Below are 288,358 nucleotides of genomic sequence, written 5' to 3'. Positions count from 1 at the left end.
TTGATTTTCTCCTTTCTGGCTTTTTCACTCCTTATCTCTTGGCTATGTCTCTCCCTTTCTCTTGCCTTCCCTGTTTTTTGATGAGTCTCTCTGCTCTGGCTTTCCCACAACCCACCCCACCCCTCCTTCTTGCTGCTCTCACTCTGCAGACTGCTCATCAGTACTCCTTTGCTGAGGAGCAGAGTGATGGACTGGGATGCAGGTTCCTGGTTTGAATGAGATGTTCATGTTTATGGAAATAATTGTGTGGATGGCTTTGCTTTGACTACAAAGCTGTAAGTGGTGCTGGTAGTTTAGCATTTTCAATTTCCACTAAGTGAGCAAATGGGAGGTAAATAATGGCATTTACATAATGAATATAAATCCATTGTAATTTGATGATATTCAACAAGTACCTGAGGAAAAAAAGCGTGATTATTTGATAGAGGTCAGACTGTCAATGTAAAAATGTATTCATTTGAAATTAAAACCCAAGGACACTAATAATAAAAATGTAAGAAAAAAATAAGATATTGTGGAGTAGGGATGGAACTCTCAGTTTGTAAAAGTCAGACAAATCTTTCTTACTTGCCTAGGGATGGAAATTACATCCAGAAAAGATGGTTTAAAAATAAAAAATCAAATCAGTAGGAACTAAATTAAAACTATATTAGATTAGAGTGGCATACTGACCTTCTAAAAGCTGTAGTTATCCTATTCACAGTACTACTGAATGGACTGTTGTATCACCGGATGACTTTTGGTTATCTCCATGAAGGAAGCTGATGACTTTGATCCAGGCTGTAAAGCAAAGTCAAAACATACAAGAAATTAACATGAATGACAAGAAAACATAGACACTGTGGTGGTTTTAGCAAGAGCTAAAAGGAACTCTTTCTTCTTGGCAATTGTATCACAAGAGAAAAATGGCATTTTAGGATTGTTAATACATCCAGAGGGCTAACAGGGTAAGACTGCCACATCAGCAGCAGAGAACAATAAAATAATGCAATGCTAGCTGAAAATGCAAAACAGAAAAGATCTTTATAGAGGGCAAACCTTCATTAATATGAAAAAAGATTATATGTCCCAAGGGGATCATTTCATGTTGCAGTGGGGATACTGCAACATGCATATACCAAACCAGGAGTCCCGTGGAAAGGAAATATATATGGACAGACAGATTCTTGATAGCTGTTTCAGAGATGTTTATTTCCCCAGCCGCATGGCCGGAGCTCTGCTCAGGAACTGTTCCAGTCACGAGACCAAGGGTCCTTCTGCCCGCGCAGGGAACACAAACCAACCAATGGGAACGAGGCTGAGCAGGGGCAGGGAAACCCCGTGTCTGTGCCCTCAGGGCCCCTCTCCCAGGGCTACACGGCAGGGGAGGAGACCCCAACAATTTCATACTTTGTGGCTGTCAAAGGAAAGAAAGTACTCAGGAACTCTAATTTCATCCATCCCTTCCCTTAGCAATCAGTGAGCTTTCAAATCACCCTTCCCCTCTCTTGAGTTGTTTAATCCAGATCATAACTAAAGAATTTTATTGCTGCCTTAATCTCTCAGGCTTCAGTATGAGATGTGCATGGACTTGTTTCTGTAGCCCCTTGTTCCAACAGACTCCAGAGACCCAACGAAGGCACCTAAATGAGTAGTCATTGCTTTCCATCACAGCCTAGTAGAAATACCAACAGTAACAAAGGTGACTCAGCTCTTAAACAGGCTAAATTTATTTTGTGAGGAACTACAGGGGATATGTATTCCTAATTAGTGTTCCTAATTGATTGAAATTAGGACAAATTGATTGAAATTAAGAGGACCTGAAATAAACATAATCCTGTGCTGTTGTGTTAAATCAGCAACGGCTCTCAGGGATTTTGCATCCCAGCCTACTGGGAGATGTAGGCTCACACACCACAAAAACCAGAGGGGCGTGTTGTCTTAGGATCCAATTCAAAGCACGTTGAAGTAAACGAGCTTTGATTGATTTCAGCGGGCTGTAGCCTCTGCTTGCCTATGGGCTGTCTGCAGAGGTGAGCCATCCCCTTTCACTTGCAGGGAGTGAGGTGTGATGGCCTGTCTGACTGGCAGGCATTGTCTGCTACCGCTGACATCCCCTGTCATGGGTAAAATGTGCTTCTTTATGAATTTTGTGCTTGCATGTTCTGTTTGCTTTTGTGTTGTACTTACACTCCTGCCCTAATCCTCAATAACATCTATGTGCCGTGGGAGCTGTTTGCATATTCTACTGACCTTTCTCAAAGGCAGGAAGTGGCTGCACCGCTGCATCCATACTGACAGCTTCCGTCTGGCTTTTACATCTGCTGTCATCTTGCAAACTACTTTTCATTACTCTTCAAAAAAAGAAACCCTAATGACGTGCCTTATTCAAAACCAAATTATCCTGGTTTGGTTCCCAACTGGTTTACTGAGCTTGTATAAAACCTTGTGCTTGTGGAATGCATAGTAGAAGAAAAGGGAGATAGAAAAGCAAATGCTTCACTAGTTTATTCCTCCCCAGTCTTTTAATTTAAGAATGATAGCACTCTTTAAATGCCAGATCTGATCAACCACCGAACTGCAGAGGTGAAAAGAGATCATAATTAATCTGCAAAATTAAAAAACTTTTTTGCTAAGGAAATCTTGGTAACATAAATTATTGTTGCTTGTTCTATGCTCAGGTTTCTAGTTAGGCTGAGGTTCTATCTTTCTACAGGTAAAATTTATATTGGCATGTTACAGCAAAAAAACTCTCAGCCACTTCAGCAAAGACAAGTAAGATAAGAGCAGATTGTTTGCCCTCTTCAGCATGAGCAGGCTTTCCTCTTGTACTTAACAACATTGTCATGCACAGTGATTCTTCAAGCTCGAAGAAAGTTCTTTTTATGTATTTTTGTGCAGAGTGGGTTTTTTTGTAGAAGTCTCTAGGTTTTTAAGAAAGTAAACTGTAACAAGCAGAACTTTACAAGCTCTGTAATTTGAAGTAACAAGCATTTAGCAGTAGCAGTGATCCACATAGGTTTGACGCACAAAAGAAAATAACTGGAACTCAAGAAATATGGATAGTACCAAGTACCGTGCAGTGTTAAATAGAAATATTTGAGCTAGCAAAGGCACCAGGAAACTGAATCATAATCCTGTTAGTATGGTACTTTTCCTAACCTAATACCTCCTGGTGACAAGTGCAAATGAAACAGCCCAGAGAGATGTGTAGACTTGCAAAGTTATATTAATTCAGGTATGAAATATATACATGGTCATGTGTTGGGGTCCCTCCCCTGCCGTGTAGCCCTAGGAGAGGGGCCCTGAGGGCACAGACACGGGGCTTCCCTGTCCCTGCTCAGCCTCGTTCCCATTGGTTGGTTTGTGTTCCCTGCACGGGCAGAAGGACCCTTGGTCCCGTGACTGGAACAGTTCCTCGGCAGAGCTCCGGCCATGCGGCTGGAGAAATAAACATCTCTGAAACAGCTAGCAAGAATCTGTCTGTCCATATATATTTCCTTTCCACGGGACTCCTGGTTTGATATATGCGTGTTGCAGTATCCCCACTGCAACAAATGGTGGAGATTTGAGAGCAGAACGATCCCCGATCCCTAAGCGACTGATTTGTGTGAGTAAACCCTGGAAACTTTGGATTCCTCTTCTTGGTTTTGCTTTGCTATTCCATATCTAAACTATGGAGGAACCGTGGGAAGACTCTTGGCTCTCAGAGCCGCATATGGACATTTATCTTAAACTTAAAATGATTCTTGAACAACGATTTGTAAATTTTAGCTTGATTCAAGCTCAAAAAGAACTGAAACACTTCCTGGCATGGTTGTTTAAGAACTTTTTCTATGTTTCTTGGGATTTAATTCTTACCAAGGGCTTTTGGAAAACCGTTTGGACACAGTTAATACTGGAGTCAAAATATATGCCGATGGAAGAATATTTTCGTGAATATTATTTAGTTACCGAGACTGTTGAGCAATGTCAGCTGTGTCCTGGTGAAGGGAAGCCTGGCGCAGGGACCGTGCGGCCCAGGCCACGTGCACCGAGCGCTCTGCGAGCAGCAGTGAGGCAGTTCCCGCGTGCGGGCGGAGCCACGCGAGCCGCAGTGTCGGTGGCGGAGCAAGGAGCGGCGGGAGCGGCGGGACCCGGCGGTGCCCGAATGGCCCCGTGCAGCGCGTGGTGGAGCGAGCCCCGGGAACGCCCGGCCGAGAGGGGCGGCACGCGGGCGGCGGCTGGCGGCGGTGGCGATGGAACGGAGCCGTGCCCAGCCGAGACGCGCGCTGGAGCAGGACACGGGGGAGTCGTCGCTCAGGGGCCCGGCCGAGACGTGGGTGCAGCGCCCGGCAGCGGCAGCGAAGCTGCGACCAGAGGAGGCGACGCACGGAGAACTGAGCGGCACGGCCCGGCCCGGCCCGCACAGCCCCGAACGCGACCCCGGGAAGAGCGCGCAGGCACGAGCAGCCCCGACAATTCCAACACGGGAGCGACCGAAAGAGACAGCAAAGACGCAGCGAGACAGAAAACAGCAGCCACTCGGAAAAAGGAAAAGATCATAGCAACTAAGACCTTAGGGATAGTAAAATGGTATAATGTTAAGCAAAATTATGGTTTTATAACAAGGTGTGACAACCAGCAAGACATATTCGTGCATAGAACTGCTATTAAAAAGAATAACCCTGAAAAATGCATCCCAAGCTTGGGAGATGGAGAGGTGGTGGAATTTAATATTGTACTAGGGAGAAAAGGGTTACAAGCATCGCAGGTCACTGGGCCTGATGGTGTTCCTGTAAAAGGCAGTATATATGCAAAAAATCGTAGTCATGTTAGACAGTATCTCCATTGTAAGCCCCCCCTACAGTTTCCCTTTCCTAATCCCACCTTTCCCTTTTACCCTATATCCTATTACCCCCAGTGTACTCCCAATCCGTTTTTTCATCCATGGTTTCCCTCACAAAACCATGCTTTTGCCAATTGTTTCCCCAAAAATCCCTTTCCAATGCCGAGTGGGGGATGAAAAGGGGGAGGGAAGAAGTTAAACCCTCTCCTGCCTCAGTTTCCCCACAAAGCATGCTCAGAGAGTTCTGTCTCCCTTCTGTCAGCCCTAAGATGTTCCACAGAATCTGTTTGGACATTTAAAGACTCAGGAGGGTGGCTTGTTTTGTTTTGAAACTGTTCTTGTTACGTTTATCCAGTTGTTTTCATTCTCCTTTTATTAAAATAAAACGGGTGAGGTGTTGGGGTCCCTCCCCTGCCGTGTAGCCCTAGGAGAGGGGCCCTGAGGGCACAGACACGGGGCTTCCCTGTCCCTGCTCAGCCTCGTTCCCATTGGTTGGTTTGTGTTCCCTGCGCGGGCAGAAGGACCCTTGGTCCCGTGACTGGAACAGTTCCTCGGCAGAGCCCCGGCCATGCGGCTGGAGAAATAAACATCTCTGAAACAGCTATCAAGAATCTGTCTGTCCATATATATTTCCTTTCCACGGGACTCCTGGTTTGATATATGCGTGTTGCAGTATCCCCACTGCAACAGTCATGGATTGTGTAGTTTTCATTGAACCTTTTATCAACTCTGGTAGGAGTTTTCTGCTTGCATACAGGCTGTTCCGTTGACTGCCTTCTAACTTAATTCTACCTGGTCATTTGTAAGTGTCCCCACCTGCAGTCTTTCCCTCCTCTGCCACTCAGTCTCATCATAGCCCCATGTAGTCTGTCCCATTTATCCATTTTTTAATAAAAGTGAAAACTTCCTTGTCTGAAAAATTCTTTTCTCCCCATTTAAATAACCAGGACCACCTCCTGAGCCCATAGCCATGCAGTAACTCTTTGAGCGCTTCCCTTTTAGCAATACTGAATCTTGAGTGCCCAGACTTTTTGCCAGATTTTGTTTTAATCTAGCTCCTCACCCATGGCTCTACTACACCCAGATCCCGTTTCCCTGCTCCTCAACCTTGCTTCAGTGTCAGGTCATGTCCACCCACCCCATTACATTTTGTCCCTTGGGACACTGATTCCCAACTTGACTCTTCTGATCCAAGTGCCTAATAAGTTTGTAGTTCCTTTTTTTTTCTCGCACAGCAGATTTTAATTTCTGTCTTCTATATTACCTCTTTCAATTTCACCTTCAGCCTCTTGCCTTGACAAACACACTATGTCTATCTTCACTTTCAGTCCCACTTTTCCCACAGCCTGCAATACAAGCTTCCACCATCTACAACCTTGCATCTCATCCCATGCCCTAGGCCCTGTTCCCATGTGCCGTTCCATGGACACCCCTACATTCCCATGCTCTTTTAACCTCTTGCCTCATGAACAAATTCAAATCTTTTTCCAGATTTCTTGGGCTCAGCAAGAAAGTTGCTACCAAGCACACAGGAGAGAAAAGACCTGTAAGATCCGAAACCTGGACTTCACACAATAAGAATAGCTCACAACTATGATTTTAAGCATAGTTTTTTTCAAACACACACTAGACCTGCTACAGCTAGGATTTTGGGAGGCTTTATCTTGAAAAGCTGTATGAAGAGGACATCTGTGGAACATAAGCTAGCTGTAGCATTTCAAAGGCCAAAACTGAGCAGCTTTTTCCATAGAGAGAAAAGGCACTTGCCCTCCAAAACACACAAATGCACACGTGCATGATGGGTCTTCTAAAAGAAAAAACCCAGGCTGAATCTTTTAACATGAGCAAAAGAAATGTATTTTTTACCATTCTATTAATGTTACCAATTCATTTACAAGTTGATTGAAAAATAAATAAATCTATTGGGCAGAAACAGGCTTTCAGCATGGAAAATTTGAGTTAAAACAGCTCTATGAAGGAAGACTTGTAAGCATTTGAAAAAGGTCTTCTCATAGGAAGCATAAAGCATACTGATTGCTAACTGACAATAAAAACCCCAAATCTACTATTTTTCTGAAATTTTAAAATTATCATCTCTCTCTAAATGCATACAACAATCTGATAACAAGAAGGAAGGAGAGGCACACTTAAGTTCTAGGCTTTCAGAAATGACTGAGGGGCACAGGTTGAAGCACAAGGTAAGATTTTAAGAGTATTGATGAAATAGATAAAACACATACAGAGTCTAATCTGGAAATCTGGAGATGTTCAAATGACTTTCAAAACAAAAATGAAAAATAGAAAATACAGTTCCAAAGCCTGCACATTGATTTAAGCATTTTAGGTGCCAGTAGGAATAATAACGATGAAAACCATCTGCTGATCTCTGCAATGAATTCTCTATTTGTGCTTGAAAGACTTGTGCAGAGATGGGAAGCTGTGTATGAGTCTGTAGACAAAACAAGTTGTATATGGCAGTTGTTTGGAGGGTTCCACTCACAGGAATCCAGTTGCTATGTAGTTTAGACCTTTCAAGGGACTGGAGACCAGCTTCTTGTGGAACTACTGTCATCAAGTTAATAACACATTTCTTGTGGTTTAATTTGTAAACCATTAGTTAAAAATAAGATTATGAAAAGTATGAGGGTTCAAAAAAGGATATTGCTATAATAATTTAATATATACTGACCTAAATATAAATTGATGAATAAACAGAAAATTGATAGAGGATATACCAGATTATTTTTTTGTCCTGTGGAAAATTCCATAAATCCCTGACATCAGCTGATAGGTATTTTATTGTATGCACTGCCTCAGTCCAAACCAGGCTGCTGTGAACTCACAGCAGTTGTGATTTCTAAATATTTTCCACAAAGGCGTAGCATACAGAATATTTAGGACTGGTCTATTTGCATTTACATGCAAACAGATTTGGCTATAGAAGGGGTAGAAGGGTGCTGTGCAAACCAAAGGGAAATAAAAACTGAAGAAGATTTTATCAGGGTGGTAGAGGTAAGCTTTACACCACTCCTACATAGTTATTCATGTGTTGAATAGTTAACAGCTGTTCACCACCAGTAACCACACAGTGGTATTGTGCATCAATAAATATAATTTAGTCACACAAGACTACAGGTTTGATGCAGAACTGACAGTGGAGGCACTCGGGACTTCTCTGAGCTTGAGCCAGTTTTAGCAATAATAAAGGGACTACTGCCTGATATTTAGCTTCTGGGAAGGCAGCTTTCTGTGTGGTAAAGATCCAACAGACCTAGGTAGCCATCTTGTGACACAAAACAGCCCTTTATGTTCACAAGAGCTGCAGAAGGATTTGGGGTGATGTTCAATGAGTAAAAGCAGGTCTTGTTAAGAAAACATGTAAAAATAGCCAGAGAAGGACCCCAGAGAAGGTTGTGGTGGTGGGGTGGATGGTGAGGTGCCACGACCTTCTGGAAGCATCTTCAGCATGAAGCCGCTCAGCATTGCAGACACACAGCACACACCCCCCCCCCCCCCCCCCACACACACCAGATAGCTGAAAGAAATGGGTCTACGACAAAGATGCAGGAAGGGTCTTTGTGTAGGGTTCCACAGGAGAGGTTTATTGCAGCCACACACTTGAAGAACATGGGAGGGTCCAGGTTTATATATGGGAGCTGAGTGAACATCAGAGACCAATGGTCTGAGGGCGTGAGGGTGGTACACAGGCGGCACTAGGATATGGGAGCCAATGGGGAAACCCTGAGGGAGTGGCGAGGCAGCGAGGGCCAACGGGGGAACAGGGGAGAGAGAACTTTCTAGGGCATGGGCATATTAGGTATAAAGGGGCAGGGAGGCCAACGGGCCAACTGGGGAAACAGAACTGGGGTACGTTAATGTAGCAAAGCAAAGCATCCTGGGGGGAAGCCTCTTTGTCTCCCTAACTTGGGGAGGACCTTTAGTACTAGGGACTGTCCCACAAATGGACACTCTTAGTCCCTAGTACTGCAGGCCCACTGACTTCCACAGGAATGTAACCCCACCACCATTGTTGTTCTCCACCTGAAGAGTGCAGGATGTCCAGGACTCATCATAGAATCATGGAATGACTTAGATTGGAAGGAATCCTAAAGATCATCTAGTTCCACCCCTCCACTAAGAGCAGGCATACCACTCACTAGGTCATGGACTTTTCCCCCTCCATGCACACCCCTCTGCCTGAGGACAACTGGAGCTATTTGCTGTAAGGTCCATAGGGACACTGGGAGAGTGAGCATAGCTCCAGGAAAAAGGGTATGTGTTACTAAGTTGTCTTTTAAAAGTAATTTTAAGAGTATTATTGATGAGGTTTTTCCATATTACCTTGGACAATAAGGGTTAATATTACTAGAACTGACTATCAGCTGTATTTTGGTTAGATTGTTATAATTTTGATTATTCTAACAATTTTTTGCATATATATATATGTGTGTGTGTTTATATATTGTTGGGGTTTTAGTTTAGTCCTAGTTTTTTTTCCTTGTAAAGGAATTTTTTCCCATATGCATGTTGCTAGGGGACAAATGGCTGTACTTAAGAGAAGACAAAAGACCTGGCTACTCTTTTGTTTCACCTGGGTGTGGGGTCAGTTCACTCTCGGCGTTCTCGGGGAGAGGAGCCTGGTTCTTTTCGGCCGTTTTTCTTTCTGTGGAGAAAGATCCCAGGACCCCCGGCCCACCTTCCCTGTCCTGCTGGAGGCCGGGCTGTGGCTGCCCTGCCCCGCCGCTGATTGGAGCCTTCGCTGCGTTGTAGCCGTGCTCGCCCTGCCGGCCTGGACCTCCGGGGCGTTCCCCGCTCGGATACATCGCGTCTGCCACCCGGGATCTGTGCTCATCCCTGCCGCTTCAGCTTCCCGCTCCAGCCTGCCATTCCAGCCTGCCGCTCCAGCCTGCTGTTTCCCGAGGCTCCAGCCGGACACCGGGGCCAGCCGCCTGGGGTTTGTGAAGCCTTTGTCCCATCCCTTCCCGGGATCCCAGGGCACCGGTGCCGCGTGCTCCCCGAGCTCGCTCCGGAGCGCCCCCTGCAGCCGCGGGGGAACCATCGCACCTGCCCTGCTCACCGGGAGCCGCCAGCGCCCCTGCCGGCTGCGAGCGGAACTGCACCCGAGGGGAAAGGGCCCGACAGCTGAGAAGGCTGGCACTGGGTTTGTGATTGATTGCTGTTACTGCCAGAGTTATTGCTGTTTGTTTGACTGGTTATATATATAATAGTAAAGAACTGTTATTCCTATTTTCCCACATCTTTGCCTAAAAGCCCTTGATTTCAAAATTATAATAACTCGGAGGGAAAGGGGTTATATCTGCCATTCCAAGGGAGGCTTCTGCCTTCCTTAGCAGACACCTGTCTTTCAAACCAAGACATACATAAATTGTTCCCTTTTGTTCCTAGCAAGATTTCAAATGTAACAGTAGCAGGGATGTTTTCCCACCTCCTTCAAAGAGGAAATAATAGTGATAGGTAGATGCATACAGACCTTTTAGTGACAAGCATAGTATTTTTTATATTATAACTGAAATCAAGAACACGTTTGGCTTCCTATAGGGACAGATCAGTGCTTTTGGACTGCAATGAAGCAATTCCAAAAGATTCTCTTAATTCATAACTGTTAGCTGTAAGATGTGAGCTGAAGTTATTGTAGAGTCTGAGATCAAATCACAGGTAAGATTTGGTCCAACTGGTTGTTTCTAAAATGCTGCACCTCTTTATATGATTATGTTTCTGTGGCTCCATATGTCTTTGCAATTGTGTCTGCAGTGCCAGATTCTGTATCCAGCCTGAGATGTAGCTGGAAACAGCAGAAACCACTCTCTTCCCATCACAGGAGAGAGAGAAGGCAACTTAGGTCCACCCTTAAGGAAGAAAAGAATCTGCTTTGTACACTAAATGTTGTATTTTTAGCCGCTGGGTAAGGTCATGGACTTCTTTTGTACAAGGTGGAAGATGACAACTCTGTAATAGTCAAATTCCTTCCACTTGCTAAAACCAAAAGGGACTGGAGACCACTTTTCAGTAACTGAGGGGTTAGAATACTTACTTCAAGTGCTCTGATGTCACTCTACATGCTGACCAACAGAATATATGAGAATAGAAGCCATGAATGGAAAATCCGCACAAGCAGAAACCCTGTGAACATGCCTCCTTGCTCATTTATACTTCCCGCTTTCCCCAGGTGTTGTAACAAGAGGCATCCTGCAGTGATGATGGTAGACCTTTTGTCTGGACCTTGCAAGTCAGATTTGGCTCGGAACCAGCTTTCAAAAGCCCGGCACTACAAACTGTAACAACAGGTTCAGTACTTGGGTTGTTCACTGATGCATTTACCTCTCTATATTGCAACTCCCTGCTTGGTGACTCAGAGCAAATCCTCTAGGTAGCTAAATTGGTTATGTTGGTGGCTTTTCAGCTGTACAGTTTTTCTCACCGGTAAGTAATGTTGAAGATTATCCAGAGAGGAAGCCAACAGAGATACTTTTCTGCTACTGCCAGCTGCAAAATAGGGCTTCAGAAATGTCTCCTTCACAGAACCAATGGTACCCCTCAGAGATTAAAGAGCCAATCTGTCCCATATTGTTGCTGTCCTAGATCAGTCCTTTAACAGGTCTCTGATGGCAGAAGAGCTTTCATAGTGCAGAAGTGGCAAGAAGAGCACTCATCAACTAGCAGAATTTTGGGATTCTTTTGGGCAGAGAAGGGGGCAAGTCATGATGCCTACTAAATAAAATAAGCTAAAGCCTGTCACTTGTCCCAGCCCTGCCTGAACAGATCTGTGTGTATTTCAGCATTCTTCCTCTACAAATTCCTTTCAAGTGTGCTCAATATTCAGTAAAGAGACTATGCACATCTGCTGTTCCAAGAAGCAAGTTTAATTGCTGATGGGATTTTTTCCCACTAGCATTTCAACCCATCTGCATGTTGCGATTACTGAAGCCTAATTTTGTTTTTGTCTACTTCAACCTTTTCAAGTGATATTCATTAATCCCATCTATGGCATCTCTAACATGTGGGAAATCTGCCTAGAGTAATTACAAAGTATTTCCTCTGCACTTAGTTCTCATATAAGAGCATGTGAAGATAATGAAGGCTGATTGTAGTGTCATCACTCCATTGAGGAAATGAATGATGCTGTTCAAATAACAGCTGGCTTGTTACATAAAAGAAATGACAGATCAGAATAATAAAGACAAACTCCCCTTTAACAGATCCTTCTAATTTGAAAGTCTCAAATAATTGTCTGGAATCCTAGAAATACAGAGCATAGTGCAAAAAAGGCCCTTAGATTTGCTCTCTATATGTGTAAGTGCACATATATATATATATTTGTGCACTTATACATACATGCCTAAAAACATATAGTATTTTTATTATTTTTGCATATTATATATAGCAGTGAGACAGCAAGGAAGACCACCAAGAATAATATTTTTTCATCTGGAATATCCATGATTGAAAATAAAATACAATTTAGAGAAATTACCTTTTTTATAGTTAACTGACCTGAAGTGGCGTCTAGGAATGTGAACGATACGTATTATAATTGAATTTAAGGTGCAATGAGATTTTCACCATACAATAATAATTTACACAGCAGTGCCTTTATAAAAATCTTGTGAGGTGTTAATCTCCAGCAGGTATATATATATATGAAAAACAACAGAGGTTTTTCTGTTTTATATATATTTAAATACAATTTATATATGAACATCACATATATAGGCATTATATACATATATATATATAAATAGAAAAACTCAGTTGATAAATGGTCTGTTTTGAAGTGCCCACTGCTTCACAGATCAAATTTGCAGTGCTCAGCTCATACTCTGTGAAGTCAAAGGCTAATTTCACAGTCTTTCTGCCTGAGGGTGTTCCTAGATAGTCTTTCAGTCTAAGCCCGAGAGCTTGACTCCTTTGAGAAGGAAGAGATAACATCATATGGCACTATCAGAATACAACACTTGATTTCTAGCTGGAATTTGAAGTAAAGGCTAATAACAAGCAAAATGTGATGTCTTTCAGGTCTAAGAATTTCCTTGAATGATCCAAGAAAAATGTCAAGGTGTGACCTCAAGTGACACAGAAGACAAAACTAAAACTAATAACATTAGGATAAAATGAGGCACAGTGAAGAAGCCTTTGAGAATAGACTTTCTCAGAAACACCAACTACATTCCTAAACTAGATACAGAAGACTTTGGAAAAATTCTTCACATAGTCCCATTTTTATGTTTTCAAACTGACATAAACTGGGCTCTTGGGACCCACGAATAAGATGGACCCAAAGAATTACAGAATAATCCCAGTCCAGACTCTTGCTTCAAGTAGCATTTGCTGGGATAAATTCCGAGGATGAAGTTTATCCCAACATGTTCCACTGCTTGACTGTCCTAATAAAACACCCTACATTTTGTGTTTATGCATTCATGTTTGCCGGTGGGGCAGCATAAGCTGAAATCAATGCTTAGAGCTTTAACAAAGAAACCCAAGTAGAACATAAAATCCTGTTAGAGAAGGCAATAAAGTTGTTTAAATTGAGTGTATACAATGTCTTCATGAAAGGCTAGCTTCAGGAAATGTTGGAACAGAAATATAACTTGATTCAATTATATTTTTATTGTTATTCACAAATGAAGAAGTAGGTATCTATATTGCCATAGCAACAAAATATCATGTGTTTTTTCTCTATAAATTTGAAAATGTAGTGCTTTCACATAAAATTAAAACCAGAGCCCAGGAGCACAAAAAATATTAAAGTAGTGTGTTTATAATAGGAAACTGATAATTTTCTGACCAATTGGTTTTGTCTCCAAATTAAAAGATTGTTGAAAGGTTTATTTAACACTGAAGACAATTTTTGAGAAGTAACCTTTCACTCCATAACTAAAAATTATCTCAGAGTCCAATTTTTCTCCAAGAATCACATGTGTAGCTTTGTAGAAATAATAGTTGCTTTTTAGCTCAGGGCATAGCTCCTTTTCAAAGGAATGGTTGTGTAGAGAGAGGTGTAATCTATGCTGCACATGCGAGCTGATTCTGCCTCCTGAAAATGTGGCTTCTAAAGATGTTGTTAATCACAGAATTAGTGAATAAATTTAGTGAAAGGTTTTTGCTGAAAGTCATTTTATCCAGCAAAGAAGTATATGTATGCATTTAGCACTGGATTCAGCAATCTTGAGTTGTGGACCCCTGTACATGCTGAAAGCCCTCTGACCTGAATGCCTCTTATTACCAAACTAAGCCCAATTGCAAATTTAAGGCAGTAGAGGTTGAAGCCAAAATCAGAGTGAAAGTAGTCTGCCATCTTTTAGCTAGCGGACAGCATTTGCATTCAGCATTTCAGTATCCCCTTTGAATTCATACACCACATGAAACTGAGTTCTTAATGGTTACTCAAAACGTCTTTTCATTAGCAGCAGACTTCTTGCAGCTCTCATGAAAGTATCTAAGCAAGGAGACTCTAATAAAAACCTCTTCTACTGCTTATTCTTTTCAAGGCTAAATCTTAAACTTTGCTGCTTTTATTAAAAATCACATCAAACTTTAAGAATTTGGGGGCTTTCAGGAAGAGATAAAAGTAGGTAATTTTAATTCAAAATTTTTCACCTGATCTGCTCCCACTGATGTCACTGGAAGTTTACCAGACTGAAGTGTGGCATAATGAGTACAAAAGCACTGCATCATCTCTGGTTTTTAGTGAATATTCCCAGATGACATGGGGTCTCATCTGATGCACATTTTTCATTGTCAATAACCAGGACAGACCACTTGTTCTTTTCTCTACTGATTTGACAAGGGTAGCAATTTTAGATTATATCTTGAATGTCATATCAAAAATTCATAATTGAGTTGTAAAAGTGAATAATTATATCAAGATAAGAGAATTAAGGAGATAGATGTGACACATTTCATTTATCAATAATTTATTTCTTCCTGAAGTCTTTTTTTTAGTCTTTAGCAATAAAAAAAAAAATACTGCTATTCCAGCTCTAGCAATTAAAAGTTCTTTGAAATTTTATGCATTTGTCCTCATGGCATTTTTTCACTTGTCCACATTTTATGTATATGGTAATTGATGCCAAGTGGCCTTATCTTCAATGTCACTGACAATTTTGACTGATGAAATCACCCACTGCTGTTGTGTCAGCAGCATGGTATTTTCAACTGACCAAGGAGATAAGTCTACCAAAACATTCCCTGTTTCAACTAGCAAACCATCTGGGCATGCCTAACTACCAGGGAAAAAGAAATTCATGCTATGTGCACTGCTAAATTGGTAATTGCTGCCATTTCTGCTCTGGACTCAACAAGATGGGGTAGGGAGAGACAAGAAAAGCTCTTCTTTGAATTGCTTTCATTTTGGACTGCAGTTGTATCTGAGGGTTACTCTTTGATATAAATCTAATTGGACATAGACTTTTGAAACTTGCAATAATATTTTCGAACAATCTTAAAGGAATTGAACACTCACAGCTAAATTGAATCAGAAATAAAGTGTTCCATTCTTTTTGTTCAAAGAAATGTATTAACTAAACCCCAAAGCATATAAATATGTCTGGTTTAGGTACCAAAACAAGGAAACCTTCAATCCGAAATCCAATCCCCAGTTTTCACCTTAGACAAAAGATAAAGTGATTTTTTTACTTTGAGTATCCCTAGACACTTCTAGTCGTGCCCTTGATTATTTCCTTCTCTGTTTTGCACAGTCTGAGCACATTTTTGCCTAATTCACATCTACATTCTTAGTACACAGCATAGTCACAATCTTGCCACAGCAAGCACAAACCAGGACTGTCCCTGTCCACACTAAATATGGAGGCAATATGGCCAAGGTCCAGCTTGAGCAATCTGGCCTTTGGTATCCTGGGCATTTTCAACAACACGATTTTTACAAGGGGATGGGCAAACTCAGGGTACCCTGCAACCTGTCACAGCACTCTGCCTGCAGTAAGAGCAAAAAATCACTTTAAATTAGTGCAAATGGGAGTTCCAGCTCCTAGGTTAGTTCATACAAAATATTAGTTCACTCTTGTACTTTTCTTCATGGAAGGAAGCCATATGCGCACTCCTGGAGTGCACTTCTCTATGACTCAGTCTGGGCACCTACCCTGAGTACTCCAGATACACAGAGGGCAAGATTATGCCCTTGAGATGTCAGTGAGATGCCCCTTTGCTTACTTTCTTGTATTAGCTGGTTCAAGTGGCACCTCCTCAGATCCTGCTCCACATTGCACATCCATTCACCCGATGTAGGAAGCCTAGTCACAAATCTGGGGGAGGAATCTAGCCCCTGAAACACCGCAGCAGTATTTGTTTTGGCAGCTAGAGATTAACTAAGTTTTCTACATAACAACTGAATCCTATAGCACTCATCTGAGGTCTACTCAGGCCCCCATTGTCTCGAAACTTTAATTATTTTACCAGCAGCTGTAAGGTTGTTTTTTTATCTAAATGTTAAAGCATCTGATCCATTAAGGGGCTAAAGAGAGCAGAGCCTATCCAGGAATTTTGATCTCCTGAGAAAACAAGATTTGAATGTGGTAACACCAAAAAGGCAAATGAGATCTAAGTATGAACTTCAGGAATTAATAAAGCAATGCAAACCATCTCTGAAATCCAGATACATCTAGACTGAAATTCAGTCAGCCTGCCTTACAAACACAGCAAGCCAATGAACTATTTCGCACAAAACAGCCTCCCAAAATAAGAGTTGAAGTTTCTTAGAGAGTTAATGAAGCCAGGGACATAACTTCAAAGGACTAGAGGAAGTTACTGTAACCCTAAATGTTATCCCCTAAGCTAGACAGCCGGGCCAGCAGTAGGTCTGCAACTCTTCCTATGCATTTATTTCTTTTCACGTGATAAATGAACATATGCAAGCTGTGCAGCAACTCATTTCCCTCTTGAGCCTGGGCTGGGAAGCACAAGTACTAGATGAATGTTGAAAATCATGAAGTTGTCTCTGAATTTAGCATATTCATGTGGGAAGATACATGGTGGCATAGTGGAGGATGGCAAAAGGAATAACTCAATATGTTGATGCAGTCCTAAAGAACAGAGTGGAATAGAATAGAGTAATCTTAAATTGGAAGGGATCTACAGTGATCATCTAGTCCAACTGCCTGACCAATTCAGGGCTGACCAAGAGTTAAAGCATGTTGTTAAAGGCATTGTCCAAATGCTTCTTAAACACTGAAAGGTTTCAGGTATCCAACATTTCTCTAGACAGCCTGTTCTGGTGTTTGACCATTGTCTCTATAAAGAAATAGCTCCTAACATCAAGTCTGAACCTCCCCCGACACAGCTGTGAACGGTTCCCATGGTTAATGTCATGGCTTACTTCCTTTGCAGTTTCCAAGGCAGAATATGTTCTGCTAAACTTCATCTAAGGGTTTTTTGCATGAAATTTTTGAGCTTCCTACATGTCTGCATACCTACCCTTTATACACATGCAGACAGAAACACCTACAGGGTACCAAGTATACACTTGGTATATACTTAGGTCTTTGAGTGGATTATGCAATTCTAACATGCGTAGGCTGTATGAACACAAAGGGTTTTAAGAGGATACTAACTTAAATAGAAAAGAGTTAGGCAGAGTAAGCTCTAGAGAGTTAGCAGACTATTAGTAGCAGGTCTTCTCTTTTTACTAAATTTAAAATTTTAAAAAAACCAGTTCGAATGGAATTTTGAAATAAGATGTCCTTCCAAACAAATAATAACAAGCCTTTTGGACAGTGCTTGACAATGATTCTCTTTTTTCTCCACTTCCTTTTTTTAGCATTTTAAATTTGCCAGTGAAAGTAGCACTTTGAGGAATTTCTCACAAAAAGCAGCAGAAATTAAAAAATGAGAATGTAATTAAGGGGTGCCTAAATATCAAGTAGAAAGAGGGAAAGAGCCACAATTATTATATTTTCCTTCACCCATTGATTATGTCATCAAAGATAATTTGTGTTTACTTTCTTTTCTTCTGTGAAACATTAGAGAATGGAGCTTCTTGCTTGTGTCTGATATATTTCACATATGAGCCATTAGTCTGGTGCTTCTATTGTACTTCAGAATGATTTGGAACAAGCTGATTCCTTTTCCGGGTATGTAAGAATTTCCCCAGAGAGGTGTGATTGGATTGTTGAGGGTCAGTCATTGCTCACTTTATCTGGGTATTTGGAAGTTTGAATGACTAAAAAGACTGACAGACTTAAACTATGTTTGGGGTATAGCCAGTTAAGCAGGGACTTAACCCCCCCACCCCCAGATTTTAAGCTTTTCATCTCTCTATTTAACAGTCAAATGTGCTTTGTATAAAACAGAGTAACCAGATCTGTGCTGGAGAAACTCAGTGTATGACAAATCTCGTTGATCTTACACCCTAAGTTCAAATTCAATTTTAAAAAATAAATTTTTTCAAGCTGCTGCCTGAAAACACAGTCTAAACATTTTTCTTAAAAGGTTACGTTAGACACCCACTCAGAAAGTGCTGCAGATTCTTAGCAATGAACATTCCAGAGAAGGCGTGGTTTCTAAATAGTAGAAGATTTGTTAATGATGAGACAGCGAGATATTTTAGATGACTTGTGCAACCAAGCAACTTCATGTAAGCTGTGCTGGAGAAGTATTGGATATGGTTTTCATTGGGGGCTTCTTTTCTCTTCTTCTCTTCTCTTCTCTTCTCTTCTCTTCTCTTCTCTTCTCTTCTCTTCTCTTCTCTTCTCTTCTCTTCTCTTCTCTTCTCTTCTCTTCTCTTCTCTTCTCTTCTCTTCTCTCTTCTCTTCTCTTCTCCCCTCCCCTCCCCTCCCCTCCCCTCCCCTCCCCTCCCCTCCCCTCCCCTCCCCTCCCCTCCCCTCCCCTCCCCTCCCCTCCCCTCTCCTCCCATCTCCTCTTTTTTGTAGCTACTCTTTCACTAAAAAAAAATCTGATTTGATTTTAAAGTAATGGAGTACACTTTCTTGAAACTCTATATAAAATTGTTAAAGAATATATGGTTCTGTATCTCTGTATCTACATGTCAGTCAACCTAAAACGTCATTGTACTCAAATCGCATCAAAATCTACTGCAAGTTTCAGTAGAAACTGGAAAAAAATGACACTTTGACTGATTTTTATGATTTAATCCATGCTTATAGCATACCCACAGTTTATTCCATACTAGTAGCAAAACAAAAGATGATTTCTTGATTAGATGGTTTTCTTGATGCAAAGATGCAGATAGAAAGTCAGCCTGTTGAAACAACCAAAAATCAGGCAAACCAAGCCAGCTGAAAATAGAAGTTTAACATTGCAACAGTATCTGATAACATAATGACACTGACACCAATCTGTAAATTCTGCATATTTCTAGGCTTTTACTAGGTTAATTTTCACTCCAATACAATTAATAACATGAAGTTATGTTTCCTATTTGTGCTTCGGTTTAAGCCAAGTATCTCCTCTTCTTGGAAAGCTCCAAAACCAAAAAATAAATTCTTCACATTCTTCTTTCTCTTCATTATCTCAGAAAATTTCATAAGGCTTCATATTAAAGGTACTGCCTTAAGGCTATCATATTGCTTATCCGTCCCCAAAAAAATCTCATGTCCTCAGCTAAAAATCTTATTAAACATAATGAGGCAGAAATCAATCCCTTTATGAAGTACAGAGATATTTTTTAGAAAAAACCACCATACATCACAGTGCTGTGCCAAATAATATTTTCAACTGTTACTTTGCAATTTCATTTTGTTTACAGTCACAGAAGAATTTCTGTCAGAAGAATACCCTGAAGACCATCTAGTTCAAAAGTGAATTGAACTCCAGATGTGGTCCGACAAATGTCAAGCAAAGGGATACAGTCACGCTCTTAGACCTCCTATTTATGCTCTCTCCAGCATGGCCCAGATGGCCAGCCTTCATTGCCACATAGACATGGTGCTGACTCCTGTTCATTTTGCTGTCTACAAGAACCTCAAGCCATTCTCAGCAAAGCTGTGACCTAACCAGTCAGTTCCGAGTCTGCACTGCTCAACGTGGTTGTTGGGCTCCAGCTCCAGAACTTTGTATCCATCTTTAATGAACTTCTAGAGTTCCTCCATCTGGTCAAGGACCCTGAAAATGGTGGATGTTCTCAGCAGACATTCCCTCTAACTGTGTGTCATCTGTTAATTTGTTGAGGGTATGTTCCCTAATGTAGTCTAGATTGGTCATGAAGAGCACTGGGCCCCATATCAAACCTAGCAAATACCTTATTCCATTGGCTACCTGTTAAACTTCTAACCATTGGCTCCTCAAGCCCAATGGTTTAGTTCATCCAGCACCTGTGTTGCAAAATTATTTGTAGACCCCTTGACTTGTTTCTAGCACTTATTCCTTCTCCCAATAATAGATAACTCTGAAGGAATAGGATTGCAAAACTTCATTCACCTCTGTTCTTTCTATTTCAAACGTATCTGAAGTTGCCTTTAGCCATTCTTATGCAACAAAACCTAACTTGGAGCATCATATTCATCAGTTCACTCATTGAATTCTTCATCTTGTATGTTTATGCGTAATGTCAGTTTTTTGAGGTATGGTTCCACTCAATCAAAAATTACATTTGATGCAGTAATTCCTGGAAATGAATGTCTACATTACATGGTGTTAATGAGAAATCAAATGAGATGAGTAGAATCATACCTTGCAGCACTAGAAATCAATTACTTGGAGGACACAGGCAAATGATTTAGTTAAAGTAAGAATCCTTTTGGCTTTCTGTCATTATTCACACTCAAACTCAAGTGAAATAAAAAAAATTCCTCCTCTTCTTTAATATCAGCACTGTCTTATTCTTGATGAAATCTAAAGAAAAGTTATCATTTGGTTATGAAAAAAATTAAGTTTGTCTCTTATATTTCTGGTACAAACAGAGGCAGTCAGAAACCTGAGAAAAACTTTTAAGTGTTCTCACACAATCCTCTGCATTGTTGAGTCTTTGTCTTAATCCAGCTATAGTCCATAGAAGTTGTGGGTGCGCCATTCTTGGAAGTGTTTGAGGCCAGTTTGGATGGAGCTTTGAGCAAGGTGGTCTAGTGGAAGGTGTCCCTGCCCATGGCAGGGGGGCTGGAACTGGATGATCTTCAAGGTCCCTTCCAACCCAAACCATCCTATAATTCTATGATAAAGAGAACAAAATGTAAAGGGATGTAGTTCTCCTACCAGCATTGCTCAAAAGGACACATTCCCAGTTAAGCTAAGTATCAAAAACACAGTGGTCCTATAGGATCACAGAACCATTAAGGATGTAAAAGACCTTTAAGATCATCTAGTCCAACCATCAACCCAGCACCACATCCATGTTCACCATTAAACCATGTCTTCAGGTGCCCTATCCACAGGCTTTTTTTAACACTTCCAGGAATGGTGATTCAACCACTTCCCCATGTAGTCTGTTCCAGTGCTTTACAACCCCTTCCATGAAAAGCAATTTCCTAATATCTATGATAGCCCCCCACCCCGGCACAACTTGAGGCCATTTCCTCTCATCCTGACACTTGTTACCTGGGAGAAGAGATTGACAACCATCTTGCTACAACCTCCTTTCAGGTTACTTGTAGAGAGCAACACAACAGGAAACCAGCTTACCTGTACTCGCACCTACACATTATTGTTGCAACAATATTGCTGGCATTTGATTCATGCTGTTAACTTATTTCTCACACACAAATTATCAGATGCACCTTTGATCAAAATATAGAGGCCACACCCATTTCCACTTCTTGCTTGTGTGCTTTCATGATAGTTCCTTTTGTCTCCTTTCAGACAAGTTTAGTGCACAGTAGATTATTACTTTGCTAAATTTATAGACTTTGGTCTTAGCATTGTGAAACTGAAATTTCATGTCAGCTGCAGCATCCCTTGTCTACCAACATAATCACAAATGTGCTGCTTTAATGTTCTGTTGATACTGGAAAAATGAGAACAGTGACCTTTGTGTTAATTAGCCCACAGAAGCTACTAAGATGGAAAGTCTGGACCTGTACAGGGCAGTAGTTTACATATTTTACCCATATCTTATGTTAATTATGGGCTAAAATAAAATGTTGCCTTATAATTATTTTAACCTTATAGTTCCTTTACTTAGGAAATAAATAGCTTTAGAATTCCTTTATTTTAGTTGGGGTCGGCATAAATTACCTTTCAATTTTTTTTTTTTTTTAAATTCAAGTGAACTAGAGCAGTAGAAACTGATCAGTGGATTGTGTAAATGGTGCTGAGTGATTCAGTATGCTATTTTCTTCTTTCTCAAGGTACTCTCGTGACACATTCCCTTTGTATTTTTTTTTTATGATATAAAGAGTTAAGCCATTATCTATGTCATTTCAATAAAAAACCTCCTCATAAACTTGCAAATTGGATCTTTTCAACGTGCAAATTGTGCCTTTTCAAATACCTCAGCAGAGTATCTACCTGAACTATAACAATAAAATTGCAATACACTTCTAAATAAATACAATTGTCATATTCTCCACTCTCAGGCCCTACCATTACAATGAAAATGCCCAGCTCTAAATGCTGTTCTTGGACAAGTCACCTGTTCCTTAAACCTTTATAAATTACCATTTTGCTCTGAGAATATATTATATTGAAGTTATTACTTGAAAGGTTATTTGGCAGTGAAGCTAACAGAGAGGTTGTCAGGTGAGACTGATGCTGTCAGCCTGAAAGCACAGTCATACAGCCAGTAAATACTGCACAGATACCGAGCTGAAACTGCACGAGCTTCCACTGAAACAGGACCTGTCAATCTGTCATGTCATCTTCTCTGATTAAAAGATTTTGTGAGCAGGTATCTGCAAGTGCAGCAAAGGTTTTCTAGAAGGTAATGATGCAAAAATAAAACCGTGACTGATGTGTCCATCACAGAACGGTCAAGGGAAACAAACTTAGTTTCGGAGCTTGTTTATCTGCACGTTTCCATTTATCAGATGGCCTTTTGGTGGAAGTTGCCTACAAGGCCTCTTTTGACTCACTATTTTCTCAGAAAATACTTAGAATATATGCCATCAATACAGACACTTCAAGTCCTCCATCTGTCACCTTTGTTTAAGAAAGTATTTCAGGCTGGAAAAAATGGAGAACACCTTCACTTTATTAAAATGTGGGAAAACCACCATATTTTCTTCTCTCTTTCTTGCTTTTCAGAAATTTGTCTGCCATCAGCATTACGTTTAGTCTCCTCTCCAAAAGAAGTGTTCTACTCATAGCCTTGGAGAAGACCCTTCAGGGAAAATAACTCCTAGAAACTTTGGCTCTAAATCACAGAGCCCTGTGGGTGACTTGGAATAAATAGAGGGAAGATCAAAGGAGGATTAGAGGCTGGCTGTGAAGAACATGAGCAGGAATGACAAAAGGAAAGGCTCTAGTGTTAGCTTAGTTATGTTCCCACCATGAAAATAATGAAGTAAAAACCCCCATCACCCTATTAATATTTGTTGGATTCATTGCCTAATAGAAGAATTCCCTGTATACCTGTGTTACTAGTTATCCTATATAGATGGAGACAGATAGAGACACCTGCAGATCATTTCATGCTCATAAATGAATACATGATATGTCCTAAACTCAAAGAAAAGGCAAGAGACATTTTGAATGTTCGGTTTAATACTGTAACATCTTAAGATTTAGAAAAATACACACATAAAACAAAATGTAAAAACATACCTTCTCTTTCCTTGACTTTTCCTCTTTCTTCCTTGTTCAGCTGTGTTTGTTCAAGCTTCCTGTAAGAAAGCACAGAGAAAAGAAGAAGATGGGGAGAAAAAGGGTGAGGAGTTGTAAACAGGGCAGAACTTGGAACTAAGAAGTTCCCCCAAGCTGCCTAATGCAGATGAATTTCTCACAATGCCTAAGGAAGGGATAAACAGTACTTGGCCAAGCACTCCTCTGGGGAATTTGTCGGGGTTTGACACTGACTAGAAGCCGGGCACCCAGGAAAAATTATCCACTTATTTTCCTCTGCTATAGCTGAGCAGAGGAGGGTAAATTAAAATGAAAACTTCATGAGTTGAGATAAGGATTAGGGAAAAAACCACTCTAAGACAAAACAGGTTCAAAACTTAAACAGTATAAAGAAGATTTATTATTAACAGAATTAAAAGTAAAAAGGGTAATGAGAACTAGAATAAATCTTTAGAACACCTTTCTTCTTCCCAGTCCCTCCCTCTTTCCCACTGATTGCACAAGGAGACAAAACATGGGGTTTTGGTGAGTCTTTCACCTCCTAGAAACCTTTCTTCAGTATGCTTAGGGAAAGAGTTTCTTTCTTCTTCTGTGCATTGGGATCCTATTTGCAGATAGGTCTCTGCAAACTTTTCTAGTATGATTTTAACTTTCATGAACAGCAGCCCGCCCGACCTGCTGTAACCCGAGTCCCTCCCATGGACGGTGCAGTCTTCCCAAAACTGCACATTGTGGGTCATTTTAGTTCATGGGGTTTAGTCTTTTAAGGAGAAGCTGTTCTAGTTTGGAAGCAAAGGCTCTCTTTCTCTATCTCTGGAAGCAAGGGTCTTCTCTCTCTGTTTGAGTTCCTCACTAGATTACAGCTTTTCAGCATCCACGTGCTCCAGAGTGAGCACTTTTCCTCATGGGCTGCACATGAATCTCTGCATCCGTGCCATGCACCTCGTGAATGACAGGGAAACAATTTGTATTATAGTCCTCACCACGGCTTGTAGAAAATATTTCAGCTCCGATGCCTGGAGCACCTCCTCCCTCTCCTTCTTTTAACTGACCTCGGTGCTGCCATGCTGGTTCTTCTCACATGTCCTCAGTTTTCCTTTCTCTCTGACTTGGAAGAAAATTGTTGTCCATAGGTATTATTTTTCTCAAGTTGAAAAGTTCTTAAAGAGCTTCACTGTGCTAAAGAAGTTGATTTCATCTGTTCTCTGTGTTGGGGAATTGTTCACCATGATTTCACTGCTGGCCACATGGTCCCCGCCGGCACCATACAGGCGACCCCAGCCACGTGGTCCCCACTGGCCCCAACCTCAGGAGGGCCCTGGCGGCTGCACCGGGATGGGCCCCAGCAGCCGCCTCACCACCCCTGGGGAAAAGAAAAAAGAATGCCTGCATTTTTTCCCTTCTTAAATATGTCATCACAGAGGTGTTACCAGCTTTTCTATTTGGACTAGTAACCTGCCCGTTGTCAGAGCCTTCAGCGGTTGGCTCTGTGCCAGACATAGCAGACGCTTCGAGCAGCTTCTCCTGCCCACTAACAACTAGACTGTTTTTAAACTAACCCAGGATTATATTGTACTTCCTACATCAACTTTCATTTGAGGATCCAAAATTTGTTACCAAGGCAAACTTTCTATCTCTTCTTAACAAGGTAGAAAACTGGAACATAATGAAGTTAAGAAATACCTAATAATTGAACCACTTATCTATGTTTCCAAGGTCAAAGATAGTAGAGTAGCTGGATAGCTATGTCTGGAAAATAATGATTAAATTATGAGTTCATAGAAATTAACCATCATTTTCTCTTTGTCTTCTGCAACCAAGCAAACACTCAGGACTTCAGCTCAAATCTTTGTCTGACCCGCTGCTGCTTTGCATCGTGACGGAACTTCACTCCTCTGATGGGGGCTGGGAAATGTCCTCCAAAATATTTTCTTTCATGATAATGTCAAAGAACAGAGGAAATTAGGAGTTCAGAAACAAACAAAAAAAAGTTCTCAGATCTCTGTTTGAAGTATATTGATTTATGTCAAGGAATTCAGCTGAAGCTCATCCAAGCCTTAAGCCATTTCACTCTATATAGGCCTTACAACTCATTAAATGCAATTGCTGGGAACAGTAAACTCTGCCTGGTGTCAGTAAGAATATTTTGTTGGATAAGGACTGTCAAATGCAGTTAAGCTTGATCCTGTAATGATAAGATTGCAAAATCAGCCAAATTGAGTAATACCAGAGATCCATTCTGCTCAAGCTCGTGTCTTGAAAAGTGGCTTGTAACTGATACTTGGGAAAATGGGCATGCATAGGGTAAAGGTTCCCCTGGTACCTCTGTGACTGTTCACTAAATTCCTGCTTAGATTTTGGCTAAGCCAGCTCATGCTAAAGCCTGATGTATGCATAGAGCAGTGCCATTAGGTCAAAGAGGATTAGACCACACCTAATCAGGACAGGTGACCAGGAAGAGCTAAAAGGCCATGATCACCTGCAAACTGCTGTCTCTGGCAGTCATTATCTTTTGCCTGGCAATTTCCTCAGAATCCACTAATTTATGGAAATGGTATAGACCAAATCTCCAAACTGGAGAGTATAGAACATCAGTTTACTCAAAAAGTTTTTAGAGCCCAAGAGCAGCTGAAATGATGAGGCTTCTGTGATTCTGGGTGTGATCCAGGGAATGCCTGCACTATGACAGAGGAGGAAGGATCATCATCAGGTAGCTAATTAGTTACATTAAATCACAGAGTAAATTGTCCTGTTAATCTGAGAGATTTGAATGGACTACAAAATTTAAGTCACGGAGTATAATGTCCTGTAACTTTGAGAGATCTGAATGGACCTTGTCATGACTCCCATTCAACTTTAAGAGTGTACTTCCTACACCAGAGATTGCATCCAGACAACCATTTTAACAGATGCTGGAGGATGTGAACCCGTTTTGGCCTCCACGATATCATGTGACAATGAATCATGCAGTTTAATTATTTATAATATGAAAATAATCTCTCTAGAGAGAAAGCAATAGTTTCAGTGAATTCTAAGGCAAGCTTGCTTAATCATTCTGTGAATTGTGTTGCAATGTCTGGGACATGGCAAATACCCCAGACAGTGATACCATGAACAAAGGATGCACATTAGAAACTATCTAGTTCCACTTTCTCGCTATCTCGCTGAAGTAGGATGGGGAACCACTTCTTGTGTATTCCAATAGGACTTGCACCACAAGAAGGAACATGGGTACACATTTCAGAAAGCAGTCTGAGCCTAAAACTGCAGTTACATCAGTAAAACTGACAGTGACTTCAAGGATAATGCTCAGCCAATTGTTCCAGTAGGCAGCTCTAGAAAATTATCTGGGCATCTCTTCAGTTTTAGTAGCAGAAACATCGACCAGGTAGAGTAACAGCAAATGCTACCAATTTTCTTTATGACGGGTTTGAAAAGATTATTTTGGCTTGAATTACAGGTATTTCCTGGTAGATGGTCCAGAGAATGAAGAGTAACAGAAAACTTTGACTTATTCCTATGTTCCATCCATGTAAGAGATTTCAAAAGGAACAAAATGTGTTTCAGTCTCTATACTGCCCTTCATACGATAGAAGGTGCAGTGTTAGGAGACAATATTATTAGGAAGCTATCAAATTCAGAAAAAATGTTCAGAAGAGGGTAGGTCAGAAAGTAAATGTTTTCACCTCATCTTTCAATTCTTACTAAAATTAGATAACTACATGACTCACATACAGAATCTGAACAATTTTTCCCTCTGACATGATTGTCAGATACACAAAAACTCTATGTAGTCTTGCTGTGGAACAAAAATCATACAAACACAAATCTGCAACTTTGGAAAGGGCAAGTAAGCAAATTTGTGATTATAAATCAAATTAATAAATAATAATAAATCACACCAGGAACTTAGAAAGTATTGTCCTGATCTTTCCACACTATTGGGAATTCACGTCTGCTACTTTGTCAGGGAATAAGAATTCAAGTTATTCAGTCAGGTTTGTTGGTATGAAAAGCTTTGCAGGATGACAGTGTACATATTATTCACTTGTGTTTGTCACTAGGCTTTTAAAATCTCAGGTTTCATGTGGTATTGCAGGAGGTGGCTGACCTAATCTAATTGCTTCCTACTGACAGGTGGGCGGTCCCATAAAGCAGAAGTTGAGTGGATCAGCTCTTGGTCCTGTCTTTCCCCTGTCAGACTGACAGTCAAGCATGGATAATCCCTTTTATCAGCGTGGGTATGTTACATTGAATTGCTGAGATAACTGGGCAGAATTTGTGGCAAAGCTTTCCAGTTGCAGCCCAAATGACTTGGGCATCGGCAAAAGCGAAAGGGAAAACAATAGGGGCAAGGCAGGCAGCAGATATCACTGACAAATAAACTCTCCTGGCATTGTAATTTAAATTTTTGTACTTTAGGCCTAAGTTTTGTTTGTGTTATTCGTGGCTTTCCTTGCACAGGCAGGTCTGACTGTCTGCTCTGAAGTCTCCAATTCTGTGTATATTTGCGGCTGTTCAGAGTTTGTTTAATTATTTGTATCTCCTTTGTTGTTTTTAAGGAGACAGGAAGCCACAGCAATGTCAAAAGGATTTACTGAAATACACAGAAAGAGTAAACAATCTATTCAAGCCAATAAAATATCACCATATGACCCAAAACTAGCAAGCAGAGATTTACATTTCACTTGATATTTCATTTAAATTTATATTTAATTCTGTAACAACAAAATATTCAACTCTTATCAACTGGAATCCCAAATATCCAGCAGAGACAAAATAATCCAGGGAGATAAAGAGCTTTCCTCACATTCCTGCCTAATTTTAAAACACAAACACAACAAACTTCCAAATGTCTGCAGCAGAGTTGTACAACTTGCTGAAACTGAAACAACTACTAGATTCCAGAAGCCCCAGCAATGTCTCATGTACATGAACCAATCTTAGTAACTGGGTGTCCTGAAACACTATGTATCTCTGACTCAGAGGGCAAGGTTCCTTTGCTAATCCACAAAACACCTCTGCAAATTCCGGAGTCGGCTATTAGCCAGCCTCTACTCTTAAAAAATATCTGAGCACATCTCATTTTTTCCTTTTGTCCAGAAAAGGTGAAGTGCTTTTGGAGTCTCAGCAGGATGTATAAAATGGAAAGGATTATTCAAAGCTTCTTCATGTCCTCTTGCTCAGGGTCATTCAACAGTTTTGCAAATTCTGCATCTTATTCATATTAGCAATTCCTAACATGAAATATTAGGTTGCAGTCTCACAGTGTTTCCCAAAAAATATTTGTTGCCCTTTCTTTTACATAAACAATAAAAGTTTATATCACTTTATCAGTCTAACTGCCCCAGCCTTCTTAAGAAAAGGAAAGAAGTTGCCAGTGCATTCTATGACAATCCTTGGAGAGTCCTAGCTCTGTGTGGCACTGTGAAACCTGGGAAGTCTGTATCTGTACGTGTTCCTCACTGAATATACCTAATACAATGTTAAGCCAAGTGCAAGAGCAAGTACAGGAAAGAATACTGGTGTACAGCAAGTAAACACAGATAAAACCCACAAATCTCAGTGCATGAGAGGGAGTAGTTTGCATCCTTGATTTTCTATGTTCCTAAGCAAAGATATTTATCAAAGTAACCATAATAAGCAGCTACAACATATATTTATTGTCTCAATACCACTAACAGCGTGTTTTCAGAATGTCTTTTTTGAAAGAAAGCAGAAGTTAGTTTAATACCTCTGACCTTTTTTTTTATGTTTTTATGTGATTTTGGTTGCCAAAAAGAAAAGTAATTGATAGTATTCTTCCTGGGCTACATATAACTGTAAGTTGCTGGGTTTGCTTGTTTTACATTATCTGAAATTATAAATCTGGGGAAAGTTTAGTGAGATCCACTAGCAGGCAACAACAGTATCTGTTCAAACCCAAAAGCAGAGCAGTTGGCAATTACAAAGAAGATGTCATTAAGATGTCTCACTTTCTCCCTTTTTTTAATGTATTTTATTTTCTCTTGTCTTCACCCAGTCAAAGCCATTGTGGTTTAAAAAGGCACAATAGTCCTGTTTAGATTAGAGAAAACCTAATCCATCCTGCCTGATTGTCTAGGAAAATGGTACTTGCAACAGCAATTACAAGGACAATTTGAGCTTTCTCTCTAAGGGAAGCAAGGCAGCTCTTGTCTAAATAAAGCAATGTGTTCCTTTAAAAAAATGCAAAAAACCTGTTTATGCTGTAAAAATTTTTAGAAAGCTGCTCTGATCACTTTAATGTGTCTTGCAGCAGGCAGTGAGGAGGCATTTGTAGGGCCTAAAATAAGTTTTTCCAGACATGCTTGCTGAACAAATGAGTCCCTGTGAGTGACTGGGAGAAGCAGCAGATCCCTGTACAGCTGTATCCAGGATGTGGTCTGCTGCAAGGAGCCATGCTGGGTGAGATGTTAAAAATCCCACTTCTCCATCTGAAGAAGTCTATCCTGTATTCAGATGGCCTTTACTTGTCTCAATATCTAATGAAACTTTGGGACAAATGACACTGGTTTATACTAGTTAAGAGCTCACCTTCTGTGATTGTTACATTCAGGCAGGGAATAAGACATGGTAAGTCTTGCAAGATTTCAAGCTGGGCTTGCAGCTATCACTCAAGTTGAACTCCAGAACTTAGTGGGTTTTTCATTCAGCGTTGCAAAGCCATCTGCCCAAAATCCTGCTTTTACACTATTCTTGCATACACCCAGGCACATTTTCTTTCATTTGTTGTGAATGACAGGTATGTACCTCTGGATTATGCACACTTGACAATTCTCTGCATCATCATATATGAGACAATGGCTGTCCTTGCTGGTAGCCTGACTGCAATAGTAATGCCAAAAAAGAAAGAAACTGATGGCAGACATCCTTCTTCCAAGAGGCAGGAGGTTTGTGCTGGGAAGTAAAAGTCACATGTCATTGAAAAATCACATAATCACAGAATAAGATGAATTGGAAGGGACCCTCAAGGATCATTGAGCACAGCTACTGGCCCTGCACAGCACTATCTCCATGAGTGACACCATGTGCCTGATAGCATTGTCCAAATACTTCTTGAAGTCTCTCAGGCTGGTGCTGTGACCACTTCCCTGAGGAGCCTCATCCAGTGACCAACCATCCTCTGGGGGAAGAACATTTTTCTCATATCCAACCTAAACCTCCCCTGACACAACTTCAGGCCATTCCCTGGCCAACAGCAAAATATGAGTAGTTCCATCCTGATAAAAACAGGTTTTTATAGAATCTACTGGGGAAAGAAAGGGGAACTACAAAAGATTTTGATTAAAGGAACATAAAACAGCAGGGGGCAACAGAAAAGCACAATCTGTCAGAGGAGCAGCATTGCTATTAGCACCAGATCTGAGCTTCTTAGACAAATGATGCTGGCCTCACTTCAAGGCATCAGGCTCTTGAGAGAATGTGGTGTTCAGGAACGTTGTTTTCAATATTTTAATCATGGTATACTGTTCTGAAAAATGAAAAACTGCTTTGTGATCCTGAACAAAAGGAGGACAAATTTGTTTGGACCAGCTGGTTCTAAAAATTACTTTACAAGCACTTTGACTTCCTCCTTTATAAAAATTCCTGAATCTACTTGAAAGTTTTAGCAGCTAGGATTTTTTTATCTAAACATCAACCTTAAAGAGTTATTTATATCATAAAGTATATATTTATCTTCAGAAAAAAAGGATAAAAAATAAATCAGAGTTATTATAGCATAAAGGGAGCATCACTGTCTTCCTTGTAGAGCCTGAAGCCTACTGGAGGCTGTTTCAGGGAGATCAGAGCACTTGGCCTTAAAAGTAGTATTCAGAGGGGAAATCAGATGAGTCAATCAGCTGCCTATGGAAAAGGATGCACCAGCATGGATAGTGCCATCACCATTTTTCAAGAGGACGAAGACGAAGAAGACAAAGAAGACGAAGGAGACAAAGAAGGAGAAGAAAGAAGAAGAAGACGAAGAAGGAGAAGAAAGAAGAAGAAGACAAAGAAGAAGAAGAAGAAGAAGAAGAAGAAGAAAAAGAAAAAGAAAAAGAAGAAAAAGAAGAAGAGGAAGAAGAAAAAGAAGAAGAAAAAGAAAAAGAAAAAGAAGAAGAAAAAGAAATGTATCAGTTTCTCACAACAGCCTGGCAAACCACCTGTTGGGGATATCCATTTAAACAGCTATTTTTTTTGTCACTGGCTACCGTGGTGTCCCTAACGTAGGGTGCCAAAACTGGTAGTTCCTGACTTTTAGTGCATTTTAGTCAAGTAAAAATATTTTTTTATCTCAAAATGAGTATACCATCTCACACTAACATAACTTCTGCTTCCATCCTTTTATAGCTGTAAACCAGGGTAAGATTTATTTAAAGACATAACTATAGTATTTGATTGCAATTATCTCTAAGGCTTTTACAGAAGGGACCATAAAGTCTGTCTTCAAGGATAGCAAGCTAGCTCAGTTCAAAGGTATTAGTTTGGGATACAAGAGACATGGCTTAATTTATACCTTCTACTTCCTGGGTGACATGGAGAAAATCTTTCAAAAATGCTTATACTGAACTGGTAATTAAAGGCATTGTGTCTTCCAGAGAAACATGATGATGTTTCTCTGGAAAATGAAAGTAAAGTTTGTGATATCTTAGACACTATCATAAACACTTTGCATAAATTTAATGCTACACAACAGGGGCATTTGGAACTGCTCCCTGTTCACTGAGCCAAGTGAGAATTTGACTTCAGTTTTGCAACTGAAATTATATGGTGTTGGCAAAGGCAGAGCAGAGCACAGGCCTCTTCAGGCACCAGAAAACCAGCACTCCATCCTAATATTTTTGCTTAAAAAATCCAAAAACTGAAAACAAAAAATTGTTTTTCAAACAGCTTGTCTATAACTAGTTGAAGAACTAAAGACCATGAATATGGTTGGTTGTGCTGCCTTATATAACATTATATAAGATTGAAACTACCTTACATTAATACAGGGAAAGTATTTTTAGGCAGCATGATTCACTACATAACTATGACAACACACTTCAAACAACTGAAAATAAACCAATATTCCTATAAACTATTTCAAAAAAAGAGCAGAATTCAGGCTTTCTATAGTACACATTGCAACTCAGCAGGGCTCAGGCTAGCTCACAGAACTTGGAACAACTCTCCCTGCCTTAAGACTCTCCATGGGTGTCTGTATTTACTCTCTGTTCTTGCCTGCAGGTCTCAAAACCAATGCCAAACTTCTTTAGCCTATTTGTGACCTGTACCTAAAAACCACACAGAAATAAAATTTACAGCATTCATGGTTCATTTAAAGTATAATTGCTTCTGCTCATTAGGAAGGAGCATGTTTTTGTCTATTTGCATGAAAACAAAATAAGATAATATCAGCTAGAGATGCTACCTCTAGCGGACAATGCAAAGGAATAAACCAAGATCTTTGTCTCCATAAATATGTAAAACCATAAAAGATTAAGACAGTCTGATTTTTATCAGTGCAAGAGAGCACTTATTCTGCCAGAATTTCACTTCTCCCCTCTCTGTCTAAGGAAATGACTCCTTTTGTTTGTTACACTGTATGCCTGGCACAGCAGCATGTGCTCCCCAGCCTCGTGTTCTTCACAACAGTTTGCATGTTCATCAGAAAAGTGAGAGAAATACGAGAACAGCCACAGGGGCAGGAAGTGGCATTTAGTCCTGCAAAGTCACCATGCACCCCAGAAGAACTGTGAAGCCAAATAAGCAGCTCTGGGCTGGGCTTCTTGACAAAGCCATAACCCTAGGGACAAGCATAGCCAATTCCATCTCTTTGAAAAGAGAATACCTTGGTTCTGTTTCCTTGTGACATTGCTCAAAGAAAAAAATTCCTTGAGATCAGGTCATTTGCCAGTGTGCTGCCATACCGTAAAACTCCCATATTTTGGTTCTGTGTTGTCACACTTCGTCGCTTTTTCTTGGATAAATGATAAAAATTTAATTTAGATTGTGCTATATAAATAAAAATAGATTATTTGGGGAAAGTTTTTATAGAAACCAAATAAGCAAGAGTTATAGTCAGCCAAGAATTCATTTGTCCAAATTTAATATTCTAGTTAACTTAAAATTACATACCTGAAGCCAAGCTTATACTTTTATATTCGCTTTGAAGTAATGAGGGATAGCTGCATTTGAAAAGCAATTCAGCCTATCACGAAATAAGAGTTTAATCTGAATATTCCTCTGTGGGTGTGGATATCTCTCAAAAGGCAGCATAGCTTAAGATGACTAACTTGGAATTGTATGTCTAATTTTTAGTCTTACATTTTGGCAGATGGATCCCACCATGAGTATGCTAATCTAATGTATCTATGAAAGGCACTATTAAGACAACAACTTGGATAAAAAAGAATTTTAAAAAGCTAATGATACTGCAGTTCCCATTACAGCATGTTTTTTCTCCTGCAATTATTATACCCATAATAAATTATTCTTAGTGATATCTCCTGAAATGAAGTGCACATGCACCTGGGACCACCAGCTGAGCTGTACAGCACATAAGCTTTTATGTGAAATGGCAGAAGCATCAGATGCAACATCTTTACAGTACCCTTTTGGCATGCTATTATGTCCTAAAGAGCCTGTGATACAACATGAACAAGATTGTGTGGCAGCATTGATGACAATGGCTTTTATCTTCCCTGCACTCAAGCATCTTGGTTTTAGACATTCATAAATAAATCTCAAAGAATAAACTATAGAAATAAAAAAGAAAGCGTGTAATATATTAAATTGTCTGTAAAACATTACTGAACATTATCTCAAAACCTAGAAGAGGGAGTTGTAATCCAAATCCTATAGCTCTCAAGTTCTATGTGTTTCTACTGCATCTAAACCTGAACAAATGTATTCCTAATTATAGTTCTAAATCTAAATACAAACATTTCATAGTCAAGTAAAAATTAAAAGCTTGTTGTATATCCTAGTATTTATCTTAACTGTCTCACTGCCATTATTTCGAAAGGAACTGTGAGAGAGGAGTAGAATGTAATTTTGCACTATTTAATAAGACCACAAAGACCAAATATTATGGCAGCCTTTGGTAGAGAGACATGGACTTGATTTCTATTGTACAGACCAATGTTAGTGGCCTCAGATACAAACACAAGGAACCAGCATTGTTTGTTTCAAAAGAAAGGAGATGATCACACTTGTATTCCTGAAGATCAGAGTCATGTACCTGGAATGTTAAAATACCTGAGACACACTATTTATACCATGTGCAAGGGATGTCCCAGCATTGGTCCTGACACCAGACAGTGCTGACACCACTGTCAACGAAGATCTGGAGGCAGCAGCATTCAACAGATACGAGATCCTTGTCTTGGGAGAAAACTGAAAGATGTGCTTAAATCTTCCAGTCTTCATGGAATAGCTCCTAGCTCCTTGACAAGTCTGAAAAATTTAAACTTTGTGACTGTTAAAAGCTAACTATTAAACCTAAATATTCTGAAACTGGGAGATCTGCAGGCATCTTACACCTAAGGGTACCAAAACCATTAGAGTCTCTCCTCCTCCACAGTCTCCCATCACGTGGCCCTAAGAACAATTAGAGAAAAAGTAGGGCAAGCTGACCTAAGATTGAAGAATTGATAAATATCTGCTTTCAGGCAACTAAACTGAGCATTTGGGCCCAAGTCAATTTCAGACTAGGAAACTTAACATGTCTCCGCATAGGTGTGTATAGATGTCTAAAATCCTATTACAGGCAATAGAGCCCAGAAAGCATTTCAGCTCAGGGTAAAGCAGACATCTAGAGGATGAGTCAGCTGCCTACACGTGGGTTTGCAGTGGCATTTGATATGTCTTTAGGCATGCTTGGTGTCATATGGACCTCTGGGAGACTATTGCCCTTCTAGAGCAGCACCAGATGAGATTGCTGAGGACACGGGAAGTGGCATTAATGTCCTATCTTGTGAATGAATTGTATCCCTCATGATGGTCAGCTGAATTGCCCCTCACATCTCCACCGACTATGAATTCTCCTCCACAGACACCACTGGGCACAGACTAGTGCAATAATTTATCAGCCTAGGTTGAGCTGTCTTAATCTCAAAATGAATCCCATCTGTCAGAACCATTCAAGGAGAAACCGATGCCACAGTTACATGATGCCAGTTTTCTTCTTCAATGTAGACACACAGGAAAAAACATTAGGCATCATGATAATGAATGAGTGCAATGTGATAGCTTGTAGGGCAAATGGTATCAAACAGGAGGAGGAAGGTGCTGTTGCTTCCCCACATACCATCTGTGATAGCTTTTGGAGCTCCGTTGTCAACATTTTTCAAGAAGATAGTGACAGGTGGGGATGGATTTCATAGAGAGCTGTAAGATCTGGTCACAAGCTAGAAAAAAATGATAAAAGGCATGGGAGGTATTCTCATCCATGGTTGTCAATGTTCACACCTGTTTACATGGAAAGAAATTTCTGCCAGCAAAATTCTGTAGATTATCAGGAAATAATTCAGAGAGATGCCATTAGTAAAGACTGATAATTTCTAACGCTTGTTTTCCCTTAATAAAGAGCAGCTAGTGTATAGAGGCAGGGAATTTCAAGCCTAGGCTTGCCTGGCTTTTTCACAGAGATGCCTTAGTTTGATTCATTCTGCTGCTGAACAAGCAGTTTTCTGCAGGAGGTCAGAGCAGAAGAGCAAATCGCCCCCCTGTAGCTGTGATACTTCTGACACTATTTAGTGGTGCTAACACATCAAAGTGTAACCCCAGAAATGTCCCCAGGCTCTGCACGAAACCTCAGAGACCTTGGGGAATGCACTGAGAGAGGAGAGAAGAGGCAAAGCCTGCCTTTTAGAAGAGAGTACACCGTGTCAATTAGCACAGAGATTCGCTGAGGTGCATCTTGGTGGCAGTGCTGTCCTTTCATCTTTCACAAAATACCCAATCTCCCCCAAAGCCATATAGCAAGTACAACTAGTAGCACATCCCAATGTTTGTCACAAGAAATTGTTAATAAGGCTGAAGGTTTCCTAAAGGGAACCTGAGGAAACATTCCATTACTGAAAAATTTCCATTCCATGGCTAAAAAATTAAAACAAACGTGTATCATTTAAGTAAGTTCTGTCAGTGTCAAAGCAAGATACTCTAGAATGAAACCCAACAGTAAGCTGTCTCTGATTAAACAGTATAATTTAGAGAAGGATGATTGCTCACCAGCTGAAGAATTATTTCCTTTTTGTGCAGTGAAAGAAAGGTAACAAGGAACTGCTGAGATCTCGTCCATTTCCCACAAGACTGATGGCAAATTTGCTGCAAAATTTATGGGCATCTATGAGGGAATCAGAGGGGATTTGGGAGGAAAAACATTGTACATATAAAGTAATGTAATAATTATTAGTTTCAACTCAATATAATTACAAATGAGCTTCCACCAGCTACTAATTATCTTCTTGGTTACAGAGGCCATATTTTATTTAAATGAAATGGAATGAAATGTTGCTGAAAGCTATATAAGTAGTACTAACAAGAGAACACATAGGAGGAGATGTATTTCCCTTTTAGACCCTTGGATTAAGGGTTTTTAAAGGTACTGAAAGAAAAAGACACAGAGCATCCTCCTGAGCATCTGAGAGACCCCCAGCTCAGACAGGAATTTCACTTTCCTTGAATGTGTAACAAAGAGTACCATGTGAAGTTCATTTGTGATAGAGCTAGTTGCTCTTGAATTCTTTCTGAAAAGAAAGAAAGCCAGCCAAAATAAACTTTCTGGATGGGGACTTTGGGTCATATCCCTCTCACCTATCTTCAGGCATTCATGGTAACCTTCAGCATTTTCCTCAGTCATGGAGGTAAGCACATCTTTGTTGGGTCTCTAGATGCCTAAGTTACCTGGAAAGGAAGAATTCACCCAACTTCACTTTAAGGAACTTACAAAGCATTCCATGAACTTCTGAAGTCAGATCTTTTCCCCCCGCAGGAATATATAAACCCATCTCTGTCAAAGCAATGTTATGTTACATTTAACTCTGAAAATGACTTAATATCCATAATCCTGGTTATTGGAATAACGTCAAAGGATGAAACAGAGCAAGACAAGGTGACCTGCAATCCTTGCCTAAAAACTGCACCCTAAATAGACAAGGCAGAAGGGTGTGATGACACCCATCATCTGACCTGATCCACAACTCTCACTTCTGAGTTGGAAGACAAGGCTCATGGAAATAGAGGAGAAGGTAAGAGATGTGGTGGAAAGGAAGTCAGGGAAGGAAGAAAGAAGTAATTCTAAAGTGTATGCAAGGAAGGAAGTGGCACCATTTTTCCAATACATTGCAAAGTATATTGGGTTAATGTTGGACTTAGTGCATCAGACATCAATCCACAGTGAAATTAAAGCACTGAAAGACAAAGACAGCTATACCAGAATGATAAAAGACAATCAAAGTCTTTTAAGAATAACATGTCTTTTGACATTTAAATGTCAAAATTATTTTATGACAACAACAATAGCTGTCAAGTGCAAATGCACTGAGCTTTTCATTTATCTTTCAAGTAGCAATTTAATTAGTAGTTTTAGTATTTTTACCTCCATAGACGAGGGGCCTGTATTTTGTTTATAGGGTTTGTAATTTATATTCAGTGTCATTCTTAACAGGAAACATTCATTTAATACATTTGTTAATTATTTATTCCTAGCAAGCTGAATTTTCTTAGGATCAGGGCTACGGTGACTAAGCATTCATGGTCTTGCTGTGAGATATTCACTGCTCCAAGTAGATTTTCAGCTGAAGTCACAAAGCCCTGCCATGAAGTTCACTAGCAGGCTGCACTCTGGAGTCCAGAGTGGCAATAGCAGTCTGACAGGCATGAAAACCTTGTTGCGTGTCTCACAGTGCAGGCACCACAGTTAGAGAACTCAGACACTAACATACTATACAAACCTTTACATACACACAGTCTTCTTATTACAGCATAATGAATGTACTTTATCTGTATTTGCAGCTGGTTCAGCTTATTTGTAATTATCTGGCTCATTTCTTGTACATCACACTGAATACATAAAGGTAATATCCACAGAAGTAGCAGAGTGATAAAAACACCAACATAATTCCTGTGACTACAAAAAAAGTGGAAGGCAATATTACCGTGCTGATGAAGATTCCAAGTTGAAGAGCACATACTTTTTGAAAGGTTTCTTTCTTTCTTTTTTCTGAAAGAGGAATAGACATTTGGCTTTAACCCTCTACTATTACAGCCTGTTTTATTATACACATTAAAGAATTTTTCAGTATTTAGATATATGAACGTTAAGCACCAGAAACCCAGCACTCTATATTTTATATGAAATAGGTATTTTTTTAGTATCTCTGATGAAATTCAGTAAAACTAAAAGCAGAATTATTTTTGCAGTTTTTCTGATAGCAACCCATGCCTCTTTTGTATGGACTAAATTTCCATATGTGATTAAAATGATAGGTGTCTAGTGGCTTATAAAATCCAATCCTATTTACTTAGCTGTATTTTAATTAAATGTGCTTTGCAGTCAAACTCTCTGTGGCACTTGTATGGAGAATGCTATAAAACTCAAATGAGTGACTGAATGTAATACTGGGTAGGGATTGCAGAAATGCATTTTAAGGTTTTTAAAGCATACTCATAAAACTTCTGTTGGACAGGCTAAAAACTCAAATTTCCTGAGGAGAAGAAAGTTTTTTCATTATTAGCCAGACTGACATATGATTAGTCATTACAGTCTACCGAGAAAATTAAAAACTCTTTTATGCCACTATTTCCTCTCTGAGTTTCAGGAATTTCTGCCTTACAGCTGTTTTCATCAACCATAGCAGAGCAGGTGATAAATGAGCCTCCTATCTCTGCCCACAGATTTGAGGTTCTGGTGGTCCTGTCACAGGAACAAAGGCCTTGGAGTACCGGGTGTTTGAAATCTGCCTATTTTCAAGCCATGTGTACATCTTACATCTGGAAACACAGACACCCTTAAATTACTAGATGACAATGGGTAGGAGATATATAATTATCTGGAAGTATATTCAGTACTTTGTTCTTTTATTGTTCTTATGCCCATGACTGGAACATGCAGAGCCTCAATTTCGATCCCATTCAGATAATGCCTCTACCAACACAAAAACAAAAGATGGTCTCTGCCCATAGCAGTATATGATCTCAACAAGGGATTATAGAGACATACAGGGTGATGCTTAGGTTATGCCAGAAGGAATGATGGGCAGTAAAGTAGTCTCTAAAAATATACATCCACTTTAGAGTGAAGTAGGCAATGGTCTCCAAAATGACCCTTCCTCTCTAGCAACTATAAAAAGAATCAGGGAGTTTGAGAACCTGATATCCACCTTACAGATGAAAAGGGGATAAATCCCAAGGAGTTGGAATAGCTATTGTCAATTTTCTCTGAGAAGGACAAAGATAAGGCTTAAGGAAGGCTGTTTGCCAGAAAAGAGAGCAAAGGAGTGGGTTTGGGCATATTTAGATAAAGCTGATTCAGTAAGATTGACACTCCACCATGATACCTGGTATCATAGTGGCACTTCCCAGTAATGCAATGGTGCAATCAATGACTTTGCAATGTATTATTTTTAATACATAATTCAATTTTGTCATTATCTTCTACACAAATAAGACAATGCTTTGCATATAGAAACTTTATTAAGTTGCAGGAGTAAAATGTACAGCTACTGCTGCAAGTACTTCTTCACTTTGTGAGTCAACTTTCATGACTCACTGCAAACCCTGTATTATACTGCAGCTGTGAGCAGTGAACATAAAGCTCATGCTCTTTTTGGTGGCCTCTTTCCTCTCTAAACTACAATTTTCTCTGTGATCCTGTATATGTTTGCAGTATGTCAACTACACAGTGGACTGAGCCCATTCTTTAACCAGGTGACTTGCCCCCTGAATACTTTTTGCAAGTGCAGTCAAAGACTTGCATTATGGTCTGATAATAGTTTGTGCTCATACAATGTAAAATGATTAGGCATGGTGGGACTTATCAAGATACAGCAAAATCCACCGTCATGCTAAATTTGCCTCTTTCTAAGATGCTTGGGTGATTTTAGCCTCAGCTGCAGCTGTGACAGTAGCTCACAGGACAAACAGAAAGTGTGTGGATTAGGCAGCAGCTCATTTATGCCTATTTTTCACCTCTACAGTATAGTTAAGTACATGGCCTTTTGCTGCTAGTCTGGATATCCGCTTTTATCACAGATCTTCACATGCAGGATAGAGATTGTACCAGCTTCTTTGTCACCTTCCTTGTCTATCCTGGATTACAGAAAGAGAAACAAATTTCTGCACAAATACTTCAGTGAGTGTTGAGAAAAAAACTCCAGGGGGCTTTTGTGTGTTTTTAGAAGTTTCAGCTCCTCCTGTTGGTTTTAATATTAAAGCCTTTTGTTGAAGGAAACTGTATTCTATGTTGTGAACCTAAGTGTAAGCCTTTCACTCTTATACTCGTGATGAGCATAGTAGCCTAACAATTGAAATTACCCATTTACTGCTCTTTAAATTTCCACAATATATCCAAATAGTGCATGGGACAGTGCAAAGTCATGAGGGAAATGGTACAGCTCTTGCAAAGCCGTACTTTTAAAAAAAGCAGACTACGTGCTACTAACAGCAGGAGAGGTGAGTATTTCTTAGCACACATTTTTAACATGTTTAAGCCATTGTGTAGGCACCGCTTGAGTTGCTTACACGTTCTTTGTCTGTGTACAAATCTTCATATTTTAAAATGGAAAGTATTCTTACTTTTTGCATCATGCTGTCTTGTAAAGAAAGCAGTGAACTTTGATGATATTAAATTTTGTGGCTTAAGGGCATAAACGGAAGATGAATGTCCAGAGTAAAGGGAGAGACAGGGAGAGCTCTGCCTGCTTCCCATTGATGAACAAGGGGATGCTGGCCAAAACTAGGCAGCCTTTGAAAGATAAGCTTCTGCTCTACTAACAGCATTCTTCTCTCAATAAATAGGCCAATATATAATTTTCAAGGATAGTGAAGAATACAGATTTAATTTTTCTTTATCTTATTCTGCACATCCTAGTTAATTTTGCACTTGGATGGGTTTCAAGGGATTGTGAATGGGTGAATCTTCTGCAGTTGTCTTTTGCAATGTTGCATTACCAGTGTTCTTTCCAGGAAAAACATAGCACCCCACTGAGTCACAAGAAATGCTGAAAGCAAGAACAACAATATTCTGTTTTAGAAAAGTACTCTCATAACAGATTGAAAATGGCACAATACTGATGAGCTGTGTGAGGCCCTTGCTTATATGCTCAGCTGACAGAAATTTTGGCTGTTATGCTGAGTAGAGCTGGACAAAGCAAGGTTTACAGGAAATCAGAGTCTGTTCTGTGATGACATTCTTTAATTGCTGTCATGAATTTAAGTTCATTTTCAGACATGCAATAGCAAACAGTTAAGCATTCCTGACTCCTGATGTTTGCAGATGCTATAGCAATAAAATCCTGCAGTATGCTGCAATGTCAACATAACACAATTGTTTCCAGGTCCTTGGTTCCTTTCATCGTTGAACTTTGAAGAAGAGCTAGCTACAGCATGTGACATATAACACCCCTCTCGCTTACGGTTGGTATGTCATTTCTGACTATTACATACAAAAAAGCTTGGTGGCGGTCTCTGGCACATATAAAAATGACAGTGGGATATAAAGTTCAATATTGTAGTGTGGGTTTTTTTCCTGTTTTTTTATCAGTTCTCTGTAACTTAATACAATTGTAGGATACTTAATGAGTGGGGGACGTTTGAGGCAAACAGTTTAATCTGTTCTGTTCTTTCTGGTGTGTCATTTAGAGACAGGAATCAGAATTGCTCTGCCTGGTGTCTGGACACTCTTTCTGTGATTTGATGCCTTCACTGCTGAGTTCTCACTAGTGCTGATGGTTGTCACCATTGCTGGAGAGGAGCAGTTCTGCAACCTCCTGGAGAAAGAGCTGGACAATAGTGAGGGACATAGGGTCTTTTTAGCCAATTCAGTCATCCCTGGGGGCAAGAGAGGAACAGGAAGGTGTCAAAAAGGGCAGTTTGGATAAAATAATGGGAAGGTCAGGAGCAATAGACTGTGGGTTTTTTAGGCAGGTGATCTAGAACAGAAAAAATTCAAATAACTTACCTGCCTCCTCTGCAAGGAATATGTGCAGAGAAGTTCCTCCCTTCCGTTTCTTTCCACTTCAGAAAAAATCTCAGCCACCATTTACCTCCATTTGTCTATGCTCAGCTGCCAGGCCAGAGACTCCAGCTGGGCACTGTATATCCTGCAGCATTAGTGAGACTGAGCAACTCCAGACGTGCTGCCTCTCCCCTTCTTGGTATAGCAAGTGATACTGTCTATCCATCAGCCACACTCCCCAAGTGGGACTAACTCACTCTGCCTCCATTGCACACCCACTTACAATCAATCTGCTGGGTATCATATGGCCTTATTGTAGCACTGAGTATGTTTCATATATCCAAACAGTTTATTTCATCTTCTGTTCCTATTTAAAAAATATATATCTCCTTAATTCAATGTAGGCAAAATCACTCAATTTCTCTCACTTCTTCAGCTTCAATTTTGTTGCTGGTATTTATCTTGTCAAGTTCCAATAGCAAAACACATTTACTAGCTGTAGTTGCAAGAATTATAAATGGGTTTCTTGCTTTGCTAAGTTTCATCAAATCAGGAGACTTGGTAGTACCCTCATAACAGGAATTTGCAGGGACACAACAGTGAAATAACTCCTGAGTCAGTTTGTTCATATCAGGGCAGAAGTTTTTCAGTGTGAGAAAATCCCAGGGGAAATTAGGAGGAATACTGAGCAGATAGACAGTGAAAAAATAGTCATATAACTTACTGATTCCAAGGCACTCTGCTGAAATACTAGCTACTTCTTTTTGCACCAGAGGGAATTGTGCTGAGAAATACCTTTATTAAGTCCATCGCTTCACCCACTGATTTGATAAAAACAGAACGAAAAATTACTTTTGATACCTGATTCTTCATGCTGTTTTGCAGATGCTTAATTACAGGTGATTGCAGGAGCCCTAGTGACTCAACCTTACACGTGTGTTGAGGACTTTCAGTATTAAGACCACAGATGCATAATGGTACATATTTAATTATGCCGCTAGACATGGAGGTCAGTCTATCCATTAGATTATCACAATCAAACTGTTCTAATCAATATCACGTTATTTAATCAATAAGAATAAAAGGCGGTTTTTTTAAACATGAGAGCCCATATGCTAGGAAAAGCTTGCATGGTTGTTTCTTATAGAGGAAACTTAAGATATCCAAAATCCATACAAGATAGAACAAGGACACAAGAATCAAAGCAGGACTTTGCTGGCTTTTTCAAAGTAAAAATCAATTGTCAGATACAACTGTGAGGATCACAAGATCACAAAATATATTGGCATTAGATGTCAGACAGCTATAAAAGCTTTTTTGAATTCAGGGACATTCCAGGGCTTCTTACAGCAGTCTTTTAAGAGTTGATTTTTTTTCCTTTTCTCAGCACCAAAATAAGTCTAATAAACCAAAAGAGCTGTAATGTTATCCCTGCTAGTACTGCAGCATAATGATCTGAAATTGAATAGATTAGCTTAAATTGAAACATTTTTTGGCATCATAACAGAGCCATTATGGGATATTTGGTTACCATAGAAACACAGGTAATAGAGGAGGCACTGTCACTAAATCATGAAACTTGAAATAGATTAATACAGACATGGGAAACAAAGCCTCATGTATTACATTAAAGGACTGATATCACTGACACACCACTGTGTCTGGCATGTAAACTCTCACTTTACAAATCTAAAAAACAGGCCATGCCTAGGTGTGATTCAAATGGAAAAATTAATCTTTGCTCAATGTTTGGAAACAAAAATAAGTTCTAAGAAATTGCTGCTATATATTTGTTGCTCACCCATGTTAAACAAATATTCTTAAACAAGAAAATAGTACTTTCTAAAAGGTAACATTTACAAAGAGGGCAGCACCACAACACCCACTGCAACACTTAGGCAGAATCTATAATAGCTAGAAATGGCTGTTTTTCTAGCACATCTGTTTTCTGAGTTTTAAGGTTAAATAACATTCTGTTGTTAGTGTTTTTTCCCCAAGGTAAATAAGAAGTTCTTTGCTTTTATCAAACAGCTTTGTCAACAACTATGAAAACAAGTTTCTACCACATTGAAAAAGCTCGGCCTCTACAGCCACTATCCAAACGGTGAAGCCCCATATGAAGGTCTGTGCACTGAGGCAGGGGTGAGTGTACTTGTGTTTTCTTTTTCTCTTACACAAAATTTAGCATCAGCACCCACATGAGAAAATTTAAAACTCTGAATCTTCAACAAAATTGCAAACTCACAAAACTGACCCTTTTGACTCTAATAATGTCTGCCATTCTCAGCCTACCCTTCTCATTCCTCATTCTTCCTTCTCTTCCTTGTTTTCCCTCCCGGTATCCCTTGCTCCCTGACTTGCCTGCTTTGATAAAGAGGTGAGCAAGTGCAAACAAAAAACCTTCTTGTAAATAGCTCTGCTCTAATAATTTCAACCATATTTGCTTGGAATTAAGTTCTTCATTACTACATATGTTTCCAATTAGGGAACACAGTGTCCTACCAACTAAAGTTTATTACAGCAAAGTGAAATACAACTATCATAACTCAAGAAAGAGAATGAAGAATAAGGAAGGATGCAATTTAATAACTTTGGTATTTACCCAAGCCTTAGCAATCTGACACCTAAAACGAAATGCCTGTATGAAGGTCAGGGTTATACACGTTGGAGGACAGGTGAGATCCAAAGATAGAGTTGTGAGACACAGACCATTTATTACATACATGACTGGTCTCTGAAGGGGATTGGCAGCTTTACCATGCCACTCAATAAGAGGGTCTGGATTTGAGCTGTTGCATTTGCAGGACTAGAGAATTTAGGAAATATTTGTTTCTGTATTGCAGTCACGCTTCAGCCACCTTCCACTATCAGAAGTTAACAGCAATAAGTTAGTATTCCTTGTTTCTAATTCTGTTATTTCATTGTTATAAGAACAATTAAGGGAAAATTAGTCTACAGTAAAGCTATTAATTATACTCTCAACTTCCACCCTGCTCCTGAAACATGAAAACTGGTGTCATGTCTCCACCTTGCAGGCAAAAAGGAACCAAAAACTCCAACCCGTCACCACCCAAAAAACCCCCAACACACACCACCCCTCCCAGCCCCAAACCCACAAACCCCTCTCAAAAGCAGCCTAATTCCTTTTTCCCAATGAGAATCTTGCAGAACAGGAGATATCGTCAAGCAGTTGAAATAAGAAAGGTTGCGAGTGGCACTCTTCACCCAGGAAACAGTGAGATAAAAGTCAGTTTCTGGTTTGTATTTTTGTTTCTCGTATTTACCCTTTCTCCAAAAAGTGAGCAGAGAAAATGTTTGGATGCTTCTAGAAGACTTTTAGAAATCCTTCAGCAGAGCATCCCCACCAGAGAACAAGTTCCTCAGAGCAGCTGGCAGGTCTCTTCGGTAGCTGTGTTTTGGTCAGTACCCAGGTGATATGGCATCTGTAAACTCTCACTGCTCAGAGAGCATATGCAGTGCTTCCCACAGCACCTGCCAGCCTTGCAGGAATAGGCTCCTAGACTTTACCAGGCATCATGGCAGGTATTTTTCCCTCAGACATTTCAGAAGACAAAAAGCTCTTAATATTGCAGTACTGTTCAGACTGGCTAATTGCAAACTTATTTAACATCTAAACAAAGCCCTGTTTTAAATGCATTAGAAGCACAAAGAGGTACTGCTTAGTTGTCTTACAAAGGGGTCCCCATTAAGTTCTCTTAGCAGAATACTTTTATGGATGAAGTCTTGCACACCTTACCATCCCTCCTTTTGTTTACACTATATGAATCTGAATAGTCTACATGGTTACAGAGACCAGAAAGGTTGAATTTATTGATCTTCTCTTTTCTATCTAATGCTGATCCACTGTCAAAAGAAGGGGAGAAGATAAGATGTATTGAGTGTAGCTGGACTGGTGTTAGTTTTCTTTATAGCACCCCATTTTGGATTTGTGACTAAAACAGAGTCAATAAGGCCCCAGTGTTCTGGCTGTTGCTGAGCAGTGCCTGTACAGCATCAGGGTTTTAGTTTTCCCACTCTGTCCCAGCAAGGAGGCTGAGGAGAGCACAAGAAGCTGGGAGTCGACCCAGCTGGGACAGCTGACCACTGAGTGTGGATATTCCATGCTTTTTAATGTTATGCTCAGACACTGTCTTGGGGTGACTTTATGATGTGTATCCCCTATCACTGCCCTGTGCCCAGAAATTAATTTTGTGCCTTTCTGTGCCTTTAAACTGAGCCTGAGAGGGGGGAGAAAAAACTGAGCAAAACTTTTTCAAAGGAGTTTGCAGCTTGTTCAAGGTCACACAGAGACTTTTTTTTCAGCTGCAGCAGGAGAGCGAGAGGGAAGGGAAGCACCTGGCTTGCTTTTCTTTCCAGCCAGGTTTCAGCAGGTTTTTTTCCCAGCTCCTTTTCCCCTGAGAGTTGAACTTTTGTTTTCTTGGGACTTTGTTTTTTTCCTTTTCTCTCTGCTGGACTGTTTCAACATCAGAATACAGAGGACTTTCCACTGAGGCCTTGGCCCTGGAGGTGGGCCCACCCCGTCCCAGCTCCAAGGAGGGGGAGAAAGAGATCTACGGAAGGACTCTGAAATTTTCCCAGGTTTCTCTCAGCAGAGCGAGAGGTTTTATTATTTAGCATCACTTTCCTTTTCCCGTGTGTTTGTTCAATAAATAGTTTTTATCTCTTTCACTTTCCTTTGAGGAAAATTTATTTTTTCCCGAACCTGGTGGGGGAGGGGTGGTTGTAGCCTGCCTTCTATCAGAGGATATATTTCTAGATTCGGCCAAACCGGAACAGACATAAAAGCTCAGGAGAAGGAAGAGGATGCAGGGACAATTGTGGTTATGGTAGTTGTCTTTCCAAGTAAGCGTTACGTGTGCTGAGGCCATACTTTCAGGGTAGTGGCTCAACATGTCCCTGCCAGTGGGAAGTACTAAATGAGTGCCCTATTCTGCTGTGCTTGAACAGCTTTGCTTCACCTATTAAATGCCTTTATCTTGATCTGGGAGTCTTCTTGCTTTTGCTCTTGTGATTCTCTCTCCCATCCTGCTGGGGCATGACTGAGTGCCTGGCTGGGGGCCAGGACTAAGCCGCCACAAAAATACAGAAGAGGGAGACAAAAAGGAGGCTCCAAGATGATATTTTTTTGTATTTCCTGATAAAATGAGGCCAATCCCAAGGCTGGAAAGGGATGTGAGAGTTCACATTAAAAACAGACTCTGTTCTGTGAGTAGTATCAAAGGTGACTTCCACCACATTTTTCTGTCTGGATAGCAACTGAGATGAGACTAGACTTCTCCTATGAAATAGGATTTAGAAACTTTGTGATTTTCCATTTTAGAAGTCCTAGAAATATTTCTGTACTTTGTAAAGGATATCCTGAATTATTGATGAAATATCCTTTTGGCAATGTTCTTGATGGCTTTTTTAATACAGTAAAAAACCTCTCTGTGGTCAAATTTTTCTTCAGTAAATTAAAGAAAGAAGTAGGCTCATAGTTCACCTAATAAATATACATAAAACTTCTCTTCATGTCTATAAAATCGAATTGTGTTGAAAGATCATATTTTAAAACATTCAGTTTTTCTCTCTATTGATCCAAAGAAAATCCTTTACAAATCGACTGTCATGCTATTGTGATATCCTTAGGTGATAATTTATAAGTAATTCTGGTCAGATGAGTATTAGAAGAACAACTACTGTATCAGCTGCTTGTGTAAAAATTTTTGCACAAAAGACATTTGTAATCTGCAGAATCCGATAACTACACCAAAGCAAGGATTGCAATACAAGGATTCACTGCAAAGTTCTGCAGGGCACAGAGTGGTGCATGTCTCTGTGGGCAGAGGCAGTCCCATACAGGCATTTCATAGAATCAAAGAGTGAATTGAGTCAGAAGGGACCTTAAAGAACATCTAGTTCCAAATTCCCCACCATGGGCAGGTATGCCACCCACCAGATCATATTGCTCAGGGCCCCATCCAACCAGGCTTTGAACAGCTTCAGGTATATGGAATCCACAACTTCTTTGGACAGCCTGTTCCAGTGGCTCACCACCTTCACAGTAAAGAACAACTTCCTAACATCTAATCTAAACCTGACATCTAATTTCTCTGAGGCCCTGGCTCCCTTGTTGGTGCTTGGGTCCTGTGGACAGCAAAGGAAACCAGAACAGGGGAGAAGAAAGGACCAGGCGCTTGAAACAGAAGCAGCTTGAAACCTTAAAAAACCAAATCCGTGATCCAGGTTCATATTTTCTAGATTGAGCAACTGTGTTTACATTGCAGGCCACTGCTTCATGTGTATGGATGAACTTGAGCCATGGACACACATGCAGCTTTAAACTCTCCCTGCACACAGTTCAAAGTGCTTTCAAAGCATCTTTCAAAGTGCTCTGTGACCAGTAAATTTGTCAGACCCTCTGCCATTTGAGATGTAAGTGTAGCTTACACTAATGTAGGGTACCCTAATGTACCTACCTAATATACCCTTAGCTAGCCTAATGTAGCTGCATTTAGGCTAAAAGGGCAGGATGGAGATCCTGAAATTGTAGGAGTACACACCCATTTTTAGCCTTTCAGAGCACAGTGTGCTAGCACAGCAGCAGGGGAGGGGAGATGCTACTTCTGTCATTTCACATTTATTTATTTTAAAGCAGACTGATAATAGCTCAATGGAAAGCAAAAAAATGTCATGAGGACCTTCTTGACTTCACCAAAGATTGTAATCAGCAGCATCCAACAGCTTAAAACTCCAATTCCTGCCATCCCCAGATCAGCTGCCTCTGCCCAGTTTCTTTGAGGAGCTGACTACATTGCAGCAGTAAATTTCACCAGCTGGATGGGGAAAAAATGGAGAATTCCTTCCACACAGAAATTACAATTGAGCACAATTGTTCCACAGAGGCAAGGCAGGAGGGAGCAATACAAACACTCATTTTCATATTTCTGTGCACCTAAATATATCATAGCTTTCGTACAAAAACCTCTCATGAGGAGTTTCTGTTTATTACAGCAGCAAACAGCACAGTAAAAAATACTGGCTGTAGACTGCCATCTGCTGGGTTTTGTGACGAAAGGTCACTTGCCAGAGGATTTTGGCAGATTTTGCCTTACCGCTGTAAACAGCGTGACAAATCCTCACCCATGGGAAGCTGGGAGCATCCGATTCCCACCAGTGGCAGCTGATGAAGTTTCTGGAAGCCGGTGGGTTTTCTGAACCAGACTTACTGCTCCCCAGAAGACTTTAAAAGGACACTGCTTTGCATAGATATTGTTTCTGTATTGACACTAATTAAAAATTAATATACTTCGATGCTCTCAGTCAGGTTATGAATCTTTCAGCCACACACATACAGAAACACACACACACACACACACGTGCAATCTCTTTTGAAGCCATGCTAGTATGCAAATTCTAGTTTTTGTGTAACCTCATGTCATGTGTACAACCTGCACATTGCTTTTTTGCAGTGGGATTGTAGTTTTACTTTCATCAGTTGACATGCCCTAAAGGTTCTACATCTGTTTTCCTGAGCTCTTAACATCATTTAATGTCTTATTACAGCTCAGAACATAGACATTTTACTGGGTTCAACAGCAGCATGTAAATTAAATGAAACTGCGCTGATGAGGAGATATTGGTTCTTTTATTTAGCTGGCATTTATGCAAACGTGCAAGACAAGTACTCATAAAATGTTCTAGAAATAAAAGCCAGGCTTGTGTGAATCAGTAGTATTTTTGCCTGACTTCAATGAGTTCAAGATTTCAAGCAATATATCTTGGCGTTGGTGCACAAATTTCTCAGCCTACAATGAGCTCCACATGTTCTCCACACTGAGTTCAGACTAAAGATAGTGCCATTGGTTTTGCAATGGAAAGTAAGGGACATGGAACTCTCTCCATATCGATAATATTCTCAGAAAAATTCTCTAGTATCACTCCAGTTGTAATGTGTACCTCCATCTTGTGGCTGTTATTTTTCAGAAACAGTCTTATTAATACTTCAAATTTTCATCTGAATTGTTCGCCGGCTTTTTTAAGTCTCACGAGTCCTTGTTGCAAGCAATGTTAAATTTTATTTGTTCCAAAAAAACAAGTTAGAGGACTAACTGACTATCAAATGAGCCAGTACCACAGTTGAATTTTGCAATAATTGAGCCTCACAATCATGATGCTGTAATCAAGAGGATATTGTCAAGATTAACAGACCTTATACTAGCTTACTCTTGTGTTCTCTACAGCCCTTTGCAGAATGGATATAATTATTTAGAATGTGAAATGGTCTTTTCTTGCTTGCTGGCTTGAGTGTTCTAATGGATCTCAGTGGAAAGTAGAGAAATCGGTGGTATTATTATGTATATGCATTTGTAAGTACATGTTTGCATTTGCATGCACATATTTTGCAATTTCTCAGAAAAAGAGAATAGGGCTTCAAGTGAACTTTTTGGAAACTAAGAGCATTGTGAAATTTCCTGTGGCTTTCAGTGTACACCCAATAAGAGTCTTCAAAGACTTGTGCAATCTCTGTTGGAGCCAAATTCGTAATTCTAGTGTCTCTTCTTAAATACACCAAATCGATTAAAATTTAACATGATGCTTCTCAATTGCTTGAGCTGACAGGAGCCTCCTGAAGTTGGGGCAAAAGGTAAATGCAGAGTCCAGCATGTGGGATGGGATAACCCCATGTGGCAGGGCAGACTAGAGAGTTGCTTTGAAGGAAAGGACCCTGTGATTCAGGAGGAAGGTTTGAACTTGACCCACCAATGCACCTTTGCACCACACCAAGGTGTCCTGATTATATTAGAAGATGTTAATCCAGCAGGTTAAGGGAAGGGATTATGTTCAGCACTTGTGAGAATACATCTGAAACACCATGTGCAGTTTTGGGCTCCACAGTAGAAGACACTGACATACAGGTACAAGTGCAACAAAGGCCACCAGGCAGCTTTGTGGCTGGATAACGTAGAAGGAGATCATGTCAGCTCTGAGCCTGCTCAGCCTGCAGAAGGGAATGATATTGGTGGGGGTATCTTGCTGCTGTGAGCAATACCAGATAAGAAGGTGTAGATGAAATGGATTCGGATTTTTCTAGTAGGTGCATTTTTACCTATGAAGAGGCAACAAGCAGAAATTGGAACACAAAAAAAATGTGAATAGCTATAAAAAAAAGATTTTCACTATGATAGGTCAAACACTGGAAGAGGTTGTGTCAGGAGACTGTGGGATCTCCATCTGGAGAAATACTTAAAAGATAGCTGGATGTGGCTCTGAGCAAATCCTGACGCTGGCTTTGAGCAGGGGAGTTGGATGAAACACATCCAGAAGGTGCCTTCTGGCCTGTCAGATTCTCTTCTTTACCTTCTGAAGACTTTTCTTGTTCACATGGCAGTAACAACATGATACAGGAATTCTCCACTGGCTCTCAGGCACTTCAGAAGCTGAGGAAGAAACAGCCCATGACACTGTAACAGAATATTTGCTCAAAGCTGTCCAGGGCATCAGTTCTGTGTGCACGCAATGAGACTGTTCCTACCAAAGCTCCATTGCAAAAGGTTTGTTTCTCCTATGTGTTTTGGGGAAAACAGCTACCATTCTGTTACTTAAATGCTGGGTTTTGACATCATCTGTAAATGGGTTTGCCAGCCCAACAGCACAACAACAATGAGCTGTCACATTAGCAGATAGAAGGAACAGCTAATTATTTTCCAGGTAGTGGAAAGCAATTAAGAAACTCCCATGTCACTCCAGTTGGTATATTCTGTTGCTAATCAGATGCAAATCTCACCTTAAATAAATAAGAAGACAGGTTATTTCCAAGCACAGCATCCCCATTAACACCCCTGGAGGCGTGTTTTATAAAAAACAGTAGGTCTCACTGAGTCTGGTCTGTGCTGCAATTAGGCTGGCGTAAAGTGCCATCTCCTTTTCCTGGCCCATAAACATGTTGGGAAGGGAATTTTTGACAGCCTACTGAGTTATTTCTTTCCAATCTGAAGGACAGGAGAATTTGAGGGGCATTGTGAGGACTTTTATCCCTAAAAAACAAGGTTGCAAATTATAGTTTTCAGTGTTGCTGTCAGGATAAACAAAAAGCTATCCTCAGATACAGTACTGCATGCAAAAAAAACTCACTAATGTAAGATTAATTTTATTATAAAGTAATTCCTATATTCAAATATCTAGGTTTTTATTATTTTTTTTTCACTACAGCTAATGGAAATACTAAGTAAAATACCTCACTTGTGTTGTCATAATAAATCAAGTCCTAGTGCTATTTTGAACGTCCTAGGCATCTTCAGACTGTTAAACTGAGCATGTCACCTGACAGTCAATGGATTTATCTATTAAGTCCTGGGGTATTCAACATCATTTGTATTTGCTGTGGAAGCTCCATTGGTGCCATTCTTCATTAGATAAAGTAGATTTTAGGATGAGCTTTGTTGGCAAAAAATAATGAATTATAGGTGTTGGATGAGATTTTTTTTTTTCATTTCACCTCGTAGAATGCAAAATTAAGGGTTATAATTTAAAATCAGTTGCCAGTTGAGAAGAACATATGAAACTGAGTATCAATGTCTGAAACTGTTACATGTACTGATAGCACCATGAATAAGGTATGAGCAATGATGATTGCTAATCATATTTGGAGTCTCTTGAATGTAGATCTGACTTCATTGGGTCTGAAATTGCAGGAAAGCAGTAAAGTTTATGGAGTATGAAATACACCAGTTTCTTGTTACACATACAGCTTCAAAGGGTATTACAAGTGCTTTCTGACAGCCTTTATCTACAAAAAATATCGACTCCTCTGTGGAGCAGTACAGAACCTGGGACTTACATTTGGAGTATTTCTTACTGAAGCAGTGGTACAGTAAAGACAGATACTTATTTCAGGCAGATGTTCTGTCATTATTGCTTAGCATCTAAGTCTTGCCTTGATTGTTGGCTATCTTCTCAAGTAATTATTTCTAACAAATATTTGGGTTCTATATATACACAGAGAGGAAATAGGTCACACCAGAGCCATTATTTTTAATTTATTGTAAACCTTTCAAATTTTAGTAGCATTCAGTCCTGTAAAAATGTCTCTGGTGTTTAAGATACTACTGATCTCTCAGCTTTTTAAGTCATCAATTCTTTGTGCTGGAAGGGAAAAAAAAAAGATAAAAGAAAGCATCTAGGCAGGACATAAGAAAACTGGTGATTTTTCCAAGCTCTCCAATTAATTCCTATGTGAGAAAGGTATCTGGAAGCAAACACTATTCTGATCTCCTGAGGGAGAGGGTCTTTTCCATGAATCATGAATGGCAGGAGTGAACGAAAAGCAGCACATTCCTTTGATGCTCCGCCATGCACAGCCACTGGTCTGGGTATTTATAAAAGTAACCCTCTCTGCACATGTTGGATTGCAGGTCCCCAGGTTTTGGATTTGGAGCCCTGTTGAGCATTGTTGTGTTCAGATGCTGCTCTCATATCCACATCATGTGGTAACTTGCCTGCTATAAAGGATGGGATGATGTTTGTTTGCCATGTTTTGATGGCTGCCTGCTTATCCAGCTGTCTTACTTCTCTGATGTCCTTTTGTCACAGGTGTAGATCTTTTTTTCATCCCAATGTTTATTTCTCTAGAGCTGTACCGCTCCTCCACACCCTGCAGTCCCTTAGCCTGGGAGAAAACAAGCTGTCAGCACCGCTGCAGGAAGCCTGTTACCAGGGCATGGGCATGTCTGCTTCTCTTCATCATAAGGGGGCCAAGCCATTTTATGTATGCTCACTGTGTTGAGAACAAGGTGACACAGTCACTTCAAACAGCAAAAGGAGAAAGAAGAGTTCAGGGGATGCATGACAGGACATGGTGCATAAAGGCCACGGATGTTGGATGCATATGGTAAAAAAGAGGAATGACCTGATTCTAGGACACAAAGAAAAACCTATTTAACAAAGAAAAGAAAAGAAAAGAAAAGAAAAGAAAAGAAAAGAAAAGAAAAGAAAAGAAAAGAAAAGAAAAGAAAAGAAAAGAAAAGAAAAGAAAAGAAAAGAAAAGAAAAGAAAAGAAAAGAAAAGAAAAAAGAAGAGAAAAAAGAGGAAAAGAAAAAAGAGGAAAGGAGAGGAAAGGAGAGGAGAGGAGAGGAGAGGAGAGGAGAGGAAAGGAAAGGAAAGGAAAGGAAAGGAAAAGGGAAAGGAAAGGAAAGGAAAGGAAAGGAAAGGAAAGGAAAGGAAAGGAAAGGAAAGGAAAGGAAAGGAAAGGAAAGGAAAGGAAAGGAAAGGAAAGGAAAGGAAAGGAAAGGAAAGGAAAGGAAAGGAAAGGAAAGGAAAGGAAAGGAAAGGAAAGGAAAGGAAAGGAAAGGAAAGGAAAGGAAAGGAAAGGAAAGGAAAGGAAAGGAAAGGAAAGGAAAGGAAAGGAAAGGAAAGGAAAGGAAAGGAAAGGAAAGGAAAGGAAAGGAAAGGAAAGGAAAGGAAAGGAAAGGAAAGGAAAGGAAAGGAAAGGAAAGGAAAGGAAAGGAAAGGAAAGGAAAGGAAAGGCAAAATAAAACAACTGGAGTTCAGCAGTACTACCATAATATTTTGTCAGAAACAAAGTGGCAAATAAGGGAACTGGCAGTTTCTCAAGGGTACCTAATACCAAGATTTCTGAGTGCTAAGTCTTTCTACGAGAAGCACAAACACTTAGGCACTTCAAAGGTAACGTATCACAGAGGAACAAGACATGAATATTAATGTCGGGCAAACAGAGACATGATTTCAGAAAGGAAAGTCAGAGAGATCGTTTAAAGGCAGTGAGATTAAGAAGGAAAAATAAACAACAGCCAACCCACCAAGCAGTGCTTTTAGGTAAATTGGCTTGCACATCTGACTTTCTCCCTCTGTCCCTGTAGTAAATACTTGGTCAAGTAAATTCTGCCACTTTGCTGACTGCTCCTTACTGTTCCTCGGGCTCTTTAAACATTCACACTTCTCACAGTTCATGCAAAACATATCAGCTGTCCAGCTATCCATATATCCACACAGGTACAGCTTGCCCCTCTTTATCTTACTCCCCTCTGAACCTTTGCTCTGATGTGACATGGTTCAAGTCACTCACTTTTCTTTTCACTCTCATGCATGATACTAACAGCTTCCTTCTCCTGTTCCTCCACACCTCTTCCATCAGGGATGACCAATCTGTGCTGATCTCTCAGTGGGTCAATCTCTGCAACTAGGATACTCTACACACTCATCTATGCTCTTGAGAGCAGCACCAAGTAAACACAGTATGGAAGACACTGGATATTTTGGGTTCATTTTTTAAATTGTAATATTCTTTCTATTTTTGTTTTTCCCCAAGATAGAAAGCATTTTTGCCTTCAGAGGGGCAGCAAACTTCTTTGTTCACATGGCAACTATCACTTTGATACTAGCATTTGCAAGCAAATTGCAGTGCATGGTTTGGCCCAGAAAGCTGATGGAGTGAATAAAGGAAACTGAAGATGTGGATTTCCCCACAGCATTTAAAGTGATAAAAGTGATGGACTTAATTCTCACCAAGGGAGAAGAAGGTCAGACTGCTCTACAGAAAGCTATTAAGGTCATCAGGAGAGGCTCTGAGATCAATAGATATTTAGAGGGTAGCCATAGCATGAGATAAATGTTTGTTGGAAGAGGAAAAAGTTTTAAGAAAGAATGTAGGTTCTAGTGAAAAGCCAACAGTTGCTTAAACAAGAACGGGGAAAAAACCCCAACCCCAAAAAAGCAAAAGCGCAAGAAATGCACTTGTGGCCCCTTGAAAATATTTGCCCAAAACAGTGGGAGTTTTAGCTGTGCACACACTTTTTGCTGTGTGCACACTTTTTCTGTTTTTCTATTATGCATACAGCTGAAAACCGTTTCTTTGACCTATTTACAGAACTGCAATTGGAAAAATAGGATTTTCTTTTTACATACTCTGTAACAATATCATTAGTCCAGCAAATAATGACATAAAGGCTGTACAAAAATGCAAGTTGGACAGACTATTTAACCTTTTCATTGCTTACAACATATGCTTGTCTCCATATGTACTAGTTCATTAAAACTGGCTCTTTCTTCTAAGCAATATAATTGTACCTGTATGGAAACAACAGGTTGACCTTTCAGCCCTGGTATAATCATGGCCTTACTTGTTCCATTAAGGTAGAAAAACTCTCTCAGGGACGGTGTCTGAAAATGCATCAGTGGGAGATTTTTGTCTTTTATAGCCATCAGGAAACATACTGGGATGCTCTATTTGCTCGATGAAAAAGATGATGCTTCCATGAGAAAAAAATCTATGAAAGCTATCCCAATAAAACAAGAAAGTGAGGCAGCATCTGGAATGAGCACAAAGCAAGAGCACCCGCCTGAGTGTGAACGGGAACCTACATAAAACTGATGAAGAAAAGAAATTCTAAACCTTTGAAAAAGCTCCAGTCAGCTTGAAATAAACTGGACTGCTATTCTAGTAATAATACTCCTAAATAAATTGTTATGGTTCAAACAAGCAAAGCAATCAGACTTTCTTTTCTCTGCTGAAACCATATATACTTATTCCCTTTTATCAGCCTATCACAATGCTCTCCTCTGAGCCACAATAATTCATCCTTCAGGATTGAATTCTCCCAAGAAAATTTCAATTCATAAACAGATCCTTTGGTGGCACCACACATTGCCTGAGAGTTTTTCATTCAAGATGAATATTAAAGGCAGTTATATATAGAAACCACACTAACAGTTGGCAAAGGTCTGCAAGACCTTTTCTCCTCAGTAACAAAGCCTTACAAATAAAATTTTAACTTGTTGATCTGTTCTTCCCTGTAGGAAAAACTTTATAGTTAAATCTAGAAAAGAAATTTGGCTTACAACTCTGTTACAATAAGCGTTGTTTTTACAAAAAACTACAAAGATCAATGCAAGATGCATGCTGTCTTGTGATGTGCTGCCAATATTTTAACAAAGAGCTCTAACAATAAAAAAGGTCCTTCCTTTGCTCATGCTGATCTTGACACAGCAAGCAAGTTGTAAAAAACTTTCATTTTGATCCCAAAAATTCTCTATTAGACTCACAGAAAATATGGAAATACAAAAAGGGGAACAGTCATTTAGAATTATTTTTTGTTGGTGATTTTTATTTTATATTCTGAAAAATAAGGTGGTGGAAAGTCAAAGAAATACACCTGTGGACAAGAACCGGAATGATAATCCAAGGCACAGATAGGATAAACTAGGGGTAGGTATTTGTCTCAATCTTCTGATGCCAGCTGCACAGAGAATGCAGGTTTAGCTGAAATTCAGACCAGGAAGCTTCAAGCAGTCATTCTTCATGTCTTAAAGATTTTTGGTTCACCAGTACTGTCCAGGAGAGTGGACTCTCACAGTAGGGATTTCCCAAGAGGATAAATAGCTATCATTTGACATGAACTTAATTCAAAAATAAAAGAAGCCAGGACCTAGGCAGAATTTAGGCTCCCTAAGTTCAAAATTGCAGCTTTCAAGTCTCTGTTTATTTGCTGCCTGGTCTTGGAAACATCACTGTTTTCCAAGTGAGAGTATCTCAGAAATTGACTAATGTCCAGAATCACTCAGGATCTTGAAATTAGTTGTTCCCCTACCAGTATCTAGTAATCATTTCCAGTCAGTAAGTGTACACTGATAACAGCTGTCATAAATCCACAGGTATGTTACACAGGGGCAACAATTTTCTTCTGAAATACTGCTGTTGCTACATTTTTTCTTCAGACTCTATGCCAAATTTCTAGAGAGCTCACTAGTTAAGTCACATACCAAAGTAAAGGGAGATTGAGGTTTATTTCCTATGTATTCTTGAGATTGCCTTAATTGGAATCAGAAGCTCTCCTAGCTGACGGAGTACACAGAGGGAAAGACCTTTCAAGAACATGTAGTATTTGTTCCTATTCTTTAATGTTACTATTTACTCTCATTCTTTAATCAGCCTGATCGAAACCAATACTTTGAGCTTTGTGCACAAATTATTTCAAGATTCATTGCTTCAGAAACAGAGCACAAAGACCATGAGAACTACCCTGTAATTCTTGCCCATGGGTTTTTTAATCAGTGATTTTAATGTTGCCTGAAACAAGAACAAGGTTTGTATGTTTGAAGACACCTCAGGTGAAAATGCACTGGCTTCAGAATTATCTATTGCTTTGTTTTACTCATTTGCTGCTTTCAGAGACACCTAAAGGATGGTCTCCACTTGGATACCCTGTGATCTGAGAGCACTCCTAGTGGTTCCCATTGAGAATTTGTCTGAAAACTCAGGCTTACTACAGTTCAGTCTGATTTATTTCATAGGCAAAACATTCACTCCTCAGTAATATTGTGTATGTGTCTTGAAAAAGTGATTAAGTAGCAGCCTAGAGATGAGCTACAGGACTTTCTCCAGAATAGAAGAAAGGCCATTACTCTTTCGTCTTGGAATTGGTAGGAGAATTCAGCAGATCACTAGCATTGAACACCACTAAATTGCAGTCATATGAAGGATTATAACCACCAAAACCAAAATCAAAATGCTTCAAGACTACAATACATGTAATTTCTCTGTGCTCTCCAAACATTTCAAAACTCATCAAGTATAAGCCTTTTAGACTCCTTTGTCATCACTGATGAGCAATTCTGAACCTTTTGCTCACAGATGAGCTATTGTTTGGTATATCATGAGATTCCTGAGGAGTTTTATTTAAATAATTGAAGAAACACACATATTTGAGAAATGCTGGGTTGACGCTGTAAACAGCATAATTCACACTTAGCTTCTGTTTCAAGATTCATGCCAGGACCCATCTTTCTAAAAAAAATTATGTAAGATTTAAGGTTGGATTTCACTATGATACTTTTTGCCAATCTTCTTCCAAGCTTGAGACTTGTTGGTTGTCAGCATCTCCACTATTCCAAATACCTGGTGATTCACACACAGCTTTGGACAAGAATTTTCAGTGTAGTAGAAAAAACAATAAAAGACAGGGAAAACTTCATACTCATTAAAAAAGAAAAAAAAAAAAAAGAGAAAAGAAAGCAAAGCAAAGTTTATGGCATGTTGGATGGTGTCAGAACAAAATTCATACCTCCCCATAAGAAAGACCCGGGGCACATTAGGAGTAATGATCAGTGTGGCCTTCAAACAGCTCAGTGTGATCATGTAAGGAGTTAAGGATGTAGAAAACAGCTGAAGTATTGGAGTGTTATTTCAGTATATCTTCAGCTGGAAGACCTGCATACAGTACCTCCTACTACTCTTTTGTTCAAAGCAAAACTTTTCTCGGGGCCTTGTCCTTAAAATTTTGACTGTTCTATTTACTCAGCTCTATTTACTCTTTTAGATACAAGCTCAGCAAGCTGGCAGACCTAGTTAGCCAGGAAGATCCATTAGCTTAAAGAAATTCCAACAATGAGTTAATATTTATTTTGTGAGTTTGGGGTAGATTTCTTTGTGTGCTTTCCTAAGAATGGAGTGAAAAAAAATCCAGGGAATTTGTAATGGGTTAGCTGTGGAAACCAAGAACACTCTTTAAATTGCTTTGCAGTGACAGTCTCCATTTCATTTCAGCCTTTGCTGATTTTTTTTTACAGCACAGCAAGAGGATTATAGCTTACTGACAAAGACAGAAAGAGAAAGAAAGGAAAACAGAAAGGTGTCACTTGTATCCCTGGGGCTCTGATAATCATAGAAAGACTTCCCATTTAACTGGTTCTGCTTTGGATTATTGGATCAAATCCACCTTTTATATGTTGAATTATTACAGTAGAATTTTAAGCTTTCATGTGGGAGACTCTTTACTGCTCTGCTTGTGTAATTTCAGTGCTGTTTCGGGGGAATAAAATGGGTTAAAACTCAGCAGGCCCTGGGCATGGCTCACTTTCCTGGGAGCAGGATGCTGGCATTGTGATAGGCACAGAGACACCCAACTCCATGAAATTTAAGCAATTACCCAGGATCCACAAGACGTTCACCACAGGAGGGTATTGCTGATCCAGCTGACATGGAGCACTGGGACCTGTAGGCATTGAGACCAGAGGTCCTCTGTGATCCCCTCTCACTGGGGGATTCTGGATGCACAGCTCAGGGGACCTGAGGCAGCAGGTCACAGCATCTCACAGCCCCAGCTGATGTCACAGCTCCTGCATATTACAGGAGCAGCATTTTCCACATAGCTTCTGCATGCACTTTGAATAAAATCCTCTTTCCCTAGATGTAGTGCACACATCTTGGGAAAACAGGGCAAAACCTAAGGACACAGCACACCTCTGTTCTCCCACTTCTAGGATTATTCTTGCATCTATCTATAAACAGGCAAATTGTAAGTACAGATAAGAGAGTAATTTGACTGCCTTAGCTCAGGGAATAGATTGCAAACAGAAGCCAGCTGTCCTGACCTCCTGACTCTGCTTTAAAGATGGTTATCAACCATAGTTATCAACTGCTCAGACAGACTTGAAAATACAAGTCATATATGTGACATATTACTGTAGAAACAGAAAGTATTGAATAAGAGCAAAGACAATTTACTCCACTATAATACTAAAAAGGGTCGAAATAGGTAATCAATCATAAATGGAATTTCCTGTCTGCAAAATAAAGGACTTGATTCAAGAATAGCCAAATGGCAGGATTTGCAGTAGTCTGGACAGGCACTGTAAATATTGATAAAGATGGAAAGATGTACATTTGTGCAGAGAACAGGTGATGCACAGGTGCAAAGGGCTGCATTCCCTGGCAAGAAGTTTTACAGGTTTACTACTCGTGGCACAAAGAGCCGGCTCCTTACAGTTGCTTTAAGTCTGGCTATCACTGGCTTCATTTCATGCTTTGGTCTCACAGTAGAAGAGGCAGCAAACAGTCTTTTACTTTCTCTGCCTCTCATGGGTTGCAGATCTCTCCCAAGCTGTACTGGCATGCTCTATCCTTTAATTATTCTCACTTCTCACACCCTTTTCCAATTGCAACCTCTCCCTCAGAAGACGTGGTGATCAGAACTCCACTTAGAATATCAGCTGTGAAAAAAACACAGGTTTGTACAGCAGCAAGATGATGGGGTTTTAAAAATTGATTGATTACTTCTTCTTAATGATTCCTAGTGTTTGATCTTGTTTTTGACTGCTACTCAGATTATATTTTCATTTATCTATCATAACTCCAGAGGTTTTTTCTGCAGCAGTAATGACCACCTCAGAGGCCGCAATTTTACACAATTATAAGATCAGGTTTTCCCCATGTACATTTCTTTACATTTGTCTATGCAGAATTTAATTTGCCATTTTTTGTCCAGTCATCCAGACATGTCCAACTTTTTGCTGTCAAAAATAGAAGTACCACACTGCATCTAACTACTTGATTTGCTTTTCATTCTCTATCAATTACTTTGTCACGTAAACTTTTGTAGAATTCATACACCTCCAGCAGCTCTTTCTGTTTTGCTGAAGAAACAGCTTTTCATCAAAAATATTGCATCCAGCTTTCCTTGGCAATATATTAGAGTCTTCATTTGCTTTTTAGTTCATTGACTTTATGACTTTTCAATGTTTTGCATATAAATTAAACTGAAAAGGACATAGACACAGCTGGTTTAATTCAATGTGGTTTCAAGTAAAGTTTCTGACTTTCTTCCCTTATTTTCAGTTATTTTGAATAATTATTTGTGCAGTTGAGTGGATTGTGTATAGAACTACTGGTGGAATGTGTGTAATAGCAATGCTAGAGATGATCAAAATCTTAAATTTTTTTATTATTTTAGCTTTCCCTTCATCAACTCTGCTTTCATTTTGACCACAGTATCTTTGGCATACCTGTGTTTACTTGACAAGATCCACAATTGACAGACGATTTGCTGGAATATGTGACTAAATCCATGAATCCAGAGCAGGATCCTTTTTGAAATATTAAATGGGAACTTCTTTGAAGAACTGGAATTGTAAATATAAACCCAGAACACTGCACAATGCATGGGGCATTGTTTACCTTATGGTCCGTATTGGAGTAGCTGCTGGATAAGATGTATAATTATCACACCATGTGGTGCTAGAATTCTGTTCAACAAAATCAACTGTTCTTGTTCCTATCTAATGATTCAGAACAAGAGAGCTCCAGTGAGCAGTATTACATGAGCACTGAATCAACAGCTTATTTTGAGCACACAAGAACATCTGCCAAACAGTGACATGGTGGAAAAATGTTGTTTTACTAAACATTTTAAGGGAAATTAAGGTAAGTAATGATCCAGTTGTTAATATATCCTATTTGTCAGTGGTTTTGTTAACTTGCAGAAAATATAATTACTTTGGGAGTTCTTGCTGTCTACTTATTATACATCTCACATTTTATTCACACCTATAAAAAAAAAGATGGTAAATGCTTTGAAATGCTGACTTCCATGCTAACTTCAGCTTTTTGCAGTTTACCCAGGTGAAAGTTTCCAAGACATCCGGTGAGCCTGTTAGATGGAAGTGGGGAAAATTATCAATTACTGGAATAAAGAGGCTGCTTGGAACCAAGTATTTAGGCAAGCTGTTCTAAAGACTAGGTATATAGTGAGGGTCAGTGAGTTTCAGAGAGAATGGAAACAGGGAAAGTGAATACTGTAAAAAAGAAAATGAAGGTCAAAACTAGAGAGAAGGATCCAAAGCATTCACTCACAGAAATTTTAACAGAAATATTTACTGGTCTGAATGAAGAAGTGATGGAAATATCTGAAAGTACCAAAGAACTCAATATAGAACAAAGGCCGAAATAAAAGCATGTGTTAATAACCAAGGACACGGCTGACAGCAACCGACTGGTTAAAACTCAGGAATAGCTCTCGTTACCCTCATCAAGATCTTCAGGTCTATAATCTGATAAAACCACTGAACATATTTTTCAGCAGAAGATCTGCATGCTAACAACAAGCGGGTGACAATAAGGTGACACCACAATCTGTGTGCTAGTCCTCTTCCTCTTATCCCAACAGGAAGATTGAGTAATGCTGTGAGGAGACCCAAAATGAAGAAATACTGATGAAACTTTGCTGTGTTTTAGGCAGGCTTAAGGAAAAAGTTCTGAGGCAAAATAATCACACTAAGGCTTTTAAAAAGAGGTAAAAACACTTTATCAATGCGAGAAAAGAAAAATGTGATGTGATGAGGACTCAACTGCTGGTGTACCTTTTCCCTGTCACACACAAGTGACCTTGGACAGACCACTTAGACACGTGTCCTTGTGCTTTGTGGTGCTGAGTCACAGAATCACAGAATTCTTTGTGTAGGAAGGGACCTTCAAATGGGTCTGAGGGTGAGTGAAATCTATGTGGGAATGACCATGAATGTCTGTCTTTATTTGGAAAAAAAACAATCTCCTTGCTCTTTTACAAGATCTCACAATGAGTTAATTTCCTGTTTATCTCAGATAACCAGGCCTGTGTATTTTGATCACAATTACAGGCTTAAGAAATACAAAAATTCCCTTTTTAAACAAAATAAATTTATCTATCTAATGACAGCACATACACAGTAAATTTCTTTAATGTTTATATATTTCTACTTTTTTTTAGATTTTCCATGGAAGTAACAAGTACTGAATTGTAAATTTGTATAAAAATTGCCAAAGACTTCAGCATCAATAGTACACATTTACTGATAAATATTTCATAATTATTTTTAATACAATATTTTAATGTTCAGTTTGAGCTCTACCCACTACTTCTCAAAAATGGATAATTTCTTACAGACTGTTTTCATTTCTTCACACCTGAATTATACACTAGCAAAGATTCTTTAAGGAACATGATTGAAATCTTCCTTCTAAAACCAAGAATATGTTATTGGGAGGTGGGGTGTACAAATGGTGGAGAGAAGAAGCTTAATATTAAGTAAGAAGGACAATAATAAGGCTTAACTTTGATATTTATGTTTCAGAGTTTGGGGCCGGGGTAGAGATATAGTAGACTCTCACTAAAATTAAACTCAAAAGACCTTGCCTAAAAAAATTGTAGCTGTATTTTCGCTGTATGAATGAGAATACACTCCACTACTAGTTAGCATGCTATGCAAAAAAAGCCAAATCAATATAAAAGTGCATTGAAAATGGTGAGGTAAAAATGCTGTTTATGTTACGCACATGTACAAATGGTCCTTATTCACAACAGTGCCTGGATTTTACAGACTGTATGAAACTGCAATGCTCATTCATTTTGTTAACAGGAACTGTGGACCAATTAAAAGCCACATGAACTCCTAGACAATTCTGTATTCTGGATTGCACAGAATTACTTCCAAATTCAGCATCTAAGAGGGAGACAGGTCAACACACCAGGGAAAGCAGATTGGCCACTAATAAAATTGGTGTCTGCAGACTTGGAAGAAGTATGTGGATGACTGCTGCACCTGGGCTAAGAGCATGTGATCCAAAGTGAGAAAGCAAAAAAAGTATTTATAGATAGATGTAGACACAGAGACAGGTATGTAGATATGTAGACATAGAGAAAACAGTTTGTCCAGATACTCGGACAACTAACTGGAAGAGAATAATCCAGGTAAAAATCAAACCTTAAAGAAAGACAAATTAGGGCACTTTATCTCTCCTGAGGGCTGAGACCTGCTTCTCCCTGTTGACTTTGCAGTTGCAAACAGTAACCTTGAAAACTCTTAGTGAAACCTGGAGTAGTTGACTGGTGAAGCCCCTGTATCACATCTCCCATCTCTTTTCTGAGATCTGTGACTGCTCTGAATGTACAGAAAAATCAGTTCTGAAACTGATTCTGAAACTATCTGTAGTCACCTGACTTCAGGTGGGACCCTGAAGGATCCAGACCCTTCTTACAGAAATTTGCTGAAATTGCATCAGATTTGGTTTCTTTGATAAAATAGATTACTTCAACACTGTCTCAGCTGTCTCTACCCATTTCAACTCTTCCTCAAGTCCTCATGTCACATTCAATTTACTTATTTTTGTGCTAGAAAAATGCCACTATATGTGGGATATATCACAGACATCGGAAATTTTAGATACTTTGAACTGGGGAAAAAAACCACCATGTAAAAGAGTAAATAAAACACAGAGCTTGGAAAAAGCACACAAAAATAGAAAATACATCATAGAGCCACAGGGCATCCTATGGGATATAGAATATGCTAAAGGCCAAGTGGTACAGAGCTGAACCATAGCCAGGTCTGAATTATCTCTTCAAGAAAAAGAGAACAGACACAATAACGACAGGGAAAAAAAAAAAAAAAAGACCCAGTTGGTTGAGGTAACTAGGCAGGTAAAGCAGTTCTCACTGTTCCTGAAGTTTTTATTGTGCTTTCATCCCTATCCCTCTCTCACTCCTCTGCTGCACAGCCTAGCGTGCTACTTTTGAGAATGTCAAAATAGGAACAGCACTTCCCTTCTCACATGGGCTGGGCAGAGACAGAAGTGGTTGCTATGTACCATCTTTTCCATGAAATCTCCCCATATTCTGCCTGTTTCGCCTTTTACAAGAACGTGTGCATTTCTAACAGTTTTTGTACATAAATCCTGACGTCTCCCAGATCATTAAGAACAGAGGCCACATGTTCTTCTTGCATATTCCCCATTTCAGAAGCAGGTGGAAGATGAGGTGTCTCCCATGCTGAGCACCATTCTGCTGTGTGCTGGGGGAAGAAGCTGATTGTTCAGGGATTATGGTGATACAATTGAAAGCAGAAGAGATTGTCTCTTTGTTAACTGGCATTCTGGAGGAGAAGACTCTTGGCCTCCAACATGTCCTGAACAGCGGCTCTGTCATAGCACAAGTGGTGGGAGCCAAATTCACAGCACAGAGCTGGACTAGGAGAGGACCAGGAGACTGTGCTGCCCCTATTGAGTAACAGCTTCACTATCCCAGGACAGCTTAAATCCCTCCTGAACTTGTACTTCTGAGAGAAACTAGGCTGTTGAGTGCTCAGGTTGGAGTGAGACAGCGCTATGTGATGACATGCACCATTGTGCCCTCTGCAGCACGCCAGAACAGCAGAACTGCCATTATCAGACAAATAGAGCATATGTCTTCTAATAACCACCCATCTGTTTATCTTTTTTATGCACTTACCCACTCTGATGGAACCTAGGGTTGGTGTCTGCTCAGAAATAACAGTCCTCAGCAGGGAGCACCTGAAGGCAAGTACAGGCAACACAAGGACACAAAATAACAATGACGAATAGGATAGGGTGATATTTTGTCTCCACCTGCCAAAGGTCTAGAGAGCAGCTTTTAGAATTTCTCTGCATGTACAATTGTTATACTTCTCCTACCATTTCCAAGATCATCTCTGACGCTTTCATCTTTTCTTTTATAGTTTTCTTTACATATTTTCTTTATGCATACACACATAGAATTATGCAAGTCAATGATGAAGCTCTGTTTCTTGGTGCAACTCCAGCTGTGTCTTTTCTTGTTCTGATACTTCGAGGACTCACAAGAGTTTTCACTAATGTTAGCTTGACATTTCTCAAAAAATATTCACCTTCTTTTCCTGAACACTCCCTCTTGCCAGCCTGCATGTCAACACTCTTACAGCAAATATTAAACAGCTGTTTCTTCCATCTGTAGTATCATACATGGCACCTTTAGAGCTTCTGTATATTTCATTGATCCCGAAGAACACAATAAACTTCTGTGGCATTGGCAATAAATGAGTTTGTAAAGATGTGTCAGCTAATACTGTGGCAGTTCATAATAAAGCACTTTTCTCTCTGCAGTACACATGTACATCAAACTTCCATAAAGCATCCATGAACTTATGTGCAGAAAAATCCCAACTTAAAATTTCTAGGATCCCTAACCCTTCTTTGAAAATCATCTTCAAGAAATCCATGCCACAGTGTCTATATCTTGGTCAGGCATCTGGAACTGCAGTGAAAAAGCTTCCTTGTTTCTCTCACACCTGCTCATTTTGGTTTCATAAATAGATGATCTCATGGAAACAAGCAGGGTTCAAAATAGTGAAAGATGGGAAGTGTCTTCACGTTGTTCATATCTCATCAAAAAAGCAAATTGCATTGCTTACACTTCTTCTCTTTATTTAGGTCTTCACCCATGAATAAGTTCCATACTGCTGCATCTACTAAAAGGAGTCCTTGAATGTTATTTTGGGGAAAAAAAATCTTCTTTTATAATTTTCCAATTATTTTTTTGTGCACACACTGCAAAGAAAGCTAGAGTGGGCAAAACTCACTTGGTAATCTCACTCTTACTTTAGAATTTATTTCAATATCTTTTTAATTCCTCAGCATGAGCCTTTTTTTTGGCATAGCATTCAAGCCTGTGCATCTAAATTTGATTGATGCATATTTGTATTCTTCCATAGATCTTACAGCTGTCAACATTTTTTTCCAGCTAATGAAGCACATCCTCATTGTTACCCACCAATGAAAGAAAATTCACTGCAGCTACATGGTTAATGAGAACACATTAACAATATTTGAATGTGCAATGCAACTTCATTTATTATTTAAAAACAGAGCTATGTTATAATAGTTAAAGCATACAATTAACTATTGGAATTCCTGTTGTTTGTGTACTTCTATTGTTGTTCCTATAGCAAACTGATTCTGTCCCAAAGAAAAAAGCTGTTCTGCAAAAGTATTTTTATGAATCACAGGTCATATCTGGCCTGGAATAAATGCTGAGTTTTACCAGACGTATGGAAATTAATTTCTTCAATCTATTAAAAGAGTTTTAATAAAGGATTCCTAGGAGGTTGTGTGGCTAAGTTCCAGCACAACAGTAGAGATGTATATTACAGCATTTGTATTCTCTCTGAAATTACTCTACACTCATATCTGGGGGGAAAAATGGGTAGGAGAATGACCATCATGCAATTGCTCTTGTTTCCTTACTGGTAAAAATGTTTTGAGGTAAGTTAAAAAAATGCCTTGCTTGAGATGAAAGGTTTGGGTACAGGTTTGTTTTTGTGAGATTCATGGATGAAGATTCCTGCATGAAATAGCTAGCATTCTGTCCCCAAATACTTAGTTTACACTGTACCTTACACTGTTGGATAAATTAAACAAAATTTGAAAGTGTCCATACATGCTGACACAGATTTTTTCACTTTCAAATGTCTGAAGGAAGAACAAATAATCGTTTATAAATCAACTCTCTCTGTAGTTTATGGAGAAAAGCAAGGTTTCTTCCCAATGCCCTCTGATATCTTTATTAGGATGACATAGAATGTCTTCTGGGAATATATAACACAGATTTTACAAATTGACCTCTTAAAAAATCCGTTTCACTCCACAGAAACTAAAAGGAGCTGGCAGGATGTATAGCTCACAGTCGGGTGTCCAGTTTTGAGATTTCTGCAGCCAGGGGGATGAAGCCCTACCTGAAAAGGAAGTGTTTATCAAAGGATTCAATACCAGCACCACCTGGCTAGGGCTACAGAACAAGAGGAGTCCTTTGAGTTCTGTGAAGTTCTGTGGACTTTTAACCCAAAAAACTGCATTAATTGGGAATTTGTGGAGAAGACACAATTCTATCCCAAAACCACCTTAGATGTTGGCAATACAGCCCAGAGATGTCTTATGAGTTAAAATGCAGAAGGAAAAGAATACCACTACCTTAATTATATATGATGAGTATGTGAAATATATGCCAGAATCCTCTGTGTCTTCAAGTATGTCTATTTCACACAGCTCTCTCAATAAATAGAGCAGGATTTAACCCCTATGTGCTCTGGATAATACATATGGTGATAATCTTTCAAATGAATACAAACAGGAACAAGAGCAGGTGAAATCTTTGCATCTGTATTGGAGCCTTAACTGTATGGTTTCTGGCATCCTAGCAAAAATTATTTTTTACTACATACTTGTACACGATAATGTTGGAGGAAAGCTCAAAAGAAGAATACACTTATCTTGTTCATGACACAAAGCTTCTGAACTTGGGGATTTTTTTTCACTGACACAGTGCAGAATTATAAAAGAGTTGAAGAAAGTTATTTTAAAGGCACATATATACACATGCATTTATTCCTTAGCTACCCTTAAGTTGCTGAGGGTCACTCAAACCCAAAATGCTGCTGCTAAATGGTTTAGGGCAGGGGCCTTCCAAAAGTTAATCCAGCTCTGGGACGTGTGCCTAGTTCTGTTGTCTCACATTGTGAGGTGTCTCCGCATCAACAGGGGCCCTTTTGCTCTTCACTGGCTACTAATCCTGCCCATTGGGCAACTCAAGAGCAGGCAAGGAGGGCAGCAGAAGGCTGTTGGGCCTGCCCAGAAACTGTTCCCTGGATGATTTCTCACCCTTGACTGAAGTGAAGTGAGCTGGGGCTACATCTGTTTGTTAATTTAGCTGTAGTTTATCATTGCCCCTGGCTGGTAAATCACATAGTTCTCAGTGTCACAGAACTAAACCTAGGACACCTTCCCACTCCAGGTTTTTTAGCAGCTTGTCTCTAAACGTGTGTGAGTATGTTTTCACACTTTTTTGGATAACACCTGGCACAGTCAGTCATATTCTAATCTTAATATTTACTTGGAATGAAAAAATATTGAGCATCATCTGAGGGGCAGAAAGATCCTCCCAGACGACTGAATCCCTATTGTTCTCTCCCTCTTATTCTGCATAATTCTTTTCTAGGCATTGTACCTTAAGTTTTTCTTGAAGCCAGATAAAAACTTTTTGCAGTGAATGATGTAATTTTGACAGATACCTTGTTATGAAGAAATAGTACTATGATTTCAGATCCTATTAAATTGAGTATATATGTCTGGCATATGTAAGAATAGCCATTTTGGAGCTATAACCACAGAAATCTTTCATTTGCTTCAATCAAGACACAGTCAGTCATGGGACTACCACAACACTGGTATTAACATGGTCCTGGTGCTAAGGCTATTAACATGGCCTCAGTTGCTAGGTTTGAGAAACATAGATAAATTCTTCTGGAAATAGCTACTTCTGCATGAATCTCCTCTCTATAGTTTTTCCGGCTGGAATACTGATAAGGTTGCGTTGGGTCTGGCTGAGATGGAGCTCATTTTCCCACAGCAGCCCCTCACAGTGCTGAGCTTTGCATTGGTAGCTGGAACGGTGCTGATAACACCCCAGTGCTTTGGCTGCTGCTGAGCAGCTCTGACACAGCATCAGTGCTCTCTCTCAACCCCCTCAGCAGCAGGATGGGGGTGGGCAAGATCTTGAGAGGGAAACAGCCAGGACAGGTGACCCAAACTGACCAAAGGGGTATTCCACACCATATTACATCAGCTCAGATATAAAAGCTAAGAGAAAGGAAAAGGAAAGGCCAGCATTTGATACTGATTACATTTGTCTTTCGGAGCAACTGCAATGCGTGCTGAAGCCCGGCTTCCCGGGAAGGAGCTGGACATTGCTTGCTGAAGGGAAGTAGGGAATAAAATCTTTGGGGTTTTCCCTTTGTTTGTGAGTGCACGACCTTCACTTCTGTGTTAGTAAACTGCCTTTATCTTGACCCAGGAGGTTTTTTTCATCTTATTTTCTCCCCACCCTGTTCTTCTGAGGGAGTGGTAGCGTGGTTTAGTGGGCACCTGGAGTCCAGCCAAGGTCAACCACCACCAAAGACCATCAGCTAAATTTCGTTTTGACCAAAACATAGCAATGGGGTGAGTTTGCAAACCTTGAATATACAAATAGATTCAAGCATATTTTTAGTAGCAGTCAGATAATCACACACAGTGAATTAAAAAAAAAAATTCTGTTTGCTTAGAGTTTTTAATTACTATTTATGGTCTGTTCTGTATTGTGTGATCCTGTCTTATGATATTGAAATATGACTGTAAGGCTCTCCCTGAGCTAATAATTTTTGAGTGCAGTGTATGTGGATTGTATATTTATAAGAGAAGTCTATGATAAAGAGGCTCTGATTGAGTTGTATTACTCAGGACTTGCATTTATTGAAACAGTCTCCTATTGTTCATTAAAGAAATTCATGGAGCTCTTTCATCCCTTCAGCAAAGACAACAAAAAAAGTCTGAGCATTATCTAGAGATATCTCTGGTGGATTTGGTTTTGCTTCATCATGGTAAATTAGAGTTGTGGTTTGAACTGATTATTAAAACCAGGGGCTCAGGGTCTGAGTCCATTGTTCACACAGGATGTCCATCCAGGTCAGAGACAAACACCTGCTTTAAATTACTGAAGGGAAACTTGAGTTACTGCACTGTAACTGAGAGGATAATCCAATCAATTAACCAGAAGGTTATAAAGGAATTCTTTCATCTTGGGCTAAAATTTACATAGATTTGCATTAATTATACTTTTACAAAGGTATTTCCATAAATTAAGAGTTCAGTATTTGGTCAGTGATCCCACTGGGTTACTCCAGAAATAAGTAACACTGTAATATTTACAACTCATATCACCATTAGGCTGCAACCACAAATTAAGAAACTCTCATTCCAATGAGTTGAAAACATTTCCTCTGGTTTAGTCTCTTAACATACAAAGAGTGGCTAAGTCAAACTCTGCCTCAACCCACTTTTTAGTAGGATCCAGTTAAATTTTTCAACTCTTCTTGACTGTAAAACAAATAGTTTGGGGGTAACATCCATACAGCTAGAGACAGCCTTAACACATAGAAACATTAAAATGCTGTTAGGGAAGTATAAAGCCCTCAAAAGCTAAGAGCACATACATTGTGCTCTTCTCAATAGGCCAGATCCACTTCTATTACTTGGACCATGTAGCCTCCTGAAGGCATTTCTGTGATTCTTATTAAACTGAGGACACAGTTGGGATCTGGATGTCTCTTACCATTGCTATATGATGTGCCAGCTCTGATTATAATCCAGCCATGATCTTTTTTTATCCTCTCAGTATCAAAAAAAGTATCAGGTCCTCACTTTCCAAAGTTAATGTTCTCATAACGCTTGGCTGAGCACACCTAAGAAGATCATAAAGGCAATGGTCAGAAATTTCAGAAGCTAACTGGTGACTGAAGCTCAGTTTTAGGTGAACCTGGATTTCACACTACCTTCCCATGTGTGTGCAGAGGAGGTTCATTTGGTGGTGCAGCTCCCAGAGGTGAACTGAGAAATGCAGCTTTCCCCATTCAAAGTGCATTCACTGCTCTTAAATTCATCCGTGAGCCCTCACAGCTCTTGAAAGTAACATGAGGTCAGTGACTGCAGGAAAGGAGGGGGCAATTTTTAGTTAATGCTGCTGCTCTCTTCTGTAGCAGTCTTCTAAAATGGCTGAGTGATAGCTAGTTTGCACTCTGCATTTGACTGGCCTGTTTTCCACTCCCCTTCATATTATATGTCTTCTTTCAAGTTTACAGAGGTGCCTATTGGAAACACATAGAGAAACCCAGCAACTAAAGATATCTAGCAAAAAAGACATTACAATGCCTGCTAACAAAAGGTTACTATTTATGGTGTCTTGAATCTCCAGGGAAAAGAATGCATGGAGAAGCTGAAAGAAGGCAGGTGGGAGGGAGAAATATTCTTGCTGAACAATAAAAATTATTGCTCCTCACTTTTGTGTTTGCACTTCATTTTGAAAAGTAGTATCCTACTATGTTGATTCTGAGCTCAAACAGAACAGAGCAAATTCCAGAATGGTATTAGGTTTTAGTCAGAAGAATGGTTCAGGGAGTTTAATAACCACAGGAAAGAGGACACAGGGAAGAGTTGAGATTATTTGCTGCACAAACAAAAATAGGTCTAGCCTTCCACTACATCTCTACTTCTTCAAGATAAAAAAACCACCAAAAAACCCCAAACTTGTACCTCCTGAGTACTTTTACATGTAGCTTGTTCTAAACAACTAAATATTGCTGTTTGCAAGATGTGTGAGACTTAAAAATCACAGGTTGGGATCTCTGTCAGCAGAATCACTCTTGAAATCCAGCAACCTCTGCCAAGTCTCATCAGGTAAGGATCTGACCCTGTGTCTTCTCTCGGCTCACAACATTTGCAGGCAATATAGTTGTAGCGGCTTGATCCTGGCCAGCTGCCAGACACACACCCAACTGCTCTCACACTCCCCCTCCTCAACAGGATGGAGAAGAAAATGAGACAGAAAAGCCCATGTGTTGAGAAAAAGACAGGGAGATCACTTATCAAATACCATCATGACCAAAACAGACTTGAGGAAGATTAATTTCATTCATTGCCAATTAATACAGAGTTGGATGGTGAGAAACAGAGACAAAATTAAACCAGCACCTTCCCCTTGCTCTCCTCTTTTTCCTGGGCTAAACTTTATTTGTTCATTCCAATATCTCTACCTCTTCCACCTCTCCAAAGAGTGCAGGAGGAAGGAGGATGAGATTTGTGGTCAGCCCATAACATCTCCTCTCTGCTGCTCCTTCTTCCTCACACTTCTCCCCTACTCCAGCATGAAGTCCCTTCCATGTGATCCAGTCCTTTAAACACTGCACAGGCATGGGTCCACGAGCTGCAGTCCTTCAGGATCAGCCTGCTCCAGTGTGGGCTCTCCACAGGCTGCGTACAGGTGGGTGTTGAGAAAACTGCCTAAATTGTTGCCTTTCCTTGGTCTTAAAATTAAGAACCAAACATGGTTTAAGGGAAAAGGAATTTTTAACTTGGTATTTATTTAAGGATCCTTAAGGTGCATCACTTTGTCCAGGTGGAATGTGCCGAAATGCACCCCGTAATGCACACTGATGATAGATCGCGTATACAATTTATAGGCCTTGCAAATTAGCAGATCTATCAAAGCTTCCCCAATGAGAGGCTTGAATGAACCCTCCACCCCGAGGAATCCCCCCTGGATGGGCCTATCTTAGTTTACAGGATGTTCTGGGGAAGACCTTGGTTTCTCAGGATAGCATAGGGCTTTCTGGCCTCCAGGAGGCTTCCAGGATGTTTGGTCTCCTGCCTTAACAGAATATTGGGTCTAAGCTAAGTTACCAGACTTAAGGAATTACAAGTATGCATGCTAAAAGTACTGGGGATACATAAAAGCTATATAAAAGGGTATATAAAAGATATATATATAGATATATAGATATAAAAAAAGGCAAAAAGTCGTCATGGCATCAAAATGAGGGTGTCAATAAGTTGCCTATCATCTCCGCCTTCTGTCAGTAACTTCCAGAAAGCGTTAATTCAGTTCCTAACTGGAGTGTGCTCTCAGGCCTAGGCAGAAAGGAAGGAAGGAGCAGTGCTGAAGGATAGGATTCTCCCTCAAATCTTTGCTTTGCATCCTTTTTTAGCAATCCTTACACTTGTGTCAGTGGAACATTTTGCCTTCAGAAGTGTATTACCAAAAGTATACATAGAAAGTAAATATATAATCTTACATTTGGATTTATGAAGCACTCAGACTGCTCAACAGAAACAGGAAGAAGAAAGCTTTATGAATGCTACTCACTACACCACTGAAGATAATCAGAAATCAGGTCTGGGTTGCCCCCAATGCCTCTGCCTCTGAACTACACCTAATCCTGCATCCTCAAATGATTCTGACTATAATTCCATTTTACTGTGAATAAACATTTAACCCTTTGAACTCTCATTTTTATTGCAAAGACTTTACTTTCCTTTCTTCTCACTTTCCTTGTTTGTTTGTCACAGAGGAGCCTATTTGTCCTATTTGTTCTCTCCCTCCCCATCAAGTATTAAAATGCTAATTTTTTTCCTATTGGAAAAAATACTGAAATCCTACAGCAGATCCCCTTTCACTCTCACCTTGTCTAAATTGATTTCTGCTCCAAAATTGCTTTATTCTACACCATCTTGTGTCCTAGATTCTAAGGGGTGTTGGCAGTTGCCTTCAGTTATATCTTTTAATCTTACCCTGTCACTCATTTAAACTGCTATTTCTGACTTATCTCGCTCACCTGTCATTCACTTCAATCCCCTGACTTCAATTCACTTCCTTTTTTTTTCCTTAGTGAAGCAACTTAGGCACTCATCATGTCAGCTTTCGATTTAACAGAAAACCCAAAAAGAAACCGATACACAAAGGACTAAACTCTGCTCTGCTATGTTTGTACATACTAAATTACTTAAATGGAGAAAAGTTATTTTAAATGCAAGAAGAACTGAGATCCCAGTCTCAAGTGTGCCTATTGGAGCACTTTGAAAATGGTAAAGGCAGACAAGATCAAGAGGCTGAGTGGAGAAGAATACGTAACTGGGTACTTGTACTCTTTTTTTTGCTCTCAAGAGACAGTGATGTTTTGCAATGCAAACACTGAAAGGAAATGAAATAAAGCTTTTTTCAGCAATAGTTTTGAAATTGCATGAAACTTCATAATCTTTCCTTACTTTAACACTGGGTTTAGAAGAAGACAGCTTTCAAATGGATTAATGTAGACATAAAATCGAATGCAGAAAACTTTTGAAGCTTCCCAAATCTCTCCTCAACACTTTCCTGCTCACAGTTTAATGTAGACTAGTACATCATACATCATGGAAAGTGCTGTGAAAATCTAACTCCTCAACAAACTCACAGGCCTTAGCAGCTAATTCATTAAATCTACTGGTTTAAATGCCATACTAATGAACCATAAGCAAATTTTAAAATGCAAGGGCTATATACTAAGCAAAATAACTCAAAAGCAGTACATAATTTATCAATCTAGGCTTTGCAGTACAAAGTCAGGAAATTATTCTTCTGATAGCCTTATTTTAATTTAGAGAAGTGTAATTCTGAGTGTTGCTGTTCATCCTTCAAAAAAACATGACATGGACCCAGCTTAGTGAAAATAAATAATTTCATAAAATATCATTCAATCTTTGCTCACTTGTCACCTCAAGGCCATAGTGCTGATATTTGCAAGTACTTATGATGGCAGCTGAGACATACAGACATTTAACAAATGGTCCTTCCCTACTCTGGCAGCAGCTTTTGTAAGAGCTTTGGAGATCTGCAGAACAAAAAGGTGCACAATGATGATTTTGCTTTCCAAGTCTCTCTTGCCTTTGGATTGCATGCAGAAATTGCTTCGTGCAGAGCAAAAGGAAAACACCTTCAATATGTATATAATAAGCAAAGCAACAGACAAGCCAACATGACAGGATACTACATTTTTGACACTAGGCTGCCTGACAGCCTGTGAAGACACTTTCTTGCACACCTTCAGCTCCCAGCTCTGATCTCCCACATTATTTTGTGTTTTTACTTGATGCAGAATGGTCAATGGCTTGAATTACAACCCAGAAATTACAATGCATCCATTACAAGAGCAGTTTAAAGCATTCTGTATTTAATTCTCAGTGACAGCCAAGGACACATGAGAAACCCAAACCCTCCAAAGCATTTACAAAACAAAACCATACGAAACCTAACACCAGCATGAGTTATTTTACATACTGAAGAGGTTCTTAAATGGTTCTTAGGGTTACTGCAACTATGGTCAATTTATTATGTTGAAAGCACAGCAATCCAATGGAGATTCAGAATGCTGAATATGGATTACATTCATCTTGCAGTTGATACTCAAAAAAAGTGTCAGTATACAGTTCACACCCTAAAATCCACTGCAATAAGGAGCCAATATATACTCTGCACGATCTTGTGGCTCAGGATATTTATTTCATATGTTTATGTGCCACTCATTTCCTCCACATCTGTATCCAGCAGTAATGAATCCCTGGCAGTTACTTGGTACTAGTGCTTGGCAGATATGAATGCTGCAGGCCCATCTAGGACAGTAGGATCAGAGTCCAGCTCTATGCAGAAAAATTCAGAGCATAGGCAGTTGCTTGTTAGGGTTTTACGTCATTTCTACCCATGCAGAAAACATGGCTGTAACATGAGTATTGCACTGAGCAGTGGTTTGAAATTTTCTTCAAATGTTGATTGCAAAAAGATTCCAAAGAAGTGACAGTCACAGTCTAGATTTACACCCACTGCTTTTCTTAATTTCCTTTTTCAGACCTATTGGAAACCACACATGGAGGTACCCCCTCACCCTAAGACACAGATTAAACACCACCACTGCAAATAAAGCAAAAAGACTGTGGAAAATAAACACTGTTTCTAAGGCTGGACAAAAAAACATGCAGAGACAGACTGACTTAAAATCAGCCTGAAAAAGCAGGAAGGCAAAAAGACTCTGCTGTACTGAGAGTCTTCTTGAAAACAGCTTTGCAGCAGAAACAGAGAGATATCCCATTATTCCTCACCAGCTGTCAGAAAGTTCACCCATAGACAGCCAGTGCCTAAACAAGGAGAAGTCATTAAAAATCAAATTTGTACAAAATGGGACAAGGTGGGTTATGGCAAGGATTTAAAGGAAACTTTTTGACTCAGATCTACTCTCTCAGAATTTAGACTTTGGAAAAAGGGAAGAGTATGGTTGGCACTGCCTTAAGACATCTACAGAAATAGATGGGTTTTAAGCAAATGGCACATTCCCCAGCACTGTGGCAGCTTAAGACAGGGGGCCTGCAAAAAAAACTTGCATTAAACAAAAAGATAACTAACCTTAATATCTAAAATGTGCCAAATGAAGGTAAGGAAAACAAGCTGTCCACAGCCTGGAGAGTGAAGAGCTGTTTCGTATCTTCAGCCTTGCTGAGGTAAGATGCTGATTTCAGTCTTACTGAAATCAGTGAAAAGATTTGCAGTCACTTTGAGGGAGCTGTGTATTAAGCTTTCCTTTATTATAGCATAAAATCTAACATGTTTAGCAATGATTAGTACCTTACTCATTAATTAAAAAATTCTCTAGGATATATCCATGTAAAGACAAACAAATGAAAAGTTAATTTCTAATATCCTTCTACATGGCAACTCCTGGTTTTGCCAGAGAAGGTTTTTCAGGTTTCTTTTGCTAATAAGCCAATACAGAATTTAAATATAAACCATACATACCATATTGAATTGCTTGCTCCAAACATGAAGATTTAAGAGGGTAGGCTATTCCCAAATAACATCAAAAGATTATTAGTGAGTCTGAATAATTTGATTAATAATGACAAAATAATAGTAAAGGACAATTAAACATCGGAAATGTCTTCAGTCCCACCCCCAAAAAGATTAGCTATTACCTGGTTCAAAACATGTGCAAAGTAATGTGCACAGATTCCTCTGGTCTGCAATCTCAGTAAATTTGTTGTCTTTCAAACTTTAACACCTAAAATCACTACAGGAGAAATCTCTAGAAGGAGATGGGAAAGGAGACAAAGGAGATATTCAGGATGTTACAGCCAAAGCAGCAACTGAAATCATTGTGTTTAACGCTGGTGATGAGTACTTTGAAGTGGAAAATTAAAAGCAGAAACAAGTGCTCCAACCCACCACCGTAAGCAGTGCCCTCTGCACGCTCCCAAATAGACCAAATCCTTTTGTGCTTTTCATCCACTTACAAGTGCCCTAAAACTAAAGTGATAACTTGCAGTGATGACCCTCATTCAGCTGCTGGGCTTGCTATGGCTTGGATTGCTTGAAGCCTTCGGTGCTGTGTACCAAAGGGGGAAATGAAACATCAACAGAAAATTTGCTTCTTACCTCCTTCAAGTATCAAAAGAAATCTCTCCAAGAAGAAAAGGCATTTTTCCCCTAATCATTCTAAGTTGGAGTCTGGATAGTTTATGAAGAGAACTCCATGTTGTAGATTACCTCAAAAATGATAGTACTCATTTTCCCTTCAGTCTAATATTTCTGCAGAAGTAGTTCCATGTATGCATAATTATGTATATTTATATTATTTTAAAAGCTTTTTAAACACAATTTATTGTATTTGTACTTCTTTTTTTCAGAAGTGAGAAGGAGCAGTAGCAGCCTGCCTTTGTGAATCGTGAGTAGAGTTATACCAAAACTGTCCACCATCCCTCAGAAATGTCTCCTGACATTACATCATCTAACTTTAAAGGCCTAGCTGGAGAGTCCTGACTCCTCAAACAGTGAAGGAAGAAAAGCATCTGGAAAGCATCTAAAGAGGGAGGCAAATGTATATGCAATCCCAGTAGTTCAAATTACTCTCTAGAGTTAACTCTTGCCATGGCTCTGCAGGGAATTTCAGCTTTTAACCTAAATTGAGTAACTAAAATGTTCTTACTGTAAATGTCGAGAATACCTTCACAAGATCCCAAACATCAATTCCCAGCTTTCCTTCCTGCTTATGGAGAAGATCAGATAAGCCAGTTAAATTGCCCCCTTTTCTCAAAAAAAAATTCGTTTATCTTCCTGAATAGCCACCTGTGAGTTAATATGTATAATTATTCAGTATGTCATAATCAGAAACTGATAAGACATATAATCCTTTTTGTAAAAGTAACTTAATAGACAAACATTTGGGATCAATGGTGTGTAGTGGTTTGGGGTATTTTTTTAAAAATTGATTCATATAGTAAAGGCCAGAAAACATGATTGCATTTATTTAGTCTACTTTCATGAGCAATAGGAGAGTATAGAACAGAACAGAATCTAGAAGAACAGCCACTATTTAGCAAATCATACAGAAAAATTCCTAATATCTGACAAAACCAGGGGATTGGAAGCAAATCTGGAGACAAAACCCATTTCTATTTTGGTTTGTATGGAAGGTTGTATGTGTAGTACTTAAATAGTAAATTAGCCAAACAAGTATTTAGGGATTTTTTTTAAACCTGGTTCATTTATATGTTGGAACTTTTAGTATCTACTCTAGACATACATTCATGAAGTTCATGAAACGTTTATTAACAAAACTGAGGAGATGCAGAGCTTTTGCTCCATGCTGTAAAATTAAAATTCCATATTAAATATCATTTTACTATCAAATGGACCATAAAACACCCATGAATTATTTTTACATAGACAATATAAAAAATACAGACTTCTGCCCAGACAATCTCTATTAAAAAGAGAAACATGCTTATGTCCAACAACTGACTTAAAATTGCAGGACTGGGCCAACTCTGAATTATTTTTAGCACATCAGGGGCAGAAAGCATGTGACCACATTCAGAGATTAACAGCTAGACACGATGCCTGAGTTCAGTAAAACACAGATCGCCCTGACTTAACAGCCAAAGTTGTCAACCCTTGAAAAGGTCTAAGAAAATCTTTCCCAGCACAGATAAAATACCATACAGCAGACTTCAGGGACCAGTGTGGTTGGGCTAAGCAGAAAGGAGCAGAGCAACACTTAATAATCCATATTAGTATGCTTTTTAAATAGAGCTGTTTCTGCTTGCCGCCCCTTCAGACAGACCTGCTGTTCACAGAGGCTTCAGACCTCACCTCCAGCAAATTCTGAAGATGCATGGACAACCTCATCTGTTGGTCATGTCATCGTCACTCGTCACATCGTGTTATGTCCCGCCATATTCACTCGTTTCAGTGCACGCAGCGCCGTTTCTCACCCAGCCCTGCGGACTGGAGCCCTCCAGCCTTTTTCCTGCAGAGGGAGCAGTTGCCCCGAGATTATCCTGGGCTCCCTCTGCATCTCTGTCTCTCCCACGGAGACGGAGAGAGGAGGGGCTTCATACAACAGTTGCTAAAGGAAAAAAATTTCACCACGTCCCTTCTTGCTTTTGCTTTCTAACTGATCACACCGGTGCGATAGGGATGGAAGCCCCAGGTTCCTCACATGTCAGGACCACTGGTCTCCATTCCTACAAGTTGTTTCTAGCCATTTTTTTGAAAGGGTAGAGGTCCGTGTTTTCAAAAGCAACTAGTGATATTAGGATCCTTGACCTTTGTCTAGCGTACTTGAAAGGGTTATTCTCTGAAAGCAATGCATTCCAACACTTGGATTGTAAAGCAAATTATTTAAGTATCTCACCCACCAAGCAGCAACGTAAAACAAAGGAAAAGCATGGAGGCACCCAGACTAGTCCTTTTCCAAAAGTCAGTCTGACAATGTTAATAATGAACATCAACTTCCCTGTTGATGTTCATACAGACATGTGCCTGCTATTCTTTCCCTCTACCCCATGTAAGAGAGAAAAGTGTCAGAGATAAAAGGAAAAGGGTGAAAATACTGAACAAATCAATCACTACATGTGTCCCTTAAATGTCTCACCTGCTAAACCTTTTGAAGATTTCCACTGGCATTTGCTGATTGTATTTGGTTCCAGAAGCTGGGAGACTCCCTGTACTTTGATTTCTTTGTAAGGCTGCTCTCTGCCTTGCCAGTGGCCTTGTTAAAAGCAGTTCATGCCAGAAGTGTCGTATAAAGAATTAGAAAGCACAAAGCCTCCTAGGAAGTACATGATACATAAAGGCCATGGCACTAGGGTCCTGTCATGTTTTATTTTAAAATAAGTGGTAAGATGCCCATTGACTTTGCTGGTGACAGGATTTCATAGCATGTACACAAAGACTATGTTAAGTGCTGCCCAGGTCTCAGTTTCATTCCTCATGAGTAAGAAAGACAGAAGAAATTTCTTAAGTCCCAAAACCAGCATTGATACTTTAGTACTATCTCAAGTCCCCAGAAGAAGGCCTTGTATATTCTTGTGGAAGTTTTTAATGCTTGTCATTAAAAGCTCGCTTGCCTTGTTCTCACTCTGACAGTTTGCTATAACTTTTAAATCTTAGCTGAAATGGCTTAAGGCAGCTCTGTTATGTAGAGCATCTCCAGTATAACAAAGCAGGAAACAAATTCTATGGTTGTAAGAAAAACGAGAGGGAAATGAGTGAGCTAATGCCAGAGAAAAGGTATACCCAGCAACAGCAAAGGCTTATGGCACAGAGAAATGGTAATTAACCAGATTTGAATCAATTGAAACCATGAAAATAGTGTTTCAGTGCAAACTATTTTATGTGCAGAACAGATCCATCTAACATCTCTTAAATTTGGCTCCTACCGGCAGAGCCTCTGAGTGCTCACATGGGAAGATCCAGTGGATCTTCATATTACTTCATTTCTACAAACATCTGAGTGCTACATAGGTATTGTTTAAAGTGTTGGCTTTGCAATATAAAGCTCCAGACAGTTTGATACCTGCTAATTAGAGAACTTCTTTTGTAGTCATAAAAAAGCTAAGCAGTTACAACACATGACTATGGAGTAAATTCATTAAGCCCGTGGCTTAGGGTGCTGGGATTTGAATGTAGGAGTCAGCTCCAGATTCAGACATTCCAATGTAAATACCTGCATACACCAAACACCTGTTTGAAGAAGAGAGGGTCTCAAATTCTGAATTGCCTCTTTTCAGTCCAAAGTGAACTAAACCTCTCTGTGTGCAAGATCCTTTCCCAAATGTGTTTGCATTGATTGCTAGTGTTTATGACAGTCACCTACTTGTTACTTTAGTAAGGAAGATAAAAAGAAATAGTTACAGGCAGGGCATTAAGAAAATCCCCATATATATTTTCCTTTTTGGTTTTTTTCTACTTTTGGACCCTGTTGATACAGAGTATGTTTTGTGTCCACTTTGTAACCACACATTATATACACAGGTTGATGTCACCTCAAAATTCGGAACACCTATCTAAATAAGTATTCACATCCATGATTAAACACAGTTGCTATCCTCTCCGCCTGACATCAGCTGTGTTGTGACACTAGCCAGCTATAGTCACTGATACTTTCCAGACTCACCTTCACAGATTATTTGAAAGGATTTTGCTTTTCACATTATCTCGCCTGGCTTCAAGAATGTTTAAGGTGAAGAAGGCAGAAACAATGCTTGCAGCTTTAAACAAGAACTGGGGTGAAAGGCAGGGGAAAACAATTGAAGAAAACCCCAAACAAATGGGCAGCAAAGCATAAACCATGTGACAAGGCTTTACAACACACTGCAAAGCTATTTCCATGTCTGTTCAAAAATGACTGCTTCCATAAGCAGCAGAAGGGTCCCACTGCTGGCTGCCCATGGGTTTGTGGTTTCTGCCCCCAAAAGTTCTCCAGTGTCACGCCTCTACCTCCCCACAAGCCCTGCAACATCTCCATAAAGGGCCCAAGATGGTTGAGAGCCACACAGTTAATGCATGTAAGTCAAGGCATGTGGCAGCTCAGCCTGGATCCATCTCAATTTATCAAAAGCTTTCAGTTCAGACACTGATTTGGGCCCTTTCCATCCACTTGGCATTTTCATAGAACCGCCAGGAATGTGACTGTTTTGAGATTTCCACATCTCTGCCAGGTTAAGTGGATGTTAGCCAACAAAAGCCTGACAGACAAAAACAATGCAATCACAGAAACCTGTTACTCACAGGAAAGCATTAAAAAACAGATTTCAAAGGTATTTCCCAAGTCAGCTTGTCAGGAGGAGAACAGCTCCTATTTCACTGATCCTGGAGGACATGTGTATTAAAAGTAGAACACTTCCCCCAGTAAAAATATTTAGTTTGTACACATTCTGAAGCAAAAATTATGTTTGATGGTGTACTGATGTCACAGAGAAAGAGTAAGAGCCATGTTAAAATAAATGGCCTCAACATAAATCCTTTTTGCTGGATTTTGTCTGCTAGGCATTGCCCAGAAAAGGTACATCCTCATAGTTCACCCAGGATTTTCTGGATTTTTCCATGGGAAAAGGCAAGGACCATGGTTCTACCATGCCATGGATTCATGAAGAAAAATACATACAAATCTGAAAGCAAACAGTAAAAGACACAAAAAAGGAGAAATCAAGAAAAATAATTACTTTTCTCTTGCAGGCTGGCAAGTAAAATTTAAAGTGGAGTCAAAGTCACTTAGGAGAAGTTAGTGTCAACATCCACTATCACTATACTGCCGTGCTATGTACCAGCAAAAGAGAGAAAAGGCAGTTTCCCTGGATACAACAGGACTCACACAGCAATAAACAGCAGCCTGGCTCATCAGACCACAATTCTCAACTATGGGAATGTTAGTTTTCTCAGCAGTTGTTCCTTTCTAAGGGAGAATAGTGCAATGACCGCTAAGAAAATCGCAAGACCCAGCAACTACCATGAATATTCAGTGGCTCTGTGATCACAGCACTTGTGTTGGATAAAGAAAATTCAGGGGTTGGTAGCACTCTGTGGGTTCCCTCCTACCACACCTCTGAGATAAACTCTTCCAGCATTTGTCCCTCTGCATTTTTTACCATCAATGTAGACCCAAAATGCTGCTGTCTGAAGTTTCACTGAAAGCCCTTTGTAAATTTGCTTTAAAAAATTAGCACTTCTCTGTTGGGTTTGTTTTTTTGTTTGTTTGTTTGTTTGTTTTTGTGGGGTTTTTGGTTGGTTTTTTTTTTCCAGACTAAAAAAAAACATGTGTCATTTCTCTACTTACAGATTCAGCCCTCTTTCTTCACCCAGAGGAATTCTCTCTAGGTTTTTCTCAAGACTACATCCCTGGACCTGGGTCTGATTTTAAGCTGTCTCTCCTGTTTTCACACACACATGGACACCTTTCCTCAGTAATGACAAAAAGGACCTTTACATGTCACCGTCCTTGACACCTAGGCAGAAGTGGTGGCAGCAAGGAGACACTGACCAAACAGCATGGAAATGGAGGAAGATGCAGGATAAAGTAGATGCTTTTCACCATGTGAGTTAGAGATCCCCAAACAAATGCCAGGAGCAGCCCAATTTTTTAGACAGAATTGCACACATTTTCGGCACAAGCAGCAATTATGACCCTTATAAAACTCTTCTGATTTGTTTTTTTCTTTCCCTTTCTTTTTGCCTTAGGCAGGAAAAGAGGGAAATTCTTTTCACAGTTTTTGAACACCATAAATTAAAGTTTCACCATCTCTTTAATTGCACTCCTTTTATGAACATGTCATGCAGTGATTTGTTTGTGTCAGGTTTGAGGTAAAGCTAAAACAAGACTTTTCCAAAACAAAATAAGCAACAAATAATTTTTTGCAATTACAAACGTTTTCCCTTATCTTTCCCCCAGACAATATGTTTTCTATTGTTGCTATCCTGCGATGTATTTTGGCACCTAAATTTTTTTTTGTTGGGATGATCATTATTGTTTTATTTGCAAGATCTACAAAGAACTGTATGGCAATGAGCTTTAAATCGTTAAATAGAGAAGAAAAAAACCCGAATTATTAAATTCTGGGAACACTCTGCACAACAAACCACAAAACCATATCAAGAGAGTGATCAGCCAAGATGTGGTGAGCTTTACTTACTAATAAGATAGTGGCTTTGTGAACAGAGAATTTACTTCAAGAGTAAGCAGTCAACTGTTTGGGAGCATATCAGACATGAGAGGATTTGCTTCTTCAAGTTATTGCTGTAACCCACCTTTATATGAAGTGAACCAGGCAGCACCAAGTGGATATGACAGAGGTTAGCTGAACTCAACAACTGTGAACTTGCAGAGCTTTTCTTTGTCACGGTTAACCATCATTTTCAAGGGGATGTTGGCAGTGCTATTGTACCCAGGAAGCCTGGATTTGCACAGCAAAGATGCATGTGGGCCTGCACTGCAGATGGAGAAACACTGTGAAAATGCAGTTGTGTTTAGTGGACAGATTAGTCAAAAAAAGGCAGACAGCAGTGAACAAACTAGCAGCTTTTCTTTTCTTCTTCTTCTTTGGTAATGAAGAAATTACAGTTTTCTCCATTCTGGTCCCTCTGAGAGGTTTCCTCCTCCACCCATGAGAACTCTATGACTCAAATTTTCTAAGTCTCCATTCAGCACAACACACCTGAATCTGGGAACAACAGCTGCAACCCACTGGTATCTGATTGCTGGAGTGTCTTCAGCAACAGAATTTCCAAAGAGCTGTCAGATTTCTGCCAGCAGAGAGGTTGACCTGGAGATTTAGGCTAGACACACTTTATAGTATTCTTTCTTTATTCACTAAATATTTCACTGGAGTCATGCAGTTTTCCTCCAGAAAGACTGTCATGTGGGTACAACCTCTAGTACTCCATGGAGAACAATATTGAACAATTTAAGCACTGAGTATTTCGAGAAAGGCACTTCAGACATCTCACAGAATCACAGAATAGGTATGATTGGAAAGGACCAGTGAAGGTCCAACCAGCCTAGCCCAACCTTCCTGCTCAAGGAGGGACCAATAGACCACCTTACTCAGGATTGTGTCCAGATTGCTTCTGAATATTTCCAGAGAAAGAGACTCCACAACCTCTCTGGGCCATCTGCTCCATTGCTCAGTCACCCTCACAGCAAAGAAGTTTTTGACATGGGTGAACTATTCCCATTCACAGGAGGAGTCCATAGCTAAGCATGATTGTTATCTTTTCCTAAGTACAGCTGCAGGATAAAAGAAAGCCTGGTAATCTCTGAGGGCACAAATCCACTTTTTATCTGCACAGTGGTTACACATTGTAAAGAAATCATCTGTTCTTTCCACAGGTGCAACGCCTCCACAAGACTTAGTGAGATGCTCCATGATAAACTTGGGTGGCACAGATGTTTACTTTGCCTGAAAGTCAAGCAGCAAGATTAAAAAAAAGTGCATCCTCTTGCCCAGTAGTGTTGTTTTTACTACAGCTGTCAGGATGAAGAGGGACAAGTGGGTCAGCTGCTTCAAAAGAAATACAAGGAATCACAGTGAACATCACATGCATCATCAAATAATAGGCAAGTTAAAAATTAAAATGCAGGGATTCATACATAAAATTGGAAAATTTGACAAGAAGCTCATATGCTACTAATAAGATAGCAGAAAACACAGAAGAATTTGGGGTGATTTCCTGTTTCACCTCAAACTGTTAAAGAAAAAGGTGCTCTTGGAAAATCATCAGTGTGTCCTTCCAAAATCTCTCTGTGTTGAAATTAATGAAAGACCAGGTCCTTTCTGACAATACACATCCATCAGCTTTTATAGTAGATCCTCTAATTGTGTATAAAGAAAACAAAAAGTAGGCTCATTTTAAGCAGAAGCTGCTGCCCTTTCATGTGGGACAGCAGGAAACAGGAAACTTTTTTTGTTTTTAATACTGAACTCCCAGTTTCTCTCTTTGTGATGTGCATGCAACAATTCTGCAAGCATAAATTTTTTAGGAAACAGCATTTAAATTGTTTCCATGACAAAATACTTGAAGAATGAATCTCTTGAAGAAAAAAGTCTTCATTATTTTAACTGCCCAATTTAATAAGCAAATTATAAAATACAAGAACAGATATTTTATTTTTCATATATGTTCATTGTCAATTATCTCTAATAGAGCAAATAATTAAACCTGAATTATTGGGGTAATTCCCTAGAGTTGAGAAATAGTCACTGCCCTCCACTTTTAAATATTTCAGGAAGCAAGCTGATGATTTGACCCAGGCACTTCATTAATACGGCACAGGAAAAACATTAAAGTATATTTATGCACATATATACACTTTACTGGCTTATTGCTCAATGAAATTTGCCACTTGACCATATTTGGGAAAGAAAACAATAAATCTGATGTACACAGAGTCAGAAGTGACCATTAGAAAGCAGGAAGAGAGAATACAGGCTTCATAAATACTATGTGTTAGTAAAACTCTAAATACTGCATCTTACCATCACATCTGAAAAACTAATTCATATTGGCTTTCTGTGCTATGAACTGAAAGACTGGAAGAATGGTAATAAGACGCTACTCATGGATGTCACAGAATTTCCTTTTCAGACTATTTTGGTGTAAGGTACTTAATGACCAGGAAAAAAAAGCAGATTAAATCTGAGTGCAATTATATACATTTTGGAGGGGTATTCTGGTGGCCTCAAGTAATGAAGGGCAATTATGACTGACTGGTCATAGAAAACTCAAGTCAACTGCATTACAGAGAGGGCAGCAAACGTCCACAGGGAGGAGAAGCTGTGACAAAAATGATTGCAAGGAGTAGGTCTCAACTAGATAGAAAAAGTGAAACAAAGTAAAAAAGAGCTACTGCATAGGTATCTAATACCCAAATTCAGCCAGGACCTGAATTTATATAACATGGCATAGAAATAAATCAGAAAAGATCAAGTGAATTGCTGCAGTCCTTAACCCAGCTAGGGACAGGAATTTGCCTTGTAAAGTTCCTTTTTTCTTCAAGTGGATCTCACACATGGGCAAAACCCCAGGCATTCTGCCTAGGAAGGGCTCTGTCCCAGTTCCAAGAGAGGCAATCCAGTCAATCCTGTGAGTGATCAAAGCAGATAAACCTCAGACCTGCAAAATACACCAATGCCGTTAGAAGGACCAGCAGACCCTACCCATGCCAGTAGCTGTAGCCAAAATACTGCCTCAGAAACCATCAAGAAAAGGAAGAAGTTAATTCTGGTCCTACTAAACAGCTACTCCCCACTTCCTCACCCCTCAGAAAAAAGCAATCCTATTGAGACATGCACAGAGTATTTTGAATTATTAACAAAAAATTATGCAACAGTTGGACAGCCTCACAGCATCTACGTGTATTGTAGCAACCACATAAGATCTACAACTTGCATTTTGAATATAATTTAGAAGACTTAGTTTGCTCCCCCTCCCTTTATTATTATTCTAAGTGTATGCAAAGAAAATACAATTGATGATTACGTGAATTCAATCTGGAAGGAAAACAAAACTCCAATTAGACTGGTAGCAAATAAAAGAGAAACTGGTATGTTTGCTTAACTGAATATTATACTGAGCCATTCATTAACTCCACTAACATTTCTCAGCATAAAATGGTGATTAAGCATTGCAATTCTAAAGAAAAACCTTTAAGCTCATTCACTAAATATATTTAAATGGCATTTATGGAAAAGAACAGGACATTTCATTGAATGGTCTTAATGAATTTAACCTGAATAGGGGAGACTCATGCTGGCTGACAAGATTTTTGAGAGTGAAAAAGAGGTGGAGAAGAGGTGATGTTATGTCAAAAAAAATTACATCAGTTTGTGTTAATGGATGCAGTCTTAGAAAACTATTTTAACTATTTCCATAAGTGGCCAGTACACTCTTTGAGCCACTATGGGCTGGGATTTCTTAACCACGAGTTCTGAGTTTTGGATCAGACCAGAGCACACGGGGACAAGACTATTCTAAGTTTGGAAGCAGTCATGCAAGAAAAAAGCCAAGTATCAAAGCCAGTTCTTAACAAAACTAGAAAGGCTAAATCAATTGAAATTCTAAAACATAACAACGGCTGAAGCTAACTAAGAAGAGAATGAGGATTTCACCTTTTTAGTACTGCCTCTCTGTGTTTATTCTCCCCTTCCTCCTTTACATTAAAAAATATTAAAAATTAATTAAAAGGCATTTCTAACTCTTTAATCATTCTATGTGTCTGCAAAGCCTGAGGCATTGCCTCAAATGCCACAAGCAATGCAAAGCCAAACAGAGAGCTTAAATGTGAAACTTTGGAGAAAATCTACACTTATTGAATCCAGGCCAGCCACAGTGGTGGGGATCTCAGAAGCAGCCACAAGCTGCCCTTAGGGTTCTGCTTAGGGTTCAGAGAGCTGCAGAGCCTGCAGCTCCTGGGACACTGCGGCTGGAACAGGCATGCCAAGGCCATTCCAGCAGGGCCACAACATTGCTGCTCCTACATCTTTCAAATTTTTCACCACCCATGGCTATGGTCATCTCAGGCCCAGTGACAAGGTTCCATTCGGCTTCCAGTTAGGCTGGAGAGGGCAAGACAGCCTAGAGCTCCAGGCACATTGCAGCTGGAAAATGCATGCCAAGAGCATCATGGCAGGGCCACAATATTTCTGCAACAGCAGCTTTCACATTAGGGCCATGCATGGGGATGGGCGCCTCAGCTGCAGGGCCAAGCTTGTTCAAAGCTTAGTGAGAAAAACCTGAAAATTGGAAAACCCAAAATATTCTAAAATGAAGTGAAACCAGTGAAAAGATTCATCTCAATTCAATGCACTTCCTTTCCCTTCCAATCCATTTCATTGGGTTCACTTCATTACAGAATTTCTTGGGTTTTCCAATTTCACTCAATGTCATTATGTTTCCTTTCCTGTCTTTTCCTTTCTAGACATGCCTTGATTTCTCAAGTTATATGAAAAAGAAACTATTTACATGGAAAGCCCCTGACAATAAACTACACCAGATGGCTCTCTCTGCTATTTTTTCCTTATTTGTTTGAAGGAACCTCTTCTCCCTTGAAGAGAGTGCCTTTCCCGTGCCCAAAGCAATGAGGCGAGGTGGTATCAAATAGCATCCAGGTCATAGCCATGCCCTCTCCTAGCTATTGCAAAATGTTAACCCTGTTCTGGCAAGAACCAGGACAATTTATCTGTCAGAAAGCACAAAATATTTTGCATTGTATCATGATCTCTTAAGTTATTTTCCTTAAAAACCAAAGGCACAGTTCAAGGTATGATAAGGAAAACATTTTTTAATGACTGCAACCAGTGACGTTGAAAGCTGCTTTTCTCCATTCTGGGTCTATCCCCTTCCTGCTGTGATCTGTGCTCATTCAAATTCCTACAGTCAGCATATACTGTCATACCACAGTCTCACATAAACCAACACACTAATCACAGTACCACCTAAAAAGAGGAAGCAACCCCTCATACAGTTTCCCATATTTCTGCTCTTCTTGGGGATGGGATACAAGGTGTGAATAGCTCTCCTGCTAAGTAGTTCATAGAATCATGGAATGGTTTGCATTAGAAGGGACATAAAGGATTCTCTAGCTCCAACCGCCCTGCCATGGGCAGGGATGCCACTCACTGGATCAGGCTGCTCAGGCTACTCATCCAATCTGGCCTTGAACACTTCCAAGGATGGGGCATTCACAGCTTCTCTGGGCAACCTGTTCCAGTGCACCACTGCTCTCACAATAAAGAAAGTTTCCTATCTAAATCTATCTGCTCTCAGTTTAAACAGGTGTATGTTTGTACTTCCTTTGAATCACTCTAAACGCTCCCTGGAATTTTCTGACAGCAGAGGGGGATTTTGCTGAAAACAAACAACTTCCATTGCATGGTGGAAGACAGATACACAGCCAGTGGAAATCAGGAAATTCCAAAAATTCTTTGCATTTAAAGCTAGTGATTTACAAAACCTAGAACTTGACTTAATTATAAGGTCAATGGGGAAGAGTTTCCATCAGCACACTGAACACAAGAAAAGGGACCTGACCCCTGTCTGAATCTGTAAAGTGTTGCTGAAGCGGGGCTGAAGGAAAGAAATAAGTATCAAGTCGCTTGTGGGCTAGCTGCAAAAGAGACATCACTTCTTCTGCCAGCAACATGACTGGCAGTAAATAATCACTGAGCCAGCCTGGCAGTGCAGTAGGAAAGTGAGGAGACTGCCACATTTCACTCTCCAGCATGGCTGCAACAAGCCCAAGGCTTGCTGCTTGGCAAGTGAAACATTGCCATTAATTGCTGACATTACAGGGAGAGGCTGATAGAGGCAGAACATCAGTTTTCTTATTTAGTCAGTGTAGCGGGTTGAGTTTGAAACCGGGCAGAAACACCAAATAAATGTAGTGGTTTTGATTCAAAATATTCATTATTTACTTATTTTCCTTCTGTGAGATAAGAATTAGGAGAAAAGCAAAGCAGGCCACAAACTTTAAACAGTTGCAGTACAATGAAAGAGCTTTATTACTAACAGAATTAAAAGTAAAGAGAAAACAACAAAACAAAATTAAATTCCCCCCCCCCCTTCTTTCCAGCACTTCTCTCCTTTTATCCAGCTCACACAAGGGATAACAGAACATGGGATGTTAGTCAGTGTTGCAGTTCTTGAAAAAGTCTCTCTCTTATGCTTAAGGAAAAAAAGGGTTTTCCTTCAGTTGCACGTGGTTCCCAAACTGCCACCAATAGCAGACCCGCCCGGAAACAAACAGTCTGCTGTGTGTAGAACATCTCTCCCATGAAGAATTTCACAGTTCTTTCACACTACAGAACATGGGCCATCACATGGGGTTATTCATCTTTTTAAGGATAAGTTATTTTGGCCTGCACACAGAGGCTTTCCTTCACCACAAGTCTCTAACAGCCTCTTACTACTTCTATATAGCCTGGCATAGGCACTCTTCACAAACTTCATAGGCACACTGTTGGGGTCCCTCCTCTGCCGTGTAGCCCTGGGAGAGGGGCCCTGAGGGCACAGACACGGGGTTTCCCTGCCCCTGCTCAGCCTCGTTCCCATTGGTTGGTTTGTGTTCCCTGCGCGGGCAGAAGGACCCTTGGTCCCGTGACTGGAACAGTTCCTGGGCAGAGCTCCGGCCATGCGGCTGGAGAAATAAACATCTCTCTGAAACAGCTATCAAGAATCTGTCTGTCCGTATATATATTTCCTTTCCACGGGACTCCTGGTTTGATATATGCGTGTTGCAGGATCCCCACTGCAACAAATGGTGGAGATTTGAGAGCAGAACGATCCCCGATCCCTAAGCGACTGATTTGTGTGAGTAAACCCTGGAAACTTTGGATTCCTCTTCTTGGTTTTGCTTTGCTATTCCATATCTAAACTATGGAGGAACCGTGGGAAGACTCTTGGCTCTCAGAGCCGCATATGGACATTTATCTTAAACTTAAAATGATTCTTGAACAACGATTTGTAAATTTTAGCTTGATTCAAGCTCAAAAAGAACTGAAACACTTCCTGGCATGGTTGTTTAAGAACTTTTTCTATGTTTCTTGGGATTTAATTCTTACCAAGGGCTTTTGGAAAACCGTTTGGACACAGTTAATATTGGAGTCAAAATATATGCCGATGGAAGAATATTTTCGTGAATATTATTTAGTTACCGAGACTGTTGAGCAATGTCAGCTGTGTCCTGGTGAAGGGAAGCGTGGCGCAGGGACCGTGCGGCCCAGGCCACGTGCACCGAGCGCTCTGAGAGCAGCAGCGAGGCAGTTCCTGCGCGCGGGCGGAGCCACGCGAGCCGCAGTGTCGGTGGCAGAGCGAGGCGCGGCGGGACCCGGCAGTGCCCGCCCGGTCCTGTGCAGCGCGTGGTGGAGCGAGCCCCGTGAACGCCCGACCGAGAGGGGCGGCACGCGGGCGGCGGCTGGCGGCGGTGGCGGTGGAACGGAGCCGCGCCCAGCCGAGACGCGCGCTGGAGCAGGGCGCGGGGGGGTCGTCGCTCGGGGGCCCGGCCGAGACGTGGGTGCAGCGCCCGGCAGCGGCAGCGAAGCTGCGACCAGAGGAGGCGACGCACGGAGAACTGAGCGGCACGGCCCGGCCCGGCCCGCGCAGCCCCGAACGCGACCCCGGGAAGAGCGCGCAGGCACCAGCAGCCCCGACAATTCCAACACGGGAGCGACCGAAAGAGAGAGCAAAGACGCAGCGAGACAGAAAACAGCAGCCACTCGGAAAAAGGAAAAGATCATAGCAACTAAGACCTTAGGGATAGTAAAATGGTATAATGTTAAGCAAAATTATGGTTTTATAACAAGGTGTGACAACCAGCAAGACATATTCGTGCATAGAACTGCTATTAAAAAGAATAACCCTGAAAAATGCATCCCAAGCTTGGGAGATGGAGAGGTGGTGGAATTTAATATTGTACTAGGGAGAAAAGGGTTACAAGCATCGCAGGTCACTGGGCCTGATGGTGTTCCTGTAAAAGGCAGTATATATGCAAAAAATCGTAGTCATGTTAGACAGTATCTCCATTGTAAGCCCCCCCTACAGTGTCCCTTTCCTAATCCCACCTTTCCCTTTTACCCTATGTCCTATTACCCCCAGTGTATTCCCAATCCGTTTTTTCATCCATGGTTTCCCTCACAAAACCATGCTTTTGCCAATTGTTTCCCCAAAAATCCCTTTCCAATGCCAAGTGGGGGATGAAAAGGGGGAGGGAAGAAGTTAAACCCTCTCCTGCCTCAGTTTCCCCACAAAGCATGCTCAGAGAGTCCTGTCTCCCTTCTGTCAGCCCTAAGATGTTCCACAGAATCTGTTTGGACATTTAAAGACTCAGGAGGGTGGTTTGTTTTGTTTTGAATCTGTTCTTGTTATGTTTATCCAGTTGTTTTCATTCTCCTTTTATTAAAATAAAACGGGTGAGGTGTTGGGGTCCCTCCTCTGCCGTGTAGCCCTGGGAGAGGGGCCCTGAGGGCACAGACACGGGGTTTCCTGCCCCTGCTCAGCCTCGTTCCCATTGGTTGGTTTGTGTTCCCTGCGCGGGCAGAAGGACCCTTGGTCCCGTGACTGGAACAGTTCCTGGGCAGAGCTCCGGCCATGCGGCTGGAGAAATAAACATCTCTCTGAAACAGCTAGCAAGAATCTGTCTGTCCGTATATATTTCCTTTCCACGGGACTCCTGGTTTGATATATGCGTGTTGCAGGATCCCCACTGCAACAGCACACGTTGATTCTCCACCCCCCCCGCCATGTTCTTCAAATGGATTAAAGAGACAAACAGTTTGTGGTATTACAGTTTCTTACCACGGCATGCAAGAAGGTTTCTTTTAAGCTGCACGCCAGAATCGCGGCACCGCCCTCTTTTCTCCTGTCGCCATGCTCAGCTCCGTCCCACGTGACTCACTTCTCTTTCTCTCTGACTCTGAAGCCGCCATGTTGAAGAGTGTTCTTGTTCGGGCTTTACGGTGGGGAAAGCCTCGCTCCCTCTGTGCTGCTGGCTGCGTGGTGTCCTCTTCAGTTCAGCACGGAGTGTGCTGGCTGCAGACAGGAGGCTCTGCCGGCTCCCGCTGGCTCCGCCGGCTCCGCATGGAGAGGAGAGGGACCCGCCTGTCCCCAGAAGCCGCGCTGGATGGGTTTAGCTGTGAGCAGTCCATGGCTGGTTTTAGCTGCCTGCGGCTCTGGGACAGTCCCCCTCAGTGACCCAGGGTCCGTGCCGCGGCGTTGGGAAAGGGGGAAAGGGGCAGTGGCCCCGGCCCGGCCCAGCGGGGCCGGGAGGCTCGGAGCCCCCCCACCTTCCAGCAGGCGAGCTCCGACCAAAAAGGGGAGTCCCGCCTTTCCGTGCGGTTTAAATATGTAAATTGTGAGAAGCGTAATTGGTCTTAAAGACTGTCCATCAACTCAGGGTCAACCCAACACATTCCACCCCTCGCTTCTTAAAATTTACATATCCAAAAGTTACTTAAAATAGCAAAACCAGAGCTAAAAGAAAACAAATTACATAAACCTCCACCCCTAGAATTTTTACCACTACTACAAAGCAAATTTCTTCTATTATTCTACTTAATTTTATAACTTTCTACTTGCTTTGCTTATTATTTTCTCCTAATTAGTCTTCATCTCACAGCGCTCATTAATTGCCCACATTCTCCACCATAAATGTAGCGGGTTGAGTTTGAAACCGGGCGGAAACACCAATTAAATGTAGTGGTTTTGATTCAAAATATTCATTATTTACTTATTTTCCTTCTGTGAGATAAGAATTAGGAGAAAAGCAAAGCAGGCCACAAACTTTAAACAGTTGCAGTACAATGAAAGAGCTTTATTACTAACAGAATTAAAAGTAAAGAGAAAACAACAAAACAAAATTAAATTCCCCCCCCCCCCTTCTTTCCAGCACTTCTCTCCTTTTATCCAGCTCACACAAGGGATAACAGAACATGGGATGTTAGTCAGTGTTGCAGTTCTTGAAAAAGTCTCTCTCTTATGCTTAAGGAAAAAAAGGGTTTTCCTTCAGTTGCACGTGGTTCCCAAACTGCCACCAATAGCAGACCCGCCCGGAAACAAACAGTCTGCTATGTGTAGAACATCTCTCCCATGAAGAATTTCACAGTTCTTTCACACTACAGAACATGGGCCATCACATGGGGTTATTCATCTTTTTAAGGATAAGTTATTTTGGCCTGCACACAGAGGCTTTCCTTCGCCACAAGTCTCTAACAGCCTCTTACTACTTCTATATAGCCTGGCATAGGCACTCTTCACAAACTTCATAGGCACACGTTGATTCTCCACCCCCCCCGCCATGTTCTTCAAATGGATTAAAGAGACAAACAGTTTGTGGTATTACAGTTTCTTACCACGGCATGCAAGAAGGTTTCTTTTAAGCTGCACGCCAGAATCGCGGCACCGCCCTCTTTTCTCCTGTCGCCATGCTCAGCTCCATCCCACGTGACTCACTTCTCTTTCTCTCTGACTCTGACGCCACCATGTTGAAGGGTGTTCTTGTTCGGGCTTTACGGTGGGGAAAGCCTCGCTCCCTCTGTGCTGCTGGCTGCGTGGTGTCCTCTTCAGTTCAGCACGGAGTGTGCTGGCTGCAGACAGGAGGCTCTGCCGGCTCCCGCTGGCTCCGCCGGCTCCGCATGGAGAGGAGAGGGACCCGCCTGTCCCCAGAAGCCGCGCTGGATGGGTTTAGCTGTGAGCAGTCCATGGCTGGTTTTAGCTGCCTGCGGCTCTGGGACAGTCCCCCTCAGTGACCCAGGGTCCGTGCCGCAGCAATGGGAAAGGGGGAAAGGGGCAGTGGCCCCGGCCCGGCCCAGCGGGGCCGGGAGGCTCGGAGCCCCCCCACCTTCCAGCAGGCGAGCTCCGACCAAAAAGGGGAGTCCCGCCTTTCCGTGCGGTTTAAATATGTCAATTGTGAGAAGCGTAATTGGTCTTAAAGACTGTCCATCAACTCAGGGTCAACCCAACACAGTCAGGAATACAAAAATCTGACTTCATTGCTGGAACGTGAGCGTGGAGAAGATAAAACCAATAGCCACGGTATAGGGTGTGTCCAACCCTCTTGGCCAGAACCACCAGTGAAGAAAATGCACAGGAGAGTGCTGTTCTGGTCAGAAGGTAACTAGGTAAACACATCAAATTCTGTCCAATGCAACCCACAGGGCAAATCCCGTACTGGCAGAATGAAGAAAGTTCATACTCCAGTGCCAGATGAACTGGGACAGCAGAACTTGTCCAGCATTTATTTGCTCTGGCTGCTATTTACCCCATCTTGTTTTGAAAAGCTGGCAGATGAAGGCCACTTTCTACCCATTCTAAGTGTTGAAACATGTCTCAGAGGTTCAGGACTTAGCACATGGGCAGAGAAAAGAAAAAAACACTAGTCCTTTTAATCTGACCCAATGCAGCAGAGAGGGATTTGTTTGGAAAGAAGTTTGACCCCCTAAACCTTTTAGGACTGAGGGAGATGATGTATTGCAGTGCAACCTCTCCATCCCCATCTGTGTAGAAGTGAGTATCTTCCGCACAGACAAATTGAGTGCTGAAGATGAATCAGATCTTGGTTGAACTTAGATCTAAAAGAAAACAGAAACATGTAACATCCTTTTAAGCATTCTCCTCACAGGTTGGTTGGTTGAACACTGAAGCTCATGGGTGCTACAAATACGTGTGGAAAATTCAAACTTAAGTCCTCATGTGGAAAATAATTAATCAGTAGAGCTGCACAGATCCATTTTACAAACATCCAACTAGAAAAATTAAGAAATACTACTCATAGACTCTTTTTAAAGGTAGGGTGGGATCACAAACTCATCACTCAGGAGTCCAGGACCAGCTGACTGCTTGAGATTCATTTTATAATTTAAGAAAAAATTCACCTCAGCACATCTCGTGGTGAAGCAATCACCTATCACAGAATATATTCAGTGTTGGAAGGCACCCACAAGGATCTTCAAGTCCAACTCTTAAGTGAATGGCCTGTACAGGGACTGAACCCACAACCTTGCCATTGTTAGCACTGGACTCTAACTAACTGAGCTAATCTCAGGGTCAACCAAAGACTGTTCACATTCTCTTAACTGAAGAAACACAGGTTAGGGGGTTTTTTAATTATTTCTTTTGGTCTTGTTTTTTCTTGCTTTAAGGAGAAAAAAGTCACCGGGTTTATAAAATCTGCCATTTGACAGTTTGAAATCAGAGGCTCCAAGAACATAACAAAGGAAATTTCAAGTCCAAAAAAATACAAGAATCACAGCACATTGTTTTCATCACTCTCTTGAAGCTCCAGCTTCTCTCTCAAGCTTCCAAAAACCCCCTGGTGATACCTGTACAAGACCTCTTCAGCACCCATACAAAATTTTATAGACCAGAATGCCAAAGTAGTTGTAATTTCACCTGCACCATGTGCATATGCCCAGCTGAGGCAAACCAGTGTAATTCTGTTAATCTTTCTAACACTCCAGCGACATAGCCTTTACTGTATCTAGCTCAGCCAAGGTTATCGCTTCACAGCCGCATTAATGGGCCGTGCTTATCTCGGTCATATTCCTGCTCTATCTGGACAGCAGTGAAGTAAATCTCCAGCAGTGCAGGCTCTCCTCTCACACAAGCCACTGGAGTTCATTGAACAGCAGAACACACCCGTGGGCTGCACAGGGAAATCTTTTTCCCATGCTAGAGAACAGCAGTGCTGTTGTGAAGAGCCTGTCCCATCATGGGAGGTAAGGGCAGGCAGGCGACTCCCAGGCTCGCATTCATTGAGTGCTCTGCATAAAACCAATGAGGCTCTGTGGGAATCAGAGTTGCATTTGATCTTCATGCAAGAGAACAGGATTATAAACACACCTATTTTGCTGCCTCAGCATCAATCCTGATCAGAAGATAAATGTACTTGCTGAATAGTGTAACCATTGTTGTTATCGTGGAAAAAAACCCCAGTGAAGCAGACTGATGAGAGGAAAAAAAATTAATACTTTGATTATGAAAACCAGTGAGTGTAAATATCTGCTTCTTGGGGGACTGACCAAGGAGCATTTTTGCCCTTGTCTCTTGTGATATCCCACCCTTATGGGGAAAGGAGCAGCCAAGATTCCTAGATGCTTGTGGTCTAAAGGAATGACAAAAGTTTTATTAGTAAATTACACACTTGGAAATTGGTATGTTAGTCCCTGCCCTACTATATAAGCACACGGCAGTGGGTTTTGGATAAAGGGGTAAGGTAAGAAAGAGAGAGGAAAGAAAGAAGGAGAGGAGGAAGAGAGATAACCAGTCTTGGTTTCAGTGTCAGTCCAGCTGATGGGATGTCCAGGGTCCTGGGGATGCTGCCTGGGCTTGGTAGGGGTACCTTTTGATAGATTTCCCTGCCCTGAATATAGATTTCTCACTTTCTATGTATGTTACTTATTATGCACAGCCCATTCCTCTAGACCCTTCTGGAAATGGGCCAAAGGGCATCAGGGTTCTTAGGTGACCTTGATCCCTCTCTACAATACATGCTCACTTCTCATTCCTGCACTTGCACTGTACTGTGTTGTGTTTATTTTCAGGAACTAGAACAAGGGTGTTTATCCTGGAAAGTGTTGCCTTACCTCTGCATGGCCCCCTTCTCCAGCCACATTTTGTTCTCTCACAGCAGGTTATTACTAACAATCCTTGGTTGGCTCCACAGCCATCAACTATTGCTGTTTGAGACATACACATTAGCCCTGTATCTTCTGGGATTCTACATCTCTTGGTACTTTTATGGACATATTTCAGAGATCATAGCCTTGATAAACTGAAGGGAATAATCCAAATGCTCTCTAGTGCTAAGTGAAGGGATGCTTTGGTTTTACAAGCTTAAAGTCAGCACCTTCAGTTGGCATTTTATATGCTATCCAGATTTATGAACAACTCATGATCTGGCAAAGACACGAGGATTAAAAGATTATACAGTTTTTCTGAATAGGCATCTTTCTTGGCTTCAAGTCAAAGATGTTGCAGAGAAATAGGATTTAAGAGAACATTCGGTGTACATGATACCAGTAACATGCTATGTGATAACACAGCATAGCTTCAAAGTGCAATTGTGAGCAACCAAAAAGTGCATTAGAGTAATAATGCCAAATGGATAGTGCAGCCTGTATATCCCATCCTGCTTTCCATCTACCCGTATTTTCAGTACCAAACTGGTGTTTATCAGCCCACCTTTTGTTTTCCATTTAGCACAACATCACTAGAAGCAGATGAACTGGAAAAGGTAAGGTGATGGTGAAGCCAGGTTGAATGGTGTAACACAGAAGGTCTGAACAACCTAAATATGTTTGTACATTGACAGGGGCAGCCTCCAGTTCAGAATTATCTCTCCTTTATTGCTGAGTTGACACAGTACTGAGGGAGAGGGAACACAAAATACTGCGTTTAGCAGGTGCTAGACATGACATGAACTATTACAGAGAACAGAACACACCAAAGAATACTGAGTCCATCAGTAAAAAGCCAAAAACATCCAATTATTTCAATAGCAAAGAGCAAAGAAGTGATTTGTCACTTTTTTGTTTACTTGCTGAGATCCAAAAGTACTTGTATGCATTGAAATTTTTGATAGAAATACACGCACACTTGTAATATGCATTTGGCACAGACTGTTGTGAGGAGCAGAGCTCGTGACTGCCATTCTGCAGTGTGCGGTGCTCGAGGGCTGTGGTTTATTCACAGACAGGAGCTGTGCCTGGCTGAAGGCTGCTTGTTTACCAACTTCCTCCGTTGCAGTGGGGCTTTTCCTAAACTGTCTTGGGATTTTCCTCTGATTTATGCAGACAGGAGTGTGCTGGTACAACCCCTGGCTTTAATAGCGAGGTGCAGCACATATATATCTCATAAATGTGACAGTTACCTTGGCAGGAACTAATTTTACTTAAATTATCACATGAAAGCAAAACTAGTATTTCTCTGCAGGAATCTTGTTTACATGGGCATCAAAAGAAAGCAGTTGTTATCTTTGCAGAGCTAGAGTTTGATGAAAGGCCACAAGCTGGGCCCGTCACATCAATATCTGCCATAAGTAGAAGGAACTAATAGTATATTTTGCAGCTGACACTTCATGCTGAGAAATAAAAATGGAATGTCATCTTGTCCCCTTGTCTGTCAAGACACATCAGCATGGAAATCTCTTACAGGTGCTTCTGCAGACAAGAAAATTTAGCAGAACCACACAGACATTTGGGCATGGCCATTCTCACAAAGGCAAATCAAAACCTTAGTAATTATGCCAGAAAATTTATGCAGCGAAGTTCCCTTATGGTCATGAGCTCTTATTTGAATATTTGCCTTATGCAAGTAAATCCTTATACAGACTCAGATTTTTTTAATGCTCTTCAGGATTATTTCTCCTGTGTTCTAACTCTTGTCCCGGGAGAGTTTCGTTTTGCAGTTCACTGAGAGAAGGTCTTTCAATCCACAGTGTCCACCCATGGACGTAATCTTGCATTTTGCGTTTAATGTGAGCAATAAGGCTTTAAGAACAGGCATAAGAAACAAACAAAAAACCCAACAGCAACAAAAAAAAGGACTATCAGAATCATATGTACAATCTAAGAAAGAATAAAGAGAATTAATCTACCTCTAAGAGTCTAAATCAACTTAAATCAACAAAAATACAATCATAAGCTAGAAAGCTCACTAAAATTAGTAAATAAAATTAACATTTTTAAGAGCACTAATTAACCACTGGAACAATTTATGTTGACATGTGGTAGATTTTTCATCATTTGCATTCTTCAGATCTACACAGAGCTTCTCTCCAGCAAAGAACACTGCTGTTCACACAGTTGTGTGTTCAATATGGGAATTGTTGGATGAGAGATTCTGACCTTTGCAGCGATATAAGCAGACCAAATATTGCAGTAGCCTGGTTTGACCCTGAAATCTGTGAATTTCCAGCACAGAAGGGCCATATGCAATTGAAGCAGCAATAAATGGCACATCTGGCTGACTGCCTGAGGACAAGAGCAAGTTCCAGTTCAGGGAAGCAGAAACACTCACCCTGGCACAGGTACTTGCAGAAGGCCATTTAGGATGGCACACTGTGCCAGCCACAAGCCTGCTCTCACGAGGTTGTGTTCATGAACCATTCGATGGCCTGAGCTTTGCCTTTCTTCTATTGTGAACAATAAAGAGAAACTGTATGTACATACATCCTTGAACAGACTTTTTAAAAAAGTGTTTTGGTTCTTCATACAATGTCAACTATTAAGGAGAACCCAGTAACTCCCATTGCACAATGACACAGGTCTTTGGAGTGTTTGTTGCCTACAGCAGGTACTTACTTGGCAAGTTTGTTTCAAGGAGGTTGAACCTATTAAAAAAAAGTCCAGCTTTAATAAACTGATACCCTACTGCTCACCCTAGAACATCCCTTTTGAGAGGAAGTGCTTTACATCATCCTCATATGTTGTTTTATGTTGGTGCCACTAGCTACCAAGAAGCATGGAGCTAGATTGAAAATACTGAAGTGCTTCAAGCATGAAGCTGCTCTTTTATTTAATTATGCCCGCTGCTAATAAGCCTTCCATTACAGCCATGGCACAGGTTTTGTGAATCCATTACAAATTATTGATTGGAATTTAAAACACTGATGCGAGCATACCAGTTTTTGCACTGAGCTCAAATTGTCAGATTTCAAACACTTTCACCCTCCATAAGTGACAAGGTTGGACCATGTAACAACAACTATTACCTAAGGGAGGTGTTGAACTTATCACTTGAACTCTCCTTGGGATTCACCTGAAAAATACTTTACTGAAAATAATGAGACTGGCTCTGACCATTTCTGCTGTCAGTGTGAACTCCAAACTCAGACATAAGGCTCTAAAAACAGGCTTTTCTGCATCAATCCTGCCACTAAGCAGCATTGCCTGTGGTGTGGCAGCTTGTCTGAACAGGTGAACTCATAGGTAATTCAGCTTGAAATGTCTGACAAATCTCCTGTTAGAAAAACTCTAAAAGAAACTCACATAAAAACTTAGAGCATATGCAGTACCTTGAATTGTACTCCAAGATGCTTGATTTGTTCTTATGTATTAGATAAAACCCACAGTGAAAACATTTTATATTTTTGAAGTCCCATTCTATTTAAACATTGGCCTGTGGCAGAGCCGTTATCCACAGACCACTCCGTTCCACAGCCGTATTCAAATGTACACTGCTGTTAGTTAGCAGACAGCCTGAAAGCCTAAAGAGAGGGCAGATTTAGCTAAATCAAGAGTGGGAGATTTACCTAAATCAAGAGTTTCTCAGACATTTCTGGATTTTTTTTTAAAGCATTAGATAAACAGGCGTGCAAAAATGCAGGTGTCTACATGTGAGCCACGGTCTGCGCGTCTGTTGATGTCAGTGAAGCTTACACAGCCAAGCATCTCACCTAACAGTGGATATGTTCTCACCAGCCCGTGAAATCACACCTTTGCACCACTGGCCATAAGGAGCTGATGTTCATTCAGTTGTGTACTCATAAATCTCTGCTGCCCTCTCAACAGTACTACAGCATCCTGCAAAACCTGCCCTGGCATGAGTATCTCCGAGATTTGCACCATATCCAGAGCAGCCCTGGGTGGATGTCCGAGACAACACCCCAAGCAGCACCATGCACCTGAGAGTACAGAACAGAGCACACAGCCCTAAATGCACTCAGAGCTTAGTGGCAGTGCAGAGATCCAGCTCTCCTGTATACCCATGCATTTGAGGGCTGTAACCTTGAACAGCATTTTGCATCTGATGAACTGAGGGAGAGCAATTGGTTCTTTTTCCTTGAACAGAACCTTAAGAAAGAATCCAACAAAATACAGTGGAAAACCTCCACTAGAAATCATCTAGTTCATTTTTCTCCACGGCAATTGTTCTCTTTAGCTTTAAGCAGCAGCTAATTAATGAAATGGGAAATAAACAAAAACAAACCAAGAAGATGGCTCAGATTCAGCTGCACATCGATCACACCTCTGTGATGCCAGGTGGGGAGAAAAGGCCAAGATTAAGAAAAAGTTCAGTTACATCACAACTTTAGCATCATTTAGCAAATCCAACCCCTTTTATATGAGATTACAACCACGGAAAGGGTTTTTAAATTTGCAAGGTGCACTTCCACACTGCCATCTTGTGTCAATTACCAGGTCTGCTGAACTTGAGAGCCCAACATGCTCCAAATACTTCACCAAGGATTGAAACAGACAAAACATTCATAAGGTGAGTTCCTCTGCCTGTTCCCTCCCAAGGGAAGGAGGGGATGAAGGAATTTTTGTTACTCACATTTGCCAATGTGAATTAGCAGATGCATATCTGAAGGAGCCTTGTTTAAATCAGGACTTTAACAAGGGTGGAAACTCAGCTTCAATTCTTCAAGAGTTTCAGCTTTAGCTCTTTGAGGCCCACTAAATTCTAAATCTCACTCATTTGTGCACAAGCAAGCTAATTAAATAACCTAGTCTTTTTGCAGACATTTTGTGGGAAAATGAAATTGGAGCCCTCATGGAAGTACTTGACACCATTTAGGAGAAGCCGGCCTGGCTCAGAGCACACCACTCCAGGCAACAGGACATGAGTCTGGCAGCATTACAGACCACAGGTTGCTGAATTTTCTCTCCTTCCATTTTTCACCACCAGCTAATTTCCATGCCCAAATGATTCTCTTGGACAGGGAAATATGACAGGCTCAAGACACAAAAGACAGCATTGCCATCCCTAACTTTTCTCACAGTTTTGCTGCGTAACAGTGCTGGGAGAGGGGGAGTCATGGATAGGCTAAGATAAATTCATTGGTTAGAGATTGAGAAACTTTGACTTGTGACTAAAAAAAAAAAGTCTCTTGCAGTGTATTTCAGGGCTGGTAGTGGAGACCATAGGTATCTGGAATTTGGGGGGACAGTTGCTCATTCATTCATTATTGTAGATGCTGTCTACAATAAAAGTCTGAAAACTGCCATGTAGAGGGGCATCCACACCATCTCCATCAGGTATGTGCATTAACAGAGAGCCAGATCTGCACAGCACCTAAATTGGAATCCTATTCTGAATAGCTCTCAGGGAAATAAGCTTCTTCCACAAGCAGCAGAGAGGACTCCAGAGAGCTGTGTGAGCAGGCAGTGTGACTATCCCTCCATAGGTTTGTACTTGAGGACTAGGGTCTTCATATCCCAGTGCTCTCATCTGTGGTCTACCATGTCATTACTTACCACAACAGTAAAAACCAAATTAAATATCTTTACCAGTCTTTAATTGAATACCAGAAGCCAAGACCAAGTTTGGTTGATGAGGCATTTTAGATTTTTATGATAATCTTTAAAGCAAAAATTAAAACTAATGTTTGGCACTTTGTAATTCAGCAAGCAGCATTCAGTTACAAGTAGGAGAAATTACAGGAGTACCGGTGAAGTTCTCCCACTATGCCAAAACAGCACGATCTTCCCTTGTTGCCCTCAGCTACCACAGCCACAATCTCTCTTCCCAATCTGTGAGCTCTCCTACCCACACACCCCCCCAAAATCCCCTGAGAGCAAGGAGCACTCCAAGCTGCTTTGGCAGCCTCACTGCAGCTCTTCATGGTGCCATATACAAGCTCACCACTCAAGAGCCCTCCAACACCTCCCAGCTTCCTCTTCCTTGGTTTTATCCACAAAATGCTCCCCCAAATTCCTCTGATCTACAGCCTGTGTTTTTTCACTGCTTCCAAGGATATGGACACAGAACGGTACGTAACTGGGCATGAAAGGATTTGGGGAAGCCACTGACCAAAACAATTTGGAAGCCACCACTGAGACATAGTGCACATTCCAGCTGTGTTTTCAAGAGGAGCAGAACCTAACCCAAAAATATTTTCAGCACTTCATTTCTAGCAACAGCAGAGAAATTTTGAGGAATGTCCACCTCTTTCAATTGTTTTTCAGGGATGAGCATCTAGTCTCACCACTGGTACTGAATGCTCAAGGGAAAGAGCATGAGGAACAGGATGAAAAAGCTGTACACAGACTTAGACATTGACTACAAAGGAAAAGAGAAAAGGAAGAACTATAGTTCTTGCATATATTTAGGTGAACAACTTAATCTTGTCAGAACAAATATTTTTCCCAAGATGAAATTAAAACAATTTTATATTGGCACACATTACCTTAGACATGTTTAGCTGAACAGAAAGGACAAAAACTTCTAGTAACTGCAACATCATATTTTTTATTTACAAATATATGGTAATTCAACAACCATTCTCCACTCAGTTTGCAGAGGAAAGAGTGATAGTTACATTTCCAAATGGGAAAAGAAAATTCTCTCCCTTAAATGGATTCCACAGAATATTATGCCAACACCACTGAGCAAACAGATTATTCTTTGTATTTAGGTTTCAAAAAAGCACATAATTTTAGAAACCAGCATATGGAAAGCAAAAATTTGTGTGCATTTAAATGCAGCTTCATATTAACCTAGAGAATTCACTTTCAGTATATGTCAAAAATAAAGACAGCAATTGCAAATATATATTTATATTAGCTATTTCTCTAATGCTCATTTCAGGAGCTTAGAACAAAATACCCTCTTCATATACCATTGGAAAGTCAACTAGTTGATTATAAGCCTCAAAAATATTTTGAAGTTATTACTGAAAATATACTTATTCTCTCTTGTGCTCTCAGTACTTGAAGCTGAAAATGTGAAAGCATTTTTCCCAGCTATTTCCTTACCGCAATTACTTTCTTATAAATAAAAATAGTTATAAGAAGAATACAAGGTATTGCTATGAAGACTAGACAAGCAAAAGTTACTCTTAGAAAAAAACACACATACACAAAATATATATATTTATAGATCTACATCAGCAGCAATCACCTCTTCTTGTATCTGCAACAGTGGCTTCATATCTTCTTTTGCTTCACATGGAGGTTGGTTGTCCAGCTGTTAAGGAGACACAAAAGAAACTTTAAGTTGCTGAAGAATCTTTGTGACAACAATTAATATTTTTCGGTTTTAAATAGTTAGAAAATGGTATGTCCAATACTTATTGAAAATGGGAACATATACTAAGGTATACACTCTGAATCGAGCAATCCAAATTTAATGAACAATACAAATTTGAGTTGAATCCAATTATAGCACTGCAAGTATTTCAGGCCAAGTAATATTCCACAGAACATGCACCTTACCAAATTCTTAAGAATTATTTTTAGTATTAGCACAGAGACAGAGTGACAGTTTTTCTAAATTTACCCTTCAGTAATGAAATTAAAATTTGCTAAATAACTGTAACACTATAAAGAACTTTTTTTTTTATCTTCTCTCTGCATATCTTTGTAGGTATCTGCCAATACAGTGGTGTTCCACTAGAGCGCTCCAAGTGTAAACCACAAAATTAACACCAAAATGTGCAAAAATATCACACCATAAAATTGCACAGTGAACATTAATAACCCCTACGGTTTATCAAACCTTTTAGCCAACATGTTCACATTCCAAACTAACAAATAATTAGCCAGGTTGATGTCAAATGCCAACTGTAAAAAACAGTAATCCACATCACAGGCCAGTGCTGTGCTGCCAATACATTTTCACTGCAGTAATTGCATAGCTGGTTTTCGTATTATTCGAATAGCTGATTCCAATTACTAATCACTAATTTGAATACTTTGTTCTGTACCTACAAGTTTTTAAAACTCCTGATTTTACTTGTATCTCATACAATTATGTTTTGAGGTGCCCACTGGCCCAAGTAGATGCAGTCTGAAGGGAAGGGATTAGAAACGTTTCCTCACAGATCAGCTCTGCTTCTGAAAGGCACTGCTGTGACTTTATGGGCTGTAATGTCAAAGAGAGACTAAATAGCAATTCATCCATAATAAAGTTACTTATCCAACTCATCCAGCAATATATCCCCCCAAAAGAAAAGACAGAGAGAAAAACAACATGAAAACTCCAGAGTGAATCTCATACATTTGGGTGCTTCAAATAGGAACACAGTCACTTCAGTGTAGTCTTGTCATCAACAAGGAGATACATTCTCCGAACATTAACTTAGACATGGTGGGATCCAGTGCCCTGGATCACCTCCAGATGGAAGGGAGCGATTCTCCTCCTCCTTCCACCGATCACAGCGGCATCCTTGCACTTAACATTAGCCTCTGTGAATGCGCTGTTACCCTCAGGAGGTGTTGCGCTTTCTGGATTTAGCTCAGGTACCATGTAATCATTTCTGTGACTTGTCTTCATGGAAGTCAAAAAGAGCCTGCAAACAGCAACAGCATCAGATGCAGAGCTTCTCTTTTCCTGAGCTAGGTTTCACAGCCAGCAGCTGCCCAGTTGCTGCTCAAACACCTTAGCATAAATATCCTGTTCCCTTCACTGCCTTCTGATCCACCATGAGAGAAATGTGCCGGGCTCATAAAGAAACACGGACATTTTTCCCAGGAAGTAATTCAGAAATTATTTCCCTTCCCTGATTTTTATCATCCTAGAGAATTCCATACTTGCTACATAAAAAGAAAGCCATATAAAACTCCTGACACTTATCAAATTAGGAGGTTGTCTACCATCATCTATGACAGCAGGAAAAAAGACCTAAATACCACTATACAAAGCCTTAACATCATGCTCCAGTAAATCAGAATTCTGCAAACCATAAGAAGGAAAAAAATTATACTGCACCTTTTAATTAAGATCTGTAAGTAAATCAATTCCTCCTGAACTTGTACCTAAATGAATAACCAATTATAGACCTATAAATCCAATAGTAATAGCATTGCAAAAAGAAACCAGCATTTGTGCCATCTGCACGAGATAAACTAATTGCTTTCCAGGTATGCATTAGGACTGAATTAAATACATATTTCAGCTTACTTTTTAAGAAAATGCAGACACTTTTTCAAAAAGGCTTCTCTGTTATCAAGACAAGCCTGTTTAGCACCTGACAGCTCCTTGACACCACTTTCTCAGATCTATGAAGGAAGGAAGATGACTATACCATATTGTCTGCTTGAAACTGCATAATAACAAGTTGGTAAAATCAACTATTGGTGAGTTAGAAGTTAGGAATGACTACTCTACAAAAGACAGAAACTGGCAATCAAACCTTGCTGAACCTATTCACTAACTTAAAGCTAAACATGAAAGCTATCAAGTGGCTCAGCTGTGCAAACACTTGAGTTTGTACAGCACAGAGAAGAGCTACAGTCATGCATGCTGCAGTTGGATTGCCTTACTTTTAAATCTGATATAGCAGTCGTTGCAGAAGAGTTTGTTGTTTCGGATCCTGACTTCAGCTCCAGAGCGGGATCCACCGAGGTCACATCCACAGGCAACACACTGTATCACACATGAATAATTAGCAACTCCTTCCAAAATACTGAGAAACAAAAATGCTGCTCAAAAGCAGCTCAGATTAAGCTCAACAAAGCTTGAACCATAACCCCACAATCACTAGAAGCAAATGTACAATGATTAGTAGATCAAAATGCAACCAACCCTGAGGAAATATTTTAAGGCAACGACTGGACAATGAATAGCAGAGATACACCAAGTAAGCAAACATAAAGCAGACGGTTTTTAGACATTAGTTCATTAAATCTAATTTGAACTTTGGTTTCTCTGAAAACTAAAACTGGTTTGGCACAAAAAAAATTTGTTCTCTACATAGACACAGGAATTTTGGCACAGAACACCTGGGTGTGCTACTTGCAGATTTCCATGAGGCACTACATGCTGTTGGTGTCCTCAGTCCCTTGGCACTCGAAGCAGCAAATATCCAGGCACTCCCAATTTCCTGGGTTTGCATCACCGAAACAAGTTCTGATTTGGAGAGATGGGGCTGATTTAATTTTTCTTGCGTAAACACATAAAGAGCATGACCGCTGCCATGCTAACATTAAACTATTTAGCTATGGTGGCTAAACATGTACTTGCTGTGAATATGAACCACATCTGGAAGGAATGTAATCCAAAACATAATACTCCCCTGACTGAACTTACCAAGGGCAGATAGTTTCCCTGCTTAACCAAGTAATGAATCTTTTGGATGGCACCCAGTTCAACAGCTCATTAATTTTCAGAAATTTGAAAAACAGAAACTTGGCATTTTCTTATGTAGGTTACGAGCTACAGGTAGATTGTCTCACACAGAATACATGTCCTGCAGAAAAGAGAATGGTGACTGATCACTATGGATTTGTCCTGTCCTGTCCCTCCTGCTCAGTTAGGCAGGACCAGGAAGAGCTTGGAGTCAATCTCTAGTAAAACTCCAGGTGATGCACTTGAGCTGGGCACAGAAGACAAGTGTTCGGAACTAGGCACAGAAATCTCTTTCTTGAAGTCAGGGAAGAAGTAGGGTCCAACAGCACCTCCAAGTTATAGTCTAATTCCTCATCTAGTCTGAGGGCAGGGGCACAGGACTGCTTTGCTGTCTTTTGCAGGCAGAAATTTGTTCTTTCAGCTCTGCAAATGTCCCAAGCTGATGGAAATCATGTAAGTAGGTCTAGGTCTCAGTGCTGGGCATGAGCTAGTACACTTAGTTTCTGACTAGGGCTGAGTAGCACTAAACACACCTTTTGGTTTTGTTCTAGGTATTATCCTGCCACGTTGAGCTCTTCCAGCGTGCCTTTACTTGGAAAGCACCAATGAACACTGTCTGCTAAGGTTAGCTTAGAAAGGATGGGTCATCTCAAATGATTCAATTGCCACGGTGCAGGCTGAGATTTTGTTTTTTTTTAGAGGAGCTGCTTTCTCTGGGAGAAGTGGTTCAGCGTTTTCTGGTATTTTGCCACATATTTGAAGAAGGAAATCTTTAATCTCACAGTCAATGTGCTCGTCTTACCTATCAAAGTCCTACTTGTTAGCTCTGACATTTAAGAAACACTTCTAGAGTTGAGTGCTGAATGCCTGCAAATGGGATTGCCTCATGGAAATATGCATGCACCACGCTGTCAAGAGTAGAAGGCAAAGCAGTTGATTAGTAAGAATCCCTGTGAGCATAACACTGAGTAGCCATGCGTGCTCCTGATTAGTTCCTGTTCCTTCACGATGTGACTCCCAGCTCTCACCTTAAAGCAATGTAAATGATAACAAAGACCAAGAGACTCAATGATCATGGCTGCTCCTTTGCCCAGAATGTTATTACAGTATGAACAGATTTTCTTCCCACTGACTGACCTAAATATAGAATGAAAAACCTTAAAAACAGCTTGAAAATGTTTAAAAGATAAAGAAGGGTTATCAAACACTTTTTGAGATTAAAAGTAAAAAACACATGGGTAAAAACTGGACTATTAGGCTGCTTAGGCAAAATAAACTGAAAATTAATGTTATTTAGAGTAGATCTGAAAGCTAGGGAAAGCTGAAGTGTTATAATTTAGATCAAATTTACATAGGAACAAGTTAAGAAATTCGGTCACATTCTTGGCATATATTTCATTGTATAAAATACTTTCTATAAATAAAAAGTGTACTGTTAAGTTTGGAGAGTAAGAACACAGATTTTGTGCTCCTGCCTTCTTAGTTGTGGGGAACTATCCAGAAGGCTAAGTTTTAGCAAGCACCCCTTCCAAGTCCCACCATCTGCACCTTGTTAGATAAAAGAAGGCTAGTCCTGAACATAAAATATTATGTTAACTCTTTGAATGTAAGCCATACGGAGGTCAGTTTCCATAGATCTACCAAGGTGTTAGCAAATGGAAGTGAGAACAAGATAAGCAAATATGGTCAAGAAGGTAATTTTCTTACATCATAAAGAATGAAAAAACTAGCTAAAAAAAAAAAGGGTCAATTTATCACTTAGTGCCTGAGAGTGTAAGAGCTAGTGAAGTAGTGTTCATTGTTGTTATATATAACACATGTAATTTTGTGTGGGATGATTCTCTGGAGTACTACCCCCAAGTTATTTTTAAAATGTTTCAAGTACATAAAACAGCAGAGTTATCTACCCTACCACAGCTGAATTCCATTTTTGTTTCAAAATATGTTGCAATTCTTGCTTTCTCCTCCTAGATTAAAATCAACATCCTACTCTGTAATTCTCCAGGGTCATGGGTTATGAGCATTCCTGAGTGCTCCTCAAGATGATATTGACCACATGCCAGGAAGTGGGGAGGAGAGACCAAGATGAGGGTCATAAAGCGTGGGTTTCAGGAATCTTTTGTTAAAACAAACCAAGGAAAATAAATGTCAGAAATGCCATCTGGAACAGGCTTTTGCTCATCATTTTGGTAACCAACACACAGCTCAGAGACTGCAGATTGATTATTCAAGTTCCTTTGTTTTTTTAACCAATGTCAAGCAGTGATGACAAACCTGGGGAATTTTCTGAGTGACTGGAGTAGGAAGGTAATACCAGCCTGTACTTCCACTGTCCCCTCCAGCCAGAAAACTCCAGGTACTTGCCAATGTTACGGGCAAGAACACTGCTGTAAGCCCAGCATATACACAAAATCTGCTCTTTAGTGCTGGCCCAACATTTGTACCTTCCCGGAAAATGGGCACCCACTCACCTGCTGCGTGTCTGGGACCCTGACTGGGAAGTAGAGAGGGGAGACTGAGCCCGGGGAGCTGTCTGGGATATGGAGGGGGCTCTCGCAGAGGTGGCCACAGGAGGTGCTTTGCTGGAGGAAGGAGTGCACATGTAGGCCCGGTTTGAAGTGGACACCGGGCGACTAAAATCTTGACTAGAAGACAGAGATGAAGAGGATGCAGACTGGTTCAGCCATGAGTGGTGCCTCCACGAGCTCATTCTTGGAGAATCAAGATTGTCCAAAGACTCCCCTCTGTAATAAAGATACAAGCACCTCAAATGTAAATGGCAGTACGGATGGAGCAACAGAGCTATATGCTGAATTGTTTAAGAGAAAGCCATTATCCTCACATTTTTAATATTTTCTAGGATGAATATGTTTGTTTGATGACTCTGAGCAATATTCTTCATGTACTGATTTAAAATGTACGAGTAGCAAATTATGCTTTGTGTCTAGCTATAGTTCTCACGGGAAAAAGCAGCCAAGGGAAAAGAGGTGGCACTTAACAACTACTTTATAAAAGCAAAACACTTCACTGCAGCCTTATCAAGGTGAACTGTATCAAAATCCACAGTACAGCAACAGACCTCAGATACCAGGTTTGTTTATGTTTTCTCCAAGGGATACCAGATCAAAAACAACAATCCACCCAGGCTGGATAGCATCACCCAGGTACAAGGTGTTGGCCCAATAACTAAACACTCTCCTGACTGATAACTCAGCTGTTTCCTGAGTGACAAATCCAACATTCATACACTAAATAAAGCAAAACTAAACTATCCAAACTTTCTGACATATTTCTGTGTTGAAAAAGGTATACTCCTTAGCCATAATAATTCATTTCCAAAACAGGTTGCCATGCTGAAAGTCTTAAACACATCTGTCAATTACAAGGCACACTATTGATTTCCATTGCTGCTATGCCAATCAAGAAATAAGCAGCTGAGTTATTTACAGGTCACATCCACATTCCTTATTTGCAAAAAACCTATTTAATCCCAGCTGTAATACAGCTACTTTCTTCTATCTATGCTACTATGCAGTTTACCTTACAGCATTTCACAGCCTCAATTTGTTTCTATGCTCTGTAATACAAGCTGAAGTCCAGAATAACCAAACAAAAATATTTGATGAGAGACAGAGTTAATTTTTAATGTGATTCCTACCTCCTCATACTACTGCTGTACAGACTAACGGGCTCCTTATGTATACTGGAACTGCGCTGCCTAATCCAGCTGCTGTCCGTGTGCAGGGATGTTTTCTTTCTCATTTCCTGAAGGATTTGCTGTCTCTCCAACTCTGCTGCAGACAGGTTTTGCTCCTTCTGAGACTTCTTCTGCGACTCACCCATGTTCCAGGACCTCTCTGAATACTTGCTCTGGGTACCTGTGCAGACAACATGTGCAAACATCAGCTAGACACCTCAAGGCACAAAAGCAGTTATCGTCCTGTCAGCACTCTGGCTTAATTCCAAGAGCTATTGTTCATCACACCATTCACAAGTTATTCCAGTTCCCTTTTACAGCTGGGTAAAACTTGTCAATGCATCACGACTAAAATTTTTTTGTTTGTATTTCCATTAATGTAGCCTTTTATAGAATGATTAAATACATTTTCCTTCACTTTTGAAGTGTATATGCATAGACATTTGTGTGCACACACTCCTCTTTTTAAAAGGGCATGACCTCTTTTAGTGCCATAATTTGGACTCTTCCTCCAATACAAACTGAACCATGTGTAAAATACGTAGTTAAATAATGGGATACCATCTTTCTGTTTAAGAGTTCATACTCTCTTCTTCTGTAAGTTGTCTCTGTTTACAAGAATTTCTTTCTTTCTTCAAGGCACTAAACACACTGCTTTATATTCTTTATATAGATACAAAGGGGAGAGGGGAATCTTTCAGATAATTTCTCTGTTATTTGGATTATGTGTTAACTATTGAGTCACAAGGAAATTTATGGAATAGATGGTCTTCAAAAATTTGGAAGGGGAAACAAATAAGCAATCTTTCTCCAATAGGTGTTGACATATCGGAAGGCAACAATCTTTTATTTCCTAGATCCAATACCTATTATTTAGGGTAAAAATAATTAGGAAAATTACTCAGCAATAAGTCATTCAATTGAAATTTCAATCCTTCCAAATGCTGCTCTGTCTATAGATTTGCTCTTGGATTTACTGCTATAGATTATCATTATAAAATACTGTGGAAGTTAACTTTCTCATTAGCTTCAATGACAGTGCTTTAATGTATGAAAGCAATATTTTTAATCTGCAGTATAGCCCCTAATACATCTATGTTTCTTTGATTGCTTGTGATTACTTTTTTTAACCATGTTTTAGACACACAAGTAGCTTGCAGGCATTTTTGACTGTAACGTATTTATAAAACTGGTTTCTTTGCTTTGCACACATTCCTCTAATATAACGAAAGTCATACAACTGAATTGGAGTCCAGGACAGAAGCCATTGTGACATATTGAGAGCTCATGCTCATAACTTCTTGTTCTGTTATTATTGTACTAACTGAAAATATGAAGACAAAAAGTTGTACTAAATACATTCAGCATCTTGGTATGTGCAGCCTTTTTTTTTGTTGACAGAGTCAAAGTATCAAAACAACATATACCTTCAATGACATGACTGCATGATTGATTTACATGAAATCTCATGTAAATACCAGTCATTAAAATTTAGGCATCTAAGAGCCATTTGTAACCACTGCTACTGATGTCTTCAAGAGGGCAGTTAATCATATTTGTCCTCAGCTTTTATGTTGACTGCATGATTTTCCTCTTACTGTTGAAAGTTCATCAAATTGGGGCACAGTATGAAATACAATGCAGCTATCAAAAAGCACTCTGAAAATTAATTTTCTTAGGGTGACTATATGTACACATCTTTTTTTTTTTCTCCTACTCTCCCCCCTCCCTCCCTATCCAAAAAAGTTAAATATAATGGAAATTATACAGTACTTACCATTTCTGATTGTGTTGAATTCATTCAGTTCTGTAGTTGATTTTGACTTATTCCTAAGGATATAAAACCATTCATTTCTCTACTTTAATTACAAGACCTCATTACAGACAAAGCTCTTATTGCAGATGATAGAACAGTCATCTTGTTTCTAAAGAAAAACAGTCCCTGTTTTTTCACCATTCCTCCTATCAACAACTTATGCTGTACTTAAAACAAGAGGCAAAAAATACCTAAAGACCAAGAGGATACTAAGGGAAAAAAAGGTCAATATGTCAATATTTAGATGTCAGTAGATAAACACCAATAAAAAGTTAAAATTTTGTACTGAAAATTGTCAGTGCTTCAGGTAGAAGGAACTGATCACTGTACTTGCTTCAACAAAAGCATGTAAAAAACTAAGTCCTTTCCTGTGTAAGTTTTGTGAAGACTATAGTCAGACAAAGAAGTGAGAACTTTCAGAGCAGATTTACAATTTATTTGGCTTCATGAGAAACTTAAATCATACTTCAGCAATGTTACTAGACTGTAAGCAAATCACCTCCTCAAACACTGCATGCAGATTGTTTTTGGAAAAAAATATTGTTGACTGATTATACCTAGCAGCATAATTTTTTAACAAGTTTTAGCCAGGAAATGTCATTCAACAAATGTCATATACAGGAAGACAAATGGCAAAAGATTGGTTTTCTGACAGTACAGAGGAGGAGCTTCACCAATACCTCTGTGCTGTATTATTTGTCTCAAGTAGTCCACCCAATTTTTTAGCTTAAAATAACTCACAAAGGAACAGAAATCCTTTGGTCATAACTCAAAGCTGCTACATTAATGTGTTTACATGTACAGCATTGGCTGCATAGCCACATTTTGAGGGATTCTCATCCTTTATCTGCAGACAAATAAAGCATAAACTACATCATGTCTTGCTTCCTTAAGTTCTTACTGTCTGTCCTATGGTGCAGACCCATTTTATTATTTATTGAAGAAGATGCAACAGCTTCATAGCTGCCTGTAGTGAAGAAAAAAAGCAGTGTCCTCCTCACACATACATGCAATATGTAACTATTTAGTGCATGCTCCTTCTGAAGTTAGATTTAGATCTTCCATTAGCAACAGATCCATTAATTGTACCTTGTAATTTTTGGAGTTCCTCTTTATGTAAGAAAGGTATACTCACTCCAACTATGAGAAGTGATCAAATACACCGTGGAAGTCATCTTTCAGAACTACTGTGAGATGTGATCCAAAAGAGAGGCTTGATTTGTAAAGTAAGAGATTGTAGCTTAAAAATAACTTGTGTAAATTACAAGGGCAACTATCTCTCTGATAAATATGCTGCTGCTGCCTCTTACTTCCCTTCTTGTTTACTCTCTCAAGTTGCACAACCCTAATTGGGATGACTGCACCTTAGTTTGTAGAGCACGCTATGACACAACCACCGTAGTATCTGAACTTGTTTTCCAGCCAGGTAAGTCTAGTACCACCCACATCACAGTCTTACTTCTCCCAGTAGAATCCCATCGACTAACTGTTGCTTACAACACAGCGTATAATTTGACAAACATTTGGCTGCTTTTTTTTCAGTATGAAAACAAGCCATAAAAACTGCAAAACACAGCAGCAATCCAAAGTATACATATTTAGCTGCCATGACTAAAGTTTATTAGAATTTTAAATGTTTTCTAACACAGAAATGGTGATGCTACAGTCGGTGTTGACATTCAATATCATATGTACCTGTCAGCAAATGACTGGCCAGGTTGCTCCTCAATGGTTTTAGAAACTTCATAACGCTCATAACGCCTATTGGAAAAAGAAGATACAATTATGTTCATATACAGAAAAAGACACACATAGACATAAATAGTTCTTAAGGGAAATATTCAAAAGAGATCCTTAAGGAAAAAGCCAGTTTGAATTAAACACCCCAAACAGTTAAAGTTCTAAGGGGGCTTAATTTAACAGTCAGAAATACAACTGATAAAAGAAGGCAGAAAAAGAAAAGTTGTCAGAAAAACTGGCTGAAATGACATTTTTGTGATGTGACAAGGAATCCAAACATAAGCATGCCAGAATGATTATTGCTGAAGATGTTTCAACTATGTATTGATTGAATTTCTTATTACCTGTCAATGAGAGGATGGCCAGCTCGATCCTCTATTGTTTTTGATACTTCATAGCGCTCATAATGTCTAGAGGCAAAATAAAGATAAAATACATCTTAAAAAAATTTTCTAGAAATTGAGCAAACAGTAAGTATACCCAGAGAAAACTGAGAAATTTCAGATGTGTTAAAAGAATCCTAAAGGCTAAGGTGCTGCAAAAATTACAAGCAACAGTATACAACAGTGATTATCTCATCCATTTCAAAGCCAGGAGGAAAGTTTTGTCCAAGCACAGCAGTTCTCTAAAAATTACATTTTTATTCTATAATATTGTGCAGGTGCAGTTTACAAACTCACAAAGTTCCACAGACAACACTCTTCAGCTGCCTGTCCCCTCCCTCAAAGCACTTTGCAGCAAGTATTATGCCTTTGCAGGCATTAATATAACATTTCAGATTTCAAGTCCTATCTTTGGATATCATCTTAGAGCAAATATTTAACACCAGATATTTTAAAGCCCAGTTTCACTGAACTTGTTCCTTTACTATTAAGCAAAACCACCCATGTTTAGCAAAACACATCCTTTGGCAGCAACCTCAGAAGCAATGAAATCCCCATGGACTAAAGAATTTAGATATGCAGATGTTACAGCAGCTTAATAAGTTACCGCACAAAGTCCTATAATCTTGCAACGGGGACAAGCTAAAACTCTAAAGTTACCCTGTTTCTGCTGCCAAGAAGAACCTGTTCAGCCATTGTAGCATTGTGTCTCTGCTTTGCTCAGCAGGCATATCAGCAGCAGTCATTTAGATTAAGTTAAAGTAACTCTGGGTCTTACAACCTCCTCTGCAAATATATGCAGTTTTCTTAATCATATTATCTTCTCCCAAGACTTAGCTTGTGTTATCTTCAGTCATCTCTTATTATATACATAAGAAAAGGAGAAAAACCTCAAGAGAAACCGCAATTCATACACAAGGCAGTAAGGTAAATGCAGACAAAATAAGGGAAAGTTACTGGTTTAATCTCCTGTAAAGGAGATTCAGACAGATTAAACTCCTGTAACTGTAGTCTGAAAACTTCTGGGCAAGAACACAAACTTGTGAACTAATAGGAGGGGATTTGTTTGTTTTTTAAATTAAGCTCTGAAGAAGATAAAGGAGATTAAAAAATAATCTGCAGTGGATATTTCTAACAGGCTATGATATGTAAGCCAGTAACTGTTCACTCATATACCATGATATCCCTCACTGACAAATTAACCCAGTAGTTAAACTGCAATTAAGATTTATTCTTACACTGTTGAATTAAAATGAGAGAGAAATCTGGAAAAATCAGTCACACATTTGTTGGAAAAGTGTTAACTTGGTATTTCTTCTGGAAGCCCGGTATGTTGTTGAGTCACTGGCTCTCAATTTACAGGCTTGTGCAGAATTCTTACAAAATCTTCTCCTTAAGTGTTTCAGATCATCTTCCATTTGGATTTACATCCCATTAAAAAAAAAATTAAGTAGGGTAATATAGCACTTGATTCATGGGGAAGGACTTTGTGTTATGCCTGATCCTTCTATCTTTTGAAAGAAAGACTATCATATGGTATTGTGCATCTACTGATTGCAGTATGAATCTTACATGAACATTCTTCTATACTAAGGACAGACACACTCCCATTAGAAATGGATTTGAATTTGCAGAAGGAAGAGAAAGTACATCCTATCACAAGTGCACACCTTTGGTACTGAGGCACCTCCACTGACACCTCCCTCTGCCTTTCTGCCTGCTGCCTCTGCTCCTCCATCTCTGCCTGTAGCCTCTGCTCCTCAGCATATTGCTGCTCCCTCTCTTTACGTCGTCTCTCAAGCTCCAGCTCTTGTTCCCGTTCTTGCTCAAAATGCCGGGTTGCTTCTTCCTGGATCCTCCCTTCCTCCTGAAGCCTTCTCCTTCCTTCTTCCTCATGCAGTAAGCTTGCTGCCAGCTCATTTCCTCCATCTCCTTCTCGCTCCTCTGGAGTATTTGCTTCAGGGCTTGCTCTCCAGCTGGACACAGGTGGAGCCTGAGAAGTGACGGATGTTGTATTTAGGGTTAGAACAGTCTGCTCCTGTAGCAAAGAAAAAAAAAAATCATGTTTTTAGGGAAGGGACCTCTTTTTTAACTAGATTGCTCACTCAGAAAAGTTTATTTATTCTATAAGGTAAGAAGGTATACAAATCATCCCCAGAACTTCCAGTGCAAGACACAAGGCACAGTTTGGTTTCACACTGTCCTAACTCAAGAGCTTCATTCCACACACCAGCGTTAGCAAGCGCCACAGGCAGCGCGGCCACAACTATGTGAAACATTCTGCTTTCTAAAGTATCTCTTACATGTCAAGCCATCCCTTCCCCACTTAAATACCCAGGGAAAACAAACCCTTCCATGATACCCAGCATTTCTCCCTACTATTTTGACTAAGAAACCTGAGACCTACTTAAGAGTGTATGCCCTAAGATATACACTGCAATCTATATCAGACCAATGAATTTCACATGAATCCTCATGTGCAGGAATCTCCCACTCTCTTCCATTCTCCTACCATTTCAAAGTCAAGCCTCAGATCTACCTACTCCATGACTCTTCTCTCAAAGATGAGAAAAGGCCTTTAAGTGGTCAAAAGATGTTTTAGTTGCAGGGAAAAAATAATGTTTATAGGGCCATCAAAACATCTAATTACAGAAAAAATACGAAATGGTTTACATTCTTGTACAACAAAGTCCTCTAACAACTCAAAAAACTTTCTTATTAACGTCCTAAGCCTTAAATTATGGTCTACTTATTAATGACTCTGTAAACACAACTGATCTAGCTTGGATGCTTCAAGCAGCACTCAGCAGTAAAGAAGAGATACCTCAGACAGTTCCCATACTCAGGAAAAAACTCGTTCATCTTCCCACAAACAACAGCCACAAAAGTCAGCATCTACAGAAGCTACACATATTCAGTGTTTTAAAATATATGATTGGAAATCTGAAGCTGATAAATGCAAATTTATCAGATGAACTGTCTGCCAGTAACCAGCCAGACACTTATGAACATGCTTCACAATAAAGTATTGAAGCAGAATTCCAACAAGTAGCATCAGGTGGTAAATAAACAGCAAAAGTGATCATTTATGATCACAGTAATTAATACATGCTGTGACTTTTTGCCAGCTTATTTTTGTTGTTAGTTCTCTAACTAGCCCATAAGGAAGAGCAAAAAATTCAACATATCTCAAAACATACCACCTACTCTTTCCATTCCATTTTTGCAATTTCTTTCTACCGAGTCATAAACAACAATTTATTTTCCAAAATGAGAAGATAAACGACATAAAAAGCCTAATTATTTGCCCGCTTGCATGCATCTAGTATAAAGGAAAAAAAGCCCTCATGAAACTAGTTGGGGAAGCTTTACTCACAGCCTACCTCATCAAAATACTTGGAGCTCTCTTTTTCTGCTTCTTGCTTAGCTCGTAGCCATTCTTCCCTCAGTTTCTCTTGCTCTCGTTGGTATTTCTCCTGTTAGGTTAGATTGAAGTTAAACATGCAAACAAGAAACATGATTTTTTTTTTTATTTTCATTAAAATGTACAAGTGGAATTTAATGTGTTTTTTAACAGACCAAACAGACCAGAAAAAAACCATCCCTGAGCTCCACTAGAATATTAGGTCTGCCACAAATGAAATCCTGGCTCAAATACAATCCAAAGGAGTTCTGTAACTGAATTTTGAGAATCCAGGCTTATTACACACTAAGTCTCACAACAACCAGCCTCATATCTGTAATAGTCCCTGTCTTCCAGTGTAGTTAGCATTTGAACAAAAACCTCAGCTATCTAAGGTATTTCTGGAAAAACAGAGTGGCTGTATTTAACTTGGAATTAGGCACATTAATAAGGTAAATATAAAGAGATTACTAAGTGAAATAGTGAGCAAGAACTCTAATTCTTTTGAAATGTTACCTAAACAAAAACCAATTTCTGGACCTTGAAATTTGTCTTATGACTAGATTTGGTATGAATTCAATACACTGTCTTAAAGCACTGCTCAAAACACACAGTAAATGTTTTGGTGGTTTTGTCAGTCATCACTTTTATCTTGGGAAAAGCAAAATATTTAAGGATGTCAAAAGTATTCCTTCTAAGATGCTGGAAATAAGCAAAGAAAGACTTTTTGTTATTTGAGAGTTCATTACTAGGATCATGGGGAAGAGAAAGATCATTATTACTCTGGTCAAATTTATCACTTCAGGACTAAAAAAGGAGAAACAAAGAAAAGTCATGACAGATGGCTGAGTCTGCTCTCAAGAAAGGGGACCCAAGGTTTGCACTCTTTAAAGCCATCTCCTCAGGTATCAAATGGAACATCCAACCCATAACAGAGACCACAGATAAGTTTAGGAAGGTACAGCTGCTGCCTTGCGGAGTTTACAAGCAACAAGGAACAACGAAACATGAAACATTCAAAAAGCAACAGAGCTTCTGTGCTTGCACTTTGACATCAGAGTTTTCTGTTGAATACTGCAAAAGAGGGCATGTACAGAGTAAATGATATTCGTTGATGTCTCTCCTAGCCATCAGACAACAAACTTGAATTGAGTTTGCAGAGATGTGTCTTGCTGAATGTGGTTGAATGTGCTTACACTTCATTAAGCGGAGCTCTTTGCAGAGACGTATGTTTGGGGTTTTTGTGCTACCCTAACACTGCAAACAATGCCCCTTCCCTCTGCAACACTCCCCTCCAGCTCTAGCAACTGGTTATCAAGGTGGTTTTGCATTAGCAGGTTCAGCTTTCTGACTCACAGAGGTCCTGGGAACCAGCCTGATTCCAACTGATTAGCTGATTGCTAAATAACAGGATTCTAGCAGGCTCCTACGCATGGTATTTTGCTGCCTCCTCTTCGTACACGAATACAAGGCTGTATTGTTAATTGAAGGTAAAACTCAGGCTAGAGGCAATTTCCTTAAGGGGAAAAAAATACAATTCATATTCAAAATGAAGACCCCTTAGATCTTCCCTTATCCTTTAAATTGTGTTGTCATTAAGAAGATACCAGCCCTGTGAAGATTGAGCACTTCTGGCTCTAGTGAATACACACTGTGGGTTTGATGTTCACTAAAACATTGTCCTCTTTTTTTTCTGAGTAATTCCTACGGTGTGCAACTGTGCAGGCCAGAAAATGCACCTGAGAGTCTCCCCCGGCCATCAGAAAGAATTGCAGAAGTCCCATGCTACTTTTCCCTCCTTGTTGCTACACACAAGGGATTGACAGCCCATGATTATGGAGATTAATTATACCTGCAATAAACGGTCCTGCTCTTTCTGCCATTTTTCCTGTCGTTTTCGCTCTTCCTCTTGATCCCAAACCCGACGACTAGGAGCGCTGATGGATGGGACTGGGAGCTAATATAGCATAGAAATGAAACAATATTATCCTCATTCCATGAAATCAACACTCCACATTTTAAAACTTTTTTTTTAAAGTGAGAAACAGAAACCATTACCAACACTAGAGCTTTATAGTGACAAGGACATAAATTAGCCTTTTCTTAAACAGACAGAAAGCAACCATTCCTTGACAAAGCAAATCTTAGCCAGTACTCACAGATCTGATCAACATTTTAAAGCAGTAGAAAAAGCAATAGAAAGTAGAGGTCTTCTTGAAAAGACTAGGATTATACAACTAACTGTAGTTCACAAATAGTACTTACATCAGGCATTGCAGGCTCTGGGCCTCCTGGGAGATTTGGAAGGCAAAAAAGAGAAATCATTAGACCCATACACAACTACTGCAAGACTTGTGTAACTGTGGCAAGTCAGAGCTTCAGACTAATTTTTGCTTCCTTAGTAAGACATGCTTGCGTTTGCCCTACTGAACTTTCTCAAGGGCAGAATTTATTAGGTGCTTTCAACTAATGTGCAGAATTGTTTAAAAGCTTTGCATGCTTACAAGTGCCATCAGCAATTCCTTGAATTAGCAGCACATCTCCCACTGTAGCAATACAAAGGTTCTTTACTATATATCTCCTATTATTATTGTGAAATCCAACTGTTTAGCATGACCAACACCCAGAATGCTGCACAAGGGTAGAGAAGCTGCTCATTTACTGGCATGAATTAAGAGCAACTGACATCCACTTCTCTATCTCAAAACCATATATTTCTGCTTTCCAACTTTCCTTCTTTCCTACTTCCACAAGCACACTTGAATTCAGTGAACTTGTCACCATTCACCACAAACCTTTTGTTATTTGAGGCTATCACACTTGGCCTTAATCTTACTCATCCTGTGCCAAGATGATTATTGGAGAGAGATGTGTATTATGCTAATATATTAAAAGCTGAGAAAGTGGGGAGAAACACAAATTTAAGTATAATTATTTCTTAAACACCATCACTATTTTTGTTTGTTGACAGTGTACTTGTTACCTAGCTGTCCAAATTTAAGTTTAAAAAAAAGCATGAAAGAAAAAGCTTGCAACAATTTTCTGAAGTATAATCACATGAAGTTGAAAAAAGATCAAATTTAGGATACAAAAGACTCTAATGAGTCACAGGTTAGCATCCATTCTGTATATGCACAATTTTGTCTTCACTGTCAGATCTGAAGAGCCACACCGAAAATCAGGTAATCAGCTTGATCTATTGCAATTGTGCCAGGAAATATTAAAGGGAAGCATAGACAACACCTGTTTTTCTCCCTTCTTCTCTCACCCCTGTAAGCTTATGCTGAACTCCACAGGAATCTTTAATGTAATTGCAAAGCTAAAGTGTAAAAAGTTTAAAACTAACAAGCTGTACTTTGTTCTCCCCATCAAGCACAAGTGAAATACCTCAAATATTGTTACAAAAATAATTAAAATAAAAACCAAATTTCTGCCAGCCATAAAATAAAAATCAAACAACAACAACAAAACCCCAACATCAACAAAGCAACCAACAACAGAATACCACCATATTGCTGATACAATATTGCAGATACAGCAGAAGTATTTAAAAGCAAACAGAACCACAAACACAGATATATGCTGTGGCACTTCACATATCGCTTCTGGCAAAAACCAGAAATCATCACCACTAAAAGCAAAATCCTGGCCCCACTCAAATCATTGGCAAAACTCAACTGAACTTCCAGTGGGCCAGAATTTCACTCTTTTAGGCTACAGCAAAACAGCAAGGCATACATAGCCCAAAGACAGCATAAGACATACAACATTAGCAGAAGTATGTGAGCTGTGACATGCAAAATGCTGAAAAGCAACCTACAAAACCAAAATTGAGTGCTTCATTTATTGCCTTTTTTTAAAAGAGCTAGCATATTAAATTCAAAATTTATATTGGTCTTCTTGGGATCTTGTGACATCACCACATAGTGGAAAACCAGCATATACCATTTTACATCAATTTACACAAAAGCACAGAGCTGCAACTCAAATCCAGAGTTAAATACTTCATCAACAGCTCTGAGATCTTCTCTAAAGCTCTGCTGGAATATTCGCAATTATTCTTGTTTTGTAGGTAGTAGCAAACCTGAACAGAGAGTGCCATCCTTCTTACTTCTACCCAGTGGAAAAAAAAGTATGAACAACACAGAAGAGATTTAAACAGCTATAGATAAAAGAGAACACACAAAGACCCATTACCACAAAGGTAGACCCATGAATTGTAAGAACAACCTGATGACCCTGGGAAAAGAAGGGAAATTAATTATGTTGCTTCATTGTAACTGCAGAAACAACACTGAAGAGGAGGAGCACCCAGCACCAGACTTGTTAGGGAGAGTGTGCAGCGGGAACAATTTCATGGAAGTACATGAAATGTTAGCTCTTTGATTTACCTTGTTCAAAAAATTGTGACCGTCTTTTTAAGTTTTTCAAAGAAATAGGTTCAGATGCTATTTGAAAAATACAAAAAATATAAAGAAGTCAATGAGGTGCCTTTTTTTCTAATGACTATAACCACTGGATAAGAAACTTCTGTTAGACCTCCCATATACTGCAACATCACTTCAGAAAAACAAAAAGCCCCTGAAACAAAAAGGAAAACCTTAGGAGGTTACATCACATACTAATTTTATTTCATTTTATCAGTAACAACATCCAACTATAAAAACAGCCCAAGTGCCAAACTTGGACTCAGATTCTCTCTGTCTAATTTAAGCATCCTTGTCTGGGATGCCAAATCAGAATGAGGAGCCTAATCACCATTCAAGGTCACAAGAAAACATCTCCAGAGGGCAAGTGATATCTTGGGGGAATTCTGCTATGAATTGCCATATATATTCAAGTTAAAATTAAATAGAAAGTTCCTACTTAAGGAACTTTCCATTAGGAAGTATACATACCTGGTTTCTCTCACTGCTGTCAAGTAAGGCTATAACTGCTCATAGCATCATATGCAATAATTCTTCATACCAGAATCAATATTGTTCTCCAGGAATAAAAGTAAAGTAGTAATATTGAAATCAGCCACTACTCCAAAAACCTCACAACTGAGTGAGGCAGCCAAAAATAGCAAAAAGTTGAGTACTTCACACTCTTCCTGGGCAGCAAAATAAATCAATACTCATACTGACTCAGTCTCCACACAGTGCAGTAGCAACTACCATAAATCATGTGCTTCCTTCTCTTTCACCCCTACCACACAGTAAATTTACAGCCACTAATGCAGAGACAGGGGGGTCCATTGCAAGTTTGTTGTCAGTTCTCAAACTGCCTAGCACATTGTGGAAGCAAACTACACCCAGTTTGGATGCAACAAGATCTCCGTGATATCTGTCCGGCTTTCAGTTCATTAAGGTCTCACTTCATCCACTGTAAAACGCTTGCAGTCATTACAGGTTTATTGTCTGTGCTTGTCACAAACCACACAATTAGCAGATGAAAAGCAACAGTGGTTTACCTCTTTGTTCATTAGAGCCCAGATCTCCTTGCATTCCGTTTATCAGTTTTGTTTCTGTATCCTGAAATAAATAAATAAATAAATGTCTTAGGCTCATTAGATTTGTGGAAGCTTATCCAACTACACATCTTTCCTGACAGGAAATCTATATCATGAAACACTTCATAATGTTTTTATAGAAAGATACAAAACAATCTAAAATTTCCTTAGTGTATCTTATAATAAAGCAACTGCAGGCATTTGAGGGAATCATTAACCAGATGTGAACTGCTGTAGAAATAAAAACCATTAGTTTCCAAGAAAATGCCAGAAGCCAAGATCTTCCTATTTCAGCTCCTCAGCAGGCAGGTTTTTATTTACAAGTAATTTGAAAGCCCATATTCTCCTGTTCCTTGGGGCTGCAACTTCCATTTAGGCTAATAATGCAGGTCAAAGTCTTCTCTGGAGAGTAAACACTCTATATGTTTTAGTCAAAAAATAGTCTGCATATGTTTTAATATTTATCATTCACCAGTGTTCACTCATGAATAGACAGTAGCAAGGCTTTAAAACATCTTATTTACCTTAATACATACATAGCTACATCTCCATATTTCAGATGCAGGGTCCTATACTTGTATTGCTTAAGGAACATAAGATTTACAAGTTCTTTTCTCCATCCTCCCACTATCAAGACATTACATTTTTTCTTCCTCCCCCCAAATCCCATGAACCTTCAAAAACATACTCACAGAACTTTGAAGGCTGCTGGAGAAATCTCTTTTTGTGGATACGGTGGAAACATTTGAAACTTTTTCTCCTGAAGTTGCATCAATCCATTTATTTTCAGATGTACCTATAATGTTGGTACCCATACTGGTGAGATTGAGGATTTTATGCCTTACATGTGGCAGGGAAGGCAGGTCTTTGCCCCAGTCTTTTTGGTATGTGGAGGATCAAGAAATTAATATAGATAGTAATGTCAAAGAACAGAACAAGAGCTAGTGAAAACACATTAAAATAACACAAAACCACACATAACAGAAGAGGGAGACACACAAATCAGGTGGAATTTGTGAAGACAGGAAAAAGGGCATTTATAGCAGACCGCCTTCCCCAAAAATGCAAGTGTTAGTCATAAGCCAGGTAAAAGTTTGCCAGATGCTTTGCTGATATGCACTACAGCAGCTGAACACTAAAGAGCAGTTAGCGTCCATTGGAAACTATTTCATTAGCGTTAGTAAGGATTGAGAAAATTCTGCCAACTTTACCCACTCGAGGCACAATGAGACTCATACACTATATCCAGGGAAGGGTCATTTTCACGTCCATGCTCATCAGGAAGCACAAAGACAGGGAAGAAAAGGAAGTCTAAACTAAACTAGCAAACTGATGAGGCAAAGACAAACAATGCTCTTCTCACACACTCCATCATTTCTCCCTGTCCTACCCTTACTATTGAAAATTTTATTCAATTAGTTCTTTGCCACTAATCTTACTCTTCAGTTGTATTAGGTCCTATAAAGTGATTTGTTTCTTGTCTCTTCATCACCACACTGTTTTTTCCCCAGTTTGCTAGTAACTTATTCTACCTACCTTCCCACTAAAACAATGTTTTGTATTTATACTGTGAAGGAAGTCACTGGTCACAGTTCCAACTCTGCAAAAATTATCCTACAACTTTGAAAGGGTTTCCTGATTAAACCCATGGCAAGTCTAGAGATGCTACAAGGCTGTCAGCCAGGATGGAAACCCTCACTACCCAGAATGGGTAGTACCATCCGGGAGAGATTACAGTACCACAGTATTTGGGTCAATGGCCAGAATCATAACACACAGGCACTACATCACCCACAAGCTCATCTTCACTTGAAATGCTCCCTGAAGAAAGGAACACAAGATCCTCCTTTCCTGAAGAAAGAGCTGGAGATTGAGAGAGGGGGTCTTTAAAAATTACTATCCTCTACAGACCAGATCCTTTTCATTCTTGTGGTATGGCAGGAAAGAAAATGTTAGATTCCCTTTTGTGATGGTTGCACACTTTTTTACCTGACCATCCTCTCAGAAACAGGCCAGAGCACAAGAGTGAGGTCAGTAGTTCAGTGTTTTGCAGATTTTCTTGTCAAGACATTTCTAATGCACAAGCAGTTAAAAAGCCAAGTTGTGTTAAAATGCAACAGACATGCTGGCAAACTACTTAGCTTAGATATGTATTACTTCCGTAAGGGTAATAAGGACTCTCAGCTGTCAGGTACAGCAGAGACAAAGCTTATTTGCCTTACAGAGCATACAGTATCTGCCTGACAAAACAACTCACCATTCTTTCCATATCGTCTGACATCCATGACTAGGTTTCCAGTTTCTAGTGCTCTGCTGATGGCCTCTTCCCACTGACTGTAGTCCATATGAGAAACCTTTGTGCCGTTGACAGCAATGATCTCATCATCTACATGCAGTTGACAAAGTGCTGCAGGGCTGCCTGCAGAAAACAGAAGAAAACTGTAATTATGTCTCCGTTAATATTTTTCTTTTTATCACAGTTGTCATTGGAAGAGGGTGGATTAGGGAATCATTCAAAGAAATGCTTAATGGTGGATATTTAGAAACTCCCAGAGATATTCACTACACTGTAACATAAGCTCAGTAACCTCCGTATCAAAGTAGCTTTTCAATTTAGAACTTACGGGAACAATAAAGAAAGCAGTCTTCCGAACTTGTAAGTCTTCAGATTCTGGCTAGCTCATTTAATAAACAACCTCTGGGTTCAGTCTTCCCTTCACTAACTCACCTTTATAATCTGTGAGACAGAGATAGAGGCAGCACCAAAACATCTGTATCCAACAATTAGCTGAAATTCAGCCAATGTTTGGGTAATCCTCTTATTTGTTTAAAAAAAAAAAAAAAAAACAACAGCCTGCACTTTGTTCATTCCAGTAGAAGATGGCTTTCTCATATTCTCATTTACATTTTCTGAGTTCTGCTGACAAGAGCATGCTGCTTTACTGCTTTGCTAGAATAGTTTGTTAGCTCTGAATTGATTGGTAATTGGACTCAAGATATTGCTGGGTACTGTCCCTTTAGACTTCTCTGGATTATACTTATTTTATCTATTAAGAGCAAATTTTATGGCAGGTTGGACTTTGAATCTACTGATATTTTGCAAGACAGGCTGCACTTTATACTTTTTTTCATCGCTACACATTGGCAGGCAGTCTCACTAGACTAGTGACAGAGAACATAGAGGACCAGTTCATAAACTTTTTCTCTTTTTAATTCAGAAAATGGATGAGCTGAGAAACTCAGACTATCCAAGCAAGATTTTAAGGATTACATATGAATGGTTCTTCCATTAAGAATTATTCCCTTAGCAGAATAGAAAATAGAAAAGCCAAGTAAAAATATAGTTAAGGATTGCACAATAAACCCTCACGTTAATAAAACAAGTTTGAATTACACAGTGGAAGTATTTTCCAAAGTAAGTAGTGAAATCCACACATCTTTCTTAAAATGTACCAAGAACAATGCTCTATTACATTATTAGAAACAAATGTGGACAAGTATGACAGAAAAATTTAGACACCATATGCTTCATCCCGAGTTTTTTCTGACTCATTACTAAAATGCTGCTGTAAGTCTGGCTCATCCACTAAGGATTCAGATGGCTTCACACATGAAAAAGTTAAGAAATTAAGAAATGTTCTTCTTCCTAGTACGGCACCAAATAACGATTCATCACAGTTCACTAAAAAGCTACACTAGCTACTCTGCTAGAAGAACATCGCTCCATATTATATTTTTCTGCATTAGTCTTAAAATATGGACTAAAAACTTCATTTGCTGTTACAAGTAAAATTTTCAAAACACGCCGATTGCTTTTAAGCAGTATTGTAGAAGAAAAGGTAAGGTTTTCACTGGAGGAAGAAACATGGACAATAGTTAAACTGGAAAAAACAAGCATCTCTAGGAGCCTGATATAATTTGACCACATCTGGACTAAGCCTTATGCTCATGGGACAAGGAATGCTCATAATTTCTGTCTTGAGTTGTGACAGAGTAAGCCCCCAGTAACCAAAAAAAGGTCATGTTCATGTTACTCAAATAATTTGCCAGGGAGAAGACCCAGCTCAGAGGTGTGAACAGTATACCTCAGCTCAGTTTTAGGAAAGGAAGGGAGTTTAAGATTGCACCGTTTTTCCTATACTATTACTAGAAAGGCATATTCAGACCATACCCCAACCATACAGATTGAATGAATAGCAGCAGTCTCTAGATTGCACATGTAGACCTAAAATAGCCAGAGCAACTTATACTGCTCCATTTTTGGTGTGTAACTTTGCCAGCAGCTCTTTCTCCAGTCTCTGGACAAAAAGACTTCTCAAGAGTGCAAACCAGGCTGCCTATAGTGGGCTTCTGCTCCGATTCACCTCCAGAGAAGCCCACAGAGACTGGTCAGAAATTCAGGTGCCAAAAGTTGTATGCTACGAGTTGTTTTTCTCTATCCAGCTCCTACAAGGCTATAGGAATTAACAATAATTTCTTTATATTCCTATAGCGGATTTAGTTTTCATTATATAAAATATGTAATGTTTTTATGTTTTTCATAGGTTTCCCTGAATGTAAAAAGGTAAAAGACTTTTCTTTCTTACTAGTCCCCAGTAAAAACAAACCTAACCAAATTCCACATGTACTTAGTTATCTCTAACCTATCCCCATCTGCTGTTATTCCAAAAGATAAACACTATCTCAGTGATAGAAAAAAAATTAAAACTTGAAGGATGTGGGTCAAATTTACTTTGTCCTTCATGACTGCAAGTGTTTGATCAGAGACATGCACTCCTATATCAACACAATCTCAAGAAAATTATTGCAAAGGGAAAGTGAAAGGGAAAGGACTGAAACAATAAAGATTATATGGCACTGGGGAAGTCAGCAGAACAATATCTAGATCAATGACTTTAAGGCTTTCTGTTTGCCTAATTTTTAGTGTAAAGGTTGAAAACTCCTGTAAAAAATGAGCACTATCTTTTTTTATATGTGGTAAATGGGTCTCAATGAAATGTGAGTTACATGCTTAACTCTTACTTAGCTTTTTGAGAACACTCATAAGAAGTTAATTCTGTCTACCAAGTAGTTTTCTTAGCAGTTTAAGGAATAGCATATGTAGAATACAGAGACATTTATAAGTAGTAAAAAAGATAAATGCTGGGTATCATCTCAAGCAAATCATACAGCTAATTAAGAAGACAAGACAATCAGAGAAAGTATTCCTGGAAGCTTTTTCTGGGCTCAAGAAAGAGAAAAAGGTGACTAGAACCTTGGTTTGGACTTGCCAAGCCTAAATCACGCTTCACCAACCTGGTTATCTTCAACGATGAATTGACTAGATCTCTGTGGATGAGGGAAGAGAGGTGCATACAATCCACCTTGTCTTTAATAAGACCGTTGACATGATATTCCACAGTATCCTGGTATCAAAATTGGGATGGTATTGTCCGCAGGGCAGAACGACCAGATGCGTAAAAAACTGGCTGGGCTATCAGGCTCTGTGGGAAGTGATTAATGGCTCTTTCTCAGCCTGCAGGCTGCTTACAAGTGGATCTCATCAGGGATCTATCCTGGGACCTACCCTCTCTAATTTGTTCACCAATAAGCAGGAGAAGGAGACAAAACACACCCTCATCAAGCTTTCAAACCTTGTCAAAAGGCAGAGGGTGGCCAATACACTGGTAGGCAAGGCTGCTGTTGAGAGCACGAATCTGACATTCAACAAAGCCAAACACAGAGTCCTGCTCCTGAAAAGGACTAAGCCCAGTGATGGTACAGGCTGGTTACTGATGGGCTGGAGAGCAAGGCTGGGGCAACCCTGGTAGTGGTAGGGCTGTATGAACAATAACATGACCAACAGATCAAGACAAGTGACCCATTCCACTCACTCAACACTTCTTATGCCACATGGACAATCCTGTGTCGAGTTTTGGTGTTTCTCTGTAAGAGAAATGTCAATAATCTGGGGCAAGTTAAAGGGTAAGGTAATGAGATGGTCAGGACTGGAGCAACTGACCTCTGAGGAAAGGCTGAGGAGCATGGGCTTGTTCAGCCTGGAGAAGAGAGGCTGCAGGAGAACTTAACAGGAGCCCCCTCCAGTACACATCAGGAGGTCACTGAGAAGGGCAAGCCTGCTCTTTACTGAAATTTATCGCAGGAAAACACAGAACAGTGTTTATAAACTGGGACAAAGATCGGTCTGACTGGATACGTCGGGAAAATTTTCTCTGAGAGGATAATGCCCAGAGAGGCTGTGCAGTTTCCATCCCCAGAGGGTCTCAAACCCACATGGGTAAAAGTCCTAGGCCACTCGGCCTGAATTCCATCTTGACATTTTTTTGAGTGGTGTTTTGCTCTAGGTGATCTTCCAAGATTTCTTCCAACCTGAATTATCCTATGACTTACCCTTAAAAATAGCAAATACAACATTCCCAAGTGCCTAGATGAAAGCATATACTACTCTTTCAATGGGTCATTCACCTCTTTCATCCTTAATTTCTTTAAAAGGAGCTACAGCTATCGAATAAGGATACAAAATGAGCCACTTGTTGGAAGAAAAAAGTGTTGAACATAGGCTAGAAACGAGAACACCGAGATACAGCTCGTTCTCAGTTCAATCTATCCTTTGTGCTCTTCCCTGTGAGAATGGAAATAAAGCCTAACCAAGACAATAGCCACAAGGTCTTCACCTTCTCCTTGGGGACAGAGCCCCCAAGGACTTCTGTGGACTTTTGTGAATGACCAGCAGGAACATTCACGACGCTCAGATTTCTCCTTTCCTGCTGGCAATGCAAATGCACAGATCCCTGCCTCCAAGGAGGGAAATTAAACCAGAAGCCTAGCAGCAGGGAAAGCAAAGCGAAAGTTATTCTTCAGGCAAAGTGAATATTAACAGTTACAGAATCACAGAATGGATCAGGTTGGAAGGAACCACAGTGGTTCATCTGGTCCATCCTCCCTGCTCAAGTAGGGTTATCCTAAAGCAAATCTAATTACGAAGAGTACCCAGATATAGTGAAGAAAGGCCTCTTCACTTCTTGAATTTGAAAAAGAAAAAACAAATTCAAGACTGCTCATTAAGTGTTGTTAAATGGTATTTTTTCCTCTCTGGAAAGCATAATACAGGGCTAACTAAATTAAAAGTTTCCAGTTATTTCTCCTTTCTCAGGATGATCTTGTGTTAGGAGGAAAGAAGGGTGCAATTAAATATTCCTCAAGTATTATTGGCAATGGGAAAGACCATTGTTTAGAAAACAAGCATTATATGTGATTTGCTTGGGTTTTTGTTGCCTTTATTCTTTTTTTAGAAAATTGAGCTCGTTCTCTGCAGAAGACTATTAAAGGTTAGAAATAAACTTTATATATGTGTCATCTCAAGACAAAAATGTTTGCTTTCCCTCAGTATTAAAACAACTGAAAAAAACTGCACTGAAAATCAAATTAGAAGTTGCAACTACTTAAAAATATTAGCTGTCTCCAAAATTCAACATGACTAAGAAAGGAGAAATTGGAAAAAGAGTATTAACTCCTAAGTTCCCTCTGCATATGTTTACAAACCATGTGAAGTGAAATCTTTTAAACTTAGATGAAAGAAACAATCTGTATGTGTATGTGCCCATAAATACTGTTCTGCAAGGGGCTTGGTGAACAAATAAGGTTTACACCTTCCTCAATTAGGCAAATGCATTTTCATATTTCTAAAGTCAACCTGTTTCAATAGATGAGGATTCACTGAAATACATTAGCAAACTAAATACCGATTTTTCAGTTCTATACATGATGTTTTAAAATGTTTGCACCATTCTTAGCAGCAAATGCCTGAATTTAGAAGCCTCTGCAAACTGAACATAAGAAGAAAAATTTTTTTATATATACATATTTACCTTCCTCAACTGTCTGTACAGTGGCTCCTGAAGAACTCCAATTTGTTGTAAACCCAAAGCTGCGACTGTGGCCAGGTCTCTGGTTTATACTGATTCTCATTTCACTGTACTGTTCCTGAAAAATAAAACATGACACTACAGTATCTGGTATCACAAGAATCTAAATGAGGGAAAGTTTATCCTCTAAATAAGTGAGGCTGCTCACAATGTGCACTTTAATCATCTATTATTAGCATCACAGACAAAGGAAACAGTATTGAAGTCAGTTAACTAACTCATTTGCTTTTTATTCAAACAGGTGTGCTTTCAGTTTACGTTTATATTTTCCTTACATGTATATTTCACTCTGCATTTCTATTATTTTAAATGTTCTCTAACACAATGCTAAAAAATTTAAGAACTTGGAGGAAATTAAACCCCTAAATGATTCTTCATGTATTGTCTTGGGAATTTGTGACATGTACTGCCTCCTGAGAGAGCATCAGAGATGTGAAAAAGCTAGATAACAGTAATCAATCTTTTTTTTTTCTTGTACATCTTACCATGAGCATCATCAGTTTCCTTTAGGCTCAACTCTGCAACTAGGTTTAATCGGGTTAAATCTTTTTGATTTTGTGTGAAATACTGCCAGCTTCCTATGGATTTTGTAATGGAGGCCTTAGGTAATAAAACTAATCCCAAAATTAGCTAAATGCAGATCTTTGGCTTTAATGGACTTTCAAGATGCTTTTGGAATCTGAATCAAAATCTAACATCACCATTTTAAACAACAAGAATATCTGAATGGGAAAACATGTTGTAACACTTGCTTTCAATCCCACACTACATTATGAGCATGTGTTGCATACATTAACATTCTAATGTGAATTCATTAAAAACAATTAAAATACCCAAATGCATGCTATGCACTTCTTTAGCATGACATTGACACCAATATAAAAGGAAAGAAAAATGACAGATTCTTCTGTCAAACAGTGATAAATATATTCCAGCAAAATGTGCATGGAAGGGACCCTGCACGTTTTTACACATGCATTAAATGTACACCTACGTTTCAGTTCCCTAGTGAACCAGCCTTCCTGAAGAGTGGGATTCATTTTCCCTAACTTAAAATATTTAAAAGTCTAGAAATCTATGCCAATTCCTCCAAGCTTCTATGTTGGTAAGACGCAACAGGCAGCTACAGTGAGCACTGCACAAGCAGATGCAGCCAGCCGGAGTCTCAGGGAGGTGCAGCCAGAGGTGCCCTCAGCAGCACCTGAGCACTGGACACAGAAGAAAACAACATTGCATGACATCGTCCCAAGGGATCGCCTCATGTTACAGGAATGTTCCTGGGAAAACACTCCCCTTTACAGCCCAGGGTAGAAGTTAAGTCTTTTCTTCACAACACAGCTACTGGCTTGCAAACACTCCCACACAACCCCAGTCCTTAGGTGAGTATATTAAAAGTGAATCTACTAAACAGGTTAGCACACTGGGCTAGAGAACATACAAACCTTTATAGTTTGAGTGTGTTCCTGGAAATTGCTACCGGTCTTAATTTTTTTTTTTCCACCATCACAACATGACTCTTCAAACGTATCTCTCGTCAGAGGAGTAATGTGACTTTGTACACTCAACTTTATCATTTTTATAGGTCTAAAACAGTGCTCCCCAGGCCTGGCATTATGGCCCTGATGACTAGTGAACTACATCAATCTCTCTGGCAACGATTTACAAACACATCAAATGCAACTTGCATTCTTTAACTTATAGCTTGTTAAGCTATAACACAATCAAGATATTTTTTTAACTTTAAAAAAAAACTTAAAATAGCCCCTCCATATTACTCACTTCTAGGAGGAATTTATAATATCATAACTAACAACAGGGGAAAAAAGATATATGGACCTAGTACATGCTATTCGCATTTGCCTTGCTTAAAGAAATGCTAAGAATTCATATCTAATCTATCAGCTTTCACTGATAAAACCAGAAATTCCTCTATTTTTGCTACAACACAGAAAAAAAGATCATGATCTCTTTCCTTACACAACAATCACAATTTCAAAAAATTAGGATAAATTAATTAAAATGGCCAAGAGGTATCAGAGGTATTGAATTGCAATGTATTTCTTTTCCACAAGTGATTAGGAAGAAGAATGTTTGGAAGCGAATGAATTTCTAAAAAGGCGGCATGGGAAGTGATTTCATAAATCAGCATCCAAGGTCTTACGACCTTCACCCAAGCAACTGGCACAATTAAGTTTTACAGCAGGATCAGGAATGCAAATCTTTCAAGGGTTATGAACTGCATCATCAGATAGTACAGAAAGGTATCAAAAATTAAAGCTATTGTTGGTGAAACATGCAATCAATTGGAGGAAACGGCACTTAAGACATATATTTCAAAAAGAACACTGAAAGACCCAACCCTTTATCCAATAAGCACATGCACAAAGAGATGGCGATTTCCTTCAAAACTATTGAGAATATTAATTAGATTCAAGCAAATAGCTAAAAAAAAAAAAATAGGGCTCAAGCTGCAACAGATGGAAAAAAGGATAGTGTGATACTGATGTTTATGGCCAGCCTTTGAAAAGGTGATCTTTATTTTCCACCAACCACCAGCTTAGAAGTGCAAATGAATGCTACAGCAGCTCAGATAATTCATCTAACTGTCACACCTGATTGTATGCACAATTGTATGTGCTAATTTGGAGAATAACAAAAAACTTTGAAATTTTGCAAGCATTAAATGATATGTAGAATAACTATTTTGAATTAGGCTGATAAATAAAATTAAACACAAGACAAAATGGGTAGGGAAAAATTCATCAAAAGAGTAAATTTTTTCCCCCCAAATATTCTCTTTCCCCAAAATTAAATCAAAGGAAATAGCAGGTCTCTGAGCTGTCCTCTTACTACCAGAAAAATATTTGCATTAGATGCAATTTTAGTTAATTTCACCTTTATTCTGCTGTGGCATTCAGTTACACCAAGTAATCACATTATTTCCACACTTACCATGGATTTGGAATCCTTAGGCTCTGTTGGACTCGCAATTTCTGCAGAAGATGCAAGTGAAAGAGAATCAGGAGGAATGTCATAGTCTGGCTTAGGAATACTGCTTCCAGCCTCTTGGTCTTGGGACTTTAAAGGTAATGGCAAACTAGGAGGAGGTGTTGACTGAACACCATTTTCCTCCTCTTCCTCCTCACCTCTGCTTCTGAATGCACCAGTGGAGAGAGGGTGTGCAGTGTCTGGTTGTGAAAAGGAAATGCTGGTGAACAAAGTTTGAGTTCTTTTAGCTTTTTCTACTTCTCCATTGTATTTCTGAGCATCATCCATCTAGGACAAAAATGACAGTTTGGTAAATATGTGCTTTAAAAAAAAGAAATCCTTAAATTGTTCAGTGATCTTTATATTTAACAAAACCACCTTCCCCTTTAGCAAATTCTGGTTCCTGTACCCATTGCTACCTACTTAGAGAAACATATTTTTTTCTCTTGAAATGCTTGCAGAACAAATAGTCCAGACTTCTTAAGATAAACTTGTTAAAGTCATCTGCTCAGAATTATTTGCATCCTTACTATTTTTTAAACTGAAACTAATAAGGATTTAGGCGAAAACTATGAAAATTATCACAGTAATGTGGCAGGGGGGAATCAATTTCATTGTTTTGGTGCTTTATAGGGTAGACAAATTTTAGGCTAGCATAAAATTTCAATTTCAACAAAGTCAGCAGAGCAGAGGAGACTTATCACCTGAAAAATTTATCTTTAACACTTCATTATGTTAACCTGGCTCCAAGGACAATTACCAATTACCTCCAAGGACAATTTTTTTTTTTATAAGGCACACTAAGGAGACTTACTACAAGTAATAAAAGGAATATTGGAATATTTTACCAAATATAGTTACCAGCTTTAATTCCAGGAGTGAGTTTAAGCACAGAAACACACGTAAACATCTAAGCCACGACAGAACTGCCTGCTCTATTAACACAGCCTTCATCACACAGGAGACACTTTTTAAAAAAACCAAAACATTAAAATTACTGTTCCCCCAGCTATTGAAGACCCCACATTTACAAATTTCAGGAATGAAGCGGAGCTTTACCGTGAACGACCGTGGAAGTGACGAGATTCCTCTGGAGTGGACACCAAAAGGTCTTGGTGTAACCACAGATGTTAACCTGGAGGTATCAGTTTTCTGGTAAGTTCTTGGGAGAGAAGCTGAAACCTGAGCTGACCCAGTTTGAGCATTCACTGAGTAGCGAGTGGACAAAAGAGCCGGGCTCTGCTCCCGCTCCTCCGCCAGGCTCTCCGGCGGCGCAGGAGCTTCTCGAGCAGCCGAGCTCTCCGACAGGTTCTCCTTCGGTGGCTGGGTGGCGCATACACTTTTGCTGTCCTTAGTGCTGTAGGAAGTATCTTCTTCCAAACGGTAATCTTTGGCTGCTGACCAATCTTTTGCCACTGTGGAAGGTGCTTTTTCTTCACTGAACACATCATCATTCAGGGAATATGCCCAGTTGTGTTCCTGTTTCTGCTGCTCATAGGAGTCTTGATCTCTCTCTTCCCTATGGAAATAGAGCCTGTTAAAATACCCAAGTGACCCAACAAACAGGCAGGCCTAAAGTTTTTCAACTAGTGAACCATTAGGGCAGAGCATAAGCCAAATAATACATCTCCAGTAAATGAAAATGAATATAATTGTTTAAATATATTAGCATTTTCATACATTTTTAAATCTATCTTCTTTAACCTCCTACCCAGTTCAGCACTCTCATAACACTCAGGCATACTACTATCACATTATCAGGCTGCCATCATGACATAAATCTTTGCCAAGAAAATGATACAGCTATTCAAGTTACATATCCTCAGAAATTCAGACTTTAGTTAGGAAAGAATAGGAATAAGGTAGTCCCATAACACTGTCTGAACTGTATAACTCTGCTCGATACTTCTGCTCTATGAAAATGCTATGCTGAATTTTAGATAAATAAATAAGATGGTGCACTGAAGTTCAGCTAATTTTTTTTTTCCTATTCATTTCTTTGTCATAAAGTAACAACCACTACAGGGATAATCTTTAACCCATCATTTTTAAGATTCTTATTGATCCTGAACATTCAATACAATTAGCATCCATATATTCAAGCAACTAATTTTTGTCCTCACAAATAAGTAAAAAAGCAAAGAAATCCAAAAGATTAGATTTATTTCTTTTACGAATACATGTCGTGCATATTACCTTCAGCTCAGTCATATGTGCCTTTTTAAATAGATAGACAGATAAGACCGTCACCACTAAAAATGGTACTGTGCAGTTCACACTTTTTACTCTTCAGAAAGTAAATACCAAGAGGAAAAATTAGGGATGAAGGGGAAAACAAGTAAAAGTTTACAACTCTGTGAAATACATTAAAATTCTGGTTTTTAGTTCTCCATAGTGGCTGAAAGAATAGCAAATTCAGTGGTAGAAGGAAGAGAAATAGTTAACTTTATCCATGAATAAAAAAGGACAACTATCCATTTCAATGCTATTGTTTTAACTAATTTAAAGAGAATGCAAATATTGACTTCTCAGTACTTTTATTTATGGATAGCAGAGTAAAATACCATTTATAGAGAAACCTGTTTAACATTCTGTGCAAACAGTGCATTAGAAAACCATATTTAGTCCTTCAACTGCCTAGATTTCTACATTTTATTTTGCAACTAAAATTGTCAAGATCTCTGCAGAATCAATTTCAACTTACTGGTAAAAGCTGCTCAAGAATTCAAAGGAATAAGAATGCTCAGATTTATGTTCCTCAACATAATACTCCCATTAGGACCATTACCTCTCCTGCTGCATTTCTTTCAGTGACTTGGTACTCCTTCCAGATACCTCAGAAGCTCTCCTTTCAATTTCTTCTCTCTCTTCCTTTTTCTTTTGCAATTCTGAAGTGTAGCTCTTTCTACGACTCTTCCATTTTGCTAGATCCTATTAGAATAACATGAATGTATACCATCAGATTTTCTCAAGCCCTCATCAACTTACAGAGGCATCCCATTACATCCTATTTATTGCCCTGATTTTATTTGCATGTCTTCATCACAGCCACAATTTCATGTACCTTTCCTCTAAATAATAAAGGGGTTGTCATGTTCCAGTTAGGGTTGCAGGCTCACTGCCTCCTTGAGTTAACAATTGTAATTATTGGACTATATGTCATTTTGCCCTCTTTAACCCCTCCTTAACATTTTCTATTTTATTCTAGAATACTTCACACATAATTGAAAACTAATGCAAATGCCATCTGTATTTCTTTGTTGAGGGCTTTAGAGTTTGGGGTATCATTGCTTTTCCAAATCACTATTATATTAGACTGATACACTAGCTTGAGAATAAATATGCCTGAAATTCTAAATTGAAAACAGATATTTCTGTATTTTCTTCATTTCTGTAAAACTGCAATGTGAACTGGCAATATTGTCCATGAAATACCAGAGCTAAGGGGAGTACTGAATATTAGAACTGAGATGGTTGGTATGCATTAAACAAGCAACTATGAACTTCTTATTTGGTGCTTTGTTCTTAATTTCAGCTTCTTATTGATACTCATTGTCAAGCAGAGATTTTAATAAATTGAAAGGTCTTCAGATACACTTATGATGCTGTGCAAAGCTACCATACAGGTTACAAGCTGGATTTAAGACAGAATTATTAGAGGATAGGAGCCTCAAGAATTTGCACGAGGAAGTATTATTTCTTCCCCTTTCTCCCAGAGGATCAAATACTCAAGACATTCCAAACATTTCTCAAAAAAAAGTATTCAAAAATTTCAGATAACACAAGAAACTATGCCCTAACTTTTCTTTATGTCCACAGAAATCAAGCCTGAAGGCTTTATTACAATACATACAAGTCTTATCCTGAAGCATTAATCAGAAACTTAGGACGATATTTAAAATAATTTCAGTTCTGCATTAAACAGGCATCCCCAAAAACTCTAGTAGCTGCATGAGATGAATTGTTCTAGAAGACAGCCCCATGAATTTCTGCACACATGCCAAAACTTGTTTACTAGGGACACTGAAGGCCGGTGACACTTCAAGCAGGACACTCAAGGAAAGGTGAAAAGGAGTCCTTACTTCTTGCCACTTTAGATCTTGTTCTTGTAACTGTTCTTTTATCTTTTGAAGCTCTTCATAACGGATTTTGCGCATTGTCTGCAGCTCCTCTGCACTGACATCATTCAAAGATTTACTCCTAGAAAGGGAAAAGAGTACTCAGCTTTATAACATCTTAGTGCTCATTTTACATGAGTGAGACCTTCAGAGAGAGAGATTTATATTAGTACAACTGAATGCTCATGAGTGTTATTTTGAATGGAGTAGGAAACACATGGGCAGCTCAATGAGCAAGACTGGGACATGCTCTAGTGCTAACACTCAAGTCATTAGCTGGATATTTGAGCAAATAAAATCAGATTAAGGGAATAAGCAGCTCTGTACATCTCCTTGCTGATCATTCACATTGAACTCCTCATAAAACTCTGCTACTTCTGCTTAAACTTGTTATTCTCTTTACTGACTTTATTTCTTTCTTTGACCCAAAAGGCATCCCCTATCCCCAAATTCAAATTCCCATCCTCTGACTTCTCTCCTGTAACAGCCCCAGTATCACCTTCTGTTCTCTCCTTCCTTAGGCTAATCATAAAATCAAATCAGTTATTGATGCACATTTCCAGAAGATTAAGAGTCACTCACTGCTAAATGCTCGGTTCATGGATGTCACAGGCCCCACTAGCTATGCTGGTCCTCCCCAAGCCTCCAAGATGCTTTTCATCCAAGCTGGGATGGCTAACACAGCCATCTTCCTCCTAACTTCTTCAACACGGCTACAGTTTCCCCCAGAAACTCCTACTCGCTGGTTCCCTTTAACCTAAATTCCTCAGAGTTCACCTTTCATGCTCCCTGCCACCACATGCTATTTTTTCCTTTATTCTTTCACATCACAGTGATAAACATAATGGGATATTTAGTTTAGATATAGGACAAGACTCCTGATGAGATTTGACCACAAGCCTCTGAGACAGTAAGCAAAATACAAGTGTTTCCTCAGAAGGTTCAATGGTGTAATATAAAAAGGAAAGCTAGGTTTCTGGGTCTTGGGGGTTTTTTTTTGTTTCTTAGTATTCAAAAATACCTTTGGTTTTGTTTATCCAAAGTATGAGTGATAGAGGGATGTAAGTTTTAACAGGACTTGAAAATGTGGCACTTCTCTGATATGACAGAAAAATCAGATTAAAACCAGAACAGATTCAGCACAGAGCCTTGCTCTAATCTGTTGCATTTCAAGAGATCTCTGAACTAACAAACCAGACTTTCACTTCCTCCCAAGAGGCCAAACTCACTTTCATTGGTAACATAGAGACTTTGGCCTCTGGCCTCTAGAAATAAAGGCTTGGGCATTAACTCGTTGTATCTGTTTACTTGTCTATTTTCTGAATGAGAGGAGTGCCAAATTCAGCAAAAATTGCCTGGTTGCTATTGCAGAAACTCTTTTCTTGTACAGTTCTTTTCCTCATTTTTTATGCTTAAGTTATATCATATGTAGAACTGTTTTGGGGTAACCAAACGCTACGTAAGGGTTGTATCAAATTTGTTCCAGATGAGTTCAAGAAGACTTACATAACTACACTTTCCACTTCTTTCTCTTGAGTATTATATCTGCCTGCAACAAAACAGGAAAATCTAGACCTAAATAAAATATAACCTAAGTAAAGGTATATTCATACCATGGAACTGGATCTTAGTTTTAATTTCAGTCTAAACTGAAAAACCTAACTAGTGACTTGAATCTTCTGAGTCTCCCTCTCCTAACATCTAACTTCTGAAACATTTTGCACTTCTTCTGGAAGCGTTTAGTCATTTACCAAGTTTGCCTCAGGGTAAAAATAGAGAAGTAAACAAATAAATTTAAAATTTAAAAAATCATTAGAACAAGATGCATTCCCAAATACTTAACACGCCATCACACAATAAGTGGAAAAGTTATTTCTCTTTGAGTCACAGTTCATCATAAACAACATCTAAGTTCCCATGACACAAACCAATAAGTTTGCCACTGAGCATTCAATAACCTGGAGGATATAAAATAACCCCAAACCATTCACCAATCTCATGACAAATACCACTGCTGTTTATGATTTTCAGATTATAGCTGTACAGCCTTCAAAATAAAATATTTGTTAATATTCCTTTACACTTTTGAATGTTTTAAAGACTAATTTAAATATAGAACAACAAATTCTTCACTTCAGCAGGAATAAAACATTAGAGCTGATTTTCAAAGTGCCTGATAACCATAACTTGAATACACGAGACAGCAGAGAGAACTTTTGCCATACGCATAGCTTTTACATTCATTACATAAATTGCAAAGAACAGAACAACAAAGCGTCATGCACAAGTTTTCAGCACGAGTTTTTAGCTACTGTGCATGCATAAAGATGAAAAGAGGCCAAAAAAAAAAAGCATTATGATCTTCCAAGATTTTATAAAACTTACCCTTGCTCATCAGAAAGCTTTTGAAACAGTCTGAGAAATCAGAAACCAAAAAAGAAAAGATTCAGTGTCTTGATATTGATAACAACATTAACACCATTAGCAGACTAGCACTCTCACTAAGTGATGGGGAAACTGAAAGCTTGGGAACCAGCCAGCATGGAATAGCATATCAGGAGTTGAACACTAGTCAAAAAACACACCAGGACTTGAATGATGTGCAAAGTTGGGCAGACCTGACAGAACAAGGCTGCCTGCAACTTTCCAACACTTCTCATTTAGCAATACTGCACAAATAGAGCCCTGTATTAATTCTGCGCCACTTATTCCAGTGCTGTTGAACAGCATGATGCTCAAAAGAGACTCATTTCAAGAAATTAAAATTAATTCCAACTTGAGTCCCAACAAGAAATGTGGCTTACAGAGGTTGTTTTCTTGTTATTTCAACTATTTCAGATACTAAATGGGAGTCATACTTGATGTGTACAAGAATAAAAGACCCTACATAGTTTAGCACATTAATCCTTGAACACAACTAATCCAAGGAAATTCAAGAGGATTTTTAGTATTCTCGAGTATGAGTATTTTATAATATAGCTATTCAATTCTATTTAATGAATTTTTAAAACATGCAATATTTTCAAGCACATCAGAAATATTTCTCAGTGAAGCTCGAACTTTGTTAACAGTATTAAGCTTAAAAATTAAATGCAGCAACATCAAAATATCAACTGGAACACAGAAGTGTCTTAGTCACAAAGTAATGATGCACAGCTGGGAGAACTGCAACTTGCAATGCCGTATTTTCAGAGCTAAGGAAACATTCGAAACCCCACTCTCCCCCAGTAAATACAAAATTCAAAGGAGAGACGGGAAGTACTTAACAAACAGTATTCAGTCAAACAAGAGAACTTTTGAGGATACCTGGAAAGAATTAGCAGAAAGTATGAATCGAGACAGTAGGAAAGTAGGGAGATAGCATTGGCAGAATGAAATATGCCATGGTGGAATTTAATATTACATAGACACACAACTTGCATGCACCATGACCTTTGGGCAGCCAAAACACTTTTTTTTTCACTTCATCTAATCATCTCAGAACTGTGGCAGGACAGTTTACAAGCATTTTTAAACTTAGGTGCAAGCAAAAAAACCAGAATGCCCATTTCCAGAATTTGTCTCTAAAGCATTCATGTGTTTCAGAAATGCTTTTACTTATTATCTTGTAGAATAAAAGAAACTATTTCTAGCCTCCATAGTCTTTTGAATAATCACTATTTTTGTTCAACCATGGAAAGAACCTTATGCAGAACTTTGAGCCTGAAGGAATGAGAACATCTTTTCTCCAAAGTGGCAGCCTAAAACTAGAAAACTTTATAATTTTTTTGTTGAAAATAGGGTATTGCAGTCATGAGCTTCTATTCAAAGCAAATAAAAAGCTTTTTTGAGGACAACATGAACAAATAGCAGATTGGCACTCTATGAATGGTTCAGCACAGGATGATGCTTTTCTGAATGGAAAGGGTTCAAGGACACTCAATCTGTGCAGGACACAACCTGACCTCTCCACCATCTGCCGTTTCTTGTGTCTAACTTTGCTGGCCTCCCTGATTGCTTCCCACTTCTTCCAGTCTTCTTCACTGCATGGACCTGGGATAAAATTTACTGGCTGGACGTTGCTTCCCACTTTCCAAGATTCAATCTTGCGGGTCAGCATATCGTCCTTCTTATGCTGTAAAGATGGTGACAGCACTCTGCCATTGCTCTTCCTTTCCTCTGGTACTGCGTTTTTTTCAAGTAAACATAGAAATTTGGACCGGATCTCTTCTGGAAGACTCCATGGATCAGGAAACAGTGCTGGGTGATACTTGTCAGGAGCACCTGATAAAGGCACCTCTTTTTTCTGAGAGAGGACTTTACGAAAAATCATGTCATCCTTTTCCAAGTCTGGAATCACAGTTTGGCCCTCTCTGGGTTGCAGAATTATCTCACCCTCTAGAGGAGGCTCCTGCTCAGAGAATTTCTTTAAATACCGGGGGTCTTGAAGAACAACTTGATTCACATGGAAAGCCCCAGTTTTCCGAACGAACAAATCATCGTTTTCCAAATCTGGATATAAATAACCATTTTCCTCATCTCCTTGCTTGCATCCTGGTATAAAGGAAACATTCTTTCTACATTTTATGAGCCTAGGGCCAGAAGTAGGATCAATTCTGGTCTCCATTTCGGAAGACACGTAGTCAGTGTATTTTTGCAGGGCCTGAAGTAACGAAAACTGACTGAAGCATATAAAACAAAAGGAGGGAAGTAAAAATATCATTAACTAGCAAGAGACAAGCAGATCACAACATATTGCAATATACATTTGGTTTAGACTTGCAGTATCTCAAGCAGAATGACGACACCACTTGGCATTCACCACCACTGACCGTAGCGCAGCACACGCCAACCAACGCAAAGGTATCCCAGCATCCTAACCTGCTCAGAAACATCACACTTACATGCTCACACACAAAGCCAGTAACCCTATGCAGCATCTTACACTTTCACATTTATATATTGCAAAAGGTCAGCAACTTATGGCTACATTAAAAGAGAAAAAAAACCCCAAACCCAACAAACCAGCAAAATAGTAATAAACAAAAAAGCATGACATCACGGGACGCGGTTTAATTTCATTTAAATGTTGCATATCCAGCCATTTCTTTTTGATGCAGCAAGAGAACAGCTCATGCAGCAGTATCAACCTGGGCTGATCAGAAGACTCCAAGATTTTTCCTTCTGCAATCTGTGACAATGAGCTTCCCACATATTCAGCAATTGGCTTATAATTCTGATCCCTTCTGCAGCTACTGTTCCAGTCAAAACCTGGTCTTGGTTGATTAGCAGCAATGGTACAGCTTTGTTTGTAAGCAAATTCCTCATCCTCAGAATCTGATCTCTTTCTACTGTGCAGCAGCACAAAGAATGAGCAGAGAAGAAAGAAAAAAAAACCATGAAGTGCACTCACTGAGTAAAATGCACAGTGGCAACAGAGCAACAGTATAACAAAAATAATATTTCAATTATTAAAAAAAAAAAAAAAAAAAAAGAAAGAATAAAATGTATCCTGCTGCTACACTGGCAATGAAAATGAAAAAAATTCAAAGTCATAGAGTTACACTTTATTTAGGCTTTGCACACAGGAGAGAAACAGGCATGCATGAAAACGCACCTGAACCCTTGAATCTCTTTATACCAGGGTTTGAAAGAGGATTTCTTGATTTTTTTCCATAGCAATTCTTCTTCTGGAGTCCAAAACTTAGGAAGAAATTTGTCAAAAGCAACAACTGTATTTGGCGCTGAAGAACATAGCTTGCGAAAATAGAGATCATCTTTTTCAATGTTTGGGATGCCTACTTCTTCCTCGTCCTCATCAAAATACCCAGATAATTGTGAAGGATTGTTAACTCTTGGTTTGTTTTCCTCTTTAGTATCCAACTGCCTCTGCCTCCTCTGGTTACTGTTCAAAATATCCAATCAGTTAAGATATTTTAGGAGCAACTTGACATAAGGAACGCAAAAACACATGCTTTTTGGCTCAGGAGCTCAGCCTTGTGAATGAAGCATATTAGTTCTCAATTTCATCACTGCAGCACCAGAAATAATAAGATATATTAAATTTTAAAAAATTTAAAAAGAAGTTAAATGGTTATATCAGCATCCTATCTCCTCCAACAAAAATACAAAGTTTGACAGAAAAAGCATATCAAATTATCAGCTGTGTTAAAATGCTGATTAGAAGACTAACTTTATGGAGTTATTTAAGGGCTGCAATTTAGGTAATGCAATAGTTACTGGATCTTGGATTAGTATCTCTGACCTCAGTGGTTCAAGCATTGCAGCTAGTGGACCAGCTGGATAACTTTCTCGCGAGCAAGATTTAGGAGAGTCATTGTGCAACATGAAATGATGTCCAGGTGCAGCAGAGCTTACAGGGCTCTTTTTGACTAGAAATCTACGATTTGCTAAGTCATCCAAAACAACGTCGGGCAGCCTTCTTTCATCTTCTGAATCAGAGCCACTGTCATACTCAGAGATGATCTGGAGGAAAGCTGGATTTGTAAGCCCACACTCTGCTCTGCTATTTTGGCAGGAAGCTACAGGATTCGTTTCACATCCACTGAGGTTGACCGAAACAGGAATAGAATGAAGACAGTGAAGTCACGAAGGTAATGGTGAAACTCAAGAACTGCCCACTAATCTCATCTGTATGCATCAAGAAGCCGGACAACTGAAATTCATCACCATATTTTGAAAGGCTTTAACAAGAAACTAAAACCATAGGTCTATCTTTCATGAACTTGCATTTAAGATCATTAAATACATCTGGAGTCTGGCCAGCTTCAAAACATTACTCAAACACCAAAAAGCAATGTAAAAAACCAAAACAAAACCACACAACCACGCCAAAACGTCCCCCTCAATAAAACATGGGAAATCAAATACTTGAATTTGTATTGCAGCAAGAGCAGCTTTTCTTTAACTATTAAAGAAGTAATTTATTTTAAAAACTCTAAATCAAAGCCCACTTTACTAAGACCTCACACCAGTACCTTGAAAATGTTCCATCTGACTCAGTGAAGACGGGACTTGCCCAGCTCCTCCTGTTGTCCTCATTCTTCTCTGTCCTCTTCTTCCTTAAAGGTGCTGGCACATATCCTGTCTGCTTGTTTTTGTTGGGTAAGAAGCGATTGAAGTCAGTGGTAGGTTTTGGTTCAATCACAGAAATCCTACGGTAAGACCTGTCATCTTTATGGGAGTCGTGCATTTTGGAAGGCAGTTCTGAGTCTGTGTCACTGTCACAACCTTAGAAGAAAGTGGAAAAAAGGGAAGACACTAATTATTCTCTAGACATGAGCTTCTAGTTAAAACTTGAATCAAAGTCTTCTAAAATCAATTTAACTCTGTATTTGAGATCTTTCAGCTGCAAATTTGCTGACCTACTGACAGGACAGTAGGAGAGATATTTTTAGAAGCCTGTGGCAAAGCTGTGATAAGATCCATTAAACTCAGTTTGGTTTGCATGGTCCTTCTGCATTTGTTCCATTCTTTCATTATCACTGCTCCCTGCAGGAAACAAAGCGCTGGCCTCCAGACTGAAGACAGAAAACAGCACAGGAATTTTTTAATTAAGTAGTATTTGCCAGATAAATTTATTAACAAAGACAAGTTAACAGCAAATAATAAATCAATGTTCTCATCTCACCAGATTAATATCCAGTAGAAGTGCAGGGTACATTACATATGTAACATGCCTAAATGCTGCCTTGCTCAGATCAGCAATGCTCCATGGAGCCTCTGCCCAATGGTTTTATGTTATTCACATGAAATAAAAATCCAAAACCTCACAATTTTTGTGACTTTAGACTACAAATTGGCATTAAACTTTAAAAGCAGCAGAGAAACACAGGCTAGAGTGCTGCTTTAGGGATCCAACATCACTGTCTTCTTTTTACCTTTATTATCATGACGAGCTACTAAAAGTAACAAATACTATTCAGTATTTAACCTAAGTGGGAAAAACCTTATTGAATATTCACAAATGAAGACATAGATATTTGACACAGTCACCCTAAGAACAAGGCAAGAGACTTTTGTAACTGGTGAATTTTAGGTGATCCCATCCAGATCTGATTTCTAGCAATTTCCCTTACAGAATTCTGGGAATATACCCTGCACGGACACACACCCTAAAGTGGCAGTGAGAGCAAGAGTTTCAGCGACCCTTCCTAGGAAGATTTGTTGTCAGCAGTGCTTTGTTTCTACGAACTGTTAGAGGTCAATATTTGCTTAAGCAAAATGCAACTGCAGCAGTTGCAAATCTAGAGTTGACTTTCAAGCTGGTTTAAGTACTGGATATCCGAGTACTAAGTCCACACATTGTCTTCTCCCACACCCATAAGACACAAGTCAACAAAAGATTTTAGAGAGGAAAACATACCTTCACTGCCACCTTTCAAGGTTATATCTGATGAAAAGCTTGTGCAGGATCTTGAACCAAGAGAGTCCAAGCTATCGAAGGAATCGTCTCTTTTATGAGTAGCTGAAGACGAAAAGGGCTCTCCCCGGTCAACGTACCAAATATCACCGTACCCACTATCTCTGCCACTTCTGCTCGGCTGGCTGGACTCTTCAAGTGCCTACAAGAGTAAGTTTTGAAAGGTCTTTTTCAATAATTTAAGGTGCAAATGCCACTCGTGAGCATTTTGAGCTCACAAACAAACTTCAACGAAGACTACTGCAAACCCCTAAAAACAATATATACAACAGCTTGAACAGGAGCTTCAATAAAAGGTCTTAAATTTCTTTTATCTCAGCCAAAGAGGATTGTGATAGGGCTCTTCAAAATCTACCACATCAAGTAGAGCATATGGATTCTTAAATTCATATGGGTAGCAGAAGAACCAATGAAGAATAAAAATCATTCCTTTCACATGGAACTTGATAGCAAGCAAAGCAAATAAACTAAGATGAAAACGAAATCCTCAAAAGACTGTTTAGAATTGCTGCTGTATAACAAACTATAAACTTCAGGCTATTCATTTAGTTTCCTTTTTTGGATTCCTTACCTTTGTCAATGCTTGCCCTAATAACTTCTCAAATGCTTTAAGATTGAGGTATGGACCATTATAATTAGGGTCACTTTGAGCTTTTCTCCCAAGCCAGTATAATGTAATCAAAACCTAAAAACAAACAGAAAAAAACCCCTGAATACAAACTTAAATACTTTCCTCTCATGCCATGTGCCAGTATAAAAGAATCTCAGCATGCTGTTAGAGAGGTTTCCACAACGAACTGCAAAATATTGCTTACAGTATTAGCTATGATTGCCACCAAAACCAATTAAAGAGTGTCACAATGCATCTCATATCTCAAGTAAGCAGATACAAGTACTGTTTCAATTATTACAATGATTTCAGAAAGTAAGCTGCACATAGAGATCACTGTAAAATGGCATTAATTTGCATCAGATAAATCAGCAGCTGAAGAATAAGGTAAATATGATAGTACCATAAACAGAAGCACTTAAAAATAATTGATCACAAATAGTGCACAACTGTCTTACATTTTTCAGTCTTCTGTTGGTTTCCTCTGGTCTGAAGCAGGGCAGAGAGTGAGAAAAAGAAAAGAAAACAATGTTTTAAAATTGCTGACTTAAAATTCAATTATTATTCAGGATGTAAAAAGTTTCAAGACCAATTAACAATCAATATAAAATATGCAACTTTGACTGCTCCAAAAGAAATAAGAAGCATTTCACTTTAAATACAGTCATAACTCTGTACTATTTCAATTTTTACACGTAAAGTAATAAACTGGCCAATGTACTACAGTTTCTGTTTTGAGGGGTACACAGGAAGGCTCTAGGCTTCCTTAATTGGCTCTCATTTAGTTACCAACAAAATAGAAGTAGAAAACAAGCTGTTGACTTTGGGAAATACAGCCTCTATTAGCCAGGCAGATAACAGAATCATAGAATGGTTTGGGTTGGAAGGGACCTTAAAGATCATCTACTTCCAACCCCTCTGCCAAGGACAGGGACACCTCCCAGTAGACCACGTTGCTCAGAGCCCCATCCAACCTGGCCTTGGAACACTTACAGGGATGGGGCATCTACCACTTCTCTACATAATCCATGCCAGTGCCTCCCCACCCTCAGAGCAGAGAATTTCTTCCCAATATCCAATCTAAACTGACCCTCTCAGTTTAGTCATTCCCCCTTGGTCCTATCACTACATGTCCCTGGAAAAAGTCCCTCTCAAGCTTTTAGCTTGAGGCTGTTTTAGCTGCTGGAAGGCTGCTACAAGGTCTCTCTTGGGCCTTCTCTTTTCTAGCCTGAACAATCTCAGATTTTTAATTCCATATGAAAGGAGATTCAATTGTAACTATTTTCCTGATTGTATTGTTTTCTGAAGTATTTGCCTCAGACAACAGAGAATACTTTAGCCACGAGTAAGCTTTTCAGACCAAAAAATGAGAAACTGAAACTGGGATATCTGGAGAGAGATGATGCAAGGCTGAAAGGATGGGCTCTTTTCTATAAATACGTGTTTTTCAAAAAACACTAAATACACATGCAATCACTAACCTTAGGGAACCAGTCTGTAGCACACCTGGGAAGTGCACCAATAGACAGTCATAGTGTTCCCACTCTCATTTTAAGAACAAGAAGTAGAAACTTCTCAAATGGGAGGCTCCGAAAGCCCCCTAGTCCCCAGACCTAGTCCTCAGGTGTAAATATTCAGGGCTAGACTGCAGACAGTTGTTGAACAACATTGCGGCCTGCAGTGCCAGCAGTTATGGAAGAGCAAATGGCTTAAATACACCAAAACAACTTTTCACCTGCCCCACACTTTGGTTTGGATCTGGTTTGGCTGCAAACTTCACACACAGCACAGTGAAGAGATTCAAACAGAAAAGCAGAGACTTCACATACAGCAGCAGAAAAACCTATTCAGAGCTCGATAACATGTCAGACCAATAATGTATCAAGGTACCTATTCTGTTTCTGCCTGTCTAGGAACACACTAGTTAAAGGTTACAGGAAAAAAAAGTAGAATAAACTATTTAGGAAACAGTTACGAGTTAGTGTAATGAGGACAGGGCCCGGTCAGCCTAAGCATCACTCTTCACGGAAATGGAATAGTCAATGAGACGTGACAACCGTCAGGGACATGGACCATCCCTCCTGCTCTTTCTTCCTATTTTGAGAGCACCCACTCCCACTCCGCGGCTGTAATTGCCTTGTCCATCCCCACACCATAAAGAAATCAGGCTATCAGGAACACAAAGTCCTGAAAGGGGTCTGACCTGCACAGTCCTTGCCTGCAGCTCCCTTAGTATCTCATGCCAGAGATGCTTCTGGCTTTGTAGCCAGTGATCTCTTTCCTACTGATAAGGAGGAACCCTTCTCCTTTAATGTGAAATATTTACACTTTTTTGCTTGTTTTTTAATCCGTTCCAAAACGGATTGCTATTCATTATTCACTACAGACTATTTTTGAAGAAAAAAAATTCCCTTTTTTTTCAGTAGGCTAATTTTTTTGCCAGTGTCCATGTTCCAGAGCACACCATAGCTGTGGCCTAAGGTGCCACAGGATGATTTACCAAGCAGAGAATGGAAAACCATTCTTATATCAACATTACACTTCTCATACCCAGTGGAGAGCATTTTAAAGGTTTGCATTCTTTACCCTCAATGCCTTTTGTTAGCAGAATTTCTGCTTTTGTTTGCAATTATAAAAGCAGAAGCCCTTGCTAAGGATGCCTTAAAGTTTGCTCCCCAACTTCAGCAGCCTAATAAGGAGTGAGAAACTCTGCCCTTAGCTGTCAGGAGCATGTATCCAAAAGGTTGCCAGCCTTCGCATAGACACAAGCTATATGACTGAACACAATGATGTCCACTTCTGCTTTCCTTGAGTTCTCTGGGATAATTTCAGTCAACTGTTTTGCAACAGGAGGAATATTCAGTTGTCTTTATTTTCAATATATTTTCTTTACTGGAATAACCATAAATACACTAGGTCTGTGTAATTGGCCTAAAACCAACACAAAACTTAGGACATCCAGGTAAATGAGTCTGTTTGAGACCAAAAATGCAGGCAGGGAGATATTTCACAGACTCGAATGACAAACCCTGCTTCATTCCTGTTTACTCTGCTAACAACAGAGGCAAAAAGACAAGTTGTTTACTCTTCATTCATGAAGTTTCTTCACTTACATTACTACTCTCCTTCTCTGAACTGCATCTCTTGGTTTGTAAACCTTTTCAACAACTTGTCGTAATAGACATAGTCTCAGCCGAAGAGGAGAAGAAAACCAAGAGAAGCCCTGCTGATCTAGAACACTGTTCCTCATTTATATGCACGTAGTAATTATTTCATGGTACTTAACCAAGGAAAAGGATGATTCTGAATTATGAATGTACTGCCCTAGAATCTGTGTTAAATGACAGGTATATATATTTTTTTTTTGTCAAAAAGAAATTCTGATTAAAGAAGCAATGTTGTTACCTTACTAAAAGGTCTTAAAAGTCATTTTTGACCTACAAATTTCACAGCTACATCTTTTCTGAGGCATGCAACTTGCAGAAGATGTAGTTTGGATCCACTTGGTAACATTCTCCAAGTGAAATAAGAGCCTTTAGAGCCTTTTCTATGTACAACCTGTCCAAGCTTATCTGTGTTTAGTTGCACATGCCATTGCCCAATTCCCTTCCAGGACACTCCATTTAAAATATCTATTGGTCAGAAGTGTGATACAAACTGAAGAGCTTTTAGGAGGAATTGCTTTTTCCTGTGAGCATCAAAACAGAAAATAAACAAGGCTTTTAACTCAATTGTAGTAAACAAAAACACAAAATGGAATAATTCTGCTATGCAGAAGTTCCTCATGAAGTGCTATAAAAATGTAATTACTGTGCAATCTATGCAAATATTTCATCTGGGGTCTTGTGTATAACTCTGAACAACTATGGTTCATAGGAGGGGATAAGATAGAAGCACCAACCTCAAGCATAGCAAATTCTTTGCTGCTGGAAGAGGAGGCATGACCCTACAACTTTTCTGACAAACTGTTATCTAACAGTTCCTGCTCTCTGTTCCACTCCCCTTTGCAATCCTGGCTCTAAATACACAGGGCTCACACACTCAGTTTCTCACACTGTATTTGAATAAACCATTTAGAAGATGGAGTACATGAACTTCAGCAATGTAGCTTTTAAGCTTTTTAAACACTCCTGGACACTTATAACCTTATTTTGAACATAAGTCTGCAGCACTGAAGTGCACACACAACTGCTTGTAGAGACATTTCTCATACAACAACTATTTTAGGAAATGAAGGGGTAGCTCACTGGCTAAAGTATCTTCATCAGTGCAAATTAATGCCGACCCTACATTTGGTTACTGTGAAAGAAGTCTCCTTTTTCCTGTTTTCATCTGAAGTTTTCACAGAGCCTAGTTGATGCCAACCATATTCTTAATGAAAATAGTCGGTGTAACCCAATTTCTGGTTTGAATAGGTGAATACCTTTATGCTGAAAGTTTTAGGTGGGCTGCTGCTTTGCTCAGGCAGGCACAGCCAATGCTGCATCTTAAAACTAATCTGCTGAAAGAATTCAGTTCCTCTCCACATGACAATGCAACACTACTTACTAAATCACTTTGTGTATTTTTAAACATTAACTTCTCTGTCTTCCCAGAGGTTTTTTTTATATCTCCTTTGTTAACAGTAAAACTTTGCTAAAGAAGTCTGAACTAAGCAAAGAAAGTCTCTAATTAGAGCAGTTAAGATCTTGGAGGAAGAATTTTATTATAAATACTTCATTGCTCCTGCCACAGTCTCAGCATTTAAGCCTTCATTCTGAAGCTTAAAAGAAAAATAAAACACCAATCTACCTATGCTGACCTCAATACCAAATTCCAGCTAACAAAGAGGTCTCAAAACTGTAAAGGTAGAATCCTAATTCACAAAGTGTGAACCTGAATTGCTGGCAGTGGCATTAATAAAAGTTTACATACAACTTCAAGATTAGCCACCCTGGAAAAGATCTCCCAAACACCTCATGAAAGTCTAAAGGCCACGAGATAACAACACGTGGGGGATATTATAATAGTAATTGTGAAGCACAACCACATAAATCCGAGTTGAACACTGATGAAAAAAGACGTGAAATAACCACCTGTGGAGAAATAATACCTTCTGTGTAAATCATCTCATCTACGTCAATCCTTGAAGAAATAGAAAAAAGATGAATGGGACAGGAATAGCTCTCACTTGCTAGTGCGTGATATGCTTAGAGACAAACTACCTCTGCTGCATTTGAGCACAACACACATTGACAAACATCACTTATTCCCAGCCAGCAGAGACCAACAGATGTTTCTCTAACAAAGACCACTCTACAAGAATAAAGCAAAGTGACACAGCAGATCAGCACGCTGAGCCACAGCTCAAGGAATTTATTCTCAGCTCCACTGTTTGCTCAAGGTTAAACAGCAAAATTAGTCACCAAGGCCCTGGCCTGACAACACAAAGGCTTTGGCAGCAGTTCTAGCTTAAGGATTTCCGGGTCCTCCTCTCCCATTCAGCCACTCCTCTTTGCTGCCCCCACAGTTATGCCAACACAACCCTGAATCACACTGTGGTTCTATGCTGCCGGAGGGCTACACCTGTTTCTGTGGATTTTTCCTACTATACATTTTCAACCCCCAAATTAGCTTGCTGGTCTGTTTTAGACCATGCTCATACAAGCAATTGCACCAGCACTGTGGCAGAGATATGTTGCTGCAAGGGCACAGGCAGCGGGCTTGGTGGAGGAGGACTCTGCTCCAGACACCAGAACCGTGAGAGCCCCTGTGTGATGACCCCAAGACAGAGGTGCTCTCTGCTTCCTATTTTTAAGGAGTGAGGAAAGCTTGTTGGGATTATTTTAATGAATTTTGGGGCATTTTAAAAGAAAAAAAAAAGTAGACAATCACACACCTTAGAGGAGCTAGCAGGCCACAGTACTTTTAAGAATTCATGAACTAGACTTTAACCAATTATAAAATATATCCACTGACACTTACAGACACCTCTCCAGTGCCTCCATACAAAAGAGCAGTGCATTTTAAGAAGCTACATTTATTTTTGACTTGTTTCAAAACTTTTAAACAATAAACTCAATAGTTTGGGTTTTATTTTTCTGACACATTATATGGTTTTGTTTCCCCACATCCCAATATGTATTAAATTCCAGCAACAAGCAACTCACAATGCCAAATCTACTTTAACATTTCACTTTATTATTTTCCAGGAAGAACAATGTGGAGCTCAAGACCACATCCAAGATACCAGAAGTCTGAACAAAATTCTGGAAGACTATTTTACAACATCCCATTCAGAGAAGGGTCTGTTTCTCATATAGAAACATATTTAAATATAGTTATCAATCAAAGATTAAAAAAAGAAAAAACAAACAAAACCAACAAACAAAGAAGCAAGTTTGAACAGAGATTCCTCCTACCTAAAATGAGGGTTAGCTGCCAAGAATACATGTGGTCCTCTCCAAAAAGATAAGACCAATCTGAACCCATTTACAGGGAGAAAGAAGGAACAGAGACACTCCCACTGATAGAAAGGAATGTGCCAGTGACAAATGCTCCCTGCCCAGTGCCAAACCCATCCCTTGGTGATGAATACTTCAGAAACCCCAACAGCTGCCAACCCTGTTTTCTGTCCCTTCCTCTGAACTACAGATCTCACAAACACAGGACTTGAAGAGATTGCTGTTTAAAAAGAAGTATTGGTGTCCTCCCTTGGCGCTTCCATCCATCAAGGCAGCAGTCACACCTCCAAGATGCCCTTTGAAGGATTTGGAAGAGCCATACCCTGGCCTGGGAGCTGGAGCAGATCAGCAGACTGCAGAAAAGCCCACTCCCCAGCTCCTTGCCGAGCTCCTGGCTCTCCAGCCCTACACTGGCCAGCTTCACTTACGATTCTGAGGAAGATGTTGGAGGATTTGAAGGGCTCCTGCACCCCCGCCGGGTATTGCTGCGCAGGAGAAGAGTGCTGCCTGTCCAACTAGCAGCAGGCTTGTGCTAAATTTCAACCTCTTTGGCCACCTACTCAGCTGCTATTAATATTGCTGTTATCGTATTTCACTGAATTCCCACATGCTGCTGAGAATAGAAAGGCTCCAATGGAAGATGTGGTTGCTGCATGGGTACAGAAACATGAGGACATTCCTCCAGCACTTGGATTCTTAGCAAATCGATATTCAACCCTGAGAGCCACAGTTGAGAATGCTGGAAATAAACCAGCCAGGCTATGGCTGCAGAGTTAGAGAACAGCTTTTGGAAACACACCTTTCTATTTGACTATAAAAAGCACATACGTTTTCCATAGCAACACATCCACTGAACTCAATGCCACTCACATCATAACAGCACAGAGAGTCAGGTATAAAATGACAGCAGAAGGCATTTCTCCGTGCCCCTACAGAACCCCTGGCTGACAGCAAGGAGCTCCATGGGCCCTGATGAATGAGCAGCCTGTCTCCACCCCGCACCCCTGCCTACTAATGCTGAGGGGTGGAGGAGAGATGCTCAAGAAGGGAAAGGCAGAGAGGGAACAGAGCCAGCCAACACCCTCCCTGGGAACACATGACCATCCATGGCTTCAGAGCCTGTCTTCTCCCACTGCCTCTTGAACACAGTGCTTCCTTGCTGATCTCACCCATTATGCCTCCATGCCATTCTGAAATCTCTTTATCAAAACAAAAACAGGCCCTTCTAGAAAAGTGCATCAACCCTGGCAAGTCACCAGACTGTAACATTATCCATTTCCTCACACTCTTTTCCGACCCCTCCCTGGGTGGTCTATCTCTGCCAGCTTCCTCATGTTCCAGTCTAATCTAGAGGTTCTCCCAAAGAGAAAACTAGCATCCTGTAGGGAAGAAGGCACGCCTGTCAAATAAAAATTAAAAATAAACCCCCCAGAAGAACAAGCAGAAGAGCCTTGATGATAACCTGAGCACTCCTTGGCTCTTGTCTGAGGGGTGAGGAGGGCAAGTGGTATGGAACACTCCCTGCAAGTTGTTGCTGCAACAAAAATGAGGCTGATAGGATCCTGCATCTTCCTGTTCAAATATTAATCTCTATTAAAAAAAATTAAAGTTGGCCTGGATGATCTCTGAGGCCTTTTCCAAAATAAATGGTTCTAAAATTTATAATAATTAATGTAGATTTGTTGATTTGTCCCTTTTTGTGTCTTTTTCTTCCTCCATTCCTAACCCCCTCTAAAAACTCAGCAGCTTCACTAATTACAGGCAATTAAACTGTGTATCTCGTTTTCCAGGACAAAACTAGAATGCTTCCCCAACGTGTACTGGGTACTTTCATTTCCAGATCTAGACTGACACCTACAGAAAAATAAACAGCAGGCATTTTATTTCTGAAATCTACTCACATGTGTCACATGCCATACACTTCGGCCAAGAAGCATAAGAACACCCACTGACTTTTATGAGAAAAGATGGACTCTCTGCACAAAGTACTAGAAGTTGTGCAGCTGACTCTCAGCTCACACAGTGTGTTAAAGAGTTCTCAAACCACTTTGTTCATGCTCAAGAGGACTTTTTAATTTCAGAGGTGAAATTAATTCCTTCTCAAGAAAAATAAGCACTTTTATACACACAGTATTTTAGAAAAATTGATAGATAGCTATAATATCAGTACTTACATATGCGATAGGTTTTTATATCTTCCCAAGTTTTGCTACTTAAAATTTGGAAGTATATGATTTTGTTGAATCTCTCCTTTTATCTCACTGCTGCCTTTTTTCTTTTCTAAAAACCTGTACATATTTCAGTTGACTTTTGCACAATGATTACATTAAATGTTACCCCCTTCTACCTTTTTCCTTCCTGGTACCTCAAGAATCAACACACTTGAGCTCATCCTGTTGATCATCAGGATCACTATCTACATTAACTTCTCTTGCATTAGTTTTAAAGATCCTTGACTTTCATTCTCCCACACAAATATAGACCATATTGTATAAATTTTGTAGATTAATTTGAAGAGAAGTCAAGATGGGGAACATACAGTTTTTCTAACAATCTTTCCAAAACAAATAGTTGGTAAATCTGGGGAGTCGCTGAAAAATAAGTATCAAATTAGACAATTAAGTGAAATCAAGTAAGTTTTTAGAAATATATTCAAAATCACAAAAAACTGCAGTTGGTAGCTTGCTCAAAAATAGTTCAAGAGCATTATTAAAAAAAAAAAAAAAAGTATAAAGTCTATTATTTGCTTCAGCTAAGCTGCAGCAACCATGGCAACTCACAGCATTTTTTTTCAAGACATGACCAAAACTCATTTTCTCTACTGCTCAATGCCTCTTTGCCATTATTAAGTATTTCCAAAACCATTGTCTTCTTTACTCCCAACTCTCACACCTAACTGGAATATTCCAACATCCCCTCTTTCCACACACACATACCAGAGGTAATTTTTTAGAATAGCCCTCAATACTGACCCCATTAATTCCCACCAAGCCTTGATGAGACACGTCTGCACAAACTCCAGGTATGGATAAAAAAGTTACTGCAAGGTAAGTTAGGGTAAAAAGTTTTCCATCTACCAACTACTTCTAACAACTGCCTATGTGCACACTCTTACACTCAACCCCCAGGATTAACACAGTTGCTCAATTTGGATAAAGCATTCAGAGGTGGTCCCTTGGGAAGAGCCAGGATTTGGCAGGTTATACAACATTGCTTACTCAGAGAGAAATATTTTTTATAGCCTCTCTATACAGGGAGGACAAAAACCACCCCAACGACCTCCTTCGTTCAGTCTCCTCCCTTAGTCCATGCCCAGGGAAAGATCCAGTAGATGTAATCCTTTGTTGTCCTCGTGTCAAGCAAACAGGCAGTGATGCATAAGTGCTTCGTGTAAAAGCAAAACTGTTTAGCACAACTTACAACACCAAAAGCAAGGTTTACTCAGTTCTCAGGGTATGCAAAAAAAACCCCCCAGAACCCAAGTCTCTGCTACATAATATTTATCAGATACTTGGCAATGAACTTGTCCTCTGATGAAGAAAAAAAGATGACTGACAGTAACTTGTACTGGGTATTGCTATGTTCACACTTATCCTAACATCCAGTTTCACCAGTCCAAATAGACATCTGCTCAGCTGCTGTTGTTATAACACATACTCAGAGAACAATTCAGCACAGAGGTGACTCAGAGTTACCAGCAGAAGCTACAGATGCCCTATTCTTGGCCCATAAAAGTAATCCAGGATTCAGTCCACTCCAGCCATCCTCTCCTCAGGACAGCCAAGACCCATAAATGCCAGGTATATGCATGAGGGATAGTTATATCTTCTGGAGAAGAGGCAGACCCCCTGAATTTTGGGGATACATGGAATTTACAGCACCTGGGAATCACTTCACAGATTTCCAATGGCTCATTTTTTCCTCTAGAGCAATTCCAATGTAGTGCTGGCCAAACTGTTGCACAGGAGGACAGAGAATAGGGGCAGTCTATAGGCCAGATCCTCTTTTCATTCAAAACTTCTGTTTTAGTGTTAAAGAACAAATACTTTTTGTTTCGCAGTTTAAAGGCAGATTACTAAAAGCACAGATTTTGGAGCTAGGACTTTGAAAAAAAAAATTAGATTTAGAGATTTAGATTCTGATAAAGATAGACAGAGCGAAGACAAAGAAATGGAGGCAGAAGGTAAGAACAGCTTAGTCCATGATAAAGATTTTGGAAACAAGTTAAAGTAACACTGCATTTGTCCTTAAGTAGAAGTAAATCACTACTGCATGACTGAATCATTTTGTTTAGTCTCTACACTTCGGACTAAAAGCTTTAAAGAACTACTGGGTTTTCTCAGTAATATTCTGGCAAAATATTTCACGAGCAAATAAGAAGCACTGAGAAAGATTATAATGCTTCCTTTTTGGAATTTTGCCGTATTTTCTCTGTGTTTCTTTGTGTTACCCTAGCAACACAGAGCACAACATCATCACTCATCGCACAGAGCACAGGAGTATGAAACACAGACTGAGCCTGACTTCTCCCTGTTAAAGTCGGTTCTCTATTAACTTAAGGGGATCAAATATGTCCAAAAGGAATGAGATATGCAGATACAACTGAACTTTATTATTTCCTATGTTTCTTAATCTGCCTGCACTTGTAAAAACATATTTAGAGCCAGGAAATAGCTCCTCAAATAATGCAAAGTCGAATATTAATCTGTGCAAGGTTAACAGAAAAGAATACTGAAAGAAGATGTATTCCCTTGAACCAGCTCTCCCAGAAGACATGGTGAGAAGCAGCAGCACAATTTAAACCAAAAACAGGATACAAAAATCAAGTAGAATTCACCAAGTGTAGTACAATTAAGGAAAAATGTGCCCTTTTGTTTTAGGGAACAGACAAGATCTAAGACAAGTATATATAATTTTCCATATTTCCTGCAATTCTCACCTCCCATCCTCAGCTCCTGCAACATCCACAAGTAAGGGAGTTCCTTAAGGATTCAGCTATTCTGATTCAGGTTTCTTATGGCTTCAGGTTTATTTCTATAACATTCGAAATATCTAAATTCAATTTGTTGCTATCAATAATACTGGATAAATATTACCTTTTTCAATTAGCTTTTTTGGGGTGAAAAACAATTTTTCCACCCCAAAAGAAAACAGTGATTTAAGGCTACTTGGAGCAGCTAAGTCAGAGGGTATTTTTAAACGTTTGCTCAAAACATTAAGGTTTTTGGGCCAGGTTTTCTGGCCAAGTTTTTAATGTTGGAAAAATGAATGCTTCTTTACTGTAAAGTGAGAGAATGGGTAAAAGTCCAAATACTTGCCGTGCCAGAATGTTAGAAAACTTGTGTGGGAGGCAAAAAAAAGAGGGGTGGGGGGAGGAGAAAAGTTTAGCTAGTCTGACCATATACCTCTGAAGTTGGAGAGTTTAATTCATTCTGAGCATCCCAACTGAAACCAAATGTGCTATTAGTCACTCAGGAGTTTCTGTTGTAAAGTTAGAGGAGTCTGAGAATAAAAACTTGAAGAAAATTAATGATATGGGAAAACAATCCTAGCCAGGGAACTACAGATGATCTCACACCTCTCTTTCACCAGTACTCATGAAGTATGTAATTTGTACCACAAAACTGATGACTGAGGGAAAAAAAAGCTTAATACACCAATTAAGACATCACCAAAACTCTCCAACAAGCTATTACAACTAAGTCTGCTGGTAGGGAATGAGTGGAACAAAATGATCCGATTCTGCTCCAAGTGAGGCCATGGCAATATTCCCAACATCTTTAATGAGTGCATGAGTAAATGCTAAATTAGGAACCTTCCTTCTCACGAGAAAGAAGATACTACATGCATCAAGTCTTGGGAATTACAGTTAGCCATCTGCAGAATTTCACCAGCTGTACAGCCAGATGAAGCACTGGAGAAGGGCTCCTTAAGAACACACATGGTGGTTTGTAAGCTATCCTTCCCTGAAGTCAGTCAAACCACAGAGCCAAAATAACACAAACCCTCAGGCTCTTGACGGGATTATTCTACAAATTCTTTGTCCAACAATCCTCACGACTTCTACAAGAAAAATAGGCACTCTTTTTCACCAAGAAAAGATTAACAAAAACCTTGAGACTCTCATCTAGGAATCCACAGCTTTTGAAAACTAAGTGTGTCTCAAAACCCCTATGAACGAGAATCATTATTGCATTTAATCATTGCAAATTTATCAAACTAATGGTTAAACTGAAAAGTATGTCAATGGCACCAGTTTACTACAACTGCAGCTTGCCATGGGACAGTATGCATGCTGCATTAGCAACTGCTACATCCAGACCTGCTACCTTGGAATTGTCTATGGAAGTATTCCTTTTGATCTCAAGTTTTTGGCCCTTTTTTATTCAGAAATCCCAACAGCAACAGTGCTGTCACTATATTCATAGTTTTACAATTCAGTGAAAAGCCAAGACTTTACCATCATCCTGCAATTAAGACTGATAATCTAGACAAGATGAAAAATTAAAAGGCAGTTCAATAAAATTAATGGGATGTTTCTCCTCTTGATTAGACTTAATTCTACCTGAAACAAACTACAATTGCAGAAAAATAACACAAAAAGTCATCTCAGTGGTCTCATCACCAACGTGCATCTTGCAACAGTGAGACAGAATAATTACCAAGATCTCCCCTCCTTTTCGCCTCCAGGCTAACAGACCTACAAGAAGAAATTAACTCATTGTGGTGGAGGAATACCCAATAGTATCCTCCAATGAGGACAGGATACAGCAGTCTCTGCTGATGGCTTAGGAATAGGTTGCCAAATTGCAGCGAAACCCAGCTATTCCTTGACAGGAAGGTAACCACTAGAAAGTACAGGAGAAAGGAGCAGGACGAGCATACCTTCACCCTTTGACCCACAGATAGTACACATGGATGATAAGCTTGAGCATTATCATCAAGTTTGGTTGTCAGACTGCAAACTGTTGACCACATCATCCACACAATACTGAAAGCATCTTGAGATAGGCTACCACTTGCTTACTGCATGAAGTTAGACAGGTGGAAAAGGCCATGAAAACATAGCTGGAGTGCTCTTAATATATTATCCTCTCTCCATTTCAATGTAGATGCAGTTAGTGGTCCACTTAACCTGCTACAGTAATATATTTTAAAATAAATTTAATAGAAATCCCTTTTGCAGATTTTTTTTTAGCAAGTGAAGCTACAAAGACATACAACAATCTTCGTCATCAAGGAAATGCATTTATGGCAGAGTAGGACAGTGCACAGGTTTCCTAAGATACTCAAAAAATAGCTTATACTGCAGTGAAAGTTATGCAAGCATCATCTTTAGTGATGGAAATAAGTACTATCAAAAGCAGTTCACGATATAACAAACCAGCCATCTGTTGGACACTAAATTATTGAGAGACGCTGATTCAGAACTGCTCCAATAGTCAGATATTTACTGCTCAAAGAGAAAGAAGATAAATATGAAGCCTTCTGCCCCACTGCATTGAAAGCTCTTCCCTTAGAAAACAGCATATTGAATACATGTGAAATATGCACCCCAAGTTTTTTTCAGCTAGGAAAAAATCTGTGGAAGCTTCTGCTAGGAAAAAAAAATTCAAAACTGTTGCATGAACTCCAGACAGAATGTCAAACATGTAATTACTTGAAATATTATTAAAAGTAACATAGTTATTACTTAAGGCCCTGAAGGAAAAACCCTGACACAGGATAGGTACGCAGGTAAATATATTTGAACTTTTTTTTGCATAATAAAGTTACCAACAAAAACCATGTAATCTTTCAAAAGCAAAGCCACCAGGAAAAGAATAATAAAATAAAAACACAGAGATGTCATTCTTTGCAAAGATGAAAAAATGAACTCTCATCTCATATGCACTCCCAAATTCCTTCTCCTTTTAAGCAGTGACATTGAAATTGATGAATGCTGATAGCATAGAAATCAACAGATTGGATGTGAAGTAAACAGGCCATTTAAAATACATAAATGCACATTTAGATTAAGTCTGTGCTGATTTTCAATTTGTAAAATCTCATATGCACTCATTTTGAGTGTCATACCAATTCCCCTCAAAAATAAGTTCACTAACACAATCATGATTACAGAGCAACTTACAGAAATAAAAATTGTTTTTAAATTCTACTTCCTTCATAAAGGCTTTTATTTTTGCTAATTTTAGCTTGCATAGAGTATCCTGTGTTTCATGAGTAAAAGCAAGGCTTGCCAAAGTTCTTTCACAAGTTGAAGACTGGCCAGGGAGAACCACTAGTGGTAATATAGCTTTAGTCAAAACAAAAAGCAATTCTCTATGAAAAATTAGACATATAATTATCCAGTGAACACAATATCACACTATTTACTCTCTTAGGTAATTATTAATTTTATTGCAGGCACAAAGATCAGAATTGACTGCAACCTGTTTATTTAATGAGACAACTTTTGCTGCCCTCTCTCTTCTAAAACTGTTAAGTTGACCATCTATACCCAGTTTGTCTCTTCTCTTTGTTCCTGTATCTTGCTGTGTTGGCCATCACTTTAATAAGAGTCACACACTTTCAAATTCAGGCCATAAGCTAATCTCTCCTGTATCCTCTACCACTAGGGAAAGTACAAAATAATGTTTTCTAAGAATTACTAATTATTTTTTTGTACATAAGGATTGGGACATTACACACTTTAATAAGCAAATGCATGGAAGCCTATACAGCTACCTTTTGTAATACCACTAAAGACTAACCTTTCATAACTGTCATCTGCTTTCTACTTCAAAGTGTGCACTCTTTGAAGCTGACCCGGTGTTGCTGTTTGTTTTGCGAGTTGCCTGGCAGAGACATCTGAGCAATAGAGAATGAAAACAGTGGGAAAGCATCTTTACCAGGTATCCCAAATTAGCTGAAGAGTTATCAGAGGGCTATTCCAAATAGCAGCGGTGGCACACAGACTACCTATAACCTAGAAGGAACTAGAAACCAAACAGATGCTACCTCCTCTTCATTTACAGTAAAAGCAGATTATGGAGTTTTTTACTGGTAAAGTAAAAAAAAAAAAATTAAAAATCTCAATACACTAGTTTTGAAACTGAAAGGAATATTCATAATTTAAAATTGCATCAACAAAGAAGTCACATTACCAAGAGTTGAAGCAACCTGAACTAATTAGCTGGAGTACTCTCTCATGGGTGAAGGTAGGAAAAAACCTCCAAAGTTTAGTAGTTTTCTTCCACCGTGTTCACTTCTGCTTACTTTAGCTTTTAAGCAGGACAATCTCTCCTGTGACTACAGATGCACAAATAACAGTAACATGTTCCATTAAATGTTGAATGCCAAAACCTACATGCAATAAAGCTTGACCAAACAGTTTCTAGGAGCTTGAACATATTTGCTTTCCTGACAAAAATTCTGCAAACAAAAGCTCCTTCTATAAGTAATGTACACGTGCCTTCGGTACATGTCCATCAAAAAGATTCCTGCCCTGGGAGATGAAAGCAAGCTTCTTCTCTCTCACTCTTTCCCCCTCTGACTGATTAGACAGTAATAAGTAATTTTTAAATTACGGTAACCACACAAACACATTCTTGGGCAACAGGTGACAAGAAGAAATTTCCAGTTCACTGTTTCTCCATCTCTCCTGAATCCTATTTAAGATATAATCATAGAATTGTTTAGGTTGAAAAAGACCTTTAAGATCATTGAGTCTGACCATTAACTCAGCACTGCTAAGCTCACCACTAAACCATGTGCCCAAGTGCCGCATCTACAAGTCTCGTAAGTATCTCCAGGGATGGTGACTCTACCACTGCCCTGGACAGCCTGTTCCAATGCTTCGCAAGTGTTTAACTAAAAAAAATTTTCCTAATACCCAACTCTAAACTGCACAATTGACTGGCCATTTAGCACAATTTGAGGCCATTTCTTCTTAGCCTTAGTCACTTGTTACTTTGGAGAAGAGGCTGACCCCCACCTGGCTACAACTTTCTTTCAGGTAGTTGTGGAGAACCATAAGGTCCTTCCTGAGCCTCCTCTTCACCAGGCTAAACAATCCCAGCTCCCTCAGCTGCTCCTCATCAGACTTGTGCTCCAGACCCTTCACCAGGCTTTGCTGCCCTTGTCTGGGCACACTCCAGCACCTCAATGTCTGTCTCGTAGTGAGGAGCCCAAAACTGAGCACAGGATTTAAAATGGCCTCACCAGTGCTTAGTACAGGGGGACAATCACTGCCTGGCCCTGCTGGCCACACTCTTGCTGGTACAGGCCAGGATGCCATTGGCCTTCTTGGCCACCTGAGCACATGCTGGCTCATGTTCAGCTGGCTGTCAACCAGCACCCCCAGGTCCTTTTCCGCTGGGCGGCTTTCCAGCCACTCTTCCCTAGCATTGAATGTTGAGACCCAAGAGCAGGACCTGGCACTTCACCTTGTTGAACCTCATCCAGCTGGCCTCAGCCCATCCATCCAGCCTGTCCAGATGCCTCTGTAGAGCCTTTCTGCCCTCCACAGATCAATGCTCCCACCCAGCTTGGTGTCATCTGCAGACTGAGGGTGCAACTTCCCTTTTTCCCACTTGTCTGACCTTTCACTGCAATGCCCCATTGTCTAAATACTTTCTGAGAAAACCAAGTATGAGTCCTTCATTGCAGCTTTTCTCCTGATAAAACTCATGCTGTCCATTAAAGGAAGGAAGTTTAACAAGCAACTTCAGCAGACACCTGACAAAGCACAAGCACGGAGCACCTGCCTTAGTCCTCTTGGGCTGGCAGCCTTGTGCATACTGAGAGCAGCTGCTGGGCACCCATTGCTCACATGGTACCCAAGCAAGCAAAACTCAGGCATGCAGATTCGTGCTGTTCAGTGCCACCATTCCCTGGATTTGTAGATTTAAATCTTATCCTAGCAATGAAAACAAATACTGAACAAAAAATAGAAGTAATTTACAAATGCAGTCACGTCATTTAGGTCATGATCCCAATGCCAGACTGACTACATACCTGGATAATTAGGGATTTCTGTATAAGTTATTTATCAAACTAGCTTGTTGAATACATTCACAAATTATTCAAGCAGTATTAGAGAAAATGGAATTAAACTAAGGATTTTGTTTACAGCTCAAAGAGGAAAATGTTTCAGAAAGACAAAATGTTGTTTATAAAAAGAAAATTATCATCTTGCAAGAGATTCTGTTCCTCTTGAAGGAATAAAAATATCACAATGAAATGGCAAATACTACTAAACCACCAGCACTGGCTGACTTTTGTATGATTTCTCAACAGCAGCCAACATTCAATACCAGAGGTGAGCTCAGATTTCAAAGAATAAAATGTTCTGCACAGAGAGAGAGAGGGTTTTGCAGGACAAGCACAGCAGAGGAGTATCATTACCAAAGCATCTTATTCTGTGCTTATTCAACCTGTGTGGGTGTGCCTTCAACATAACCATCTGATGTGTGATTTTACAGTTACACTTCCCATACCAAAATCAGTAACAAAACCTCTTAAATTAACTGATCTTTTGAGAGCAAAAGTAGCTTTTAAGTAACGATGCTGAATATAGCATAGGCAAATATATGTACCATCTTTTTTCAAGAGACTTTCAGCCATTTCTTATTCACTATTCTTCTGAAGCTTTTCATGAAATTTCCAATGGCTTAATGAAAAACTATCATATGTTAAATTGCTAATAATTAATGATAACAATTTTTCCCTGTGATTGCACAACCTGGTTACGTATAGAAATAGTCAGATACTGGTCTGGATTAAGATACCTATGATGATTTTATTAATCTTTTCAGAGAGCTGTACATACAGTGTTCCATATTTGCTAAAGCTTAAAAATGGCAGATTGCTTGATTGATTTATCAAATCAAATTACTTGCTTCCATAAGATTTGTGTTTGATTTTTTCCTTAATTTTGCTTCTTGGAGTTTTTCATAGAGGTACAGAAGTTAAAAGCAGCTTTTACTGCATGCAACCTTTTCAAAACCACACACAGGAACATCCACATGGGGCCAGATCAAAAACCAAGTGGCTGCCTAAGGAAGAGTAAAAATAGAGCAGGAAAGATGCTTCTCCTTTGTGGACTCTCCAAGCTAGATGTGGTTTCTACATACTAAGCAACCCTTAAAAGATTTCCCTTCTTTAAACTTCTCCACTATCCCTTGAACGCAGGTAAACTTTTATCATCCACAGCACTGGTTGGCAAGGAAGCCTACTGCCCCTTGCTTTGGTTCATTGACTATTCATGTAACATGGCATGCAGTGACCAGTTGAATCACTTGTCCATGTCATCTGCTAGGGGGGTTTTGTTTGTTTCTTTGTTTTAAGCTTGCTTATTTGTCCCGCTCTCCCCTTTGTCCATCATCTCTCTTTCAGGCTCAGGACTCTCAGTGGGCCTAACTAAACCTGAAGGGGAAGCTATTACTACTTTTAGTCAGAGAGATGCCATGAGGATGAAGATATTCCAGTTTCATAGATCTGCTTTTGGGGGAGTTTGCAGAAGTGAGAAAGTGACAAAAGGGAAAATGATCCAAGTCCAAAGCTTCATATGGTATTACAACACCAGCAAATGCCAGATTAACCAAAGCAGCACAGCACAGTGCTATTGTTTTCCCTATTCCTAGTACTTTTTTCTGGGGTCAGGTTGGGTCCTTTTCTTTTTTTGCTTGGTTGGTCGTACTTTTCTTTGTTTGGGTTTTTTTGACTAGCACTGAAAACTGAACAGATGCCTTCACAAAATTTCTGACCCCATTATCTCAGGCCTGAGCAGTAGTAGCTATTCCAGAACTCATCATTTCATACACAAAATTGAAATTGTTCTGATTTTCCTGTTCTCAGTTAAGTAACCCGAATTTCCTTCTATTTTATACATAAAAAACCCCACAGTTTCTGAAAAAAAATAACCCAAAAACTACTACTAAAAGCTGTTTACAAGAGTAGTTAACACTGGTATATTTGGACAGATTAGGATTAGTTTGTGGAATTGTACAGTAATTCTCTAACTGCACAGTTCCATGCTCAAAATACATCACAGCTTCAAGTCAAACCACACATAAATAAACTGTGCCTTCTGTTAACTCAGGCATTTTTAGCTAGTGCTTTACCCAGTACATCACTCACCCCCGAAAATTATCACAGTTGAGGGCATCTTACAACATCAGGTCACAGAGTTAAAAAGAATACATTACTGCATCATAAATCTGACAAGCGTATTTCAGTGGTTATTCACAGGGAACAAGTGGCTGTCTGTAATTTAATAGCCTTTGCAAGAGCAGAAGTATTTTGAACTTGGACTCCCTTTCCCCGCCCCAGTTAAATATTTTATCATATAACGCACTGGAATCCACGTCAGTTGATGCATATCTGTACATACTGGGTTCAAAGGTGTGTGCGTGTTTACATTTGCAGGACATTTTTTCTAGAAGGGAAAGGAAAGAGAAAATATCATCAGCATTAGTCAACCTTCTTACTCTAGTCCTAGAAACCAGCTGCAGCAGCTTTCAAAATTTTGTTTTCTGAGTCAGGTTCTGATACTACTCTCCCTCCCCAGGCAGATGGAATTGTAGGGAGGGGACACATACGCTGGAAGGCGGGGCTGTCAGGAGGACTGGCTCTGCTGGAACCCCATATGACATTCAATAAGCACAAAGTTCAAGTCCTGCCCCCTGGATGGACCTAATTCCTGTAGCTGCAGAGTGGGGTGGGGAAGTGGACCTGGCAGTCCTGCCGGGCCAAACCTCAGCCAGAAGCCAATTCTGGCAACACTGGCCTACAGCACCCAGGGCTGTATGAAATAGTGCATGGCCGTGCAAAATGGAGCGTGGCCAGAAGGCTGACAGACCTCATTGCTCCCCCCTTCCTCAGCACTTTTTCTGCCACCTCTGTAATGCTGCTGTCTCCAGTTTGGTGTCTCACGGTACAGGAAAGACATTAATAAACTGGAGCAAACTGAGTGGAGATCACCAGGATGGTCAGGGCTGGAGATCCTGAGCTTGATCACTCAGCTTGTTCAGTCTGGAGAACAGTTCTCCAAATGGGTTTTCTTTTGTTGTTGTGGGGGTTTTTCCTTTTGTTTCTTAAAACAACAGATCTCTGTCATTTAAAAGAAACATGCCTTTGTGTGGTTAAGATTGGCTGCTACATAGGTCTCTTTATTTCCAACCCTCCACCCCTTCTTATCATCTAACCATGTGGTGAGACATTATTTTATTTAACTGGTTTCAGTGACGACATGAAAACAACCCTGCAATCCTCTGGAAATGCAGTTTATAAGAATATTTGTTATTTCATTGCCAATTGCAGTCTGTAGCATTCACAGCAAAAAAAAAAAGGTATTAATGTCACTTTAAAGGATCCAATTAAGCAGTAATAATAATTAGAACTGAAATCTCTGAAAGCTCAGGAATAAAAATGGCCAAAACTAGGGTTTTGTATGAAGTAGGATCAAAAACTGTCAATACACTGTTCAGCTTTACTTTCTCTATTTACAGAGTATGGTTAACTGGCAAACTCCTGTATCCATGGAAAACTTCAAGAACTCAGCTTCCCCCACTATTTAAATATAGAAGCTCTTCCTGTTGAGTTGTCTGCAGAAAAACTAACTGAACTTTAGCAATTTAGCAGTAAAATACAATTTAGAATAGTGAACTGGCATACATGTTTCTGTGTAATTGATATTAACTAACACGCGCTTATTCTAAGTCATTCAACTTCCAACATCAGACACAAACATTTTTTTGTATGGAGGAAAAAAGAACCACCACCAAAAAATGCAGGCTTTCTCTTTACCTTCTTTTGTAAGGTACTCAGTGCTACTCATCAAAAATGTTGTCCTCACTCTCATACATTTTTTTATAAACTGCATTTAATCCTGGGAAGTTAGGGGATTAAAATGAATACAGGTATTTAAGAATTGGATGGATTCCCATGGGAATCCTAAAATGTTAGAGACACTTCTCTTAACACAAACAAACATTGAAAAAGCATTGTAAAAGCTTTCAGTAATAATGGTTTTGTAGCGCACCCCCCCAACAGAAAACAAGTTATTCCACAGATACTTTTAAAATGTAACAGGATAAAAAATGAGGACTTGGAACAAACCAACACCATTCAGCAGAAAGCTACTGCAAACTTATTCAGCAAATCATTCACTTCTGTAGCAGAACTATCTGAATTCCAATATAAGGCTATGGATCTGTGTCACTAGAAATACATGAATTGCTCCTGATACAACTAACATATGCTAAATGTATTGTTTTTCCAAATTGTTCAAACTCCTCCTGTACACTTGTAGGTAGAGGTACAGAACTCCAGAGTACTTCATTCTTATAGCAGAATCATCTTCACAAAATAGGTGAATAGTAAAAGCAAACACTATCAAAAGTATAATCTCATAAAGGAAGTGTAAATTATTAACTGTTAAATTACTCAACAGCAAAAGTGGTCTATCTCAAATATTATTCATAATGACCAGAAAATAAAGCAGACGTATTAAATAGCACCACACCCAACACTTTATAGACTTTACACTGAAGAGTTGGAGGTAAATTTCGAGCAGGTATAGTCCAAAGTCTGGAACATATTTTATTGCCTACAATGTTTTTACTGGAATGATTTTCAGTTTATGCAGATTAGTGACATGAGCATGAATATTTTACACTTAAGCACATCAGTTCACAAGACTGAAAAAACCAATTTTTCCTTTATCTCTGCATAATTTTCCTAAATGCTAATAAAAGTAAAACATGTGAAATGACTGATCTTGAAATTAGTTATATCATTAAAAAAAAATAAATACAGCAATTTTGATATTTAGAATATGGCTATACCCAGGAAGCAAATACATTTCTTTGGCAATGCCCATAGCAAAAAGAGAATTTACACACTTACTAAGTTGTAGAAATAGTTCAAGAGTCAATCTGAAGTGAGGGTGCTGCACTTTTCCATTTCAAGGGAATGTCACTAGGAAACTTAGTTACCACAATAAAGGCCTGTTACAACCACATGTATAAAAAATATTATTTCCCTGAATATAAATGGGGAAAAAGCCTTATCCATTGTCCTAATTAAATTTTGGTTAAACGGTTTCCATTTCAGTTTTCAAGACTCACAAAAAAAGCTGTCTCTTATTTGCTTCATCTCAGCTTGAATTCAAAGATAGTTTCTAAAATGCTGAAGCCTTTGGGATGATTGACTTTTCAGTCACATAGGTGTAAGCAAGAGAATTTACACAGGTACAAGTTTAAGTCCAATCATTTTCATACTTCGTGCACTGAAGCACTTGGCTTTCATCCAACTCACAACTTTCTATTCCACACAAAATAAAAAGGCAGGAAAGGGTGGTTCCATGTTGTGTGTTTGAGTGCTTTGGGTTGGTTTTTTTTTTAATTTTGAGCTCAAATTAGAAAATAAGTTTTTAACACATTAAAATGCATATTTCTTGGAAAAATCAGGACAGCAAATTCAGGTTCAGCTCCATCATATCCTCTTATTATAAGCATTAAATTCTTGAGCAAATAAAGATTTTAAGATGATATAGTAAGTAGGCAAATATATTAAATATGGAAGTAGACCATGAATTCAGAATTATCGACAGTAAACACCAGTTCTGAACTACTTGTCCGAAAATTGACCTGCATTCTCTCTCTTTCATAGTTGTCTTTTTGTTTTGATTGTTCGGGGTTTTGTTTGTTTGTTCTTTTATTTGTTTTGGGGGTTTTGGTTTTTTTTTTTTTTCTAAGTAAAAGTTTTCAGGATATTTGACTTTGTCTCCTTTGAACAAAATACGACAGTTGTTCCTGAAGGACAAAACAGGATACAAGTCCCAAACGAGTGTCTCATCATCACGCCTCAAGCTTTCAGGCGGCCCAGTTGCCAAACGATTTAAAGAGTTGAGTGATACTAGTAAAGCAAACCTAAAAAATTCCTCCAAAGACTGAGATGTGGTATTGCTTTTACAATTAAAGCTCTCCAAAAAACAATTTCCAAGAGCCCTGACAACAGTTTTCCACTCAAAAAGATATTTTTTTCAGGAATTTCTATGTAGATTGCTTTCTTCAGTAGTCTGCCCAACAGTGTTAACACACATCCCATAGAACAGAAATTTCACTTTGCCTTTGTTTACTCTGCAAAAGAAAGCACCCTGAGCAGGAAACACAAGTGGAATCAGGAAATGCAGCGTATTCCCCAGGACTAGACAGGAAGAACATTCAAGTCATAAGAAACATCAGTTACTGTTAAAAAAGAATATTTTCTGATTCACTGTATATCTATACTATATATATCTGTATCTACTATATAATGAAATAGAATGCAGTTACTTCCTACCACAAAACCAGAAATTTGCTAAGGGACTAAACTTGGCACTGGAAGAAGTTACACCTGCTTGCAGCTATCTGCTACTGTTTCACTCTTATTTTTAGGAATCGTATTAGACCTGCACAGTTAGTGGCTGCATCCAAAAGGCCAAATGAGGCAATTTCATCACTGAAAGGAAGCACTGGCAGTACTGTAACTTAAATTACAGCATAAAGACAGGTACTACAGGGCACTCTGTTTGGCTTAAGTCACTGCTAGAAGGCTTCCCTTCCTACAACCCCTAAAAGGAGATGGTTTCTTAATAAGAGACAAGAGTTGTGATATGCAAGGTAGTAATTCTGTACATATGCTTAAAATACTTAAGGCTGGTGTAACAGTTCACTCTTATATAATCAGAAGAACACCACATGAAATATACCCTGATCCAAATGGAACAAGAGGTGCAGAATATGTGTTTACAGCCATATCACACAGCAACTATTTAATTTTCTCAGGCTTTATTATGAGAGCATCTATTCTCTGAACAACTGTTTTTGGTGGTATTTTAAATTCAGAAAGTGTTATCTCTGAACTGAAATAGAGAGCCTGTCTCAAAAGCTCAGCTGAAATGCAGGAACACAAGGATGAATACAACATATAACAGTTGTTACTTCTGTCCGGTTGGCTTTAGTTATATAGAGCTTTATGTTACAGAAAGCATGGCATTTTAAGTTGTCCAGGACTGCTTTTTTGATTTAGAAAATAATAAAAAAAGACTATGCTAAAGAAACATTAAATGGACTAAGTTAAAAACTACCCAAAATTTTGAAATGTCACGGCCAAAATCAGAGCTCTGTTATTTCATCTCATGTATGCACTCAGCCCCACTTCAGCAAAACTTCTCCAACAGTGTTTTCTGTTTGCTTTATACAACTAACACATTACAAGATTGATAATGAATATGTAGAAAAAGTGCAGGCAAAAAGATGAAGGTCTTATCCAAATACCAAGTTCTGCAAGGTGATGAGATAGCTGAAAGTATCTTGGGAAATAATCACAGAATAGTTTGGGTTGGAAGGGATCTTAAAGATCATCTAGTTCCAACCCTTCTGCCATGGACAGGGACACTTTCCACACAGACCAGGTTGCTCAAAGCCCCATCCAACCTGACCTCAAACACTTACAGGGATGGAGCATCCACAGCTTCACTGGAGAATCTAGTCCAGTGCCACACCACCCTCACAGTAAAGAATTTCCTCACAATATCTAAAACTAAACCCACCCTCTTTCAGTTTAAAACCATTACCCTTTGTCTTATTCTATGCATCTTTGTGACATCATCTTTCTTTTAGGCCCCTTTTAGGTGCTGGAAGGTCTCCTTGGAGCCTTCTCTTCTCCAGCCTGAACAACCCCAGCTCTCTCAGCCTGTCTTCATACAAGAGGTGCTCCCTGTTCATCTTCATGGCCCTCCTCTGGAGTCACTCCAGCAGGTCCACATCCTTCCTATGGTGGGTGCCTCAGATCTGGACACAGTGCTCCAGGTGGGGTCTCAGTTTTTGAGTTTCATTCAGGACATACTCTAAATATAACAATGTAGTAATAATATTAACAGAAGCCAAGTATTTTAATTTGCTCTATTATTGAAAAATGACATCAGTATGGTAAAACTTCAACATCAGAACTCAGGGGCTGTGGTAGCTTTAAAAACAGTTTGCTATTTAGGATATTGCAGTGAATTTTATTTTTTTCTCCTTAGTTTAATATTTTAATCGATTAAGCCACCATTGTTTGGATTTATTATTAGAATTTAATGAGATTCTTTAACTGGATACCTCGTTTTACAGACTTACAAATATTTTCATGTAGAAGAATTAATTTGCTTCAAAGACAAATTCGAGTTTACACGCTCAGTCTGAGTGTTCAGGCTGCCTCCTTTAAAATGCATAACTGGGACAACAAACTCCATCAGAACTGAAGTTTGGTGTCTGCCTATGTGAACTCTCCCTTTTAACTCCATGGTATGATTTTATTAAGAACCCTTCCACAGCTGGGAACAACTGGGTGTGTCACCCCTAAAGAGCTGGGTAAGGAAGTGCTTAACATTTTTAAATAGTAACCATGCTGACAACTGAGAGTCACTAAGCTTGTATTACATTCTTACTTTGACAGAACCAAAAAAGAATCAAATGAAGTATTAAGACAGTCTTGCATTAGTATAAATAAATTACAAAACCTTCACTAACTGCTGGATTTTAAAACAACATCTCCAATTAGAAATAATAAAATCGTAGGCCGAAAAAAATCAAATATACTGAAAGAACTGAAGACGGACATATGCATTTACACAAATAACTAGCCACTGAACAAGAGATAAGCATATGACTGGGTATGTGAGGAATAAGTCCATCTGGATGATCCTTCTTGGAACACATGACATATTGCTGTACTATACCACTAAGCAATAACTTCTGCAGATTTACAGAAAGACTGAGCTATAAATCTCAGACTTTAATCCACACTCCCATTTTCACTGGCAGAAAAGAAACCATCCATGCCAGGACCATTTTTCCACACCACCCAACTACTAATCTTGCTGATCTGGCAAAGCACAAAGTTTGCAAGGCTTAGAGCAGCAACCAGTAATTTTAGCCAGCCTTTTTCACACAAACTTCTAAACAATAAAATTTTAAGGAGCTTTTTCTTTGCAAAAAAAATAATCACATAATCACTTGGAACTAAAGGTCTGGGTATGTAAGAGGATTCTTGAGTCTCCTGTCCCAGATTACTTCTAGTAATTATTGAGGAGGGTTTCACATCATGCCTGTGCATCATCTCAGTTGCAAGAGAAAACAAAATACAAGTGAAAGTTGTAGCCTGCTCACCAGATAGAAAAATTATTTTCTCAGAACAGATTCTGTTCATGAGGAACAGAGGGTCTTTACCTTAACTCAGGTGGCACAAGAACACTGCACCACATACAGCATTTGGTATCTCTGAATGGCTTTGCGGTGGTGTTGATTAGACAGAGTGCTATCAGCAAAGGTACAGTGAAAGGCAGCAAGCATGCTCAGAAATAAAGCACAGGGAGAAAATAACTTTTCCTGCTGGGAAGGGAGCCTGCCCAGGTGGGACAGGATGGCAGTCCAAGATGCCAAAAGCCTGAGGGCATATGACATCCCACAAGGTAAAAAGGGGATACCACACAACTGCCAGGCAGCAGAGACAGGAGAGGCACATGGAACACAACTTCACAGAGCTCATCCACCTCAAAAGGTAAATGTGCCTCCTGAGGACCTTCCCAGCACCAGAGGAGTCAGATCAATTAAACAAGTGCGAGAGGGACAGAGATGCAACCTCCCAGATAGTGTGAAAGACTGGTTTTGCTCTTACATAAGATGACAACTCTCGTGTCCTCCTTAGCAGCAGAAGCAGACCCACCCTTTTAATGGTACCTTCCTCTGACCAATTTTCCGTATCCAAGGCAAATCAAGCACCTTTGTCATACCTGACAGTCCATGCATGTGTCCTACCAGCACCCTATTCTCTGCCATCGCAGCCTGTTAAGCTGACTTTTCTAAGCACCAGTTTATTTAATCTATTTTGGGTAGATAAAAAAACATGTGCTAAGAGTGGTGCAACAGCAGAACACAGCAGTCCTCTTGTGGTGTCAAAATACACACTGCTTGAGGCACACGGTAGTGTTATCCCATACAACATATCACAGGTGCTTTAAGATGTGGGCAATTAGCCTCAGGTGATATAGCAGCAAAATGCATTTGCTTAGGAATGTTAGAAATCCAAAAGTTAAATGAAATGTTTTAAATTGGTCAGCAGGTAAAATGTTTTCCTTTTTTGTGACAAGATATTATTTACTACTAATTATGAAACTAGAGTTAGCAGAGGATAACAAAAAAGCAAGACATCAAATAGCACCCCTTTTCTGAGAACTGGCATCCTACAAGTTTTGAAGACACTGGTAATTCCTCTTGAATGTATGAAATTATGTATTTCTATTAAATAATAAAAAGACACATCAGATAAAATTCCAGATCAGACAGCATTTCTCTCCTGACACACATATAAATCTGTCTGAAAATCCTCTGAGGAATAGTTTATCCTCTGGGTAATCAAATTATTTCTATAATTAACTTCTCAATGGAGAGAGTTATCTTCGTGTAACTTATTTCCTTTATTTCTTGGAATAAAATTTCCCTCCCATCCCTCTCCAACCTCCTAAATACATCAAAAGGGCTCATATAGTTAGGACACCACTTTACAGCGTGCTCAGATAGAGAAGTTTTGAATTACTCTGTAAGCATTTAATACACACTGTGGGACTGTCATATGATATATAATGTGTGGAGAAGCAAACTCATACTGAAACAAATCACAAGAACACAGTTGTATGGCTGGCAGCTCTTTTGACTCTAGCCCAGACCCCCTGCATTGCTGTCCATAAGAAGTACTCAATAGTTAAATCTGCTTTTTTGAAAAACACTAATTAAACCATTGCTGAGGGGGTACAATGTAAAACCCCTGTTGCCTCGTGACAACTTCAAATTCCAGCCTTACTCTCTGCTCATGGAGCCGGGAAGGGAACTGGCGGTGCTGAAAGGACCCAAAAAAGCCTCGGTTACAGATCCACTGGATGAATTTCATGGCTGACCTCACTTGGGTGCCACGGTTTAACGTTGAGACGAGTTGGACAACACACCTTGCACAACAGTTTGCTATCTCGACCTCCCTGGGGCTCCAGCTTGTCGCTACTGATGCCGTTGAACACCAGCTCCTGACCGCCTCCAACCCTTCCCAGCCATATCCTTGGAGCAAACCTCCACCAAAACAACTTTTGCTAGGGCTTTGTGGATAATTTAAGCACGGCAGAGGTTACCAGCCCTCAGGCTTTTGGCATGACGTAGGAACCAGCAGAGAGAATACCAATATCCTGGAAGGGTGCCAAGTCCCTAAACACCAGATTAGGGAGAAATTACGTTTCGGGTATGAGTCAAAGACTGGAAAATATATTGCCATCTCACGTATCAGACCTCAAAACAGTATGAACTTTCATTCTGAAACCAGGCAGAAAGCATGTCAACAGGCTACCACCTGATCCATCTACAAGAGATTTCTTTCTAATTAAAGCAGTTACATGACATTTCACAGTTTTTTTTTTCCTTGTATTTACAGAGTTATTACTGCCTGTTCCTCTTTGATAAAACTGGTAATTTAAGACAGGAATCAATCCTTCACATTCAACTTGACAGGTTTCCAGAAAAACCCACAAAAGATTTTTTTTTTTTTTTTGAGACAATAAATTCACCTTTTGTCCCAATATAATAAAAAGAGTTCATACTGTAACAAATCAAGATGCCCTTGGATGATTTTTGCCTTGGCTCATTTATTTTAAAACATCTGTCTATATAGTAAAGTTTCACCTTAATCTCTCAGAAAACTGGTGATAAAATTCTTATTAGGAGACACAGCAATCCTGAAATATGAAAATCCACTAATTATATTTCAGAACGAAGCCACTTCTATTTCACAGGAAAACTCCCACCTCCGTAAACATGCCAATTACCCTTTGTGCAATTCAGTACTTAATTTCCACTCACACACACACACACCCCTTGACAGGGGATGTGGCACTCAGAGACAAACATCTGATTAATATTTGGAGTGGCAAAACCAGCAGTCCTTAAGGAACACTGTACCTAAGCCTCAAATCCATTTGGGTAAATATCAGAAGTACCACAACAGCCTTTCAGATTTACATTGGTAATCACAAATCATAAAGAGAAGTGATGCTTTTGATATCATCTAACAATTTTTCTCTAAGTCTAAAATAAGCTGAACAGTTTCCATCTCATATTAAATGTTGTACATATTCATTAACAGTTTGCTTGTAAGGCAAGTATTATTATAATAATATTTCATTTTTTAATTACATTTCTGCAAGTCTTAGTATACTAGCTTTAACAAGGCTTAAACCCTCCCCACAGTATTCAGAACTGCTCGTACCAGATTAAAAGAAGAATTTTCCATAGGCAAACATTAAAAAAAAAAAAAATAGACTGTGAAAGAGCTTAGAGGCAGAAGGAAAAGAAGAAAACAAAACCACAAAACTCACTTGACTGTAACTCGATTGGACAAATCCTGAAGATCTCCTGGGTGAAAAAGCTGAGCTTCTTTCAGTCCAATGTTCTCACACGCTTTCAGAAAAACATTTATATTATCCTGCAAAGAGAAGTAGAAAGCAGTTGCTCAGTTAAGAGCACTAAGCAGGTTTTGCAAGATGATTAGTGCGAGCCTTTAAATGTCAAAGTCCAGCTCACGTAAGTAATACTGAAAAAGCAATCTTCTGGATCATAAACGCTGCTCGTTTCTCATGCACACAGGCAGGCTGGGCTACGATCTCAGGGACTGAGGGGTATGTTAAAGATTACCTGGCATAAGGCAACAGTGAGCCAGTAGGCAGCAATCTCAACTTTGATGTCAGCTCTGCTCAGCAAACAAACGCCCTCTTCCTAGCTTTGCACGACAAGCCTCACCTCTTGCCTTTAAAAATAACTCCAGCTACTGACATTCACCACCCAGAAACTCTTGGCAGTGGGGGAAGAAGAGGAGGGACGCTCCGTTTCTATGCTCACAGACTGATGAGGGAATACTGCACCTGGAGTCTGGGTTTGGTTGCTGAGAAAAGCTCTGGAGAGACAGAAACCAAACTATTCAGAGCTGCTGCTGCCTCACTTGGGGGGGTTTCTCTCCTTCGAGTTCCTCCCCTTCCCACATCCACACCCCCACCTCCCCAACTTCACATCAATCTGTAACAAAATATAGGTGCAGCACCCACTCACTGCACCTGCTGCAGGATCGACTGACCCATGAGAGAAATGCCAAAAAAGAATAAATCTAATGATATATAGAGAGATTATACAACCTGTGATCTCTTTCCACTTCATAAACAGTGGGCAATAGGCAAGAAATTCCTTCTCGTTAAGGCGGAATGCTATCAACAACAAAAGAATGTGCCCTCTTGTGCACTTGCTTCCTTCAGCTGGGAGCCAAAGGAAAAGGTACATGAAGTTACTTAATTCATAAGCTACACACAGCCCTGTCATTAAGAGTTTGTAAGTCAAGGTGCTGGTATCAGTTTCACAGTAAGGGAAAGCTCTGCTTCAGCAATTTAATATGCTTTAAACTTTTTTTTTGGACATATAATCACAGGACGTAACAGATATTCCTTCATTTAAAATTCATTTTTAAAAAAACATCTACAAAGAAAATAACAGCTGCTTCTAATATAGAAAGTAAAACAAACCCAAGAATCCCCACAACCTTCTGTTTTGAAGGTCCCTGGGATTCTAGTATTCCTTATCAGTCTGTAAACATGGCTTAATTCAAGGAAAATATTTGAGCAAGGTATTCCCCATGCAGGCTGTGGGCTCGCCATTACCACATCTGAAAGATCCCAGGTGTCTTACACCATGAAGGTTATGCCTCAAGGCCTGATGAGAGGTGCCATGGTTAGGGCTCCCCTGCTGCAGGGGGTGCAACATGATGGCAAACATGGGGGACACAGTGTAGTGGCAGATGAGAGGAGGGAGCTGGAAGGATGGAGGACAGGCAACCTCACCTATGCCGGTGCACTGGCCCCTGCAGTGCCCCGGGGCTGCCTGCACATTTGGCCAGCAAAGAGCTTCATGCTGTGAGATGAAGCCTCAGAAGGGGCACTTATTTTTCCTTTCCATGCAAATGCCCCTTTTTTCTTTCCATGCAGCATGGGGAAAGCTGGCTAGATGTGTCAACTTTATTCAATTAATATTTGAGTGTCACATTAGTACCAAAACAGCAAGGACTTGAAAAGCATCATTTCCTCTGCATGGAAGAAGCCACAGGCTACAGTCTCATTGCAAGAAGAGGAACTACTTGCTAAACACCAATCAGGTCAGTGTTCAGGGGCTAGGGAGTCTAATAAACTGGAAAGTAAGGCACAAGAAGAAAGCAGCAGAGCAGAAAGAATGAGTAACTCCAAGGTAATGAATTGGAGAGACACCAACAGCAGTGAAGGCAACATGGTCTGATCGGTCTGACCAGTCACCACAGCTCAGAGCAAACTCCCAAACCAATGGGTTATGTCAACCACAGTGCTGCAAATGAGCACATTGTGCACGTAAACAAGGAAGAAGAGTCAGATTTAGAAAAATAGATGTCGTCTACACCCTGAGAGCAACAAAAACAAAGCAGAGGAGTTGCTCATCAGTGGTTGCTTGGCTGCACAACCACAAAACTGTTGGCACAGGAGAGAATTACTTTTGAAGGTGTTTCAGCAATTAAACCTATCAAGCATCAACCTCCTGATAAACAGCACTTACAGCCCCCGAGAACACCATAGCTGACAGGAGTCAAGACCATCAGGAATGGGGTCAGAGGCAGGGAGAGATAACATGGAAGGCAGAACACCGTTAGTCATGGCACTCACACGCAGGATAAAACATGGTTCAAAATCTCCCTTCCTTCAGCTCCCAAGCCAGAAGTTTGATCATACCTGCCATCTCACAGGTTACTGCCTCAACACCAGCTGTTCTGCATTCAGGGCCTAGAAATGACCCTCACAGCATCAAGAGGTGACACATCCAATAGGCTATTTATCAGGTTTGGATATTGACACAAAAAGGTATCATTTAAACAAATCAGCACCTCTAAATACTGTCCTTGCACAGTTATTCTTGACCATTCCTAATCATCTTCGTTAATCAGCAAAGCCACAGGTCCCAAAATAGCTAGCAGCCATTTAAAACTCTATCAGAATAATGAATGGGAAGATGAATTTTAAATAGCACCACAGAAATAAGTAGAAAAAAAATTACAAGTTCTCAACCTTGCAATTAAATTTATCATAAGAAGTGCGAATGGGAACATTTTTCAGTGATTAATGCACTCAAATATAGAAACCATGACACTATTCCTTTTACCAATGCAACTGTACTTTAGCAAGATTAATGGTCACTGCCACTGCAGCTTCAAAGGACATATTGTAATCTGAATCTCATCACACTTCACAAAAACGGTTCTATTTAAACATCCAGACCTCAAAATCCTGGAGAAGCACAACACACCATACCTATCTCTAGGGTGACAAAAGTCACTGATGAGATGTGCTTAAGAGAAAAAGGTTCATCCACCACCCTCCTCTGCCACCAAGGGGTTCCCAATCTCTGGAAAAAGGAGCAGGCCATTTAAATTTAAGAAAAATTCAAATTAGCAGTGAAGAAGGATTATGATGATAAGGGGAGATGAGGGACTTAAGACAATGAAAACTGGAGAATTTTATTCCATTATACCAATAAAATGGATCACGAGAGGCAATACTAGTACCATCTATCAGCACAAGAGAAGCAAAGCCAGAAGGGGAGCGAAGGGCTGCCCGTTTCAAAAGCAAGGATCCATTGTCAGGCAGATCAAATACATTTTTGCAGAAAACATAAGGTTCTTATCATTATTAGAGGATGCTCTTGAACTAACAGGGATAAAATAATCCAGTTAATTTTTGTGTTATTAACAGAACTCAATCACTGCATTTCCCTGAGCATCTGAAGTTGGAATTAGCATCATAGAATTACAGGTTTTAAAACACAACAAAAATAAGGCCTGAAGTCTAAACCACAAAATTCAAGTGTAATTCATTTCTGGTATGCTATTACTACTTCTAAGTGTCTTGGTGAGAGGGAGCAGGGAGGTTGGAATGAAACTATGGGTAGGGCTGGTTTTTTCCCCCAAATGATGTGCATGATGGAACAGCAGAGCATTTCAAATATTCCCAGCATGGCTTGAGTTTTCCACATGCTGTACAGACTTTTTTAAAATGCACAACATAGAACACTGACTAGATAGAGCTATTACCCTTCAGTATTCCATTTTTGCCTCAAACTTCAAAGTGAACCACACCCAAAAGCTCTGCAAAGTCATAATGTGGGAGAGACAGAGCTGCCAGTGGGAAGCAGGTCATCCACAAGCAGCCTTTTAAATACTGCTGTTCAGGGAAAAGGCAAACAATACTGCACACTTTCAGCTATGTACCTGACTTTCTGGTCCCCATGGGGCATCACTAGACATAAACCCCTCCCTCTGCCTGTTGTTAAAGCATTTCCCTCTAACCAGTGCTTTGAAGGAGCCGAGATGACATCTCCACATTGAAAACGAGGCTGTGGTTCACACTCTCCTTCCAGCATCCAAGCAGAGCAGGACTGCCTCTCACTCCTGCAACCCCATGGACATGAGGAAAGAAAAGAGCTGAGTCTTTCCTGTCCTTCACTTGCTGGTCCTCAGTGCTGCTCCTGATCCTAGGCCAGGGGCTGGGAGGCTGTGCCAGAGCAGATGAATGTGAGGGGAAGAGCAGGGGTGATGCTGCAGGGCTCCTCAGCCCTATCACTATGCTCCAGACCACAAAGAAGAAAGAAGCCTGTTCCGCTATGGGGAAACACAAGAATACGGACACCGTCCCTTAAAAAAATCACAATATTAAAGAGCAAACTTAAAAAAAAAAATTAAAAAAAACTGAGGCAGTGGGCAGTGGTTCTGCGTTGCACCTGTGATCAGCTCCTAATATATGTCACCTTGGCAAGAACTTGAAAGAAAAAGGGCTGGTGAGGTGCTGGTGGTGGTAGGGAAGTGCAGAGCTTCCTCAACACCTAAAAAAAGGAGGAAAAAGAGCACTTTTAAACCAGAAAAAATAAATTAGCATGAGCAGCAGGAAAGTAAGAGAAAAGACAAAAGATGCAAAAAGGATCAAGAAAAGGCTGACATTAAGAAGGAAAAAAACCCAAAGCCACCAACCTTAGAAGGCACATAAGAGTGTGTAAAGCAGAAACAGCATTTTTAATGTTTCTAAAGTAAGAATTAATTAAAAGAGGTCTCTCCATAAGAGAATGTAGATACCATCTTATTTTGGCTACTTACATGCAACGCGATGTCACGCTAAATTTGGCTTGTGTAACAGAGCTGCACTTTTATTTAAAAAAAAAAAATCTCTCATTATCATGATTATCTGGGTGGGACAGGAATATTAATTTAAACAAGTGTGTAAATACATTTTCTTTCTTTAGGGTGCAGTCATGCTGTGTGGTAAGCCTGGTCTTCTCCCTAGTTAACTGTTTCTCTGAAGCCCTGCATATGCACCAAAACACAATGAAATCTCATAGGCATACAAGTTATGGCACATCTTTCAAATCACTTGGCAACTGGGATAAAAACCCAATTTAACTAACATGGTATTTTTCTGTTTTTCCTGGGTATATCAGCCAATAAAAGACAGTACTCTAGGTTGTCTCCTATTCTGATACAAATACCTGCTGTTTCAGTCAAACCCCTTATTTCTACTGCTATTCAAGCTCCGGTTTGGAGGGGAGAGTTGGGGAGGAGGGTGTTTGAGTGGGTTTTTTGTGGGTTTGGGGAGGATTTTAAGGGGTTATTTTCTGAGTATGGAGGGGATGGTACCCTATGCTTGAAAGGCCACGAAACGTATTTGCACTAAAGCGTTACGTCATCATCCAGACCATGATTTGGTGCCAGAATTTTTTTTTTCAGTTTCCAGGCTTCCAAAAAGAAATAAAAAAAATTTTAAAAAAGACAAAAACAACCAAGTACCTATAGTGCCTAGCAACAAAAACTTTTGACATTTTAAGAAGAGAGATTGATGCATTTTTTTGGCTACAGAATTCTGAAAATCACTTGAATAGGTCACATTTAACAGGCATTTTTCCTTAGTACTACATTTATCAAGACATTTAGTCATCTTGAAAGCTTACAGTGTGTCTCCAACTCTGCCTTCATGACAAACCCTCTTTATTGGCACCGTCATTCCCTTATGTAAGGACATTTTCCATTAAAAACACTGGTATTTTTTTAAAGTAGAAAATATTTTTCATATGCACAGCATTATACCGTCCACTCAAGTTGGCTCAAATCAATCTAATGCAGAATTTAGAGCTGCATTTGGCAGCAGCATCACTGCACAGCTACGCTTTGTTTATACTCAGAGGTGGGGTAAAAGGAAAGAAACCTACAGCAGGAGCCCGTTGAACAAGTTGGGTGACTTGTTCTTCCTCGGAGGTACGTTTCGGTTATTAGCTCTGGCTGCGGGTGCAGGTGGGGGCAGAAGGGGTGAGAGGATAGGAGGGAATAGGGCTGAACACCAACCCTGTGATCTGACCGCAGGCCTAGGAGCCAGGAACTCCCCATTACCACCTTGGCCTTGAATGTCAGGATGTTTGGTGCCCATTACCCACCCATCCCATCTGTAGACTGATCCCAGCTCCCTGTATTTCTCTGAAGGCCAACAGTTTCAACCTTGAACCAAATGCAGAAGGAGGAGTGGATAGAATCCCTAAACAGCTCTTTTACTCCCTTTTTGGACCCAAAACTAAAAATAGTAATTAAAACAATCATCCTGCAGACATAATTTGACTTAGAGTGACCTCAGGGCTTCTGTTCAGTAAATTATCCCACCTATAACAGAGTGCACAGAGCACTGTGTTGGCCAAAGATCAGAAACTGCGTTAATTGCTTTGCCACTCCCCTCTGCGCACGCCCTTCATTGCTTTTCCACACTGGGTAAAATAATAAATTACTGTGATCCTTGACACAGGGATTCCCTGCCCCAGCTCTATGCATGATTACAGATACTAAATCTTTATTGATTCACTGCCAGCTTTCCTCTCGAAAAACAGGTGTTCCTGCTGTGAGAATGCAGGAATGAATCTTTGTGCACAAACTTTGCCGTTACCTTGGTGCTGCCAGTATCAATAGCTGTAGATCAGCCAGGAAGAGGAGGAGCATTCCCCTTCACCATTGCGACCATTATGGAAACCCCATTTTAAAATAGCCTTAGGTAAAGAATCATCCTGGTTTGGGACAAGAAGGTCCATCTGTCTCCCGAACCTCAAGTCCATCTGCAGTGACTGCAGCTGGTTATGATTCTCTGTAAGACCAAGGTGTACATTTAGGGATCTTCCCCAGAACTTGTTATTCAGGTCCTGGCACTGCCCACCACCAGGTGTAATGGCCAGCAGAAGACATCTCTGCTCAGCCCACCTCACTGCCGGCAACCTCTCACAGCACTGAGCTCCACAGTTTCTTCACAATGGGAGTAACTGGATGAAGGAAAACACACAGGGGAAATTAATGTGGGTTGTTGGAGTTTTTAAACAGGACTTCTGAGTTGACAGCTTTTAAGGTGTTTAACACAAGAAAGGACCAACTGTCTTCAATGACTCAAAATGTCTCCCAGGCTGATATCTCTAACCGTGCTACAGCATAACCTTGCCTATGACATTACAGACGTATATCACTGCAACAATGGGTACCAAATGAGCCTTTTATTGATAAGAGAGTGAATATCAGGTTGTAAACTGCAGGTGTGTTTTTGGGATGTCACCGCTACCAAATAAGGCCATCTGGAATGGAGAAGGACAAAAGTACATCAGGCTGGCAGACAAGCCTTGTTAATAGAGCTCATCCACTCACAGGCATTCATATTGTAATTAAAATATAAGTTTGGAAAGCCAGTATGGAAGAACTAGCCTGGACTATTTCCTTGTTTAGACAAGCCTTAACTTTCCCACCAGTTAGCTGCATTCCAATCAAAGTCAAGGGGAAAAAAAAATAAAATTCAAGTGATATGCTTTACACCCCAAACAGTTTATACAAAACAGACTCTGCAAGCAAAGTGTCCTAAATACTTCAGTGCCAAGTACTGGAATGACAGTAATCCACTTAAAGGTGAAACTCCCCTGAAGCCTAATGAGTAATAAAAGAAGTAAAGACCTCTTGCTCTTGAAACACAGTTTTGGCAGAGCTTGCTTTCCTCCTCCACCAATTCCCTTTTTTTTATTTGTATACATAGGTTTTTTTGTTTTGCTCACACAGGCTAACAACTTGATATAGGTGAAATTCAGCTTCTCCATACACAGGACTTGAAACAGAGCCTCAGATCTGCAATTCATGTGGCCCCTGGTTTTTGGACAATTATTTAGTACTTCATTCTTTCTAAGAGAGCATTTGGGAGGTTCCTCTTAACTTTGCTTCCTTCAAGAGCCAAGCATCTTTTGTTTCTTAACAGGAGTAGCACCCTAGTACTGTATCTAATTCTTGCTGCCCTGCCATGGGCTTATCCTGTGCTGTCGAGAAGCTTTCCCAGCACCCTGGATCAACAAGCTGGTTTGGAGATGACCTGCCTTGGAGCCCACCTGAACCCCCGCATCAGTGCCAGGCTTGCTCACGCCCCTCCCCACCCTCCTGCCATGCAGACAGCAGCTTGGTCACCCCAGCTGAAGCAGTTCAGCACCCTGCCTTTGGCAGCACTTGTTGCTGGTGGTGTTGTTAATAGCTCTTTCTCATACCTCACTGGAGGAGGGTGATTCAGCACAGACACATGGGCGCGGAGGTGTTCAGACAGGCGTTAGGAGATGTGGTATGACGATTTTGTACCAAACAGAAGGGTAAATAGCATAGCTGCACAGCTCCACCACTGATACTGCAGAAAAAGTTACCACCGCTGCAATTAACATCTACGTTCTTTGAAAGCTGCCATGAGTTTTAAACACCTTGCATTGATAAATATCCGAAAAGCCAGAGGTGGGGTGGGGGGGGAAGTACTCTAGTGTCCACCTTATGAAGATTTAGCACAAACACTGAGTGCTGCAAGGAATCTCAAATCTTCACTTTCTTGGCAAAGGCAGGAGAAATCAGATTATGAATGTCACAAGTATGAGTTAAGGTGTGTACTACTTCTACATGGTTGACATTTTTTTTCCAGTTAGGAAGGAATGTTCTTGACAAACACAGACAGTCATCAGTTACTTCAGAAATAAAAATAGCATACAAACAACAGAATATACCGCAGACTACAGCTGATTGAATTGATAAATGGACATTTCTTGCAGCTCATTTGGCAACCATATTTATGTGTTTTGTTAAGTGGCAGCAAGCTCAGGCAAAAAGGGTAATACTTTTTCAGAGCTTTGGTTTAGAGCAGGAGGAGGGACGAAAATTTTCCATATTAGAAAGTTCTTGCTGCCAATCATATTACTTTATAGTCAGTTGACAAGGTTTTTAAAAACTAAATAATTACTTAGCATTTCGACATCTCGTCCCAGTAATACACTAAAAGCACTGGATTGGAAGACTGATCTCATTCAAAGCATCCCAAAATACTGCTTTTGATTCAGAGATCAACCAGCAGGCACAGCACTTATTGTCCCCCTGACAAGAGGCCAGGGCAAGTAGCTGAACCACCATTTCTTGGGGTCTGCATCCATACACTTTCTCCCCACTTCCTATGTCTCCTAGACACATTTCACTTCACCATCACCCACCTAAAACCTGTCAAATTCAACCCTGTGTCTGGGTTTCACTCTGTCTGATCGATGTCTTGGGCAGCTACTAAAAATGTCACAAAGAGTTTGCATCAACCTCCTCTTTCCCCACACCCTACATTTCAAAGTGTTTAGGCAGCAACAGAAAACAATTAAAGGAAATTCAGAGCTAAGGCTGAAACATACCATATGTTTTCAAGCAGAGGGGCACAAAACATCAGTAAACCACTTCCGAGATTACATACTCCCACTATCAGGCATGGAAAGACTACAGAACAATGTCATCTCTAACTATTAATAACCATACTTCCTTTCTAGCACACAACCCTTTCTTCTTAATTGTCTGCTAGGGGTATTTCCATACAGGCCACATTCCTCTTTCCCGTAAGACAGCAAAAAGAGTACCAACAGTGATTTATAGTTCCATGTACATTCCTATCAGGTTTTGCATTACTCCTGACATTTGCTAATTTTCCCTTCTCTTGGTTTACAGTGTAGTCAATGAGAAAACTGGACTGAAGTCAAGATTTCACCCCTACCCTACAAGTGCTGATTAACCTCTGCACTAAGGCCACTAAAACGCTCACTAACTCTACTATCTTTAGGTATAGAATTGAAACAATGGTAAAGAACTTTTTGCGAAGTACTCCAAGATCTACACATTAGCAACTTCTTATATAAGAAGAAGCAAGACTTTTCTTATTTTAACTATTTAAAAATCAGGTCTCTAAAATGCTTCATAAATTCATAAAACCAGAAAAAAAAAATCATAACTTGTTTTGGGGTTTTTTTTAAACAGAATTTTCATCCCAGTTACTGTGGCCATCATGTTCCCAAACTTGAAGAAACATCTGCTTAAGCGTTTGAGGTAATGTAAAATTCAGTAGTTTCAGTTGCCAATGGAAACACATTTACTAATTTCCAAATTGCATTTTTCTGAGCACTGACAAAATCTCACTAAAATACATCACATAAGAAATGTAACACTTTATCTGATGGCCACATTTGAAATACAGTGCTGTGTCAATTCCCAGGTGAAAAGATTTTTTTCTCATGCTAGTAACATGGGATCGTAGAATGGTTTGGGTTGGAAGGGACCTTAAAGATAATCTTAGTCCAACCTGCCTGCACTGAACAGTGACATTTTCAACTAGATTAGGTTGCTCAGAGCCCCATCCACCCTGACCTTGAATGTTCCCAGGGATGAGGCATCCACTATGCCTCTGGAAAAGCTGTTCCTTTACCTCACCACCCTCACAGTAAAGGATTTTTTCCTTTCATCTAATCTAAATTTATCCTCTTTTTACTTAAAACCATTACAAGAAGTAATCACAACAGTCCCTTCTAAAAAGTTTGTCCTTATCTTTCTGATAATTTTCCTTTAAATATTGAAACATAGAGACTTCTCTTCCCAGGCTGAATAACCCCAACTCTCTCCGCCTGTCTTCATAGGAGAAGGGCCCTTCTCTGGACCCTCTCCAACAGGTCCACATCCTTATAACTGGATGCAGCACTGCAGGTGGGGTCTCACCAGAGCAGAGCAGAGGGGCAGAATCCCCTCCCTGGCCCTGCTGCCCACGCTGCTTTGGATACAGCTCAGGACATGTCTGGCTTTCTGGGCTGTGAGTGCCCATGGCTGGGTCATGTCCAGTCTCTCACCCACCAGCACCCCCAAGTCCTTCTGGGCAGGGCTGCTCTGTATCTTATATTGATACTGGGGGGTTGCCCCAACCCAGGTGCAGCCCTTGCACTTGGCCTTGTTAAACCTCCTGAGATTCCCACAGGCCCACTCCTCGAGCTCGTTCTGGTCCTCCCAAATGGCATCCCATCCTTTAGGTTTGTCAACTGCACCACTCAGCCAGCTTGGTGTCATCTGAAAATGTGCTGAGGGTGCCCTTGATCTCTTTGTGTCATTGATGAAGATATTAAACAGAACTTGTCCAAGCAAGAATCTCTAAAGGACATCCCTTGTCAGTAATCTCCCTCCGGACATTAACTATGACCACTACCCTCTCTGTGCAACCATCCAACCAATTCCCTATATATCAAATGATCCACCCATCAAATCTCTCTCTGTCTCCAATTTAGACAGGAGGGTGTTGTGGGGGACTGCATCAAGGCTTTACAGAAGGCCAGATAAGTGACATCTGCATTCCTTCCCTTGTCCACTGATGCGGTCACTCCATAACAGAAGGCCAATAGGTTGGTGAGGCAGGACTTGCCCTTGGCTGTCCCAAATCACCTCCCTGTTCTCCATGTGCCTCAGCAGAGGTTTAGGAGGAGCTCTTCCATGATCTAAACAGGCACAGATGTGAGGCTGATGGGTCAGTAGTTCCCAGGGTCCTCCTTTCTACCTTTTTCAAAGATGGGTACAGTGTTTCCCTTTTCCTGTAAATTTCTTGCTTCCCACAAGAAAAAGGAAAATAACAGTTTTGGGAAGTTTTTTCACTTGCAGCATAAGAAGAATATTGAACAAGAAGAACTACTACTATAAAGAGGAACATGCCCTCATTCCTACCATCCAAAGTACTCCTAAGCCTGCATTAAACATATAAACTGCCTTATAAAGGAGAGCACATTGGATGCAGGGCATGAATTTGGGCAGATCATACCCACTTCCACTTTCTTCCTCTTCAGTTTTATATATATTGAACTTCAGTCATAAGAAACACCCACTGCTATTGCAAAACAAAAGTTTCCACTCATGTAAGGATTACTCCAAGTAAGAAGTCTCTTAAAATACTTGTCTTTCTGAATTTCCCAACAACTTGCTGAGCATACTTATCCAGAAATCAGGTAATGATGCCTCTTTGGTTTTGTTTACACATTTAAATTAACATCTTTCCAGAAAAATACAGATATCACCTTGTGCCTTGCCTTAAGAAAAGCAATACCAGACTAATCAGCTTCCTGGTGAATGATCTCAAATAGGACTTCGGCAGCTTCACTCTTAGCAGGGCTGCATATGCACTCACCCGGTACGTCTGAATGTACAGGCCACTGACAAATCAAAATCCCATGACCCAGATCAGCCACAAGAGAGGGCCATGGTGATGCCATGAAGATTTTTTGCCTTTTCTTTTATACCCCTGTTATACCTTTTTGCAACTTCTGTATTCTTAGTGCATTTTGGCTACATTCTTGGACTTGTTTGTCATGCTGAGAGACTAAACATTTTAGAAGCTTTGTAGCTAGGGATCAGTGTGCCCCAGACCCCAAGGTCCTCTCCAGAACACATTCAGTAAACCAAGATAGAACCATCCAGGAGAAGGTTCCTTGGGGAGGGGGGCTCACTCCAGCCTCTCATTGGAGAATCTTTGATAGATATGATAGATATCTTTGATAGATATACTAATTAGTAAGACATAATGTTATACCAGATCTTCTGGGGGTGAGCATTGCAGTGGGCATTGGGGTGCGCTGGACCTGGACATAGTGCACCTAAGGATCCTTAAAATAAATACCAAGGTAAAATCCCTTTTCCCCTTCTAACCGTGTATGACTCTTGATTTTAAGACCAGGAAAAGGCATCAATGGAAGCAGGACTGAAGGCAGAGCCCACAGCCACCACATCAGCTGTAATGTGTTCTGTTACTCTTCAAAAAGGTGACTTAAACCTTCAGAAGAAATAGCAATGCTCCACATCACTCAATATTACTCCCTCGTTGCTGAAAAAAACCAAAAAAATGGTCAGAAAAGCAAACAGAGCACGTCAAATACTTATCAGCTCATTAGTCAGATCTTGACCAAAATTTATGAGGCTATTTTTTACAAGCATTTTTGGACTTAATTGCTGCACAACCACCAAGTTTAAGTCTATATTTTCTGATGTTCAGTAGTGAAGCTAAGCAAACAGCAGCTTTTATATAACTTACTCCATGTATTTGTGTACTTGCCCTTCTTCATTTTTCATGAGGAATGGAAAAGAGGAGGAGTTTCCTTATAATCAGTTTCTCATAGCAGACAAGACACCATTATTACTCTTGACTCATATACTAGTCAAATTCACAGAGCCAGAATTCAAGATGAAAAAATAATTATTAAAAAATATATAATGCTAGAAGACAGAAAGGATGTATCAATATAAAGCAGAAAGGCTATATTAAAGACCATATGGTGAACATCAAGAGAAAGTAATCAGAATGAAGGAATGAAATTTGGAAGTAGAGGTGCTTTGAAAAAAAACCCAATTCATTTTAAATCAAATTAAAGCCTCTCATATATCATCAGAGATCTTAAATTTAAATAGAAACCACAACTAATTTGATTCTAAGTAATCTAGAGAAGGAAGTTTGTAGCTGAATCCTAAATAAAACATACAATTGAACTAATCTGTACAATTGTGGACTCTACCTGAAAAATTGTTTTGAAAGTGTCTATAATAAAGTAAAAATTTCATCTGCATGCCATTCCCCTGAAACACAAGGAAAAAAAAAAAACACACCACCAGAAAAACCCATCACCCTGTCAAGAAAAGTTTCCCACAGAAAAGGAAAATTTGGCCAGCTCTCCTTGATGACAAAAGATAAGGAAATACCAGGGCGGTTCCATGGTTTGCAAAGTGTTAGGCACAAAGGCACAGAAAAATATTTTTATTTTTTATGTTCTCCACCCCTTTCTTTATCTGCCCTTTCATTCTAGTTTAGCTTTCTATCATATTTCTCTCTTGTTACCTTTACTATTCCCTTTCCTGGTTTAGAAGGTACATGCCAATGATCTAAGTAACACTGTTTCAGGTGGTTGTCTTGGTGCAAGCATTATTAATACCTCCTGATACCTTCAATAAACACATTTTAGAATGGTGTCATACTACATTGCATTTAAGAGAAGCAATGCTGTTGGAGTAGCAGTTGTCAGAAGGATATGTTTCCTGTTGAATCAGGAAAATCTGCATGGAAAAGCATCAAGTGCTCTCCACCCTAAAGGAATACTAATTTCCCACTAGAAAAAAAAATCCCACTCTACAGTATTTCAGATAAACATGTTCAAACCCGAGACTGGCTAGAGATGCGCACCTTTATGTGTGTGTGTGAATGGGAAACAAAAATTCATTTAAAAAAACCCTTTCCCAAAGCTGAAAAACTGTATGAAGATGACGTTTTGTGCTCATGTTCATCCAGCACTCACACTGAGACTGTTAGCAACATCTCGACTTGTTTGAATTCGCAGACCAACTTGAAACAAAACTGCTAATGTCATTTCATTTACAGCTCTGAAAAAGCCAACAGCTTTCTATTCTGCCCTGTCGTACGATCACAGCCCTCATGTCTCTAACGTGAGAAAAGGCTTCCCAACCACAGTGCAAAGCATTGCACTTCCACCTTGCTCACAGGAGCTGCAAGCAAAAATAGATGGTCTTAGAAGACCAAATTGGTATCTTGCAAGGAAAAAATTGGTATAAGCAAGATTTCCACTCACTACCCCTCTCCAAAGAAGGCACTGGCTCTTACCTCAGAGTCTTTCTTGGAGCACCCGGTCTCAGATGGAAACGTACCTTAACTAAAATTCTGCCTTGCTGAAGAGCGCACACTTATTCCTCCTGAGCAACAAGCAATATATTATTCTGACAGATATGTTCAGCTGGCATAAACTGTACATAACTCATTCATCTTCCCACTGTCTCACGGGGTCTTGTGATTTTCATTCCAGTTTGTTCTGTGTTCAGCCAACTGAGTTGAAAACAGGAGGTTTTTGGGGAACAATGGTGCTGCAGCCAGAGATGCACCTCTGAAACTGCTCAGCAAAGCCTTGTTGGAAAATATGTTGTCAAACCACAAAGTCCTCCCCCTCATGTGATTATATTCAAACCATCCTCACATGCTAGGATTCAAGCTGAAAACTCTGTATTTTTTGAGAAAAAAGTTTTCCTTTGGGTTTGCTTTTGTTAAATACTCATTTTCTTTTCACCACCCCTACTGCCCAAGAACTCTAATCAAAATCATTTGGCAGGATCTGAGCCCAGCAAAATTTAACCATTTGAGTAATTTTCTTTAAACACCATCTCTGTTTCACACAAGTATGGACTGGGAAAAGTGGATTTTAAGTAAGAAAGTGCAATCTGTACTTTTTCTACCGTTCATAATGAAATCTCAGCTTCCACAATCCTCTGACCTTTCTGTTACCCTTCCCATATCCCCCAGAAATGCCCAAGGGCTTCAGGAACAGCTGCTCTGTACTGGTTTGCTTGCCTCTCTGCTGTACTGGGGAAAAATATGTACACAGCTCTTTATACAAACTGTGTATTTTAGACAGTTTGAACTATAATCAGAAGTTAAATTCTAATTTTCCAGAAACTATTTTCGTGCAAAGGTTCTAAATGGCATTTTAAAAAAGTAGTCAAAATTAAAGCAAAAAACCCAACAGCTAACCCCCCAGTTAACTCCCTTCAGGAAACCTATGGGAACATCTCTGCCTCCAAAATCTACCTTGTGCTGTTAAAAATCAATCTGCTGCACATGGCAACTTTCTGCAACTAGCTGGCACACCTCACTGTCCAGGAAACCACCGTAAGAGCTGCATGGACTTTTCTTCAGTCACCTGTCCTGCCCACGCTTCCTTGCAACCACTCTGCTACTTGCCTTACCCCCAGCAGTTCCATTTTCCAAACTGGAACAAAAATGAACAGGCAAATGGAGCTAAGACAATGGCTGCATCTCACCCACGTGCCTCAGGAGAGAACCGGAGCAGTGAGGCTGGAGCAAAAAGTTGCCAGATGGATACCAAGTTATGGCTAGATCCAACTCTTCTTCCCAAAGAGTTCTTACAAACTCTCCCACACAAGCTGCAGCCCAGATTTCTCATGCCATACCAAACTAGGGAAAAGTTTAATCAGGTTTTTTTTTTTTTAACTTTCCTGGTACCAATTAAGCATTTTTCTTTAACTGAATGCCGAGTCTCATTTCAGTATTTAATCCTTGAAACACATGTATTTATTTTTCCATTCCATCATGACTAGACCTGAATCACTGCAATCCACAACAAAAAAGTCACTAGGCAGCAGTATAATCAAACTAAAGGTAAAAGCTAAGCCTTAATCTGAGTTGTGTAAAATGTTCCTGCCAATATAAAGTCCCTATTAGATCTCAGGATAAGTAAGGTGTCATAAAAGTAAACAAGACATAAATCAATAATGCATGGACTTCATTAGAAGCAACACCTCACCCTAACTCAATACAAAAAAAAATCTAGCACACAATATTCCATATAGAACAGAATGTTTCATTATTCCTATAGGCCTTCACTTACTATTTTACTCAAACAATTTGTTTTCAAAACAACCATGAACTCAAAGAAGCCAGATAACAAAACCCTTCTGGAGATTCAACCAAAGGCATCCATTCAACACTGTGTTTCTGTACTGCTGAAAAAGCCTGTCAAATAGTTGAAGTGAACACAGTGCTTAAACAGCATACTTATATGGAAATAAAATATATTAACTCCCTAGGGAACAAAACCAAAACTTGAGAAATTCCTGGAGGGGAAGAAAAACAAAGGGGAGGGAAAGGGGGGGGAAGAGAAACAAGATGTCTTTCAAAGTGTTTGTTTCCTTCTGATAATCAGACTGCCACGAAACTCTCAAAACCATGGGGGGGTTGTTTCCTTTGAATCAGAAGACTCAGGAGAGAAATGGATGCTAATTGCACAATGAATGCATAAAATGTTTTGGAAATGGACTACAGGAATGAGTCTAGAGGAGCATGAAGAAGCTGTAGAAAGAACATGATCAGATCTCGTTACGTTTTAGAAAAAACCCTGCCATCTCTCGATATTAAAATTTCCATCTGTTTTAAAAAAAAATAAAGAGAGAGAAAAAAAGAGAGAAAAATGAGACACATAAATTCCCCCCCTTCCAACAGTGATTTCTAGATCTCATAAAGGCTTGCTGGGGAGCAATTAGTGTGAGACTCGAAGGCATTGAAGACAGAAGAAGTGGGAGCCACAGAAGTGTATATATAATATTTATCAAGCCACAGAAAATACTAGAAGCAAATTTGTGGGAGAAACAACCTACAAGCAATGAAAATATATCCAGAACATGTCAAGCAAGCCTACCACCTAATTCCCTAGTAAGCTTTTTCTATCTCTAAATCCTGTCTTTCAACCACAGTATCCTGAGCCTGCCAGGTAACTATGTCTGCTTTCTTATAAACACAAATCCCCAAAATTTTTAATCTGAGTTTTACATGCTGGGATGAAACCTGGGCCCTTCCAAGCTGGTATAACTGAGAAGGTTCCTCTCAAGTCTGGGAAAACCAGTCTTCCACTATTGTCACTATAAGGACCATCTTCTGAACCTCTCCCAATAATGGCCTTCATAATTGTAGTCTGAAGTGTTTGTGTAAAACCTTTTCCACAGGTTAACACAAAACAGCTCTGTCAATTACTATCTTTAAGTTGTATTTTAACAACAATAACACTGGGTGATCCCAATCTACAAGAATCATTCACCTTTCCACCTCTTCCCTTTACTTTTGAAGACTTGTAGGAACTAGAAACAACTTGAAGAAACAATAATACACTACAAGTGAGATATAAACTACACACCAAATGAATACTCTGCATTTTCACATCTAGACATAAAAAATGCATATAAAAACAAGAGTGCTTGCAGTTATGATTCAAGACAACACTTAAATCACCACAAAAATGAAACCTAGCTTATGGTTTTCTGTTTTGAATCTAAGGGCTACTTCAGATGCCACGTCAAATAACTGTGCTGTCCTCCCCAGAATTATTTTGGTTTCATTTGAATTCTTTTTTTTGTATGCCTCACAGGAAAAGAATGTGCAGCAGTCTTATTCACAAGCCTAAATACCTGAGCTTGTCTGGGACAAAAGCAAGTAATACTTCCTACGTTCGTTTGATGTGGAAATGCACATTCTCAGCTTGTGCAACAACTTAGGGAAATTTAACCTAATCTTATGACCTCCAGCCAAGTTAACTACACTTATACACTAATGAGCTACACGGTCGACCAGCAAAAGCCAATGTTTTGTTCACTCATCCCATTAAAACATATAAATAAAAGTATCTAGAGAAGTTTTGCTTTCTCCTACTAAGAAACCAGGTAATTTTCCTTAATGTTGAGCCTGCATGTTTATCACAAGGTGAGATCTTCCATTTATCACAGGAATCATGCTTCACCTTGGATCTTGTAATATGAGACCAATAGTTTTTGTGACAGGACTAAGTAGCCTTGACACCCTAAGTGACATGAATAGCCAACAAGGTTGTCCGAGTGAAAAAAATGATGAAGAAGGAATTCTTTGAATTCATTTACCCACAAAAGGATTTCTGATGCTAAATGACTACAAAACTTATCCTAGTCTTTGGGCAGTAAATTTTCCAAACAGCATACAGAAATTTTTTACATTTCCTGTGAAAATTATTACATACATCTCCCACCTCTCCCCCCAGCAATGTGATTTACAGCCAAAACATTGGCAAATCCCTCAGCTGAAACCTGAAGAGAGATCTTTGCATCACTGGAGTTATTTTAATGCAACTAAAGCTTTGCTGTGGGTGGAGTGAAACAGGTTCTAAAAATACTTTAGCTATACAGAACATTTCCTATTCTGCCCATTCCCTAAGAAAGGGATATTGGAAGTGGCTTCTGAATGTAAGATAAGATGGTGGCCTTTAAACAGAAACAAGCAATGCTACAGAGGTTTGTGCACAGGAGCCAGTGCTTGATACATCTGGGGATGATGCAGCTTCATGCAGTGACAGGATGACTAAAGTTACAGATCCAAATGACAGATTAAGTATCCTTTGTGGTCTAAGGCAACATAGAAATGGTATGGTTTTGAACAAAAAATAAAAATGGAGCTAAAATTTTGAAAACTCCTTAAAAAAAAAGATCACTTGGTTCATACCCCAGATATTAGATTCCATGCCATTACTTACCAAGCCAGCTATTGGAGTTGGCAGACGATTGATCTTCTTAACAATGCCAGGTTTGATCTTGTTAATCAAACTGAAAAAAAAGTCATATGATTTTCTGTTACATAATTTACTGTACTTAAGCATAAGCATCAATGCTTATTAAGAAATACTTTGCATATGGTCCTAACTTAAAATGATTTGAACAAATTTGAGCTGAACCTATTAACACTGCCAAGAAGTGACAAGCAAGAACAGATTGTAGAAGCAAAAATGAGACAAGTCACACACAAAGATTTCTGGGAACAGCAAAGTGAGAAAAAAAAGAAAATGCCTGAGGATGTGTGGGCAGAAAAGGATCAGTGTTTCTACTACATGGGTAGTGGTGTTAATTGGACTCAAATTTCCTATTTAAAGATTTTTTTCACATAAAGGTTCTGAGCAGATGTCAAAAATGTACCAGAATATTGATTTTCAGAGTTCAGTGTGAAAGCACTAATATTCCTGTAATAGTGAGAAATAAACTCAGTTTTCATAATGCTACCAAGCCCAGAATGCTGTGGGCAGCAATCTTTTTTGGCACATATAATTTACATGCACAAGTCATTTTCCATTTCAGTCAGAAGAAACTGTACCTGATATCACTCTTCACATAAAATTCATAATTAAGCTAAGACAGGACAGACTAACACATCACTACTGAATACACAAGCCCAAATGCACTCCTTATCCTGCAGTGAGGATGAGGCACGGGATTCCTTGCAAGTTTATACCCAGGTTTTCAATCATGGAGGTAGGGAAATATTGTGGTTCACCAAATTACACCCTATACCACAAGGTCAGCAGAGAACAGGAACCTCAGGACACCCTGCAGACTTCATCTGCCTTCATATATAGCTCTGAGGATTTTTGTACTTGCTCTCTCTTCTTGTTGCTGCTTGTCTGGGCAGACCCTTCACCCCACAAAAAGCATCAGCACAGCTTTGTGATCTACCCACATCAGTTCAGAGACAAGACCTGGAGTTTAAAACTCTGTGTAAGGAAAAAGCATCTTTTGCTCAAGCAGAAAATGTATTTGGGAAATAAACACAAAGAACAGTTTACCCCTATACACTGGAATGAAGGATACATTTCTAAGTAACGGCAGAAAAAAAAAAAAAAGAGCTGCAGATCCTGAGATTTTTCAATTAAACTAAGTTATTTAGCAAACGAGACACATCTGATTACTTTTCCCACCCAAAAAAAGTTACCTGTTGAGGTGGAATAAAAAAAAAGTTTGCATTCCTCCCCTTTTTTTTATTTCTAAATCTTCCAAATGCATAATTTTTATTTGATTTATTTTACTGAAGAACATGAAGTAGCATGTGACCAGAAAGAAATTCACTAAAGTTTTTCTCTAGTGTATGCACACGAGAATTGGCAAAATGTAAAGGCTTTATTTTGTCAACTACTGATCACTCAGACAACGTGTGCACTTGGTCTTTGAGTAGGACAAACAAACTGACTGGATGCTATAGGAATATGTGGTGCAAGTAGAGGTCTTATCTGCTATAGTTTATGTCAGATACACAATCTCCAGAGATAATATATCCACCTAAATTAGCCATGCCACAGGTGAACCAAGGAAATGGGCAACACAATTTCTAGCTTGTCTCAACTATTTGAGATCTTGCACTGTGTTGTCTTTGGTGAAAATTGGACATCTGAAAATTTTTGCCATCTGCTCTTTCCTGTTTCCACAGAATTTCTATGAAAAATCACTCCTCCTTGGACTTCAAGTATGTCAAATTTAAAATTACAGCACAGGGGAACAGCTATTTTGGTACACCATAATGAGGCATGTTTTGCTTTCAAGAAAGTTGCATGCCTCCTAAGGCAAGCCGCTCAGCTGAAGAAATTATAGGATGTTTTTCTTGGATTATTATTATTAATTACAGATAAATTTAACTGATTTGCACTTGGCAGATGGAGCCTCACATTCTCTTGCCAAATAAGTGTCAACAATGAAGATATCAGAGGATTAGGATGTGTCAGTTAATGGCCAATTCCTAAACACATTATTTAAGAGTTATATCGGAATACAATATACACATCCCACTAAACACATACCTGAAGAAATACCTTCTTATTAAAAGTATAAATCATTTTTATTACCACATTCACACTCATTAACATTTAATTACACAAATAATGAACATGCAGCATCCAGCTCTACAATATTATTGAAAATTAATTCATGCCCCTTATTACAGATAACTTCAGAAGAAACTAGCAAGATAAGACTCGAGGCGCAAAGGGTCCAAAGAAAAATAAAGGCAAGGACAGAAAACATGGTATTCTTCACAGAAGGAAAGAATTATATATCGGAAAAGAAGCTCAGAGAGCTGACCTTTCATAAATATTTTCTGAAAGTTAGCTTGGCTGAACTGATTTTAGAGTGGATCTGAGATTTGTAGTATTTTGTTTTTAGCATCCCAGATAGTTCTCTAATGAGATTTCTCTTGCACTGGTGTTCTAAAGACATTTTCAACTCCTGTTCCTTAAAATACGAAGGGATTAGCACCACTTCCAGTCCTGGAAACCTGTTCCAGTAATTACAAAGCTAATTACAGATATGTGGATGAGACCTGATGAGTGGACATTTTACACCTCTGACTCAGTCTAGCACCGAAACCAGGCAAGTCCAATCATTGCCAAGCCTACAATATATAAGCACAAGGAAGCTTCTTACAGAAAGTGCTCCAAAACAAGCTGAGTGTAAAGGTCTGTGGTAGGAATAGGTAGTTGCCGAATTTATAGAACCAACACTCAAGGGCTGGGGATGGAGCACAGAAATCCAAACCCACAAAACAACAGTGGGTATAGGGGTAAGAGTGGTTTGATCCCAGTCATGGCCACACCACCTTGCACAATCTAAAGAGAAAGCCCTGGGATATCCTGGGCATTATACTCAAACCCAATATAATCAACCAACAACAGCACAATTCTCTCAGTATCACACAAAGTGTAGGGGACAACACACAGAATACATGGATCTGGAAAGAGAATGTCCAAAAGCTGCTTTTACTTCCCATGACAAACAACAAATATTAAAAAAAAAAAAAAAAAATTATTTACTACAAAATACTTTTGGTACTGAAAAATAAAATTCAGGGGCCAGGAAGGACAGAAGCCAGGTGATGTTAACCTGAGGGGGTTTTATATAGGTAAGTCAATACTCACTCGCACAACAGGACTCCATTTTCTAGAGCTGCTCGAAAATCTTCAGTTCCAAAGCTTTGCCCAGTAACTGCCTATAAGAATAAGAGTTGAGAGTTAATTGGACACACACACAGAATCAGGACTAGCAAGAGAATCTTGGTAGTAGTTAAAACAACCCCAATCCAACAAACCCTGATTTAACACTTAGTTCATACTATTATTTTCTTACATTAATTTCAAAATAAGCAAGTATTTACAAACCAGTTCTTTATGCCTCAAAAGAAGTCAGATCAAACATCTTAAAATAGTTTCCTCTAGTGTAAGTCAATCTTTAGCTAAATTCTGTGGGAATACTTATTATTTTCTAAAGCAATACGAGTCACACTGAAAAGCGTAAAATAAATTTCAAACAGAAATGCAAAAGCGAGAGAAAGTCTTTTATCTCCTACTTCATGTTACAGCGTGTATACCCATGATATCTAGCACAAAGTACTTTAATAGTGGGTTTTCTCCATGCCACTTGCACCTAAGGCAGTGTGACTAAAGAACCACTCCAAGTCTGCATTACCATATGCACATCAATTCCCACTACTTGGCAAGCGGCAGGACTATACTAATGGGATTCCTTTGTATATTCAGGGTGAAAGAGCAGTGAACAAGAACAAGGTCTTATAAAGGACTTAAGATACCCAAAACCAAAAGAATTGCCTACAAGTTTTCAGCAAAGTAGTTTTCAAAAAAGACCCCAAGACCCAAAAAACCAAAGCATTTGCCCAAGCCTATACTCACTTCGAGCCACTACTAGATCCCGCCTCTGCCTGAAGGGACCAAATTCGGCAGACGTCTTCCAAACACCCAGACTGATAACCCACATGCAAGTCAAAAAAGGACATATTATTCTACCATTAGTCCAAAAGAGAGGTTTTATGCCAGTTGGGAACAGAAATCAAATACTAGGAATGGTATTTATTTGAGCTTAGAGGTCACCATGTTCAGCCACCAGCTAATTATGAACAACCCTTTGGGGATCCTGACCGTCCTCAATCCTGTGCAGGGCTTCGGGCACACAATTAAAATGTGGAACCTGCATGCATCCAGAGCAAAGCTACTGGTTACCACAGTAATTAAGGAAATTAGTACCGGAAAAAATGAGCTGTGCTTGGTAAAAAGAGCAAAGGAGAGGATGGAGCTCTTTTAGGATCTGTTACTATCACCCTATTATTTTTTTCTCAATTCCAAATCTTCACACAATCTTCACACTAACACCAGAAATCTTACTATTTAAGTAATTAGCTTTAACATAGGTTTTCTTTTCATTTAAATGTTCTAAGTTCAATCTTCCTATTGAGAAAAAAATTAGATATTACAGAAATCTTCTTTTGTGTTTAAGGTTTTCTTCTAAAATGTAACAAATAGTGACAAAAAATTAATGACAGCACACCAACTCAAGATACGAAAAAATTCGAAATTCAGGGAAAGAAAGGATGATAGTGATCCCCCTAGGAGAACTGCACTTTATACAATATTCATATAATAGTCTGTTCCAACAGAAAAGTAGAAGTTGTATCTTAACATTATAATTGCCAATAATCACTTAAAAACACAGAATCTGAAAACTGCCCTTATCTCAAATATGGTATGGGATTTTGCTTCCAAACTTGTATATTTAGTGATAATAATTTTGAGGAACATAAAAGCACTGAAACTTCAAAAATAAATATCTGTGTTCCCTAGGTAATAGGGAATATGAGAAACAGGAATACCTAGTTAAAAACTATGCCCTTCATTCTGCAAGTTAGAAATTTGACATTTGCATGCCATACATTAGAACTGTACTGTAATAAGGGCTGTAGGACTGGGGTCTAGCTTTATGGCTATTCTTCAAACTCCAATCATTTCTTAAGAATCCCAAAGCCGTTCTTATTTTGGAATTGTCACTGACATCTACAGGACTACACAGTCAATATGTTTGGGTTTATAGGGAATTTACTGGCAAGTCATGCATGCAACAGATGATGAGATGTTTCCTTCAACAAGAGCTGGGCCCATCCCAATCCTGCAATGTCTTCTATATCCACAAACAATCTTCACAGTGAAATTCCTCTTTTTATTAAAAAAAAAAAACAAAAAAAAAACAAAAAACAAGAAAGGGGAAAAAAAAAAAGAAAGTGTCCTGGAATTGCAGTATGTAGCTAAGGCCTACACCACTCAAAAATTATTCCCAGGAAGACAAGGAGCATGTGTCACTAAAGAACTGAAGACAAGTTAAACTTCAGAGTAGCCCCTCCGGAACACAAGAATGTCATGCTGCAGTGCATAATCCTGTTTCCTTGAACATCAAGAGTACAATTTGAGTAGAAGGCTGTAAATGCCTCTATTAGACTTGCAAACCTCTTAAAATTACATTAGACGACATTACACTGGAAGCATTTTGACTAAGTTATTTGTGCAGCTGCTGCAGCAGCAATCAACACTGATTTGCTATACAGGATGGAGCTGTCAGACCAATCTTGTGACCCACTGATTTTGAAAACTGTCTGGTGTGTTGATATTAAAATAAAAGCATTGGTTCTGCCAAGTTAGGTTTCATTAATATTGACTTTCAAAGGATAACTAATAATTAAGTAATTAGAAGGTATTCTCAAAGAACAATTTACACTGGTACTTGAAACCAAAACATTTTCCAAGTTGCACAACAACTTGAATTTGTTGATGTCACAAAAGTAAGTGCTCCAATTAAAAAACTGCTTTTGTACAGAGACTGAGGACTTTTCTCATCATGGACTTTCATCTGGCTTATACCCCGTGCAGAGCTTCAATCTCAACTGTAACTATGATAGCCTACCCAGTAACTAGATATCATTAAAAAAATGCAAAGACAGACTGGCTCAGAGTTCCCTGGCTTTTAAGAACCTAAGTAAGACAAAGTGAATCCCACCTTAAGATGCTACATCTTCAAACTATGTCTACGATTTCTGAGTCACCATTTATTCATTAAAACTGCTTATACTGGGTGTGGTACTCTTATGTAATAAGCATAATTGATTTTGGACAAATTTTCAACCACTTAGCCATGTGAGCCACCAAATAATAAAGAAAATATCTTGCAAGAGTGATTTCTATCCATCTTTGAACATCTCTTTCCAAATTACATCTCTTTTCTCTCCTCCATTCAGCTGAATATATTCTACTTCTATCACTGCTTTTTTGATAGAAAGAGAGCAATGACATAAATAAAGGCTATATCATAAAATCATATTTAATTGCTGCTATAAAACAGTTTAATTTTGTTTTTGAAAGACAGCATCTCCTGATACTTTGGTAATTTGCAACTGCCAGGTCCAACCAATTTTTGTCAAACAGTATGCAAATCAAGTCTTTATTTGAATTTAGGCATTTTAAAAATGCTTACCCACAGAGGGCTAGTTTATTTTCAGGTTTGCTGTGATTCCTGTAGGAGGAGACAAATCAAGAAGAAATAAGCGAAGATCAACCATTCTGAGCATGGCATGACATCAAAATAATCATGGACTGAGCAAAAAGCACATAGCACAGAATATGCTGATTATATGCCTCAGTACCAAAATGATCATTGAGTACATTTCTTCTGCTTGCTGTACCGCTGGCTGATCATAAGGTAGGGCTTCTTTGCCTTAAAATCTATCCAAAGTTGAAAAATTTTTTCAGTGTTAATTTAAAAAAATACTGAGGGAGTTCAGGTCAAGTTGTTTTCATGGTTTGCACAGGTTTGAATGGCTTTAGTAAAAAGGCAGTGCTACCACAGGCCAGTCAGTGTTTACCACCACATGAAACTCCAAGTGAAGGGACTGGTAGGTTTCTCAATTTAACTTGGCTGTGATGGAAACAGCCAAGCTAGACTGCCCATCCAATGAAAGAATCATACCACATACCCAGGCATGCTGGCTGACCAGTTCTCCATCACAAAAGTGTTAGCTGCCCAGAGACAAGGAGGCAGTGCTGTATCACACCCAGCCTGTAATCACAGCAGTGCCTTGGTACAGGTACTTGCCATCCAGCCTGCTCTCTCCACCTCATTCAGAGCTCCTCTGCCACCCTGCCTTTAGACTGCACCATCTAAAACCATGCAAGGTCCCTGTGCATCAATTTGAGAGAAATGCTGCTTGCATCAGCTTGAACCACACAGCTCTCTGGTACAGGGATGTAGGCTAGGGATGGAAGGAAGATTCAAGATACTGAAGCACACATGGTAGCAACTACCTGAAGGTAGGCTTATGCCAGGATCTCATGAGGCTAGCAATTAATCAGATCAACACTGATTTATCAATTTCAGATGTCCAGCACAGCTGCAGCAAGAAAAGCCAAATTTTGCATGCTGAAGAGAGGACTGCCTGTCTTCTGCAGGGAACTGGGACAGTGACGCAAAGGTGATGCCATGGTGCCATCCACACTACAGATTTTTGGCTATGCCTGCCAGTTTCTGTCACAATGCCTGCATGAGTGGATCACCTCACGTACACATGAATGTCTGAATTCCTACCCTTCCAATGGCCTTCCTTCTCCCTACCCATTACCAAAAATCTGGATCAGACTACATGGCAAATGGCTCAGTCTTAAATAATCCCAGCATGGTATTCCTCCATTTACAGTACCCCTTTGGCTGTAACTACCATCATCCAATGTATTGCTCCAGAATGCGACTGCAAGATGCACATGGAGATACACAGGCTACACCCCAGCCAACAAGCAAGCATGCAGGCAACTCCGAGTGTGCTGGCATCTGTACAGTGTGGCCAGGCCTGGAAGTAGATTCACAACACCTTTTCAAGTAGTATTTTTAGTCCTCTGCATTTTATATACAAAACATGCTATACCTCAGCTTGACGGATTTTTTTATGTCCATCACAAAAGAAGAGCAATATCAAAAAAAGAAGTAAAAAAAGGCAGTAAGGATTTTTCTCTCTTCTGCGCTTAGATGCACTATCCAAAGTCCTACCTCCCCTTTTTATGGCTATTTGCAGTTCCATTTAAACACCATGCAGTACACAAGCTTGTCTTTGAATGGCATGTGCAGTAGCTACCAGAAAATGCTGTCATTATGTTTTGAAGTAAATGGCTTACGCTGTTTGTCATTTACAGACTTCCCATCCAGTCTTCTCCTCCCAAATTTTTAAATCTCCTTCCTTTTCCTTAAAAAAACCCCCAAGAAACCCCCATAACATTGTCACAGTTTTCTCCTGTAGTAATTTGCTTTATCCAAATCCCTTCCAAAGGGCAGGTGGTAGGAGACATATTTAGAGGGTTTCCGTACACAGTCTTGAGCACAAGCTCAAAATCAGCCATTTGGGTAGAAAACTTTTGACATTGCAGCAAACAGCCCGACCTAGATGTCTCAAGGTCAAGCAGTAGAAAAAAGCAGCTCATTTTTGAGGGAAATGTGCAGAAAGAGCGGGCACCCATAGCTTCCATCCATGGGAAAATACTACTGACATTTCATTTCTGGTAGCAGCAGGGATGCCAGGTCCAAAGCGGGCAAGGTCATTGTGGGAAAAATGCTGCTATCTTCCCTTCTAATCAACAGTTTAATTCACAGTCCAACAAACTCCTGAGGGGTCAGTCAACAAGTGCTCAAGAAGCTGGTACCCACAGAGGCTTTCCCAGTAGCTCTCCAGTAATGAAATTATGACATTGCCCAACCTAACAACTGAGCAAGACCAGGATTTCTACAAAAAAAGCTCTTAATTTCAAATCCCCACACCTCATGGCTAAAATCCATGACAGACATGATTCCACTGAGGAAAAGAACTGGGGTGGCTGGATTAAGAGAAGTATCTACAAATAAATGTGTTGTATAATCTAACTGCACAGCAAAAGTAAGAAGGCGAAGAATATTTTTGCTATTGATCATTTATGCCGGACCATGTGAACACTTATCTCCACAACAGTAACATTTTTCAATTGTAGTAATTCACTCTCTATTGCTCAATGCAAGGCTGTACTCCCCTGTTTAACCCCATACCCCAAATCCCTAGGCATCATTACATTTCAGAGAATGTAGAATTTTTTCAGTCTTCAGCCCAAACTGCCTTTGATAGCAAACCAGAACAGATATTTATAAAAGGAAATGGTTGATTATTGAAAAAAAAAAAAGTCTTAACTGTTATTTTCTATCATCAACATAATGATGGGGTCTTATTGTGGTATGCCTTCTGGACAAACATACCAAGACTCCTGAAATAACATACAACTACATTCTTACAAAAGATAAAGAAAAGCAATGAATAAGGAGCAAGCAAGAAGGGAAAAGATTACTGGTGTAGTAGGTGTGAAAAGCACAGATCTCTGCTCATCAGATGCTTGTACTCTGCTCTTTTCAGCTTTTCTGTCAAACCACATGTAGAAATACAATCTGAAGGAGGAAAGCAAAGTTTTCCTTCCAATAGGTCAGGGAACGCCTGACTTGGTGAAACAATGCTGAAGAGAGAGTTGGGATAAACATTTGGGATCAATCAACTCAGTCAAGCTTTTTCCCCCACAAAGATCATCCCACAAAGGAAAACAAGATGAATGAGCCTACTGTTGTTTATCCTGATGACTGTACTGACAGGTGTCAAACTAGGAAAACAAAAATACATTGTGTGATAAAAAAGTGTTACTGTATGTGCAGATATGGGCAGCATCAACAAGATGGAGGTAAGTGTTCCAGAAACACAAAGCTTGCAAATGCACAGTGAAATCTGAATGACTAGACGTCTCCGAAAAAAAAGAAATCATTGACATTTTATTTTTAAGTACATACATCAGATTTCTTGGGAAACTATTAATTCTGTAAACACCATTTAAATGCACACAAGCTCTAAAGCTGCCCCCTGAAGTGATGCATGCCGATTTCAACTTTAACCACACGTCCACTTTCTCTTATGTATTTACAATTAATTTCAGTTAAATAAAAGTGGATATTTATTCACCTTCCCAAGACAACAGAATACTAGCATTAGTATTTTAAAATTTTCCGGTTGAGCTCCATGCTAGTTTAGTGGTTTGTGGTAAAAGAATGGTGGAATTGGGCCCCTTATTAAATTGGGTCTCTTATTAAACAGAGAAAAGGATAAAGTCGTCATGAAGAAACAAACATCCAAACATTCTGTTGACCCCTGAAATGAGCAAAAAGCAAGCACTGAATTCCATAAGTATGTAAAAACCTGTTTTATTGAAAGGTGTCTTTTCAGCTAATTCACAGTAAAATAGTGGTGTACTAGACTTCAGCACTTCTTTTTGTCAGAAAAAATAGTTAAACATACCCAGGGAACAAGAATTATGCAGGAATGGTTTCCAGAAAAATCATCAACTGAGATAACAGAAGAAATTATAAGGAGAAATTCCAGTTTCACTGCCTAGATATCTTTTAATGACCATGTTTCATAATATATGTGCTCTCATGCTACCCAGATTTTGAACTTGCCCATTGTAAAAGTCAGTCACTCCATACACCATTTATTATTCTTTCTCTGAAACACCTACACGTTCAGCACCATGCCGGTTGTTACCTGACCTCAAGTTGTTAATACCTTTCCAAGTTGGGGCATAAGCAATCAAGAGACAAATCCATTCATATTGCAGCTGGATAAATGAACACATGCATGGCTACATCCTGTGTAGCGTCCGCCTGGGGCATAAAAAAGCTTGTCCCGGACAGAATATCAGTATGTTCTCAATACCTCCCTCCAGATGTTGAAATAGAACTACTAGAAGAGTATCAGCAACAATGCATCTTAGAAAAGAGGACTTGGGAGAAGACTTAAGACACAGAAGGCTTTGTATGGCTGGCTGAGCAGTCCAGTCACAGGAGAAAGCTGTGATCTTCCTGCTGTCCTGAAATTGCACCAGAGCCTCGATTCCTCATGCCCATGCAAAGGGTCTGCATTTATAAAGTGTCCTGCAACCATCCAGGCTATTTGTTCTTCAATATAGTACTAAACATATACTAAAAAAACCCAACCCCATCTCCATGTAACTCCCTCACACACATCCCACCACCTCTCCCCCACCCCAAAAATAAGCATATCAACTGAAACAGTTCATAGAGAACGGCTGGAGCCACAGCATACTGGAGGTAAGAAAAGGACAACTTTTAGACTTTTGTGCAGATTCTTGAGAGGCTCAGCATACCCAAAGACCAAGTGGTGCAGCGCCCTGGCAGCCAGGCAGTACATGGCTGATGGGATAGGCAGTCACTTGCCCTCACGAAGAACTTCAGACAGCAATAATAAAAATCTCTACCCCAAAAAACTCTATGCAAAATTTGTCTGTATAATTTCTTTTGCTGAAGAAAAAGGAGGAAAAAAAAAAATCCTATGACAAGTGCAGCAGTTTGCTTTCAGGGGAACAAGAGAAAAAATAAAATTGTTTTTAAAAGCTTCAAGGCAAATAGAGGCATTACTTGCAATATTAACAGATAAAATGTTATGATAATAGAAATCATATTTGTCTAGGGCAAACATAAAAAAAGGACTAAAACAAATACCAGCTTAGACTTTTTTTGCTGTAGATATAATAAAATAACATTTGTCTAAAATTTTAATCTTTTATTTTATATTTAGTATTTGAAATAATGTTTCCATTTCAGTGTAATTGAATCTCTAAATATTTTGATATTGCTCATTTCGAACAAAAGATAAATGCAAACTATAAAAACCCCTTGAATGTTTATATTTCCTAAATTCAGTTTTATACTATTATAATTCCAGGTTGAAGTCTATGCTGCAAATTTCAATACAGGCTCTCAATCCATTGGCATCTATTTTTACAGGAAGGACCTTAAAGAAAACAATATCTTCACTTGTGCTGATTAAGAAAAACTCTGGTGCAATTTGCAAGCAGGTCCCTGTTGGGATTATTTACATAAGTGGCAGAGAGATACAGAGGACCAGATGAAATGGCCAAGAGCAGAGCTTCTGCCCTAGATTACAGTTGTCTATTACAAATTGACTACCTTGATCCTGGGTATATTCAATACTTTGATTTTTCATATATTTTAAATACTTCTCCACGCCTCTCCAGAGAGCACCACTGGTGCCATGAGCAAACCAGGGAGCTAACCACAAGGTCTTGAAATGACATTCAGCAGGAGGAGGAAAAAAGGCATTAGATAAAAGAAAAGGCACACAAAGGGGAAATGCTTTAGATACAACTGTTTTCGCATGTTTAGCAAGGTTATTCGTGCATGAAAGTAGTTTCTTGTTGTTACTAGAGATTTGTCCACCTTTTAAAATTTTTCAGCTTGGAAGCAGTACTTTGAGCAATGTACATACTGAGACGTGCATGAAGTCCAATTTAGTCCAAAGCATTCACCAACACTCCCCCTCTCTCTCTCACACTATACCCATTTGCGTGCACATGGGGTTTGGGGAACCAACAGCCATCTCTGCTCATCTTCCCTCCTGTCCCCACATCCCCTGACTTTTATACTTCTCTCTCCTACACACGCTGATTTCCAAGCCATTTCACCAGGTTCTCTTAGCTCATTAACAAGGAAACAGATGGACAGTGAAAAAAGAAATTGTGCAGAACCGAACATTTAACAGGGTCAAAGACGCCATAAAGACAATTAGTGTCATGTACAGAGCCTGGAAAAAGAGTCACGACATCACTTCCAGTAAACTATGGCAGTTGGCATTAACTGAAGTGCTAAAACAATGCAGTTTAGAAATTTCAAGATTATCTACCAGCAGTTATGTAGAAATAAACAATCAGGTGTAAGTCACTGAAATTAATGCTGACTTCAGCTGGAGAAATATTATGCTGTTCTCTGGAATTTGAATAATTCAGGGACAAGGGTTAGCTTAAAAGAACTCCACTGATCTGACCTGTCTGAATAAAAATAACAGCAAGATTGTAAAGCTCTTGTTGGGTAGTTGGGGCCTTTCTAAACTACATTTGCATTTCATTATATGAGAGTAGGTAAGCAGTAGGAGAAGCTATATAGAACAATGACACCAAGAAAAAATTTATTTCAGAGTTTTCCTGGCTGTTTTGGGATAACTTTTAAAATATGGAGTTGAAAGGAATTTAAACACATACAAATAATTATATCAGGCTATTTGAAAAGCACTCTGCATGGACCAAGCTACTACACCAGGAGCAAGACTTTCCAACGCTCCCGTTCCCAAGGCTCGCAGGGATGTTGCGCTCCCGGTGCGAGCCCCCGTACCCCAGCGCTGGGCGCAGAGGCCGCTGCCGCTGCTGCACAGCACCATCTAATGGGAGACATCCCGAACGACGCAAGACCACCGGCTCCGCCCTTATGTGCAGTCCTTCTTGGCAGGAGATGAAAGAAATCGCCTCTGGCAAAGAAATTAAATAATTGCAGTCAGAGGAGGAAGGATGGCTGAGGAGGAAATTGAAGTCCAAGGGAACCACAAAAGGATGGCGTGCATTTGAAAAGATGACAGGAGAACCACTAGAGGAGGCAGAGTATCAGTCTGGGCAAAGGAATAAAGAAGTTTAGGCTCAGCAAGTTTTGCTGACCAATGCTTGTCACTGATTAAGTGTTTGAAGAGGTCCAAAATATGAATCCTGCCCTTTCAGAGCATTTAAATTTAAAAGAATATTTGGTGAACAAGTAGCAAGATGTGTCTTTATACTTTGAGAACTCTGAAATGAACACATTCTTGTGTTTGACCACACAGCTTTCAGCTTTTCAGAGGATCCTGTTGTAGCTACACCTCCTTCAAGACCCTTCCATCATCTCACAGCAGGCACAGTGCCACCCTAAAAAGTAACCACACATTATTCATAATCATAGATATATTCCACCCCCCCACCAAAAAAAAAAAAAAAAAAAAAAAAAAATCCAACTCCTTCACTGTTTGAGATACATTTGCCTTTACAAAAAATCAAATGTCATTGCTAGCAGAAATCAGGGATCAGGCTACTAATGACCTCAAAATCAGGACTTCACCCTGTTTAACAATTTAACATGACTTGAAAAGGTCCCTTTTTAAGCACCACATTGCCCTGCCATGTGTCCTTCCTATCTGAACATTCTGGTGAAGCTGATGGAGTATTTATTAAGCCAAACATAACTAGCCAGCTCTCATTCTCCAGGGATCTCTGATGCATGGTTAGCAAAACCACAGACAGCACACGCACTATCAGCTGCCAGCCACAGGCGGCCCCACACAGGGATAATTGGCGCACTACAATTAAAGAATTGAGGTGAAGAGCACGGAGGCCCAGAAGGGAAGCCATGAGTGATAATTGCTGCTCTCCCAAATTCTTCTAACATTTCCCCCTTCCCATTCCCCTTTCCCCTTCAACGTCATCACTCATCATCACTCCATTTGTGATCCAGGGTGAGCATTGCATATGACCCAAGCGTTGTTACTCAAGCACCTCCAGCATGACACTTCCTCCAGCCATTTTATTGCTCCTCTGCAAATGCAGCTTTATTTATTTAATTATTTGAGGAGCCAAACTGGTTTGACAGAGTGCTTGCCTCCTTGCTTGGGTGTGTGGAGGAACGCAAGACAAGATTGACTATCACAGCAGCTACACAGAGTTGCTACGTACACTGCCCAGAGGTAGGATTTAATTACTAGTCAAAAGCAGTCTATCTCCCCCTTATTACATAAGACAATTATAATTTGCTAGTATTTATTATGACATCCTTGCAGAAATGTTTATAACTTTTTGTAAACAATTCCATATTCTGCAAGGGAGAGGCAAAAATTTACATCACAGTCTCCATATTCAACCCATTAAGCATTTAAAATGTGAATCCTCCATATCCAACTTTTTACATCGTTAGAAAATTCCATGTTGATGAAAAGACTTTTTTTGTTGTTGTTCAGAGGAAAACAAGTCAGCAGTGTATAAAGAAGTTATCTGCATATGGCAATTACATCCTTTCTCAAAGACACACTCTGACTTTAGGCCCTGTGTAGAAAAAACAGTTTCCAATCAGTAGTGGGCTGGTTCACATATATTCACATAATCTCCCCTAATAATACATCTACAGTGATTAAAAAAGTTCCACAAAATGCACACAAGAAAAGCACTGACATACAAGCAGGAAAATTGCACTAGAAAATATATCCAGAGCTATAAAAACAGTCTTGAAAGACTACTCTTTTAATCATTTGGTAGGATTGGGTTTGTACCTTGAAACTACTTTTTAGATTATGAACAAATGCATGTACTTTGGGCATTTTTTGTCTTTAGCTTAACTTTATTTTGTCTTTAAAAATAACAAGGCATTAAATGGAGAAATACCATCAGTAACCCATAAAGTTTTTCAGAGACAAAATTATCTATGCCCTGGAAGACCGAGATTTTCTTCTACCATAGGCAAGATGCCTCAAGCATTTTGGGTTTGAGCCACAATGGTTTCTGTGACCAGCTGTCTTTCAGGGCATGCAGACTCCAAGAATATCTGAAATTTTTCCTAGCAACAGACAAAGCACAGACTGCCCCCAGTTTAAACATTTTACTCCATACATGTTGCAGGAAGTTATGCCAATTTCTGCTGCTTGATCTAGTAGATGCTTCTCCTACCATAACAAAAAAAAAAACTGGGAAGTGCTTTTAACATTAGGTCACTGCTTTATCAAAGCAGAATGATGTCCCTGGGGATTTTTTAATTCAAAATTCCAGAGAGAAAGGAATGATACTTTGTAGCACTAATGCTATTCCCTATGCAAGATTTAATTCTGGTTTTGGGGGCATCACAAAATCATGTGTTTTATTGGGCACACATACTCTTAGATGATTTGTTAGAACAAGAAGTTGGATATAATTTCATCTTAAATCATTCAAACATGATTTGCACAACACTTACAGACTAACAAAGGAATTATCCCACTGAGTTAAACTAGTTGTCCGTCTCACCCAGCATCCTCAGTGTGATGGTGACACGCACCAGGTATGTCAGCGCTCCTGCAGGGTGGGGAGGGAGGATACCAGTACTTTCATATTTGGAGCAGAGGTGTTCTAGCCTTCTCTATAATTAAATGGTAAAAAACACAGATAGGGAGAGCAACACATCTTTTCATAAACAGTTCGCTTGCATCAGAAATCATTACAGAAAGGAGAAACATCACCCACCACTTCCTCCTGTGCTTATATACCAACCTTTTAAAAACACTCGGTTGCTTAAAGATTTCTTTGTTTGTACTATACAGCATATGGAGATATGCAACCAGAAGAACCTGAACACAAGTCTAACTTGCGGTAAGTCCAAAGTGATAAATCTATACAATGCCTTTTTAACTAAGGCATGTACCCATGAATATGCTACTAAAAACTCTCATCTTATGCTAGACAGTATTCTCCAAGCCTGGTGCCTCAGTCTGAGAGCCTGCATTGATGGCAAGAGGGAATTCATACACAATCTGAGTGTCACTGCAAAACTGATCTGGTATCTCTTGACATATTCTGACCTCTGCTGTTAGAAAGTGGAATTTATTTTGACAACAATTTTTCCTCTTTAAAACACTGCCCTCAGCTCAATAAGAATTTTCAATATCTGCAATTATCCAGGGAAAAGAAATAATGGGAAAATCACTTTTATTTTACACCATGAGACATAAACAAAGTTTCCATGCTTTTTCCCTCCCCCTCACGTTCCTACTATCCTGTCATTTATTATAAGCTGTATCATTTGGCTATTACATAAATACATGTACTTTGTTTTTCTGGGATCTAGACACTCTGTATGCTCCCAATCATCTTTCTCTGAGAAAGAATCGTTTTAGGCTTTTGTGACAGATACCAGCAAAAACACCAAGCACATACCAAAACAGAGACTAACACTAATCTGAAATTATTCATACTAGTTTTACAGCACTTTTTTTTTCCCATTGTAAGTTGCACTTTCACTACAAAAATATTCTACAGTAGCCTAGCAAGCTCGAAATTATGCACAAGTCTAGGACTCTATACTGAATTTTGACAATACTGGTTAGGAAAGAAATCATATTCTAAATATGCCATACATTAACAACAGTGAAAATGTGAATCTGAATGAATGATGGTATATTGGTTGGCAAACTTTTGAAAGCAGCAAAACACCACTTTTTCAGTTATAGCTACACTTTGAGGGGAAAAGAAAAAAGAGACTCTGTCCATCATGATTCTCTGCTTCCAAACTTCTCTTTCCCTTTTGGATAAGAAGTCTCCTCTCTGACCTTATCTTGAAGATTAACATGTGAACCTGTACTGCACTTATCACAAATGCTCAAAGAACATTTTCTCTCCCTTTCCCATCGTAACACCTGTCACACTTCAAAATAAAACTGCATGTACAGCTTGTATGATTTCTACCAGACTTGCTGATTCCCCATAGCTAGAGAGATGATAAAGTACTTGATCAAATATTTATAACCTGTATGAATTTAAGGCTATCTCTCAGTTGGAAAAGACTTTTGATTAAGGAATAGAAAGACAGCAACACAGTGCACAATGAGTGTTTGAGCATTAAATGCTAATTTTATCCTTATGTTTAACTAGGGAAGAGACCCTAATCTAATATCAGCTAGTTCACCTTTATGCCAAGAACCCACCTCTTGTAGTTCTAAACATAAGAAATAGTCTTGTTCAGTTATTTTCAGTATGCTTTCACCATTAACTCTGTTCTTTCTGAGCAATACTAAAATTAATGAAGTTTTTAATTGTTCTGCATGCGACAACTTTACTTTCACCTTCATGCATAGTTAAGTTGGGTTTTTTTAAATTTTTGAATACTTTGCTTCTGCTGAGAGAAACACAGAAATTTACCTTCACACCTTTACTGGAGTAAATGCAGGAAATGCAACTGCAGAATATAGATAAACCACTGACTCTTAAAGGATTCTCAGCTACAGCTACAAAACAAACAGCCATTAAATCCCAGCACAGCACCTTATTCCACCATACAGATGTCTCGAGACAGCCTGTTAGTTTACACACACTCCCTATTTCAATAAACATCCTCATATTCTGTTTTGTCCCAGTTAAAACTGTCATCAGCTGGAAACCAAACCAGAGTGGACCCTCACCAAAATGTTACTCCACCTCCAGTAACAAACTGAGACTGTCAGCAAGGATGTTAAACAAAGAGTTGTACAGAGTACCACAAGGGTCCTGTAAGATTTAACATTACAACTGATTTTTTAAAAATATGGAACTACTTCAAATAAGACACGTTAAGACACCTCACCTTCCCACTCAAAAATTTTATTAATAAAGATAAGAGTTTTGGACAATACAAGGAAGAAGCTTTAGTTGTGCTCTCTTTGTATAGAGCCCACCCAGCAGTATCCTGCAAGTGGCCTCGAAGCTTTATTCATTCTTTTCAAGGGTACTACAGAATTTGACAGATGTTCAATCAAACCGATAAAGTACTATGGTTAGTTTAATTTTGTATTCTATCAAAAAAATGTGATGAAAAATAAATAGCCTAAACCAAAGTATAGCATGATTAAACAGGAAGTTTGAGAAACCAATTTACAAAAATAGAAGTGAATAAAATTCACACAACTAGCATAAAAAAAAGAGTCAGGGAAGTTTAGGTAGAAAAGTAACTAAAGACAAAATATAGAAGAAATTCTATGGTCCTACTAGAAGAAACAGAAAGGACAAAGCAGGCATGATGAAAGTAAATAAACAGATAATGAAAAGATAGTTATGGTATTCAGTTAAAGAGCTGGCAGATGCTTCAGAGAAGCATAGGACTGGGAAAACAACCACTGAGAGTATAAGTGTTAAAGATGGCAAAGCCTGGAAGAATTTGCATAATTAAAGTTCTTGTCTGTTCTAGAGCATGCTCTAAGCCATTAGCAATTATCTTCAGCTCAAAGGGCTGGAAAGGTCTCACTGACTGAAAAAAAAAATTAAAAATAAAAATCCCCTTTTGAGGTGTGATGACATGAGAAAGAAACCAGAAAAAGGGTTAGAAAAATGTTTAGACTATTCTCCCCAACTTTAGCTTCTAGAAGGCTATTAAATATCGCTGACTCACCACCACAAGCCAGCTTTTTGGAAGGGAGGGTCATTTTGGTTTGAAAAGTCACTTTTTTCCCTGCCTCGGCAAATAAACTGGTTTGACACAAGAAAGGCAGCAAGTGTGCTATAGATGAACTGAAGTTACACAACTGGAGAAAAAGCCTTGATATTTTATTTAAAGACAGACTGTGGAAATGCAATATAGGTAAGGAGATTAAATGCCATGACATGAAAGTAGGAAGACCACACATGTCAAAAGCAGGTTTCTAATGTGTCAACATCAGACTGGGATAAGGTACTAAACTGGACCCAAGAGAAGTTATTTCAAATTCCAGGACACTCTAGTGTGTTCTTTACAGAATTAGGTGATGGACAACAACCATAATATTTACAAATCCAACCTGAGACATTGCATGAGACAAACATTCCCTGTTCAAGTCCTAAGTTGGAGCACTGGTGCAAAGCTCAGCAAGAATAGTTCAAAGCACAGCTTGGCTACAAAATCTTGTTCTTAAAACAGGGCAACTGAACATATGAATAGGATATTTCTGTACATCTCAAAACAGTGTTAACTTTTTTTTACAACAGACTTGATGTCAGTTTGTAGTTGGTCACCCTCACACCCTATTATGCAATGACACTGTTTAAAGTGGTTATTCACTGGTCTGTACTGGTGCAGTAGCCGTCCTACTCCTAATTTGATTCATGCTATTTCATGTATTGTGCTTCAAGAAGAGAGGCTTAGGAGTATGAGGACTAGTTATTGGAAAGAAGAGATGAGAGGGAACACTTCTTTTCCAAGTTTATCAAAGCAAAATTTGTACTAATGGATTTACATCTCAGCAAAGAAGATTGCCATGCATTAGGGAAGAAAAGTTAACCAGAAAAGTTAAGTACCAGTTTTTAAGAGGTTAAAATATATAGAGATACTTAGATAGATATGCCAGGAATGGACGAGGTATAAGAATATCCAGTTTTACAAAAGAGTAGTCATGAACTACGTGACCCCGAAGCTCCTCCGAGCCATATATGTAATTTCTACATAAAAGAACTTATTACTCACTCAGTCTCATGATCTAAATACCAAACCCAGTGAAAATTCTAAGTTAAGCACGTATGTATCTCCATGATTTAAGGCACAAGGGAGAACAGAGTTTCAGGGAGTGATTTTTGGAAATTAGGTACTTTGCAGCAACTGCTCAAAACACACAATAACCTATACGCAAAAAAATCTCTACAAATAAATCAGTTTATTTTAGGACATACACTCTAAGTGCCAAGGAAGAAATTTAAACCTGTAATGCCTACTATGACATGGCATTGTTAAAGCAACAGAAAAGAAAGACTGTATGCACATGGTGGGGGGGACTGACATAAGTACTACCCCCACAAGTACCTATAACTACTCTGATCAGGATAATTGCCAACTCTGAAGGCACAACATTTAAGTGGTGCTTACACTATCACATATAACCCAGACACCAGGCTCTGTAACTCTAATGTTGTGGTAGAGGATGCATAGAGAACTAGGATTTATTTGAATTTGCAGGCTACAATATTGGTCACATCCAATTTATGCTCTCTAATGAATTCTCTAATCAATGCTTTTGTAAGGTCTGTTAATTCCCATCATTTGCTGGGGGTAGGGAGGAAGAAACTGATTGGTCTTTATGTGCAAGGTTATTAGTGTTACACTGCTTAGAGGTGGTGTTTCTCTAGTGGCCCTGGAACCACTGGAGATGCCTGCAGAGGTGGGAGAGTGCAGGGTGGTGGTGCTGAGGACGCCCATGCACCCCGGCACTTTCTGCACTTCCACAGAGATTACACAATAGTCAGATAACAAATAAAAACATCTGGTTTCCCTTTCCTTGATGGAAGATGTCTTGAGCTAGTAAAAATGACTGACCTACAAGTTCTGAAGGACAAAGGGCTCCTCCTGGGCATCTGCAATGACAGAGTGATGTGGGAATGAGGCAGGTACCAATGGAGAGAATAGTTACAACCACAGCAGGGTTTTCTTTGAAGAACCTCCAGAAACCACGTAAGAAAAATAACATTTTTTTTTTGGAAGGGAATATTCAAAGTAAAAGCAGGTCTGGACTTCATTACATAGCTTTTGGTCACAGGTGCTACATCAATCCACCTGCTCAAAGTATTACTTTAGATACATATTTTAAAAGAAATTGGAAAAAAAAAAAAAAAAAATCAAGTTTTTGCCACCTCAAGGAAGAACATGAAAACCTCAACACAGCCTTGCTGCCAGAGGTGGGAACAGAAGAAACAAAGGACAAAAATAGAGAACCCTAGAAGATGTGCTGTTCGTGTTTGCATATGAGAAATAGGGGGGTGGGAAGATAAGAAGAGCCACTTTCGTTTCTGCCCCATCCCCTCCAGCCCACACTAGCAGAGTATCCAGCACAGCCCTCACGTAACCCTGCCTCAGGTCTGCAACTGGGACATGACATTTGCTGCACCTTGGTTTCCTGCCTTTGTCTCTACCCAGTGCTGGAAAAGCTGCGAGCCTGGATAATTCCAGTTCCACTGCTGCTTCCAGCGATCCTGGGCAACATTGCTGCTGATTTTGGGGAGATCACACAGAAACCTGGCAAACTGAAACAGTCCCAAGGCCTGATAACTAAATATTCTATGGCAATGGCACCTGGCACCAGAACCTCAAAAAAATCACAAATATGAACGTCAAAAGCTGGTAAATCAGAGGTAGCCCTTCAAGGTTGTGTTTGGACAAAGATTGGTAGTAGTCAAGGCTACACTTTAAAATGTACAAAATTGATACCAATATGTGTCTCTATCAAGAGATATGTCTGAAAAGTCACTGCCAGTATTTATATTAGATTTATCAATAGATGTGAAAGGACAAATTTGGGGTCAAAAAAGTAAATTACCCATCTTCCATTTAATTACTTTGAAAAAGCAAACTAAAATTAAATAATGTCCAATAAAATGACCAAAAGGCTTGTTAATATTCTTACCTACATGCAGGAAGAAGGCTACAACATAACTATCCAAAACACATTTTACCAAAAAAAAAAAAAAAAAAAAAGAGTACAATAAAACAATTTAGAAACAAATTTGAAGACATCCTATTATGAAACAAAAGATTTCCTTCATAAACAGTGTAATGGTAAGTTGAGAATCCCTGCAAAATATCTTTGAATCCTTGAAAAGTTGCAAAACTCTGCAATAGAAGACATTGTTACTTAAACGTATCTGAAAACTCAGCACAAAGTGAAACTGGGTTAAGAAGTAAACATTTTGACGTCTAGTGAATTTTTTTGCAAGTAAACTTGTGATGCCCATACCTCCATTAAAAATATTTTAAAACCCCTACATCGGAAAAATACTATGGCAGAAAAATTGTTGCAGCTTTTTACTCCAAAGCAATTTTGGAAACACTGTAAAGATCTCTGTGCTACTCAAAAATACACAGCAGTGTTCAGAATAACTGAAAGTAACTGACACAAAACATCAACTCAGCTTCCGTCTTGATTCTATTTGTGAGAAATGAAACATTTGTGAGATTCAGAGCATCTGAACACAGAATGCACATTTTTTCAGTATGACATAGTAAGGGATATTTTAAGATGCTGGAATGCCATTAACTTGTGCCCCTCAGCTCAGCAATTTGTAAGTGATTAGCTCTAGAGCACCAAAATAAAGTAAAGCCTGTCTAAGACCATTTTACCCAACTACGAGTGTTTAATTTAAACACCATTTAAGATCTAATGCCAAACCCCAGCATTTATTATTTATCATAAAATTGAGAAAGACATCTGATGGCTTCCTGTAGGTACGTATCATATAAGAACTACTTTTTCATTTTTCTTTAAGCCTAAAGCTTGGCCCTTTCAGTTTCCCAAGATTTCAAACAAGTACCTACATTTCTGCTGGTAACCAAGTCCCTGAGGAGGAAGTTTAGTTTGAAATGTCACTGTCAAGCCTTTTCCTATAGTGTCAGTAGGAGGGAAGGGAAAGAAGGATACAATTAGGCATAATGCTATTTAACTATCTATTTTTCTGGTTACAAGAGAAATGGGATCCTCACACCTTAAAAAGGACTTATACTATCAGATTCCTGTTCCTGTTGAGTTTTACAGAAAGTAGCAAATCCTTGGCCCTTGTGCTCTGACATGGAAGGCTGCACAAAGGGTCATGGAGCCATGGCAGCTCTGTAGCTCTGGTCTCCAGAAAAACCTTCAACTCTGAAGAGGTTGTAAGACTCCCCAAACAGGGCTAAAAATGAAATTATTTTGGGACAAGTGAAGACCTCCAGAATGTTTATGAATGTCTGGCTCCAGGAAAGCAGCTCTCCTGACTGCAGACACTATTTTGTGTTTGTTTGTTTTTTAAATTTCATGAAACAGAACACACCCACCTCTTCTCTTTTCATCCTGAGCAATTCATTCAAAGTCAAAGCTTTGGTCTGAAGCTTAAGGTCTTCTATTCTATTTTATTTTATTTAGTTCTGGGCTACCCTTAAAGGAACAGTGAGAGAGGTTTAAAACTGGCTACATCATTCACCAGAAATACAAGTTTGCTCTTAGGCACCTATGGAGTTCACTTGTTTCAAGCTGTTCAAGTTTGAGAAAAAAGATCTGGGCTTCAAAAATTCCTTACTTTAATTAATGACTTGCTTTAACTTGACTTCAAATTAGTTTAATCACTACGAAAGAACAGTGCAAACAAAAAGTTCAGCATCACATGATATTTTAAAGTAATATCTTTAAATTGGTGCTGCACAGACTGCACGGTCCCCACTCCCAGCCAGCTCTCTCTGGCAGGGGTCTCTGTCCTCACAGCAGGAGGGGACAGAAGGCTTCTGTGACACCCTGTGCTCCCAACCCAAATATTTTGATCAGATAATTTTAATTCATATGCATAAGTAAATTAGGGGTTTTTAAAAATAATTCTACAAGTCTTCCTTATCTAAAAGGATGCAGAAGCCAAAGGAACATATTGCGAAAGAGAAAATTTGAAAAAGGATGACCCCAAATCCTCCACACATCAACAAAGAGAAGTAGAATTTAAGCATCCAATTTCCAGCTTAAAAAAAAAAACCTAAGACGGATCATTTGCATTTTGAAAACTTATCTGGAAGGTTTTATAAGCCATTATTTACTAAAAAAAAAAAAAAAAAAAAAAAAAAAAGAGGAAAGGTTACTCCAAAGCAAAAACGAAAGGTAAATGTTTTCCATAACCTCAGAAAGGTACTTAAAATTTACTTTCCCTGGCAACTGTTTTTATCACCAGTTGGAAATATCTTCTCTGTATTTTGTGCTTAAAAGAAAAAGTTCAGATTCACAGGCAGGCTGCTGTAGCAGGTCTGAGTTGTGATGTTCCTGTTCACCTCAGCTGGGCAATTTCCTCACTCTGATGGGCGCCACTAAAGCAATCAGATTGTTTAACATCCTATGCAAATTCCTGGAGATGAATGCTCAAATCTGCCAGCACACAGACAAACAGAAATCAGCAAAATCAGCAATATGCTAATTCAGCATGATGCTGAACTTAATGCAAACATCCCTAAAGATAATCAACAGGAGATATGAAGCAAGACAAATTTGGGGACTGTAGCACGAGTTACTGCAGGATGTCCACATGATGATATTCAAACCAGAAAACCCCACTCCACAGACTGTTTATGATCTGGAACAAAGAATCTTTACCTCCTGCTAAAAAGACCCAATAAAACAAAAACCCACAGAAAACATCCTCCAGCCATGAGTACATCTTAGAGCTGTTGTGGCAGACATGCAGTACTAACCACCTTGAACCTTCTCCCCCACAAATTTAATCTCTGCAGAGTCAAACAAATATTAATAATTGAAAAGTACACAAAGTGATTTTACTAAGGGAGTAATTAGCAACTTCATTTCAGTTTAGCAGCTGATTTTGAGTTGGCATTAAACCAACAGGAGCTCAAAAGAACCTATTGCACAGATAAGTTTCTGAATAATCTTGTGAGTTACTTACTGCAGTTTGATGTGGCCCTCAGACTTCAAAGGCCCCTTTCATAAGAAAACAGGACAAAGGCAGAGAGGTCTTTATCATCATTTATGGTAAATAAGAGACAAATCCACTACACACTAGAAAGCTGATGCAAGGGAAAGACTGAACTTTGCATGAGCTTCATCAACATTTTAGGAGCCCTAAATTATCCAGTAGTTTTTTGATTAGATGATGCCAGTAATGTGGAAAGGCAGCATTAAATAGTCCAGGAACACAGAAGCACGTGGATAAAAAGCTTCTGATACTTTGCTATCAGCAGATATTTGTGACGACCCATCACCAGACCGCAGTGGAGCACGTGCCCAAGCATTTCCCAACACCTTAGGTGAACAAGCCAGAGCCTCCCATCCTGGGCACACACAGCTCAAACTCTCCTAGTTTTCTACTGCTCAGCCTTAGTGATTCCATTACCCTAGTCATGGATATACAGGCAGAACTGACAATCCCCAGCATCTGTGCTTAGAGGAATTGCGTGTTAAAGTCTTAGCACCTAATACACATGCTGCTGATAATTAGGCCATGTAGAAACATAAGGACCACCCCCTTACCAGAACTCACTGATGGAAAACCAGCAAGGACATACAGCTTAAAACTAACATAGTGTGAAATGAGAAGTATAAACCCTTAAGTGGAAAACTGCCAAATGTAATTTTCACAATTACCATTTAATTTAAGAAGCAGATCAAAAGGAGCACATAATTTACATTTTCAAACACTAAGTTTTAAAGATCAAAGACCTCTAGTATTTCCAGACTGCATATATGTGAGTAACTTGGTTCGAGTAATGAATCTATGCAGAGGGAGAACATGAGCTGCTCATTTGCTCTATGCAGCAGTTTCCCCATCGTCTGGGACTGCAGCCATGTGGTATCTGCAACAAGTATCATCAGCAAGCTCTTGCTGACACTAAATATGGATAAAAGCAATGGATTTTAAGGCCTAAAATAGCATTTTTACCAATTTTCTGACTGCTGGATAACTCCCCCTGAAACTAACCATTGCTTCAGAGATTTTTTTCCACAACTGCAGCCTGACAGCTATGACTTAACAGTATTTATGCAATGTTCCAGAGGTCATTAAAGATTCCACATTATCAAAACTGTGTTTTTGTGACAGTGTTGTAGCCTAATTATGCTAAAAAGTTAAATAGAGAAAAGTGCACTATGTAAATATTCCAAAACACATCAGTTTAATTCCACATAGAAATGAAATAACAGCAGAGGCAATGTTTTAGTGACCACTGGGAGCTACTGCAACCGATCCTGGTTGGATTCAGTGTAAAATAGAAAGCATCCTGGAACTTATATGCAGGAAACAATTGAACTTTTAGTTCATACTGAAACCTCATGCTTACTTCTAAGCACCACCCAAAAAAACACAGCTCAGATTTCAATATTAAAACCAGATTTTTCTTAGCAGAAAACCAGAGAGCATCATTACCATGAAACCTATGGTAAAAAAAGACATGATAGTTTAAACTGAGCCAGTAAACAGGAGCTGCTTGTGGAAGTTGAGAAGATGACCAAAACTTCTCTTACTAAGTTGAGGAACATGACACCACCACGGATGTAATGTGCGGCTGTGTTCAGTACTTGATTGGTGGTGTTACAATAACCTTCAATCCCCAAAGTCTTCCTTATTGTATGCAAAGATCCTCAATACACCACACTGTCTATCAGAGTGGTCCCAAGCACAGGATGGATTTTTATTTGCATGTTCCTTATGTACCTATTTCCCTTACAAATCCCAGGATTAAAACCACTTTAAAAGTAGACAGGAGGGGATATATAATACTAACATTTACACAGGGGCTTTAATTCTTATAATATGGCATTACCATCTAATAAAGGAAAGGAAAGGGCACATTAAATCCACAAATCTCTAAACATGAGAGGGTTTAAAGCAGCTTTCTCAAGAATAGCTTTTCCGACAGACACTTCTCATGAAAAGGATGATACATTCTCTAACTAAAACTATAAAGCTCTTGAAAAAATGAACCCCCATTGTATTTTTACAATAATTGAGGCATCTATGTATTATTACTCTGGTAAACAAGTCTTCCTGAGAGATAAAAGCAGTTACACTGAAACAAGTTTCATATTTCAAATCTTCTCTCACAAAACATATAAAAAAAGTGAACAAGATCCAGGCTCTTTAGATGAAGAAAACAATGAGCTATGTCTGGCTGCAATTAATGCATAGCAAGCTAATCTCAAAGGATATTTATATTGCATAATGCTGTAGGTATTCTTGCCAGACCTATACTGGCTCACATGGATTTCTGTGTAACAGCAGCCATGCTGCTTCCAATTGCCAGCCTACATCAGGTAAGCAGACACAGTCAAAGCATTCAGAAGTCTTAATCTGCATCTCTGTCAAAAATTAAAACCACTACATGCAACCTAAGCAACATTATATGCATTCATAGATTAAAAAATCGGTAAAAATGGTGCATGGCACATCTGCCTCCACTAGCAGTCTGTAGAAAATGCCCCTGCCCAAATGGCAATACGTATTTCCTGCCTCCAGGGGAGGGGAAAAAAAAAAAAAAAAAAAAAAAAAAAAAAAAAAGACACATACACTTCTTTACTTGAGTGTAGAAACACTGAGGTTGACATAAGAAGAACCTGGAGATCCAGAGTTCATCTCCGCATCCTGCCCCAGGAGCAGTGTGTGTTCAGCTGAGTGTGCACAATGTTCACCTGTTCCCATACTCCACAACAAAGCAAAAATAAAGGTAAGACATGGCCAAGCTACAGCACATCTGGGTTAGGGATAACACTCTAAGGAAACAACAAAGCATAAAAGGAGGGTGAGGAAGGCTGGCATACCTTTAGAAACAGCTGAGACACACCAATATCCTTTCCACATTTCATTCCCCCATATCAGAAAGGTAACGTGACAGAGATGTCTTCTACTGCCAAGGAGACATCCTCCTCTATCCTACCTCCTCCGCTGATCGCAGAGGGAAGAGAATATAATCAGATGAGTCACCACTGGAAATCTGCATGGCTGGATCACATCTAACCCATCAATGCACCAGACACAGGAAACCGAATTACTGCCAGCTTGCGGCCACATCTGCCGAGATGCTGGGAGCCACTGCTCCAGCCTTCTGCTTCATTACCATCACTGGGCAATATGGGTCCTGCCTGCACACAAACACCAAATCTTGTTGCTGAAATGCGCATGGTAATTGTTTTGTGTTCTGACAAAATTAACCACTATACTGAGAACCACACAGGATTTGATAGTATTCTCCTTCTTAACTGTGGTATATCTAAATATGTTTAGGGAAAGAACATTCACCTTTTTACTATCATTTCCAAAGGAAGAGAGTCTTCACAAGGAAAGATCAAAGATTCCACTGGAAAATGGAATGACACAAGATTTTAGTTGCCACAGTAAAGAACAAAAACAATTTTAGAAATTCTTAGCTGCAGAGGTAAGAAAGACAACAAAAAGGAACCATAAACATGAACATATAAGCATTTTTCAGTAAGGTCTAACAGTAGGCTTAGAAGTCCCATGGTAAGTAAAGCAGATGAGATACTAATTTTAAAATATGCAAGTGAAAAAATAAAAGTGTACTAACACATTCAGAAATTTAGAACAGTCTGAGACTGCATTCCCCTGATCTTTTAAATGGCTAAATGCAAAACAAATGCAGAAAACCCCCAAACAACACAGACTTAGAAAGTTGGCACATTCTATGAAATGTCACAATTTAAATACTTACAAGGTAAGAAATTCATGAAGGAAAAAGTAGTTATTTACAACTAACTTCAGGTGCACACTTCTCCTCACCCCTTTCCAAGCCTCTCTTCTCTGTCATTTCTTCAGAGCGCACAGCTCCCAGCCGTATCCACTGACACCTGACATTCAGACCTTCCTGGAGTCTGAGATCACTTTGCCAGACCTACCCCAAAGTCACAGAGGGCTTTGGGATCTTATCAGACACATGAAAGCTAGGTCATTAGTGAGCAACCCAGCCTGTGCATTTTAATGGGGATTTGTCTTTGAAAAATTCATCCACACATAAGACTTGTAGCTGTGAAGCAATACGCTCTTGAATAGTCATCGAGTCGATGTTTATTATATCAGGGATTTTTTTTGCCTCCACAGCATCAGGCAAATGTCTGTGAAAGATATCCATCTGTACCTGGAGCTCACGCCTTCATCCTCACTCCATTTCCATTCAGTCTGAATAAGATCAACTACAAGCAGCGTTTTTATTGAATGTTTAGAACTCACAATGAGGATGCCCACCTGACATTAAAAGAAAAAAGACAAACCAAAGACACCTCCCCCATACATACCTATTCACAAAGGCGAGACCCTTGCAGTTAGTTAAGACAGTCAATGTCACTTTGTTACAACCCCTTGTATTCACAAAAGAACCTGCAACCAAATGTCTGCCCTATTTCATTTAGGATTACATTTTCAGATGCATCAGAAAAGGTACACTTTGTCAGTGGCACTGTTTAGGCAAACAGAACATGGTGACACAAGGAAGAAAAGGTTTTTCCTGGAGTAAAAATGCAGTAATGCCTTTGCCCCCTGCTTCACCTATTTGTAAATAGTTTCCAAAGAAGCACTTCAGGGCAGTGCAACAGGTGTTGCTACAGAACTCCTCCAATGTGGCAAACCTGGATCTCTATTTTTCCTCCTCCACTTTCCTCCTCCAACCACTTTGACATCTGGCTTCACAGAATTGTTAAGGTTGGAAAAGACTTTTAAAGATGATCAAGTCTAACATTCTGCTTCCTTCAATGTCAAACAGATACTAACTAACAGAAATAGTATACTTATGTCATATTTTTAGAGGCATCAGCAACTGACACAGTACTGTCATTACTGACCCAGGCTATGTGGTTACCACTGGCAGGAAAAGTTGACACTGTGCACCCATCCGCCACTTCCAGCACCCCCAAATTCTGACACCAGCTGCACAAAAAGGCATGTTGGAGCTCCCATGGTGTACTGGCCATTTTTTCATCCACTTCCTTTAAGCAGAAAAAAACATCCCACACTTGCTTCTGTTCTTTATCACATCTTGATTTATTAGCTGACATGGTCATCTGACCACACAGAAAATCTCAGATCAAACTCCACAAGCTAGATTTTTCAATTCTTTCCTGAAGGAAAAATTAATAAATAAATAACAAATAACAGGGACAATAAAGCAATTCCAGGAAAGAATCTACAATTAACACTAGAAATTGGTTTTGGGATTAGACTGCCCCTGTGAAGGGCAGGTGATGATGGCTGCAGAACTGCTGGGCCAGGTATCCCAATAACTCTGAAGGACCACCTCCCAACCAGCACAGCCTCAGTGAGACACAAGGACTGTTTTTTCCACAGTAGAAGTCAGTGTATAAGCATATCAAATACTTTGGCTCAGAAACTCCTGGCAGAGTTTCTATTTAAAACAGCTCCAACTGTATTTATAAGCCTTATGAAATTCATCCTGAAGAAGTTATTTATGGCTAGAAGCCAGCCTCCCTAATCCAGGTGTCTAACTTATACCTCAACCCTGGGCACCTAGCAAACAGATCCTGAGTCATGCAAGGAAGAGAGCTGGGCAATGAGCAGAAGCAGGTGACTTGAGAAACCTCCAGGGAAAGAGATGGCTTGTCTGAGTTCAGGTGTCTGCCTCTCTTCATCCCACTAGTCAGCTGCAACCCAACAGCAAGCTGCTGCCAAAGTCCACCTCCACCACCACCCCCTCCTCCTCCCTGGCTGGAGCACTGGTGCCCACCTTGCCTTTCAGGAGCCAAGCAAATACCAAATATCATAAAACAGGCTGATATTCCCCTGAGCAAACTCACCAGAACATCAGACAAACAGCAAAAGGAGGCAGGGGAAGCACAGGCCAAGCACGGGAGTTTCAATGACACCTTGCTGGGATAACATCTCAGCATTAACACAAAACCACATTGTCGTGGGATCTACTGTAGGAGGACAGCTTGGCCCAAACAACAGATTTCACTGTTTGTGCTAGCTGAACTGATCTCAGCTGAGCTAACTCCTTTAGAGCTCTGATATATTACAAGGATTTTGACTTTTTTGGCCAACACAGTACTACCTATTTCCCAAAGTTAGTATATTGTGTTCTTTTCTAATAGTAACAACTGAAAGCTGACTTACATCCAGAAACAAAACTGGGAACTTTCACATGAGCTGGTACCAAAAAAATGTGCCAACATTTGCACAGCATGTGCCAACAACGGCAAAAAATATAAAGCAAGTCTTATAATCTTCATGCCCTTCTAAGATAATCCCAGATGTTTTGTACCATGAATGGAAAACACTGTGGAAATTAGGTTTCTCTTTTCAATATAACACAAATGAAAGTTTTACAGCTAAGTATCCAACTGAAAGCGAGCACACTGAGTCAGATCCATACATCTTTCTTTTCATTGGAAAAATAAAAAATTAGCACTAATAATAAATGGTAAATTCACAACATCTTGCAGAAGCTCACAGCATGAAGAACCACAGAACCTATTTTAAAGTAGCTTATTCACTACATTCCTTTTGAGTTAGATTTTCACTTGGATTGACAGTATTCAGAATGTGAAAAACAGCAAAACCAAAACACTCCTCCCAAGATAATTTGGATAATAAGTGAGGTATGTCAAGCACACCTTAGACCAGCAGAAGCCTTTCTAGTACACTGGGTTTGAGAGCACATGCTGTTTTTCATTAAACTGCTGTAGCTGGAAAGCCTGCTTAGAAAATGATAGTTAAGAGTTATATTAGTCTTGTTAAGCAGTAAAGGTTGGGGTTTGTTTTGTTTTTAAAAAAGTGTCCTGCAGGAGTGGATAAAGGAACTTTAAAGCGGAGGAGTGGTAGGTACAAGAAACAGCTGGAATGTATCTGTTTCTTACAACACAATAAAACCCAACTGTTTTCCAAAGCTCAGCAAGGTCACCCTCTAATGTAATATGCACAAGTGTTCATTAAAAACTTAAAAATTTGGACCAAAAAAAGCACCTGACAAAGAAAAGGTGCTAAAAGTGAATGCACAGTAATGGGGGAGGAGGGGGCAAAGCATGCCAAACATGGAAATCATTATCATCTCACTTTCTCCCTAACCTATGGGCAGAAAAAATTGCATGACCTCAAAAAGCTGCAGAAAGGATAAGGACACAGTTCAAAAAACAAACAAACAAAAAGACAGGAGAAAAAGAACAAAAGTAATGCCACAAGTAACTCTAGTTGCTAACCACAAAATACAGAACAGAAGAAAACAAAAGCCTGGTCAGAATTGTCTGTAGTTCCCCTTAAGCTGCAATGCATCTCCCCAGTATAGAAGACATACCCACTTCTATAGTCAACAAGTTAATTCTCTCTCAAAGTGCCTGCAGATGCTGCTTTCATGCAAAATTTTAAAACAACACTCAAAACTACAAAGAGAAACTTCATAAAGGAAACTACATTGTGAACTCAGCTCAAAGCTATGCATGCCTATCACGCAGGACTATGTGAAGACAGACTTTTGATTATCCCTGAAAATTTCCAAATACAGACTTGAAAACATATAAACCCACTATGCAGAAACCAGGAAAATTTCAAGCAAAAATTAGTCCCATTTTTCTCTCAAACATATTACAGATATCTTTCCTGAGGTCTGCAAGCAAGGGGACAAAGTAACAGAGCGAATAAAAATGTTCAGCCAGATCAAACTGTATTACTGTCACCCTCTCCAATACATTGTTGCTAGCCCTATTATATGACATTTTACCACATCACTTTCATAGTCTGCAGGCAATGGAGAGAACATTATTTCTAGGATTAAAATTCCCACAGTATTTACTTCACAACATGTACATTTATACATCAATTAATATTTATATATCAACTGGATACACTTAGATTTGTTCCATGAAATACTCATTGCCAAGAATATACACACAGTAATAAAATATTGATGCATCCACCTAAAGCAGGGTTAAATACACCCCTTATGTAAACGTGAGCCAGGACTTTGGCAGCTGTGCTGTAAGAAGCTCTCCAGAAACCAGCCCACCCAGGTTTTATGACTTGACAGAATTACCCAGTATTAAACATGGTTTAGGGAACAGAATATATAGATTTTCCCATTTCATTCACACATCTTTCATTCTGGCACTATTCAGGATATTGACTGGCTCTCTACAGACTATCCAAGAATACAATACCCAAGAACGAAGAAAATTTTTTTTCATTATTCATTCAATTTAAATAAAGGTACCTAGAAGAAGAGGATTTGAACAGTGAAATTAGTCTTCTATCTCTACAGGTATTCCTCCCACACCAGACTGTATGCATTAGATTCATGCTTGGGGGAAAAACAAAAAATAACCACTGAGGTAAGATTGCTACACAAATACAGGGAAAACATCACTGCTAGACCTCTTGCTGCATTTGCAGAAGCCATAAAAATAAACAGTAGAAATGCAAACTTCTAACAGCTTCAAAAAAAAGAAACATTTGGTGACCACATGTCAGAGACCATTCCCTGGATTTGATTGCTGTACTGTTTGTCCAAACCAAAAGATTTCAATAAGTTGTCCTGGCTCTCAAGTTTTATCTTCAAGAATACTCTTTATACCAAGCTACTTTGCAGATCTGCTTTTTTTCAATCTTCTGAGCAGGTTTGAGAGAGTGGGGGCAGGGGGTGCGCACGTATATGTACAAATTTGTTTTCTCCTATAAAAAGAAGAAAAAAAAAAAAGGCCTGAAATAATTTTCCAGCATCAACTGTAATGCAATAATGCATGCAGTTGTCAATATACAACAGAATTCAAAATACCATTCCACTACCTACTTAATGGTCATGACAGACAGGAGTAGCAGAGGTATCTTTAGTTGCTGTCCAGATAGGCTGGGCTTACTTCTGCTAACACTGTCCATTAAACACGATAGAAAATTATCTTGCTATAGAAATCCTCATGGTGAAACATCTCTCTCCATCATCACTGGGTAGTGTTAGCACCAGGAAGGACTTCTACTGCAGTATCCCTGCGTGAGGAACAATTCCAGGATTCCAGGGTCCTGATTCTGACTCTGAGACTGACGCTCTCAACAACAGTCTCTGAAGGATTTAGTAGCTCTCAGAACGACTGACTCTATAGGAGTTATTAGAGAAAGAAATTCAGCTCACAAGAAGAGCTGTAATAATTTGCAATATTAATAGTTACTTGGCTGAACACCCATTTCTCACTTCAGTGGATTTGTTGAAGTTGCTCCACATGCTTTCCTACAGCTTTGCTGCTTCAGTCTAACAATTCATTCAGGCACACGCTTGCTGGCCACCCTCCCACAGACTGGATCTGTACATTTGACTACTTCAGGGGGAAAAATATTCAAGCGTTATTTGCCTCAAGGCACTTTAACTAAAGATTTACAGACTTTGTGGGTCAGGTTTCAAGTTGCTTTAGCAAACAATTTCAAACCATAGACATTTACCGGAAGATTAGAATTTATTTAAAACACAGAAGAGGAATCAAAAACTGAGACATTTTACAAGAAAACAGCACACACTTCTTTCCTCTTGAACTCTTCAAGGGGCATCACTCCTAAAAGAGTGAAGCATGTGTTGGGGGAGAGGGACTGTGTCTCCCCTTCATTCACAAGGGTGAACTTTGTGGTGGACTGCAGAAAGGGAGGGGCAGACTGCCCTCCCACATCTTGAGGCAGGAAAACAGACTCGGCAGTCTGGGATATTTAATAGCTGGGGGAAGAATGCTTTGGTTTGGAGGAACAGCTTTTGGCTTGCTTAAGTTGTAATACGGAACAGAACACAGTAAAACAATTTTAACCCAGCTATTTCTAGCTTTGGCAAACAAGCTCTACCTTTCATAGAATGAGAGAAAATCCTGAGCTGGAAGGGATCCACAAGGATTGAGTCCAGCTCCCGGGCCTGCACAGGACAGCCTCAAGAGTCACACCATGTGCCTGAGGGTATTGTCCTAATGCTTCTAGAACTCTGCCAAGGTTGGTGCTGTGACCACTTCCCTGGGGATCCTGTTCCAGTGTCCAACCACCTTTGGGTGAAGAACCTTTTCCTGATATCCAGCCTAAACGCTCCTGAAACAACTCCATGTTACTCTCTGGGGTCCCATCACTGGTCACTAGAGAGAAATCAGTGCCTGCCCTCCATTTCCCCTCACGAGGAAGTTGTAGACTGATGAGGTCTCTCCTTGGTCTTTTCTTCTTTGAGAAACTATTTCCAAGTTGTGGTATTCCAGTGTTTTATTCTGGTCTCAGCATGTACCATCTGCCCCACTAAGGTGACAAGTGAAGGCTGGGCTTCATGTGAGTTTGACCAGCACCACTTGCTCCAGGTAGAGCTCAGAAAGCACCAGATGTCTCAGATGCAAGAAGCCAACACCACAAACCAGTGCTGGGTTCTCTAGAAAGGACACCTGAGAAGAGCTTGAGTTTTGCACAGAAAATGACCATTCTTTCCCCCAAAGAAGTAGACATCCTTGACAGGCAGCTCCCCCAGTGACTCCAACTAGTGTAACTGAGACAAGCAACTTCATCTCCCAGTTCACAACACATGAAACACAAGAGGTTGGGGACCACACTTTAAGACATCTTTTGCTGTGAAGACTACAGACCTGCCTTGTCTGCATTATCATAAACTATGTCTCAACATGAACCTGAATTAAAGAACAAAGTCTTTCTTTAAGTAACACCAGATATCAGATGCAATTTTTTGTTGTTACTATTCTTAATCAAGTTCTTGGCCTTTTAGGGTTTGGGTTGTTTGGAGGTTTGGGGTAGGGGGCTTGGGGGGTTTTTTTTGTAGCATTAGAACTAGGAACAAATGTTTGAATTCCCATGAGCCAATGGCTGCCCTACAGCATGGAGAATTCAGCTGGGAACAGGCAGAAAAAGAACTTGACCAGGCCACAGTTTTCTCTCACCAAAAGCTTCAAAAACATATGGGGTGAATTTTTTTTATGGTTTTGGGGTATTTTTTACTCCTCTTGAGGTCTGAAAGATACACCTGCTCATTCCCATTAGTAAAAAGCCCTCAGCTTCAAGGTTGGAGGTTTTTTTAAGTCTCAGAGTCCAAAGAGTTCTTGATTGGAATACAGAAATATGTTAACACAGCTTTCATTAGCAAAGGCAAAGAGTAACAGTTTACAAAGAGATTTTGGCTTGTTCCTTTAAATACATAGTAGCTAGTGTCTGTATGCTTTCATCTTCCTCTAATGTTAGGGAGAAGCTGGTACACAAAACCCTACCAAAACATCAGAAGTTCAAGTTCATAAATATTTGGAAATCTTCCTCATTTTCAAAACTAATTGTTTAACCATTAGGACTCACCAAGTTTCACTCTCAATCATGTATACACCACTTTGTTTCACCAAGACTCAGAAAACCTTGGGACATGTCTCATTACCCTGAAAATATCATTACTCTTACATACAACAACGGAAATGGTTAGTGTCTTGGCCTTTTAATCCATCTGGATGTAAAGAGTAGAGAACCACAACGGTTCTTCTGAAACACAAACCTCATTTCATAGGGAAATAAATATTTATATTTTCCTTGAGCATTATGGAATTCCTAGCATCCTGCTTATCAATACCTTAAGGTTTGCAAGTTACTCACTTTACAATAAAATACTTCTCCAAGGGGTAAGTTTAAAAGTTACTTTAAAATGAGAACAGCTTTCACATATCAAAAGATAGCCACACAAATTAGATTGAGAAATGAGGGAAGCTGAGCATATGTTTTTTTTCCCCCCTGCACAAACAGTACACACTTCACACTCACATCACTTTGCTAGTGCTCCCACATGCTACTGGCAGGCAAAGACACAAAACCTTTTGTAGGAATGGTACAACCAGCCAGTATCATACAAAATCTAATAATATTTAAAACAGATCCCCAAACCCTTAAAATAGGATTTTCAAAGAGAACATTACATCACCTTAACGAAGCTATTTAAAGTAAGCTTTGCCAATTTAAAGAAAGCAATGCAAGAAAGGTATACTTGAGAGAGGAATGCTTTAATTACTTAAACTCACAGCTAGCTCTTACAAGATTGACACATGAGGAAGCCAGGACTGCTTTAATTACCTACGTTCACAGAGGACACAAAACTGACACTTGTGGAGGTCATTTGCCATATATTTGCCTTTGGTGCTCTCAGTTCAACATTCTCAATAGATTTTAAGCACTAGATGTCATTGTTTTACAGAGGAAACAAAGAAACCTGAACTGAGGTCTTGACAAGCTTATAAAGATGAGGGGTAAAAAGTAACAAACATCGTTTTCTTGAATATTTCTTCCTTCCAAAGTTACTGCGATAGTGGTTCTGACAACATTAAGTTTCATCTTAAGTGCATAAGCACAAAACAATAAGCTTAATATGTTAAAATACATCTAAACCAGCACTATAAAGCTCGTCTTTAAAGGCACACCACAACTCAAAGAGAGGCTGTTCAGTATTCCTAACATTTCTCAGCTTCCACGCCATCAGGCTCGCTCGCTCAGCCGATGCTGCCCTGGTCATATTCAGGTACACCCAGGAGCAAGCTCCCTCCCCACGCTTGAGCACGTACCGCACCGGTGTGACTCGGGGTAACGATACAGAAACACGGATATTTACGTCAAGCGCTATGTGCAGTCAGACAATCACGTTTAAAAATAGGAGAGAAGAAAATGAGTGTTAATTTCAGGTTGCTCTCTGTCCTGAACGCTTTCGAGACAGGAAGGAGCGTCTTTAATTCAGACTGTCTCGGAGCGAGTGTTACAGAAGCAATTTACAAGATGGCAAGAAATTATAAACCTTAATGACAGGAGGGCAATCAAGCCAGCCTTTAATTTGGATTGCGAGGAGGGGGCGGTGGCGATACTGCACAGAGACAGATCTCTGGAAGTTGCCACGATACTTTCTAAAAATAGCAGTATGCAGCTGCCGACAAAGAAGCAAAGTTTGGGGCCGCGTCCCTGGAACTGCTGCCGGACGGCGGGGCAGCCCTGCGGGAGCGCGCTGCGCGCTCCGCCGTGCGGGGGCCGCGGCGGGACCCTGGTCTCGGGCAGGTACCGGGAGTAACCAGGGGCTGGCAACCAGCAGGACCGAGAGGCACCTCACCTCCACCCATCGCCGGGCTTCGGCGAACGCCGCCGGGAAGTCGCACTCCGCGTCCTCTCTCCCGTCCATGGCCAGCAGCGAGCGAGCGGGGGGCGGCCGGTGCTCGGCGGGGCGGGGGCGCGGGAGCAGCCGCTGTCATTCAGCTGCCTCCTTTTAACGCTGCCCGCGCCGTCTCCTCCCCCTCCGCCTCCTCCCCGCGGAACTCCCCCTCCCGGGAGCTCTCTAGCGCTCCGCGGCCGCAGGAATCCGAGGAGCCGCGGGCCGTGTGGCAGCGCCGGGACCCCCGGGAGGGGCCGCACCCCTGCGGCGGTGGCGGCTGCCTCCCGCCGGGACGCGGCGTCCCTTGCGCTCCCGGCCGGTGGAGGCCGCCCCCGGCGCCTCCCGCCTCGGCGCATACCAGGAATAGCTGGGGACAATCGCACCTTTCAGGGCCGGCCCCGCCGCCCCGGCCCCCGCCACCTGCCGCCCCGCCCGGCCGGGACTGCCCAGCGCGCCGCCGCCTCCCTCTGGCGGGGCCGCGGGAGCCCCGGCAGCCCGGGCCGCCTCCCTCACCTCCGCACCGATGGGGCTTCCCCGGCCAACCACAGGCAGCGCCGCGATCCCGGGAAAGCGGCTCCACACTCTGCAGCGTTGACCCGTTTGGGAATGAAGTCAGGAGCCTTTTCCACAGCTACGGGAGACATGAGAGATCCACACTTACTTTTGAGCTCTTTTCGTACAAAGTGACCGAAGTGGAGGTGCCCAGGCAGAGCTGAAGGCACACGGCTCGGCTTCCATGCTTCCCTCCCCAGCCCCGTTGGCTTCAACTCTGGTTTAGCTCACAGTACCCACACCAGTGCCCACTGCTCTGGCTCATTCGTGTCTCCTCTCCCCGGCACACTACAACGGATTTTTAGCGACTCTTCCACCCCACACGCTATTCCAAGCTCAGAGCTAAAGCCCGGTCTTAGCACAGCTTGACCCCTGGGCCTGCATGGGAGCTGTGCTGAGCTCTGCCCACTGCAGTGACCACAAAGGTGGGGCAGGCTGGGATCATGCTGTGCTGCAGCAAAAGGTCATCCACGCTGACCGAAGCATAGGAGCCAGGAGGGAGATGGTTTGCTGGCTGAACACAGTGAAATCCTTTCTTCCAATACAGGAAGATGAGGACACATGCTAAGCAGAAAAGTTAAATATCGGGGAAAAGAGCCATTTTCTGTAGTAGTAATCCACAGCATTAGATTGTTGGGTTTTGACTTCGGTTTGTTTGGGATTTTTGGAGTACTAGATTTTATTTTGAGATTGTATTTAAGCTCTCTATAGCTACTTGAAAGGAGGCTGTGGCAAGGTGAAGCTCAGTCTCTTCTCCCAGGTAACAAGCAACAGGACAAGAGGAAATGGCCTCAAGTTGCACCAGGGGAGGTGCAAGTAGATTTTAGATTGGATATACGGAAAAATTTCTTCAATGCAAGCACAGTCAGGCATTGGCACAAGCTGCCCAGGGATGTAGGGGAATCACTATCCCTGGAAGTGTTCAAAATATGTGGATGTGGTACTTGGGGACATGGTTTAGTGGTGAACATGGCAATGTTAGTTTAACAGTTGTGCTCAATGATCTTAGAGGTCTTTTCCAACTTTCACAATTCTATGATCTTTTCCTACTTGAACTTTTTGTAGTATTTTTTCTTTCCATGTCTTCTCTGTACGTAAAACTGAGTTGCTTCATACATCTTTTGCCTTTATAGCCCATGGCAGAACATTCATAATTTTTGAAGGACTACTGAGAAAAGGTAACTCAAAATTTGTACCACACACAAATTCACTTCTCCTGAGATGTTTACTTGGGAACACATCTTATTTCTGCTTTATAGAAAACCTTCTTAGAATAGAGAAAAAGAATTTTAGGAGATCAACAAACCAGGAAGCTATTAGCTATCAGTTTCTGCAGTATATGGAAATCCGTGTTGCTGGTGTTACACGCAGGAGGGAAAATGCAGTGACTCTGGCTGAAGTAAGTTCCACGGGAGATGTTTGACATTTATTAAAGTTACAAATGCATAGAAGTTATGTAGTTACCTCCTCACCATGGTATGATTTGAGACATCTATGCTATAGAGCCAGCAAGGAACATTATGATAATCCAAGCTGTAATTTTGAAGTTTTTTCTTACTCCTTTTTCCTGTTCCAAGCCAGACCAGCCACAAGACCAAACACAAATGAAGAATCTGCATTTTTCTTGAGTGGGAAGCCTGAACATCAGAAAACAACCCTCTCATCTCACTATTTAACATCCATGATTACAAAGGTTAAAAATGTCTAAATAAAGCATTTATCAGCTGCTGCTGCTGGCTGACATCAGTTTGCAGTACCTGAGGTTACCAAACATTTTTCTGGAGAACTACAGCAGCTTTTCTCCAGTTTTCAAGGTCTTTCACTTCACCTAAAAATACAGGGCTTGCCCCTAAGTAGGAGAAGGTAACTAAGAATTCTATAAAGCAGGCTTCAAAAGAGGTCATGTTAAAAAAAAAATCACATTTCTCACTTATTTCTGGTTGCTTTATTTCACTTCATGACAAATCAATTCACTTTTCTTACAAATGAAGTGTTTAATGTTTTAGATCAAGTAATTCAAGTAATTTGAGTAATCATGTTATTTGATTAAGTGTTTAAGTAGACTGCACGGATCACAGCAACTTTCAAGTCAAAGTTATTCACTAAGTAAAAAGAAGTTCCCACATGTAAATCTCATTTTAAAAGTGAATTTTAAATCAACTGTCACAGATAAATTATCTATGTGAGCCTGAGCAACCAAAATAGTTTTATTATTCCTTTGTGCTAACAATGTAAGTCACCAGAGTCCTAGATCAGAGAAAGATTACATATACCAGATATGACTGCTAATTGTTGCTGTCAAAAGTAGCAAGCATAATATTGTTCTACTTGACAAAAATAAACCCTTTCTATGTGTGTGCTCCTAGGGATAAGTCAAGCAACAGTTTACGTCATATTCTTTTCAAGGAGAGTTCTACAAATATTTGACACAATAATATTTTCTATCAAGGCAGGCTTCTTCCTTTAAAGAAAGACCATATTTATTTTATAAATGTGGGTTGTTAAGTGTCTTTTTTTTCCAAAACACATATTTCAATGTCAGAAAACAACTTTCTTCTACTTCCCTTAACTGAATCATGCAGCCATAATTGAAAGGAAAGGGCATTGTACTGGTTATTAAATTCTTATGATTTCTTAACAAAATGCCTGTAAATAACATGGAAAAACTTGCACCATTATACTTAAAAGAGCTTGAACAATCCTGAGTGCTTAATAACACGCCAGCTCCACTCAGCTAAAATTAATGTAAGCGTGGAGCATGCATCATCTCTTCACTCCTACACACACCATGTCCATAAGATGGTGTGTACAGGTGGCCCAGACTGCAGAGGCTGAAGAGGGATTTTCTGGCACTGCGGCCTGTGGCCAAGCCATGCTCCTCTGCACAAAGGTGTCGAGGCTCTGGCAGGGCTGCACAAGTCAGAAACTACAGTGTTATTTTCCCACGGAGCTTGAACTAATAAGCGGAGATTGTACAGCTCAGGCGATGATGCAGACATTGGGGCATCACAGAGCCAAAAGCACCATGGGGTCTGCAGGGCTTATCAGCCTCTAATCAGGACCTTGCTTGACTTTACAAGTCAGCCAAGTGTTCATACCTCAGTTCTTCTATCCATGTTATACAGGTTCTGTCAATGACAAAGATACTCCAGCAGCTTGTAGATCCCTTTACTTCCTGTGCTCCTCAAGACAGTCACCAAAGCCTGTGCCAAAGCATGCTCTCACAAGCTCTGGAAGGCTGTTACACTCTACATGTCAGGTGAGACAGTATTTCTGCAGTGCAGCCTTTCACAATTTCTAGCAAGGGACCACGCAGTGATTAGACACAGTTCAGCATAGAAACTGGTGCATTGCTCTTCCTTTGGCATCTCCAAGCAGTGTTCACTAAAATGTACCATCTTACATATTAATAAACCAGAAATTAACACTGAAAATAAAACAAAAGAGGGAAACCTTACCCTGCAGAACAACTGATTTGAAGACTATGTAGAAGATGCTAAGCAAAACTACAACATTGCCAAAATACTAAGAATTCTTATCTATATGTTTTTACTTAAGATTCAACATGTATTTTTCAGCGTGACCACAGAAAATCCCACCCCAAATTTATTACTCTAACCTTATTATTCTTTGTCCTGATTTATCTAATCAGTCCTTGTACTCAACAAGGAGCTCCACTTCTGAAGGGATTTTGCAATAAACAGTTGCACAAAAACAGACACACCATACATTACTTAAACCCACTGAATTGTTCTAAACATTGAAGAGCATATATGATGAGACTATTTCCCTAGAGCAGACAATTGATGCAGCTAGTTTAACAGCTTTGAACTGCACTTCCTCTCTTTCCTCACCCTCCTCCCTATCCTAAAAGGCCCTTATCTATATTAACTATGGCTTACTTGAAAGATAATCCTCTAAGTCACCATTAGCTTAAAATATGCAATATCCCAATTCAGTGGTGACAACCTTTGTTTGATTTTTCAACCTTTGTTTGATAATAGCAAGAAGACAACACAGCTGGTTTGGTTACTAAAGCCTCTGATTTTTATTTAAAAGCAAGTTTCAGGGCTTTACTAATGAGCATGGCAACAAAAAGCAAGTCTTAATGATACTGCATTTTATTGGTGTAAAAAAGCAAAAGCTTCAAAAATGGAAGCTCATTAGTGTCATTCTTCTCCCTTGCTTTTCCAATCAGCTCACTTACAGAAAACAGAATGTTGTTACTGGACTCTCCAGGTGACATGTTTTAGACAGACACTCCAACTTTTTCCTTAGAGTGCAAGAGATGTTCTTAAGTGATAAGACAGACTCCCACGCCTCCTTCTTTTCTATAAAGAAGGAAGACTCTGCCAGAGTGCTTCTGGAATAACCCCATTCATTTTTACTGCAAAGACAATTGATAGAGAATGAAAGCATCCTCTGGGACGCGGAGGGCTCAGTTTCCTTTGGCAGTGGGTTTGATTGGAAGCAAACCTAAATTATTCCACTTTAAAGGAGTGAATAAGGAATATTTTTCTGGAACGTCAAAAACATGCACATTAACACAAACCAACCTTCACAAGAATCCTAAAGTGTTAAGACGGCTTAGCCAAAAAACTGAACCCAAAACCGAGCCAAACCAAGAAAACCGAACCCCAAACAACCACAGTGTTACTATTCAGGTACAGAAAATGGTCAACAGTACCTTAAGAACAGTGGGTGGAGTGGGAGGGATGGCACAGGGGAAGGGTATCACACAGCATTCAGTAATGCCACCTGACAAACTCACAATAGATATTCCTACAGGGGAGAAAAGTATATAACCATCATGGCTACCTTAAAATCTCCAGTCTCTTTCTGTTGTTGCTGAACAAAACTTCATTGCAACCATCATCACTTTTCTATCATTTATTTCAGTTAGGTGAGGTACTACTGCTGTATTCACCTGTGTGTGCCCTCCACAGTCCTACCATTTGAATTAGTTAATGCGCCTTTTCAGGAGGAAAAAATCCACGTCATTTTTCCATATATACAAATAGCAAACATTGGTTTAACTAAAGTTTTTTGACAATTTATTAGACTTGAGAAACAAAGTGAAGTTTTATTCAAAATGTAAACATTAAGATAATTTTAAAATGTTAGTTCTCACCAACAGTAAGAATAGTCCTTTTTCTGCCTTTTTTCTTCAATATATTTATTTATAAATAATGCACTGAAAAAATGTCTTTGTCATTTGAGTCACCTGAAGAAGTTCTTAAAATATTCTTGCACCATTATAAATAAAAGATGGAGATAGCCTCATATTCCCAGTGTTCACCCATTACCACACCACATACTCCACTCAGAATGTTACCTGTGCATGACACAAATGATAATCCTGCTCTGAAGTAGCTCATCATTATTACGAGGACATATCACAGACAGTAATTCCCAAAACTTTTAAGGGGGTGGAAGGAAAAAAAACCCACCACATAGAAATCTTGCACAAAATGCATGCCTGTATAGAAATACCCAAAGTTGCTGTAGGAACAAGCAGCAAAATATAGCAAGGACAAATGCAAAGTTTATTCCATGTATGCTACAATTAGTCAAGAATGTTAGGGAAGTATCAAAATTTGTACTATTAACATATGGCAACAGTTTTATTCTTACAATACATTGCAAGAGAGTAGCCTCACTGGAAAAGGCTTTTAAGCTGCAGACAGTGCAATTGCATTAAATCTTAATTCTTCTGGGTCACGTTCCATGAATTTCTTGCAAACTTCTATTGCATCCTAGGGGAAAAACAGTACAAAAAAACCCCAAAATGAAAAACAGTATAAATCATATTACAAAAAACCAAACAAAACACAACTGAAATATGAAGATATGCTTTATCCAAACTATGCTCAAAATGGATTTTTACATAAAGGTTTACTAAATGGTGTGACAAGCCTACATAAACTGTATTCTGATGTAAGTTCCCACTATTCAAGATTACTTACAGTGCTCATATGGGCAGCCTAAAAGAGCAAAAGTTTTATGCAGGACCTTAGCAATGATGATTTTTGTGACTGAATATTACTTTGTGCAGCAAATATGTTGCTTCTCTGACTTTCTAAATGCATCTCTGAAGCTTGCCTTAACTAGTACTGCTGCCTTCAGAAATTTTTCCTTTGTTTCAAGATGAATCTAAGCTGGGCGGGGTAATTGAAAGATTTTAAGTAATTCCTTCATCTAGTCTAGCTTTAGGGTGCAATCTGGAGAACACATGTTATCAGTAAAACAGGAAAAAGGAACATATGAAATAAGGAAAGCTTTATCCAATTTCTTCCCCTGTCCAAGCAGGCACAAATTGTTTGCAAACTTAACAGACGTTAGTCTGTGCTTCTAAACTATAAAATCGTTTTGGGTTTTGTTTGTTTTAGTTTCTCTGGTTTCTTCATTTTGTAATGCTAATCCAGTCTGGATATCATAAAAGTCAGATCTATGCATTGCCTTCTCTCAACTTCAACTTTGCACATTCCGTGGGAACGACAGTTTATTCTCCCAACTCAGTGTATCCCTTTCCAATTCATTTCTCAGCTCATGACACAAAGTAGCACCCAAAAGAAGATGTGAAAGTGAAGAATGATTATTAGCAAGGGTCACAAAGGAAATCAGCTTCTGTCTAGCCTGACACCTATCAAACTATAACTAAACCAAAGGAAAGAGAATGAAGAATTTTAAGTTTTCAATCTGCTACCTTGTTACACGTACTATTTGAAAGGAGCAGGAGTGTATGAAAATCTAAGCACAGAAGATAAGTCAGTCTGATCTTGTGTCATAGTCAACCCTTCTGACATTTCTTATGATACAATACTTTCATCCGGAGCCACAACGTGAGTGTTCCAAAATATCTCTTTTCAAAACTGAGTAAACTGAATTTTGCCTCACCATTCCACTCACTCTATTCCTCATCCAACCATAAATATAGCTAGACTTGTATACGTATTTTCATGTATCTATTTTATAAATTTTGCGGAAATACAGCAAGAATTTTGTGTTACACCATTTATTAAGAAGGTTCTCTATCCCTACCTCTAAAAAAGAATCGTCGCTGGTTTCCCCATGGTTTATTGGAAATGGCTTGCGCCCATCTGTTGAAAGACAAAGTGGGATTGAACAACACATTTATAAAACTATAAAAGCTTCATTCTTCCAGTTAAAACTATTTACACAAATTTTTTTGTACTTCACTTTCAAAAATGCTATCTCATTTTTCATAAAGGCCACACATGCAGCTAGCTCTTCCCTGGTCCCTCCACTGCTGACTGCTTGTACCAGTATCATTATATACAGTCTCTTACTTTTAAAAAATAATCCAATTAAAACGATGAAATATTTTTCAATATTTAATTTGAAAACTTAAAGGCTGTAAGTTGCTATTGTTTTAATGCTGGTGTAGTACTTCAGTTTTTCAAGTAGAGTAGAAAAATTTCAGCAACGTTTGATGGATTTACGCAGACAGACAGCTCTATGTCTGTGGTGTTTGACAGCTGTGATCAGGGACTCCACAGTAGACCAAAGCAACAAACCCACCATTCTGAAGAGTCTGGCATCACTGAAAATGTTTCTGTCATTTAAAATAAATTAGCAAACAAACCCAACAGCTCTAAGTATTAAGCACTTTCATGGCATTTAAGAAGGGTTGTTATAGTTACTTTTTTCTTGCATTTCCAATAGAATAATGCTTGTCATTCTCAGCATTTTAAAAATAACTTCATATAAATATGCTTCAGGTTACTTGCAGAGGGTTAACAGTATGAAAACCTGTGACAGGGTACCTGTATTTGCTAAACCACTTTTGCTAAATTCACTTTTGGCTCTGTCTTCCCTGTGAAAGGCTTTTCCCTCCCCAAAGATGCCATCAAAGTTGACAACACTTCCAAACTACATTTTCCATAACTAAAAATAGATATGATGTTAGAAAACTTATGGATTTACATGAACAAGATGTTGTTCATTACTGTAACTACCATGACTGAAGTTACAAGGCAAAACCCTCAGAAAATGCCAGGAAAACAGAACTGAATGCCCTGCACTGTTGCAAGCTAAGTTCACCTCAATTTTTGGGCTTTTTTTATGTCCATATGGCAGAACAACATTTTAATTTCATGTGCCTATAAATAATGTGTTTTCTACGACAAAAACATCATAAACATTTAATATCCATGTGCTTCCTTAGCACGCCAAAGCCCACATGCTGCCCACACTGTCTGAAGCCAGTGAATCAATTGAAAAACCTTCTTCCATTTTCCTACTTTTAGGTTGGGGATTTTTTTGCTTCCCTCCGCTGGTACGGAGAGAAGTTATTTTAAGAACAAAAGAAGTAGTACTACTGGCATTCCACTGCACAGCAGAGCTAAATGCCTCTTCTTTTTCTAATTTTTTTTTATTTTAAGAAAAAATTCAAATGGGGGTTCTCTTGCATCATACCTACAGAAAATAGGTAAATATGGTCATCATAGTATGTAGTCTGCTTGTTAATCAGCATAAATTAATGGACAATGAAAATGTATCATGGAAATAGTAGCACACAACTGAAAAAAGAGCAAGTCATCCCTTATGCCTTGAAATTTAGAGCCATAAAATATTTATATTGCATTCTACAGTTCTTAACTTTTTGATCTAGTCCACTGACAGATACACAGGGGCATAAAACACAAAAATGTGTGCCTATTGGTTATGACTTATCTCTGGTAATATCGCTTAGATCAACTTAATATTAACATAAGCACTTCTTATATACTGCTTATGCCCCATGTTGTGATTAGTTACCACCTGTTAAGGGCATTGCTTAATTACATGCTGATTTTCAAAAGATGAAAATCATATAACCATAAAATACTGCAAAAATTATGCTAGGAAATACCAGTGACTTGCAGTTTTTAAATGCTGATCTGCTTGCTGATTTTCTGAAGAGCCTGCTGGAAAACCTAGTTGCTCAGCAACATATTTAAGACTGGAGTCATTAGAGAATATCTGAGCAAAACTAAGTGCTACACAATCTGAAGAGGGAAAAGATAGCTGTGGTTCAAAAAATAAGGACTACTCTTGTACAGTTAACTGTCTATTGACCACAAAAAGTAGAGGAAAAACATGACAAGACTATTACAAATGAGTTGCAGAATATTAATATCTCGTAATACCCTGATGACATACTTTAGCTAACATTTCTGAAGTGGCACACAGTTGATTTAATACTTCCACAAGCAATCCAGGAACATAAATATAATGAATGTCCTGTGAAATTTTGAGTGTTTATTCATTCTTCTTGCTTCCTGTCCTGATAAATGCCAAAAAATGAAGTTTTGAGGCAGTCTAGTATTCTGTACCATTTTGTCTTAATAGGATGGAGTTGAGGGAAGGAGAACAAAAAAAAAAAACCCAAAACAATGGGAAGAAGGCTGCAGTTGTTTGACAGAAATCCCCAGAGAGTTAAGATGCAGCTAAAAAGAACCTAAGCCCTACATAATAACATCAAGAAATCTCCCTGAAACTTTTCACAGTTGACAGCATCACTACTTGTATTTGTTTCAAACAAATGGAGAGTGTATAGAAAGTGTTCTTACCCAATTCATAGAGATGACCACCTACATTAACTAATGCAATAAAGTGAAGATCTACTTTTTCATCTATACTTGGTGCCTGCAAGACAAAACAAGACAAAAAGAAATTGTGTTTACTAAAACTCTTATAGATATATGATTAATGAGCACTTATCATCATAATATGCAAAACAACTGGACAAAAATCACAATTGGGAAGCACATTCTGGATCTATACAGAATGGCAGAAGTCAAGTGAGGAACATTTTGGCATATAAAGAAACTGCATGTATCAGTAAGAATCCATGCAGTGGAGTATCTGGAAGTATTTCTGATTATAGCTCTACATAAAAGCTTTATTTTTCATTACTGAATTAAAAGTAAAATCAGCTCAAATACATAAACATCAAAAATAGACTTTCATATAAACAACATCCTTCACTAACCTATCTCCCATAACACAATGATGCAGGGCTCAACTCTAAACCTGTAACATTTTAAAACTGAAAATATTCACTTGGTCAAAATAATTTTTCCCGCATAAACCAACCCCAGTTAACCAGTTCCTCTTTCAGAGGCAGTCAAAGCAAACACATCTTAGATGGGGACGAAAGAAAATAACCAGAGGTGCCCAGACTGAATTTTCAAAGTGGTATCATACTCATCATATCCTCTAAGGACTGAAGTACAACGAAAGCACCAAGGGACATGACATAAAAAATGGTTACTGTTAGTAAAGATCTGCCTAGGCCAGTAGGGTTTTTTTGCTGTGCTGGAAACTACAGCAAGCAAAAGCTTTTGCAGAAGATTGCTGGGCATGCACAGCGTGGTGCTCCACCAACACACCTTCCCAGCACCCACTGAGCAGTGGTGTTTGAACTTGTGAGCCAAAAGTTCTGTCATCACTTTTGAGCCAAAAGCTCTATCACCACTATTGTGTTCAATAGCAATTGATGGTGTTAATTCCTTATCAGTCTGTCCAGTCTGCATCTGAACTTTGATCCACAATTTAAGATGATACCATTCTGAGCAAATGGGAAAAAGACTTCAGTTTTTCTTCATTATTAAGAATCTGACTTGCCTGAAAATCTATTTCATACCATTTTCTTTCATCTTTTAATTACTGCTAGGCTTACATGAATTTCCTAAAAGATTCTAAAAATGTAAAAACTTGCTAGAAACAGGTTAGAGTGTAAAATAAGTTTTAGGACCTCAAAGTCGTATCATCTTTTCAAGACTGGGTTCAAAATTTCCTTTTTGATGATGGCCATGAGAAGAGACTTTAAAAGATGATATAAATTGAAGAAATTTGGCAAATAACCAGAAGAACAGAGTGAAGGACAAGAAGTCACCACAAGTCCTTCAATATATCAAGAAGGCAAAAGAACACAGCACTGTGGAAGAACTGCTAACAGCTTACAGAAATTCTACGTAGCAAGCTCAAGAATGAGAAAAAAAGAAAAATAAAACAAAAAACCACACAACTTCCCCTCGCTTTCATTTGAGATTTATCTCCATGACCAGTTAAAAGTGTGAAAGGCCCAAATACCCTGTTTCATCACTGTTTCAGAGAGCCTAGAATGGAGAAAAGGCATTCTGGTCACTGAAGATGAGGCATCTATCAAAGGGGCAAGAGGATCTTTCCACCAGAAATTCAAGCAGTCTAAGTGAAATAGCCTTTGATAACTTTGTTTCACAGAAGGCCAAACAGAGCCAGGATTTAGCAAAGCCAAGCAGCCTCAAGAACTTGACTACCCCAGCTGCAAACTTCAAAGGACCACAGGTTTCCATAAAATCACACAAGACAGTAGGTAACATCCAATGGCACCTTGTTGTTATTGCTATTGATCACCCAACTTTTTACAGACATCTAAACTGTAGTGCTACAAAAGCGTGTAGGCAGGCAAGGCTGAGCATCCTTGTCAAATCCCACATTGTCACCTAATTCCCTTCATAGACATACAACTTCACCGCTGTTCACTAATCCACTAAACATACCAACTAACAAATCAGGGTTTAAGAAATTTCAGGGTTAGGCAAAAGACCACTGCCAGTTAGTCGCACTTTAGGAAAGAAGTGGCTTTACAGTTTAAAGAACATACTCTACCTGGGCTCAAAGTGACATGAAGTAGAAGAGTAAATCACTACTTCAGAGGACTTTGAGATGTTCAGGATTTGATTTTGACCACATTTAGAACAAGATATAGTTGCCCTTTTGACCATTTTGGGGGTTATGTTCTTTGTCTGATTCTAATAAACACCCTTTCTCTAGAGAGACACAACTGGCATGCCTGGAATGCTGAGTCTATATATAGAAAGAAGATGGATAAGGAACTCATCAAAAAAAGCATGATTGACTTTTCATAAAGTTTACTTAGAGGCAGACTCCTATAGAATCCTGCTGAGTTTTTGTACATGACTAATCTAAATAACATGCTTTCATTGTGCTATTGCCATAGACCGTGAGAAATGTTGTGTTTTTAATTCCCCAACCTCAGAGAGAACGAAAGCCATTATTAAGTTTTCTGCGATATGTTCTAACGTAGGCTGTTTCCTTCCATTGATATTTCTTTTAATCTAATCTAGATAGCAGTAAAGTTGATTTGTTACATTTCTTGAAAAATTAGGATTTCAGTAATTTTTGACAGAAAAATATTTGCATAATCATAAGAACTGAGAAACAATAGGGTCTGAATAGTCACGATGACCTAAAACTTTGTATTATAAAATCTATTGCTTATAACTTAGGCAAACAAGTAACTGGATTAAACTTTCCCAGTGTGATGAATCTGATTCAAAATCCCTCCACCCCTCCCATCCTTAGGGAAAAAACTCCCAACACATCCATATGTGTGCAAACACACTCACACACAGATACCACATGAAAAGTCAGGCCAATTTCCATTTCACTGGGAAGCTCTAGAAATTCTAACACTTGAACCAGAAGATTTTAAATTTCAAAGGAATGGAAAAAAGAGGGAATGTCAGCTCCAGAGACATGTCTTTTGTGGCCTCCTTGGAAAGCTACACCTTTGGCCATGTTTTCAAGTTTCTAACAAAGTGTCTATGTCAATGTTTAAAAGAATAAGGAGCAGAACTTTAAAAAGTCTGCCTGCCTGTTCACCACTACGTAGTATTGCTTAGAACAGTTACAGAGGATTTTCTCTTGATTACTCGTCATGTCAAAGACCACAGTAACACAGACATCAATCAAGTGTTGAGATGAATGGTTCCTCTAGACTTTTCACTTAAAAGCCCAGTCAGTGTGCAAAAGGAGAAAGCACATTTGAAGGACCACATATATGTATGAACCACAAGGAAAGAGAAAGACACAGGAGTCTAAATAAGGGGATTGTCTAATCTGGACTTGGAACTAACCCATGGAATTCAAGACTCATTTTTCAAGTCTTCTGAAGAGCCGTCATGCTGAGTGCATAAAATTTATACTTCTCTACTATCCAGCAAAGACAGAAAGAGGACAAATACCAGCACCTTGAGTAGCTTACAGAAGCTTATGTTATGGTTGCAATCATAGTATAAGAAGTAAGAAGTAAGTTTTGGTAGTATGGGTCAGTAGATATAATTTTTCCAATTTATCTCTCCAACCTAAAAACATGCTGAAAGATAAAAACCAGAAGTCTTGAAACGGATTTAAAGAAGAAAAATACAAGAAGTTCAGTGCTCAAAGTGATGGTTCTGAGAACATCAGCTAAAATGTAACTTTTTCCCAAGGAACTAAGGTAACACTCAATGATATTAATACAGAATATCTTCATGAATACCCAGTCTCACACACAAAAGAGACAGCCAAGGTTGTCTGCCCTCTAATTTTGGATACCACATTAAAAGCACTTAAATATCAGAGTCCCAATTTTTCAGAGGATTTGACTGCCTTCTCTCCTAACCCGGACATTCAAATTGAATAATAAACAAGTTGACCTTTGTGAGAAATCAATTTTAATTGACTGTCTCAGGTCAATACCCATTAGTTCACGCTATTGAAACAGAACCTCTACATTTCTTCCTCTCTTCTCTTCACTAGCAGATTTCAAATCACTAATTAAAATGGCACTTCCCAAAGTTTTTACAATATAAATGATAACCCTTCCTACTCCTTGTACTAAGAAATTCCCTTAGTTTTACCTTTCACCACTGCATGCTGCCCTCTCCTCATGAACTAAACCAGTCTTTCTAGTTGTTGTACTAACCTTCAGAAGCTCAATGGTACACCCCGTATCGCTGTTTGCCCAATCATATCAGCCTGTCTAATAAAGTATAATTCATCACCTGCACAGTTTATCTTGCAATGCACTTAGAACATTATCCCAATCTAAAAGTTGGTATTCAGTTTTCATGCATTTGAAATCCTTTGATCTTGAAATGGTCCTAAGTCAAAACAAGACTGCTCATCAAATTCGATGTGCAACTAGTTTCTTCTCCCCAAAGCTTCATTTCTGGGACAAACTTACAACTGGGAAAAAAAAAATGGTTTTACTCTCATGGATCCACTGAACAAGCCTCACCACACCCCACTTAAAATTTATTTATGAAAGACCACATTATAAAAGCAGATTCAATGTTACATGACAATTTTCAGGAAATTTCTTCCAACAGTATCTTGTATTTTTATTATTCCCTTACACTTGCTTTTGAAAGCAAGAAGGAAAGCAAGAAGCCTCACAAACCAGTTTACTAGAATGCTTTGCAATGCAGGTAGTGACTGGGAAAGGGGAAAAAAACCACACTTGGTGTTAAGTCAAGAAACTGGCATCAGGAGTCTCTCAGGTTATGGAAGAAGAGTACTGAAGACTGATAGGGAAAAGACAATTTTGCAGAACCTTCAGGAATAAAAAATTTCAGATACATCCAATTGAAAGATCATGACAAAAGCAGCTGCAGTGTTAAGAGAAGAAAAAGCCTTAGAGGTTTAACTATACAAATTTACTTACAAGGAATTACAAGAAGCCAAAGAAAAACATATCCAAAAAAGAAGATTACACAACAGAATACTAGTATGGTTTAGATGCAATAAATTCTGAAGTAAAAGGAAAAAAGTGATGCAATTGCTGTTGAGTAGATCAGATGTCTGTAACTTCCATTTTGAAGCATGGGATGTGCTTGGGCAAATATACCCTGTAGGACTGTGAAAGGCATTTAGGTCTCGGTTGAAGTACTGCAACTAAAACAAAGACCATAGGAATAATGATCACAAGTTTTTATCAAGATTATTTCTGGCTCTTTCTCACAAAACAGTGACATCTCTATTCATACCCAATATACTGCAGCAAGTTTACAGTACTTGAAATGCTCTGGAATTTCACAGCTGAACACACACAGCTAATTTAGCTCAAGGCATCCCTTGCCCAGAACAATGAAAAACAATTTCCATGAGAAAGGTGCTGAGGGACTGTCTTAAATGCTGGTACAAAAATGGACAAGAAGTTGCTTTGCCGAGCATTGCATTATGTATTTTTCTACTCTGCTGCCATGGTAGACAAGCTGTCTTGAACTTATTACCTCTGTATCTGCAACCATAACTGGAATACTTAAGGGTCAGGTGAGGTACAATTCCAAGCTGCAGCACAATAGCATCTGATTTTGCATGGGAGAATGTCAAGCAAGAAGGTGGAATTCAGAGATAGGCTCTATCAAGGATCAGAGTATCTGGATACAGAGTGTTTATACAAATCTCCTTTTAAATCCATAAGTAAGAGGGATTATTCAGCAGTATGCTGCTCTAAAGAGGTATTTCCTGGTCTTTTCTTTAAAGAACAGGAACTTTAGTCTGATCTAGAAAGTAAATAGGAGAAAGCAAAGTGCATGTTTTCAAATTTGAGAAATTTGTAAGAAAGATTCATAGAATCAGGAGATTAGTTTGACATATAAAAGGCAGCAAAACCTAAGGCAAGCAGAGATACTAAAAGAATAGATGAGGTGGAAGAGAAAATGACAAGGATTGAGGAAAAGTCAACACTACTAAACAAAAGCATGCTTCTAGCTTGTCTTAAAAATTTGCCACATCGACTGTAATTTATCAGATTTGTACAGAACATTTCAGGGCAGTATTTTCAATTTTTTTCCCCTCCTATTATATGTTCTTAACTTTTCTAGAGACCTGCTCTGAAAAGGTGTATTAGGTCTGGCTGAGATGGAGCTCATTTCCCCACAGCAGCCCCTCACAGTGCTGAGCTTTGCATTGGTAGCTGGAAAGGTGCTGATAACACCTCAGTGCTTTGGCTGCTGCTGAGCAGCTCTGACACAGCATCAGTGCCCTCTCTCAACCCCCTCAGCAGGAGGATGGGGGTGGGCAAGATCTTGAGAGGGAACACAGCCAGGACAGGCGGCCCAAACTGACCAAAGGGGTATTCTGTACCATATGAGGTCTGCTCAGCAATAAAAGCTAAGAGAAAGGAGGAGGAAAAGGGGGCAGGCATTAATTATTGTGACATTTGTCTTCCGGGCCAACCACTACACATACTGAAGACTTGCTTCCCAAGAAGTGTCTGGACATCCCCTGCTGATGGAAAGTAGAGAATAAATCTTTTGTTTTTTCCTGCTTTCATTTGAAGCTTTTGCTTTACTGAACTGCCTTTATCTTGACACATTATTTTTTCTCTCTTATTTTCTCCCAGCCCTGGCCTGCAAAGAAGTAGAGTGGCAGAGCAGCCTGGTGGGCATCTGATGTCCAGCCAAGGTCAACCACCACTGAAATCAAGGAAAGTTTTTAACTAGGAAAAGTGCTTTTATTTAAGGAGCCTAGATAAAGTCTCCCAGTATCAAAACTTTGCTCTGAATTTTGAAAGAATCTTTCTTTTGTCTGTCAATGTTTTAATAGTAGAAATGTACTTACAACTACAAAGAAGTTCAACTCCATTGCAAACACATACAGGGTGTTCCCCTCCCTTAAATTCAAGGGCACAGATTTCTTAATAAAAGCAATACTAAAATGCTCATGCATTTCTCATACACTGCCCTCATGCAACGCTGAGCAGTTCAGCCTCTTTGTACACCTAGCAGAATGACCAAAGCTGTACTAATACTACTTGTTGACAGGACACTAAATATTACCTTGTCATTCAAATTTTACCAAGCCAACTAAGAGAGCTTTAGTTCAAAAAATGCTGTCCGATTTCTTGCATATTAAACTAATTTACAAATAGGTCGTGTGTTCTTAATTTTCTTGAAAGGCATGTTATACAAAAGTGTAAAGATGAGAACAACATCTAGTTACCAAAACGTATGAGACTACCTACTATTCACAGATAAATTCTTGTGTATAGGCCTTGCAATCTTAATCTGTCAGATGAAGACAGGACATCAGGTGAGTTAAGGTTTAATATTTTAAAACTTTTTAGTGGCAAGCTTCTGCTTTGCCAAATACAGTTGTATTGAAAGCTAAACTAATTTTCTGAACATTTTTAAAGCAAATGCTCACTACTAGTGGATGATGACTTGTTTTTAGACATTTTCTGAAGTTAATAAAACTCTCAACTTGATTTTCTGCCATAATGACAACAGGTTATGTTGTAACATCCATCCTTGGATAAGTCATCATTTATTACCGTTGAAGTAAACTCATGTTCAATTAATGCTTTTGTTCTAGGCAGGCACATTCAAGCTCAAATCTCCTTCAATAAGTCTTTTCTTAACAACAAGCATAGATAAGTCAAACTCAAACAAGATCCCAGTTTCAAATTACAGAAATATGACATAGAATTTTCCAAGGTTTGCTAAACAAAATCCCCAGGTAAAATGTCAGATGTTTGTTAATGTCAGCGAAACAAATGGGGGGATAAGAGCATGAGTTGGGAAGAATTTAAGTCTGTGCTTAACTCCACGCCTCCTCAAATCCCAAAATATTTAACTAGCTCCAAATGATTACATCAAGAATGTTCCATAGCTCTGAATATTACACAAGAGCTAGATACTTAATAAAAGCACTTACTATTCACATAAACAGAAAGAAGTCTGGGAAAAGGCCTCATCTTGAGATATTTATCAGGATAAATATACAAAAGCTATAAAGAAGTGGAAGCATTTCACACTAATATTTTAATAGCAGTAAAACATTAAGGATTTCCACATGTGCAAAGACACATCTGAATGGAAAAGAAAATTACTTGGACCACAGTCAGAGTAGTTATTTCATCTCTGTAAAAAATCCACATATCTCAAAGAAGAATTTCCAGGAACAGGTGAAATGTGATCAGTATCAAAGAATGATAAAAACAAAATCAATGTCCCAATTTTGCATTTAAGATCATTCAGTTCTACATATCAAGATTTATTTTTTTATTCATGTATGCACTAAAAGTGTGATCACTCCTTAAAAGCAGGATGAAATGCCACTAAAAGACTCTTTCAGTTCAGTATTTCTGCTGGTGGCCATCAGACCGTTTAGAAATATTGGCTATTCTATACATATAATTTTTTTTTACAGATTTTCAAGATACATCTGTGGTCTGTGAGTGAAGAAGGAAAAAATTTTAAGCATTTGATGACAAGCTTTTCTTATTGGAACATCTTCCCTTTCAACTGGAATGTTTGCCTACAAACCAGATAAAGAAACAAGATGTCAAGTAAGAAAGTAACCAGCCCCTTGGGATTATAGGAAACATTTTATCTTTACTGAAATACCCAGGGACCATTAGCCAAGAGTTGATGAAAGAAAAGGAGACCAGGTTTAGGATATGAAAACTTAAACCCGGTCTCAAACACAGAAGAAATAATACCACGTGGCAAACATTAAGAAGCCCCTTGGTTTAGTAGATCCAAATGAAAGATCATGAAGATGAGGTGAAAAGAAGAGGCTGGATGTAGAGCCTATGGCAAAAAAAAGTGCCACTTCATGAAAGGCCAACTTCTTCTACGCTTTGAAAATGATTTGGCTTATGTATGGAATCAAAAATACCTGGACAGCAAAGCATGGAATGATGTACTTTTGCTGTCTGACATGGTGGAAAGGGAAAAAAATAAACCAGGAAGAAAGAAATCCTAAGAATGGTTGAGAAAAGACCCCAACAAAACATGATGCCTCGAAGACTGAAGTTACATGGCAGAAGGCCAGTGGTGTCAGAGTAAGAAAAGACTGAAGATGGACTACACTTACAACAGAATGAAGCCCGACAGATGGAAGGCGTATCAAGGGCCGCCACCGACGCAGACGGATTGACGGACTGGGAGCCTTTGCAGGACCTACATGATTACGTTTGGCCCAGGAGAGGGATGCAGAGTGACACAATGGTGAGGCCTTCGTTCTGCTGTGGCTAACCTGGGGCTGCGATGAGCATGGTGGTGAAGACAGCGAGGACGATGACGACTACATAAACATTAAAAAAGAACATACTTAGCCCACTTAAACTTGAAAGAGCATCCCTGCAACTGCAGCAAATAGCAACTGCAAAAGTGTCCACTATTGAGTATACCTTAACTGCTCAAATCATACAGACAACAATCAAGAATGTGTTGAATTTGAAGGAGAAGATAAAAGAACACTGCGAATAAGCAAAGACATTGTTCAAATCTGAAGTTTATAGTCAGACAAGCTAGAGGTTATTCACACCCAGGGAACTTCACAATATGAACACAAATAAACTGACTCATTCAAGAGACAGAGTGTTGGAAAGTGAGGACGGAGGGGATTTAAGCATCATTTAATGGAAGGAATAATTAAGAACAGAGAATGAATCAGTTTTGTCTACAGCTACAGAAGCTGAGAGCAACAGTTCTTTGACAATTTGGGAAAGCTAGATTGTGCTACTCTGGGATTTAAAATGAATCAAGTAACTATGGTTACAGAACCCAGAGTTTCTTTACTGTTCCATGTCTAACATAAAAGGAAAGCAAAGGAAAGGGGAAGCTTACCGTGGTGAGGTATGCAACTTCCTAAGTTTTTCACCTATTCTTCTAAAATAGCAGGCCAGTGGCAGTACTGCCATTAACACTCAGGATCCCTTTAGTATCCGTGGAAGCAGTAGGACTATGTTAAACCATTCAAATTGTTACTATTAGAAGAAAGACCATAGAAGTATTAAAAATGACTCTCAGCTCCAACTGACAAAGTTATAGTAAATATATTATGACCAGAAAGGACCATTGTGATGATTTAGTTTTGATCTTCTGTCCCACACGGGCCACAGGACCAAACAAGTTCAAGTTTTGCTTGGATCAGAGCATATTCATTAAACAAAAACAAACATTCAAGCTTAACAATTTTTTACTACTGAAAAAGATCAGAACAAATAAAAAATTCAATCAATCCTGTCTATAACTACAGAGACAATAAGTAGCATGTTCATACAGTTTACTAAAATTCATAATAAATGAAAATGCAACTTTTTTAGTCCTGTTCAGTGATGACATAACATGAACAATGGATTACATTATTCATCTGGCCACGATGCCAAACCAGGAGCTCATCTTCAGCATTTCATCCACTATTATTTTCCCCTCTTAGAACATATAAAAATTCCCAGCGTTATCTTCAGCCTTTCAGAGAACCCCTCGCATAAAGTTAATCTTTTGTGCTAATTACACAGCTTTTATTTGGCCTCAGAAAAACACTCCTTTGTTTGAAGCTAATCTAAAGGGCGATCCAGATTGTCCTGTGTTGATGTCTTGTGCTTTATTATCTCTTGATCTTTTTCCACTGCCTGTAGGTTTTGGGATATTTTAATCACAGAATGGTTTGGGTTGGAAAGGCCCACCTTAAAGACCATCTAGTTACAACTCCCACCGTGGGCAGGGACACCTTCCATTATACCAGGTTGCTCAGAGCCCCATCCAAATTGCCCTTAACACTTCCAGAGATGAGTCATCCACAACTTCTCTGGGCAACCTTTTCCATTGCCTCACCACCCTCATAGTAAGGAATTTCTTCCTAATGTCTAATCTAAGCCCACTGTCTTTCAGTTTGAAGCCATTCCCCTTTGTCCTGTCACTACATGCCCTTGCATACAGTCTCTCTCCAGCTCTCTAGGAGGCTCCCTTCAGGCACCTGGAAGGCTGCAATCTGGTCACCCCGCTATTGTCTTCCACGTCACTGACAGACTGTTTAATAGTACAGGTCTTAGAACCAATCCCTGCAGAGACCCACAAGCAAACCTAGTAACTCATCACTAACACCCCACTTATCTGCACTGAGACCTGCCAGGTTAGGGCAGGCAGAATAGAAACTGCAGCTCCTTAAGGTATGTCCCAAATTATGCATTCAGTGGAATGACTCCAGCAGGGGCTGTGAAAACCAAGCATTAGATAGTTTCTCTGAAAAAAAATTGTTTTCACTCTTATTAGTCAAAATAAGCCACTGTAGTGCCAGCCAAAACTATTTACTTTCTTTGTATTATTTATTATTTTTGAAGCAACTAATCTTAGTTCTCTTTTTTTTTCTTTTTCCTATCAAGAAAGGGACAATGAATTGGTTCTTTCTGCTCCCATATTGCTGACCTTAAAGAAGGAAGATAGGGTTAGGAATTCTTCATCAAGAGCAAGCATCAAGTACAGCAGAAACTGTAGAACTCAAAGACAATCATGGAATGTTACCAAGTCTCATAACCTGTCCAGAGAACAGTTTTCCACAGCTTTGTTACAGTTTGATTTTTTCTTTCATTTCAAGCATTCTGATCCACCCTACATTGCAGCAGCTCCTCATAAAAGAGGACAAAACTAGAAAACCTCCAATCCAAAAATGGAACTACATGAATAAAAAGGAATTAAGCAATGACAATACTTCTACAGGACAGAAAGGCTTACAGGAGCTTAATGGCTATTACAGTTTATCTGTACTACTGACTGGGGTTTTTTCATATTCTTCACTTGAAGAACTGATCTAAAATGAGACGTTTTACATTTAGATTACATATCAGATGGCTTGAAAAACTGTATGTTCTCAGCTTGCTTAAGAAAATTTCAAAAGATGACTGATAAAAGACTGCTTCTAGAATTCCTCATAGTCCACAGACCTCCCTATGGAGGTAGGAACCTATAAGATTAGAACCTGCTGTCAGGCAGAAATTCAAGAACTTTGCTGACTAGACAGTTCATGACAAAAGGCAAGAGACACTACAGTATGTTTTACAATTTTGTAAGCTGCTGCCGTCGTAACAGACAGGATTGATAAGTCTTCCAAGAATCTGCATTACAGTACCTGTTTACTGAGAAACAGTTGAAAAAAATGAAACCAAAAACCTTGCTGAGAGTATGAATTTACTCTGATGCATTCCATTGACTGGAAGCTGTTAAACTTTACTTTTGCTCTGAAAAAAATCCTGTTTTTTAGGACTCCTGTGTAATTACTATGAAACCATTTGTAAGATTTTGAACAATACCAAATTTAAGAATTGTTTAACAGTAGAGGGGTGAGCACAATATTGAGAGATTTTTTTTAGAGAGCATTTTTTAGTTTTGTTACCATTTTTACCACAACTCTATACTTTTACCATTCTTCTTTATTGCATTATTTGTTTTCTGGCAATTATTGCTAAAATAATGAGAATATATTAAAATACCCCTTGCCTGAATGTAACAAGACCAAAAAATACTTTAGCTTTTCAAAACTGAATTTATACCATAGAATGCCATTTAGAGCAACTAGCATTTTAATATTTCTGGTCAGTATTTGTCCTGATTTTAAATTCCATTCATTGAATCTTTATAGCCTTTATTTCCTGTACAAGTGGGTCTCCTAGTGAGACCAACTAAAAGAATGAGAAACTTCCTTTCCTCTCCATTGAAAATATACTTTTGTATCTGTAAGAGTGGAATTTCAGCAAACAGTATATAGGAATTCTGGAAAAGCAAACTTAATACTGGATTATGGCTAATTAACAAGGCTGTAATAGCCATAAAATTCTATGCATTGTTTTAATAAGCACAAATTAAGCTATGTGAACAGAAGTTGTTTTCAAATGAATATTAAAAACGTTAAATTAGAATTACACATCAATATTACTATGAAATTAATGTTAAATACACATCTCCAGATAAAGCATACAGTCATACATTTCACATTTAATTTAAAATATGGGAGACAAATCCTAACTTGAGACACTGTACTCAAACAAAAGGTATTAACAGCTAGAAACTGCAGAAAAGAGAGAATGAGTCTAACTTTACAAGAAGAAAAGAGCACATGAGCATATTCTTGTGCTGAAAATTATAACAAGTCAAATATCTGAAGAGGTAAAACAAAAGCCCTGAAATAGAATTGAACATTATTGTCACATGAACCAGTAAGCACATCAAGTTTATAGTCTGAAATGCAAAAAAAATATATTACAAAGAAGCTAAAAGCTTTGTGGAGTAGGTCTGGAAAATGTTCGGGCAATTACCATCTGCCCCAATCCAAAACTCAGTCCTACATATATATAGCTGTTACTAAAATCTAAGATCTAAAAGGAATCACATAAAGTGTTTGTCAGGCACCAAGAGCACACTTCAGTCAGGCACCACTTCTGCATATACCTAAAAGTACCTAAATTCGATAGTGCCAAGGAGCTCATGGCTTGGCTCACCCAAACCTGTCAGGTTCTAGAAACAGGGATCTCTTTGCTCATCTTGTTTGGGGAACCCAATCCAGCAAATTATTTCAGTCCACGTGTAATACACTGAAGACCTGACAGGACAAAGCAGCATCTGGTATTGAATGACTATTTCTAAAAAGAAATAAATATTATTGATTAACTTGCTGGTGGCTATAACAATTCATCTATCTGGAAGCTAAGGTTCAGGGCATCCTCACAGTGGAAAGTTCGAGCCCATGATACCTTCCTCGTCGGAAGCTCCCCTGCCTAACAGCTCACAACCTGTGCTGGGACAGGGGCTTTTCCTCTTTCCTCCGTTTTGAGGTAGTGTCACTGTGTAGAAAGGAATGGCAGCTGCATCGGGACAGAGATAAAATGAGCTTTAACTGCATAACAACATGTCTGCAAACTTGGGAAACAGAAGGAGATAGCATACGTTCAGTCCTGGTCATTGTTCCATAGGCACAAGCCTGGGATCAGAGGCCCTGGCACATGTTCTGCACCTGCTCGGTTGCATTGCTCCATAAGCATGCAGGGACTCCTCCCAACATGCTGTTCATTATATAGTTCCCATACAGTAATCCCTGGAGCAGAGATGGGAGAAGGCTGAAGCGACAATAAAATGTACAACTTTTCCAGCCAAGTGGGCAATATAAGGGTTATTACAGCTTTAAGATTATTCTCAGAGAGGCTGTACTTAAGTATGTATCAATCATTTTTCCCCACCACCTTTTGAAGCTTCATTTTTCTTAAATGATTTCTCATTATTGAATTAAACACAGTATTTTAAAGGGTCTGTATTACAGTTAAAACTGTTCTTCTTCCTTAGTCATTATCATTAGTGGGTTTTTTACATGCAAATTTAATCTATGTATCACACTGTCTGAAAAAATCCTATTCCTCCTCTTTCTTTCACAAGGGTTTTAAATCTCTCAACAGCATTTCAAGCCTATGCTGGTGGTGGTGGTGAAATCTTGAGAGACATTAAGTTCCTTCAAGTTTTTATAAAAAGATAAGCAGCCAGACAGAGAAGAGGAGTCTGACAAAGGAAGAATTCCACAGAGGCAGAAGATGCTTTGTGAGCTCATCTCCAACAATACACCACAGAATTCACATGAACTAGAGGCATTGTGCGTATTTCGACTGCAAGAAAAGCTTGTTCCTAACTAGATATTCCTTACATGCAACAAAAGCCTGACCAACATTCAAATTCTTAGGAAGTTAAGATTCATAAACTCCAGTCCTCCCAGACCTACTTGTTATGTCACCATTACAATTACCAACAACAATATGTATTGAGACTGAGATTACAGACCAAATAGGGCTACCTCTGCTAGCTGATTAACATCTACACCAGTAAGTTTAGTTAGTCCTTCTGCAGCTGCTAAAAAGAAAATATTTACAGTATTCTCCATGTATGTTTAACCCATGGTTAAGAATGGACAATATCCCAATAATATTACTTTGCTAGACATACGGGTAAAGACAAGAAAAATGGTGAGATCAGAGCACCCCAAAAAAATATTTTCAAAATTAGTGGTAATTTATCTCTCCCTGAAGACTTAAAATTAAGTTCTATGGTCTATGTTAGGCAAAAGTCAAGCTAGATTATCACAATGGTGACTTCTGTGATCAAAAATAAGTGGAATCACAAAAAATAAAAAAAGAAAATTTCAAAGATTAGGGAGCTCTGCAAAAGCTAAATTAACTAGATTTTGGTTTTTTTCAAATAGTTTTTCCTTTGCAACATTTTTTTTTTTTTTTAATAAATTGAAGAGCATTGTTGCACACCAAATACTGTATTTATGGAGTGCTTCCTTGAGCAAAGTCAGTCGATACAACATCAGTTCTCTGAGTAGTTTTATCCCACTGTCTAGCTTAAGCCATATTGGTAAAATGTTGCAAGTCTTAAGAATTGTAAAGTCTTTTAATTTTCTCCTTCCAAACTTGTAGTTTGATAAAGAAAAAAAAAAAAGAGAGAGACCCAACTGATCTTCTCTTCTGCCTAAGGGCAAGAGGCTGACTGTGAACTCAACCATCACCTGTAACACATGGCTATACCCTGCTGCTTGCCGTCTCTTACTTAGATAGTGCAAGAACAGCAAAGGAAGCATTATGGATTGGAGAGATGCAAAAAACAAACAAACAAAAAGAAAACCAAACAAACTAATGGCAGTTGATTGGTAGAGATGTTGGATGCAAAACTGTAGAAACATTTTTTTCACTTGTGTTATTTATTTCTTATAAACTTGTTATTTAAATCCGTGGGTGGTTTTATGGGTGCGAATATCCTCTATAGTTATGTTTCATCCTAGGAATCAGAATTCCTTCATGCAGATTTTATGGTTAAGCATAAGATTCAGAATAACAATTCTACTGTATTAATACCTTATTAGCAATTTTCCCAGTGTAGGAATCAGATTAATGCAGTCTCAAACACTGACACGTTAGATAACATGGCAATGCAATGAGTCACAGACTAACCAAGCACAATTTCCAAAACATTTCACATGATTCTAGTAAGCTCACTTTTACACTTTCACTGTGTAGACTGTAAAAGAGAAAAAGCCATAGCTAAGACTTTTAGGCAACTTCACCACTTTTACAGGAGAGATTATATGCTTGTTCTGTAATGCTAAGTTAAAAATCATGTACGAAACAGTTACATAATTGATTTCATATTCTCTCAGGATGCAAATGTTTCTTTAGAAGACTATGGATTGTTCAGAAGAAACATCAAGGAATATGGGTGATTTAAGAAAAAAATCCCACCATATGCTCTTGGCAGGCGCAAAAGGGAAGCCCTTAATGTTTCTTCTCTAACAATAAATTGTAATGCCCCAGGGAACCAGAGATCTTTGAAAGTTCACATTTTATAGCAGTTGGGAACAGAGTGCATTGATTCTACTTAGTTCTTGCCAATGTTAACGACTGTTACTGTGATCAAAGTCTAACTTCATGCATTCCAAGCAAGATTACAGTTCTCCAGGCACACAAAACAAGTTTACAGACTACAGTTTGCAGCTATGTTTTGAGTTATGGAAGAAATCAAGCTGTGGTAGTGTTTTTAGTGGCTACCAACTTCAATCCATGTTAAAAATACTCCTGATCATACTCGTGAACAAAAAAGTGTATCTAAGTAAACACACTGATGTGCGCCAGAATTTCGGCTTTTTGTGAACATCTGAGATGTTTTCTTATTTGTGTTTTTTGACTCTCTCAGTATAAACACCAGTTCTGATTTTCAAAGGCTGATTTTTTTATCAATATTTTTGATAAAGGTCTAATGAGGTGCAAGAATGTTGCTTCCATCTGAAGTAGCAGCTGAGATGCTGCACCTCAGTCCATTCAGTTCTGAGCCTCATTTTGCTCAACATACAGTTCTAGTAGCCAAAGCTGTCAGTTGGTACATAGATGTACAAAGTGTACTAAAATAACCCAAACAGGAGGAGTAACAGAACAAAGGCAGTGTTTTCTGTGCCCTCTCTTAATAGTTGATATATTTTATATTGCAGCTCTGTTTGCTTCTATCTTCCTCTTCTTAACAACTAATCTTAAACACTGTAGATTAAAATTTGTTTAGATGGACATTCTCATCAGCCTCTAAGGAAGAAGAAAGAAAATACATTAATGTGAGAGCTCCTAATTTTCTCCTAAGAATTTAGGTAATGAAGAAAATCAAAAGCTCTTATTACTCTCTAGCCAATATCCAACACAGGTCTTACTACTCTCTAACCAATATCCAGCATAGGTATTTCAAGTGGCCATAACACTTGTGTTTATTTGCTTGATTGAAACATCATTTTGAGCCACACTGTAGTAACACTTAAAAAAGTAAACTTCCCAAAGACCACAAATCACATTCTGCTAAGCAGTAGTGTATAAACCTTGCTAAAACTCCCCTGTCCAAAATAATTTTTACCTCCATCACAAAAATGGTTCCATATGCCACAAGTACCACACAACATAATAAAAAGTTCACTCTATCATTTGTACTTTACATCAAAAAGTGATATGGAAAGCCATTGGAAGCAGTTAGTGATACCTTGATGTTGCACAAACAGCCTGCCAATCACTTAACAGCACAATTATTTGAGTATTTCCTGTCCACAAAAGCAGATCTAAGTCTACTCTGGTTTTTTCCTCTCTTCCCATGAGTGTGCCTGTAATCCCTCTGTGCTAGCACTAGCTTCTATAAGGCTATAGGATCAGCTGTTTCAGGAAGCTCTTTGGGAAGGCCATGAAAGGTACTGTAGGAGTCCTGCCAATCCAGAATGATTTTAACAGCCACAGATACACACAGCTGGCTAAAACTTCAGACACTATTACCAAAATAGCACCTGAACACGAGTCAAGCATGTCAAAGCCTTGAGAAATGCAGAAATTGAATATGAATTATTTTCCGGATCGAATTCCTTGACTAAAGGCCAATTAATCTTTTTAAAATATTTCTGTGGTATAGCTTGTCATTTCCCTTACTTTCGTTCTGCTCTCATATTACTAGCATCTATATCCACTACTTTTGCAACTGTGCTTCATTGCAGCTCAATTCTACAGTATCTTCTACTCCCATTATTATATTCCATATTAAAAAGGTCATTTATTTCAAGAATCAGTACAGATAGTATTTTATACCCAGAATAACTTCAGTCAAGCATGTAATAGTTTAATTGAGCTAAACAATTTCTCCTGGCTTATTTCTATACAAAGAGTGCCTTTGCATTTTTCTGCTTTCCTACTCTCCCAGGCAACTATATAGTAACTCTATATTATCAATGCAAATGAGTAGGTAGGATACAAAGTAAGTTTCTTCCCCAACTCTGATTTCAAGTTTTATTTTCTCTGCAAAAAGCCCTAGACCTGGAAGTCTCTCTCATTCCTATTTTCCTGTTTTCAAAAAATATTCCCCTCAGATTTTCTGATCTGTTACTTGTAAAGAGTTACTACATTTTGAAAGAAAGGAATGCAAGATAGCAAGGCAAAAAAAAGTTAGATATGAACCTAACCCTGATCACTGTTATAAATTGGTACTTTTCCTCCCTCAGATATTGCCATAACTTAGTCATTATTGATCACTGTTGATTAGACAGCTAATGCAGATCCACAAACCGTCATTTTAATATTTTTGAAGGGTTATGGTTTTTCAAGGGGAGAGGGTGGTTTTTCTTTTTCCATAAGAGGGTATCAGAAATGTTAAGATGTGTGGCAGTATAGTGTTTCAAAGCTTACGAACTGCTCAAAGAGGCATCAGAAGAACAAGAAGGAAAAAAAAACCCCAAAAGCGAAACAAAAGGGAAAACTCAAACACGGCTCAGCACAAAGCAATAAAATAAAGATCACCTTAAAAGTGTGTACGGTTCTACAAAAAAACCAGTTTCTATATTCCAAATCCTAAGACACCCTAGATATTATAAATATGAATGTATGCTCAGCAGAAGACTCATGGAAGAATAAAGAGGATCTTGAGTATCTGGCACCTATTGTACTCTCAACAATATCTGCAGTTCACGAGCTGTCACACAGAAAAGAGTACACTGGATCTATGAAGCTTTAAGGTAAAGACCTAGATCCTTTTTTTTTTTGGCAGTTTTGGATATGAAATACCTGTCATTTGATGAAGTGTAAGCTTCATCATAAACTTTAACAGAAATAGTGTTACAGGAATCTTACATTAATTGCCCTCATTATGGTACTTGAACACACGGCCAGAATCAAACCACCCTTGAAGCCAAGAAGACACTTCTGTGGAACCATTCCCAGATCTTACTGCTTGCTACTGAAGTAATTTTAAACAGACGTACATTTTTTACACATAAGTATCCATAAAAAGTACCCATAAGACTGCTTTAGCTATTTACTTGCTCTACTGTAGCAATAAAGTGAGACATGGAGCCACACAACCCAGAAGTATTAACAGAACCTGGTCCAAAACCTGGCCTGAAGGATTAAGTGCAAATTTACAACCCTTTTAATTAGCAAACTTGAAATGAACTATCAAAATGAAAACTGCTTAACAGTTTTTAAAAGTTTAATCTCCTTGAAAGGAAAAATAAATCTCTTATTTTTTAGAAAATTAGTTGGTTTTGTATTTTTTAACTAAGCAAATTAATCACAGCTATCAAACTTGGGAAGCCTTTTAAAGCACCCATCAAGGGAGAACATTCGATAGCTTTCAGCTTCAATCCATTTGCTTAGCAATTCATCCTCATGTTCATCCAAATAGATTCCACAGCAACGATACATCCCAGAAGCAAACTGATCACTGTAACTTCCAGCAGTCACAATCTGGAATCTAGAAGCCCACTACAAGTAATATCTTGCCAAATGTGGGGGGGTTATTCCCCCCCAAGAAGAACTCCTCAAAACATACAAAATTTAGGAGGAAAAAATTTTGATTACAGATTATACTAAAACAGAAACAAAGCCTACCCACCAGACAAGACGACAGAATATACAGATACTAGAAAGATAGCACTGCTTTATGCTATTCTCATTTTTCCTTCTAGTTAGACTTGCTTTATTTTGAGGTTTGAAGTACTCACATACATGAAACAGGAAAAAAAGCAGAAAATCCATTAGCATACTGTAAAAACTAAGTAGTCGCTGAGATGATGAAAAAGTCTGTGAAGACATAGCAAGACTGTCAAGGGCAATCAACAAATAAAGGCTTGACTTAGAAGTATTAAAGGCCGAATCCTCAAATATCTGAAATATCAGAACCCAGAAAAAATACCCTCAAACCCACCAAACAGTATTATCAGAAGTGAACTTGTCTGTACTCTGTGCTATTTTTAAACCTTCTGCAGCTCATGATTCCAGAAAATTTAACTTTATCTCAATCGTGTGATGGTGTGTTTTGCACAGTGGAAGGAAACATCCGAATCTTGAATGCAGTTATAAAGCTTCCTAAACAAATCAGTGGCATTCACTGCTATACATCCCACTTTTGGAAGTTATTCTAACACAGTAAATCTTACGCAAGACTTTCTAAAAATGTGAGTGGACAGTAGTATGCAATACCTAGCTAAGGGACAGAACTACCCACAGAGCAGGCTTTTCTTGTGAAGCACACAAGCCAAGTTACTCATCCTAAGAAAAAGTAGGCCTGCATGTTTTCTTAATCTTTAAATCTGTAAGAGACAGATTTGTTCACAAAGCACCAACTATACAGCACTCACTATCATTAAGCAACTACATAAGCCACTTAACTCAAAGGAAAGATTCCTATGCAACATGCCTTGGCTACTTGGACAGTTGAGGGAGCACATGGTCAAAAATCCCAGTCATAGGAAGGCAACCATGTTCCTTTCCAGGGCTCTTAAAGGAACTTTAAATTCTCAGGAAAGTAACTGTAACAAGTAATGGATATGCAGGAGGAATGGGATTCTCCTCTTTCTTTCCCAAAAGGTGCTGGAAATTCTCAACTTACCCCACAGGACAAGTGAACAACCTCCTATGACCTGCATATGGTAACTTCAGCACCTGCAAGATCCTGTTTATCAGTCCCTTCAACCACTATGTGGAGAGTACACAGTGACATTTAAAATGTACCAGTGGAAGGAAAAAGAGATTAACTCACTTCAACTCTCAGTTACTTCACTACTTCACAGTATATTCATGTTTTATATTTTTTTTGCTTAAAAAGAGTTTTTCTTTAAAGTAAAGCAATTCCTCAGGTACCAATGAATGGGGAAGCCCTGCTGCCTGTTTAACTACCATCTGGTAGGACAGTATTTCCAGACAATTTGATGTTCCAGTAACAAAACTTGTTTATTTCTTCCCTCCTTGGTTGATGGATGAGAACTATTCTGAAAAAATGGTCCTAGGAAATGTATTCAGCCTTTGTACTATTTCAACTTCGGAAACAAAAAGACAGGAAAAAGTTATTTCGCCAGTCTAAGGAATATCCATATTAAATTACTTACAGATAGAGTTATACAAAATGGAATAATAAATAATTGGCAAGGAAACTAGCTATTCAGTATCTGTGTTTAAGCATGGTTGCTAAGACAATCTTGTCATTTTTTATTATGAGAAAAAGTCTTCATCTTTCCATGCAATTGGTAATCTTTTGTATTGTGGTTATCTTGATCAGGAAACAAATTAATTAGTGGAAGTTCAAGAAGTTAACTGTCCATTATTAGGAGATTCCATCACCACTTAGGTGCTTCCTGAATCTTTATGAAGACTCTCAGAACAGACAGCCCTTACATTTTCCTTCCCAATCATTCCATAGTATCTGCCAGAAGAATGCAGAGACAGAACATTCTCTAGATGAACATCACAGTACATCAAAATAACTAAAGAAGTTTCTATTTCACAAGGATCTTAGGAAAAAATTCACTCTTCAGCAACTTCTTGGAATAATTGCTCTTTCTGAGCTGGCCAAGAATACCTAGAAATGGACTCATTTGAAAAAAAAAAAAAAAAACCAGACCAGATTTTTTTGAGTCTCTTACTTAAAAAAGGAAAGAACAGAAATTTGTTCTGATGCTTCTTCTTGAAATATAGAACCCTGACTAATTTAGAGAACAAGAAGAGAGAGTAGTGTGTTTTTTTAAACAAAATACCACAAAGGAAGTTGAGTATCTATAACAGAAATAGTTAAACCAATTCTCATCATTTTCATTTCCAGACAGGGCAAGGGGGAGCAGAAAGGACTGCTTTGCTTTCTCCTACATTGTATAGAAGACACTGCAGAAAAAAAAGTCATCTACTGTACTTAAAAAAGAGAGAATGAATGAATCACTGGGGCCACAGCCAAACACAGAAGTGTTTCTCTTTTTGTCGAACAAAGCAGTACTAGCAATAATACAATCAATTTTTTTTTGTGGAACAGATACTGAAATCTGAACTGGAAAGATGGGAAATGGACTTAGTATGACTGAAGCAGAAAAATGTTGAATGTACAAGTTTATGATTATTTCAGGGTCCTCTTGTCAGCTTTCAGGTTGTTTTTTCCATATCAGACAACCTGTTGGGGCATAAATGCTTATAAATGTATATATTAGTGAGAATTTATCTGAATTTAAATTGTATACAAACAGCACATACACAGTTGCAAACCAACTATTGGACTATTTCTTTTCCTGAATTAAAACTTTTTGAACTCTCATAAAATGTTCATTACACTTGTATGATTACTATGAATCTAACATCTTACCTACAAATGTGCAACATCAAAACCTCAAGTTGCTGTTACTGTCTGTTTTACTCTGAAATGAAGCTTAGAAAGATCTTTCATGTTATATAAGGGCTAAAAAACTCAATGCAAATGACCACCACAACCAAAACCCTCAAAACAAACAAACAAACAAAAAGCCCCCAAGCTTCAAGTTTGGTTTCCCCCACTTGAATTTGGACTAATGACACAATACTGAAAACCAAGCAACAATCTCAATTTCACTGTACACCTTTAATATATGATTGCTTTCATGTCAATTATATCCAACTCAAAGTAGATTTAAACAAAGACTTTTTAAAAAAATTAATACCTCAGTCTGACCTTCATGGGCACTGGATTCATGAGTGACACGAATAGCCTAAAATTAAAATATATTTAAATCAGACTTTAAATGAGAGACTTTCAGTGTTATAAGAACCATTTTTGCACCTCATTTTATCAAATGCCATAGGTGTAACTATTTTTGTTCAGTGCTTATAATAAATAATAAAGATAATAAACAGATAATCTCCACCTCCAAGGATCTCAGAAGACCAATATTTCAGTTTCATTACAGTCAATTAAGATCAAATATCTGAGAGTTTGTAATGGCACCTTTTTTTTCACCATCATTACCATCAGGAGCAACAGCACTGTTCTCCATCCACCACTGGCCAGATGTTTCTGCCACATACTTTCAAACAGCACTAATGATGTGGCTAACCACATTATCAGCTAACTCATCTCATGGTTTAGGATGGTAGGGGAAGGAGATCATGTTTCAGCCAAATCAGCTCTTTGTGTGTCTCAACTGCTAAAGGCATGGAGATATGACTAGAAGGTACAAATTAAAAGAGGCAGCAAAAGGACCATCCTTTCAGCAATAGCCCCAGATCAGCTTAAATTAACCATTAAACTACACCCTGAACCCACAAAAAAAAAAAAAAAGATTATGCACACATTTCTCAGGCATTTCAAAGTAATTTTAAACTAAGCCAGTGAATTAATATGGATGAGAACATTGACAAAATCCGTTCTGCTGACTGAGCTATGGGCAGGCAGGAGTACTCTAAAATACCAAAGCAGAGTTTCCTTTGTAGCAACTGTCTGATCATAAGCTAACTGTAAAATCAAATTTGTTAAGGTACTTCACTGAGTCAACCTCTGAGGGTAGTACCTACTCATGCAAGTAATTCTTATACCATTTTAAACAAAAGTAAAACACATGATACTAACTTCATAAGTTTCTAGGTATTTGGCCCTCTCTTCAGGAGTCATAGATAATGAATCTTCAAGGAACTTTTTCAGTGAAGAATTAGTTTCTTAAAAAAATTTTAAAAAGACATAATTAGTGTCACGTTGTAATTGCAACTTCATTCACATCTTACAGAATCCAACAGAAGATCTGAAGATAGAATTGCAGCAGTGTATTTTTAAAACACAGAAGGCTGACAGCAAGGCGAACTGCTGCCTGCTGCAGTTTGCAATGTTTCAAATGCTTTAGTTCATAAATTAGGATAAAATATTAGTTTCGTAACTATAGGTAAAAACACACTCCTTTAGCCTTTATGAATGGTTATATTCAGAGAAAATAGTACAAAACATATCCTCCCCTCCATGGCTTCCCACAGTTAAGGAAAAAAGGGAAAAGCCAACAAAAACCAAACCGATAAAACTTACCAAAGTTCATTTTATCTCTGTTGTTTGCAATAGCATGAATTAACCCAATTGTTCCACAAGCATTGTTAATGGTCTGCTTCATGAAATACACTGATGATTTGACATCTTGTCCCTTAGCTTTTATCCTCTCTTCTTCTTCTGTTCTGAAGGTTTCATACTAGAAGTAAAGACATTTCACAAATAGTAAAAATAGCTATATTAGTAAAGTAAAAATAATTTATAAAACACAACAGCTAATTAATACTGCCATTTGAAATGTTTAACACATATGGTCCAACAAGTAAACTTACCTGAACAGCTCTATATTGTTTCTTAAGCCAATGCTTTCACACTTGAAACATCTTTTTGAATATGTGTTATCTAACATCTTCAAAAATTTTCAAAATATTTCCTTGATCTGAAATATTGAGCTCATGTCACCATCTCTCTTCAATCCAACTAAAGGCTTTTTAAGGACAGAGGCATCAAAGTGCTATCAAGAAAACTGTAATACTTCAGGTGATTAATCATCATGAAGCATTCTTTACACATTCCATTGTTACATTTCATTTTCCCCAGGAGTACAAAATAAGATTTGTGTAACACCCATGGCCCCAAAACAGGTCCTTCAAAAGCCATATTCATAAAGTAAACATTCATTTTCTGTAGCAAAAAGAGAATTTGGTTCGATTGAACAATCTAAAGTACTTGTTTTACATATATCATATTTGACTAAAATCTTTTATACTGTGCAAAAGTGTGTTAGTTTTGTGCTTTTTTAGTTGTTGTTGGCTGTGGTTTGTTGGTTTTCTTCGGGAGGGGATTGTTGTTGTGGTTTTTTTGACTGGATTTATTAGGGGTTTTTGTTTGTTTTCTTTCTTAAAATTTTCATTTCAAACAGAAAAAGAAAGAAATAAATCCACAAATGCTTCCTCCTTTGCCTCTTTTACTAGGTATTTTTGCAGACCAAAAAAAAACCTGAAGTACATGCACTTTTTATACAAGTATGATGAAAGTGAAGTATGAATGCAGAATATTATCAAGGAACTCTTCCTGCAAACTCCTGAGAAATTTCCCTCAGGCTCTTTGTATTGTCAGTGACAAACAAAACCAAAAAACTTTTCCAGCATCATATTCCACATTTGCAGGTTGTCTGAATGTTCTGAATAGGTTAAGTAATAGCAAGAACATTATAAACCATTTTAATTTTGTTTATCTACAAGCTAACAAAAAACAGCCTTGAGATAAAAACTTCATACAGCTTAATTGGACAAAAAGTTCAGACTAGAGAAGTAAAAAATACAGCTGCCATTTATTCCCCCCAATCAAAGTAAAATCCACAGCAAAAATAAATATACAAATACTGAGAATAACAAAAATACGATTTTGAGCAAGGGTTAGACCAGATCACCTCAAGAGGTTCCTCCTAACCTAAGCTATATCCCATAATTTATATTCATTTGGATCTATTCATTCATTAGGCCCAAAATGACAAACACTCACAATATTCCCTTTGTCAGCCTACCATGCAGACTAAGAAAGCCATTGACCTTTAAAGTGGACAACAATCCTAAAATTATCTGTATCTGATAATCCTAAAATTATCTATATGATACCTAAAAGTATCCTAAAATTAACTGGGGAAAAAAAAAAAGCAAGCTCAAGGAAATTGATATATATGAACCATGAAACAACCAAACTTCCAGACAGAAGGACAGACAGACATGTGAGAAAAGTGTTTACAAAAGCAGAAAAACTAATAGGCACTTTCACAAAGGTAGACACAGCCAAGAAACAAATAAATCATAAACGAAATAAAAGTGTAATTTTACAGGCCATTTTGAAAGGGAGGCTGAGGAGGGAAAAACTACTCTAGAAATATGCTCAAGGGTCTTGTGGAGTTTACACTGCCCAACAAAAGCTTTAGAATATTGGGACCTCCCATTGGGACCTCATCCTTCACACAGCCACGCTAAACAGTTGATAGAAACACTTGTGTCCCTTATGTTTCAGAAGGATTAACATGCTGAACACTTGGCTGGTTCTCAGATTCGACTGATTGATGCAACACAGCATACTTTGTTTCCCTGGTTTTGTTTGTCATGTGCTTCTTTAGGATGAAATTGGATACACCTTCTGGAACAACAACAAGGTTGTTCTTTCCCATGAGATAATGCTTCCATAGCATAATCCAAAAAAAGGTTTGCACAAGCAAGGAGTCAAAAGAAAAGTGACAGACACAAAAAGAGCTCAGACCTGTAGCTCAAACAGCCAGCCAGAAATGACAGCACAGAGAAAACAAAGTTTTAAAGGTGACAGAAAGGCCATTTCCTGAAGACAGGTGAGTTGAAAGTTTGATTAAGCTCAAAACTATCAAGGTGGCTGAAATCAAGCTTGAAAAGGACTGCCTGCATAGCTGTTTTGGAGAAACTGAGAACGCAGAGGTTTACAGGACCTAATGTGTAGGTAGACTGACCTGTCATCACTCTTCCTTCTAATTTAAACACCTTTTGTTGTAGAAGTTAAAGCTTTAATAGCTAAGTGATTTGTCCTTATAAGCTACATATTCTTTTTGAGAGACGTATTAAAACAATGAATTGTGGACAGATTCACTTCAACCTTTTTGGCTGACCATGTAATACTTTGTACCGGTTTGGCCAAATTTAGAAATATATCCTCTGAGAGAAGGCACAACCACCCCTCCCCCACCAGGTTCGGGAAAAAATAAATTTTCCTGAAAGGAAAGTGAAAGAGATAAAAACTATTTATTTAACAAACACACGGGAAAAGGAAAATAATGCTAAATAATAAAATCTTTCGCTGTGGAGGAAAAACCTGGGAAAGTGTTAGAGCCCTCCCTTTGGTGTCCTTGGAGCTGGGGCTTGGTGGAAAGTCCTCCCGATGTGTTCTAATATTGAAGCAATCCAGTGGAAAAGGGAGAAAATCCAAAATTCCAGGGAAGGGAAAAAAAAATTCAACTCTCAGTCTCTCTCCGGAGAAAAAGAAGCTGAACCACTGGCCAAAAAACTGACTTGGGAAAACAGCAAGCCAGGTGCCTCCTCCCTCCCTTGCCACAGCTGGAAGAAAACGCTATCTCTGTGTGACCTTGAACAAGCTGCAAACTGCTTTGAAAAAGTTTTGCTCAGTTTTTCATTCCCCCTCTCAGGCCCAGTTTAGAGGCATAGAAAGGCACAAAGTTAATTTCTAGGCATAGGGCAGCGATATGGGATACACATGATAAAGTCACCCCAAGACATACTTTTAGAAATTGACAGATCAATACGAATCACACTATGTAAAAGCATGTGATGACACAAAATAAGCACACTTGAAGGTTTAACCAAATCAAGTTCTTCGAAGTCCAACATAACAAAAGATGGGGGGGTGGGGGGGGCGGATTTCATCTTAATAATACATCCCATCTGTCCAAGAAGTGAAAGCCACATCAATACTGATGTGATGACTGAACTGAAAGTGGACTGAAGTTTGAAGGATTGTCAGTGTAACAAGACAAAAACCCAGAAAGGAGTTGCATATAGTCCTACACCCTATTTCTTATTTTCCTTATGCTATTGCAGCTTTCTGCTAAAAATAGCAAATTGAGCCATTCCACAGTGCTTATTAAAAAAGGCCTTAAATTGCCTGTAATATAAAAATGTGAGGCATATTTCTCTGTGCTTCTACATTACATTAGCGTTTCCCATTCTGATTTGAAGTCAGAAATATACATGCAAGGTTAGCAACAGAAGGTTCTGAAGGAAGCATTTTTTGTGTTGTTTTTAATGAAAAAGTCTCCTGAATAAGGGTTAAGTCTCATCTTGATTCTAATATGACACCAAAGTACAAGATGCAAACTTTCATTCCAATTTCACTTACAACAAAAGCATTTAACTGATTATTAAATGAACATTTACCTTTTCTGTTATTGGAAAGAGAAGTAGTACTGCACATACAGGTCTTGGCACCATGCTAAGCAGTTCTGGTTCCATACCATAAACATCTACAAATTGCCAGTCAGGATGTATACCCAACTGTTTCAGGAACTGGAAAAGAAAAAAACACAAACATAACATTAAACAAGTACACCCAAACACCTATCTTTTCAGAAGCATAACAGAGTAACCACAACGTGAAATACATTAAAACAACTAATGTTTTCTAAAATCTAAGGAGAATAAAAGAGATACAAGTTTTAATAAGGCTGAATAAATCACAGTGCTAACACACAAACGCACACAAAATCCTCATGTTTTATGTATTTAGTCTCTATGACAGGGAAGTGGGAATGCTCCCAGCACTATTTACAAAAGTGTTGAAGAATTTCAACCATTTTAGAAGTGTTCTGTCACAAAACAGAAGAGTACTGAATACTCGTGTTAATCATCAGAGCCATCAGTCAGAGCACATCTGAACAAACATGGTACTATTTGCCTCCATGACTACTTCAGAATACCTGGCACCAGTGCTCACATTGGAGCTCCTATGTGCAAAAAGACATTAGGAGCAAAACCACATTTTAGTAAGTGTATCTTTTACATGAAAAATCCCTTCAAACTATGATGGAGTAAAATATTTTGAAGTAGACAAAGATTGGATACTCACTTTTTAATTGGATATTCTTCTTGTACTCAAGTAAACTAGGCATCACAACAACAGTTGCAGAATTAATAACTACAGAGATGATCTAAGACAATTTGAAATCTTTGCATTGTCAGTCTGGAAGAACCTAACTGAATTCAGGAACTGTTGTTATTATACACACACAGTAACCATCCACAACTATACGAAAAAGCTAATTGTACACTGTGCCATATATAGATCTTTGAATGAACATGGGGAAAAGGGGAAGTGTTGAGTATTTAGTAACTGATGAAACAGAAGACAGTGTATTTTGTACTTATATTCTTATACATTGAGAATTATCTTCTACATTGTGAAGATAATTACCACTTTGTGAATAGCAAAAAAAAAAAAAAAATTTCAAAAGAGAAGGGACTACACATATGGGTGCATTAAAATATTATTTGTACGTCTAGTCCTTCTCTTATTAAGCCAGTGACTAATCTTTCTATCATTTTTATTGCAGGAAAAGTAACACAACTGAAAAAATTTTATTTTCCATTCCAGTATCATTTGATATTTTGCAATATTACATGAAATAAGGGTACAAACCCCCAAAAATAAAAAAAAAACCACTCACCTAGGAAAAGACCCCACAAACTAGAAAAGGCAATGATAAAGGATCCCATTAAGTTACTGGACAAATAAGTGATTTAGGTTCTCTTGTCCTTTTCTACACAACTGGGAAAAAAAAAACCACCAAGCAACCAACCAACAAAAATAAAACTAACCCCTTTAAACCCCAAGTCAACAAAATGCTAACTAAACCCAAGAATGGCTTACTCAAACTCCTGAATGAAGAATTTAACAGAACTAAAACTCCATAGATACAGGGCACCTTTCATTATTCATGTCACCATACCACTTAGAAACTTTACAGTCTGAGAAATTTTAACTTCCAGTAAACAGTGAGAGTGATGATGAAAAATGATAGTCAGTACTACAGAGAACAGCAAGAGCATAGGCTTAGTATGACAAGCAGTGATCTTAACACACAACCAGACTAACAACTCTATTGCACAATCATAAACCAAAAATGAAATACTAAGGATACACCCAAAATAGGCAAAGAAGATATCCCTCTGTGTGTCAAGAGGGTTTCATTCAGACCTGGAAAAAAAGATAGAAATATCCTTCTGAAAATTATTAAGTAGATTTTTAAAACAGTGAAGCATAAGCCCCTGTGTAAGAGAGAGTTGCAGATGGGTAACAGATGAACAATAGATGGCAGAATGGGAAGACGGAGTCATTCCTGTTTTAGGACCGCAGGAAGTTCACTTTTTAGACAGTGTCACTTATAGGGAGAGATCTCTGCTGTTTTCCTTTCCAATTATTTAGTGATTATCCAAGCAATTTTATTCTACAAATACTTACTGTAAAGAACAGTTAGGGTTCTTTGAGGGCTCACTCATTTTCAGCTGTTCACTTTCTTCTGACTTATAGATACTATGTACTCAAGATAACATAAAATAGCAGCTTTATGTTTCTCTAGATCTGCACAAGAGAGTGTAAGAATCTCTTTCTCAGACACTGCTTATCACACTGCTGACAATTCTTAATTTATAGGTCTTTGAGTTTTTACCTTAGAAAAGAAAAAAAGAAAAATACTTGGCTATATTACAGAAGTCTTAAGAGGAGCTCAGGAAGAACAACAGCAACACAAAAACCCCCACATGTCGGTATTTAGTATTCACTTTTTCACAACTTTGTTTTTACTGACTGTTGTCATATTTTTGTCTCTTTTCTTCTTGTCTTAAAAGACCTTGCCGAAAAACACTTCCTGTTTTTTCACTGGTCCAGCTAACCATTAGACAAAAAGCCACTTCTGAAACTATTTTACACCCCTCACCCTTATCTGCACTTCCTATGACTTTGTCCTTTTCCCCCCCAGTATTCCAGAGGGCCCTCCTTTCTCAACTACTACTGTTTATAACTAGCTAAGGGAGAGTGCAGAGAAGGTGGAGACAGACTCAGCAGCATGCAGTAAAACAATGAGAAACAACAGAGGCTGAAATACAGGGAAATTTAAATTTGATAAGGAAGGCATTTAAAAATAAATTTTAAAAATAACAAACATAGTAAAACGCTAGCACAGAATGTCCAGGAGGCTGTGGAGTCTGTGTCTTGAGAAATTCAGAACCTGACAGGTTGCTGAGCAACTTGTTTTAAACAGAGCATGGTTGGTCTGCAGAACTCAGAAATCCCTTCCAGCCTACCTCATTCTATTCTAAACAATCACAAACTGTAAATCTGTATGTCTAAATGCTGGTTAACAGCAAAAACATTACAATAAGCACTTCTAGGCACTTTACATATGCAGCATGTGGTATAAGCTATTCTGTTTTCATTGCTGGTACCACTACTTCAGCCTACTATCTGTTAAGCATTGAAAAAAGCAGAGAGCAGTTACCTTTAATATGTTCTGTTCTGACTGGCTACCTTTTAGGTTAATGGAATTTATTTACTTTAAAAAACAGAAGAAGTGTTCATGCTTATTTATTTATTTTTAAAGAGCCTCAAAAGTAGAATGGAAACCCAGCGGACCAAGGCAACACCTTGATCCAGGTGACTTGACTTCAGGAGTTTAGACTACTTCTGCCAACACAGTTACAGATTTGATCTATGAGGTTTATGGAGATATAGAAAGGGTAAGTGGGGTAAGACAATGTAAGGGTAAAATTTATTATTAACTTAAGTAGTAAATGCACAATTGAAATATTGTCTGAAGCAGCAATGTGCTTTTCTACTTTGTCACTTGCATGTAAAAATGAAGTGAGGATACAAACTGAAACAAAATAGGACTTTGAAAGTTAAGTGCAATTAAAGTTGGACAGCCTCTGCAAATAGTTCAGGAACATCACATTTTAAATACTAAGGCCTTATACGCAAGACCTGGATTTTTCCACATTTTACCGTGGTATTTGTATAAAAGTTGGAACCGTGAAAACACAGAACTGGCAAAATGCACAAACATTTCCAGACACACAGATGTAGAAGTCAGAGAGCTACTGGTGGGAAGAACCAGCTGCTGCAATCCTCTTCTAAGCACAAATGTAAACCAAAACACACACAGCATCTACATTTTATCATACTTCTGCTGAATGCATTAAAGCATCTCTATACCACAACAAAACCACAGTTAAGACCTTCCTCTGCAAAAACAAAGTGTTCCTATGGCTTTAGGAAACTGGAAGGACAACTTCAAAATAAACCAATTAAGACAATCAATATTTCCTAACTTTTTCATTAAAGCACAAGAACTTTTGGCACTTTATTGAATTGAAGCTAATTTTTTCCCGAAATAGTAGTAAGACACTGAGTAAAATGTAACTGATGGAATTATCATCAAGAAAGGGAAAATTATTCATTCCTTAAAGTATGCAATTCTTACTAATCTGTGTTAAAAATATAAATGCACAATATTTTGCTTTCAATTCTTTACATATCATTTCTAGAAGCATGTAAGGAAACCAAGTCTATTTCAGAAGTGAAATTCCTTTCTAGAAATAAGAGAACCACCCAAACAATACTTCATGGTTGGAGCATTATAAGGATATATTTCTTCATTCTTTCATCCTGACATTTATGGAATTAAGATGAAGGAATATTTTTTCAATAAATTCTAGAGACAGCGTCATTATCAGTCATATGCAGCAGCTGCAAAAGCTTTAGTTCTGTATAGCAGGTCAAAAGGCACACCAGGATCAAAGAGACAGCTGGAAGTTAGATGAGCTGCATTATTCCTCTTTACCAACTACTCCTCACTTAGAATGGCCACAGTATGATCTTGTTCAAGCAAGAAATGCTCCATTATAATACACTTCCTTGGGAAATTCAAAATTTATTACAAATTCTTTAATATCCTCAGGTTCTATATGTCAGGACCCCATAACAAAGTTCAAAGAATACAGCCCATCGCAAATTTTTTTTCAAAAACATGAGAAAACTTACATCCACAAAATTCTTATCCTTCCAATTGTGTTAATTACTTTATGATATCTAAAAGAGCAACACTGACTCACAGTTAGTGTTCCTGCTCTTCAAAATGAGAGGAATATCAATACCGTCCCTGCCTGGCTCCGTGGGGTCCCACGTGCCCCCACAGCCGCACGGGTGGGTTCAGCAATGCCGTCGGTACCAAAGAGTCCAGAAGGGCATTTGCGTGCGTTCTGCCAGCAGCATTTATTGCTGCTATGCTGGCGAAGGGTGCAGAGGCAAACACCAACATGATCCCACAGCTCACAGTTTTATCTGGGGGTGGGGAAAGGGCAGGACTAGGGAACAGGGACCAGTGGGGAAGCTCTGGGGGAGCGATGAGGGGTGGAGGCTGACAGCCAACCGGGGAATCCAAACTGGGCTAGATTCACATAACAGAACATGGCATCCTGGGAGAAGCCTTTCTGGTCACCCTAACATAAAGTGGTTCTTGTGGTACTAGGGGCTTGTCTTACTGAGAACTCTCTGTCCCTTGTAATGTATGTTCACTGGCCACCACAGTATATATTTTTAACACATCCATAAAGCAGTTTTGAAACTTAACACTCAGTATGCCCAGGCACTGCTGTACATATTCAGCCAGGGCATCCCACAGGCAGCAATGCAAAGCAAAGCATGCAGAAATCTGGATGAACCAGCTGACCCAGGCTTCCTCCAAAACCAGTGAGCAAGAGCTTTAGAATGTTTCCAGCAGAGTCCTAAGGTGTTGATACTGAGCCACTGATTCAAAACACAATATTGTGTTACTCTGTGAAAAACACTTAACAGACGTGCTCCCATGATCTAAAAACTTAGGAATAACAAGGATGAGCTGGATCAATCGACTCTTCTAAATAAGCTTATACACATTTGTTTTTTGACAGTTTTACTGAAACAACAATTGGATTCTACTGACTCTGCTGGTCCTTTAAGCAAGGAAAATGTCGAAGTGGGGAACAGCATCTTCAGTGCAACAAGATAATGTATAAGGCATGAACAACTGTCACTTGTTTTCCACTTTGTAGCACCCCATTCTGTCTTCAAGACAGTAGGTGTTTCCTTGTAACAAGAACTAAGAAACTGAGCAAAAAAAGAACATAAGAAGGACCAGAAGTGGCAAGTACAAATAGAGGAATGAAGTTTGGTTTTCTTAGCTTTCAATTACTGAAGAACGTACAAAGAATGAGCTAAGGCAATCTTTCAACTATTCATATAAATAGTACTCTAAACCCCAAAACAAGTTACAATTTTCCCTGTGCAACATACTTACCTATTTGAACTCAGTAAGAGGGCTACACAGCTGGAGACATTTTAAACTAGAAGAAGGCATTCAGGAAGTGCTCTCACAGTGAGTCACCTGTAATTCCTTCATATTGGTCCTTGTGCTTATTCTTTGCTATGCTGCTCCACAGGCTCAACACTCCCCCTTTGCTGACTCTGTGAAAGGATTTCTGGGGTATTGTCTTTGCAGAAAGACACGAACTGAGTCCTGGTTTTCCACCTTCTGAGGCTACACTAGTAATAACAGGCTGTCTTCCAAGCTTGTATACTATCTCCACTATTTTTCACTCTGCTTACCACAGAAGAGTTAAACTCCACTCCCTCACCTGAAAAAAAAAATATGTTTAGCTATGCATTTTTAGAAGGACATCTGTGTTTCTCCACATCCAACATCCTTTCAAACCAAGACAGTATCTCAATCTATGAGCACTACCTCCCAACACATCTCAGGAATCGTGTACACCACATTTTCAATTATTTTGACTACAACAGCTTTTCTTTGGGAAAGTTTGTGGGATAGTGTTTCAGAGTCCAGGAAATGATCTTTTAGGAAGAGTAAGGCCTGCTTCCAAGATACTTAATTCATCTCTGTATTTGCCTGAAACCCTGAAGAGGTGTTCCATAAATGGATAAAGACTGGCTTTATCCAGTTTCTGCCATTTGTTCTATGCTTTGTGATCTTTATTGTCCCTGTTACTTTCAAGTCACAGCTTTCAACTGTGTTCATGAGCTAAAATAATTTTCTTTATGTAGCTGACTCTCAATACCTTAATGTCATAAAAAACTCAAAACCGCTCAAAAAGTAGGACCAAAGGCCTAAAAATAATGCTGGAGGTAACTAAGAACCAGCAACTAAGCCCTATGTGGCAAGAGAAACTGAAGCCACAGCCAGCTCTCTCAGTAGCTGAACTCTGAGCTACCTGAAGCCAGTGCTTGAGCTTCATAATCAGATACAGTCAATTACTCTATCCTTATCTGGATATAATGAAGGCATGACTTGAAATGTTATCCAGGAACCAGGGATATTTCTTAGAATGTGTAAGATGAAGAAAGGGAAGAGAGAATGAAAAAAGGTGGGACATCAAGAAAAATATCCACCAATACTTTATCTACACTTCCTAGGCAATCAATTGTGGGATGCAAGCCAGACTGAAGCAACATTATGATGAAGAACAATCAGCTTATGTTCTGACCTTTCCACTCCAAAAAATTTGCATGTAGTTTATTTTTTTGTAGAAGAAATTGGGAGCAAGACACACAAACATCATGCGGTAATAAACAAACACGATTTTCTTGCTTTCTCTCAGGAAAATCCCATAAGAGATCCAGGAAGGAGGGTAGCACTGGTCATGTCAGGCCCCCCAGCTGAAGGTCAAAGAGAAGAAACCATTCTCTGTCATCACTGTACACAAAGTGGAGCTTTGCAAATGCTGAATCATCAACTCTTTCTGTATCAGAGGTAGACAATAATTCATTCTGTCAGACTGTAGAAGTGAAGGTGAAAAAAAAGCACTGTGACAATCACTTAGCACTGTATGGCACATTTCACTCCTGACTCCACTCGTTACAACCAGCACTGTGTGCTGCATTCAACGACGGTCTTCTCTCTTGAAAACATCACTACAGATACGTGGCAGATTTCCACTGCCACTGGAAATCTTTAAAGCTAAGAAAGAATATTCCTGTTTACCCTCACCAGCCAGTTTCTGAACTGTCAAATAATTTTAACACATATGCAAAAAGAAAGCTTCTATATACATTAAGGATTTACAAATTCCTGTACTTGTATTGTAATATAAACATTTTCAGATAGAGAAAAACTTCTGAGATATTTTTGAAAAACTTCACACACCTCTAACTGAGAAATACCATTATCTTTCCATTATCATCTGGCTTTCTACCAGAAAGACTGAAAGCCTCAAATTTACTGCCTGTATTTCAAAACCAGAGAAGATACAGTATGGTAAGAACATAGTAAAAGCAAATGAACCTGCATTTAGTACACTTCCCTACTAGTTACTGTTAATAAAGGGAATAAAATGATTGGTACAATATTCAAAACAGCGTAAGTATTTGTTAAATTGGAATGACAGTTCTAACTATAATACTAGGAATCCATGCATCTTAGAGGTCACTGGATTTTTTTTTTTCAGTTTAAGACTTCATTACCACAGCTAGCAATAACTTTAACGAAAGCAGTGTGCATGAGGGATAGTCTAATACTCAACTAAAAAAAAGCCAAATAGCAAAAAACAAACAAAGTGACCAAACCAGAGAAGAAACACTTGGCACTTGGCTAGATGTCTGTGTAAATACATGTATTAAACAACTACCAGACACAAACATTACACTTTGTCGAGGCATACCATTGGACTTTTTTAATCCTGAAGACTTCTAGAATATTTTACAGAGCACAGTACAGAGTACTAAAAAAAATGCCCATCCTTGCAATTAACTCAACAGGGTTTTCTAAAAATGAGTTTGCAACTTCATTAGAATTTTAAATTACTATTGTTGCTGTTTTAAACACAAGCAGGATATGAATAACTTATGACTAACAGCCCTGTTGCTACACAGTTCACCATTGTACTGATGACATTAAAAGAACAATTAATAATGCAAGGTGTATTCATATTTTCATATTCAACACCCACCTTTTTTTTTTTCTTAAATATACATCTCTCAGTCTAGATAATAACAACCCCTGCTCAGTCAAGACTGGAAAACACAGTGAAGGAGGAAGTCTATCTAAGACTAACTGGTTTCAAGTGGCCTTTCCTACACAGAAACAGTAACAAGAAAATCCTTGTGGAGTACAAATTCCTATTATCCATGATCATCTACAACTGATACAGCCATCACCAATGCAAAACCAATGGGCAAAACAGATGGATTTTAAACACACTTAAAACTGATCATTTGATATTCTTAGAGGATTTTCTCCATACAACATAAACACGTAGTGATACAAGGTATTTCAGATTAAAAAATGTCACTATTTTTTCCTCCTCGATTGCTACTTTAAAGCTGAGGTCTTAATTTGTACCATGATGAGCTCATCTCAACATCTGTAAAGTCAAAAGAAGTCAGAGAATTGGAAATTCTTACTAGTAACTTATTGACACTTATTTTCTTCCAAACCAGAATTTAGTTTCTGAATTTCCACATTTAAAAAAAAAAAAAAAAGATACATGAGGAAATTATAGCATATGTTCAAGATGAGGTCCCAGGAAAGGTTGTCATTTTTAACTCAGGAGACTGGGATTACAGACTTCTCAGCTTGCTCCACAGCAGCAATACTGTAAGAATTGTAAAATTATTTGCACTAGGAAACTATTAAGTACAAAATGACCCAGCATCAAATAACCCTTCAGTCTCCTGCAGATGCAGTTTTTATATTACAGCAACCGCAACAACAAAAAACCCAAACAAAACATTCTTCACACACAGAAATTTGCAGTTTCCAAAATATTTCAATAATATAGTTTAAAGAATACAATTTTGCTGCTGGAAGCTTCAGAGCCCTTTGGCTTAAACACCATCTTTAACATTATCAACAGGCCTGCTGAAATCAGCAACTGACCTCTACCGCTTGTTAAAGATGCTCAAAATTGTCACTGACAACATGATACAGGGTTGGAGTATGTGTGATTTCCTTTCAGAGAGAGCTTATTTAGTGGCAGCATTGTTTTGTGCACTAGAACAAGCTTCCTTTCTCTAGCGTGGTTTCTACCATGCTAACAAAAACAGCAACAACCAAGCACGCACATATTGCCGTGAATAAGCAGCAACACGCAAATATGGTAACATTACATTCTTTTCTATGGTCAGCCAAAGAAGAATGAGACTACAACACAGTGATGCAAGGAGATCCATACATGTGCCCAAAGCCACCATGTACAGGTCCATACCTGGCACAAAATTAATGTTTTAATCACTAATCAATGAATTAAAGCCCACCTTAAAAACATCAGGGATTTCACTGGAGTAATAACCAACCCGCAACTATTCTCTTTTTACTGTTTGTTTTTCTTTCATACAGTATATTTACGGGAGAGGTTCCAGTACGGTCCGACATGAGACGACTGAGCGCACACACGCGTGGGGAAGGAAGGGGGCACTCTCCTTGGAAAAGAAGGAGCCTTTACTACATGAAAACGAGAGGAGACGGGACCAAAGCTGCAGAGACTAAAGGTTACCTCAATTAGAAGCTTCTTACCTGATTCGTGACCTGAAAATAAAGCAGAAAACAGAAGGGGGTTAAGATCCAGTCGGATCCACGGGATAAGACCTTCCCTCCTTCCCTGCCACTACCAGCCATCCCTTAAGCAGCGATGTGGCCCGGCGCGGCCCGGAGCCCTCTGCCCTCTCCCCTCCGCCATCCTCCCGCCCACCCCACAGCAGGCAGGCTGTCGGGCAGGCAGCCCCCCGCGCACACGGCAGCCCCCCACCGCCCAGGCCGGGCACTCACGTCGGGGTTGGCCTCCAGGGGCAGCCAGCGATGGGGCTCCATGGCAGCGGCGGCGGATCCCGGTGCGGAGCTGGGCGGACCCTCTCAGCGCGGCTCTGACAGCGCCTCACGGAGCCGCCGCGCCTCAGCCCTGACCCGGGGCCGCGTCACCGCGCCGCGCCTCACAGGGGGGAGCGGGCGCAGGAGGAAACAATCGCCCTGTGCCCGCCCGCACCGCCGCGCCGCTCCGCACAGACGACCGAGGCGGCGCGCCCGGCAGTGGCCGCCGTCCGTCCCCGGAGTGCTCTGGGCGGCGATGCCCCGGAGATTCCCCGCTCCCCGCCCTCTTGGCTCCCCCGGCAATGGACTCTCCCAGCGGGGCAAGGGGTGGTTCCTCTCTCGCCCCGCCGCCGGGGCCTGTGGGGCGCGCCGCAGCCGCCGGGGGGCGCGGCCGCTCGGTGTCGGGGCACGGCGGGGGCTGGAGCCGATCCCGGCAGGAACCGCGGGGGTGTGGGGAGCGCCCGCCGAACGCTCCGGCAGCCCGGCCCCTCCGAAGCGGCCTCCAGTAGCCACGCTGAACCGCGGCGGGGAGGCATGGGCAGCGTTCAGGGAAATACGTCCGCGGAGGATGGGGCAGGCCACGGGGCAAGGCGGGACAAAGGGAGTCAGAGGGAATTGCTGAGCAGCAGTGGCAGTAAATTACCCCCACATCACAGAATCACAGAATATTCTGAGTTGGAATGCACCCACAGGGGTCATGGAGTCCAGCTCCCGGCCCTGCACAGGACGTCCCCAAGAGTCACATCGTGTGCCCGAGAGCATTGTCCAAACGCTTCTTGAACTCCGCCAGGCTGGTGCTGTGACCGCTTCCCTGGGGAGCCTGTTCCTGTGCCCAACCACCCTCTGGGTGAAGAAACTTTTTCTGTTATCTAACCTAAACCTCCCCTGACACAACTTCAGGCCATTCCCTCGGGTCCTGGCACTGACTGCCAGAGAGAAGAGATCAGTATATGCTCCTCCGCTTGATCTTGCCTGAGAAGACCTCAGTGTAGCAGCAAGGACTTGGGTGGTGAGGTCCCCATATGTCCTGCTGAAAATTACTGCAAGATGTGTTAAACACGATTAGAAACAGCATTTATATTCTATAGCTGCAAATCCCATCATACTTCCTATCTCAGGACCATAAACATGGCATTTCTTGGCCTTTTGGCTAAGATGAAGCACAGTCTAATACATACATAGCATATATAGTGTGATTATATTTTATATATGTATACATACCAAATTTAGTGTTATGCCTTCTTTCAAGTTATTTCAGAAAGGCTAAAAATGAAGAAACGTATCATGACATTGGCAAGACCACACCAATGTGTCCATTCTGGAACCCTCAGTACAGGAAGGCCATTGAGGTGCTGGAGCGAGTCTAGAGAAGGGCAACAAAGCTGGTGAAGGGTCTGGAGAGTACATCCTATGAGGCACAGCTGAGGGGGCTGGGGTTGTTTAACCTGCAGAAAAGGAGGCTCGAGGGGACCTTATCACTCTCTACAACTATTCTGGAAAGAGATTGTATACAGGTTGGGAGTGGCCTCCTCCCAAGTAACCAGTGACAGGACAAGAAAACATAGTCATAAGATGTGCCAGAAGAGGTTTAGTTTGGACATTAGGAATTTCT

At 39.4% G+C, this 288,358-nt stretch overlaps 2 protein-coding genes across 24 annotated transcripts; both read right to left on the bottom strand.

The window, feature by feature from the left end:
- Positions 1 to 106,154: 106,154 nt before the first annotated feature.
- On the bottom strand, positions 106,155 to 238,162 carry LMO7 (LIM domain 7). 22 transcript variants are annotated; one of them, XM_048295609.1, is made up of 36 exons: positions 237,877 to 238,159; positions 202,806 to 202,876; positions 199,608 to 199,677; positions 180,458 to 180,564; positions 151,048 to 151,078; positions 150,551 to 150,664; positions 149,923 to 150,121; positions 148,535 to 148,787; positions 147,802 to 148,101; positions 147,154 to 147,441; positions 146,687 to 146,887; positions 145,502 to 146,218; positions 143,943 to 143,972; positions 141,522 to 141,639; positions 140,228 to 140,370; positions 138,499 to 138,958; positions 137,598 to 137,727; positions 137,404 to 137,444; positions 134,395 to 134,509; positions 128,784 to 128,945; positions 127,219 to 127,403; positions 126,488 to 126,548; positions 125,424 to 125,480; positions 123,298 to 123,323; positions 122,885 to 122,989; positions 121,013 to 121,105; positions 119,300 to 119,667; positions 117,591 to 117,656; positions 117,202 to 117,267; positions 115,468 to 115,520; positions 113,652 to 113,871; positions 112,465 to 112,737; positions 111,022 to 111,130; positions 109,189 to 109,291; positions 108,635 to 108,681; positions 106,824 to 106,891 (listed from the first exon to the last, which is right to left on the bottom strand). In XM_048295609.1, the coding sequence occupies exons 1-35, from the start codon at positions 237,943 to 237,945 to the stop codon at positions 108,638 to 108,640; spliced, it is 5,448 nt and encodes a 1,815-aa protein (XP_048151566.1). In that variant the 5' UTR covers positions 237,946 to 238,159; the 3' UTR covers positions 106,824 to 106,891; positions 108,635 to 108,637. The 22 variants fall into 22 exon arrangements, with proteins under 22 accessions (XP_048151564.1, XP_048151561.1, XP_048151563.1 ...); XM_048295601.1 differs by having other exon boundaries at positions 137,404 to 137,727; XM_048295602.1 differs by having other exon boundaries at positions 137,404 to 137,727; positions 146,687 to 146,884.
- A 4,329-nt stretch (positions 238,163 to 242,491) lies between these two features.
- UCHL3 (ubiquitin C-terminal hydrolase L3) lies at positions 242,492 to 286,869 on the bottom strand. 2 transcript variants are annotated; one of them, XM_048295599.1, is made up of 9 exons: positions 286,708 to 286,869; positions 286,456 to 286,467; positions 276,275 to 276,403; positions 272,382 to 272,538; positions 271,938 to 272,023; positions 271,033 to 271,080; positions 248,043 to 248,118; positions 245,509 to 245,567; positions 242,492 to 244,223 (listed from the first exon to the last, which is right to left on the bottom strand). In XM_048295599.1, exons 1-9 carry the CDS (start codon positions 286,747 to 286,749, stop codon positions 244,140 to 244,142), a joined length of 693 nt encoding a protein of 230 aa, XP_048151556.1. In that variant the 5' UTR covers positions 286,750 to 286,869; the 3' UTR covers positions 242,492 to 244,139. The 2 variants fall into 2 exon arrangements, with proteins under 2 accessions (XP_048151556.1, XP_048151557.1); XM_048295600.1 differs by having other exon boundaries at positions 286,436 to 286,467; positions 286,708 to 286,812.
- Positions 286,870 to 288,358: the final 1,489 nt, after the last annotated feature.

The sequence above is a fragment of the Corvus hawaiiensis genome, chromosome 2 (assembly GCF_020740725.1).
Source record: "Corvus hawaiiensis isolate bCorHaw1 chromosome 2, bCorHaw1.pri.cur, whole genome shotgun sequence".
NCBI classification, from domain to species: domain Eukaryota; kingdom Metazoa; phylum Chordata; class Aves; order Passeriformes; family Corvidae; genus Corvus; species Corvus hawaiiensis.
The sequence above is the reverse complement of the archived record's forward strand: the minus strand, read 5'-3'. Positions and strand labels throughout refer to the sequence as shown.

Excerpts from the sequence above, each read along its gene's own strand:
- UCHL3 (XM_048295599.1), bottom strand. The coding sequence starts at position 286,749 with ATGGAGCCCCATCGCTGGCTGCCCCTGGAGGCCAACCCCGAC. Across the intron at positions 248,119-271,032 it reads CCCATGAAGGTCAGACTGAG|GCACCAAGTATAGATGAAAA; the intron begins GTATTAATTTTT and ends TTTGTCTTGCAG. Across the intron at positions 244,224-245,508 it reads GCGACGATTCTTTTTTAGAG|GATGCAATAGAAGTTTGCAA; the intron begins GTAGGGATAGAG and ends TTTTTCCCCTAG.
- LMO7 (XM_048295601.1), bottom strand. The coding sequence starts at position 237,945 with ATGGACGGGAGAGAGGACGCGGAGTGCGACTTCCCGGCGGCGTTCGCC. Across the intron at positions 141,640-143,942 it reads AAGCTTTCTGATGAGCAAGG|GAGTAAATCTTTGAATGATG; the intron begins GTAAGTTTTATA and ends TTCCCTTTCTAG. Across the intron at positions 122,990-123,297 it reads CAGAGCCTGCAATGCCTGAT|CTCCCAGTCCCATCCATCAG; the intron begins GTAAGTACTATT and ends ATGCTATATTAG.